Source organism: Mesoplodon densirostris, chromosome 18 (assembly GCF_025265405.1).
Source record: "Mesoplodon densirostris isolate mMesDen1 chromosome 18, mMesDen1 primary haplotype, whole genome shotgun sequence".
Lineage (NCBI taxonomy): Eukaryota > Metazoa > Chordata > Mammalia > Artiodactyla > Ziphiidae > Mesoplodon > Mesoplodon densirostris.
Window position 1 is genome coordinate 17,409,926 of NC_082678.1, and position 286,831 is coordinate 17,696,756.

The window sequence follows — 286,831 nt, forward strand, 5'->3', positions numbered from 1 at the left end:
AGAGAGAGAGAGAGAGAGCGCGCTTCCGTGGTGGCACAGTGGTTGAGAGTCCGCCTGCCGATGCAGGGGACATGGGTTCGAGCCCTGGTCCAGGAGGATCCCACATGCCGCGGAGCGGCTGGACCCGTGAGCCATGGCCGCTGAGCCTGCACGTCCAGAGCCTGTGCTCTGCAACGGGAAAGACCACAACAGTGAGAGGCACACGTACCGCAAAAAAAAAAAAAAAAAAAAAAAAAAAAGAGAGAGAGAGAGAGGAACAAAAGTGGGGCACTCGTGCGTCAGGGAGCAGTAAAGGGACTGGCTGAATAATAGTACCTGGGGAGATGGGCAGATTACACCTTTCAGTGGGTTTCCATCCACACCGATGATCAAACTAGCTGAATTCAGAGCTTCGGAGGGAGGAACGGTTGCAAAGAGCAAGTTCCGTTTCCTTTGGGAGCTGCTGAACATTCAATTAACCTTTCTAATCCCCGAAAAGCAGCACAGACCCCGATCTGCACTTTTGTGTGCTCTGCAGCTGACTGGGGGTGGGGATGGCAAATGCTGGCCTTGGTTCGGAGCGTTAAAGAGAAAACTATTAAAGCAGCATATTTTTTAGAAGAGCGAGTACAAAGAAGAATTACAAGAACCCCCTAAATTACAAGTGTGGGTTACAGTAATTGATAAATTACAGAGTTCCAACTTTATTAGACACACACCCCCCCTCAGCTTCCACAGTTTTCAAGGGCTGTCTCGAGCTGACAAAAGCCAAAAAGCTTGGTGGGAAGTTTGGCAGGGAGCTGAGTGGAGCTTTGGGAGCCCCCATTACGGGCAACGCTGGAATGCAGAGATGGGCCAGGACCAGTGAAGTTTCTGTTCTGTAATAGCAAATTCCTGTGGGGGACAGTGCAGCCTGCGCTAGGGTTTGCAGGCAGAACTGGGATGTTGGCCTTTTTTGACTACAGTAAGTCCCCTGCATACGAACAAGTTCCATTCTGAGAGCGCGTTTATAAGTTCAATTTGTTCATAAGTCCAACAAAGTTAGCCTAGGTACACAACTAACACGATCGGCTATATAGTACCGTACTGTAATAGGTTTACAATACTTTTCACACAAATCGTACAAAAAAAAACAAACAAAAAAATAAAGAAAACATTTTAAATCTCACTGTACAGTACTGTACCTTGAAAAGTACAGTAGTCCCAGCTACATCACCACTGCTTTTACGCTTGCTTCCAACATCTTGGGCTTGAAATAAAGATACTGTACTACTGTACTCTATACAGCACTGTATAGTAAAGTACACAAAAGCACAACCACTTGTAGAGAATGCCCACAAGTGACAATGCACGCCAGACATGTAAACTAACTTATGTGATTGGACATGCGAAGGCACGTTAGCATCTTTGAAAGCTCGCAACTTGAAGGTTCGTACATAGGGGACTTCCTGTACGTGGAAGCAGCAGTGGCCTGTAGCCAATTGATTTGGAAATACTGAGAATTTTTCCAGGGTCTTTGAAGGCACTGGATTCAGGCCGGTCTCCATCATTATTTTCACCATTCCCACCTGTAACATCTAAAGTTTCAAGGATAAGTTCTCTCCTCCCCTGAGAATTACCACCCATCTCTGCACACCAGCGGTCTCCTGTTGAATATCCCATCCCCCCTCTACATACCATGTTCATATCCTCGGCGGCTCCGGACACACCAACTACATACAGGTGTGTCCTGCCTACATTGTTCATATAGACACACATTATGCTTTTCATGCTGTCTCCAAGCACTTAAGGGAAAGACCTGATCCCACCTTCAAAACATTTAAAGTGAGTGGGGAGGTGAATCTAAAACTTTGTCAAAGCCCAGACGCAGCTCAGCTGTATATTAGATTGACAGCCCCTCACGGTCGTGGCCTGATGGAGGAAGGGGCAGGTTCTTTTTCCAGGGAAAATATACCTATTTTACATACTACTTTTTTTTACACACGATATATGGAGTAAATAAAAAATGACATGCAGGGAAGTCCCTGGCAGTCCTGTGGTTAGGATTCCGCGTTTCCACTGCAGGGGGCATGGGTTCGATCCCCGGTCAGGGAACTAAGATCTCGCATGCCACCTGGTGTGGCCAAAAAAAATAAATGACATGCAAGGAAGCAGGTCACATGTGGGAGGGTGGGGGAGAGGTTCAGGTCACAGCTTCTCCTGAAGGGCTGCCAAGTGGAGCCCAGCCCCACACTGGGTCCTTGCCTGCTTCTCAAGACTAGCACCTACACGTCGGCCCCCTCTAAACCATCCTAGCCCCTAAGGAAGTGGCCTTCTAGGCACCTTTAAATGAAATCCTATGACATTTCCACGGGTCCAACAGGCTTCTGCCCTCATGAGGCTTCTGCTCTAGTGCAGGAGTCTTGAGGCCTATGATGAGTATAGTTGGCCAGTGTCCCCCAAAATTCACGTCCACCGGAATCTCAGAACGTGACCTTATTTGGAAATAGGGTCACTGCCGATGTACTTAGTTAAGCCAAGAGGAGGTCGTACTGGGTTCGGGGGCCCTAAATCCAATGACAGGTGTTCTTATGAGAAGAGGTAAGACACACAGCGTAGACAGATGCAGAGACTGAAGCGGTGCTGCCACAAGCCACATGATGCCAGGAGCCACCGGAAGCTGGAAGAAGCAAGGAAGGACCCTCCCCTAGAGCCTTTGGGGCGGGTGGGCTGGGGGGCGGGCAGGCAGGTGGGGGACTGGGCCCTTGTCCCCTCCTTCCACCAGGCAGCTCAGTTCTCTTGGTTTGTTTGTTTTTTTAATTGAAGTATAGTTGATTTATAATATTGTATTAGTTTCAGGTGTATAACAAAGTGATTCGGTTATACACACATATATGTGTATATCCATATTCTTTTTTTTCAGTTCTTTTCCATTACAGGTTATTACAAGATAGTGAATATAGTTCCCTGTGCTATACAGTAGGACATTGTTGTTTATCTGTTTTATATATAGTAGTGTGCATCTGTTAATCCCATACTCCCAATGTATCCCTCCCCTCTCTTCCCCTTTGGTAACCAGTTTTTCTTTGTCTGTGAGTCTGTTTCTGTTTTGTAAATAAGTTCATTTGTACTATTTTTTAGATTCCACATATAAGTGATATCATAAGATATTTGTCTTTCTTTATCTGACTTACTTCACTTCGTATGATAATCTCTAGGCCTATCCATGTCGCTGCAAATGGCATTATTTCATTCATTTTTATGGCTGAGAAATATTCCATTGTGTATATATACCACATCCTCTTTATCAATTCATCTGTTGATGGACACTTAGGTTGCTTCCAGGTCTTGGCTTTTGTAAATAGTGCTGCTATGAACATTGGTGTGCATGTATCTTTTCGAATTAGAGCGTTCATCTCTTCCAGATACGTATTATATATGCCCAGGAGTGGGATTGCTGGATCATATGGTAGCTCTATTTTTAGTTTTTTAAGGAACCTCTGTACTGTTTTCCAGTTCTCTTGTGTGTTATAACCAGGTTTGTGGGTTACATTTTATTTTATTTTTAACTTTTAAAAATATTTATTTTATTTTTGTTTATTTTATTTTTGGCTGCATTGGGTCTTTGTTGCTATGCGTGGGCTTTTCTCTAGTTGCTGCAAGCGGGGGCTACTCTTCGTTGTGGTGTGCAGGCTTCTCATTGTGGTGGCTTCTCTTGTTGCAGAGCACGGGCTCTAGGCACGTGGGCATCAGTAGTTGTGGCTCGCGGGCTCTAGAGCACGGGCTCAGTAGTTGTGGCACACGGACTTAGTTGCTCCACTCCATGTGGGATCTTCCCGGACCAGGGATTGACCCTGTGTCCCCTGCATTGGCAGGCGGATTCTTAACCACTGTGCAACCAGGGAAGCCCCACATTTTATTTTAAAACCCAGCATTAGTTACAGCTCAGGACAAGAGAGACTGCCCACACACACCTTAACCCGCACCCAATACACACCATCTTTCCTGCACATATGTGACTTTATAGTCACAAGAGGCCAAATCAGCCAGCTCAGCGTCCCCCAGGAGCCCTCTGTCATGTCAGAACCCAGACCTCCTCACCCCTCTTATCAGAGCTCTTTTCCAGAAGTCACACCCAAAACTTGGGTTGCCACACAAGACACAGGACACTCAGTTAAAGTTGAACTTTGTATACATAATGAATAATAGTGTAGTGTAAATCCCCTGCAATATTTGGGACATACGTATAATAAAAAAAAATCATTTGTGACTTATTTGAGATTCAGATTTAACTGGGCGTCCTGCATTTCTATTCACTGAATCTGGCAGCCCTAGGAACTCGGCTGGGAGGTGCCCATTCACCCCTCCCCCCACCCCCCCACCCCACCCAGTCACCCCTCCCACTCCCTCAATCTCTCTGTGCCTTCCAGGGACCCCATGGCTTTGCCAGCCCTGCTCTCAGCAGCCTCTCCCAAGGCCCTCATGGATTTGGGCTGCTTCTTACTCCGGGACAGGCCCCCCTCCGCTCTCACACCACATCCTGCCGAGGTGCAGGGGCCCTCTCCCTGCACCCGCATCACCCAAGGAGTACACCTGGAGCCACATCCGCCGCTGCTCCAGGCCCAGTGGGGCTGAGACACAGACATTTTGTTTTAACACTCATTTTGCAAACTGTGGTAAAATACACATAACATAAAACCTACCATTTCAGCCATTTCAAACTGTACAGCTCGCTGGCATTAAGCACATGTGTGCTGTTGTGCAACCATCACCACCATCCTCCTCCTGAACTTTTTCTCTTCCCAAACTGAAGTTCTGTCCCCATTAAACACTCCCCCTTGCCCGCTGCCCCAGCCCCTGGCACCCACCATTCTAGCCGAGGATGTTCTGAGGGTAAGAAATTCTGAAGATGCCCAGCCAGGACGAGGCTGAGAAGGATGCCATCTGGTGTGCGTCCCCAAACCCCACCCCCCACGGGGTTCCTGATGGGAGGCAGAGGCTGATTCTAAGTGGTACCCACACTGGCTGGGCCGGCGAAGTCGCCCCTGGGGTTTCCTGAGTGTCCTGGCCCTAGACTCAGCCCCTCCTGGATGGCGTCCTTGGCATCCCTCCCACATGGTCACTCCACATGGCTGTTTCCTTCAGGGGACTTAATATTCTTCCATGGAACGGGCTCTGATGACGTTACTTATCAGGGAGATGGAGAGGCCATGGCTGTTCTCCATGTGCTGGGACTGCTTGATGCCTGTGCCCCTGCTACCCAAGAGTGGGGAGGGGGAGGGGGAAGGGGGGAAAGGGGGAGTAAATGGGAGGGGGTGGATGGAGAGGAGGAGGCGGCGTTGTGGGCGACGGGCAGCAGCTCCCTGGCAGTGCAGACTCTCCCAGTAATTAGTTTTTAAGTCATGCAGACGGTTCAAGACCCACTCACTCTGGGCAGCTTTAATTATTTACACTCCCTTTTTATTCTCATTACTTTTTGTTCTCAATATTTACAGGCGTCCTCTCTGAACTGGAAGGGAGATGTTTTCTCCGCCGGCGTCTTGGCATTCCTGCAGCTGTGATTTCTCCAAGGCCCGGTGGAACCCCCTGCTTGCCGGGGAAGCAGTGGCTGTGCAGCTGGACAGGGTTGCCCACAGGACCCTCAAGGGCTGGCCAGGCCCCCGAGCGTGGAGGATCGCCTGTAGCAGGCGTGGCCCCGGAGCCAGTCCTGGGAGCGCGGGGCAGAGGCTCGGAGGCGAGCGCACGGGGGCTCACACAGACCCCACTCTGGCTCTGGCTGGCCGGACCTGTGAGAGGATGAGTCCCACCTCCAGGGGTGCGGGGAGGAGAGCCTGGTGCAGGCGGGCGCTCGCCCTGCAGCGCTTGGCCTGGGAGAGAATCGGCCCCCATCGCGGCCTGGCCCCCGACCTCTCGTCCCATCTTGCAGCCTCTCTGGCATCCTGGTTCCTCCAACTCTGAGCTCCCTTGTGTCTCAGACCTTTGCACAAAGGAGGACCTTCCTGAGGCCGCCCCAGAATGGGTTGGGTCCCCCCATTATATGACCCTGCAGCCCCGAAGTTCTCCATCCAGCACTTAGCACCACGGAAAATACATAACCATCAGGCCCTTGGGGCCTTCTTGTCTGGCATTTTCCAGATTGCCTATGTTGTATGTGCTAATTCTGTAGTCAGAAAGTAGTGTTTACAAATGGGGGGGGCACACCCATAAATACAGATCCAAAAGGAGAGCCCCGAGTTGGCTGATTTCCATCTGGCTTCCTCCCCAGGTGGAGCCTACCTGCTTTGGGTCCTCGCCGGATGCATACGAGGCAAAGCAGTTCTGGGCAAACCCAAAGGCTACCTGTTGATTTTCTGGCTTGTCCAAACCCTGCAGTCCAGAGCAGGGGAGGAGGTGACACAGGATATCTGGGCCTTGCAGCCCCATTGGGACATCCCAACCACCCCCCAAAGAAGGTGCTCAGGCCAGCAGGAGGCTGTGGCCCATCCTTGGGGCCTCCTGCTCATCCCCCTGGGACTTCTTGGCGACAGCCCAGCCTGGATTTTGAGGTCCTTTAGGAGTCCCTTGGGCCGGGGAGCCTGAGGCCGGGGCTCCAAGGGGCAGAAGGTGGTATGGGGTCTACGCAGGGACAAACTCGTTTAGTCTTCCCAGGATCTCCCTGGTTTTAGCACGGGAAGTACTGTGTCTTTGGAAACCCCTCATTCCCAGTCAAACTGGGACATTCAGTCACCTGGATCTACAGCAGGGGATTTGATTGGTTGGGTAGAAGGCGGGAGAATTCATCACTGGGCCTTCCTGGGCTGCCCTTGGACGGGAGGAGATGAGCTGGGCGGAGATGACGGCCTGGGCCCTTCTTGGTCCCGGAGTCAGGCGGGCTATCGAGGTGACAGCAGTGTGGGGGTCAGGGAGCCGCTGGACATGGTAAGTGGACCCCTGGGAGGAGGAGTAGCATTTCTGAGCTGAGATCAGGGCTTGGAGACGGTGTCAGCCCCGGAGGGTCAGGGCCAGAGAGAGAAGCTGCTGGACAGGCATGGCCCGCAGGGGCGGCAACGGGGAAGGTTTTAGTCTGGAGGAGGAATGGGGGCTTCAAGTGCAGGAACTGCCAAGAGCTACAGATGAGGAATCGAGGGATTGGGCAAAGCCGGCAGAGCCAGGAGCGCCTTCAGGTGCTGGCCAGCAGGGTCGCAGCTCCCCGCGTGGGCCAACCCTCTCCTCCCCTCTCCTCCTGAGCCCACAGCAGACGTGGGCGTCGATGACATGCCTCGGATGCTGGAAGTAGAGGCTCCGTGTGGCCACTGCCCATCGGCTCATTTGGAGATAAAATCCACTTGCCTTCTCCAGAATGAGCCAACCTGCCTGGCAAAAGGGCCCGGGGGACCCCGAGGGGCTGAGACAATCCTGAGGCCACCCGACTTGCTGGTGGCAGAGTCTCGAGCCCAAGTCACCAGAGTCTCAATTCAGGGCTTTCCTGCTCCCCACCTCGGCTGCCTGCCTTGTCCTGAAGCCTGAGACAGGGTGGGGGCAGGCATGAGGGGTATTGTGGGTTGAACAGTGACCCCTGACTCCCCAGGTTCATGTCCACTTGGAACCTCAGAATGCAGCCTTATTTGGAGACAGGGTCTTTGCAGATGTTAAGGACGGAGATGAGGCCACCCTGGATTAGGGTGGGCCCGAGATCCAATGAGAAACAGAAAGAGTCACAGAGGTCCCGTGAAGACGGAGGCAGAGGTTGGAGTGATTGCAGTCACTGAAGCTGGAAGAGGCAGGAAGCCTCCTCCCTGGACCTTCAGAGGGAGCCCGGCTCTGCCCACACCATGACCTTGGACCTCTGGCCTCCAGACTATGAGAGAACCCACTTCTGTTGCTTTAAGCCCCCCAGTTTGTGGTGATTTGTGACAGCAGCCCCAGGCCACCCCGCCACGAGGGAGAAAAGGGCTGGTGAGGCCTGCGCACAGCTAAGAATCTGGACCCGGACCCCCGGCCTCACTCCCCGGCTCTCGGGATGCAGAGAAAACCTCGCATGGCAGCCTCTTATATTCTAGCCTTTTGGGGGCCAAGTTCTCTTGGAATAAATTGGTATGAAATTATTGTTAAATATCGACCAGCTCATAGAGCTCACTGCAACAGATTTCAATTTTAACATGAAAAACATTTCCAGGGATACAGTAATAGAAGCAGCTCACAGCTCTGCCCTGTGGAAACCCTGCAAAGCCTCCTTGCAATGAATAAATTAAGATTCTCTGTTCTCTTTTCAATCATCCCCTTAAATCAGTGCTTCTAAGTCCCTGATACCTTTCTTCCCCCGCGAAAGGAGATTAAACAGTTCCCCAGAGATCCCTTTCACGCTATCTTCACATTCATCTGCACTTCCGGGGTCAGAAAAAAGAAAAAAATCCCCACTCCAGAGCCTTCCGGGTTTGCATTTGGAACATTTATTTCAGGAAATACATTTTCAACACTTTTTTATACAAAAAGAGACGAATTTCTCAAGAGGCACATAGCGAAAGGCCACTGTGGAACAGATCCCAGGGAAACTAACAATGTTTCAAAATCTGGCTACAGAGAAGGAAAGCGAAGGCATCCCGGGACGGAGGCGGGACCCCGACGCTGGAGACAGACGCGTCCTTCAACATCTTGCTTTTGGCAAAAATGGCAAGTCGGCAAGTAAACTGTTTCGCTAAGGGGTCCTTCCTCTCTTGGGTGGGGAGGGAGCGAACACACAAAGCGATGACACTTGCGCGCACGCGCACGCGTGCACACGCACGCACGCGCGCACATGCCAGGTCAGTCTGCACCCACCCCTCCCACCACATTTCTCACCAAGCCAAGGGTATGCAGATGGCCGTGCAGACGTGAAGCCCGCTCTGCAGCCCAGCAGTGGGCCGTGCACACCTGACCCCTGGCCAATCCCTCTCTGGGGGTCGTTATGATGGGCTCCGGGGTGGGGGTGGGGGTGGTGAACAGAGGCCCAGGCAAACTTAGGGCAACATAAAGTCAGGCTTCCCTGGCCTCCCACCTCCCTGGTGGCGGCATCAGCACGGCCTGGGCTGGGAGGGCTGAGTGTGCATCTGGGGTGCCCAACTGGGCATTCACTTAACCAGAGCATCTTGGGCCCAATGGATGTCTAAACAGACAGACAGACACAGGCTTCCCCAGTCACACGGGGTGAGGCAGGGCAACCACCAAGGCCACAAAGGCCACTCTGAGCGTCCCCAGCCATGGTCCCCGTGGCCCCCCACTGCCTTCGGGCACCTGCCAGCACTTCCTCCCTTAGCTTCTGCTCCAGATTCACTCACTCGGACCTTCCCAAAAACCAGGCGGGTGGGGTGCATCTTTTCCCTTCCTTTGAATCCTCAATCAAATCCCAGTGGGGGTGGGGACATGAGGGGAGATGAAGACACACCTCCCTCTCTCCGACTTGTCCCAATTTCTCGCCCAAGGGGACAGCGGGGAGAGCTGCTGGCTGCGAGGACGGCTGAGATAAAGGCACTTCCTGCTTCAGGACAGGCGCGCAGGCAGGTGGGCGGGCAGCAGCCAATGGCCTTGCCGCATCTAAGCAATTGGCAACTTGGGTCTCGTGGAATGAACTGCTCTCCCCTAGGGGCGGGGTGGGGTGCTCTGAGTTACGGCCAGGGCCACGTGGGGAGGCAGGGGCAGGCAGGGGCTCCAGGTCCACGAGGATGGCTCCATCCTCCCACGGGCACCACCCTGCCACGCCGCAGAGGCTGTGTCCGAGGGGCACCAAGAGCTGGAGGCCACTCCTCTGGCCCCGGGGCAGGGTCAGGACTGAGTCAGTGGTCCTCCCGCCCCTCCTGGACCTCAGGGATGGCCAGAGAGCCGGCCTCCACTCCGAGGACGCCCCCAGCCCGGGTCCCCGTAGTCAGCGGTCTAATGACAAACATACTCAGAGGGCACTCGTCATCTTGTTACTTGGCAGGTGTAAAGGGGCGGAGATGGAGGACACATGGAGAAAATTATATAAAATAAAACGGGGCAGGTGGGTGGGGGGAGGGTGGGGGGAGACGGAAAAGACTCGGGGTGGGGTCCCGGGACAGGCGGTGTCTACATCTCCTGGGCTTCTGGCGCCTTCTCCTCGACACCATTGGCCACAGCGCTGCTGCCCTCATGCAGACGCTTCACGCGATAGGCTTCGAAGTGGATGGTGCTGGTGATGTCCTTGATGTTCTGCATGTGTGTCCTGGGAGGGGCCGGGGGGTGGGTCTCAAGGAGGGTCACGGGCGAGGGCAGGAGGCTGGCCCTGCTCACTCGGCCTGCCCTCCACACCCCCAATCCCCACTGCTTGGCTCCCCGGGGGTCCCCCAGTGGGGCGCTTTAGCCCCACCAAGATAAACCAAGCCTGGGCAGGGGTGTGCGTGTGGGGTCTCCAGGGCAACCCCAGCTCTCTCGGTACCATGTGTTCTAACACGTCCCCCTTTCTCTGTCAACCCAGTGGCCAGTCCAGGGACCGGGGCTGAGTGCAGAGGCCCCCGGGCAGTGCGCAGGGCTGGAGTGTCCTCGCTCCAGTTTAGAAGAGCCAGGCCGGCAGCCAGGTGTGCTGGCAGGTAAGGGGCAGCGGCTTGCGGCAGGTGGCCGGGGTTGGGGGTGCTGGCACCCCGCTAGTCCTGTGTTCAACCTTCCCTCCTCTGCAGCTCAGCAGGAGAGATTTGGAAAGGACGAGTCCAAAGGGCCCAAGGTAGGCATCCTTCCTCAGCCAGGCGTTCCAGCATGGCAGGGCTGCTCCCGGAAGCCAGAGCCCCCCAACCTGGAGGCCACGAGAGATGGTCCCGTCCCTCCTATTGACATTTCCCTAGCATCCATCCTGCTGGCTGAGAAGCTGGGGGCCCCTGGTACCCTGGTGGGAGCCCCTACCTTCTCTGTTCACCTGCCCAGGCCCAGACCCACCCACCTGGCACCCTAGCGAATGGGCGGAGGATGGGCTACTCCTTGCCTGGGCTCAAGGAAACTGAAGAGGGGCCTCCACCAGGTCAGAGGACGCTGGTGGGATGGGAGCTGGGGACTCCCAACATACGCCCAGCATATGAGACCTCCGGGGGCCCTGAATCTAATGGGCTCAGGCTGCGGTGATGCAGACTCAACCCTTTTCAAGTAGAAGTAGAAAGGAATTTCACTTCTTGCTTCATTTCCAAGAAGGTGTTTTAGAAAATGGGCCTCCGAGGTCCCTCCCAGGAAGGCAGGCAGATGGGTGGGGCATGCCAGCTGCTGCTCAAGACCTCCGCCCGCTCCCACCCCTCCCTCGGCCCTGATGGAGGCCCCTCCGGCGCTGTCAGCACCAGCCCGGCTCTCACCTGATGAGGAGGTCCCGCAGGTAAGCAAACTCACAGTGCGTGGTGTTCTCGACTGCGGAGAGACAGGAGGGGCTTTAACGTCAGGCAAAGCCCCTTCCCCCCAACGCTGGGCAGGCAAGCGGAGGAGGGGTCCACCGCGCACAGGCGAGCAGTGTGCACCTTGGCTCCTGCCCTCCGGAGGGTTCTGCTCTAGCAGGGAGATGGCACCGTAACCCGGCCAAGACGGCCGCGGGGGAGAGAGCTAGGCTAAGAAGGTGGTGGTGGTGGGGCGGCTGCTATGCCAGGGGGACCGGGGGATGTCCCAGAGGAGAACTGAAGACGAGAGGGGGGCTGGGAATGGAATGAGGCAGGAATTAGGGCTGGGACTTCTCCCCCACGTGCTCAGGACACACACAAGGACACCCGTGTACAGACCAGGCACCGGGGGTGACTGTTTACGCTGAGCTCAAGAACCAGCAAAACTGAGCCGTACGCTGCCTGGGGAAGGTGCACACGAGGACACACGAGAGCCTCCCAGACTGACAAGCTGCAGAGCAGCGGATAGCTCTGGGGACACGGGAAGAGGGCAGGGAGGGGTCCCCAGGTCCCCACGGGTACCCTGGAGCATGCAGGTAATGCCTTGGGGCTGAAGCTGGTGGCAGTTACTGCCACAGTCCAGAACTACGTGGGAACACTCTGCCTGCTGTGTGGTCAGCAGGTGCTAGCACACCTTTTAAAGGGTGTTGAGTGGCATCACTTGGACTGAGGAAGGTGGGCAGAGCAGGCAGGAGAGGCTATTCTCTGCTGTTCTGTGGAGGCATCCAGCCCGGGGGACTTAATCCGACCTTCACACACCCTACGGGATAGCGACTAAGGTTCCTCTTCTGTGCTTGTAGGGAGATGGGGCTCAGAGAGCAAAAGAGATCTGCCCGGGTTCCACAGCCCGTGAGGCCTGGCTCCCTGGTCCAGGCTTCCCCATCCCAGAGCAGCAGGGCCTTTCTGAAGCTTAAAGGGGTGATGAGCCGGTAGGCAGGGCCTCCAGTGCTCCTGATTGGATTTCACTCGCCTCTTGCCCGGGCTCTGCCCTCCACACCCCTGCCCTCCTTTCTCCCCCACCCCCCACCCCTGCAGGGCTGTGCCCACACTAGAACCTTCTGCCGGCTGACTCTCACGCAGCCTTTTAATCTAACTTGGAGAAGCAGTGAGAGCTAGTGGGAAGAACAGAGCTCTGAACCTGGAATGAGTGCGTTTCTGTCGCTTCCTGGCTTAGGTAAATTATTCTGGCCTCTCTGACCCTCAGTTTCCTCATCTGTAAAATGGGGATAATAATGCCATCCACCTCTCAGGGACATGAGAGAATTAAATGAGTTAACTGTGTGCTTTATGACACCTGCCTACCTCTTAAAACATTTCAGGAGGCTTCCAAGGATGAGTAAAGTACCTCAGGACGCTGGTGTACACCAAGTCAGAGGAAGAACAAAGAACTAGGACTGGTGGGGGTGGGGATGAGGAGAAGCACTTAATAACTCTGGCTGAGGGCCAGCACAGAGTGGCCAGCTCTCTGGCCAGCTCCCAATTCACAAGGTCTCAGAGATCAAAAAAAAAAAAAAGTCCACCAGGTCCTGAGGAAGTTCAACTATTCTAAGATAGGGCAGAAATTCCCTCCAGGGCCTCATGAAGGCTGCTGGGATGTGAGAACCACCACCCCACCACTGTCTTTACAGGTTCCATGGGGCTGTTTCTCATCACCACCCTCAACGTGAGTTGGTGGCACCACAACAACGCACAGGTCATTCAATGCGTGGTATCCGGGCCAGAGCAGGAGAGGGGGACACAAAAAACCAGCCTCGCTCATTTCCTGACAATTTCCTTTACCGGCTGCATGCAGGGCCCTAGTTGGCCACCAGGGGGCAGCAGAGGCCTGTCAGCTGCCAGGCTGCCCTTCCCTGCCCCTCCTAGGTCCCCACTGGCCCTTTCTTTTTTCTTTTTTTAATTTTTTGGGGCTGCGTGCGGGATCTTGGTTCCCCGACCAGGGATCGAACCCGAGCACTCTGCAGTGGAAGCGCAGAGAACTACTGGACCACCAGGGAAGTCCCCCCCACCAACCCCGCATTGGCCCTTTCTTATCCCGAACTTCTCCACCCTCCACAACATACCTTCTCAAAAAGGTTCCTAAACAGCAAGCTTTCAGGAAGAGAGGAAACGGAAGAGGTGGAGCCAAGGCGGGATGAGCCCAGGGTGAAGCCTAATTGAGACCGCCCAGGTGGGTCAGGGAGGTAGAGGAATTTAACAATTACTCTAGGTGAAATGAGCCAGCCTGGGAGTGCTCCATTATATCAGTTTTCCTTATATCCGTTACTTAAAAGTATCTGCTTCCGGGCTTCCCTGGTGGCGCAGTGGTCGAGAGTCCGCCTGCCAGTGTAGGGGGTGCGGGTTCGTGCCTCGGTCCGGGAAGATCCCACATGCCGCGGAGCGGCTGGGCCCGTGAGCCATGGCTGCTGAGCCTGCGCGTTCAGAGCCTGTGCTCCGCAACGGGAGAGGCCACAGCAGTGAGAGGCCCGCGTACCGCAAAAAAAAAAAAAAAAAAAAAAAAAAAGTATCTGCTTCCCCAAAAGCTCCAATGGTCCCTGAGACATTCTCTCATTTTATTAAACTCTTGGCACATGGTACCCACTTTATGGATGGTGAAAGCAGGGGCCCTGGGGGATGAAGGGACATGCCCAAGGTCGTGAGCTGGGCATGGGTTGGGGTGGCAGCAGCTGGAGCTGAAAGCAACTGCTGGATTTTCTGCTTCCTTCTCTACGCTGGGCCTTTCAGCCAAGTGAACAAGGAGCAAAGTGGCCTATTTTACTCTGTTCTAAAGAGGGAGAACAGAACAGAGGCGGGGTAAAGAAATGCCCAGGTCCACCCCACCCAGGGTCATGGCCACTGTAGTGGGTTGGATTGTGTCCCCCAAACAACATCCAACTCCCAACCCTGGGCACTTGTGAATGGGACCCTATTTGGAAAAAGTCTTTGAAGGTATAATATAAGGATCTCAAGAGGGGGTCATCCTGGATTTAGAGTGGGCCCTAAGGCCAGTGACAAGTGTTCTTATAAGAAGAGGGAAAGAGGGCTTCCCTGGTGGCGCAGTGGTTGGGAGTCCGCCTGCCGATGCAGGGGACGCGGGTTCGTGCCCCAGTCCGGAAAGATCCCACATGCGGCGGAGTGGCTGGGCCCGTGAGCCATGGCCGCTGAGCCTGCGCGTCCGGAGCCTGTGCTCCGCAACGAGAGGCCACAACAGTGAGAGGCCCGCGTACCGCAAAAAAAAAAAAAGAGGGAAAGAAAGACACAGGCACACAGAGGAAGGCTGTGTGAAGACAGAGATTGCAGTGATGCGTCTACAAGCCAAGGGATGCCAAGGACAGCGGGCAGCCACCAGGAGGGCAGCAGGGAACGGATTCTCCCTCAGGGCCTCCAAAACTCAGAGGATAAACTTCTGTTTTAAGCCACCCAGACTGTGCTGGTTTGCCAGAGCAGCCCCAGAACACTAAGACGGGGCTCCCAGGAACTTCTGGGGGTAGGAAGTGGGGGGGGCATCTGGCTCTCAGCTGGACAGAGCTATAGCCCAGCCCTTTCCTAGGCCCAGAGAGGCGGGGTGATTTGTCCAGGGTCACACAGCATGCCTGTGAAACCCCAGCACCAGGAGCTAGAACTTGACAGTGCCCGTCATACCTCCTTCCTCCCTGGATATTTCCCCGCCCATGGGAGATGGGAGTGGAGGCGCAGCTCCGTCAGCTAACGGCTGTGGGCCCCAGACGAGCCACTTGCCCCCTCATTTCCCCCCAGCCGAGCGGGAACCATGGGACCCCTCGCCATGGCTAGGTGGGCAATGCAATAGATGAACGCAGCTCCCAGTCAGCAGAAGCAGCTTTTATTCTGACCTGTCTGGAGGCCCCAGACACCAGCTCAGCGATTACCTTCAATGGTGCCCCATTTGGTTTTCCTTCCAAGGATCCTCTTCCCGTTCACTTGGTATTCATGGTCACTGCCCACCACGGCAAACGGGATCATTTCCTGGGGGAAGGGCAGGCAGCATGGGTCACGTGAGCGTGCAAAGGCCAGTCCACTCCCTGGGCCCCTGGGTGGAGCTGCCCGGAGTCCAGGCCCCCAGCACTAAGACCCCTGGCCTGAGAAGGTTGCATGTGGACACTGGCACCGACTCCCCCTAGCCCAGAAAATAACATTCTCATGGCTCAAGGCCTTCCCACCCGTTTCCCCAGACACCCTGGATGGGGTGGGAAGACCCCCACCCATGTCCTCTAGCAGGAAGTGAGAGGCCTCTGGGAACAGCATCCTGGTCGGTCCACTCACTCGGAATTTCTCGTTCACCAGCCGGTCCTCTGAGTCCTCATCAAACTCCTTCTGGGGGTACACGTCGATGCCGTTGGACAGCAGGTCTGCAGTGATCTGGGGGTCCAGAGGGGAGAGATGCGGGCACCGTCCACGCAGCAAGCTGGACAAACCCAGCTTTGGGGGATCTGCTCATGCCGCACCTCCATGAAGTGAGTGGCCCCAGGCTCGGGATCAGGGGTGGGCTCGTGACACTGCTACTCTCCAGTTCTTGTGCCTCCCGCGTGGAGGAGGGGCAGCTGCAGACCTGCCTGCCAGGAGAGACGGCAGCCGCCCGAGGGACCCGGGTCTCTGTCCCTCTCTGAAGAAACTCACTCAGGCTTGCCGAATCCTCCCCTCCCTGAGCTCTACCTGGAAAGCCACTCACTGCAGCTCACCATCCTGCGCAGGTGCACCTGCTTGTGTTAAACCGTTACCACCCTTTGCAGCGACAGCTACCCATATGGATGGTGTTCAGTGATAACATCCCGGTGAACAGCTGTCATTTCTGCCCTGAGCGCAAATGCCTGGGTGCAGCTTTGGGAGCTTTCTCATTCCTTTTTCCTCCAGACACACCCATTACCAGGGCACCGTCCTCCCCTGAGCATGCTGGGAAAATCCCTGGCACCTGGGCTGTGAGCGGAGGCCCGCGGGGCGGTTTGGTGGGGGGATGGGGGTGGGGTGGGGAGGGCGGAGCTTTGGGGATTAGACTGAGGGGCCTCCTTGCTCACGCCTTCTGAGGCGGAGGCTCTGCGGGGGCCCAGGCACCTGGGTTTTTCAAGTCCCCCAGGACATGAGGCCCTGTTAGGAAGAAGCGGCCCAGGGCTCATCCTCCTGCTTGGACAGCAGCCCAAAGGGGGACAGTGGCAGAGAAGAAAGCGGCCAGCTGTCCCCCGGTGGAGACCGTCCCTTTCAGACCATCTCTTCCACCTAATAAAAACCTGGCATGTTTTGTCTGACTGCCCCTCACCCACCTCGCTCCCACAGAGGGGCAGGGGGCCAGGGGGCTGGGCAGAGATGGAGCCCTACCCGCTGTTTGAAGTAGACCCTCTCCTCCAGGGTCAGCGTGTCAGCCTTGGCGATGACTGGGACAATGTTGACCACTTTGCTCAGGCGCTTCATGAACTCGATGTCCAGGGGCCTGAGGCTGGAGCACAAGGACATGGATGAGGGTGTGGCTGGAGGGACGCGGGAAACGGGGGGCAGGAACGAGGGAGGGGGGCCTACTCCAGCCTGGATGGAGCTGAGGGAGGCCCTTGGGGTGCCTGCAGGGGCTCCCAGGTGGGTGCACGCCGACAAGGTCAAGGCTGTGGGGTGAGGGTTCCAGCCAAGCCAGGAGCGAGGGGCAGGAAAAGGAAACGGGCTCCTGGGACACACGGAGCCCGGGCAGCAGGGGACGGAGGGGCAGGCCTGCTCCGAGCACCCCCGTGCACGAGTTCCCAAAGCCCCAAGTGTGTCCACTCGGAGAAGCGCTGCCGCGGCCACCGGCTCAGGTGGCCATCGTGCCGTGGGTCCTCGATACGGGGGAGAGGAAGGAGGGATGGGAGCTCGCTCGGCACCCCCTCCCGGGACGGGCTGGGAGGCTGCTCTCTGGGGCGGTCCCAGCCCCCCGCCCACAGGCTCCAGTGCGCCTGAGATCTGACGTGGAGAGAGGCTTACCCTCCAGCCCCTCCCTGCCCCCCACCGACTCGAAACCTCTTCTCAGCGGGTGTGTGGGCAGGGCCGTAGGACCCCCGAATGGCGGGCACCGCATTCCCACCAGGAGCAGAGGTGCGTCTGCTCTCCTCCCCCGACAAGGGTCGGTCAGTCGCAGACATGGGGTGGGGCTGAGGCGGGTTCCGGGAGGAAGTCCGAACGAGGAGGGCGAGGGGCCGCCCCAGCCCCACGGGCCCGGGACCCGAGAGAGGGGACGGCACAGCGCCCAGCTGGGTCCCTGTGGAAGCAGCAGTGCCCACCCTCAGCTCGCCGGCCGGCTCTGCTTCCCAGCGTCGGCCTCAGTGGAGCAAAGCCTGGACCAGCTGGACCAGCTGCCGTGGGGCCCATGGCTGAGCCCGCTGTCCCCCAGAGGGAGAAGCTCGGCCACGGTCCCTGCTCTGGTGCCGGGCCTGCTCGCCCCTGAGCGGACCCTCGCTGCGGGCAGCTCGGGCACTCGGCCTGCCGCCTCCTGCCGGGCTCCTTCCTGGACGTGCCTGCGGGGCTGAGGCCCCCGACCCCTGGGCGCCCTGCTCCGAGTAGAACCGAGGGTAGAACAGCCAGAAAGAGCCAGAGCCTCAGGCTGTGGTGACCAGCAGGGCGCCGGGCCCCAGCTCTCCCTCTCCGTCCACCCACGCTGGAGGGTGTCCACCAGCGGGTAGAAAGGCACCAAGGTATCTGGTGCAGACAGAGCCACAGGGAACCAAGGACAAAGGGTCTACGAGGCCATCAAGAGCCCAGCTGCCCTCACAGGGGACACCACCCCTGCTCAAAGGAGGCAAGGAGACCCCCCCCCCAACCCCTGCTCCGGGGCACCCACCGCAGGCCAGTCTCGCTGACCTGTGCGTGCACCTCTAGCTGCAGACAGAACCCGCAGGAGAAAACAGCTCTCACCAAGGTGGCCTTGACTGACAGCCCTCATCCAGCCCTGCCAGGGGCCAAGCCCGTTCTCTGTGCTTTAAACCCTCCTGGTGGTCCCCGCCGGGGACTGTTATCACATCATCATCACCCCCCTTAGGGACCGGCAGCCACCCTGGAAGAGCAGGTAAGTGCTAAGGACACACAGCTGGAGTCTTAACCCGCCTGCCAGGGCTACCCGAACGGCCAGCCTGAGAAGGCAAGTCCAGGCCCCGAACCATCCTGGGCCCGCCTGGTCCTCCACCCTCCCAGGCAAGCTGGGTGGTGGACAAGTGGGTGGGACGTGGTATGGGGGCAGAGGGAGACTGGGGCACACAGGCTGCCGACCACGGCCCACCCAGCCCTTCTGCACTCAGGGCAGCCCTGCCCCGGGCCTCGGCTGTGTGCACCTACGAGTGGCCGGTGGCGGGGATGAAGTACAGGCAGCAGTGGACGCGCGTGTCTGGGATGCGCTTCTTCCGGTTGATGTTGACCTCCTCCTGCAGGTACTTCTCGTACTGGTCATTGATGAACTTCATGATGGGCTGCCAGCTGCATGGAGAGGCCCCAGTCAGCTTGCACACGGGACCCCCACCACCCAAGCTGGGGGGCAGGCCCCCGTCCCCACCCGCAGGTCCGTAATTCCCCAAGTCCCAGCCCAACGCCCGTACACGTGTGGAGGTGTCCGACATTCTGAGCAGGGCATAGACCCGCGCTAGCCTCCCATGCTGACCTTTGACCTCAGGGGTCGGGGGGAAGGGCGAGATTCCCAGCAGCCCCATTAGGGCTCTTCCACCCCGGGAAGCGGCCCCCGGAGCCCCTCACCAGTTCTCATTGTTGATGTGGTCCCCAAACCCCGGCGTGTCGATGACCGTCAGCTTCATGCGGACACCCTTCTCCTCGATATCTGCACAGAATCCCAGCCCCACACCGAGCTCAGGGGGAGACCCAGGCTCCCTGACCACCCTGCCCCAAAGAAGCCCACTTGGAGCGCGCCCAGGGTGATGCCAGCCTGCAGCAGTAAAGTCCAGCAGAGCTGATGACACTTATTCTGGGCACCCCCTGCCCATGATTTTTGGTGGAAAACTCGGCTATCTCCAGGGGGCTCTGACCAGGGCCCGCAGGGGTCCTGGAGAGCAGCCCCGACCCCTCACCCTTCACCCTGAGTCTCAACGTGCCCAGAGGTGTTGCCGAGGGTCACCAACTCAGGGGACCTGAGGTACCCGACTGGGCATCCCTCTCCCCAGCCCCCACCCGGCACTCACCGTGTGTGATGGACTTGATCTCGATGGTCTTAGGGATGCGTTCCTCCGAGGTGGGCTGCACTGACTTCCGGCTGATCTTGGATTTGAAGAGGGTGTTGATCAAGGTGGACTTTCCCAAGCCGCTCTGCCCTGGGGAGAGAACGGGGCTGCTTGGCGTGGCGCTCCAGAGAGGGCAGGTCACGGGCCTGCGATGCAGTGATGCCTGGGCGTCGCCCCCCAGCACACCTTGGTTGGGGGTGGGTCAGGGGGAGGTCAGGAGGCAGGAGGGTGCCCGGGTGGTGGCCGAGCTCTCACAGTGCGTTGTGGCAGAGCAGGACACGGACCCCTCGCCTTCTGACCACAGGGATGGTCAAACTGCCCCATGCGAGGTCCCGGGGTGCCCGGGAGGAGCTGAGATGCAAAGCTGAGATGCAGAGGCAAAGTGGGGGGCTGGCCCCTCCAGTGCAGCTCCACTCTTAGCCGTTGGGCATACTGGGATCGACGTGGGGTTTGAAGGAAAAGCCCTACAGAGCCCCCCACCCTAGGACCTCAGGATGGAGGGTCTGCATCCCCCGGGGCCGGGCTGCCCACACTGTGGGGCTCCAGTCCAAAGCCCTGGGGGCCGGGCTCCCCGCATCCCAGGATCATCTCGGTTGAAGAGTTGGCACACTCAGCACACACAGCCTGCAGCCAAGTGACCGCTAGGCTCCATAAAGGTCACTGCTGCAGTTCTTCCTGGCACAGGAGGCCTGACCGGGCCTCTGGATGGTGGGCCAAGGGCAGGGACAGCGCTGACCAGTGCCCACATCAACAGACCTGGCAGCTGAGGGGCCAGTGAGCCCCCGGGGCATCAGCCGCCCCCCGGTGTGGCCCCAGAAGCGATTCTGGCCTGGTTGTGAGCCCAAACCTCACGTCACCCACAGTCCCCTCCTACAGCAAGAGGGACGAGGGGAGAGAACACAACAGGGAGGGGACCTGGACTCAGTCGTGACTGGAAGGCCCCTCCTGCTCTACATCACCCTGAACCTAGGGTCTGCCTGGCTGCTGCTGCCCCACGTCCCGCCCACGCAGCCCTCGCTGTGCCCCAGGCACTGTCCTAAGAGCGGCAGTTTAACCCTCACAACCAGGTGCCGTCATTAGCCCATCAGACAGATGAGAAAAACTGAGGCCAAGTCCAGACTGAGGATTAGAAGCAGCAGTCCAGCTCCAGGGCCCCAGCCAGGGCCTTCCAACATCGGGGGTTAATAGCAGCAATGGCCACTGACGCTTATAAGATGCCTACTATGCACCAGGCACACCTCAGCACCATGCACATGTGCACACACATGCACGCACACACATGCATGCACCCGCACATGCATGCACACAGGCTCACACACTCCAGACTTGGAGCCCCAATCACTTTGCCTCTGCGCTGAGCTGGCTTTAGGCCATGGTAACCAACGTTATTTTTAAAAATTGAATCACACTGATTTTCCAACTTTGATAACCTTTCAAGGAAAAGTGTGGATCCCCCAGAGGGTGGCGTCAGGAATCCCTGGCCTGAGCTGTTTACCAGCCCGAGGACTGGCCCTTCTCCTCATCCATCTCCCCTTCTGCCCAATGGTTTTGTGTCCCCACCGAGCTCAGGCCCGGGGGCAAGCTGAGCAGTGGTGGGGACCGGGGACTCACCGACCACCATGATGTTGAACTCAAAGCCCTGCTTCATGGCCTTCCTGCGCATCTGCTCCAGGATGGAGTCGATCCCCACATAGCCGAAGTCCACGGGGGCCTTCTCATTCCTCTGCGCGGGCGGCTGCTTGAGCCCGGCGTCTCTGGGGGTGTCGGCCATGTCGCCAACGCTGCCGGGACCTGCCTCGGTGGCTGCGGGATGAGGAGCGGGCGCGTTAGGGGGTCACAGGGGGCACATGCAGGCGTCTGCTAAGCCCCCACATCCTCAGGTGGGGAAACTGAGGCTCAGCTGCCCGGGAGACCCCTGAGAAACGCCCCGGAGCTGGAGCCGGAGGCCCAAGTTGTCCTGCAGCCACTCAACTTGGCCCACAGAGCCTCACTCCAGTTCTCAAGCCACCAGCCCTGCCTAGGCTGGGGCCCTCCGCTAGGCTCCAGGGCAGGGCTGACCCCTGAACCCTCCTCTGTCTCACCTGAGCTGCACCCAGGAGAACTAGCCTGAGCACGGCAGGGAGCGCTCTTTGCCCCCCACCCTCCTGCCCTGTGCCCGGGGCACCCAGGTGGGCCCCCCCATCTCCTTCACTTTTGGCCCCAACACCTGCTGCAGCCTGACGGCCAAAGGGGCCCTGGGGGTCAAACAGCCAGTGTTTGGGTGAACCCATGAGCCAGGACAAAGGAGAGGACAGCCCTCTGAAGGAAGGATAGAGGGGGCCGGCACTGGCTCCGTCCCAGCTACCAGCCAACAGCCCTGGGGCGGCGGGAGCGCTGGGACGAGGGGCGTTCTTTCGAGGCAGGAGGGCCTGGATGCAGTGCGAGCTCCTCCGGGCCCAGCGTTCCTGGGAGATGGCGGGAAGGAGAGGGCCCCAGGCAGCACCTGGGGGCACTGCCCCCGCCTCCCCTCCTTGGACTGGATCCAGGTGGCCGTCTTCTCTCTGGCCGCCCAGCACCTGTGGGCCTCACACCCACAGGCCAGGAGGAGGTTTTGCTTTCATATCTGCGGACAGGCAGACGTGGCTGAGCTGCTCGAAATACCTCAAGCTTCTGCGGTCTATAGGTTAGAGCCTGCCTCCTTTCTTCCCGGGCTGCCCTCAAGAATCCACATGCCCAGGTTGGAGGTCTGGGGGTGGGGGCATGCCACCCAGAAGGCCCCCAGTGGGGACCTGAGGTGCACCCGGCCAGCAGGGCTGGTCAGGGCACTCAGGATGGTGCAGGTTCCCCACCAGGGTCCGGCTGGAGCACTTTGCCACGTCCCACTGAGCCCCCGACGTGGCACATGCCCAGGCCACACCCTCCCCGGCTGGCACCCCAGCTCCCCTTCCCTGCCCCCTTGGGTCCAAGCTCTTCCCACTAAGGAGGATTTTCGGCTTCATCCTACCTCCCAGGAAGGATCACCGTCTCTCCTCCTGGGGCACCCTGAGCTCATGGGAAGCGACCACACAGCGAGTCCAGATGCCTCCCCCGGCCCTGCGAGCCCCTCCCGCCAGCCCTTGGGGAGAGGCTGTTGGTTCCCTGGGCATCGGCTCTGGGTGCCCCATGCTCCTGGGGGCATGCCCCACCGCCAGGGTGGGCAAGCAGCCTTCCCAAACATGCCCTCCTGCCCACCCCCTCCGACCCTGCCCCAGGAAGCAGCAGGACACAGGTCGCCAGGTCAGGAAGGTCACTGGCTGAGCTTTCAGATAAACTGCCTTTCCACTTCCTGGGGAAAAAACCGGACTCTACCCGGTCCCCAAGCTCGCACCTCTGCAGCCATATCTGTCTTCAGGAGCGTCAGAGGGAGCCGAGATGGGGGCCAGCACCCTCACCTCCCACGCCCAGGCCCAGGCCAGTAAGACAGGAAAGATGACAGGCACCGTTTGCTTACAAATCCGAGAAATTGGGGTGTTGCTGGTTCATCCTCAAGTCAGCCAGTAACTTCCCCATCTCCTCCGCCCTTGGCCAAGCACAGCCATTCCTGCTTCACGGAATGGGGGTGCTGAGCAAGTAACATAATGCATATAAAAGTGCCAGGGGTTGCCAGGGGGCCCACACATCTCTCCTAACAACAGGCTGATGCTTGAGGCTTCGGTTCCAGGTCCACCCCCACTACCGCCCTAGGCCAGGGAAAGGCAAAGGGCCCAGGAGGCAAGGACCCCCTCCTCCCTGCATGGCCCGGAAGGCCTGTGCCTCCCTTGCCTCTTCAGAAACACTCTGCCCCGGGCTCCGGCATCTTTAAATAAACAAAGACCAGAGCTGCATCTGGCCTGAACGTGTGGCTTTGGGGCTGTTTCCTGGAGACAGACATGGGGCCTTGTCTTTCAGGACGGCAGTTCAGCCCTGCCCCACGTGACCGAAAATTGCTTCCATCTGTCTGTGGGTCTGGGAGCCATTCTGCCCGGGACTGGGCCAGCCCCCCACCCCACCCCTACATCTCCCTCCATCCCTCACCCCCTCCCGAGCAGCACGGCGGGGGTGGGTGGGGGGCGTCCCCTGAACCCCCTCACTTCCCTCCACGGGCCCTGGGAGCAGCAGAGTGAGAGAGACTCCAGCCGGCCCCTCCACAGGCACCAACATCCACTGCAGAAACTCAAACCAAAGCAAACATCCTGCCCACCAGGGCCCTGCTTGAGAAATAATCATAAAAACATGACAAGCACCATCCCTCCCGCTGAGGGAAAGGCATGGCCTTTTGCACAGGTGAGGGTACATTCCTACAAGGTCCTTCCTCCTCTGGGAGGCCCCCTGGTGGCCAACCCCAATTGTGCCCACCCAGATGGCCCACAGACATGGGACCCTCCCTCTATGCCCACCCAGCCAGGAGGCTTTGGGGTCTGCCTTCAGGACCCCGCGGGCGAGAGTAGAGGCTCGCCCAGAGATGCTGTCTGTGACCCTTGCAGGCCCCTGGGGCTCCAGCCGGCTGGATGGGACGGCAGAGACTGGCGACTCCAGTACCATCCAGTGTGGCAGCCACGTGTGACTTTTCAAAAATTGTGATAAAATATGCATAACACAAAATGTACCATCTTAACCAATTTTAAGTGTGCAGATCAGGAGTGTTAAGTCCATTCATGTTGTGCACCCAAGCTCTCATCTTTTTTTTTTTTTTTGCGGTACGCGGGCCTCTCTCACTGTTGTGGCCTCTCCCGTTGCGGAGCACAGGCTCCGGAAGCGCAGGCTCAGCGCCCATGGCTCACGGGCCTATCCGCTCTGCGGCATGTGGGATCTTCCCGGACTGGGGCATGAACCCATGTCCCCTACATCGGCAGGCGGACTCTCAACCACTGTGCCACCAGGGAAGCCCTCAACTCATCTTGCAAAACTGAAACTGTCCTCATTAAGCACGAACTCCCCAGTCCCCATTCTACTTTCTGTCTCTGTGAATGTAACTACTCTGGGTAGCCCATATTAAGTGGACTCATACAGTATTTGTCTCTTTGTGACTGGCTTGTTTCACTGAGCTAAATGCCCTCAAGGTTCATCCATGTTGTAGCACGTGTCAGGATTTCCTTCCTTTTGAGGGCTGAGTAATATTCCACCGTATGGATGGACCACCGTTTGCCTTCCCATTCATTCCTTGATGGATACTTGGGTTGCTTCTATGTTTCAGCTTCTGTGAATAGTGCTGCTGGGAACATGGGTGTACAAATATCTCCTCGAGACCCTGCTTTCAAACCTTTCGGGTGTAAACCCAGAAGTGGGATTGCTGGGTCAAATGGTAATCGTATGTTTAATTTTTTGCAGAATCACCAACTGTTTTCACATGAGACTGGCATGCTTGAAATACACCTGGTCCAACGGAGGATCAGAATTTTTTATTTTATTTTATTTTAATTAATTTCAAATAAAGAATGACACATGGCATACGGCAACTATACTGGACAGCACAGAATTCTTGTCCAACCTACTCATTTTGCAAATGAGGAAACTGAGGTCCCCAGAGTGATTTTTTTCTGAAATGCATTGGAAGCGGTCTGGCCAACCTGAGACCTTCACTGAATTTAATCAGCCCTGTAACTTCACATTCACTCCTGTGATATTTGATTAATATCCATGTCCCCCCACAGACCGTGAGCTCCAGTGACTATGGCAGTGACATGTATGGATCCCCACTGAGCCTCCAGAGACCTACAAGGAGGGGACACTCAACCAATACTCCTGAATGAATGGGGTCTTAGGAGTCTCCCTTCAGCGTGGGGTTGGGGGCACAGGGAGGAGGGCTGTGCTGCCCCAGGCTGCCTGCAGACCCTCCACGAAGGCCAGACGCCACCTCCTGACCCGCCCCCCAAGACCTGTGTCCAATCCACCTCCTCCAGTGACCTGCCTGCAGCTGAGGCCTCAGGCCTCACCTTCTTCCCCATGGCCCTGTTACCTGTTTTTGTTTCACACCCAAACTTCATCAAATGCTATTAATAGGAAAGGGAAGTTCTTAACAGAAAAATAAGAGGTTTCACATTTATGTCCAAGGTGACTCTCACTTCAGGAAAGTAGAGCAAGAGGGAGCCCTGGTCTTTAAATGTGGAAAACTCACGCTCAGAGAAGTTAAGTAACTTATCCAAGGTCACACAGCACGAGCTGCTGCTACTTTTCACTGCTCCTACTTGGGAACCCCTTGGGAAAGGGGATGGCAGGGGTGGGGGGTGTGGTGTGTGGCCCACCGTATCCCCTCCTTCCCAGAGCCACACTCTGAGGACGTAATGTAGGTTTGCGGTGGGGGTGGTGAACCCTGGGGCAGCCTCACCCCTGCTCCACGGGGTCGGCCACTCTGGGTCAATTGCTCTCTCCCCAGGCTCCCAGGCCCAGGGCAACATCCCTGCCCACCACAGCACCACCCTCCTCTGGGGAAGAAAAGCCCAAGTGACCACCTGGGGTTGGGGGTGGGGTGGGGGTGACCTTAACACGCCAGTTTACGCCTTCCCTCCACTTCCTAATCACTTTCTTTACTGCAGTAACAGACACAACATACAACCTTGACCATTTCAACCATGTTAAGTGTTTGAGTCCGCGTCATTAAATACATTCAGGATGGCACGTAACCACCACCACTACCCACCTCCAAACGCCTTCGTCATCCTGGACAGAAGCTCTGAGCCCATCCAACACTAACTCCCCCCTCCCCCTATAGCCTCTGTTCTACGTTCTGTCTCTGTGAATCAGGCTCCACTGGGAACCTCATAAAAGTTGAGTCATGCTGTATTTGTCCTTTCGTGTCAGGCTTCTTTCACTGAGCATAATGTCCCCGAGGTTCCTCCCTGTTGCAGCCTGTGTCACAGTTTCATTCCTTTTTACGTCTAAATAGTACTTCATTGTTTATCCATTCATCTGTCCATGTACGCTTAAGTGGTTTTCACCTTTTGACTATGATGCATGATATTGCTATGAACATGGGTGGACATGTGTCTGTTTTGAGTCCCTGCTTTCAATTTTTCCGGTATCCGGCCTAATTATTAACAGAACCCAGGTGGTGCTCAGAAAGGCTGAAGTTTGGACAATAGGTGACACGGTCATCCTGCAGTCAAAGTGAGGTGCAGCGCCCCCTGAAGGCTTCGAGGCCAGGAACCAGGGGCCTCAGGTTCTCGTCCTGGCTCCACGTGGTCCTCTGCAGGTCCCTCCAGCCTGCCCTGCACTGCCCCCCCACAGCTCCTAGCCCACAATCTCCTCAAACCCGAGGCCATGGCTCGCTCAGCGGTACCCCCAATCCTAGCCCAGGGAGTGGCACAAAGTAGCTATTCGAGAAATACCTAAAAGGTCCACCCACAGATGAAAGGATAAACACAATGTGGTAAATCCACACAATGGAATATGAGCCATGAAAAGCACTGACGTAATTAGAGAAATGCAAACCAAAACTGCAATGAGGTATCACCTTACACCGGTCAGAATGGCCATCACCAAAAAATCTACAAATAAATGCTGGAGAGGGTGTGGAGAAAAGGGAACCCTCCTACACTGTTGGAGGGTTTATCAATGTGAATTGATACAGCCACTATGGAGAACAGTATGGAGGTTCCTTAAAAAACTAAAAACAGGTGGGAGGGAGGGAGACGCAAGAGGGAAGGGATGTGGGAACAGATGTATATGTATGACTGATTCACTTTGTTATAAAGCAGAAACTAATAAAAAAAAAAAGACGGGAATAATAATAAAAAAAAAAAAAACTAAAAACAGAACTACCATATGACCCAGCAATCCCACTACTGGGCATATACCCTGAGAAAACCATAACTCAAAAAGAGTCATGTACCACAATGTTCATTGCAGCACTGTTTACAATAGCCAGGTCATGGCAGCAACCTAAATGTCCATCGACAGATGAATGGATAAGGAAGATGTGGCACATATATATACAATGGAATATTACTCAGCCATAAAAAGAAATGAAACTGAGTGAAACTCATTTGCAGTGAGGTGGATGGACCTAGAATCTGTCATACAGAGTGAAGTAAGTCAGAAAGAGAAAAACAAATACCGTATGCTAACACATATATATGGAATCTAAAAAAAAAACAAACGGTTCTGAAGAACCCAAGGGTAGGACAGGAATAAAGACGCAAATGGACTTAAGTACACGGGGAGGGGGAAGGGTAAACTGTGACAAAGTGAGAGAGTGGCATGGACATATATACACTATCAAATGTAAAATAGATAGCTAGTGGGAAGCAGCCGCATAGCACAGGGAGATCAGCTCGGTGCTTTTGACCACCTAGAGGGGTGGGATAGGGAGGATGGGAGGGAGACGCAAGAGGGAGGGGATATGGGGATATATATATACGTATAGCTGATTCACTTTGTTAAACAGCAGAACCTAACACAACAATGTAAAGCAATTATACTCCAATAAAGATGTTAAAAAAAAGCACTGATGTCTTAGATGAATGAATAAAGGATACGTGGCATAGGTATACAATGGAATACTACTCAGCCATAAGAAAAGAATAAAATAATGCCATTTGCAGCAACGTGGATGGACCTAGAGATTATCACACTAAGGGAAGTAAGTCAGACAAAGACAAATATCATGATATCACTTTTACATGGAATCTAAAAAAAATGATACAATGAACTAACTTATTTACAACAAAGAAACAGACCCATAGACATAGAAAACAAATTTATGGTTACCAAAGGGGAAAGGGTCGGGGAGGGAAGCAGGGATAAATTAAGAGTTTGGGATTAGCAGATACAAACTGCTAATAAATAAAATAGATAAACAACAAGGTCATACCGTAGAGCACAGGGAACTATATTCGATACCCTGTAATAAAGTAAAATGGAAAAGAATCTGAAAAAGAATATATATATATGCTAAAGAATATATTTATGTAAAAACTGAATCCCTTTGCTGTACACCAGAAATGAACACAACATTGTAAATTAACCATACTCCAAAAAAAAAAAAAATTAAAAAAAAAAAGCACTGATGTCCTGACAGGCTACAACAGATGAACCTTGAAAACATTATGCACAATGAAAGAAGCCAGACGTGAAAGGCCACATACGGTATGAGTCCATTTAAATGAAATGTCCAGAAGAGGCAAATCCATAGAGACAGAGAGTAGGTGCGTGGCTGCCAGGGGCTGCGCCATCATGACCATGGGATTTCCTTTTGGGTGATAAACCTGCTCTGGAACTAGGTAACGATGACGGCTTTTCAACATTGTGAAGAGCCGCTGACGCACGCGCTCAATGGGTGAATTGTATGGGACGGGGATTATATCTCAATGAGCTGTTATGTTACGACAAAAATGAAGACGCTGCTGGCAGAGATGGATTGAAAAGAACCCACTGTGCCCATGAGTGCCCACCAGCCAGCTGTACAACTGGAGGACAGCTGAGGCCCAGACGCCCCCACTCAGGCCTGAGGTTGTTCCACACCCCCCGTGCTGTCTGGCCGTGGAAGCAGCCCGTCATCTCCCAGCAAGGATGTCCGGACCAGCCAGAGGAAACCCTGGCACTTTCTCTCCACAGGCCGCCATCTTGAGCCCAGGCCCACGTCCCTGGTGGGGAGCCCTTGTCCCCACAGGCTGGTGGCAGCTGGTCCCGCCGGTGATGGGGCTGCCCTCTCCTCGCCCTCTCCTTCCCCACAGGGCCCTGCTGGGCCGCCTGTTCTAGGAGTTGACGGTGGGGGTCGGTGCTTCTAAATCGGGGAGGCAGGAGTCCCATCCTCTTCCACACGCCTTCACAGGGGCTGTATGTCACCAGCACCAGCTTCGGACTTCTGCTCCAAATGAGAAATTCTCCCCCCGCCCCCAGGGCTGGGATCGCTGTCTGCGGCTCGCCGGGGACCGGGGCGGTGGGACACACATCTGGCTGGGGGGTACCGCCCAGAGAGGAGCCTGCTCCCAGGTAGGACGCCTCACAGGGGGATTCACACTTCATCGCAGCCCCAAGGCGGCCGTGGGAGGGGGCTCGGCATGGCAGGCTTGCAACGCCCAGGGGTCACCCTTCTCCGCCCGCCCCCTCCCTGTTTGTCCTGCTGCCTGTCCTGCAGCCCAGAAACGTCCCCACAGGTTCCATCCTCTCCAAGCATCAGCCCCATCTGCCAAACGCAGAGGTGGCTCTATGGGAGGACCTGGGCCGCTGCCTGATGCTGCTCCCAGCCAGAGGGGGTGGCCACATGGTACCCGTGTCACAGGCAGGGACACAGCCCAGGACAAAGCTCTCAGGGTAAAGCCAACTCAGGGCTCCTGATCTCACCCCGATCCTCCCCAGGTACACCGGTGCCAACCCCCGCACAGGCCTTGCTCAATCGCCACCCACAGTGGCCGAGCAGAAGGACAAGCCAACCTGTCTACAGACACCCATGAGGCCACCCAACAGGAGCCAGTGTCACCAGGCAGGTCCAGGCGGACCCACTCAGAGGTCTGATGGTGGGGGTCCTAGGGAGCCGACCACCATGTGCTCTTCCTGCAGGAAACTGTGTCTCCAGCCAGTATCCCGCCCTCAGTGAAGCCTTCCTTCCCCAACCCACCCCCTCGCCCAGGTGCTCCTCGCAGCCAGGCAGTCTCCCGGCTTCACCTGGCAACTATGCACACAGCAGAGGGGCCCCCATCCCCAGCGGCCCTGGAGCCCACCCTCTGGGACCACAGGGAAGGCAGCACTGCAGGCTGAGGGGACAGCCACAGCCCCCACCAGAGCACCTGAGCCCAAGGCCAGGACCAGACAGCAGATGCTCCTTGCCCCCTGCAAAGAGGCTTCTTAAAGACGGGCATGTCCCCGATGGAGGAAGTGCCAGGGGGACAGAGTGACCAGAGCTGCCCCTTCCTTCCCTCCCACCTCCCTGGGTGCTGCACAGGCCTGCAGGGCCCGGCCTGGCGCCCAGATTAGCCGGCCTCACTGCTCTCTTGCTGGGCCTGTGCTCCACTTTATACAGTCTCCACAATGATAACCGAACAGGGCTTCCCTGGTGGCGCAGTGGTTAAGAATCCGCCTGCCAATGAAGGGGACACAGGTACAAGCCCTGGTCCGGGAAGATCCCACATGCCACGGAGCAACTAAGCCCATGCGCCACAACTACTGAGCCTGCGCTCTAGAGCCTGCGAGCCACAACTACTGAGCCTGCGTGCCACAACTACTGAAGCCCACGTGCCTAGAGCCCGTGCTCCGCAACAAGAGAAGCCACTGCAATGAGAAGCCCGTGCACCGCAACGAAGAGTAGACCCCGCTCGCCACAGCTAGAGAAAGCCCGCACGCAGCAACAAAGACCCAATGCAGCCATTAATTAATTAATTAATTAATTAAAATAAAAAAAAAAATATGATAACCGAACAGTGATGTGTGTGGTTTACTTTTACCACGTGTCCCCCCCACGTAAGATTCACGAAGCCACAAACCTCAGCCATTATGCTCACTCCTGTGCTGCCACATTCAGAGCAGGGCCTGGCACGTGGCAAGTCCAAGACTAAATGTTTGCCGAGCGAACGAACGAACAAAGGAATGACGCGAATCACAACAGTCAGCGTTTGCTGGGCTTGCTCTGCACCAGGCGCTATTCTAAACGCCTTCCGTGCACCATCAACAACCCTATACGTCAGGTATTGTTAGTTTCCCCATTTCACAGATGAGGAAACTGAGGCCTACAGTGCTTTTGTCACTTATTATGGTCACAGAGCTAGTGAATGTCAGGCAGGGTGACTCCACAGGCCAAGAAAAGGCTAAAAGAAGTATAGGTTTCCTACAGCAAAGACCCAGAAAGTGCCAGGTGCTGGGGTAGTGCTCTGAGGCCTCAGGGCTCCAACCCTTCCCTCCTTTGGGTGCTCTCCCCAGGAGCTGCTGGGAGGGGATCCCACCCAGCCATCTGGAAAGGCCTGTTGAGTGCATTAGCATCTTAGTCTCCATAAACTCCTGAGAAAAGGAGCCTGCAGGCCAAGCCTGGCAGGCCAAGCTCTTCAACTCCAGTCGCCAGGCTCAGCATGGGGTCCAGGATTCCGGGGCCCTCTCAGGATTACCTACAGCTCCCCCAAGACACTGGTGCTGATGAAGGCAAACCCTGGCACATCAGAGGCCCACACACCTGGTGCCCCAGCCAGAGGTTCCAGGTGGACTGATGCCAAGCACATATCAAAATGTCCATCCTCATCCTAAACCTCCACCTCCACGAGGCCCCAGCTAGAACCGACAAAACCCACAGGGGCCTCAAAGACGACTCCCTACTTCTCATACAAGTGACTAAGTTGACGGAGACACTGTTATTAACCAGCTCAGGAAATGCGGGTGAACGAAAGAGAACAGGACACCGATGGGACTGGACACCAGATACATGTACAGAGGCGCGCAGACCTTGGAGAAGAAACTGCCCTGGAGAAGATGTCAAAGATATGGCTGTAAGAACAATCTTGAGAAAGAAGAACAGAGCTGGAGGAATCACACTCCCTGACTTCAGACTATACTACAAAGCTACAGTCATCAAAGCAGTACCATACTGGCATAAAAACAGACACATAGATCAATGGAACAGAACAGAGAGCCCAGAAATAAACCCACACACTTATGGTCAATTAATCTACAACAAAGGAGTCAAGAATATACAATGGAGTATAGAGTCTCTTCAATAAGTGGTGCTGGGAAAACTGGACAGCTACACGTAAAAGAATGAAATTAGAAAATTCTCTCACACCATATACAAAAATGACTCAAAATGAATTAAGGGCCTAAAAGACCAGAAACCATAAAACTCCTAGAGGAAAACATAGGCCAAACATTCTTTGACATAAATGGTAGCAATGTTTTTTTGGATTTGTCTCCTAAAGTAAAGGAAATAAAGCAAAAGTAAACAAATGAGACCTAATTAAACTTAAAAGCTTTTGCACAGCAAAGGAAACCATCAAAAAAAAAGAAAAGATAATCTACTGAATGGGAGAAAATATTTGCAAATTATAATGACATATAAGGGATTAATATCCAACATACACAAACAGCTCATACAATTCAACATTAAAAAAAAACCTGATTAAAAAATGGGCAGAAGAAATGAATAGACATTTTTCCAAAGAGGAAATGCAGATGGCCAACAGGCAGAGGAAAAGATGCTGAACATCACTAATCATCAGGGAAATGCAAATCAAAACCACAGTGAGATACCACCTCACACCTGTCAGAATGGCTATCATCAAAAGGAACACAAATAACGAATGTTGGCGAGGATGTGGACAAAGGGAACCCTTATACACTGTTCATGGGAATGTAAACTGGTGCAGCCACTGTGGAAAACAGTGTGGAGGTTTCTTGAAAAACTAAAAATAGAACCATCATATGACCCAGCAATTCCACTCCTGGGTATATATCTGAAAAAATCAAAAACACTAATTCAAAAAGATACATGCACCCCAGTGTTCATAGCAGCATTATTTACAACTGCCAAGATATGGAAGCAACCTAAGTGTCCATTACAAATGAATGGATAAAGAAGATGTGGTGCATACGTATGTGTGTATACACACACACACACACACACACACACACACACACACAATGGAATACTACTCAGTCACAAAAAAGAATGAAATTTTGCCATTTGCAACAACATGGATGGACTTGGAGGGCATTATGCTAAGTGAAATAAGTCAGACAGAGAAAGACAAATAATGTATGATATCACTTAAATGTGGAATCTAAATATACAACAAACTAGTGAATATAACAAAAAAGAAGCAGAAACAGATATAGAGAAGAAACCAGTGGTTACCAGTGGGGAGAAGGAAGGGGGAGGGACAAGATAGGGGTAGGGGATTAAGAGGTACAAACTCTTATGTATAAAATAAGCTACAAGGATATATTGTACAACACAGGGAATATAGCCAATATTTTATAATTATAAATGGAGTATAACCTTTAAAAACTGAATCACTATATTGTACACCTGTAATTTATATAATATTGTACATCAACAATACTTCAATATTTTTAAATGGCTATAAATGATAATGGTTGAAAAAGATCCTGGGGTCCTGGTGGACCAGGACCACAACAATGATTCATTCAACAAAAATTTATTGAGTATCTATTACTTAGTAACAAACAAAAAGAAAACACTATAGGCTTAAAATCAGTCTGAATGAAAACAGTGGTGGCACATCGGAACGTGAAGTTCATTTATTCAAATGTTTATTAGCCTAAAACTTCCAGGCAGATTCACAGTAGTCCCTTACATGCAAGGAACCCAGTCTGGCACAGCAATTCAGGACTTTGGTGTATGTATCACAAACCTCTTTTAGAAGCTGTTGAAAGGTAAGGACACTCTCCCTAAAAAAAAATACACATGAAGACAGACACATGCAGATAAATTTGGACAATCTGGGGGGGTTCATCAAAGAACCCCTAGCTTTCTTTTTTTTAAATTAATTTATTTTATTTTTATTTATTTTTGGCTGCGTTGGGTCTTTGTTGCTGCAGGCGGGCTTTCTCTAGTTGCGGCGAGCGGGGGCTACTCTTCATTGCGGTGAAGAATCTGTCTGCCAGTGCAGGGGACACAGGTTTGTGCCCTGGTCCAGGAAGATCCCACATGCCACGGTGCAACTAAGCCTGTGTGCCACAACTACTGAGCCTGTGCTCCAGAGCCCGCGAGCCACAATCACTGAAGCCCACGTGCCTAGAGCCCCGGCTCCGCGACAAGAGAAGCCACCACAATGAGAAGCCCACACACTGCAACGAAAAGTAGCCCCCGCTCGCCGCAACTAGAGAAAGCCTGCACGCAGCAATGAAGACCCAATGCAGCCAAAAATAAATAAGTAAGTAAATAAATAAATAAATTTTTTAAAAAATCAGGGAATCCCGTGGCGGTCCAGTGGTTAAGACTCTGAGCTTCCACTGCAGGGGGCATGAGTTTGATCCCTGGTCAAGGAACTAAGATCCCACAAGCCATGTGGCACAGCCCAAAAAAATTTTAAATAAAAAATTTTAAAAATGATCAAAGGCGGGAAAAGAGGCTATGAACAGCTGGTCTCCATCCCTGAGCCGGAGGAGAAAGCTGCGAGGGGGGCGCGGGCAGGGATGTAAGGGGTGCCATTCTCTGCAGGGCTTTGAAACAGAATCTTTTCCCATTTACCGGATTCCGCTTTTCCTTGTGTCCCCGTTAAGCTAGCCAAGCCACTACAAACTCCCCATAAATGTCACAGGGGAACTTCCTGTTCCCTTCTAAAGATGGAAACACTGAATATAAACGACCGAATTTTGCAAATTTGTGCAGGCAGGGATCAAGGCACGAATTTTTAAAGTGCACACGGCTCATCTAATTTGATAATGAATTCCAAAGCGAATTACACTTCACACTTTGTACAGGGCAGGAAGCGTCTCCCCGAAGTCTGATCAGTAAGCGTGAGGCCAGAAATCTGAGACTTTGCCCTCTGGCCTGAAACCCAGCTTAGAAATCCAGCACAAAGGTGAAGGCCTCTCCAGAGAAAGACAGGGTTTTGCAAATGCAAGGCCTGCATCTCTCCCCGTTGCAGCCCCGCTCTTTCCCAAGAGGAGATCCAAAATGAAACTGTAGTTTTACAATTTCTGTGTGAGGAGAGATTGGGTGGAAAGGGTTCCCACGACCCTGCGCCCTTTGCGGGACCTGGGAGAGGTCACGGCAGGAACAGCGCTGTCCTCACCCAATTCTATTCATTCAGGGGCCCAGGGCGCCCCAAAGTCCTGGAGGGGGGCGTTCTCCACTCTTACTGCCTGCCCTTTTCTCTTGCCAAACCCTTTGAAGCAAACTTCTTCTCTTTTGTCCAGGAAAGAATCTCAAGAAGCTCTTCATTTCTGCCAACATGGTTTCAATTGGCGTCGGTCGTTAGAGCCAGATTTGGACAGCGTCCAACTCTGAGCCCGCCCCGCTTCTGGAAGAGGCCCCTTCTGTTCTCTCATTTCCAGCCCGCCTCCCGCCTCCTCTTCCAGCCAAGTTCCTCACCCGGGCTCAGCGGCCTATTGAGACATCAATCTTTTGGTCAGAGCAGGCTCCAACCTGCACTCCGTCCCATTCACTTCCTAAAAAACGGCCTGCAGAATTGATGCTGCGGTGAAGGCCAGGGAAGAGGCCTCCGACTTCCTGTGTCAAGGGATTTATCTTTCATTTCCTGTTCCACCGCCCACTCACCTCGCAGGATCAGGGAATGTGCCCCTGAGCCGCCTCCCACCCCAGGGAATCTTCCAGCATGATGGGCCCCTGCCCCAAGGCAAACCCAGAATCCGCCCTGGCCAGCCCGCCCACCGTGTCCAAAGCAGCCGGCCACAGAGATTCCTCCGTTAATTCTTGGCAAATGCTCGCCAAGTTAAAGAGAGAAAGAAAAGATCTCCCCCCTCTGATGGGTGGAAAGCAGCCATTTGTCACAGGGTGGAATTTCCTCTTATCAGGGGTGTCCCCCTAAGGGGGGGAGGGGCAGAGCATCCCTCCCCCAGCCCCCTCTGCTATCAGCGCGACTGTCAGCAGATGCACACCAGAGCTCCATGGCTGGGGAGGCTGGGGGCGCTGGGGGCTCCACCTCCCGCAACTGATGAGATCATTTAAAATAACACGAACTAGACAGGGGTCTCTGGGGTACAACAGGGAGTCCCGCTGCCAGGAGCTCAGTAGGAAAAGAGCTTTTCCCCTCAAAGGTATCAAGCAATGCCTTTCTCTTGTGCAGATCCATCCACTCAGGCTCCGGGATGCTGCCTAAGGTCTCCCCCTGCCCTGGTCCCTTCAGAGAGGCAGAGAGGCAGGGGCTGAAGGCAGGGCCAGGGAGGGGGACAAGCGGGGAGGGGGGAATTCCTGGGGCAGGAGTGGAAGCCTGACCAGTGACCCTTTAAGGAGGCAGGACACTTCGTACCACTGGCTGGAGGGTCTGGGAAGGTTGCGGGGGAAGAAACGAAGGGTCAGCAGCTCTGGACCATTTAGAACGATGTCAGCCATCCAATGGCAGCCCCAGCTCCAGGCTGATGTGACCTGGGGGGAGCTGGAGTCACGTCCCACCCCCGCCCTGGCCAACTCCGGGCAGCAGGTCAGGAAGCAGTGTGCTCATGGCCTGGGAACCTGCAAGGCCCCTTACATGGCTCCCCACCGCGTGCACTCTGCAGCCAGCCCACCTAGACTGTGCTCACCTGCCTGCAGGGCTGCTCAGAGCCCTGCCTACCGGAAAGACCCCACTGCTCCCCGCCCCACACAACCTTGAGCCCCTGTTCTCCCAAGGGAGCCACTCAGGGGAGCGGATGCGCCAGAGCAGGCCTGTGAAATCTTAGGACACACGCTAAGCCACGACTTCAAACGCTCTCTGAGGTGAGGATGAGGATGGATGGCCCGCCTATCCAAGCAGCCTCAGAGACACACACATCCGCCTACCCCAGGCTCACTCCAGAAAAAAGCAGTGTGTGTGGACAGCTGCCTGGCCACCTCTTGGGAGACACGTTCATCACCCTTGAAACACTGCCCCGGGGAGAAGCTGGCTGCGGGCAGGGTGCACAGACACCCCTGAGCCCCATGCGGGTCGGACACCAGAGCGAAGCAGGAAGGGCCCAGCTTCCTGCGGCCCCTGCATGCCCCCACTGTGCATGAAGCTTGGGTGTACCTCTGGACTTGGGGCTCTGGCCAGATGGAGCCGCCCACACTCTGAAGAGCAAACGCACAGGGGTCACCCCTCACCCCAACTTGCAGGGAGGAAGCCCTGACGGCCCAGCTTTTCCTCTGCTGCTTCTCCTCTGTCTCTGGCTATTGGTTCCCAGCTGCCTCGCTGGCTCCTCCTCCACCTATAGAACCAGGTCTGGTCCCAGCTGGACACTCTCCCCAGTGATTTCGCCCATCCTCTGGACATCGAATGCCAAACTCTGTCCAGATTCATACACCAGCGCCAACCTGACTGGTCCCCTGAGTCCATCATGACTCAGCAGAGATGTCCCGCTATGGAAGGCCCCCTGCCCAGAACTGGGTATCTGTGGCCCCTGCCCTAGTGAAGTCTAGATGTCTCCCACTGAACATGCCCCAGACTGAACTCTGGACCTCGAGCCTACCCTCCCCACCCCACCCCCTGCCCCTGTGAGTAATGGCATCTCCATGCATCCATTTATGACAGCTGGAAATCCAGGGGCCAGCCTTGGTCCCCCCCCCAATCTCCCCAGATCCAATCATCCACCCCAAAGTCCTATCAATCCGAATCCAACACATCTGCAGGCAGTCGCCCTGCCTCCCTCCCTCCACGGCTCCCACAGTCCAAACCATCGCCATCAACTGCCCTCCCCCGCAGTCCATCCTTCTCAAAGCACCAGGAAGGCCTGTTTAAAACAAATTAATCGCATCATCCCCCTGGCTTGAAACCCTAACTAGTTCTCCCTGCACCTGGGAAAACACAAGATCCCGAGGCCCCAGAATCCTGGGGCTGGGATCCTGTTCCATCCCAGACTCCCTGTGTGACCCTGAGCAAGTAACTTAACCTCTCTGTGCCTCAATTTTCTTATGCGTGAGATGGGATAACAATACTTGCCTCGTAAGAGTACTATGAGAAGCAAACGAGACATTTACGAAGCACAGAGAATAGTGCCTGGCACTGTAAATGCTCTAAGCATTTGTTAATAAAATACAAGCACATGCCCACCTCTCCAGTTTTGACAGGTGCACCGTCTCCCTGGCTCCTTTCTGCGGCTCAAAGAAGGTTCCTCAGAGAGGTTCTCCCTCGGCACTGCTCAGGGGGACGCCCGCTGGGTCCCGTGGTTCTCTTCCGGAGTGGCCCTGCGCACAACTTGTAATTGCAGATTTTGTCTTCCTCTGCTCAAAGCCTGGGTCTGTCTCCTTTGCTGCTCACAAGACCTTACACATCCGAGCGCCCAGTAAGACGTTGAATGAATGAACGAATGAATGAAAGGTGAGCTCACTGCCCTTTCCTCCTGCCCTCCTCTCTTCCCAGAGCATCGCGGGGCCGGCCACTGCTCCCGGGTCAATCCAGGTGGTGCCTCTCCAGCCCTGGCCCCTCTGCGAGGTTCCCGCAGTGCTGGCCTGCATCCTTTCCCATGGGCTTCCCCCTCGTTCGGCTTTCAGTGTGTGGCAGCGTGTGAATGAGATGTGAACAATTTCCGGTTTCCGTCCTCCTTCTGCAGCCACAAAGCACCTCGGCGGAAGGATGGATGGACATCCTGGGACAGCTCCTGTCCATTCAGGACATTTTGCTCAGGAAACAGTCAGTGGGGGGATGGCGGCGCCCACTGGGGCGGGGACACTGGGCGGTCCTTAATCCCTACCACCTTCCTCACCCACCCCTAACTGGGGCTTCAAGGCACGTGGGGTCTCTCCCAGAAGCTTGAGGCAGGCAGGGCTAGTGTGCAGGGGGCTCAGGTCCGAACACCTGGACCCACCCTGCGCTCTGTGCTAACTCTGAAACCTCAGCCACGCTGCACCCATGCTGCAGCTGGCCTGGCCTGCCTGGCCGGTGCTCTGGCGAGCAGTGGGTCCCCTACGTGGAGTGGACAGGCTACCAGTCACTAGGTATCCATTAATTTGCTGTCCAGCAGTTAAATGTGACATATCACCAGCCCAAACTTAAGAGTGATTTGGTCAACTGCCAAAGGGTATTAATCGAGACACAAGTAGGGGCCGGGCTGGGCCATCAGAGGAGGGCTGACGCTTGGGCTGGCCCGTGCACAGGACTTTACAGTTTACAGAGCGCTCAGATTTGCTTTATCCTTCCCGATCCTCGTCCTCACATCCTTCCTTAGAGTCTACATTTCCTGCTGTAATTAGCTGAGACTTGACATCAGACCAAAATAACAAGAGCTACAGTAACAACACGTTCTCCTACAAGTTGAGACGAAAGCTAAAGGAGGGAGCACGCCTGTCCCCGGGGCCTCCCACACTTGCTGGGACCCAGCAGGCTCTGCCCTTCCCGCAGGCAGACCCCAACCCACGCCCTGCACCCTCCGCATCCAGAGGGGACCTACTGTGGATCGAAAATGCCCGGCGTCTTCCACCAGATCGATCGGTGCCACGGTCAGAACAGAACCGGGAGGCCCCCGAGGGTGGGAGCCTGTCCCCTCCCAGGTCTCCCCAGCCAGCGGCTCCGGGAAGGAGCCACATTCATATGGTAATTTCTGCCTGAGAACTAGTGAGAAGCAGACGTCCCTCCAGCTGCCGGCGGGGAGGGCCCAGAGGAGGAGGGAGGGAGCCTGGCCGCTCCGCCGCCTTCGCCTTCCCGAGACCCGAGACCGCGCCAGTGGGCCCTCCCCAGCGCGCTCCCGGGCTGCGATGCTGAGAGTGGACACAGCGGGCGCCCAGACGTGTGCAGGGGTGGGACTTTCCTGGCTGCACTTGTGCGGTAGTTTAAAAAGACAACCGACATGCATTCTCTCTACAGCTTAACTTTTCTGCGTGTGATGCACAGAACAGTCCAGAAACGCTGTAGCATGTAGCTCCTGCAGATCTGGGAGAACTGCGGCCACCCTCACCCCCTCCTTGGATCCCCGAGGCAGCCCCCCACCCTACATTTCCACCCTCCCAGGAAGGAAACGCCTCCCCCCACCCCCCCCCACCCCCGGGGCCAAGGACGGTGGAGAGAGGGGCATGTCCCCCTGGGGGAGGCTACGCCCAACCCACCCACTCCTTCCATCCACCCACTTCCTCTCGCACTGCGACTACCTCACTGCTGCATGCTTCCCTGTCTCCCTGGACGAGGACACACAAGCCTTCCATTTCCCCTTTCTGCCTTGTTCTGGGCCCCATGCAGGCAAGGGAAACTAGAAGCCGGCGACAGGCCCCAGCTGCAGACCTAACGGGCTTCTCTGCTCCCGCCCCCCGCTCCCAACTCATCCATGCATTGATTCCACGTCGATTCATCCTGTTCCACGGAGCTTGGCCCTGGACTCACAGAGAAAACAAAAGAACCCCCAGCAAATTGCACAGACACACAGATTCGAGACATGATATGCAAGATGCTCACAGCCACTGGGGGTGGGGCCCAAGGGACCATCAGGGCACCCCCGACTCAGTGCTGGTGAGCCAAGCTTTCCCAAGTGACCCTGCAATTCCCCAAGAGGAATGAAAACACATGTCCGCACCCAAAACTGGACACCAATGCTCACTGCAGCGTGATTCAAAAGAGCTACAGGGCTTCCCTGGTGGCGCAGTGGTTGAGAGTCCGCCTGCCGATGCAGAGGACACGGATTCGTGCCCCGGTCCGGGAGGATCCCACATGCCGCGGAGCGGCTGGGCCCGTGAGCCATGGCCGCTGAGCCTGCGCTCCGCAACGGGAGAGGCCACTGCAGTGAGAGGCCCGCGTACCGCAAAAAAAAAAAAAAAAAAGAGCAACAAAGTGGACACAGCCCAAATGCCCATCAATTGATGAACGGATAAACAGAATGTGATGCAGCCATAAAATGGAATACTATTCAGTCATAAATAGAAATGGAACATGGACATGTTACATATGGATGAAGCTTGAAAACATTACACTAAGTGAAAGAAGCCAGACAGAAAAGGCCACCTACTATATGATTCCACTTATATAAAATACCTAGAATAGGCAAATTCATGGAGACAGAAAGCAGATTCGTGGTTGCCAGGGGCTGGGAGCAGGGAGTTGGGAATGGAAAGCTACTGCTAATGGATCTCTGTGAGGGGTGATAAAAATATTCTGGAATTAGTGGTGATGGTTGCCTAACTTTGTGAATATACAAAAAACACTGAATTGTACACTTTAAAAGAGTGAATTTTCGGGGAAGTGAATTATTTCTCAATTAAGCTATTATCAACAACAAGAAACCTGATGGCTGAGCTCCCCAGGGAATCAGAGCAGGGACTGTGTCCTCTGGTCCACGGCCAGCCCACAGCGCCGACCCAGCATCTGGCCTGCAAGGCGCCCCCTTACAATTCCGCAGCCCAGGTGACTTTGATGACTTCTATACCTGCCCAGCCTGTTCCTCAAACCACCAGTGCTCATAAGGACGAGAATTTTTAAAAACGGCCCTCAGTGTCATGGGCTGGAACCTGTCAAGTCACAGAATGACCCGGAAGCAGGCCCCTTTTACAGACGGACGCCGTAAACCTCACCCTGAAAGGAGGGGGAAGAGGAAATAAAAACACAGCCCATCAGCAATCAGAAAGGTTGAACTTGGCTCATCCTGAATCCCTGGGCAGGAGGGACAAGAGGGGAAAACCTTTGCTTCCCAAGACACCCACTCAGACCCCTTCCACATACCTGAACCAGCAGGGCCCCGGCAGCAGGGCTCAGGCCCGGCACCCACCTGCGGCCCCGCCCGACCGGTCAGGGGGTGAGTCTGGTCAGCGTCTTCAGAGCAGGCCCGCCCGGAGGAAATGATGGGGGGAGCCGGAGCTGCTGGGGGCCCACTGCCGGATTTCCTGGGCCCTCTTGGTAGGACCCACCCCAAATCTGCTAGAAGCCCAAGTCCTCTCCCTCCCCTTCCCAAACCCTAAGGATGCCAAACAAGCCACAGCTAGAGAGAATTCAGTTCAGTCCCACTTTTACAGGGTTAGCACAGGCCGCAGAGGGAGACGGGCCTCTGGGCTGCCCAAGAACAACTTTAATTATAACTTTCGCACTCGGGTCTCCGGGTGCCCTGTGGTGTGAATCAGCTCTTTACTCCCCAGCCATCCTCGGAGAGCCCCACGAGGAGCCAGCTCAGGGGGCACCCACGGAGGGGAGTTTACCTCACCTCCACCCATCCCACAAAACCGGAGGAACAACCCCCCCCATCCCCAGCTCACACGTCTCCCCACAACCCGACGAACTGGCAGCAGGCTGAACGCAGAAACTGAGGTGCACACAGAGGTCTCCCGTCCTTCCCTCCGTGGCCCACGGGGGGCCTGGCGCCCAAGCATGGTGGCACCTCTTCCGCTCAGGATTCGTTGAGCAGGTGCCCCCAAAATCACTGGTGGATGAACGCACGAGGGAGTGAAGGAGTGAATGGGGACAGAGGTGGCTGCTGGCGCACGGTGTGCGGGGGGGTCCCCAGGAGCCTCGGGGAGACGGGACCAGGCCATCCAGTTCCACAGCGAGCCCTGGAGGAGGCTGGGGAGACAGGCAAGACTTTGGAAAGATGGAAAAGGACAGCTGCGGAACTTTGTGCCAGGCAAGCAGGAGGCGGGCATCTGCTGAGCGGGTGCCGTGCCGGGATGGCCCTGCTGGAGGTGAGCGATTTGAGCAGAAGCCGCCACATCGGCCCTCCCCCCGCTGCCACCTGGACACGCAGCCCCACACCCCCCGGGTCCCCTCCTCTGCCCTGACCGCGCTCCTCACCAGCACTCCAGCCCCGGAGGGTGGCTGTGGAGGCGGGGTGGACAGCAAGCGGCCAGAGCCCAGAGATGACGGAAAGGCCCCTTCCCACCTGTCCTCAGCACCTGCCAGGCAGCAGGTGACACAGTGGAGATCCTTCCGTTTTCCCACTTTTTTAAACAACTACACTTAAACCAAGGGCAAACAAAAGTCTCGTAAAACGTGTTCTTTTTCCCACGAGGAAAAGTCTGGGAGGATGACATTTTGTCGTGGACACATCCCGACCTACCGTTCGCCTCGGCCTTGGTCCCCACCTCCGTCACGTGGTGGGGGAGGGAGGGACGCAGCTCCAGCAGTTGGTGACAAAGGTCGCTTCAATGAAACTCCTCGACATTAAGACTGGGGGCCCCGGGCACCCGGCCCAGAGTAAACCGTGGTCGGAGGACAGCGCTGGTGGTGGGGTTCGGGGCCTGGCAGGCTGACTGCAAAGCCACCGGGGTGACCAGAGTGACATCAGCAGAGCATGCGGTTTGCAAAGTGGCCGCAGTGCCTCTGCTCCGTGCCCTCCGTCACCGCAGGGCCGGAGGCAGATGAGTGAGGCCAAGAGGTGGTGCATCGCCCACCTGCTCCCCCATGGGGGCTGCGACACCCCCTCCGCCCTCTGCACCCCCTGCCCACCCTCGGCCCCCACCGACCCCCAAGCTACAGTCAACAACGATTCTCCCTGACTCAACGGGGCCGCTGTCCAGCGGCCATTTGTCTCCGGGGCCCACAACTGACCCCCAGCAACGGGCAGCTCTTCCTCTGTTCCTGGCAGACGAGGAACAAAAGACTGGGATCCTGTCCTCACTCCCCTACGGCTCCCCCAGCACCAGAGCATGGGGGCAAGCCTGGGGTCATCTGGTCCAGTTCCCTGCCCCAGGAGAATGTATTCAAATCATGGAAGAAACGCTGCTCTTTGGTGCTTTTTCTCTTAAAAAAAAAAAAAAAAAAGCCTCCAAGGAGAGCTTGTATGAAGAGAGCAAAACAAATGTCTGTTCTTATAAGGCTCTCTCGAGCTTGTCTCACAGAAACCACAAGAGTATTTTGGACAAAAGATGAAACGCTGCAACCACGCGGTGCGTGCATCCATTCCGACAGCAACTGAGCAAAAGCACTGGGGCGTCCAGGCCGCCACAAAGACCGAGAAAACACAACCCAAGGGCACAGTCCAGGGAAAGACACACAGACAGGACGCGGACGTCCCCACCTGGTGTGGGATGTCCTCCACGCAGGAGGGAAACTCACTTTCCTGCTCCCAGGAAAGGAAAACCTTATCTGCTGTCAGAACCTGGTGACAGGCCTGGTGACAGGCCTGGTAGATAAGATAAGCGATAAGGATCTGGGAGGCTGGCGGAGGTACGGGCACATTCCACCAGGGACACCAGCAAGGGCGCTCTTCCAATGCCATGGGAGTGACTGCCTCACTGGGCACTTGGTGCCTGGCACTCACAGAGCAGGACAGGGGCTGGCATCCCCTCTGGGGGACATGGCCCCAGAAGGGGGTGCTGCACACCAGGCGCAAAGGAACAGAGGGAGGGGCACCCCAGCGGCTGGTGGATCTCCTTCCCTGTGGGGGTCAGGGTCGATGACTGAACCCCACCCGGAGCTTCCGAGGGCGGCCTGGGTGCTCAGGAGCTGACCTTTCACCCCACCCCCAGCTACAGGAGAGCGACAAGAAATTTGGTGCTTCTGCTATGATACGGCTACCAAACCCAGATTAAAGGGTTTAAAAATCGCACTTAAGCTGGAACGACCAGGAAGAGGGGAGTGAGCAAACGGGTTCATCTTCATCCTTCAGGACCTTTGCGCTGAGCCGCCTGTCCCTCCAAACCAAGGCCCAGCCCCGCACCCCAGAAGGGTGGGTGGGGTGAAGCTACTCCCACGAGCTGATTATTAACTCTACTCTGAAGGTGGACCGGTGAGTCCAGATGAGGACAAGTGGCCACACAGGCCCCTGCAGAGGTGGAATCAAAGCTCCATGGGCCTCTCGGGATTCAGCCCTTCTCCACAGGACACAGATAAAAAGAGGAGAGAGTGGCAGGTTTGAACCCCGCCCATCCACCCACACCCAGGGTGAGATGTTCCATCCGCCACCTCTGCCAGCCCCAAACAGGGCTCCTGGTGAGCCCGCTGGGAGGTGGGCAGGTGGAGGGCTCGCCAGGTGGGGCAAGGCGCCCTCCCGGCTGTGATTAGACCTGCACCGTCGCTGGGCCTCCAGCCTGCTCACCCAGCAAGCTCGCCCTTGGAGCTGGCTGTGCCCGGCTGCCACCTCAGGAGCGCTCCTGGGAAGACGTCAGAAGGCTCCACTGAGCTTCTGAGAACAGGTCCCTACCTGTCCCAGGAGCCAGGCTGGCACGCAGTGAACAAATCAAAGCCCGGTGCTGGAAGGCAGAAGTCTGGGAAGAGAGTCCCAGCCAAGGGCTATGACTTCTGCTGGAGTCAACTTCCCCGAGACTCCCCTCCTGTGGGGAGCTGGGCCACCGGGATCTCAGCACCAGGCCACATCCAACCCCGCATCTTTCTGAAGCCCAGTGGTATCAGGGGTCTAAACCAAGGTTGGGGAGAGGAGGGCTGAAGAGAGGGATGGGCGGGAACAGCAGGTGTAGAAGGCCACTGCAGAGGACCCTGGCCAGGGACCTGGGGTGGCCAGCAAGCGTCTGTCCTCACCCTCACACACTAAAATAAAGTCCTCCTTCCTACACACCTGGCCAATGGGAAAGTGAGGGAGCCCAGAGCCGTTGGTGGTATGGGAAAGCCAGCCCAAGAGTGAACCGTGCAGGGGGGACAGGCTTCCTAAAACAGCCTAGAGACCTTTGACACCGTAGGAAGCTGGCGCTGCTCCAGGCTGGTGGGGGTCTCTCCTTCCGCCCAATGCATCTCAGCCCCTAGGAAACCTCTTTCCTGCAAAGCTGCCCTATCTGACGAGAGCAGCTCAGGCTGGTGGTGACACAACAGGAAGTGGGGTGGGCATGATGGCCCGGGGGATCAGGGAGGGGGTGGGGAGGCAAGGTGCCCTAGGGACCCTGGTTACCCTAACGGGTTCAGGGCTTCTGGGGTGAAAGCCCTTGTGAACCCCGTCCTGGAGGCCTGGGGCAGTGGGCCGGGCACTCAAGGGGTAACCCCACGGGCCCCACAAGGCTTGGGGTTGGTGGGGCCCAATGACAGCGCTGGCTGTGTTCTGCCTTTTGGCTTCCCCCTTCCCATGAGAACAGGGCTCTGTCTCCTCCATCTCAGAATGCCCGGGGCTCCGCTCCTCCCCACGCGCCAGCTGAACTGGACAGCTTCCCGATCACAGTGCCGGCCACGAGGTGCGGAGTCTGGCGGAAACGCAGACACAAACCAGCAGACCCAACAGTACTGCAGGTGCCATAACCCGGAAATGATGGGGGCGGCAGGGACGCCCAGGAGGAGTGGGCGAGGGTCAGCGACCACGCGGGTGCCCCAAGACGGGCGTAACGAGAGGTCAGCCACAGAAGTGGCCTCCTTCCCCAGCCATGTCTTCACCCAGAAGGGACCCAAGGGGAGAGAGGTGGGAATCCCCCCTTTCCAAAGAGGCCTCATGTGGATGCTGGCTCCCCACCCCCACATGGTTAAACAAACTTGTTCTTCTTTCTATTTCCTGAAAAGGAGCCCCCGGGTTGCCAAAGAGAAATGACATTTGTGTAAACACCCGTGGAGGCCCTAGCTTCAAGGCAAAACAACAATGAATGAAGCGGGGGAAAGCACACACAATCATGAAGACACAGGGCCTTTTTCTCCCTCTTTCCCAACAGGTTTTTCCATGCGGGATCCAAACTGAATCCCAACGAGGGTGCTGTCCCCACGGGCCAGAAACCCGCTGTATGGACCAGAAACCCGCTGTATGGACCTCTGCCGGGCAGCACGCTTTTCTCCAGGAAAGGAATTTCAAACGTCTCTTTGGTGAGCAGAGATGCTTCCCCAAACCTTGGACAAAAATGCCAGCAGATTTCGCGGCAGAAGAAAAGGAGGGAGACAAGGATGAAGGGCAGGAGCCTGGAAGCCGAGTCAACACCCAGGGGACATTTGGGATGAAGTTTCAGAGCAGATGGCACTGCCTGTGAAGCACCTCGGCCCTCCAGCTTTGGTGCCTAGGGTGACGTGCCGGGCTGGCTGTGGGGTTTGAGTCTGGGGGTTCTCCCAACTTCTTGGCCGGGCCGGAAAGCCCCTTAAGGGAAGGCACGTCCCCGAGAAGCCGCTTCCTCACCCCTGCTCCTCAGCACGGCGTGACGGCGTGGTGGACGCCCTCGCTCCATCCTCCAGCAAAGCACTCGCATTCCAGCCCCCCGCACCGCCACCCCTCCACCGCCCCCCGGCCCGCTCCCAGGAACATCGCCCACATCCCAAACACCTCCCAGGAATCCAGACATGCTGCAGCAGAAACTCCCCAGATCGCAATGCCGGCCGCAAGATCTCTGATTCCGGCATTTCTAGCATCTGTTGAAACTAATCTCCAGCAGGTCCTCGGAGCCGCCTACCCCTAACGGCTGACCATCTGGACGGGACGATTTTAAGAGGCAGCGGTGGCCAATCCGCAGATCTTCCCAGCCCTCCTGGAACTCAGGGAAGCCCCTTGCGAAAGGGAAAGGGCTCCAAGAAACTCCTGGCCGAGAAGGACTTAACCACTCGGGTAGCTGGCCAAATATTTACAGAGACACGGCTGTGGCACACAAAGCCCTTCTCTTCTGCTCCGCGCCCGAAAATCTGGCCCCGAGTGAAGACCGAGATCCCACCGTCCCGCTCCTGGGGCCCGGGGGCTGTCCCGCCGGCCGGGGGGCTGGACCCGGGGGCCCCCGGGGAGGCGCCGCTCCCGCCCGGCCCTCGAGGGGGCTGCCGGGCAGCCGGACCACCTGAGGGGCCCCTGCAAGCGGTGCGAGGCTGGAGGGAACAAAGGGAGCGAGGACTCACCCAGCAGCTGAGTCGGGCTGCGCTGGCCGCCTGAGAGCGCGGCCCGCCCACCGGGTCACATGGCTCGGAGCCGAGCAGAGGATCAAAGAGGCTTTGTGGCCGAGGAACAAGGAACCTCCCAGAGCGCGGGCCCGAGGTAGGGAGGGACCGCGACGGCCTCCCTGCGGAGGGGGCAGGGCGAGGGGCTGCCGAGGGAGGGGGGGGCAGGCGGAGAGAAGAGGCGCCCCCGGCAATCATCCCCACCCCGGGTGCCTAGGAAATGCCAAGGAGCCCAGTTCCCAAGCCAGCCTGAGTCACCCCCAAAAGGAGTGACATGGTCCCCGGGGAAGAAGTCCGGGAAAGAGAGAGAAGGAAAGAGGCTCACCTGGACGGCCGGCCAGGCTGCCCTCCTTTCCCAGCCCGTCCGTTCGGGGCGATGCCCAGAATCTGACGCTGCCCACAGGCCCCCTCTCTCCCCGCCGCCCCGCCCTCGCTCCCTCTTTGCCAGGTGCACCCCCCCACCTGGTCCTGACCCCTAGCAGCTCGGATGACAGGCCGCCCTCCCCAGGAGGTCCAGGCTTCCTGGCAGCTGCCGGTGGGAGCACAGCCAGCCCTGCTGTGTGTGCGGAGGTGGCAATGACCCCGGGAGGGAGAAGGGAGGAACGGGCAGGGGCTGGGGAGGCAGAGGTGGTGGCCAGCTCACCCAGAGCTCTTTCTTCTTCCTGGAGCCTCCGAACTCCGATTCCGATCCGGCTCCTGCCTCTCCAGCCCCTAAGGGCCTGGGAATGAGTAACGGAGTCTCCTCCTCTCTCCCCTCCCTGCAAGCCCCTGGGAAGTGCCGAGACCCCCTCAGGGGATGGGCTAGGTGGTCCCCAGAGGAGGGAGCTTGGGAGTGACCCTGTTGGGCCTGGACGCTGGGATCGGCCAGATCCATCCTGTGTCACGACCTCTGACCTCGAGGGAGTGAGTCCCTCCAAGGCACAGGCGGGGCTGACTACGCTCAGGCTGACTCCCACAGGAGGAGAGAGCTGCTGGGGGCCGGTGTGGGGGGTCTTCCTGGGGCAGGGAGTGGTTATTTCAAGTGCACGAGAGCCTGAGTGACACCTCGGAAGGCTGTCTTAGGGCCAGTGACACCAGCCAGTCCATCCTCCTGCCTCCGGGATAAAGACTTCCAGCCCGGCCCTCGTGGGCCAGGCCACACCCAGGGTTTCCCTTCCCAGATGCCCCCGCATGGTGGGTGGGCAAGGCCCCGGGGGCACCCGCCCCACCAGTCACATGGGCAGGCTGACCCCGTTCACCACCATGTCCCTCAGCAGCCAGCTCTCGCCAGCAGCGGCCACTCCCACCCCTGACAGCCAACTTGCTCCCCGACGGCCTCCGAGGTCTTGGGGTTTGCCACAAAGGCTTCAGGGGGCTGTGTCCCACACCCTTCCACACCCCCATGTGGAGTGGCCATGGAGAGCTGCTGCCATGGGTCTCCAGGCACTTGGCCAGAGCCGGGGGAGTGTCCAGGGAAGGGACTGCCATGTCCAGAGCCCTCTTTCGCATCTCAGTGGGCACCTCAGTGGGCGGGAGGCCGTGGTGGATCCGAGACATGGGCCTCAGAGTCAAAATAAGATGGAGGCCCCTTCACTCGAACTAGTTTTGGCCCACTACTCAGGCCTGGACCTTCCCCATCTGTAAAATGGGTATAATCAACTCCAGCTGCAAGAATTAAAGTGAGATGTGTGTCCAGAAACGGGAAGGGCGGCCACTCAAAATATACAATTCCCTTTCCTCCAAGGAGGTGATTTCCTAGGCAGCGAGTGGGGAAGGCCCAGCCCCTCCTGACACCCCTGCCCACTTGGCTGGGCCCTCATCACTGGGCCCTAAAAAGCAGCTCCAGGAACCAGCACAAAGGAGGCCAGGCCAGGTGTCAGGGTTAATTAACACAGAGCCTCTGCTCCACGCCTGCCCTGGCAGACTCCTTGCCCCTCAGCGCTCCCCTTGGAGCCTCCTTCTCATCTCTGGCCTCACTCTGTCCCCCAGAGTCCACTCCCAGGGCCCATCAACCCTTCCTGGGCGCCTACCAGCTGCTCTCCAAGCCCACCCCTCACCCTGCCCGCCGTCTCCCCCAACCCCCAGATCTCTGGCCCAGGAGGCGGCCTGGGTGCTTTGTATACGTGACAAGCTCCTCTTGTACCTTTCCCTCATCACTGACGGCGGCCCCCAGAGTACAGGAGAGGGAATCCCTGTGCCTGACAAGCCCCCCAGTCCAGGGGCTTTTCCAACACAGAACATCTGCCCCCCGAAACCGCTCAGAGTCCACTGCTGCTCAGCACACACTCGGCATCTAGAGAGAGCAGCCTGAGGCCTGCGCAGCTGCCCATCCAATCCTCTGGCGGAAATGGAAAGCCGTCCACAGACGGGCCAGCCACATACATAATTTTAAAGTTTCTGGTAGCCACAGTAAAAAATGTAAGAAGAAACAGGTGACGTTAATTTTAAAGCATTTTACTTAACCTAAAGAGCTAAAATATTATCAACCCAACATGTAATCAACATAAAAACTCTTGAGATATTTACATTCTTTTTTCTTTCCGTACCAAAATCTAGCATGCATTTTATACTTACAGCACCTCTCGATTTGGACTGGTCACATTTCAAGTGGTCAGTAGCCACACGTGGCCAGTGGCTACTGTCCTGGACAGTATAGCTCTCAATACCCTCAATTTCATCCTGAGATGACACCAGATCCTTGGAGAGCGGTTTATCTGGATCATTTTTAGCACCGTGTATGCAGCCACGCAGGGGGTGGTATAGGACACAGAGCAGCATCTACTGTGAGATACTGTTGAGGCCACTGATCCCTACATCACAGTGTCCCCTTTCTGGGAACGTATGGGGACACTACTCTCAGATTCGACCATCAGAAAGAACAGAGCTTCTCCTAAGAAATTACTTTGCCAGACGTGTGCTAAGCATCGGTCAGACGGTTCCAAAGATGTCGGTTCCTGCGACTGCCAACCCACCCCTTTCCAGGGTTCCCTCACTTACCTGGATCACAGGCGCTCAGGCCAGGATGCACCCCTGACTCAAAAGCAGCGGCTGAAGAGTGAGCTGGGCTGTTGGAACTTCCCCGGGAGCGTGGAGCCAGGAACCCTTCCAGACACCCAAGCTACTGCAACTTGTGCTCCTCCGTCCACAGGCATCTAGGCACCGGCCTCCCCTAAGTACCTCAACATGCTTCTTTTTATTGACTTCAAAGTCACACAGAATTAGTGATTAAAAAACAATCTATAGGGCTTCCCTGGTGGCGCAGTGGTTGAGAGTCCGCCTGCCGATGCAGGGGACACAGGTTCGTGCCCCGGTCTGGGAAGATCCCACATGCCGCGGAGCGGCTGGGCCCGTGAGCCATGGCCGCTGAGCCTGCGCGTCCGGAGCCTGTGCTCTGCAACGGGAGAGGCCACAACAGTGAGAGGCCCGCGTACCACAAAAAAAAAAAAAAAACAATCTATAGAGACAGAAAGCAGTGGTTGCCAAGGTGGGGGCAGGCGTTGGCTGGGGAGTGACTGCTTCATGGATACGGGGTTTCCTTTTGAGGTGATGAAAATGCCCTGGAACTCGGTAGTGGTGATGGTTGCACAACAATGCAAATAAGTTCATGGTAGATTAAAGAGAAAAGAATTTACCGTGTCCTTTTTTCACTTGAGCCAGTTTCTTCTCCTGTTTTAGACCTTAAAACCAGAAGGGCCCTGAGACAAATCAGGAGCCCTGGGGGATGCTGAATCATGCCCCCTCTTCCTGGAACCTGTGAAGGTTCCTACATGGCAGGACGGACGCTGCAGAGGTGATGAAGGATTGTGAGATGCAGAGAGGACCCCGATTATCTGGGTGGGCCCCAAACATAATCACAAGGGTCCTTATGACAGGGACGCAGAGGGAAAATTGAAGAATATAGAGAAGATAACCGTGTGATGGTGCAGGCAGAGAGTGGAGGGATGTGGCCACAAGCCAAGCAGTGCCAGCGGCCACCAGCAGCTGGAGGAGGTAAGGACAGACGCTCCCCTGGAGTCTCCAGGTGGAACCAGCCCTGCTGACACCCCGACTTAGCCCAGTGACCCTGATTTCAGACTTCTGACCTCCAGAACTGCCAGAGAATAAATTCTATTGTTTTAAGCCACTGAGCGTGTGGTAATTTGTTATAGCAGCCACAGGAAACTCATACAGCCCTGCAGTCTGGAACTCGACCCGTATATGTTAGGATGAAGAAACAAACACTCAGAGCTGGAGGGAACTTGCTCCAGGCCGTGCATCCATGAGCGGGACCCTTCCCAGACCCAATGGGGTGTAAGTCAGGTTTTGGGGGAGGGAGTTGGACTCACCCCCACAAAACTAAGGAAGCTCCCCTCGCTGGGCACCAGCTGCCGTGCAGTGGAGAGGGGGGTCCCATGGTGTCCTGGAAAAGGATGCTGTGGGCCGTTTCCACCTGCCCGTGAGCAGAGCCCACCATCCCCCCCTGGGGAACCCCCAACAGAAAGGTCGCCAGGGGCGGCAGCACTGATCAGCTGTCCTGCAGCAGGGTCCTACTCTGGAAACCACAGAGGGACAGTCGGGGCTCCCACCTGCAGCTGGGCCAACTGGGTGAAGAGCATAGCAGCCTCTGCGGGAGTCACCCGCCCTGCAGGACAGGGGCACTCATGTGATGCCCGAGACGGTTGCTCTAGCATGCAGCAGCAGTGGAAGGGGAGGAAGTGGTTACACAGCATCCGCCCTCCCTCCCTCCCTCCCTGTCTCATGCACACTCACACGCACACACACATGCACACACGTACCGTCCCCCCAACCCCAGTTCCCAGGTCCCAAACGTTCCTCCTGCCAAGCCCAAAGCCCGGTGGTGAGCACAAAGCTCAGCCCACCTGCCAACTCTCTTCCCACCCACCCCGGGCAGACCCCCATGGGATGCAGCAGATGCTTCCTGTCAACTGCCAAGAAAAATATCCCTCCCTCTCCTCTGTGGGCAGCTCGCTGGGCTCCCCCCACAGGGGAACAGGGGAAGGGCTGGGCGGGTTGGAAGTGTGGGCGGCCTGGGGGCTGAAGTGGGCAGGGAGCATACGCAGCCACAGGCCCCCAGGGGTTGGGGGGTGGGGAGCCCCCTGCCTAGAGGCAGGCAGACCTCAGAGAGGTGCTCGCACACACACACACAAGCCCCGACCGTTCCTGGGGGTAACCCCCAAAGCCCCAGAGCGAAGGCCCAGGCGTGCACGGGGGAGAGAGGGGCCCTGCCGCACAGCTTCTCTCTGCAGCAGAGCAATGCTTGCAGGGGCTAGTTGTCACATTGGGTTGACATCTTTTTTTTCCAGTTCCTTCTCAACTTGACCTAGGAGAACGTTCAGGCTGCCCCTCATCTCAAAAATAAGGCCAGCCCCCTTCCTTTGGCCCAGCCCCCTCCTCCACTGTAGGCTTGCTTTCTTCCTCTCTGAACAATCCAGCCTCTTAACAGTTGGTCTACACTGCAGCTTCCACCTTCCCACCACCCACTCACTTCTTAATCTTTGCTATCTGGCTTCTGCCCATTTCACCATTAAAACCGACCTCTTGAAAAAATTCTCATGGCCAGCCTCCAGTTCCTCCGTCCCACCTGACCTCAGAGGCAGCACGTGGCATGCATTAAGCACCCCTCCTAGAAGGGCACTTCTCTGGGAGACCTTCCTCTCTCATCCCCCAAGGCAGGGGTTTAGACAGCACACGGTGGTCTCCTCTGAGATGCGAGGAGAGGAGAGGCCGGCCTTACTTCCATCACCAGCTTCAGCCACGATCCCCAGACTGCCGCCGCCTCTGGCCCTGACCACCTTCCCGCCAGCCACATCTCCAAACATACTGTGTTCTAAGGACCCTATGCTCTTCATCCAGGCCCTGTAGTCTCCCAAACCCCATCTAAAATCCCGTTAGAAGTCACCACTTCCAGGAAGCCCTCAGGATGTTTCTCCATCAGATGTGACCACCCCCGCCCCCTTTTGTGTTTCCCACCTCACATCTTGACCCGGAGCACTTGCCTGGCTGACTTACCTCCTCCTGGGTTCCTAGGTAGTGGTCCCATAAATGTTTGTGGAACTCAGCAGCAGGAAGGCCCCATTTCCTCCTTTGTAAGAAGTGCTTCTCCCACCCCCACTGTCAGGCTGCATCTTCCCCTCGCAGGCACCTTTCATACACATTTCTTTTTCCTCTTGAAAAGCTATCATTAAATCAACAATGTGTCAGAAATTATTTGATGATATCTTAACTCTAGTTGGCAGCCAACTCTGTTACTCTGGTGTGAAGGATACTTTGTAGCTGAGCTGTAGCTCCCGGCACATTTCCAACCCCACCACCCCATCCTCCTTCCAGAATGCTGAACACCCAGCAACAAAACAATCAGATCCTGAAGTGATTTCAAACAGAAACCAAGGGGTGTCTGACCCAAAGGCTTTCTCCAGGGTGTCAGGAGGGAGGACCGCCAGGTGGGGGCGCTCCAGGCCGGCATTAACGTGTGACACTCTGAACCTCCTTACCCTTCACAGAATAAGGACGGAAACAAAAGCCTTAGCAGCTAAGATGGTAAATTTTTGAGTCACACAATACATGGTTTAGTATTTAGAAGGGCGGACTGAGGTTCTACCGGGGGGTAGGGGCTAAGCAAGCAGAAAGGGCAGGGTATTTGCTTGGCCTCTGAAAAGAGGTTCTCAAGCCTGGTGGCACACTACCATTCCAAGGGGAGCTTCTAGGAAATACAGATGCCCAGGCCCCACCCCAGTGATTCTGATTTAACTCATCTAGGGGTTGGTAATTTAAAAAAGATTTCTCAGGGGACTCCAACGGGTAGCCTAGGTTGAGAACTACCCTTAGGACTGACAGACACATACACACCCCTGAGATTTGCTGAGATCTTGACAACATTTTAGAGCTGGGTGTGCCCAAGAGACACGCGGGGTGGGGGTGAGTGGGGTGGGAGTGGGAGGGTCAACAGTTCCCGCAGTGGTGGGGGGGGGTGCCCGGGCCAGAGGCACCCCGGCCAATTCAATGCGCAAGGCTTGGCCTTTTTATTAAGGGTCTCCACACTGCCCACTGCCTGGCTGGCACTTGGAAGAGAACAAGAGAAGGACACCCAGAAAGGGGTCCAGGATACACTACTGCGGCCTAAGATGTGGGAGAGAAGGCATTCACGTTCCTTAAATCTTATCTGCCTAAAAGCAGAGCCTTCCAGAAGAATGCAATTGTCATCAATCCCCTCCCCTGAGCAACCCAGGGAAGACTGACTCGATCACAGCAGAGCAGTCTGCATACCACACCTACCAGATACTCTCACAAAACTACCCTATATCCCCTCTCTCCTCCTAAGGGCCCATTTATCTTTCCGGAGTCTTTTGTTTTCCAGTAAGTGCTCTTCTTGCCCTCCCCTTCCCCTACGAAGAAGGTATGTATATAAGCCCCAAATTCTAACGCCCCTTTGAGTCACAGTTTTCTGTGAACTCCCTTATGTACGTGCTTAAGTCTGTCGTTTCTCTTGCTAACATGGCTCTTGTCAGTTTAATTTGCAGACCCCCAAAGACTGAATCTAAGAGGGTAGAGGAAAAGTTTTCCTTCCCCAATATTTACCCAAAAAAACCCTCTTCACTGCAGACCGGCATCTTCCCCACCCACAGCCAGCACTTTAGACCCGTTTCTCAAAGTCTGTTAAAGCAGGACAACCTGCTCTGCAGGATGCTCCCATCCCAAAAGGTTTCCGCAGTCAAATAGACTTGGCAATTGCTACCCTCTGCAGTCATTCCTTTGGATATTTACAAATACATTTCAATATATTTTTGAACTAAATTCTACCATGTGAGTTTTTTAAAAGTTCAAAGTCTTTAACTATTTCCCAAACTTATTGGACTGTGGAACCCCCTTTGCCTCTCTAATGCGTATGAATGAGCCCGAAGCGAACACAGTTTGGGAAACCCTGGTTTAGACTTAAAAGCCCATCAGCTCTCTGCTCTTGTTCTAGGCCAGACATCGGACCAATCCAGCCTCTCTGGACACAGATTAGGGAGGGGTGGGAGTGGAGAACATGAGTCCCAAAGAGGGGGAGGGTAGCTTACCTGGGGCAGCCACAGGTCTTGGAATAAGATTTTTAAGTCCAAATTCCTAAATTACCAGGGGACACAAGAATGGTCGGAGCAGCATGGTTTATAAAGGCAAAAAAATATGAAAACAACCCAAATGTCCATCAAGGGGAGCATAGAAAGCTATAGTGTATCTGCCCACTGACTACCATTTGGCAGAGAAAATGCACAGGCCAGAACTACAGGCACTGGTGCAGATGACCTCAACTCACACATAGAGTAAGCTTCAGAAGGCTACTTACAGAACATGCTCCTGGTTATGTCGTTTTGCAACGTGTAAAACAACAGCATACATTACTGAGAGAAACAGAGGCGTGTAGTCAAAGTTCTAAAGTAAACATGGGAACGATAAATAGATAAATACGGATGCAGGTCGTGTCTGGTGAGAGGAAGGAAACAGGACTGTCAAATGTTTGCTTCTCAGGCTCAACAGAGGCACCCAGGTGTTCACTGAGACAGTGCCTGTGTTTTTTAAATGCAAGCAATCTTCGCAGGCACTGGGGAATCAAAGCCCTGAGCTTACCCATGGCTAACTGGCCAGGTGGCCCCGGAGATGAGGCGCCACCTCCCTGAGCCTCCATTTACCCAACTGAGACCGAGGACAATGAACCCACCTGTTACTTGGCTGCTCGTGAGGAGGGTGGCTCAAACTTCCTGCCCTCCCTTGTGGGGTTTTGGGCAGGGTGGTTTGAACTAACCATGTCAAAGTGCTTTGAAAACCACATGAGCTTCTAACCAAGGGGAGCTGGCGACTCCAGGCCCATTGTCATGACCTGGCAGAAAATGCCCCGGCCGAAGAAGCCTTGTTTTTCCTTCGGGGCGGAGGCCTGGGTATCAGGCGTGAGGGCTGAGGGCTTTTGCGGCTGCTTAGGGCGTCTGATAGGAGGCTTTGTGAGTCCCAGACCCACTTTTAACTGGGGTGCCTGAAACCCCTCTTCCCTTCAGCAAAGACCCTGGGGCAGGTAAAAACCGCCCCTCATGGGAAACTAAGCAGCTTGTTTAATTGGGAATTGGGCCCAAACCAGCCCAGCCCAGCTCCTTCCTCTCCTTTCTCTCCTCCCAGAACTGGCAGCTCAGGAAATTCAAGGCTGTGAAACAGCGGGCACATGACCTCCGGCTGTTTACTCAGGGGACACTGACCCTTCCCAGCTGGCTCCACAAACCTGGGCATCCCCTTGTGCCAGACCCTCCCTGCCCAGGGGCCAGCAGTCTCATTTACGAGCGCTCCAGGGCCTGCAGTCCAAGCCACCCAAGTTCCCATTTTATCCAGGAAATCCAGGCTTAGAGGTCAGAAATATGGGTGTTCCAATCTGACTCCACCACCTATCAGCTGAGTGACTTTGGGTAAATTTCTTTATCTCTTGCGAGTGATTTTCACATCTGTCGAAAGGGGGAAGGGGTTCTTCCCTCACCAGAATTCAAGGAAGATGAAAAGGAAAGAGATGGCACTGAGCCACCTAAGCCCAGTACAGATGGTACAGACTGGCGCTGAGCCTGGCACCCAAGCAGACGCTCCAACAAAGATGCCTCCCTGCCTCTTCTTGGTACCTCCACAGGCGTGGGAGCAGGGAAGACAGCCTGCAGGAACGCAGTGTCTGCCAGCTCCCCGGCAGAAGCGCAGAGAAGAATCAGCAGAGACTACTGATGGACATGAGTTTGGATTACCGATGAGTTTCATGTAACTGTGCTTTCAAAACCTTAATGGTGGATCCAAAAGATCTTCTGGGAAATTTCTCTTTTAAAAGTACATTAAAAAAAAAAAAAAAAAGGAACAAATGCTGCAAACATAAGATTCAGTGAAAGAAGCCAAAAATAAAAGTATACTGTATGGTAACATTTAGATAAAGTTCAAAACCAGGCAAAACCTTCACTGGTGATGGAACATTTCTGTCTCCTGATTGCATGAACCTATGTACGTGATAGAATTTCAAAGAACCATACACCCCAAAAGGGGGGGGGCGCCTGTAAAACCGGTGAAAACTGAGTAAAGTGTGTAGCTGAGTTAACATTCTTGTACCATCGTCAGCTTCCTGGTTTTGATGTGTACTGTGATATGTCATTAGGGGAGAAGCTGAAAAGGGTACACAGGAACTCTCTCCTATCACTTCTGCAGTTTCTGGTGAGTCTAAGATTATTTCAAAATAAAAAAATATTTTTTTAAGTACATTCAAGGGAGCTCCCGTCTAGTTGCTAAAGGGGATGCTGCCTGATTCATGAATCACGCAATAAAACCACTTCGATCTTTCACACACCACAAAAGTATATTCAAACTGTGAAATGCCACACATATTTTATCATGATGTACCAGTTAGAAATGGGAATTGGATGATTTCACAACCTAACTGTTCATTCCTTCATACCATGCACACGTGTAGTGCGTGCAGGCATCTTGTCAGGTATGGGGCTGGGGCTGAGCCTCACAGAGGCCCCGCCCACTCGGATCCTGGCCTCAGGGAGAAGACACAAAGCGAAGGAATCTGGCAACAATTAGCAAGGGCCGGCAGCGCCTGAGAACACTGCACTAAGGCTGTTCTTAGAATCCGAAAGAAGGCCCCACCCCTGTGGGAAAGCAGACCTTCCAGGCTGAGGGACCTGCAGGCAAAGGCCTGGCAGCAAAGCCTCAGGGGAGCCTCAGGGAAGCCTTTCAGGAAGCCAGGGGAGGTGTGAGCTGCAGAGGGGCAAGTGATGAGGCTGTAAAACTATCACTAAGTGTCATCTGGGCTGTTTTTCCAGACCCCAGGATAGGATGATCACAGCGGTCAGGGGGCAGAGATTTGCTCACCTGGGCCCTACGCAGCTCAAAAAATGACTATTTCATGGCCAGAGACAGGAGCCTAACTCTTGTAAGCTGCTGGCCATGGGTGCTGATGGGGAAAGGCGGGGCTTGCAATCCGGTGGCACCTGCAGAGGAAGCCTCCACCCCAGGCAGGACACGTGGCACTTTCCCATCTCTTATCTCAGGCCACTGCCTCCAAGCCTGGACATCCTCTGGTCCCCGGGGCTCCCAGGGCTGCCAAGGCAGGGGCACCTGGAAGATGTTGCAGCAGCTGCTCCTCCAGCTGCCCGCACCACCCCCCAAGGCCAATCCGCTTTTCTCCCTGGAAGTCCACACCCGCTAACGTTCCACCACCACCAGGCACACCCTGGCCATGCAGGCTCACTTCTCTGGGCCTCAGTTTCCTCACTTGCAAATCAAGCAGATGAACCCTGGGGTCTCCTGCAGCTAAAGAATTCTAAGTCTGGGGGGTGGGAAAAAGCCACAACAAGGAGGCAGGTGCACAAGCCCACACCCTTGCCTTCATCTGTATAAAAGGGAAACAGTTTCACAACTGGTTTCTTTCCTGCCCTGCCTGGGGGAGCATCCTGTGGACTCCAGGGCTGGGAGCGTCTAGGGGAACCCAGAATCTGCCAGGGCTCAGGATACAGAGGGAAATTCCTCCTGAATTCTTCCAGAAGAGGATCACCACTTCCTAACTGTATTTGCTTCATGCTGCTGCTGCAACAAATCACCCCAGCGTGGTAACTCAGAACAACACAGGTTCCTCATCTTACAGATCTGGGAGTCAGAAGTCCAGCACAGGTTCACTGAGTTAACAACCAAAGGCTGGTTCCCTCTGGAGGCTCCAGGGAAGAATCCGTTTCCCTGCCTGTTCCAGCTCCTAGAGGCCGCTGCATTCCTTAGCTCCTGGCCCTCCCAGCATCTTCACAGCCGGCGTGACCAGTGGAATCTCTCCCACACTCCATCACTGATGCTGACTCGCTTCCCTCCTCCCTCCACTTCTAAGGACCCTTGTGATTACACTGGGTCTGTGTGGATTAGCCAGGATAATCTTTTGAGATTATCCTGGATAATCTCCCTATTTTAAGGCCAGCTGATCAGCAGCCTTGATTCCCCTTTGCCTTGTGACCAGACATTGTCACACGTTCTGGGGATTAGGACACGGGCATCTTTAGGAATCATCATTCTGCCGACCCCACTAACCCAGGTCCTGAAAGGAGATGAAGCGGAGGATGGCAGGCCCAGCAGGCTGCCTGCTTGTGTTCAAATCCTGGCCCCACCACTTAGTAGCTGAGGGACCCAGTTATGCACATCTGTAAACTGGGATAATGTACCTAAGAGGGGCCGGGGCTGCAGAAGGTCCTCCCCAGAAATTCCATCCTCAGCTCGGGACCAATGATTCTTCCAGGGGCTCACCTGGGCTCTCCCAGCGTGGTGCTTGGCCACCCCAGAAGGGTGACAGGCCACGGCCACAGCGATGGTGGCAGCCGCCTTGTCCGCGGTCTCCTCCCTCACCAGAACCACTGGAAGCTAGTGCAGTCCGCCTCCCTCACTGGCTCCCTGGTTGCCAAGCTCCTCCCACCTCACTGTGGGACCCTCTCGAGCACAGAGAGCCCCCTTCCACCACGGGAGAGAACTGGTCACAGTAAGGCAGCCTCGTGTCCAGCGAGATGAATTTGGGATCCCCGAGCCCAGGTCACTCCGGCTTTGTGGCAGAGAGGTCCCGGGGGTGTGGGGTGTGGGACGTGGGCGAGGGGTCAGTACTCTGCTCCCGGGAACCAGGCCACTGGTTCCTGACAGCCCAAACCACAGGCCTCACTTCTCTCCCAGGGGTCTTAGTTTCCAAACACTGCTGCATCAGGCGTCCACGCTGGACAGGCCGAGGGGCCCCAAATCATAGCATCACAGTAGCTGCCACATGGGGAGGCATAGAGAGGGGGGGGGTGTGGCCTTGGGGAAGTCACTCTGCCTCTCTGGGCCTCTCATTTCCTCCTCCATAAACTGCGGGATTGGGGCCAGGGGATCCCATGAATTGCCTCCTGCACCCACAGAGGACAGAGAACAGCTCACCAGCCCCTTCCAGCTTTGGTCTGCAAGACAAAGCTTCCAGAACCCAGTGGCACCCCCCGACGTAGTGGCCCCCTGGCCTTTTCCCGGGTGTCCTCCCAACACCAGGACAGTCAGCCCTCCCTGCAGGGGCATCGGCTGCCTTCAATTGCTCCCAGGACCTGGCCTGGCTGCCGGGAAGTGGCTTTTGCCCACGCCCGCCCCAGACTCCATGGAGAAAGGCCAGTTCTACCAAACAGGAGGCCGTAGGTGGCCGGGGCCAAAGGGGCCAAGCCATTCTCTTCCGCAGGGGCAGGAGGGAAGTGGAGGAAAGCAGGCACGTGATTCCAGCCCGCGGTTCTCAGGGGAAGGGCGAGCCGCAGCAAAGGGAAGCAGGGGCCCCGGAGCTCAGTCGTGGGGGAAGGGAAGGGACTCTGGCCCCACCCCACCCCACCCCCGGCTCCCACCCAGGGCCTCCGACTCCTGCAGGACCCTGCCCCCATCCTATCTCAGGGGAGAAAGTGAGGCTCTCTGCGTTGCCAAATTCCAGTAATGAATCCCACATTCATTCTGTCCGCTTTGCTTATTGGAAACCCTCCCTCCGCCTTCTGGGTTCGCTCTGAACAGCTGGTCTGCAGAAGTCGGTGGAACTGAATATGCAGGGTGGCTGGAGGTGCCTGAGCAGAAGAGCTAGCTCTCCTCGCACCCCCCGCCCACCCCTTCCTCTGAAGAGGAGGCCTCGCAGTTCCTGCCCTTTCCCTGGGAAAGCTGGAGAGGGATCCATTGTTAACTCTTTCACTTCCTGCGGGCATCATCCCCATAGAGGCCGGCAGGGCAGGAAGGCAGGCAGGGCCGGTGGACTCCACGGCCACCAAGCTGAGTAGCGTGGACAGCAGAGGCCGCCGCCCTTCCCCGACGCCCCAGGCATGAAAGCGCACACGGTCAAGGCTAAGAGGACACACGCTCTGTTGCGAAAGGGCCTTTCTGCTCTTGCCCTGCACGAGGTAGACAGGGCACGGATTTTGCGGGTGGAAGAAAGGAAGCCCCAAGAGGTTGGCGCCTCACGGATTACACAAAGGCAGGGCTCAGACACCCACGGAGCTGCTTGCAAACGTGTGCTGCTCAGGCACACACAAAACAAATGCAAGAGGTGAAGCGCCGCGAGACGCAAAGGCACCCGCAGAACTGTAACAGTTCATTAGCGCGAAGGTGTCCGTCTCCCCCCAGCTGCCCCATCGATCCGGTATTAATGACTTTCCGGAACGACGTGTGGGAGACTGGGCTGTGCAGACCAGCCACTGCTGGCACCTCTGGCCCCACCCCAAGGATGGGTGGGCCATTCCGCCTCCAAAGAAGCACCGGCTCAAGAAAGGCTGCAGCATCAGGGCCTGGGAGACATGACTCCACCTCTGCCACTAACCCGCTGTGTGACCCTGGCCATGTCACCAGCCCCTCTCTGAGCCTCAGAGACAAGAGGGAGTGAAACCAGAGGTCTGAGGAGGTTTAGGGGCTCTGGAGTCAGGCTTGCTGAATTCCAACCCTCCTCGGCCACACCCACCAGCTGTGTGGCCTGGGGCATGTTGTTTAACCTGTCTGTGCCCTGGATTCCTCATCTGTGAAATGGGAATAATGACAGAATGGACTTCGCAGGGCCGATAAGAGGATTAAATGAGGTACTGTACTTACTCCAGGTAAAGAGCCCTGCGACCGTGCAGGTTCCACAGGCAGCCCTGGTTACTGGCCACTGCTGTCCCAGTTATCAGGGATCCTGTCTGGCCTTGGCAACCTGAAGCCCTGGAGAATGGAGGCGGAGCATCCTCTGCTGCCCTCCTGTCCTCTAGGCCCTCTGCTGACGGCGGCCACAGCTGGAGCCCAGCCGTGGTTCCCAGTGACCCACCACCCTCCTGAAGGAGCCATCACAGAGGCCCCAAGCCCGCCACATCTAGATCCAACCATCCCTCCTCTCCTCATCAAACCCACGCCTTACACTCCCTCCTCCCAACGAGTCTTTACTTCATGTGTGTGTGTGATGGGAGGTTGTGGGGGGGAGACACAGGGATGCCTCGGACTTGAGGCTACCAGAGTAAGCCAGGGTGGCACGGAGCTGCCCGCGGCCGTGGAGGGTCTCCCCGCAGGCCGATGGGGCCCTGCCACCCCTGCCCGCCACCCCGCTCCCTCTATGTTGCACGTTCCCTGTTCCCTTCTGCCCCTCCCTCCAGCGATGCTCCCAGCAGCCCTGCCGGGAGGACACGGTGAGTATGGCCCAGGCAGGGGAAGTGCGGGGGAGCCCCGGGCACACGGCTAACGGGCTGGAGCCCAGAGCCCGAGCTGGTCCTGCCACCACGCTGCGTGGCCCTGTTCTAGGGAAGCTCCTATAGGAAGCAGGCCAAAGCGGAACAGCCCGGATCAAGGGGGAAGGGGCCTGCCTCTCCCAGCGAGCACGGGCAGCTCGGCCTGCAAACACCAAGCCAAAGGCCCTTAAACAAGTGGGAAAAGTGAGAAACACACACGCAGATGGGCTGCAGCTTAGTATTTCTCCTGCCCCCACACGCACACACACACGCGCGCGCGGGCACACACGCATAGTCTGGTTTTTAAACCCAGAAGATGAGGGCTGTGCCCTGGGGAAGCCCCACCCCGCTGGTCGGGGAGGCACCGCACAAGCTTGGCTCTGGCCGTCCACGGAGCAGGGGGCGGAAGGCCCTAATCGGTACCATACGCTTGTGCCGGGAGCAGGAAGGGGGCAGGGAAGGAAGCCGACAGGCACACGAAGGGCCCAGGGAGGGCAGGCTGGGGGCCGGGAAAGAGCGGGGTGCCCTCCCACCCACCCTGCAGGGAAGGGGCGCAGAGGGGCAGCCCGCCCCCCTCGCCTGCCGATCTGTCCCAGCGTTTCATTAGCTACAGCCTATCACTGGGACAGCTGGATTCCGCTCAGAGGTCAGGCTCCAGCCCGAGCCAACCCTCTCGACCCAGAACGCCAGCCGGCTGGTACCGTGAGCCGCAGCTGCTGCTTCCGGCGTGGCTGGCCGGCCCCCGTTTCAGCCTGGGGTGGCAGATGGGGCCTGGCTCATCCGCTTGTGGTGGCTGTACAGGCCTGGTCAGGAAGGACCAGTCGTGATGGCACCGTCTCTACTCGGACCCCAGCTAGTCAAAGGGCCTTGTCCCTCCTTGCTCCCTCTGCCAAGGGACAGTGGCCACAGAGGACACGTGGTCCCTCCCTCCTCCGGCCCCACCGGGCCGACCCTAATTTGGTTCAGGGGTTCACTCTCCTCCCTGAGCTGCCTGGAAGCACTGCGTGCTTCGGGGCAGGAGCCATCAGGTTGGGGCTCAGCCTATGGCCGGGGGCTAAGGGAGGGCGCCCGGTGGCTTGGGGGAAAGGTTTCCCGGCTTGCGGACGAGGCCCACAGGAAGGGGGGCTCGACTTCCTCTGAATGAGGCCGTGTTGGCAAATGTTGCAGCGTCTGTGACCGTGGGGACCAGCCGGGAACAAAGCCACACCCAAGGATGGCCGAACGCAGGGTCCTCCATAGCATTCTTGGGCTGCCCAGGCTCCGGATTTCTCATTTTGTGCAGCAGAAAATTCTCCTTGGAGCTCAGGCCATTCTGAGTTGGGGTTTCTGTTACTCGAAGCCAAAGCCTCCTGTCATAGCAGCTGAGAGCACAGCAGGCCAGAGCAGCGAGAGAGGAAAGGCCCTGGCCATCAGAGCAGGAGATGACCAGACTCCTGCAAAGGGCCGTCCAGACACACCGCCACCAGCCCCCACTGCCCCCTGCTCAAGCGGAGGAGGACAGAAGTTTCTGGGAGGAGGGACTCCAGGGGAGCCAGCCTTCCTCTCGAGAACAGTGACTGTGCTCTGGGCCGTGGCTCCCAAGTCAGTAACTGTTCCTGCAGCCGCTGAGTGCCCGCCTTGATGGCTTCCAGAAACAGCATTCCATCCACAGTTGTCAGGGTCCGGAGATCCAAGAATATTCTCAGAGCAGCAACTACGTCCACAGCTAACACTGAGTGAGTGCTCACTAAGTGCAGGCCCTGTTCCCACAGCCGCACACGCAGCCCCCTTAGGTCCTCAGGGAAGCCCCATTCGAGCCTCCCTGTGACTCTCCTCCTTTAACAGATTTGGAAACAGGCACAGAGGAGCTAAGCAACTTGCCCCAGGTCACACAGCGCGAAGGGATAGAGCTGGCTCCCTCCAGAGCTGGCCCCCTTCCCTGCTAGCTTTCCAGTGTCCCCCTTGAGGAGGGGGCAGTGGGGCAGCCTGGTGGGCCAGTCTCCAAGATCATCACATTCCCATTCAGAAACCCCGGGGTCAGGGAGTAGGGCATCATCCTCAGCTCCGGGCCCGGCACAGAGGAGGGCTCAGCAGGTGAATGAATGAATGAACAAATGAATGAGAGCCTGACCTTGGAGGAGAGAAACAGGGATGCAGATAGAACACAGTGAAAGTACCATTTACCACAATGGCGGTGGTGATGCCAGCCCCGCCCTAAGTCCTTTGTGTGTATGAGCAAGGCTGTTTCTCACACCGTCTCTTGAGCGGGTGTCTCTACTAGCCCATTTTACGGAGGGAAACAAAGTGTGTTGGCTAAGGTCATGCTGCCAGGAAAGGTCATGGCCCAGACACTGGCCACACTCTCACTCACACCGCCTCACAGATAACCCTCTGGAGTAAAAAGTGAAAGCATCCAAGCATCCCCTCCCTGCCCACCACCCTGGGCTGGGATCCACCCTCTGCCAAAACTCCTCAGCCTGTTTCCAAGTCCCACCAGCCATGAGATGGTTCTTCAACTGCCCATACCCTCCTAGGGCAATTTATCCCCATCCCTTTATGAGGCAAGGCTTGGGCCAAGAGTGAGGAAAATCTCCCAGTGAGGGGCAGTCTTGTCAGTGGCAGGGAGAAGTGTCAGATCCCACTTTTGTTCTTTAAAAAAAAAAAAAGGGCCTCCCTGGTGGCGCAAGTGGTTGAGAGTCCGCCTGCCGATGCAGGGGATACGGGTTTGTGCCCCGGTCTGGGAGGATCCCATATGCCGCGGAGCGGCTGGGCCCGTGAGCCATGGCCGCTGGGCCTGCGCATCCGGAGCCTGTGCTCCGCAACGGGAGAGGCCACAACAGTGAGAGGCCCGCGTACCGCAAAAAAAAAAAAAAAAAATCATTTGTATTAAGTATATGTGTAGGGAAAAGACTGGAAGAAAACCCCAAAACGTGAACAGTGCTTATTTCTGTAGAATGCAGTTATCACTGATTGCCTTATTTATGGCTTTCTAAGTAAATTATTTTTGTCGTAAGGAGGCATAATTTTTAAAATCGCAATAAAATTGTTTTTCAACCAGGAAGATTGATGCTTCTTAGCTTCTCAGAAGTGCTAACACCTGCCCACTGTATCACCTAGACAAGTGGATGGGACATTCCAAGGATCTGTCAGCCAGGCACTGGGCTGGGTCTTCCCCGGGGGGCTCCGAGGGGCCTGGACCCTCCTCCATGTGCAGAGCTGAGCCCTGGCCCTGCCGGCCCTGCCATGAGGTTACTTCCGCTGGGTTGCAGGGAGGATATGGGTTCAACTGGAGTTTGTGTCAACACAGCTCTGCTTTGTCCACAGCCTGGTGCCGCCCCCCCACCCCCACTCCACCCGGCATGACGACCCCGGGAAAAATGTTAGCAGGGAGGGAAGACACTGTGGTTGTGATGCGAGAGACTTTCCGGGGACAGATCTGTAAAGACTCCTCCACTATGCCCAGTCCTCTAGGAGGACTTGAGGCCTCCACTGCCCCCTACTGACCAGCCGAGACTCAGAGAGGAAGCTGGAGGTGGAGTGCCCTGTGAGACCACAGCTGGGGGGACAGGGGCACCACCGGGGCAGGGAGTGGAGCTGGGGGCACTGGGAGGGCGGCTTCTTACCTGGACCAGCTCCTGTCTCCAAAAAAGTCACTGTCCCTCTTTCTCTTGCCACGAAATGAGGCTGCCTGGGATTGTACACCGACTTCCCGGGTGAGAAAGCCCAGCTCTGCCTGGGCAGTGCACCCCACGGCCAAGCCCTCCAGAGCAGGCTCCCAGGGTCTGCTGTTGCCGCGGAAGAGGATGTGGGGCATTGACAGAGCCCAGAAGCGCCCACGCTCAAGCCCGTCCCCGGGATGTGCCGGGAAAGGATTTAACAACTGTTGAGTGGTGGGGGAATGGGACAGGGGTGGTCACAGTTCTGCAGCAGGAGAGAAAGCAGGCAAGGAGAGCTCTTGTCCACTGTCCTAGAGACCCTCATGGCTCCAGGCTGGCCTGGACCACCCTGACGGGCCAGGCTCCTGCAAGGCACGTACAAGCTACGAGCCTCAGTGGGAAGGAAGGCAGGCCGCAGCCAGCACATTCAGACCCTCCATTCGCCCTGTGCGGGGACAGTCAGGCACAGAGACAGCCCTGGCTGGGCCCCGTGACATCGCAGCCTCACTCCTCCTGAACAACGGGGGAACGAACGGCGCTCATGTCACGGGACGAAGCCCAGCTCACAGGTGAGTGGTCCTGGCTCCACTAGCGGCACACCAAGACCGCCCACAACTCTGGAGGCGAACCCCGAAACGGCAGCACAGAGTGGGTCCCGGAAGCCTGCCCCCAATCTGACCCCGCCCGCCGTGTGGCCACTGCACGCCCCTCCCCTCTCTGGACCTGAGTCCCATCAGCTCTCAGGATCTCTGCAAGGCTTCTGCCCTCACTGCTTAGAACGCCAACCAAACCCTGCCGAGCCTCCCTCGCCAGCTCCATCCCTCACCAGCCCCTGTCTCCAGCCTTTTATTCCCCAAACCCTTCCTCCTCCAGGAAGGAGACTGTCCCCAAACGCATCCCCTAAGAAGCCACCCTTTTCTGATCACAGAAAACTGAAACGCAGCTTCCAGCCTTCCTGGCCCCTCCAAGAGGACAGACATCACCTGGGTGCCCGAAGCCCAGAGCAGCCCATCCACATCAAGGTGCCATGGCCTTTCCTGAGGTCCCCTTGGATTCTCTGCCACTACCCCAACGATGCAATCATCCCGCAGATCCTCCACCAACGGAGCCACGGCAGCCCAGGCGTCCGGCAACTTCCACACACAGCCCATGCCGGTGCCAGCCCAGCGCTCCGCCAGGCAGTTGCAGGAACCAGTGGGCAGCCCAGGCATGGTCCGTGAGTGCTGGCGGCAGCGGCAGAGACAGCGAGCCTTCCACATGTGCCCACTGGCCCGGTCAGGCCTCGGGTGGACACAGCTAACAGCCACCAACCCACACGCTCAGCCTCGGGAAAGCAGGCTCATGGAGCGGGAGGCCTGCCGGGATGCACCCATGAAACGTGGCCGATGCTGTCAACAGTAGCGGCACTTAGCATTTATCATACACTGACTGTGTACCCAGGGCTGCGCCATGGACACCTCTTACATTATCCCATTAAATCCCCACACGTGTCCCCCCGCATCTACAAACGATGAGATGAATTCAGAGTAGTTAAACAACCAGCCTGGAAGAGTCAGTTGCAGAACCAGAATCTGAACTCAGGCCCGGCTCCAGCCTCCCTCCGTCTGCCTTCCTTGAGCCCACCAGGCGCCAGCCAAAGTAGGCGCTTATTAAATATTTGTGAAGTGCTGAACCCCGCCAGCTGGGAGGCACTCCCTCCCTCCACTGACATCCCATCCCCGCCCCCATGCTTCCAGCATTCTCCCTTCCATCACTGCTGTCTGCAGCCCAGGCTCTTGCTGTGTGACCGGGGTCAGTGCACTAACCTCTCAGGACTGCATCTTGAAAATGAGGACACAGCAACACCAGACTGCTTCAAAAGGTCATCAAGGGCGCACAGCTTTCCTTGAACCCCGCGTATGCTGCCCCCACCCGCCTTGTGGGGTAGAGACGGTTAGTTCTCCTTTTCCTAGATAAGGAAGCTAAAAGGTTCTGGAAGGCACCCAAGGTCACCCGGGTGGCAAGTGGGTGCACGGAGCTCAGAGCCCACACTCCTGTTTGTCAGTGGACCAGCCTACTGCAGTCACTGTATCAGCTGGGCCATCCTGCTGGTGCTCAGACGTGGGGCCAGTTCTCATACCTCACACTTCCTCACCAGTATCCCCCTGGGGCCCTGCAAAGGCCCTGAGGTCAGAGGTCCCACTTGAATCCTGGTGCCTGCTGTGTGACTATGGGCCAGCAACTCAGCCTCTCTGTGCCTCCTGAGATGCTATGAGGGCTACAGGAGATGCATGGAGGGCAATGAGCCGAGTGGCTGGCACCCTGGAAAGGCTGGACACACGGCAGGTGTGGGGTAGGGATGACAGCGACTAGGATAAATGGATCAAACCAAAAAGGCAGACAAGCCTGGGGTGGGATGCTGACTAAACCAAGCCGAGCTGATCGGAACTCTGAAATGTCAAGCAGAGCTCCAAACAGCAACCGAGGTAGGGCCTGGGATGACAAGGCCCTGGGTGCTGTCCAGGACCCCCTCTCCCCACCCCTCGCCTGCCTGGTCTCCTCAAATTCTGCAAATGGGATCACTCAGGGCTGCCCGTGGTCTCTCCCTGACCCAAGGCAGACGTTGCCAAACCAGAGCAGAAGGTTTTCCTCCTGGCCTCAGAATCCTTCTCAACACAGTGCTTCAGGCAGCCACGACCCAGGGACTGGAGCCAGCCCTGCACTTCAAACGCATTCACCCAGCGTCACCAAGAGCTAGAGCCGGGCCGGCCGGGGGAGGTGAGGCGGTATATCCCCCGTAAGGAGCAGGACGCCCGGCCCCAGCCATTTCTTCCTCTGGGGGCTTCCAGAACTCACCCTGCCCTCTCGGTTCCCACGGTTCTACCCTCACTCAGCCTCCCAGAGCCTCAGGCTCGGCAGGCTTCAGGGCCCGCTCCCGTCCCTTCTCTTCTGTTCCACTGTCCACCCGCGCTAGGTTAGTCCCCCAGAAACACCCCCCTCATCCTTCCTGAGGCACCTTAGTTGGTTGGTGGTTTTAGGGCCGCCCCTCATCTGACAGGGCTCCAGTGGCCTGAGCAGACAGGCTCACTCCACACTGAGCTGCACCCACGGGTGTCGTTCCCACCTCCAGCCTTTGCTCAGCCGGGAGCTCAGCCTCCCTGGGGACCCCGACTCACAGGTACTTCTCTCTCTGCCTCTTACTTGTGCCAGCCGTCGCTGCTCAAGGCTGTCTGCTGAGTTATGACAATGCCCCTTTGCCCTCTGTCCTTATTTGGCACCAAACCTCCCACTTTCCAAGGCCCCCCCCCAGACACCACTTCTTCCAGGAAGTCTTCCCTGATTGTTCCAGCTGGACAGAGCCCGCCCTTCGGTGCTCCTCTAGCACTCAGTAGGTGCCCAACAGGCATGAACTGGGCACCGCCGACATGCCAGGCCCTGGGGACACAGCCAGCTTCCCCCGACCTCCTGGAGCTCAAACTCCGCGTGAACAAATCAGTGGTAAGAGTCTTGGGATCCCATATAAGCAGGCAGACAAGTGTATAAGCAGGGACCCAAATGAGGCAGCTAGGAAAAGATGTGGGGAAGGATGTCCCAGGAAGGAACAGGCTTGCTGGGGACAAACGTCTGTGTCCCCAGGAGCAGCCAGGCCAGGGGGCTGCAAACCCATGAGCAGGGAGTAGGTGTCCCAAGTACAGGAGGCACCCACAGGGAGCTTTAAGCTAGGGAGTGATCTGAACCAATCCTCCATCTAGGAAATCACCGGGACTGTCAGGCTCACCATGCCCAGCCAACGCACACCTCCAGGGGGCGTCCTTCACACACATTACAGGTGTGGATGCTCCTGGGGAAGGCGTAGGGGCCTTGTGGGCCACTGCGGGGAGCAGACAGCAGGGGGCAGTTCAGGGTGGACCGTCTGCCAAGGCAAGGCCTGGGGCTGGAGCAGGCGGACGAGGCGCACGCAGATTTGGGTCTGTTTTGGAGACGGCTGTGCCTGGTGGATGATTCCCAAATTTCTGAGGCCCAGGCAACTTGGTGGGCGGAGAGGGTGCTGTTTCCCAAGCAGGCGGCCTGGGGTGGGGACTTAGGAGGAAATGGCTGGGCTGGGCTGTGCTAGGCTGAGAAGGCTGGGAGGCGCCCAGTGCAGCTCAGGGAGGGGTGGGCCTGAGGAGGCGACTCTGGAACCCCCCATCCCCAGAACCCTTGCTCATCCCCATTCACTGTTCTGTGCCACGCCCACCTGGGCGAACACAGACCTTAACTTCTCAGAGGGAACACCTCCCCTCACGTCACACCTCCTCCTGGATTAGGACACACAGGCAGGAGGCCTGGGTCTGTCCAGATCACAGGACCAGGGGCCAGCAGAGCTACACAGAGGGCTGTGCTCCATGCATACACCCTGAGCATGGTGCAAATGTCTGCTGGATGGGCTGGGGGATGGGGGAAGGACGGGGGTTGGACCTGTGCGTAACTGGAGGATCGTGAGCAGGGCTGGGGAGGTTGCTTGACCACACATGGAAGTGCAGTGTGCAAAGTGGACGCTGCCCCGAGTGAGCTCTCCCTCCATTCCCGGGAAGTGTGACCCCGCCACCCCCCAATCCTGCCCCCGGCTGTTCCTGGCGCCCTGCCCTCCCCCAGAGCAGGCTGACCTGCACCACGTGACCTGGGCCTGGGAAGATGGACCCAGCTGTGGGAGGTCGTGTTGCCTGGGGACTGAGCGTGCAGGAGGACCCAGCTGCACAGGAAGCCGGGCCAGAGGCCTCCAGAAGCCTCAGGGTTTCGCAGGCTGGACTCCCAGGGTCTGCTGCCGTGGGGCCCTCTTCTGCCTGCAGCCGGCAGCCCTTGACCCACACCTGCAGGCTCCAGAGATCCAGGAGGGGGGATGTGGCTGTGTCCCCAGGGTGGCTGCCCACCCGGGGTGCGACTCTGGCTGCAGCCCCCGCCTCTCCTGGCCCCATTTTAGCCATGGGGGGGGGCTGCCCCAGGGGCTGCCTGTACACAGAAGGAGCCTCAGCAGAGCTGGCTGCCCCAGGGGCACAGAAACCATGCACCTAGTTACAAACCAGCCGCGGCTCTGGAGTCAAACGGCCCTGTGTTCAGATTCAAAGCTGGATCAGCCACTTCCAGCTGTGTGGCCAGGGGCAAGTTACTCAGCCTCTCTGTGCCTTGGTACCTTCTTTACAAACCGTAACAGTAACTGTTTCTAAGGTTGTTGTGCAGAAACGTCCCGGGAAGCACATAAAGCTGCTTCCAGCCCAGCACTGGAGCGTGTAAGTACGCAGTAAGTGGTCACTGTGATTAATGAAAAATTAATAAAGGCTAGGAAGGGAATGACAGCCTCCCCGCGGTGTCCCTAAAATGGAAACAAATCTGTGCAGCTCTCAAAGCAGCAGAACTCAAGCCAAGGGCAGGCTCCCAGGTCTCGCTTCCAGCTCGTCAGGCAATTCCCCTGCAGAACATTCCCTCCTGGTTGCAGGCAGGGCCCAGGGCAGGACGCCACCTCCAGATAATCTCGGAGCTGGCACCGGCTTCGCAAGCACATGGTTGGACTTTCCAGATCTTTCCTCCCCTCTCTCTGACCTTCCCCTACTCACTTACCCCCAACACACTTTCTTACTCACTCTCTCCTTTCATTCCTGTTCAAAAACAAAGAATCGAGGCCAAATGTGACAGCTGGCTCCCTGGAAAAGTTTCTCTGCAGCGTGACCGGGTGGCAGTTACACTGCAGGGGGTGTGGTGCTGGGAGGGCTCCCTCCTCACTGCAGAGCCAAGGACTGGGGGCCGGCGGGGGTGGGGTGGGGAACAGTGGGGGTCACGAGGCCCCCGCCCCCCCCTTAGGACCTGGCCTGGGGCCACATCTCTAAAGCCTCCTGGGCAGACTGCACACACACGGTCACAAACGCTGCATCAAGTCGGCCATTTTCGGGGGTGGGGTAGTGCTTAGGGTTAGGGTTAGGTTCCTGAGCAATCAGTACACAGAACTTTCAGGGCGACTGAAGCTTCTCATCTTCTACCCACGGCGTAGCCAGGCAGCAGATGTGACCCCAGAGCCCACAGGTCTTCCCGGTGCCCACCCTGGAGCCGAGTCCTGACCAGGGTCCCAGAGGGAGGATAGAAAAGCCTTAGAAGGCACGGGGGAGGGGTTAGAGGCACGTTAGTAACTTTCTCTGCAGAGTTGTCCTCATGCCTCCCGCACAGACCCTGGTCCCCAAAAGGCTGGGTTTGGGCCCAGGAAGCTGCCTTCAGATTCGGAGGTGCCCACCGTGCTTTGGAAATACAGGCCTGGAGGGTAGAGCTTGGACCCAACAGGTAATAAGAGTGCCCTCTGCTGTGGGGTCTCACCCCATGGGTATCAGCTTCCCCATGTCCACGTGGCCAGCAGCCTCGCTCCCTGGGACCAACCCCAAGCAATCCTGGGGAAGGAAGTCCTGCAGGGGTAGGCGAGGGTGGGGGGAGGTAGTTTGCCGGGGTGCCCTGGCCCCTCCAGGCCCTTACTCTCACTCAGCTGCTCCCACCTCAGGCCCCCAGGCGGAACTCTGGGGGCCTGCTCCCGAGGCCCAGGCCAGAAATGAGGGGAACTGGGGACAGAAGCTCCCCTCCTCATCCCCTGGGCCGTGCTGATGGGCTGACCTCCCAGAAAGCCGGGCGGTGGCCGCTACTGTCCTGGCCGCCCGGCCGGGCCCCGACGCAGCGTTGACAAGAGTGAAGATGTTGTGTTTCCAGCTGCTTCTCCACCTGCCTCTCCCTCTCTCTGATGCCCTGAGGGCACACCCCCGCCCCCCGCGCCCCCCACCCCTGCCATGGTGTCCAACAAGCATGGACAGGGCCTGGGCTGTCCAAAGCAATGGCAATCAAGAGCTGAGCCAATCCCTGGGAGTAAGACCTGTGCCGTCGTGAGGTTAGTCAGAGGAAGCCCCCAGGGAGAGACGCCCCCACTCACGGGATCCCTCCTCCGCCCATCTCAGCGCCTTGCTCAGCCCAATCAGGGGAGCCACTCCAAGCCCCAGGAAGATCAACAGCCCAGGCGAGCCTGCAGAAGCCGTGCTGTCCATAAGGACAGCCTCTCTGGGACCCACAGGGACCTGCTCCAGGGCAAGGGAGCAAAGCTGGCAGGTAGGGACGACGGTCTCCCCCTCTTCCAGTGCTGACCAGGAGACTACAACCGGGGGTCTTAATTCAGCCCCTCCCAACCAAGAAGGCACACCGCCCCTCTGCTCTGCCCCCAGCCCAGCCAGCACATCTCTGGCTGGTACTTCAGCAACAACTCAAGCTGGTCTTGTGAGGAGGAACGGGATGGGGAGGAAAAAGAGGAGAGAGGATGAGACAGGCTGGGCTGGGCTGGTGGCAGCAGCCAGTGCAGGCTCCCTGCAGCTGTGATGGGGGAGAAACGGGACTTCCAATCTGTTCCCACTCACCCCGGACAAACAGCATCTTGCTCCAAAGTCCAGGGCAGCTGAGAGGCTGGAGGAAGAGGGGGAGTACCAGAGTCCCTCCTTTCTAACTGGAGTTTTCTTTTCTTTCATTTCATCATCTCATGGCACCTTCTGAAAGAAAGAGGCCAGAGGAGGGTGCCAGCCTAGGCGGCTCCACACCCCAGCCCAAGCTTCGGGGCAGGGATCCAGCTTCATGCCTCAGCCCTGGTCCCCAGCCCTGAGTGGCCAGCGCCGGCAGAGCTCCATCCCCCAGGGTTCAAATTCAGACTATTAACAACTGGAGGCCTTAGGCAAGTGGCTGGAGCTCCCTGTGCCTTGATTTCCTAATCTGGAAAATGGGGTAATGAGAGCGCCTGGAAGCTAGCCTTATCCTGCTGGAGTTGTCAGGCTGGTGGTTGTTACCAACCACTCGGCCTCCTTCTCCGGCTGAGATAAGGATTTCCCTCATTGTTGCCACAGGGATCTGGATCTGGATGGACCTGGAAAGTCTTCCAGTTTCAAAGTTCCATCCGGAAAGTGCTTGTGCCAGCTGGCCCGCGCAGGGGCCAGGGAAGGGGAAAGCCAAGGGTGGAGCGAAGCATGCAGGAGGAAGGAACAGCCAACAGGGAGGGCCCCCACCAAGGCCACACCAACCACGCAACGGGAAGCCGGCTCAGAACACTCCCCTAGCCCCCCCAAGCCTCATCTGGATACTGAGGCTGAACGGTCCCGGACCTTCTGGGTCCAAAGAGAGCCACCCACCACTGGAGCCAGAAGTCTCACTGGCTTGAAGGCCCAGGTGGGGCTGCCCAGGCATCACGGGGGCAGGCACCAAGGCCGGGGGACCTACGCCACCCACGGAGAGCAGAGCGCAAATACCTGCCCCAAACAAGCACATATAATAAGCAAGGGCTTGTGGTGGTGGGGGGGAGGGGGGAGGCAAACTTGCTGCTAAATTAAATACCAAGAAATTCAGCTTCCAACTCACTGACCTAGGCTCTCTCGCCTGAACAGAAAGTCCATTGACAGAGCCACTAAATAAACCACCCCCCTCCCGGAAAGCTGGGATTGGGCTTCAAGGTCCGCCCCCGTTCCTGCACCAGCTGGTCCATACAGCTGCCCTACAGCCTCTGCCCAGCCGCCTGTCACCCTCCTGAGACACAGGAGTGGCCAGGCCCCCCGGCTGCCACAGGAAGAAGTGGGGCTGCGCCTCCCCACTCGGCCTCGTCCATCGCAGCCTCCCCAGCCCTGCCCCCCAGCGGAAAACCACAGCCCCCCGCCACGTCCTGGGACTCCCAGGCCGAACTCACCTGGTGGGGGCTGGGGACAGAGGTGCCTGAAACCCAGGCGGGCGGTGGAGGCCAACACTGCAGGGCCTTGTTTCAGGAGGTGCCCCAACCCACTGTAACCTGAGCCCTGGATGCCTCACCAAGCCAGCTCTTCCCATCAGGCACCAGATAGGCATTAGTCAGCAGGTAAACAGGCAGGGAGCCACAGACCTCAGGAAGGCCTGCCTTAGATAGACCAGCACTAAGGAGAGGGGGCATCATCCCAGGGGTGAAAATAGAGCCCCCTCCCCTCCTGGGCTGGGCTACTGGACTGTGCAAGGAAGTGGACCTGACTGCCAGGGGAACGGGCAGCGGTCACATCATGACTCAGGCATGCCCTGGGGTCACCACTGACAACGGTGACCATGGGTGTTACCTACCCCCGAGCTGGGCTCCCCATCCCCGTGCAGAGGAGGGAGTGGACACGGCAAGTTCTGCCAGAGCAGGAGGCTGCGTCTGCAAGGGTGACCCGCCCCGGGGAGGGACAGAGCCCCTCTGTTCACACAGCAGTCTCCTCACACCCCTCAGGGGTCGCCCAAGATCTCCTGTTTCTGCCCTGTCAGAGGTAAGGCAAGGCATGAAGTCTGGGTGACGACAGATGAGAGGAAGTAGGCCTGGAGACAGTGACTTAGGAGAACGGGCTGTCAGGCTGGCCTTCGCAGTCCAGGGACCAGGCAACTGGGGGACTCAGAGGAAGGGAGGGGCGGGCCACTCCCTGGGACGTGACAGCCAGCCCTCCCCACCTCCAAGCTGTGGCCGCCACAGTTATAAAGTTCCAGCTCCTCCCGGGCCACGAGGGCCTCATCTCAGACCAGACACGCCCCCCGCAGCCGGTCCCACGGCCCTGCACGGGAAACAGGACGCACAGGTCTCAGATGATGGCCAGGGCTGTGCTCCAGCCAGGGCCTGGCCGAGCTGAGGCTGCCTGGAACCGAATATGCTGTTTGGCTGCTTCCTTGGCCAGCTCAGGGAGCCCCCAGAAGGAGGGCGCTTTGGGTAGAGCATCTGGAGACCTCACTGGGATAGACAGGAAAGGAGGCCCTGCTGCATCCTCGGGGCCTTGGAGGCCAGCTGGGCAGCAGGTCCGAGTGGGCAAGGCTGCCTCCCCACCGTCAGCAGAAGGCCCAGCCCAGGCCCGAGCTCTGGACCCCCTTTATTACGCCTCTTCCTCCCACTGGATCTCTGGGTGTGCCAGGGACCCTCCTCTCCCCATCACACTCCATTTAGGGGGACAATGCCCAGGCACAGATGCCAGACATCCAACAGCAAAATGACAGGCTGGAAGGGTGGTTGTACTGCTCCCCCCATCCCCACCCCACCGAGCTTTCTAGAGGAGGACTCTGTTCCACCCTCGCCTTCCTGCCCCCAGGCACTCCCCACCCTGCCCCACCCTCCCCACTGCCATCCCTGGCAGGTGCTGCACTCAGCAAGTTCAAAGTCCTCAGCCCCTCAAACCTCAACCCTCTTGGGGCCAAGACCAGGGAGTGCAAATTTTAAAGGGACCGCCAAAAAACTCAGGAATCAAGATACATAATATTTCAATGCAATATTTTTTGAAAATCAAACTTTTGCAAAAAATCCTTAATGAGCGCAATCCAACCAGGCAGGATTCGGGCGAGGAGAGTGCAGCAGGGCTGTGCACATGCCTGGCCCGTCTTTCTTGAAAATGTGGATATTTGTTCATCAAGGATTTTGGGGGGCACAATTTTGATTTCTAAAAGCATTGCATAAAAATACTATTTCTCTTGATTCCTGAGTATTCTGGCGCTCCCCCACCCCTCCGCTAAATTTTGTGCCCCCCCGCCCCGCCCCCGAGTGCCTCACTTGCCCTAATCTCGGGCGTGTTCTTTTTGCTTTCACCCACCAACCTCCAGGGGGCCACACCCAAGCTCGACCTTGAACCCAGGACCACCTGGTTCGGGTCACAACCTCCCGGTGCCAGCGATAATTCCAGAGCCGCCTCGCCTGCTTCACTTTCCTCTTTGGCCCTCACCGCGGCTAATGGGCTTTAGGTTTTACTGTTCGCTTTGTTTACGCTCTGCCGCTTACCATCAGCACATAAGCCCCAGGAGGACAGGATTTTTCTCTGTATGTTCAGCACCGATGAATTCCTCAGCGCAGAGAACAGTGCCTGGTACATGTCAACGCTCAACCCTTCCTGCATAAACAAACACTCCCGGCATGATAATCTCTAGGAAATCTGATCAGGCCCTGGTGAAACACCTCTGGTGGATCGGGCCCATAACACAGCATCCAGCCCACCTCTGGCCTGGCCCGCCTTCAGCCCACTGCCTAGGCCAGCATGTCCCAAACTGTGGGTTCTGATGCTTTAATGGGTCCTGAAGACTAGTTAGTGGGTCATAACCAGCATTATTTTTTTTACGTTTAAAAAGAATACATTCATACTAGAAGAACTAGAAGAAGAAGGTAGAAACAACCCAAATGGCCCTCAGCTGATGAATGGATAAACATGATGTGCTCAGTCCATACATGGAATATTACTCAGCTAGAAAAAGGGACGCAGCCCTGATCCAGGCTACAACATGCAGGAACCTTGCAACACGATGCAAAGGGAAGGAAGCCGGTCACAAAAGACCACACACTGGGGCTTCCCTGGTGGCGCAGTGGTTGGGGGTCCACGGGTTCGTGCCCCGGTCCAGGAGGATCCCGCACGCGGCTGGGCCCATGGGCCATGGCCGCTGAGCCTGCGCGTCCGGAGCCTGTGCTCCGCGGCGGGGGAGGCCACAGCGGTGGGAGGCCTGCGTGCCGCAAAAAAAAAAAAAAAAAAAAAAAAAAGTTAAAAAAAGACCACACACTGTATGATCCCATTTCTGAGGCAGGTTCACAACAGGCAAATCTACGGTCATTGTTTAGGGCTGGGAGAAACGGAGGTGGGGGACAGGAGGTGACAGTTAATGGGGACAGAGATTCTTTTTGAGGTGATGAAAACGGTCTAAAATTGGATGTGGCGACAGTTTCACAACCCTGTAAATAACTAAAAACCACTGGACTGTACACTTGAAATGGAAGAACGGAATGGTATTATGTGAACTGTATCTCAATAGAGCTGTGTTTAGAAAATAAGAAAAGCTCCCCCATCCAAAGAAGCACACACAGCAAGTATGAAGGTGTAGCAGGCACACAAGGTAAGACGTGCTCCGCGGAAATATTGTTTCATTTGTATACACACCACACACACACATCTACACATACGCGTGTCCTGGTTTGCGGTGTAAAACGTACTTCTTACTGGGGGCTCCAGTCCAAAATAAGTTTGAAAGCCACTCTCTGGGCAACATCAAACTCAGGATTCCAGAAAGCCAATGGCCCTTCACCTGCCTGGACCACTCTGCCCCCTTCAAGACCAAGGGCCCTACCCCCTGCCCCCCACCTCCAAGAGCTCTCTGCTGGCAGGGTTGGGGGGCTCCCTCCTCGGGGTGCCAAGGCCCTCTGGACTCGTCCCTCTCAGAACACTTGTCACACTGCACTGCACGCATGTTTCAGACGGAGCGTCCCCAGGACACAGGCTGTGTCCTGGCCACCGACACATACTCTCCTCTGAGGACAGTGCCAGGCCCAGGGCAGCAGCTCAGGTGCACAGATTGATGGTGGCAATCATGGGGAGCTGGCCCCTCACCACCCCCTCTACACACCACTACCTCTGAATGATCTGAGGGATTTTAAATAGCTTACAGGATGATTTTCTAGCGAAAAAAAAGGTATAAAATAGGAGGAAACAAACCCTAAACTCAAACAAACCTATGGAAAAAACTTTTTAAAGGATGAGGCTCCCACAAAAGTATCTAGCTCAGATGGTTTCACTAGTGAATTCTTCAAACGTTTTAACACAGAGATGATCGTGTAGCCGCTTAAAATGTTCCAGAACACAGAGGGGGGTAAAGAAACGCATCCAAATTATTTTTGCTAAGCCAGCACGACACTGACACCAAAATTGATAAAAATAGCAGGCGCACACATGCCCAACACGCTGTAGATCAAGCTCACGCGTGTATATCCATGCAAGAATTGTGCATCTCTACCTCGCTGTTTAAACCCAAATAAATTCCAATGGATTAATGATTTCAGTACATAAAAATGAAACCATAAAAGTACCAGAAGAAAACCTGAGTGAATTTTTTTCCTATGATTTTGGAATGCAGGAGGCCTCTAAGCAGGACATAAACCTCCACAAGAGAAAAGAAAAAGAATAAACTTGACAACCTAAGGGTTAAAAATCTCTGTTTAGAAGAACACACTAGACACAAAATTAAAAGTTAACAACTGGAAAAAAGCACTTGTAACAGCTACAACAAAGGTGTACCAAGAACTCTTAAACAAACAAACAAAAAAATCAAGAAAATGATTAACGACCCAACTGGGAAAAAAAGGAACGTAGGACAGGAATGAGCAGTTCACAGGGAACCCAGGGCCCTTGGCCTGTAAACAGAGGAAAAGATACCCACCCACCCACCCCCGCCCCGCAACTTAGTAAGAGATGCACAAAATAAAACACACATCAGATAGCTTTCTACCTCTCCGACCAGGGCAAGGGACATAGCGCCTCTCCGTCATGACCAGAAACTGATGTAGCTGCTTTAGAAGCCAATTTAGCAACATGGATCAAAATCTTAAACGCACACATCCTTTGGTGAAGAAATTCCACTCCTAAAGGTTTATCCAACATGTGCACATATATAAGCGAAAGGATGTTCATGGAAGCCTCGTTTATCACAGAGGAAGCTGGACAAGAATGGCAGGACCATGTCAGGGCCGAGGACGCAGCTGTTACGAGGAATGTGCCCAATCTACATCCACAGTGTCATTAAATGGGGAAAACACACACACGCAAAATCCAGAAGGACACACAGTGCGCCCCACCATCCACATGGGCTATCCTGGGGAAAGGGTGGGAGATCAGGAGAGACAGATTTCCTTTTCACATTTCATGTGACCTTGACTTTTTCTCTTCTACCAATGGTCACGCACTGCTTTGGAGAATTAGAAGAGAAAAAGGCAACAGGGCAGACGGGGCCGAGGGAGCCAGGGATACAGACCAGAGCGTGGACTACAAGCTCGGGGAGGGAGAGGCACCGTGCAATGGCCCAGCTGAGCCCGTTCGTTAAAGAAGGCTGCATTTGGTTTTCATTTATGAGCTTGTTTAACAAAACCTCCCGGGTGCTGGGCCTGCACTGGCGGTCCTCACACGTTAGCACTTTTGTTCTAACAATGCCGTGCAGGAGGAATGAGGTCCATTGCGATGATGAGAAAAAGGACTCAGAGAGCATAGGTCATCAGGCCAGGGCGGTCTGAGGTCCATCTCCCCCACGAACAAGTGGGCAAGGCCTGCCGAGTGGCTTCCTGCTGGAACATTCTGTGCTTCTAAGTTGTACCCTGTGTGTGTTATATTTTAGAAGGAGGGAGATGGAAGAGGTGACCTCCAAGGCCACTTCCACTTCCCAATTCCTTGCTGGGACCAGCGCTGGTCTCTCTGAACTGCATTGGACAGACCAGGGATTTCCAAACCAGGTTCCCTAGAGCCCTGGGGTTCCACAGCGGTGTGCCCAGTGACAGCATGGGAAAGGGGACGGGAGGCCTCCCTGCTCAGAGAACTGGACGCTCAGTCCTGGGCACGAGCTGCCTTTGCTCATTTGCTACAACCGGTAACTCCGGGAGCCCCTGGGATTCCAGGGGGTTGTCTGTGACACCCACAGAAAGGCCCAGGTCAGGGAAAGCCCAAGTGGATAAAACGTGGAAAGGAAGTCATGCCTGGACCCGAGAAGGGTCCCCTCCTCACCGCCCACAGCTCTCAGACATGCGGCCCCAAGTCCACATTGAGCCACGTCAGGCCAGTGGGAACCACGTGGCATCATCCTTCAGGCTGCCTGCTGGAACCCAGGGTCTGGGCAGGGCCGCCCACACTTCGGGGCGCCAGGCGGGGGTCCGAGCCGCTCCTCCGGTGCTGAATGTGCCCTCTGTCCACAGAGCGTGGCTGTCCGCACAGGCGTGTCCCCCGGACAGCAGCCCCATTGTGCCGACCCTGGCTCCCAGCAGCTGTCCTGGGTGGAGAGGCTGCGGCTGCAGACACAGCCCCTCTCCTGGCAGCTGCTCGGCTTCCCAGGTCAGGCACCCAGGAGGCCTCACCCAGCACCACGTGTCTGGGGCCCGGGCTCCGTCCCTGGTCAGGGCTGCAGCCCCCAAGCTGCAGGGAGGCAGCGCGGGGACCCGCCTGCAGCGCCGGCCTCCCTGCCTGGCCCGCTCCCGCAGCTGTGCCCAGCTCTATGTAAGGCATTCCGCAGCTGCTCGGCTGCATTCCCTGGACGGGCCCGCATTCCTCCCTCCTCACCACTGGGCTGGGCCTGGCAGGCAGCTGGAGGGCCAGCTGGGGAGGCGGGTGCTTTCTCCCAGGCCCGGAGCCACGCTCTGTCCTCCCTGCCCCCTACTCTGCCCCACCGTGAAGGAGACGCACCTGGGCCTGGCCACACCTCCGCCACATCCTCCTGTCCCCCCATGCATGGGGACTTCCTGCTTCAGACCGAGGTGTGCGTGGGCCTCAGGGTCAACTCAGAGGAGAGCGTCTGTTCTTAAAAAGCGGAAGGAGAAAGGGACCCAATCCCGAAAGGTGAGAGGGTGCCCGGATGCCCTCTGGGGCCACGACGGAACGGGGAGGAGCCCAGAGCAGAGGGGTCTGTCGGGCAAGGCAGCCAGGTGGGAACATTCCTGCAGGAGGTACAGCCTTTTTCCCACCAGAATAGAAACACGCAGCCCCCCACACAGAAGAAAACTCTCCGGGCTAAGGGCCCAAGGCACAGAGAGATTCAAGTTCACTGCTCTGCTTTGCCAGACACAAACGAGACCCTCAACAGTTATGAAGCTCCTGCCATATGCCAGGTGCTGGGATGAAAGGCTAGACGAGGTGCAGACCCCAGCAGTGGGGAGTTCACAGTCCAGGGACAGGCCCAGAGTGGACCCTGGTTAGTGAGTTGTCCTGCGAACACGGGGGGTGTCTAGGGAGCCTTTGCAGAGCTGGCCCTTCCTCCCTAAGCAGATGGCGGCCCCCTTCTCCCCCCCTTTCACGCTCTCTGATCCCCACACACACTTCTGGGGCACGTCACGGTCCCCCCACTTCACTGGCTGACCCCTTCCCACCCTTCAGACTCAGCTCAGATCTCACGTTCCCCAAAGCCTTCTCCGCCCAGCCTCCTCGGTCCCCATGTCCCTGTGCTTGTCGCCTCCCATGATTCCCTGTAGAAGTGACATCTTCCCTGTTCTGCCCCAGCCCCTAACACACGCCTGGTGCAGCAGGCACCCAGGTACACCCGGAAGACGGCAGGCTCACCTCGTCTGCCAAAAAGCCACGCTCACCACCAGAGGCGTAGGGGGCCTGACGTCCACCTTCCTCAAGGCTCTACCCACGACCAAAGATATTTCTAGATGTTTTTAGCCGTAGGGAAACCGGAGGAAGACACTTGCTGTGTCTGCCCCACCCCAATGTCACGCCCACATCACCAGGGACTCCTGGCACCACCGTGGACTGGATACCTGTCTTCGTTATTGGGGGCTGGGTAGGTGCAGCTGTACCTAGACAGCTCAGACCCCCTACCACCACTGTTGCCTCGGGCCAGCAAGCCCAATGCCTCCCTCATTTGACAGATCAAGAAACTGAGGCTGGGGAGTGGGCGGCAGGTTGTGGGGGACGCGAAGTGATGGCTCAGAACCAGTCGGCCGGTGGGGTGGAGCCAGGACACACCCAAGAACTCAGCTGGGCGCCAGTCCAGGGACACCCCACTCGCCACACGGCCCGGTCACCCCAGCCTCCCCCACGGCCTCCAATGAGCATCCAGAGACGGCAAAGAACCAGACCCACGAGCGAGCGGCCAGTGCCCGCCTTATAAGGCAGCCTCGGGGAAACTTGGCTGGTGGAACCAGGAGGGGTGGCTCCCGGGGGGAGGGAGAGCGATGAGCCTGCCACACAGACACGGTTCTGGGTCCTGCAGCCTAGCCCCACCCAGAGCCACCCAGGTGGGGGCAGGGGGACCTGGGAGGGGAGGCAAGGCCGTTGCCACCCAGAGCCTGAGAGAGGATCAGGGATGGAGGGTGCCAGGTCCAGGGGCAGGGGCCAGCAGCCTCGGAAACCAAGAACCCAGCACGCCAGAGTGAGCGGATCAGACCTGTGGGTTCCTGGTTGACCAAAAAAGTATCTGCTTGATCCCTGGAGAGTCCCATGGGGTCCCTGCAGCCCCTGCATCTGCCTACAAGAGCCACCACAAAGCCATCCCCATGTCACTCCTCCAACATTGTTTTATTGAGCACCTGTTATGTCCAAGTCACTCGGTATCTCATGAGAGTCTTTACAAAAAAAAAAAAAAAGACAACAGCCCCAGCCTCAAGTAACCTAGAATCCAGTTCAGGGCATGGAGGGAATTCTGAAGAAGACATAGCAAACGTTAAGAGTGGGTATCGCTGGCTTACAGGTGAATTATAGTTTCTTTCTTTCTAATTATAGTTTCTTTCTAATTATAGTTTCTTTCTATATTTTCCAAATTTTAAAGAAATAGTACTGTGAAAAGCTGTTTTTGCATTAAAAAATGTCTAGCAGAGGAAAGAAGGTTCATACACAAATAATTTACATTCCAAGACAAACACACGATATTATATGTGAGAAAGATGCAAAAAGGCACGGGAATCAGAGGAAGTGAGGCTAGTTCCAGTTAGTGGGAGAGGTGCCATTTGAGCAGGACTTTGAAGGATGCATAGGAGTTTGAAAAGCAGTGATGTGAAGAGAAGCGGGGCTGGGGATGAGGAGATCAGTGCAGAACCGCTGTGAGGAAAGGTGGCCAGTGGGAGACCACGAAAGGACCAGAGCAGGAGGGGCTGGGGAGCAGGGAGGTATGAGCCGGACAAGAGGGTGAATCCACTGTGGAGGGCGGGAGCCCGGGCAGGTGAGCAGTGAAAGCTCATAGTGGGCATGGATTTCATCAGTGCTGTGCTTTAGGGAGGTCAACCTAGGAACAACTTAGCTGAGGTCCCAGGACACCCTGTCCTGTGCCCACAGTCACAGTCTGGAGGGCTTCCTGGAGGTAGAGGCAAAGGGCTGAGTTTGATCAGAGGGCACAGAGCTCCCTACCTCCCTGATCCTTTGACACCGCAGCGCCAGCTGGCCCTCAGGGGTAAGGGATAGTGAGCCCATGGAAGGCAGTCAGAGCAGGCCCTGCAGGCTGGGGGGCTCTGGGAACTCCCAACCCAGCCCCGCCATGGAAGGGCGGAAGGGGATGGGAGTGCCAGGTCTGCAGGAAAGATGGACAGGAAATGAGGCCGAGGGACAACCGGATCTGTGCCTGGAGGGGCTGGATAGGCCGAGACCAGAGGAGGGGGAGGGAGAGAGAAGCAGATGGAGCCTCAGAACAGGGGCTGGCGGGGAGCTAAGACCCGGGGCTCTGCAGAAGCCACTGCAATAGATGCAGGGAACACCCCTCCATCGGGAAGACCCTGCCCTCCACCTGGACTTGCCCAGGACCTCAGGACTGGATGTCCAAACGAGCAGGTGAAGGCCAAATTTCCAAGCCCACAGAGGGCCTTGCTTCCTCCTCCACCAGCCCACTTCTCACCCCGCGTTACTTCCAGGCTCACCCCACAGTGACTTCTGTTTTAAATGAAGAGAATCCTCCCAGAGTCATCCAAGCCCCCACCTCCTCCAAACCCGAGCATCCTTCCTCTTTGCAGTATCTGTCCAACGCCCCTGCCTGGTTCAAATGCACCTAAAGGTTCTCAACCTGTGAGCCCTGGTCTCAGAGAGCCCCCTCCCCATCCAGCCAACAGGACATACAGGAGGCGGGCTCAGCACACTTGTGAGTTCACACATGTGCACACCCATGACTGGCACATACGCCAACCCCCAGTTCGTGCTCCAGGGCCAGGAAGGCAGCCCCCCAACCCGGCCCGTGGACCTCTCCACGAAGAGCCGGACTTCCATCTGCACAGAGAGGGGCTGCGGGTCCAGGGTGCTGGCGCCCAGCTCAGACACTGAAATGCTTTTCCCTGGAAAAGCTGCACAGGCCCAACACCAGGCTCCCCAACACCTCTGGACTGTGGCCTCAGCCGGGAATGCTCTTCCCTCCCTGTCTTTCCCTGGTTAAATCCCACCCTCTCCAAAACTCAGCTGCTGAGGCCCGGGCTCCCGGGGTCTCTCCCACGGCCCCGCCCACTTGGTTCCACAGCCGCTGTTCACGTCCCGCTCCCGAGGCAGAGCTGGCCTGACCAGTCCCCACGGTCCGGCCTGACCAGCAGCTGCCGCTGGAGGAAGACGTTCTTAGATGTGCCCGAGGCTGCGCCCCGCCCCGCCCGCCCTGACGACCCAGGCTGGGGCCACCCTGAGCAGACACCCCCTGCCTGTCCCCCAGAGCAGGACCACGTCCTCGGGCATGCAGTGCCGACGGTCACCAAGATCTGGACGGTGACGACCGTCTCCCCAGCCACATGCTGTTTGACTCAGCTGAGCGTGAACACCTCACCCCTGTGACGGGGCTGTATCCGGCAGCAAAGGCCCTGGACCAGCAGAAGATCGCGAGGAAACAGCCTCCTGGCCGCTCCCCAAACACCAGCTATGCGTCCTGACATTGGCACCAGCGCACCTGGGGGGTGGTGTGGCTCTGCAGGGTCACGTCTGGGGAGATGCAGATTCACACACCAGGGCTGGAAGGGACCTCTTGGCCCTTGCTGCCCACAGCGTGGCCCAGCGTCAGAGGAAATTCAGTCAGCCCCTCGGCCCACCAGACCTGCTCGGTCAAATGTGCACTTGGGCAGAATGCAGCTGCTCCACCAACACCCCTACCCCACCCCATCACAAGCCCCCAAGTCCACTGACCACAGGAAAATTCTCATTCAAAAAGGAAAACCTGAAAGAACTCAAAGCAAGGACTCGAGATAGTTGCACACCCATGTTCACAGCAGCTTTATTCATAAGAGCCAAGCAGTAGGAGGACCTCAGGTACCCATCAACAATGGATGGATAAGCAAAGTGTGGTCTACACATAATGGAATATTATTGAGCCTTAAAAAGGAAGGAAATTCTGACACCTGCTACAACATGGATGAACCTTGAAGATGTGCAAAGAGAAACAAACCAGACACAAAAGGACAAATATTTAGGATTCCACCTACATGAGGTACCCGGAGTAGTTAAATTTGTAGAGACAAAAAGTAGGATGGGGCCTCCCTGGTGGCGCAGTGGTTAAGAGTCCGCCTGCCGATGCAGGGGATACGGGTTCGTGCCCCGGTCTGGGAGGATCCCATATGCCGCGGAGCGGCTGGGCCCGTGAGCCATGGCCGCTGGGCCTGCGCATCCGGAGCCTGTGCTCCGCAACGGGAGAGGCCACAACAGTGAGAGGCCCGCATACCGCAAAAAGAAAAAGAAAAAAAAAAAAAAAAAAAAAAAAAGTAGGATGGTGGGTGCCAGGGGATGGGGGGGGAGGGGGAGTTAGTACGTTATGGGGACAGAGTTCCAGGTGGTGAAGATGAACACGTTGTGGAGATGGATCACGGTGACAGTGCACAACAACATAATGTTTTTAATGCCCATGCATTGTACACTTAAAAACGGCTATACCAGTCAGTGATGTTATGTGTATTTTACCACCATTAAAAATAATTTTTAAAAGGTATATCAAAATCCCAGAATGTTCTGCCTGTTCAACCCAAAGGACACTTACTGAACATTTACTGAGCTCCGAGTCCCGGGATCAGAACTGGACCCAGCTTTCACTGGGCTTACAACCCAGCCGGCACCTTAACACAGCCCATGGGGCCAAGACCCTCCCTGCGGGGGCAGTAACGGTGTCCCACGGGATCAGCACCACCTCCCCCGTGAGCTCCCCGTGAGCACAAGTCCGGGTTTGGACCCTCCGAGGATGGTATCCAAGCAGAACACCCCCGAACGGAGCTGTGAACAGGAATCACGGGGTTCCCTGGCCTGGGACCCCCTCCAGGCAGCCCTGAAAATATTAGCATGCAGAGATGAGGCGTTCTCATGCTCCCTTTGCATCTGGCCACAACCCTCCCTACCTGGGAAGGAAGAAGAGGAAGACCCTCCTGTGCAGAAAACCCCCCTCACCCCCTGCCCCGGGGGTACCAGCAGGGCAGCCACAATCCCCTCCTGAGCAGGAGCCTGCCTCTCCACGGCCCAGCGACCACCAGCCACCAAGAATGTGACAGCCTGTCCTAGGGTCTCAAATCCATCCAGCCCCGACACGAGCCTGCCCCGGTTCCTGCCCCCAAGTCCTGGGCTCACAGCAGAGGTTACACCACGGCCCTGTGGACCAATTAACGGGGGCCCTCCACAACCCAGAGATTCTTTGCCAAGTCTAACTCAAATCCAACTTGCTGCATCTCGGTCCATCCCCCGTGGACAGAAAGAGCTGCCAGTCCCCTCCCGTGAGCCTTTGGAAGTATACGCGCCCCCCTCCTCAATATTCAGCTTCTTCCTCCAAGACTCCAGGGCAAAGCCAGCTCCCCACCCCACAAATCACTGCAGCACGGATGACCAGCACCTGCTACTCACCCTCCTGGCTCTTGGGTGGGGCCTCGGCCACGGGTGGCTGGGGCTTGGGCTCCAGCCTGCTCTGCAGCTGAGACATCGGGGTGGGTTCCGAATTCTCCAGGGTCTGGGGTGGGATGGGGGAGGCGGGCCCCTCGGCTGGCTTGGGCACCTGGATCTCGACCCTCTTGGGGGCTGCGTCGGCGGTGGGGATGGCGGGCACCTCAGGGACCTTGGAGGTGGGGGTCTCCATCCTCCGGTGGGCTGACTCCTGGGGCTTGACTATGGTGATCTCCGTCCTCCGAGGGGTGGGCTCTGGCGTCTTGTGGCCCAGTGCCTCAGCTCGCTTGAGCCCGAACCGGGACGGCCCGGCGGTGCCGGCGTTCTCTACCTGCTTGGACGAGATGTCGATGGAGATCTCGGTGCGCCGAGACACGGGCTCGGCCTTGGGCCCCGAGAGTTCGACCCTCCGCAGGGCAGCCTTGGGGGATCGCTGGCTGAGGGAGTCTACATGGCGGGCCGCGGCCTCTGAGTTCTTCACACCCAGGTCCTGGAACTTCTGTGTGGAGCTGGCCACAGAGGCCCGGAGCAGGGGAGTCTGGACCCTCCGGGTTGGGGTGGAGTTGGGCGTCTCGACCTCCTCGACCTCAAAAGATCTTTTCAAGGCTGAGAGAGAAAGCGAGGAGAAGGTGGTAAGTAGACGGCTCGGGAACCCCTGGGAACATCCCGCTAACGGTGAACATCAGAAGGCAGCTGGCGGGGATGCTACAGCAAGGGGCCCCCGGGAAGACTCTTGCGCCCTTCACCTCTCAGGAAGAAGAGAGGACAGCCCCACTCTACTAGGGGACTGTGGCACCGGCAGCCACGTGTTCTGGGAGAGAGAGAAAAGGTGGAAGCTTGGAGGACGCCCTCTGTCCTCTCTGTCCTGCCGTGGCCATGGTCCCACCAGCTACATTTTCTATAAGGATGCTCTGGCTCAAGGGAGGGGCCTTTGAATTCTTTCCCTCCTCACCTCCGCCCAGCAAAGACACCAGCAGCAAACACCACCAGCAGCAGCAGCGGTGGAGAGATGTCCTCCAAAACAACAGCCACAACCATAACCAATCAGAATCTCGATGGGGGGACTTCCCTGGCGGTCCAGTGGTTAAGACTCTGCACTCCCAATGCAGGGGGCCCGGGTTCGATCCCTGGTCAGGGAACCAGATTTCGCATGCATGCCGCAACTAAAAAGATCCCGTGTGCCACAACTAAGACCCGGCGCAGCCAAATAAATATAAATAAATAAATAAATACCAAAATTCACTAGGAAAAAAAAAAAATCTCGATGGGAATGTCACCACCATATCAATAACAGCATGGAGAGCCAACGCTGGAACTTTTTAACACAGGCAAGGCATTGGGCTTACTGTGTGTGCATAACCACATTTACTCCCCACCCTAACCCCATGGTGTAAACGATGCTATAATCCCCTGATACAGATGGGAAAACTGAGGCCCAGGTGCTTAAGCAAAGTGCCCAGTGGCGTGGGGTGAGTAGCAGAGCCGGAAGATGCGTCTAACTCCAAGGCCCAGGGTTCTTACTCCTTTCTGGTGGAATAATGGAGATCCTGGGCGAAGTTCACACCACTGTCTTTCTTAGTCCTCACACCGGCTGCTTCTGCCTCCATCCTATACCACTTGCCCCAGCCAGACCTGGGCCCATGCAGGACACTGACCACCCAACTCCCACCCCGCAGCCCAGCATTTCCACCCGGCCACCCACCATCTCCGCCAGGATCTGCTCCCTCCAAGGCGGTGGGGACACTGCCTGAGGAGCCACTATCCCCATAGTCCCTGCAGCCATGCTGCAAATGAGAACCAGCTGCTCCGGGTTATAAAGACCAGAGTGGGAAGGGGCCCGCGAGGCAGGAACATGCACCAGCTCCTCCCCAGCCGGGCCCACAGCGCGCCCTCAGTGACCCACAGTGTCTCCCCACCCCCCTCCCCACCTCACCTCACAGCCCCATGAGCCCAGGATTACAGGGATCCCCCCCCCAATTTCCTCCCCCAGCCCGCAGCTGGTCCCCAGCCCCCAACATCAGCTCTCAGGGTCATTCTGAGCAGTCCCTCCCTCCAGTCTTCCTTCCTCCAAATTCCAACACAGCCCTTGTCTCTTCCCCGTGGACATTACCTCCCTCAGAAGACCAGGGTGTAGTGGGTGGCTGAGTGGGTGGGTGGCCAGGAGCGTGTGTGCTCTGAAGCACTGGATGTAGGGGGAAGCAAACGAGACCCCAGACCCTGATTCCTGGCTGCCGGAACTACCAGTTCCCCAAACGTGACACCCCTGGGGGACCCTGTCTAAGCCCTGGGCACACCTCCTTCTCGGTGGACAGAGGGCACAAAATCCTGGGTCACAAAGCTCAACTGTCCCAGAGGCCCTGCAGGGATGGGAAATGTCCTCCAAGGGAGGGAGCTGTGCAGATTTTGGGAGCGGGCGCCTCACCACACACTGACTTAGGGACACACCTGCTGTTCAGCTTCATTGCGGCCAAGCAGGCATGTGTGTGCAACGTGGCCAGAGCACCTGATTCAAGAGAATCTGAAAATCTGAATTTTTTTATATGTTATCTCCTGATTTTTAAATGCTGGCACAAACAAAGCAAAACAACTCCTTTAAAAAACACTGTGTGGTCAAAGGAAATCACATCCAAGGGCTGCACTCGGCCAGTGGGCCCTGCCGTGACCTCGGGTTGATAAGGCACATGACCAAGTGCGGCAGGGGTTGTGCCTGTGCAAGGACCCCAGCCTGGCGCAGCTCTGCCTCTCACCGGGGGCTGTCCAGCAAGATATGCAGGGTACAAACTGCCCATCCAAAGACGCCTCAAGTGCCCAGGGAGAGGTCAAGTGCCTGCTAAACTGGCCAGAAAGTCCAGGGCTGAGTGCCCGGAACTCTGTCCTCTCATGGTTCCCAGGGCCTCCCGAGACATCTGGTCTACCCCCGCCCCGAGAGCACTGTCCCAACTGTCCCCAACGGTGGCTCCTGTCTGTCTGTGAGCTCCCTCGAGGAGGGGTCCACACCCCACCCACCTAGGCATGTGCATGTCCAAGAGTACTTGGTGTTAGCTCCTTGGGGCCAAGTTGGGAGAACAGGAACTAGGTGGGTGAGGGCCCTTTCCCAGGTTTGCCCCACGGGAATAAGACGACCTTTTCCTGGGAGTCCCGACAATGTCTGTGCCCCTCTTTGGAGAGCCCCCTTCTTGGGGAGCCCATTTGAATGCACCTCCAACTGCAACTCATGAATTAAGACCCTGCACCAAAGTAAAGGCCTCCCTGAGTCGGGAGGCCCAATTCGGCGATGACTTGGAACCAGACTGGCCGGCACACAGATCACTACTCCCCGGAACACAAAATCTACACAGAACGCACAAACCCGGCCCCATCCGCCACCCTCTCCTCTCTTTGGCTGCTCTGTGTTTCTTCCTGGCACATGCCACTCCCTGGGCCCATACTATCCGCATGCTTATCACTCGGCTATATTATCTATCCAGGCATTCACTGGCCAGCACCAACACCCCCATTAGTCTAGTTCTCTCTGAGAGGACAAGGGCTGTTCCCACCATCAGGACGGTCACTGCTCAGCAAACATCCAGGGCTGATGGGGGTTCTTTTTTTTTTTTTTGCGGTACGCGGGCCTCTCACTGTCGCGGCCTCTCCCGTTGCGGAGCACCGGCTCCGGACGCACAGGCTCAGTGGCCATGGCTCACAGGCCCAGCCACTCCGTGGCATGTGGGATCTTCCCGGACTGGGGCACGAACCCGTGTCCCCCGCATCGGAAGGCGGACTCTCAACCACTGCGCCACCAGGGAAGCCCTGATGGGGGTTCTTGATGGCTTACGCCATCCCCACAAACAAGCACTGCCCCCACCCAAGGATTTCAAGCCCCCTCCAAAAGCCAGGCTCGCTCTTGCCTCCTCCCAAAGCCTGCTGTGGTGGCCCCGTGCAGTTCACGCCACTCCCTCCCGTGTCATCCTGATCATCCCAGTCTGCTGGGACTGGCTTGGGGCGGGGGGGCTCCCTGGGAAGAGAGCCGGAGTCCTCTCCTCTGTTACACCACGAGCCAGCCCTCCAGCCCTTCCTGGGCCTCGGGTGCCTCTTCTACACAACGTAAAGGCCAGACTGGATCACAGGTTTGTAACTGTGGGCCCAGAGCAGGGAGGCACCAGGCCTTCAAACCCATCTCAGCCTGAGAAGTTTCACTTTCCTCTAAGGTTCTGTAGGGAGTTGAACAGTGTCCCCCGCAACCCCAAAAGCTACGTCCAAATCCTAACCCCCAAAACCTGTGATGGTAAGTGTCCTTAGAAAGAAGAGGGAGATCTGAGAGACACGGAGAAGGTCATGTGACAACAGAGGCAGAGACTGGAGTGAAGCAGCCGCAAGCCAAAGATGCCTGGAGCCGTCAGAAGCTGGAAGAGGCCAGGAAGGATTCTTTCCTAGAAGCTTTGGAGAAAGCTGGCGCTGCCAACACCTTGCTTTTGGACTTCTGGCCTCCAGAACCATGGGAGTAAATTTCTGTTGTTTAAGCCACATTGTCTGTGGTCATTTGTTATACCAGCCACAGGAAGTTAACACAGGGACTGTTAGAGGGATGAAACCTCTGGGCTACAGGGTTGTCTGGGGCCCTTCCCGCTGGTGCTGTCACGCCCACTCTGCACCCAACCCCACTCAAGAAACGTCCAAGGACTTCCCGTGGTGGCCCAGTGGTTAGGACTCGGCGCTTTCACTGCCGTGGGCCCGGGTTCAATCCCCGGTCAGGGAACTAAGATTCTGCAAGTCGCGAGGTGTGGCCAAAATGTAAAAAAAAAGAAGAAGAAAAAGAAGTAGAAACGTCCAATGGATGGACCAATGGAAGCGTGGCCGAGCTCCAGAACTGCTGTATCAGGCGCCCAGAGGAGGAAAAGCTGACTCCTTTTTCAGGAATCACACAAAACCCCGGACGGTGGGAGAAGTCGTCACGAGAATAACATTGCTCTAGATTTACACCAGAATATTCAGTGATGAAACCAAAGATCTTTTTTTTTTTTTGCGGTACACGGGCCTCTCACTGCTGTGGCCTCTCCCATTGTGGAGCACAGGCTCCGGACGCGCAGGCTCAGTGGCCATGGCTCACGGGCCCAGCCACTCCGCGCTCATGTGGGATCTTCCCGGACCGGGGCACGAACCCGTGTCCCCTGCATCGGCAGGCGGACTCTCAACCACTGCGCCACCAGGGAAGCCCCAAAGATCATTTTTTTAAGGCAGGCTGTGCGAGGGATGCCCTAGGAGCAGCCGCCTCTATACAGAGGGTGTCATGACACAATTAGCACCCAGCTGGGAAGAATTAGGAGACGGCTTGTCACGAAGCTGGCAGGACAGGGTCCTCCAGCATCCCGTCCCCCAACAGAAGTCCTAAACACACGCTCCAGGTCCTGCCCCAACACGCACAGCCACCCCTCCCTTTCCAGGGTCAAACTCACCCTGGAAACTCCTTCCACTTCCTCCATGGAGAATGGCTATAATCCACCACGGCAGTGGGTGCTTTTTCCACTTTACTCTTCTCCTCCCTCCCCGTGGAGAGGCAGCCCAAGAGGTCCAAGTGCGGCCGAGGAAGCCAGCAAGAGTGCGGACTGGAGGCCCCTACGTAACCGCATCTGATGGGGGACCGACGGGCAGAAAAGTGGCCTTTCACTGAACCAGAGAAGTGGGGAGTGGCACTGTGCTGTTTCCTCTTTTGTCTGCAGGATGCTAAATGCCCTCAGAGGGCAGGCAAGAGACCCCCTCCCCCTGCCCTGAAGCTGGACAGGACAAACTGCATGGCTGTGGGGCACCAAACAAACATGGTACCAGGCTGTACTGGGAGGGTCCCCGAACTGCCACTGGGAGGGAAAAGGACTGACATCTCCCACAGGGCACGGGGGGCCCACCCATCCTCACACCATTTCCCAAATAAGAACGCCCCCGTTCTCCCTCTCATGAAGTCAAGAACCTCCAAAGCCGGGCTTGAACGCTGCTTGCTCCCCAAAGGCCTCCTCGGCCCCAGTCAGCCCTTCCCCACGAGCACATGAGCCTGAAGACTGTTGTGCCCTTTGGCCCACTGCTGGGAATTTACCCCCAGGAAATCATCAGACGTACAGAAAGATTTATGTACGGGATGTTTGCATCAGCATTAAAACAGCAAATGCTGGAAACAATTCGAGTTTACGTAGATTTTTCTGAACCCATATGCCAGAGTCCTGCAAAGTCATCAAAATCACGGTTCTGAAGATGAGAAATGCTGAGAATACTAAGTAAAAATAGCAGGATCCAAGATGTATGCACGGGCCTGACTTCATCTCACACACACATGTGCAGGGTGCACGCACATTCGAGGAAAACAGCCGTCTCTGGATGGAATTAAGGTGGCCGTTCAATTCATTACACTTTCCTGCCTTTTCCCAAGGTGCCTATGCTAATGTGGGTCACTTCATATTTTCAGGGGATAAAACCATCAACACTGCTCTTAAAAAACAAACCTTGCTAAGAAGAGGGGGAGAGTGTGGATAACTGCGCCTCCGGCCCAGCCTCTCCAGGTCCATCAAACACCTACAGTCTCGGCTGCTGCAGAGGCCAGGCCGCCTGGCCAGATGCAAACCTCCCGTTGTCGTGCGCATGGGGGTCGAGGCAGGAGCAGCCTGGATCTGGGCCTGTTTAAGGAGGAATGTGCCGCACACAAGAGGCCATTGTGAGGGCCCCCGCTCTGACCGCAGGCACGCTGCCTGCCCGCAAACCTCTCCCCGCTCCAGGAATACTTCCTGGAGCGCACCGCGGGCCTCGGTCTGGGGAGGGGACACGGGGTGAGCCACAAAGCCCTGCTCCAGCCTGCGACAAACGTCACGCAGAGAAATGTTAGAGAACAAGGTCAAAACAAAGCCAGGGTCGGCTCCAGTGGGAGGAGTGACGTGGCCATTGCCCAGCTCAGGGGTCTGATTCTGGGCTCAGGCTCCAGAAGCGTGGCCCTGGTGAAAGTGAGTCTCTTCCAGGCAGCAGCAAAGCAGGTTCTGTCCTGAGAAACAATGGCCACCTGGGAGCCAGGGTGAGACACCCAGGGAACACAGGGTGCCAGGCGAAGGGCACCTCCTTGCTCCCTGGCCTGAGGCTGCAGGGAAAGGGCACAGGAAAAGTCAACCCTGAAGCTAAGTGCACGGGCCATCAGACTCACAGAGTGAGTCCGGAGCGTGTGCGACCCCTGGGGTGGGCTGGATGCAACCCCCCAGTTCCTGCTCTCCCGGGAGGACAGGGAGCTGGGGCTGCAGCTGGGCGGACAAGCTCCCTCCAGGGCAGCAGGGAAGATGGAACAGGAATCGGTGGGTCAACGGGCCGGTCCCTGCAATAACAATCCTCCGAAGGAAAGGAACCCAAGGCCACAAAAGCAAGATTTGGTCCCGGCGAAAGAACAAATTCACTGGGGAAAACCGGGCAGGGCAGGGCCAGGGGGAGGATCCCAGGCAGAGGGCAGGGCAGGACAAAGGCCCCCGCATGCCTCGGATGGCTGGGGGCCTTGCAGCCTGGATGCACACTGGGTTCCTGCTTTCAGGGCCTAATGCAGGGGCTCAAACAGGGGGCAGCACAACCACAGTCACCTCCGGGCATCTGCTTCCCTATGTGTCGTGCTGAGGCGCTGACACGTGGTGCCCGGGCAGCAATCACAACTGTTGTTGGTATAACTGGATCTGTGTGTGCACGCCGGGGGGTGGGCGTGCACACGTGCATGTATGGTCACCCCACTGATGGCCGAGGCTGCACGTGCCTTACCCGTGTCCATCACACCCACGGCCAGTATCTTCCCTTGTGGCCGAGGGCCTCACCCAGTGCCCCCCTGGTGCCCAGGCCCGGAAGGCAGGAAGGGGTTAACAGTGCGTCCCTGGCACACAGCCTTTAGGCAGTAACTGGAGGGTAAGCACTCTGGGGGGCTTGATGCAGGGTCCGCCGGCATCCCCACTGGTGTCTCACTCCCATGCCTGGGGAACACCTGGGATCACCTCCCACCTGAATCCTTGTCTCAGGAACTGCCTGGGGGGGGGCAGTGGAGGAGGGGCAGGGCTAAGAGGGCAGGTGAGAGCAGGTGGGGGGCGGCAGACTCAGGGCAGGGAAGAGGATGCAGATGGGGACGGGGGGCGGGGGGGGGGTGTCCTCAGGAAGTGAAATAGTCCAAAAGGAAGGGCTCAAAATAGACACAGTGGCTGAGCAGAGCCTGGACAGGGACATCAGTAAACAGCACTGTCAGCGGGTGGCCCTGGGTTTCCCACTGAGAAACACAAGAAACCAGCCAAAGTCCAAACAAAGGAAGAGACAAGGCCCAGCACTGGCACTCACGGCTCAAAATCCTCCCCTCGGGCCTCTCTCCTGCCCTCCCTGGACAGGCCTGGCTGGGCTGCAGGGCCAGCGGCAGCCTAAGAACCCTGTCCAGTGCCAGCCCCGTCCTGCTTCCTGCTCCGGCTCCGGCTCCGGGTCCCAGCGTGCTGGCCGAGGGCACTGGCCGTCCTGGGCTTAGCTGCACACGTGGCTGAAGGCGGCACATAGCCCCTGCTCCGGGCCCTGACCAGATGCAGGCCTGCATCTCAGCACCCTGCACAGTCCCACAGGGATGGCCTGTGCGCTCTGGATAACAGCACCAAGCTGAGCTACTTTTACTCAGCCCTGAGGGGCCATATGGGGCGAGCCCAGTGTCCCTGAGAACTGGAGGTTCCCCAGGGGGTCTTAACGCCCAGGTGAAAGATGTGAGGTCAACCCCTCCACCCCGCAATTTATTTTAAGGATTGCCTTTTACTTTGGCTGTTAGGACACAGACACCCCAGGGGGCCTTCCTGCTTCTCACAGCCTCCCCCCAGGAGGCCTGGCCCACAGCCCACCCTGGAACAGTGATGTGGGAAGGAGGTCTGCTGTGCCTGCCAGTTGGGTTCCCAAGTTGGGCCAAGAGAAAGCAACAGGCCCCCTCCTCCCTTCCCAGGCTGCCACTCACCCCAGGGGGACCCTCCACGCAGCCCTTCCGGCCCATGACATTTCCAGGCACAAAAAGAGCGCAAAGGTGATCCCTGGCCCCCTCAACTCGGGACACGAACAAGACCCCTCACAACGGTCAGGGAGCCCAGGGGCAGCTGTGGTCAACAGCCAGCCCTCGGATTCCAGACCTTCTCTTAATCTCCAAATTCATTACGTTAATTTCTCCCAGGAAAAAGCTCCCTAGCGCCCTGGCTAGCAAGGACACAGGCAGGAACCAGCCCTCCCCAGCCCAGCTACATAGTGTAAAATCTACCCAGAATGGGTCCTGTCCCATTCCTTCACAGGGCTTCCAAATCTCATGCCGTCTGCAGAGGACACCGGTCCAACAGGGGCCCCCAAATGGTCTGAGTCCTAACTCCCGGCACCTGTGAAAGCGATGTGGTCTTTGCAGATGTAATTAAGGCAAGGATCTCGAAGTGAGATCATCCTCGATTAGGGTGGGCCCTAACTCCATGACAGGTGTCCTCGTAAGAGACAGAAAGGAAGACACACAGAGGAGAAGGCCGTGTGAAGATGCAGGGACGCATACACAAGCCAAGGGTCGCCGAGGATTCTCGGCCATCACTGGAGACTGGGAGAGGGGCCTGGAAGAGGCTCTCACTCGGAGTCTCCAGAAGGAACCAACGCTGCCCACACCTGACATCCGACTTCTGGCCTCTAGACCTGGGAGAGACCAGCCACACTGCTGTGTTTGAAGCTCCCCAGTCTGTGGCACTTTGCAGCTGCAGGAAATTCACGCATCAAGAGAACAGATTTTTCGGCTGCCGTGGCCTTTCTGTTCAGCCTCCTCCGCCTCTGTTGATGCCGAAGCCACTTTCCGCAGTGACTCACCAGCTTGGGGAGGGGCACATGGGTGCCCTGGAATCGGGCTGGCTGGCAGGAAGGACCTCTCTCCTCTCAGCCTGCGTCAGCCATCAGGTCACCCCAGACCTTCACAGCTGCCAGCGCCTGGGCCAGCAGCCCCTTCCTGCCGCTGGCTGCCCCCTGGCCTCCGAGCCTCCCCCCCACCATCTTCCTGGGGCAGGGCCCTTGTGTCCAGCCCACCTGGGACGTCCCAGCTCACACCCGTTGTTCCACTGTCATCCATCAGGGCACCCTGTTCATTCCCAACAGGGTCCCCATCAGGGCAATGAATTATCTGGTCGGCCTACCTAAGGCGGGTTCATTACCGGTGTTCCCCTCCCCGCCGTCAGAGAAGGGTCTTGGGGTGATGGCTCTCAGGGTTGGGGAGCAACCTGACAGTGGAGACCCTGGCAGGCATCATGGGACAGCCACATAGCAACTTCTGCTTCAAGAAATCTCTCAACACAGAGAAAAACCACAGCAAACGCTCCGAGGAAGCCACTTCTCAACCTGGGGCCTCTTCTCGCTCCAGCCATCTCCCGGTCCCCCTGGTTCTGGCGACACCGGGCTCATTCTGGGCAAACTTTAACAGTCACCTTAAGACACTGGACTTCCCTCTTTCCTTGATGAAATTAAAGTTATGGGAACATGAGCACATTTAGACCCATCTGTCCTCCCCCTCTTAGGCCAGCTGTGGGCTCTCTCCACTAAAAGGACAGACGGATCGGGGCTGAAGCCGCGTGTGAGGAGATGCGGGCCAGATAGGGGAAGAATTTCCTGACCCAGGGTGGGGACGCTGGGGGTGGTGGTGACCAGGCTTCCTGAAAGGCCGAGGAGGAGGGCCTAGGTGCGGCCCAGCCTCGGGGGAGAGGAGGGGACAGAGGACCTTTCTGGCCTCCGAGGGTCAAAGGTCCCCTGATAAATGGCAGCCAAGGAGGGCAGGAGGGAGTCCCTGGGAGGGGACTGACTTCGAAACCAAAGCCACAGGCTGCAGCTCCGAGGGCTCAAAGGTTACAGGGCCCTTTAATCCACAACGCCCCTCTCGGGCTGCCCCGACGCCCTGGCTCCAGGTTGGAGCACAGCCCCTCCCCCAACAAGAGGGTTCCGCTGAGGGCTGCTCCTTGGATGCTCTCCCAGCCCCACCCCCCCACCCCACCCCCACCCCCGACCACAGAGCAAGGATCATCCCATCCAGGAAAAGACTGCGAACAGGCCGGCCTGCTCACAGCCGTCCGCGCCCCTGCTGGCTCTTTCCCACACGACTGGGCTGGGCGCAGAGCAGGACCCCAGAGCCACCAGGTGCACCGGGCGGTCTCAGCTCCACGGCACCGGGCTGGGCTGCCAGGCTGCTGGTCAGCGTGACAGTCCACCCTGGTGGAGCTGCTGTTCCCTTCTCTGTCCTCAGCGTAGAGGGTGGTGGCTGTTCCCTATCCACCAGGAAGAGGAACCATCCTGCTGACTACTGCAGGAAATGGTAGAAACGCTTAAAAATGCAAAAAAAAAAAAAAACACCCCCAAACAAAACCCTAATACCAAGGGCTGCTGGGCCCAGCTGGGGCCCTCCATTAATCACGCCAGAGGGACAGTTGCAGCTCTCTGTGCTGTGGCCTGAGGGCGGGCGCAGGCGGGTGCTGCCCAGGCCCATATGAGCTCTGGCCTAATTACTGGGGACGGTGACCCTAGAGAGCAGAGTCCAGGCCCCGGTCAGAGCAGCAGCCAGGAGTCCAGCTGCTCCCCAGGCCTCCCGAGGAATGGAGTGGGTCACAGCGCATGACCCCAAACTAGCCAAGCTCCGCTGGGCGAGAGGACGGAGTCTCCGTGACCACAAAGCCCTGCAGGCACCAAGGCTGACTCGAGGGCTCAGGAGGACTTGGTCTCCACCCTCAAGGACACAGGGGTAAAGGGGGCTGGCAGAGAAGGAAGAGTCCAGAAAACTGACAGCAGGAAGTGGGTTTATTGTGTGAGATGGGCCACAGCTGGACCTTGAGGAGATTCTGGAAGGGGCTCCCCGGGGCTGCCCAGCTGTTCCAAAGAGCCCTGGTGGGGCCTGAGTGAGGCCACCTCCAGGGCTCCTCTCGAGGCCTTACCAGGCTCTCACCAGGAACAGCCAGATCCTGGCCAACTCAACACAGCCACCTGGAACTTGGGGAGAACCCTGGAAACCTAAAGCAAGCCGGGCAAGGCCTCTAGGCCCGGCTGCACCACCAGGCAGAGGATCGGAGATGGGGCACCCTCACGCTCTGGGGATACAGACGGGGAGGCTGAGGACCGCGGAGACCACCGGTCAAAGTCACGCCATTTTGCCCAGCCAAGCCTGGTCTCCCGACCCACACCCAGACACTCTGCTGCCCCCAAGGAGGGCTGATGCAGAGGGCAAATGGGCCCCCCGCAAAGACTGTTCCGTGTCCTAACCCCCAGAAGCTGTGCACGTGACCTTATTTGGAAAAAGGGTCTTTAAAGATGTAATTAACAGCCTTGAGATTAGATTACCCTGGATTTAGGATGGATCCAAAATCTGAGAGTGAATGTCCTCATAAGAGCAGAGACAGGGCTTCCCTGGTGGCGCAGTGGTTAAGAATTGGCCTGCCAATGCAGGGGACACGGGTTCGAGCCCTGGTCCGGGAAGATCCCACATGATGCGGAGCAACTAAGCCCGTGCACCACAACTACTGAGCCCACACACCACAACTACTGAAGCCTGCGTGCCTAGAGCCCGTGCTCCACGACAAGAGAAGCCACCGCAATGGGAAGCCCGCACTCAAGAGTAGCCCGCGCTCGCCGCAACTAGAGAAAGCCCACGCGCAGCAACGAAGACCCAACGCAGCCAAAAATAAGTAAATAAATAAATTTATTTTTTTTAAAAAGGGCAGAGAGAGAGACACGGAGGCACAGGGAGCAGAGACTGGGGGGGGGGGTGTCTACCAGTCAAGGGCACCACGGTTGGCCAGCCCCCCAAGGAGCTGGGGGGAGAGGTTGGGCAGGAGGAACCAGCGCCACTCACACCTTGAATTTGGACTTTCTGGACTCAGAACTGTGCTTTAAGCCCCCAGCCTGTGGTCTTTGCTGCGGCCACAGGACACTCACATGCTCCTTCAGACTCCCAGCCCCTCACCATCTCTGCCCCCTGCCTCCCTGAACTGGCCACGCAGCTGTTCTGTTCTTCTGTTGCACCTTCCAGGGGCCACCCAGCCGCGGCTTCCAGGCAGCGACCCACTTATTCTTTTCTCTTTACGTTTGTTCTTTGAGCCTCTGAGTGTTCACCTGCCCCCCACAGGTTTAGGCAAAAACCTCCCGAAGGACAGAACAGACCTGTCTTCTGGGCAGGGCAGGCACTGTGCCCCGAGCATTCTCGGAGGGTGACCAGCCTTAAATATGACCCTGTAAGGCGGCCTCCGGTCCCCCCACACTTTCTTCCCAAGAGAGGAAGGGCCTCTGGGGCAGGCAGTGTGGGAGCCTTCCGCCACCGGCCAGCACAGCTGCAGGTGGACAGGTAAACTACCCACCCCCCGCAGAAACACAGCCCCAAAACTGACAACCTCTCAGTTCTGCTTCTGGCCTGAGGGAGAGGGAAAAAATGAGCGCTGTATACAGTAAACTCCAAACCCGCTGTGCCAGAGAGTGCTCCGAGAGACCCACCCCCGCCCCTACCACCCAGCACCACCAACTCAGCCCCATAACCTCTGACCTGGCTGCCAGCCACGGGGGGCCCAAGCTGCCAATCACCACCTCCCCGATTCCCACCCTGCAAAGCCCCCGGACAGCCAGGCCCTTCCAGCCACCAGCTGCAGGGGCCATGGGGCAGAAAGGGCCAAGCCCCCCCTCATACACACACCAGGAAACTGTCCGGGTTCCCTACATCACCAGGGACACAACCAACCCCCCCAGCCTGAAAGCTCCTGGGTTGGGGAGGTCCGGAGCAGCAGAGAGAAAGTGCCTGCAGGAAACAGGGCTGCAGGTGGGAGTAATTCTTTTCTTAACTAAAAATGGAGAATTTCGGCCAAGTTGTCCTCAGCAGAACTGCTAGGTGTAGGAGGGTCTGGGGGGGCGGTGCACGGGGGGCTCTGCAGACAGCCCAGAGCTGGGGGCTGCCGGACGATGCACAGAGTTGTCACGAGTACCATCTACGCCCCACCCGAGCCAGGCAGCTGACCCCTCTGGCCTCAGCATCCTGGTCTCTTCCAGCTGGGACACCGAATGACCCCATGAGGGCCATTTTGGGGTCTGCCACCGGCTCCAAGTTTCTCTCATCGCTCCTGCGACACAGGCCCAGCAATTCCAAACACTCAGCAGAGCTGGAGGGGCCCGGCCAGCCCACCTCCCATCGGGGCCGAGGTCGAGGACCAAGGCTCTGGCCACATTCCTCTGCAGCTGAACATGCAGCTGCCGGCGGTGCCTGCAGAGGTGGTCCCACAGCCTGCGCGCTTGGGCAAAAGCTTCACTCCACCCAGCACCCCAACCCAGAGCTGGGAAGAGCCAGCGGGACCCAGGGGTCCTGGCTCGGCCACCATCAGCCAGGGGACTAGTCACTTTGAGTCTCTCAAACTGGGGTGGGAGATCGGGCTGGGTAAGTTGTTTTTCTTTTTGACAATGAACTTTAAATACTGATATCTATTGCTCTTATCCTGACTCTAAAAGCAATACAGAAAATGTATGTGCAATGCAGGAACTCTGCAAAACACGGAGAAACGAAGGGAAAAACGTATATAAACCCATTACCCAGATAACCACTATCAATAGTTTGGCAGACGTCCTTCCAATCTTTTCACTGAGTGTATACATGAATATTTTTAAAGCAGGCTCATGGAGACACGGCTCCAGGCTTTTCTCCTGCAGCATCCCGCAGCCCACATCTCTATATATTCTTGCACTCGTTACCCAAATTCTTTTGTGGTTCTAAAGTTCTGGTTCCAGATCATTCTCAGCTGCAACTGATGATCAGAATCATTTGTGGAGCTTGTTAAAAAATAGACTTGGGGCTTCCCTGGTGGCGCAGTGGTTGAGTCTGCCTGCCGATGCAGGGGACACGGGTTCGTGCCCCGGTCCGGGAAGATCCCACATGCCGCGGAGCGGCTGCGCCCGTGAGCCATGGCCGCTGAGCCTATGCTCTGGAGCCTGTGCTCCGCAACGGGAGAGGCCACAACAGTGAGAGGCCCACGTACCGCAAAAAAAATAAATAAATAAAAAATAAAAAATAGACTGTCCCTGCCTCCTGGAGGTTCTGTCAGGAAGGATGGGTGGGCCTGGCACCCCAGGGTATGTCTGGGGGGCAGGTGGGTCAGGACCTCTGCCGTCCCGTGGGCTCACAAGCCTTCTCTCCATCCCCCTCCTGAGAATCCTACAAGAAGGAAACCCTAAGGATCCCTGGCCAGCAGCTCTGCCCGCCCCACCTACCCCTAAGGCACCCAAGGTCTTTGTCCAGCCTCAGCTGCCACCATTCAGCCCCTGGGTCGGTCACAAACCAAAGGATGTATACTGGGCTCTGCTGGGGCAAAGGCCCATGTGACGAGGGGGCATGTCAGTCACAAGGCCCCCAGATCTGCCCAAGGCCTGCAGTGTGTGCACCTTAGAGAAGGTCAAAGCCACCCAGGGCCTCCACACTAACTCACCTGCTCCAGGAAACAGGCAGGAGAGAGGCCCAGCGCTAGCGTCCGGTGCCCCAGCCAGACTCCAGCCAGCTTCCCCCTCCTCCCTAGAATGGCCATCACATTCCTCCCAATAGGCTGTCACCCTCCTGAGGGCAGGAGCCAAGCTCGTCCATGTTGGCCCCTGCTACACGCTGAATGTGCTCCCCGCAAATTCACAAGTTGAATGCTATCCCTCAAGGTGATGAAATTAGGAGGTGGGGGCCTTTGGGGTGACTAGGTCATGAGGGTGGAGCCCTCGTCATGGGATTAGCGCTCTTATAAAAGAGACCCCTGAGAGTTCTCCCTCCCCTTCCAACCTGTGCAGACACGGTGAGAAGATGCCATCTATGAAATGAATCTGCCAGAGTCTTGATCTCGGATGTCCAGCCTCCAGAACTGAGAGAAGTAAACGCGTGCTGTGTCAGCCCCCCAGTCCGTGGTCTTTTTGTTACAGACGAAGACAGTTCCACTTTCCACTAAGGCCTTGGGCCCTGCCTGCAATGTCCTATGAGTCTCTAAAAAGTGTTTGTTGCCTTGAATCTTTTTTTTGTTGTTGTTGCCTTTCCCGTTGCGGAGCACAGGCTCTGGCCATGGCTCACGGGCCTAGCCGCTCCGCGGCATATGGGATCTTCCCGGACCGAGGCACAAACCTGCGTCCCCTGCATCGGCAGGCAGACTCTCAACCACTGCGCCACCAGGGAAGCCGGCCTTGAATCTTTAACAGTCAATGTTTACTGAGTGCTCACCACATACTGGACACCACCCTAAGGGCTTTTGTTACATTAGCTCATTCACTTCCCATGATCTCCAGGAGATGGAGAGATTTCACTCTCATCCCCATTTTATAGATGGGAAACCGAGGCACAGAGAGCCTCATGACCAGCCCAACATCACAGCGTGGGCAAGGGTGAAGCCGAACTGAGCCAGCATGCTGAACCATCACACCGCACTGCCTCCAAACCCCACCCCGCCCCCTAAACGCCAGACTCTACAATTGCATAGCGCCTGCTACACACCAGCACTGCACCTGTACTGTGCTGAGCCCCAGACACACACCTGCAAGATGGGCCCGGTGATTCCCATGTCACAAACATGGCCATGGAGCTGGAAAGCAACGAGGCAGGGATGGGAGCAGAGGGAACCGCTGCCAGACCCCAGGCTCTGGACAAACAGCTGTCGCCACCCACCACTGCCAGGTAGACTGAGATTTCCATCCCAGCCAGGCAGGGTCAGCCCTGTGAGGTGGCACAGGCAAGGGCGGGGGGCAGGTGCACTGGGGTCTGCCTTCCAGCGTGGCCTCGGGCCAGCCATGACCTGCATGACCTGTCCACCTTGCTGAGCTCCAGGAGGACCAAGAGCCCTTGATACAAAGTGCCCAGCCCGGGGCCTGGCATGTAGTAGGTGCTCAGTAAGGAGACGGTTACAAAGAGCAAGAACCAGCACAGTCAAAGGAAGTACCTGTCAGAGAAGGGGGAACAGCTGGAAGGGCTGGGACTTGGGTCAGAGATAAAAAATTCAGGAGGGAGGCCGGAGCCCACCAGCTGGCTCCAGGGCAGCTGTTCGCAGGAGCCTGGCTCCATCTTGTAAATATTAGGAGAGATGTAAATATTTGAGTGCCACTCTCCGTGCCATCCCCCCCAAGCCCACCTCACTGGAGCTGCAGCCAGGGCAGGGGCAAGATTTCTGCACTCACCAGTGTCCCCACCCCTCCCCCAGCTGCCCTCAAACTCCTCCTCCAGGGCCAGGAGCGGGGGTGGGGACAGCAACCAGGGAGGGAGGGGACACAACCCCACCTCTCCCCTCTCCTCTGCACTGCACCTGCAAAGGTATGAATGGGCCCTTCCCATTCTCACCCCCAAGGGGCCCCAGGGTTTCTTTTGTAGTTTAGCAGAAAAGCAAAGTAGCCCTTTCTCAGGTCTTCTGATGGAGGCCTGGGGAGTAAAGTTCGCCACTCCAGACCCACTCCACCCTCGCTACAGGAATACATCATGTGCCCCTCTCCCACCTGGATTATGCACCACCCAAGTCCCTCCCAGCTCTCTGACCAGGAAGAAAGATGGAGGCTGGAGCCTCTTCATGCCCCTACCTATGCTTGAAAGCACAGGCCCCTCCCACCACCTTCCACCTCCGTGCCAAGGGCACCTGTGCCAGGTGTGGGCGTAACAGTGTCTTCCAAACAAACTACAAGTTGACAGAAATTGCAACGGGAGCCAGCCAGCACCATCTGCCTGGAGACCCTACCTAGTGAACTCCTACCCAGGACTCTGCTTGGGTGTCCCTTCCTCCAGGAAGTCTTCCTGAACCTACCCCTCTCCTGGGCTCATGCCTGGACCCCCAGAACGTAGAATAGAGCTAGCAATTAGCTGGAGCCCACAAATAGCTGTTGAATAAACAAACGAATGAGCTGACTGTCTCTCCCACCCTGGCCATCCTCCTCCTGGCCCACCAGAGACAGAGGGATTCCAGCACTTACTTCATTTTGAACTGAAAGAAAAAACCCAAACCCAGCTACTCCACAGAGCACTCCTCCCCTGACTTGTGATGGGGGACAGGAGGCAGGGGACAGCGGAGGAGGCCACCCCTCCGGGCCTGGGATGGAGCCAGGAAAACTGGTATGCTTTTACTGTAGATAATATCAGTCTCCAGGGGCTCAGGGCAGAGGCCTGGCCTACCCCTCACAGGGAAACTGCCCACCCACGTGGAAAGGAGGGCCAGAGAGATAGCCCTGCCCAGGGTCGGCTTTCTGCACCCAGGGAGGGGCCAGCAGGGTCCAGGCTGAGGCTCTGCCTAGGAGAGTCTGCAGAGCCAGAGACTGCTGGCCACTGATGGGCAGAACCAGAAACATCTCCATCTCGCAGGAGACGGGGGAGGGGGCACGGCGAGGCAGCCCGAACCGAGGCCCGCACTGCCCGGCTCTGCCTAGGACACCACGCCCCCTTCCTGCCCCAAAGTTCCATCAGTTGACCTCCTGCAGAGAGGGGGCCGTCTGTGTTCCTGTGGCTTCCTTCCCCATTCCCAGGGGGACCCTCAGCCACAGCACCTCCCACAAGGAGGTGCCCTGGACCCCCAGGCCTTGCCCCAGGGGACAGTCAAAAACCCAGCAGCCAGAAGAGCCATAAGCCAGCACTCCTCGAAAGGCAGGGGAAGGCTGTGGGTTTGAGGGGTAGAAAGCCAGACAGAACTATCAAAAAAGACTGGTCACGGGCTTCCCTGGTGGCGCAGTGGTTGAGAGTCCGCCTGCCGATGCTGGGGACACGGGTTCGTGCCCCGGTCCGGGAAGAACCCACATGCCGCAGAGCGGCTGGGCCCGTGAGCCATGGCCACTGAGCCTGTGCGTCCGGAGCCTGTGCTCCGCAATGGGAGAGGCCACAACAGTGAGAGGCCTGCGTACAGCAAAAAAAAAAAAAAAAAAAAAAAGACTGGTCACTGGCTGCAAAAAGCTCAGAGTTCCAATCTCTCCTTGTTTGAGAGAGGGAAAAACCAGACCCAGGAACTCCCAACTCAGTCTTATAAAGGCCCAGGAGGCAAGGCAAACCCGACTCCTTACCCCGGCCCATCCCCCGCAAGACCCTCCTGAGGCCCTGGAGGTACACTTGCCCCCCATCTGTACCCAGGGAACACCCATCGAACCCCCAACCAGATGGTCCCTTGGAGGCTGTAGCCAGAGGACAAGTGGAATGGACAGGAGGTGGGGGGGGAGTCACCTCTCCTGCCCCCCCCCACACCATGCCACCCGGCCCTCCCAGTGTTTGAAGGCAGAGGCTCCCGCTCTTGGGGACAGGGACACAGGAAGCTCTAAGCTGTGTGTGGGGAGGGCACACTAACGTGTTCAAGGTCAGGTCCCTTGATTCTCTGGATTGTGCAACTTGGGGCAGACGTGGGCTTCCCCAGCTGGCCCAGAGACCCTGGCGGGCAGAGAAGGCTAGAGACTACGGGGGCTCAGCATCCCGGGAGGGGCTGTCAGAGACTCAGGAATATGAGACAGAACGTCAACAGAGAAGAACACCAAACACAAAAATGACAGAGGCAGGTTGGAGCCTTATTCCCAGGGGCTCCCCCGCACCCCCTGCAGCCCCTGCTCTGTCCTATGGGGCAGGGGGCTCGCTGGGTATATTCTAAGGCCACCATCCTCTTGTCCCTTCGCCTAAATTTCTGGGCATTGGCAGCACTTTAAAAAATGACAACAAACTTGAAGTTTCTAGACCATCTCCTGGTCCAGGCTGAACGGAGCCTCCGGGCTCTGTCCAGACCAAATTAAACAGCCGGAGGCCAGAAATGCCCCAGGCGCCGGGGGTGTCTAAGGGCCAAGCGCTGGGTCTGTTTGGCCAGAGAGATGACAAATCCTCAGCCTTCTGGGACCATGTGCCAGGGAGTTCCAGCCTGTTTGGTCTCATAACAACTCAGCCTCCAAATTTGGGAAAAACCGAGAGAACTTTGGAAAGATAGCCACTGTTGGACCATTTTTCCTCAGTGGCTTTGTCAAGAAAAAGCAAAGGAACTGGTTTCCTGGCTGGGTTTCTGGGATGAGCCAAAAAACTGACATCCCCTGAGGCCTTCATCTCTGATAAATCTGGTAGCCTGGCACCCCTTATCCCCTACCCCAGCCCACCCTTCTACACATACCACCAGGTCTTTGAGGGTCTACAGCATGCACCCACTGTTCCTGCCCTTCGGGAGCGCCTGGCCTGGCCTGGCAGGAAGGTGGGACTCCTGGGTTTGGGGTCCACCTTGGATCCCTTGAGCCTGGCCCCCAGATCCTTGCTGCTGGCCCCGTGGTCCTGTCTGTACCCCAAGGAGACTCTTCCGATAGCAGCCAGCCCACCCCCAGCACAACGAGTGAGGGGCATTCAGCTGGGAAATGGGGGGCGGGGGGTGTGCAATAATAGTGATGGCTGAGCTGAACCGTGGTAGGGGGCTTGATCTCGGAATGTGACAACACCCCCAAACTCTGAACATTCAAGGAAAAAGAGAAGGGGAGGCCCCGTTCTGCTCAGCAGTGCCAGCATGAGGGCCGCAGTACCCCTGAGGGGCATGCCAAGGCCACAGCCACCAAGCTGCGAAGTCCCCGCCCCCTGCAGGGCAAGCATGCCACCTGCACGTTAGTACTTCCTTGGCAACGTCCCATCACGAACGGGCTGCCAGGCCACTGCTTCCACCAGCAGGACAGCCTCGCCCAGAAATGTGGCCTGAGCAAGTATCCACCACATGCTGGGCACGGTGCTGGCCGTGGCTGCCACTGAGCCTGGGGGCTCACACCCTGGTGGGCTCATTCCTCCAGGCACAGAGGTCCCAGCCCGTGCCCAGGCACCCTCCCCCCAGCCCTCAGCCTCAGCGGGCGCAGGGGTGCAGACCTAACCAGCCCCCGGGGGCGAGCTCGAGGCACAAAGCTCTGGCCTCTGAGCGCTGGCTCTCCCCACTGGCCCCACATGGGATCATCCTCCTAGCTCCTGGTCTGCAACACAACCAGCTCCCAGTTACGACTCCCTTTCAGGAAGGCTGGCAGCCAGCAGAGCCACGGGCAGGCAGCCAGACCCCACTGTCTTCAAAGTCAGGTCGTCCAGCGTACGCTTGTGTCGCTGTCTGTAGGACGGGCCCTTGGTCCACCCATCTGGGGCGCTCTGGGATGGGGGGATGCAGAGGAGACTGGAATGACCTCCCCGATGAAGGAACCCTGCAGCCCACCTGACCCAAGCCTCCGAGCTCTGACAGTGAAAGAGCGTGATGGGATGTCCACCGGGCTGGGGCCAGGGCTCCCACGCTGGCCGGCAGCCCAAGTATTTGCTGGACTCAGGGGGACCCCTAGGCAGGCTCCGAATCTGCTGTGCTGACCGTGCTACACAGTCTCACTCACCGCCCCGTCACCACTCAGGGAGACCCTTGCTGGTGGCCTCTGAACCCCTCCCTTTGGTCACCCAGATTCCTGCATTTAGGCATCCACGCCCACCCATTTCTTGCAAATACCTGACCCCCCACCTCAAGCTCTGCTCCTGGAGCAGGCACCAGGCTCAGGCTGCCGGCTATCTCCCCAAGACGACCCCCGGACAGCGGTATTTATGACCCCATTCAACGGAAGGGGAAACTGAGGCTCAGGGGCCAAGACAACCTCCACCACCCAGCTGTCCAATGGCAGAGTGAGCCTGCCCTCCTAAGCATTACACCGCGCGGGGCTCCCAGCTGCCCTACCCATCACTTCCCCCAAAGGCCCTCTCCCTTTGGATGCAAACTCTGCCCACTTGTCTCTTTCAAACCTTCCTACATGGACTTCCCTGGCGGTCCAGCAGTTGAGACTCCACGCTTCCACTGCCGAGGGCCCAGGTTCGAACCCTGGTTGGGAACTAAGATTCCACAAGCCATGCAGCACAACCAAAAACAAACAAACAGACAAAAAAAAACCCTTCCTAGATATCCATGTCCTCCAGAAAGCCTTTCCAGACCGACGCCCCACAGCACAGGGTGTCCCTCCCTGCTCAATCCACCTCCCTGGCCCACGTCTGACCCTCAGCCCAGCCAATGACGGGGACGCTTCTGCCACCTGGCACGTGTGTGTCCGCCCTCTGCCTCACAATCAGGACGGTGGGTGAGCCAGGGCCCGGGACCGGGACACAAGAGCAGCAGGCCAACGAAGTCGGTGGTGGTCAGACCCGTCAGAGAGCCGTCCCCTTGTAGCTGAAAAGCAGGACTCATCCCTCAAGAGTCCAGCAGAATGCCGGCAAGGCCGGCTTCTCTGGTCCACCAAGTAAACTCACGCCACCATAGTTCCTGTCTCCTGCCACCAGATGAGAACTGCGGGAGGCTGAATTCACAAGAGGCCTTGAGTCTTGCTGAAAAGCAGGACTCATCCCTCAAGAGGCCAACTGGCATTAATTAGGGGCAGATCTGCACCTGTCACAAAGCTAGGCCTTGTCCTCCTGGGAGGAAACGGGCACCTGAATCCAGCCATCGAGGGAGCCCTTGTCCAGGAGGTGTCTGGACTCCCAGACAAGCAGGTGCATCTGCATGGTCTCGTCTCCCCAGGAGACCCTCTCCCTGCCCTCTGCCCGTTCTCATGCTCTGGGGCCTAGGGCCTGCTTGGGCTCCAGGACCTGGCTGGCAGGGTCCTCGAGGGGACGGCAGAGGGTTCAGAAGGGCAGACGTGTCCTCTAGGCGGGAGAACAAGGCTCTGGGTCTGGAGCTCCTGGGTCCTGGGCCAGACTGTGTTTCAACCAACATCAAGGACTTTTAGGATTCTTTCTCCGTGTGCAAATCTGGTTACAGCAAACACTGCTAGGGAAAGTAGGCCAACAGCTGGCACTTGGAAGGGCTTTTGTTACACAAAGACCAGAGTTGTAATAGCGTTTGCGATAGCAGATTTGGCCTGCGTTCACTAGAGAACACGCCGTTCGACTGCTCTGTGCCTGGCAGCCAGATAGGGGACTACGTCACCGCTCGGGCCACCCCATCACCCAGGGAGTGACGGGCGCGGAAGCCACCTGAGGCCCATCTTCAAACAGGGGAAAGTGGAAAATGAGACTCTCTGGAAAAAAATCGCATTAGCAAAACACAAAATACTTTTCTTGTCCCTACATGAGGGTCTTCACGGAGCCCTGAGATCCTTCTTAGAGGGAGAGCAAAGACCAGTGTGGGAAGTTTGCATCCATGGAGGACACTGCCACCCTCTCAGTCCCCCGGGAGACCTGAATCCACAGACGTGTCCAAAACAGAAGACAGGCTGAATCCCCATGCCACCTCGGTGATGTGATGAAGCTTAAGGATCTCGCCCTCAATTCTCCAGGGTGAGGAACGGGACGGGCAGGAATAACAGGATGAAAAGAGAAGAGCGTTCCTCAGGGAAAGGGCGGGTGCCCGGGATGCGGGGCATCAGCAGAATTTAACTGTGGGTGCCCGCTGCATACCCCCCCACACGCATATCCACCTGGGGCAGCTATCTGTCTGCCCTGCAGGGCATGCTGCTCTGGCCTGGACACTGCCATCGCCCCAAACCTCCAGGAAACACCCCATCAGAGCCCGTCGACCCCCGCTGCAGGACTCCAGTCTGCTCAGACTTACAGTCACCCCCAGCAACGCCGTGGCTCAGAACTCGCCCGGCTTTGATGGTGGCCCGTGGGGCCTCCATCCTTCGGCCATCGACACGTGCTTAGAGATGGGGCTAGGTCCGCCAGCCTCAGGAACTACCAGGACTTTGACCCTACCTTGCGGAAACTGAGATGCTGAGTGGGCGGCCCGGGCCGAGGCCCCCCACTGGCCCCACAGAAACAGACCAGCACTTCTCCGACTCCGAGCTCGGCCACTGCGGCTGCCTCCCCAGGACGGTCCGGGCTCCCGGCGGGTGGGCACACCTGGGCCTCCGTGGCCTTGCTGTCCGACCGTGGCAGGCTGGCCCCTCTCTATGCCCCAGTCCTAACGGACCGGCTCATTCCGGCCTCCCCCGCTTCTGTCGCTGCCTGAACGCGCTCCTCCTGCCACTGCAGTCAGACTGTGTCTCCTCCACACGACCTTCCTCTGCCCTGGCTCTGCCAGCCTGTATCACCCACTGCTGCTCTGGGTCAGACACTCTCCTCCTTCCCTGATCGCTCCTTCCCACGTCTCTCTGTTCGAGGCTATCAGCCCCAAAACCCAACTCCACTCCAAGTTTCTGGGGCTCTTAGGGAGGCCGCCTTTCTGGTCCCCAAGCTGGCCGTGCAGAGCCCCCCCCACCACACACACACCCAGGTGCACTGGGGGGTTCTAACTCTCCTGTCTTCAGAGCACAACGGCTCTCCAGGGCACACAATGGAGAGGCTGACACACAGGGAACGGGGTGGGGGGGGGTCCGAGGCCGCGCTCCCCAAGAGTGAGAAATCTCCCCCTGAAGGCACAGGGTTGCCAACTGCTGCATCAGGACAGTCTCAATGAGGCCATTGTCTCCAACTAAATGACAGCCTCGAGAAGCCGCCTGGGAAGCAGCCTCAGAGGCCACCAACGTATCCAGATGGGGCACTTCGGGGTGAGGATGGAGTCACACGCGGGGCCGGGAGGGAGGGGCACTAACTACCTACGTGGCACGAACTGTGACAGACCACACAACCCCCAAACCTCCTCCTCCCCATCCTGCCTCAGGGCTCCCATCGCATCCCCAGAAACCCCAGAAAGCTCTGCTTCCAGGTCAGGGACTGCAAGCCAAGCTAACTCCCACAGGCCACAGGAGAAAAGTACACACAGCGCGGAACCTGAAGGCGGCAGCAGTCTCCAGATGGGCCAGTTCTCCCGCTCGGACACTCAGGAGATGAAAGGCCCCTGAGGAGCTGCGGGAGGGCTGCTGGGGGCAAGCAGAAGGCCAAACAGAAGGAAGGAGACTCGGGGAGCATGCTGGGTATGAGCATGCGCCCCAAGAGGTCCCGATGTTGGGGTACAAGCCACCACAGCTCTGCAGACCCACACTCCCCTTGTTCAGTGCTCAGTGTCAGAGTCGGAAAAGTGCTCCAACCACAGAGCCAGCCCCCAGCAGACCCAACCCTCGCACAGGGCAAGCCGGCCACTGGACCCCACCCCCTCCTGTCTCTCCACCCCCTGCTAAGCCAGTCCAGGCCCAGCCCAGAATCACCGCCTCTGGGGCTCTGCTTGGGGCCCAGCCAGGCTCAGGTCCCGGAGAAGTGCCCCCCGCAGATGGGGCTGACCTCCGGTGGGCCACGTGCACGGCTGGGCTCTGGACCCCCAGATCCCAGTCCTGATTCTGCCCTTGGGGGAGGGGGACCTCCCCGCAAGGCCTGGCACCTGGACGTCTGTTAACTCCTTTCAACCCAGCCTTCCCAAGGCCAGGTCCACCAGAGGGCTCTGCCCAAGGCTGCCTGGGAGCCCCTCCGAGGGGCGGGGGCTCCAGATCCCAGCAGAGGCAGACCCGCCCCTCAGAAATCCGGCCCCTAAGTGCTGGAGACTATTGTGTGAGCTTCCCTTCCGACCGCTTTATTTACTCCCCAAGACGCAGGACGCAGAGCCACAGGCAGTCACGAGGACGCACGAAAGCCACACACACGAGCCCAGGACCGGGATGCCCTACCGCATCCGGCGGGAGAAGCCCCCCAAGTCTCTCAACACTTTGTAAACCCCGGAGGGGGGAGGGGACCAAAACGCGCTCCCAACCGGCAAGCAGGCCCCTCCTCCCCCCACAGCCGGACTCCGGGAGGACGAGGAGGATGTCCCCAGGCCCGGATGGGGGCCGATGGGACGCCCCCCTCTACACTCGCGGCGGCCTGGGCCGTGTCCACTGGGGTCCTGCCCAGCCCGGATTCGGCTCAGCCCCGGCTCCGAAACTGGTGTGGGGGAGGGGGCTGTCCTGCGGGCGGGACGCGGGGGCGGGTAGCGAACTCCCCCAACCCGCCGCAGGGCCAGGGCCGCGAGGCCGACGGGGAGCGCGGGAGGGAGCGGACTGAGCGACAGCTGAGAGGGAAACTGCGCGCCAGGGCCTTTTGAGGAAGCCCCGCGAGCCCTCGAGGAGACTGTCGTCGCTCGGCAAACACAAACAACAATAAAAGGAAGGAAACCCGGCGGCAGCGCGCAGAGCGAGCGCAGGGGCCAGCGAGGGCGCGCGGTCCCCGCGTCCCCCTAACGGGGTGCTCCACGGAGGCGACGCGGGCGCGGGGCGGGGGGCGCGGCGGGAGGGCGCCCCATCGGGGTCCTCCCTCCCCGTCCGCGCCCCCGTCTCGCCTGAGGTCCGCCCCGAGGGGCCTCCGAGCACGCCCGCGGCGCGGTGGACAGCCGGCACCCACCTTCGAAGTCCGAAATGATCCCGTCCAGCTGCGCGTTGACCGCGGGGTCGGACATGGTGGCTCGCGGGCGGCGCAACGCGCGGAGGGCGGCGGCGAGGAAGCGCCCTGGCCGGCACGGGCCCTGCGCGCTGGCTGGGGGGCCGCGCCCGCGCTCCCGCCGTGCAGAGCTGGCCGCCGGAGCCCCTCGGCCCCCGGGCTCGGCTGAATGAATGGGGGAGGCGGGCGGGCGCCGGCGCTCCCTGCTCCCCGCGCCGCCGCCCCGCCCCGCCCCCGCCTCCCGGGCGGATCAGGTTCCCGCACCCGCGGCCCGGCCTCCACTTCTCGCACTGGCTGCTCCGCCCGCCTGTCAAGGTTGGGCCTGGGGGGCTGGGACCCGAGCGGCCGCCGCGGGGACAGGCCGAGTCCCGGGCGCCCGACCCGAAAGCCCCCCTTCTCCCCGCCTGGCCCGCGCCCAGGGGACGGCGACGGACGCGGCCCCGGCGCCCTCCCCCCCCCGACGCCCCGCTGCGGCCAGATGTGGGCGGATGTGGAGGTCGGGCGGCGGCGCGGGGGCGGCGCCGAGGGGGGAAGAGATTCCTCCCCTTCCCTGGGGCGCAGGGTTCCTTCTGCGGGAGGTTTTATTTACGCAGCCAAACAAAGTTCGCCGCCGCCTTCCCGCGCGCAGCGCCTCCAAGGGTTAAGCGCTCGGACTGGCGGCCGGCAGGAGCCCAGCCTGTTGGCCAAGAGCCGAGGGGCGAGCGCCAGTCACGTGACCCGGGCGGGGAGGGGGCGCCAAATCCCACCCTCTCGGGGCACCTCTCCAGCTGCTCCCTACCCCCAGCCCACCGCCCCCGAGGTCGCTGCTGCACCCTCGGGGATGGTGTCAGAAAAGGCGATGGCCCACCGGGAACGCGGGGCAGGGACGGAACACCCTTGTCAGAACGGCCAGGGACACGTGCCACTCCAACGCTGCACAACAAGGGGCTTCCTGAAGGCAGAGCGTAGACCCCGTGTTCTCCCTGGTAAGGCGCAGATATTTCAAAGTATCTGAAGGGAGAAGTTGGGGGAGGGGACGGGGAGCAAGGGGCCTGCCGGTGAGGCTCGGCCCCATCTGGCCCACACCCCAGGCCTGGCCTTGCCCTCCTGGGCAGTTAATTTCTACCCTTCTCTGTACATTCGACAAACGTTGATTAAGCCCTATTACCTACAAGGCAGGCAGGTCCCAAGGGCTGGGGACAAAAGGATGGGCTGGAACTTGAAGAGCAGCCAGGAAGGGCCCTCCAGATCTGGCACCAACAATGGGGGTGGGGTGTCTCTTCCAATCCCCCCAGCCAGTTAGGCGCTCCTGCCTATCCTCCCATTTCCTTAGACCCAGGGCCTCTGCCCCAAGTCGGGGGGCCTGTGTGAGAACAGCAGGGAAAGACGCTCTCTGAGCTGGTGGGCAATTCGGCAATACGGTGCCCTCCGGGTGGCATGCGAGTGCCCGAGAGCTCGTCCTGGGTCTCAGACTGGTCAGTGCCACTCCCCTCCCAGCCCCCACGCCCCCAGTTCTGAAAGATCCCAAATGCACAGGGGATGCTGAGCCCTGACCGCCATCCCGGTTATTCAGGGCCTCTTGCGGAGAGTGCAATGCGCTGGGCACGAGATTTTTTAAGTTGATGAAATCGAGTCCTTCCTTTTTAAGAAAAGCAGTCTCTCCCTCCCCCATGCTTTGGATATTTTGAACTATTTTCAACCAAGTGAGTTTGTGGACAAGGAACTGCAAAACCACAGACATTTCAGATGTGCACACACCCTCTGCCTGGGAGCTGGGGTTTCAGAAATGGAGTCGCCACTGTCATTAATAGCACCCCTGGTGGCTTCCATACCAGCCCGGGGCATTTCTTGTCTGAAAACCAGCACCTGGGCCCACCCGATAGTCTAATCTTCTGGCCACCTGCCCACCCAGTATTTGGGGGTTTGGTGGTCCACTGCCTCTAAGAAAGAGCCTAATGCCATAACCCCCTGGGAAGATGCTGGGTCTCAGAGACAGGGCAGCATCCAGCCTGGGCCACAGCATTATTCTCCAGTGTTTTTATAAAAAGCACCTGGTGAGTGTAGACACACCCATGCGATTGTTCTCCCAGGGAGCTGGCTTGGAGTTCTACCAGATTCGAATAGGTTCAGCTTATTGTGCATTATTCACTTCCATTCACAGTGGAGCTAAACATACTTCAGCTTATCTCCTTAGGGAGCCCAGCCAGGGTGCATGCCTCACCAAAATGCTCCCCTATGGGAACCCAGAGGACAATGGCAGGAGGGAGCGGACCTCCGAGGCCAGAATGTTGGCACGACTGTGCTCCAGACCCCATCCAGTCCATCCCCCTGCCTGCCTCTGGCCCCCCTTCACTTAACCACTGAGGCTGCCTTGCCAGGCCTAGACACCTCCAGGTAAGGAGATTCCCCCATGTTCCCTCAGGAAACCGACCCCGGCACTTGGCCACACTCCCAGCCAGGAAGTTCACCCTTGTATCTAACCAACCGCTCTAATTGTACATCATTTATTTCCTCTTTTTTTCTGTCCTCAGAGGAGATGGGAAACAGCTGGGCACCACCCTTCAAGTAATAATTACCTCCTCCAAACTCGAAGACAATCCAGTTGCTCCTTGGCCTTCTCTTTCTCAGCTTAAATCATCTGTCCCCCACCCTTTAATCATCCCCCATCCTTTGATCACTTCTGATGACTGTGTCCAAATTGGGGCTCCAGGACTTTAATAAGGCCTGATCCCTGTAGGATGGGGAGGGTGCCCTGACCCCCCTGTCCCAGGGCATGAGCAGTCAGGGCCGGGGTCTGGACAGACAGTCCTGGTAGGGGCGCTGGGCAGATAAAATCAGCAGCAGCAGCAGCAGAGGGAAGAAAATGAGCTTAAATTTGGCGAGAGAAAAAGCCCTGCAATGCGTCCAAATTCTGTGATGGTGTGCTCTCCCAAGGCCACGGGGGAAGGCAAGACCATTTGTAGGCCTGGCCCAAGGGGAAGGTGTGATCAGGGGGACATCAGAGGGCCCACCTACCTCACAGGTCCACCATGAGACATGTAGTGGGGTGAATAGTGGGCCCCCCAAAAGATATGTCCATTCCGAACCTCAGAATGAGACCTGACTTGGTATAAGGATCTTTGCAGAAGAATGAGCTAAGGACCTTGAGACAAGATCACCCTGGATTAGAGTGAGCCCCGAATCCAATGACCAGTGTCCTTATAGAGACCAAAAAGAAGACACAGAGGCGCAGAGAAAAGGGCCTCGTGAAGTCAGAGGCAGGGAAGGGAGTGATGCAGCCACAAATCAAGTAACACTTGGGACCCCAGAAGCTGGAAGCAGCAAGGAAAGACTCTTCCCCAGAGCCTTCGAAGACAGCTCGCCCTGCTGACACCTTGATTTCAGGCTTCTGGTCTCCAATTGTGAGAGAATAATTTTTTGTCATGTTAAGCCCCTCCCAGTTTGTGGTTCTTTGTTACAGCAGCCCCAGGACACTCCTACAGACCATAAATTCCCATCTGAATCATCCCTTTAGGCCAAAGCTGCCTCTCCCAAAGATGTCTCATAAACCACAAAACCTGCAGTCAGCAGTGAACGCTGGCCAGCAGGTGGCAGTCCTGAGGGGGCTTGGGGGCACTCAGACAGCAAGTTTTCATAAGAAAAGCTGGAGGCCAGGACTGGGTGAGAAAGGTATAAATATGAAGCCTTTCTGGAGATGGAAGGAGCAGGCCTGAAGGGAAAACCCACAGGTCCAGCCCAGGTGGAGTGACCCTTGCAAAGCATGGGAAGAACGGGAGGAGGAAATAGATGGGCGGAAACAGCCATTTGGCTCACCCGTCAGTATCCCTGACCCCACGCTCCAGGGGGGTGGCATGGGGAGCAGAGGGAGGATGGTGGCTCTTTGCCCAGCAAAACCGAGCCTTTGGACCGGACACCCCATGCAGTGGACCATCTGGCTCCTCTGGGGCAGGGGCCATACGGTCTCAGCTCTACGTGCACCTGGCGCCCAGCAGGGCCTCCCTGAGCCCCAGAGCCTCGGGTCCATCAGCTGCTGAGCCTTCCACAGCCCCCAAGCCTCTTCAGCCCACCATCTCAGTAAATGGCACCACCATCTACCTAGCCACTCAAGCCAAATATCAAGGCGTCACCCTCGAGTTCTCCCTTTCCCTCCCCACCACATCCAAGCCATCAGGAAGTGTCTGCCTCAAAAATATCCGTGGATCAGTCTACTTCTGCCCTCAAGTTCCCCCTCTCCAGCCCACCCCCTCTGCCAGAGGTACACTGCCTAAGGTTTAACAACCAGCAAAAACAACTCTACCTGATATGTAGCATTTGCCTATTTCTGTGGTGTAAGTGTTCCCATCTTGGCCAATTTGGGGCTACCAATGAGACACCATTGAAACTGGGGCCGGATATCATTTATATGTGGAATCTAAAAAATGGTACAAATGAACTTATTTACAAAACAGAAATAGAATTACAGATGTAGAAAACAAACTTATGGTTACTGGGGGGAAAGGGTGGGGAGGGATAAATTGGGAGATTGGGATTGACATATACACACTACTATACATAAAGTAGATAACTATTAAGGACCTACTGTAGAGCACAGGGAACTCTACTCAATACTCTGTAATGACCTGTATGGGAAAAGAATCTAAAAAAGAGTGGATATATGTATATGTATAACCAAACCAATTTGCTGTACACCTGAGACTAACACAATGTAAATCAACTATACTCCAATAAAAATTAGTGAAAAAGAAAAAAAAGAAATGGGGGCTGGGAAGAGATTGCAGTAGCTGCTGTTATACAGTGTTTCTACCATAGAGATACAGCAGAGGTGAAGAACTCAAGAGCAAAGATGATCCATTCATCTATCGTTGGACATTTAGGTTGTTTCCATCTCCTGGCTATTGTAAATAGTGCTGCAATGAACACTGGGGTACATGTGTCCTTTTGAATTACGGTTTTCTCAGGGTATATGCCCAGTGGTGGGATTGCTGGGTTATATGGTAGTTCTATTTTTAGTTTTTTAAGAAACCTCCATACTGTTCTCCATGGTGGCTGTATCAGCATTCCCACCAATGGTGCAAAAGGGTTCCCTTGCCTCCACAGCCTCTCCAGCATTTATTGTTTGTAGATTTTTTGATGATGGCCATTCTGACCAGTGTGAGGCGATACGTCATTGTAGTTTTGATTTGCATTTCTCTAATAATTAGTGATGTTGAACATCTTTTCAAGTGCCTCTTGGCCCTCTGTATGTCTTCTTTGGTGAAATGTCTATTTAGGTCTTCTGCCCATTTTTTAATTGGGTTGTTTGTTTTTTTGATATTGAGCTCCATGAGCTGTTTGTATGTTTTGGAGATTAATCCTTTGTCCGTTGCTTCATTTGCAAATATTTTCTCCCATTATGAGGGTTGTCTTTTCGTCTTGTTTATGGTTTCCTTTGCTGTGCAAAAGCTTTTAAGTTTAATTAGGTCCCATTTGTTTATTTTTGTTTTTATTTTCATTACTCTAGGAGGTGGGTGAAAAAAGATCTTGCTGTGGTTTATGTCAAAGAGTGTTTTTCCTATGTTTTCCTCTAAGGGTTTTATAGTGTCCGGTCTTACATTTAGGTCTTTAATCCATCTGGAGTTAAGATGTGATACGTATATACAATGGAATATTACTCAGCCATAAAAAAGGAACAAAATTGGGTCATTTTTAGAGATGTGGATGGACCTAGAGTCTGTCATACAGAGTGAAGTAAGCCAGCAAGAGAAAAATAAATATCATATATTAACGCATATATGTGGAATCTAGAAAAATGGTACAGATGAACCTATTTGTAGGGCAGGAATAGAGACACAGATGTGGAGAACAGACATGTGGACACAGAGGGGGAAGGAGAGGGTGGGACAAATTGGGAGATTAGGTTTGACATAAAGACACTACCATGTATAAAACAGATAGCTAGTGGGAACCTGCTGTATAGCACAGGGAGCTCAGCTCGGTGCTCTGTGACGACCTAGATGGGTGGCATATGTGGGGGGGACGAAGGAGGTCCAAGAGGGAAGGGATATAGGTATACATAGAGTTGATTCACTTCATCGTACAGCAGAACCTAACAACATTGTAAAGCAATTTTATTCCAATAAATAAATAAATAATAAATGAACTCAAAAAGAAAAAAAGAACAAAGATGATGGTTAAATGTAGTAAGATACTTCGTAAGGGGTGAGCTTTGTGTATTTATTATCTTTGTTCTTAATACAATTACTTGTAAGTACTTTAACTCATACCATATACAACTACGATTTAATTTTATATTTTTTTCTAATAGAGCGATGCATTTTTATTGTGGTAAAATATATATAATATAAAATCTACCATTTCAAACACCTTTAAGTGTACAGCTCAGTGGCACTAAGTGAATTCACGCTGTTGTGCGACCATCACACCCATCCGTTTCCAAAACTGTCTTCATCATCCCAAACGGAAACTCTACTCTCATTAAACAGTAACTCCCCATCTCCCCCTCCTCCTCACCCCAGGCCCTGGCAACCACCATGGTACTTGCTGTCTCTACAAATTTGACTACACGAGGTACCTCACGTAAGGAGGAATCGTAATATTTGTCCTTGCGTCTGGCGTATTTCATTGAGTATAATGTCTTCAAGGTTTGTTATTCCAGGTACACATGTTTTGGCGTGTGTCATGAATTCCTTCTTTTTATAGGCTGAATAATATTCCACTGTACGTATATACCATATTTTGTTTATCCATTCATCCATCGATGGACACTTGGGATGCTTCCACCTTTTGGCTATTGTGAATAATGCTGCTACGAACACAGGCGTACAAACATGTCTTTGAGTCTCTGCACTTAATTCTTTTGGGGGTATACTCAGAGGTGGAATTGCTGGATTGTATGATAATTCCATAGAATTTAATTTTAAATAATAATTTATATATAATTTATTTTTGATCGTATATTTTTCATAAAACATACATTGTATGAAATGGAAATCACATATTTTATATTATATGCACTTAATATATAATTAAAATTTTAATAATGACTGCGCTTAACCACTGGCTCACAAAATGCCTCAAAATTCAACAACTGGCTCTTGCCCTGCCGTGGTCCCCTCTCCCCTGCATTTCTGCAGAACCTCCCAACTGACCTGCTGTTCTGCTCTCACCTCCCTTCGCCCTAGAACTCACGGCGAGGCTTTAAAAGTGAGATCAGACTACGTCACCTCCCACAGCTGAAGAGTCCAGTGCAGACTCCTTACCGAGGTCGCCGAGGTCCCAGGTGCCTGGCCTCTACCCACCGCTGCAGCCTCACCTATTCACTCGACGTCCCCGGCCTCCTCCCTCTCCTCTGGTCTGCCTCCTGCATAGCTGTCCTCTCTTCCTGGATGGCCTCCCCCAGGTCTTGCCCCTGATGGCTCCCTGCCTGTCATTTCCGTTTAAATATCAAAGCGACCACCCCAGGGCCCCCCAGGAGACCCCTTGAGCCAGTTGCTTCCTTGCCTCCAGGCCTGCAATGGAGACTCCCTGAGACTCCCCTGAGACCCTGTTAGATCCTGTGGAATAAGAGTTCATTCAGTTCCCTTTGCGGGATGGCAGGGTCACGGGGACTCCTGACAGGGAACCGGCCCAAAGGGGCAGAGGGCCCTTTGGGACTCCCCTGGACTCCCTGCACTCCTGCCAGCCTCACACAGACCAGCCCCAGCCCCAGCATTCAGGGTGACAGGCAGGGCGTCGCCTGCACTGGACCAGGCCTCCAGGACCCGTGTCCCTTTATCACCCTATGAAATCAGCAGCAACCATGCTTCAGACCACTGAGTCTCTCAGACAGCCTGATTTTGAATCTTCCCTTGAAGCCCGTCTGTGGGTACAGCTGACATTTAACCGGTGCGTAGGCTACAAAACACCCTTACACCATCTGCCTGGCTGCTTAAATGCAACCAGAAGGTTTCACTTCAAAGGGGAATGCCGTTCTCTTAGCACGTGATCAATCTGTTCCCCAAACTTCCCAGTTCTCACTCCAGCCTGCTTTGCTCGGAACATTTACAGCAAACTCTGACCACAGCGGCCTGGCCCTTATCTCGGAGGCAGGGGACTTTTTAAACAAAATCTTTCTCTTCTAAATCATGCTTTCGAGCCACCAAAGGAAGCTCCTGGCCTTCGGGCCCCAAGCAAACAGGCTTCCCCACCCCCAGTGAGCCAGAGCCCTCGACTCCAGTTGACAGACGCTCAGGCCTGAATCAGCTGCAGCTCCCCTGCATCCTGACTATGACAGCATGACTAGGAGGGCAGCACTGCCCACCCCTCCCATCTTTCAGATTCGCTGCAAATTTTACTGCCATGATATTAAACCCTAGGGGACCCTGGGAGCCAGGGCAGGGGGAAGCGGCTCCTAACACAGAAGGCAGAAGGACAGGGCGGAAGTTACCCTGCAAGATGACCACTCACCAGCTGAACTCTGGCTGTGGCTTTGGAGACTCAATTGTTTATTCGTGGGGCCAATGGGCTTTTGATTGGCAAATTCGGCTGTCTGAGACTCTGGCTTGGTGAGTTATCACCCAGATACGATGGGGGAGGAGGAAGTCTCTTCTTTTGATGACTCATGTTTTATTCCTGATTATTCCCTCTTTACACAGTCCCACAACCCTCCCTTCCCACTCCAAGCCCCCTAGACAGGGCTTTGGAATGGATTAAAGTCCCCAACTTCCTAGCAACCAGTAGAGGCTGGAGGTACAGAGATGGGATGGGGGACGCTCAGCCTCCCACACCCCCCAGCTGATGGGAAATTCCCTCGGGCCCTTCCGATGGCTCTGCAAAGTCACACAAGGGGCCTCAGGGGAGTGGCCGGCCTGGTACCCACCCAGCCTCAAAGCAGTGAGTGACTGTGCCAGCCTGTGGACTCGTCACCCCCAAGGCTGCCAGGAGACTTGGCCTGGCCACCTTCCTGGGGGGACAGGACATTCCCAGGTCCCCAGAGGCCATCACTGTCCTGATCTCCTCGCCACTTTTCTCAAGCAGGCACCCTGCTCCGAGGGCTCGAAAGCTGAAGGCGGCTTGCCGCTGCTGCAGTGTGGGGATGAGGCTGAGTCACCAGCCTGCCCTAGTTCCACGTCAGCGGGAACAACGGGATCTGAGCGGCATCTAAGCAGAGAAGAGGGGACAACAGGGCCTCTGTGGCCACGCTTAAAGCACCGCAGTGACCAAGGCGATGTTGTCCCCAGGGAGCTGCCAGCCGGCCTGGCCGCTTGGACTGCGGCCACATGCTCTGACAATGCCCCAGCCCATTGCCAGAAGCGGTGGCCCATCAGCATGGAAAGGGCAGGGAAGCAGGCTCCCTCCCCCCCTCTTCTGCACACTCTCAGAAGTGTCTTCCAGGCTTATCTTGCAACCACAAACCCTGCTGGAATCTCCTTCAATGCCTGCCCCCTAAATGCTCATCCATCTACCCTTGCAAACCTCCAGTGATGGGGAGCTCAGTACCTATCAATGCTGCTCACTCTATCTTTGGCCAGTTTGGGCTATTTAAAAGAGATGGGGTGGGGGGAGGGAAGGAATGAATTAAAGTCTGCCTGACCACAGCTTTTGCCCATGGTAGAGATATCCACTTTACTTTCTTCCAAAATACAAAAGTGAAAAGAAGATGTAGGGGCATGGACTATAGTTTTACTGCGAGATCTTTCTGGGGGCCTGGAATTAGGGGTGTCCGCCCTCTTGATAGCCAAAATGTGTGTGCGGGTTCCCTGGGGGCTGGATTTTTTTCCACCCCGTTCCCAGTCCACCGCGAATTCGAGAGGATGTTTTGTGCCCCTGGACGTGCCCGTTGGCCCGCCGTGACCCCCACGGGAGAGGGTACCTGAGATGCAGGCTCCAGGTCCTGGCCGGCAGCCTTGGGAACAGACAGCTCCGCGTGGGAGGGAGGGAGGAAGAGCGGGGCGTGCTGGCGGGGGCCCCCTCCCGACAATCTGGTATTGCTTTCCTGGATAATGAACTCTCCTACCCCAAGTGCTGCTAGAGCCAGCCAGCAAGCAGCCAAACCAACCTCAATGGACCGTTTGTCCCTCATGTGAAGTGACCTCAGGGACGTAATGGGTTTGCTATTAACTCACCCGCCTCCGCTCTTTCCCTCTCCCCGCCCCCCAGCATGAGTCACTCGCCTAGATGACTCGGCCCGGCAGGGCCCTTGCCAGGAGTTTGCCAGTTCTGGCCGGACCGTGTGAGGGGAGACACAGAGGACAAAGGCTGTCCAGCTGGAGGCCAGTGGCCCGGGGTTCACACAGCTTCCCGGGGACTGTCTATACCCCGGGCCCCCGAAGCTAGAGGTACGTCCCTCTGTGCCTCCCTGGTGCCTGGGGACCCTGGCATCCATGCCCCTACCCATCTGTGGACAGACCATCTTCCGGCAGACTCCTGCAGGCAGGGAGCTGAGAGGTTAACTCACATGGAAACTGGCCACAGACATCAGGAACAAGAGTGCCGAGGCTACTGAGGGCCAGTTACCACCCTTCCCACCTCTGAGAAGCAGGTCTGGGGGTTTGTTTGCTGGCTTTTTAAAATCTAAATACGCAGGTTCTCTCACCCACTCAGCCCTAGGCTCTGGGAAGGGAGCCTCCAAGCTGGCCTCCCTGCCCGGGGTCTTGGTTCCCCCCAGGCTGAAGCCTTTCTAAAATGTAAATGTGACCGGCGACCCTCCGGATACAGTGGGAGCCCAGCAGGGCTGACAACCAGGCCTTCACCTCCTGCCGGCCACCCCTGCCCTCTGTTCATGCCCAGTTGCTGCTGGTTCCTGGACAAGCCAGGCGTCATAGCTCTGCGACTGTCCTACTCCGTTCCCTCTGCCTGGCAGGCCCTTCCCGCCCTCCTTGACCTGACTCATTCTCAATCCTTTTGCAGGTGCCTCCCTGGCACTTCTAGGGAGCTTCCCTGGAAACCCTGGGTGGGGGGACTCCCTTCTGGGCCCTACCATGGGTCTTCCCAGTGGCCGGGTCAGCCTCTAACCCAGACCATTCGCTGGAGGGGGAAGCCAGGCAGCGGGGATCAGGAGATGGGCTTCCCGGAGCAGAGAATCAGCACCAGGGAGTGACACTGCAGGGCAGGAAGCGAGACGGGGAGCTCCCAGCCCAAGGAGGAAGGAAGCCACAAGCATCACCCCTCCCACGCCCCAGTGGTCCTGCCAGCCAGATGGGCCACCTTCTCAGCACAGCTGTTCTTCAGCAGAGAGAAACTTCTCACCTTTGGGAACAAGGTGGGGACATTCCAGATGGGGCCTCATCTGGTCACAGGGACCATGGAGTCTGGGTCTCCGTGGCTCCTTCCATCCACGTGGCCACAGACCTGGCTCTGCCCAAGTGAGCACACATCAGGAGCTGCATGGCCCAAAGGGCAGGGCAGGGCAGGGAATCTGCCTGGTTAGCTGAAGCCGCCACACAAATGGAGAACAGACCTGCTCACAGATTCAAGTGGAGACTTTGGTACCCGTGGCATCACTTCCAAGGAGGTGAATGAGGACATTCTAGGCCAGTGAATCACCAAATGTCTGCACATCTGGACAGGCCGTGGGCCCATCCCCCTACCACTGGAGAAAAGGAAACTGACGCAGCTTACATATGGTGCATGTGGTCTTCTGGGCCAGCAGGGTGTGCAACCCAGCAGCTGAGAGGTTTGACCACTTGATTATGAATAATCTAGAACACTTATCCAGGAAAAAGTCCAGCATTGTCCAATTGGTGACCTAAAATCTCAGAACATATGTCCCCTTTCTGCAGAAACATGTCACTTTCCTAGCGCCGCCCTCTCATCCCATCTGCCACAAAAGCATCAGTCGTCCAGAACACAACACAGCAACAACCACTGTTAATCCTACAGGTCTTCCAAATCTCCCCCATTTGTCACTACACCTTTAGTTCTCAGCAGGAACTGACGTTCAGAATGGTGACCCCAAGACAAAGCAAGATCTTCCAAGGAGGGTTCAGTAGGAACCCTCATAAAAACAGAAATCAGTACTCAACTTTCAGCAAGATTTTTAAGAAAGGTTGAAAGACCAGGCTGAAACAGTGGCGTGCTCATAAATGTCTAACAACCTGCTCTGGTGGACGAGGGAAAGAGTGATTTATAACGTTTGCCAATTGCCGTGATGTCAATACTCCCACCATGGCTGAGTTCAGGCTACCAACATGACCTCCCTGAACACAGAGTTGGTAAGAGATGTGCACACCACTAGCTGAAACCCTCAGATCACTACAGCTTAGTCTTTCTTCTTGGGAGGGTGAGAAGTCTAGGAAGCCCTTCGCTAGGCAGAACAGCAACAGCAAATAGGATTCAACCAGCAGGCCAACCCAATCAATGGCCCACCATCATGATGTGAGGGAGGTTTCGATGATAATTGATTGATGATGCCTGCCCCAGCCTCAGGATGGGAGATTGGTGCACGTATTTGCCATTTGCCATTCCTGACCTAAGACATTTCTCTTGCCTCTAAAGTTCAGTGCAAGGGTCACCTCCTTGGCGAACTCTTTCCCAGTCTCACCTTTTTCCTGGGTAATCCCTACCGCAGAATTTACTACCACTCTGTACATACAAAGGGAGTTATTGGTGTGTGTGGCACAGACCCTAATTGCTCCCCCAGTATCTGACCTCCCTTTCTTCTACGGTAACAAAAGTTTCAGTTGGCACATGGCTGCCCAGCTAAAGAATACATTTCCCAGCCACCCCTGCTGCTAGGAGTGGTCATGTAACGAGGTTCTGGCCATCGGGAGGGGAGCTGAAAGGTTTAGCTGGCTAGAGTGCAGATGTGATTGCAGGAGCTGAAGCAACCATCTTATTTCATGAGGTGGAGGCTGCATGTTAAGGATGGCAGAGCAGCAAAGGAGGAACAAACTGTGTCCCTGCTGCTCTGGGCCACCATGACTGCTTACACTTGGATTAGGAAGTGGAAGAGAAATGAACTTCTCTCCTGCTTAAGCCTCTGTTGTTGTTAGTCTTTGTTATGCAGCCAGACGGCATCCTGACTGAAAAGGTATGTGCCCATCATCCCAACAATCTGGGCAGGAGAGGGCAGGGCAAGGCTCTTAGCATTATGCACTGAGCCCCTAGCAGAGTCTCATACGATAAGTGTAGTTAAAGCAAAATGAACAGTCTCGGGTTTCCCTGGTGGCGCAGTGGTTGACGGTCCGCCTGCCGATGCAGGGGACGCAGGTTCGTGCCCCAGTCCGGGAAGATCCCACATGCCACGGAGCGGCTGGGCCCGTGAGCCATGGCCGCTGAGCCTGCGCATCCAGAGCCTGTGCTCCGCAACGGGAGAGGCCACAGCAGTGAGAGGCCCGCACACTGCAAAAAAACAACAACAACAACAACAAAAACAGTCTAGTTCACCCAAGGTTTGTTTTGTTTGCTTGTTTTGGTACTTGAAACTGGAACATAAAGATCTGAGGACATACACTAACTAACATAAAGCAGAGAGCACACCCAATAAATACATGCCCAGAGTAGGCTGGGACTGCTCCAGGGAGTTAGATGTTGGGCTAGACCTTAAAAGTCACCTACACAGTCAGATGCGTGCTGGACAGAACAGAGCAGCAAAGGAATCAAGGAACCAGCCACATCAGGAACAAAGCACGTGCCCAGAACATCAGGAGGTGCTGAGCCTGGGCTCCTGCCAGACGGTGGGTGCAGACTCAGAGCGGCCATTCCCCAGGCCATGAGATAGAGGGCAAGTTACTTCACCTCTCTGAGCTCCCAGTGACTGTGTTAAGAACAACAATACCTAGACTGAAAGGATTAGTGATCATAAGTGGAAAGTGTCTGACATAAAACAAGAGCTTGGTAAGTGTAGCTCTTATTATCTATAACATACAGTTTAACCCCCTTTGTTTTTTGTTTTGTTTTGTTTTGTTTTTGCGGTACGCGGGCTTCTCACTGTTGTGGCCTCTCCCGCTGCGGAGCACAGGCTCCGGATGCGCAGGCTCAGTGGCCATGGCTCACGGGCCCAGCCGCTCCGCGGCACGTGGGATCTTCCCAGACCGGGGCACGAACCCGTGTCCCCTGCATCGGCAGGCGGACCCTCAACCACTGCGCCACCAGGGAAGCCCCCCCTCTTTGTTTTTTATGGGTGTGAAAACTGGACCTAGAGAGGCAGAATAGTTTGCTAAGGGTTGCGTAGCTGTTACTGACAGGCAGGATTAGAACCCAGGGTCCCTACTCCTCCTGCAGTGCCCTTGCTGTGTAAGAAGTTGTCCTGGATGAGTATAAGGACTAGGTAATCGGTGAGAAATTTTGAAAGTGAGACTGGAGGGGGAGAAAAAGATGGAGGGGGAATAAGAACAAGAGGAAAAACAGGAGGACCTTTACTGAAAGCCGGGCCTCTCCTACATTCATCATCTCCTTTAATTACGTTATTAACTCCTTTAATCCTCACGAACCCCCAGGAGGTAGGCTCCCCAGTACCCCGTTTCTGCACAGGAGCAGAGGTGTGGGGAGGATGGGGGCCTGCTGAGGCTGCCAGGTACCAGTAGAGCCTCTGGGACATGGGCTCCACCTGTCCGACTCTCACATCCATCCGTGTGGACCTAAAAAGGCTCCAGGGCAGCAGGGGCCATGGCTTTGAGCCCCTGCAGGAGGTCCTAAAGGCCAGGGAGAGCGGACTGGAGGCCAGGCCAGGTGCACGGCCCCGGTAATGCTCGGGAGAAGCTGAGGGGGGGCGGTGAGGGGGTGTGGTGGGTGCTCACAGTGTCTGTGCAGCACAGGGATAACTGGGCCGAGAGGCTGCACGGCTTCCCCCAAACAATCCACGGTGGGCAGCTGGCACTCCAGTCCCCCAGGATGGGGGTCCTTGTTCATGGCAGTACCTCGAGGTCTGGGAACGACCTCCACCCTACAGCGAAGACCCCACCCTGCATCGTTGGAAGATTCAGATGCTGGTTTTCTTCTGAGGATGAAAACTCAGAACCTCGACATGGGAGGAAGCAGCCTGGAGTGCTTCTAAAGGCTCCAGGGATTTTGCATGGATCCCATCACATTCCTCATTGTGAAGGCCTTTCAGACGCGGCAGCCATTGTGTGTGGGACGCGGGTCTCCACCTACCAGGTAGAAGGAACATGGGGTGGGCACGTGACCCACGAGCCACCTTCAGGATCTCTGCACACAGCTGTGTGACACAAATGAACAGGCACAGCAGCCAGGACACAAGGCAAGACCCCCCATTGGCTAGTGTTCCAGAACAGAATCCTGGCAGCCACCCCACCCCCCTGCCACGGGGCTGGGGGAGGTCGGGGGATGGGGAGCGTTTGCACAAGCTCTTCGTACACATGCGGCTGACGATCACCCCCACGTCCGTGCCCGGGAATCTGGCCCAGAGCCTGCCGGCATCAGGGCGCTGGTAATCCCCAGCTGCTCTCCTGACGCCACTCGGAGACGCTGTCCAAGGTGGAAAGGAGAGGGTCACTGTTTTCAAGGTCACACACCCCAAAGGGAGATGCCGAACCCGAGGATGGAGACAGGCATTTGGGCCAAAGCCATCAGCTGTCCGTCACGCAGGTCGACGGGGGAGCACAAACCCATTCATTTAGCACTTTTATTGAGCAACTACGAAGCGCCCAGCAGCCCAGAGCATCCGGGGAACCCAGCTCATGAGAAACATCTCGACTCTTTCCGGGCCTAATTGTAACAGGAAGAACTGGGCTTTTGGTGTCACACAGACCTAAAGAGGACTCCTGGATCGGCTAAACTATTAGCTGGTGGAGTCCGGGCAAGTTACTCAACGTCTCTGAGCCTCTGTTTCCCCGTGCCTGCCGCAGCTGGTGTCAGAAATGTGATGTCTGCAGACACCCAGCACTGGCCTGGGTCACAGGACTAGATCCATTCCTTGTGGACAAGAGTGTGACAAGCAGGCACCAGGCCTTGTGCTGTACTCTGCTCCCTGTGGGAGATACTCCAGGGATGATCTACCCATGGCCATCCTAAGGCACAGGGAAATCGCAGCAGGAGGCAGGCCAGGCCCCTCAGCTGCTTCTCCCAAAGCTTCCCCCAGAGGAGAAATTATCGCCTCAAGCGCCATTTCCTTCCCTGACAGCTGCCTGGATCCATAAGCAAGGCCACTGGCCAGGCAGCCAGCTCCATGGTGCAGGAGGGGCTTGCGGGAGTGGGTTTGAACCTGACCAGTGACCTCCAGGGAGGAGGGGGTCGTTCAGCCCTTCCTCCAGCTGGAAGGGAGGCTCCGGGCTGGGCAGGGGCATTTGGAGAAATCCAGTTCCTGGGAGCTGGGCCAGACCAGAGGGACCAGGCTGCCAGAATATCCCTCAGTGCCCGAAGCAGGACAGGGCCAAAGGGAGACCCACACACTGACCAGGGCCCTGGCTGGCAGGAGACCTGCTTCACATCTGAGGAGAAACAGCAACCACTGAGTGAGTGTGTGAGTGTGTATGAGTGGGGGATGGGTGTGGGTAAGGGAGCTACAGAACCTGGGTAAGGCCCTGTACCCCTCTATGCCTCTGTTTCCTCATCTATAAGATGGGGCTAACACTACCTACTTCCAAGAGTTGTCATGAAATGAAAACGTATTAATATTTATAATATGCTTAGAACAGGGCCTGGCACAAAACCACTGCTCTAGGTTTGCTGAATAAGTAAAAATAAGACACGTGTGGGATTTCCCTGGCAGTCCAGTGGTTAGGACTTGCACTTCCACTGCAGGGGTCCAGTGGTTAGGACTCGCACTTCCACTGTAGGGGCCGCGGGTTCGATCCCTGTTCGGGGAACTAAGATCCCACATGCTGCGAGGCGCAGCCAAAAGAAAATAACAAAAGACACGTTATTATGTGCTTAGAACAGAGCTTGGCATATCGTAAACATGGATAGCTGGTGTTCTTGAATTCTCTCATTTGAACGAGGAGAAGCCATGGATGCTGAGCCCTGTTCTAGGGACCCTTGAACAGAAGGGTCTCTACCTAGAGGGATTTGCCTCTATGATTAGAGTTGCCTCAAGCCTCCAAGTGCATGGGTGCGTGTGTGTTCATACATACGCGTGACTCTCTTCACGTGCTTACCCAGAACCCATCTGACATAGCTCTGAATTATGATGTCAGGGCCAGGCGAGTGGGCCACAGGGCTGAGGCTCCACTTCCACTGGAACCAGGTGAATCGAGCTTTTGGTCGGCACAGGAAGCCAAAGAGAAAGAGCAGGGGAGAAAGGGTGGTAGGCTCAAGCCCAGCCTGGTCCCCTGCCCTAAAGACAAAGCAGAGTGCATGGAGCCTGATGGTGGAGGGCCCTTGTCACAGACATAGTCTCAGTAATATTACACTTTGAAACTCAAGTTCTCATAAAATAATAGACGCCTGGCATTGGCCAGAACCTGAGGTCCCTTCTACTGCAATCCTGAACAATCTCCATACAGTCCCTGTTTGAATACTTCTAGGCATGGGGAACTCACTACTTTGCAGAAGAGCTCGCTCATCTGTCAGAAAGTGAAACTTGCAAGAAAAACTCCTCTTTAGGTAATGAGTCAAACTCCACTTTCTGTTACCTTCCAAGTATCTGGTTATGGTTTTGTATTTTGGAGGAACTCAAAACAAGCCCTCTCTTTCTTCTACGTGACAACTCTCCAACTATTTGGAGACAGTGACTGTAGCTCTCCTCTTTTCTGCGTCTCCTGTGCAGGCAACCACCAGCCCCCTTCCAGTCCCCTTCTCTGACCCGTCTCAAGCCCTCTCGCCGTGCAGGCCCCTCTTCTGGGGCCCTCACTTGTCCATCCACATCCTCCTTCAGGACTGAGCCCTGGAGGGGCCCCTCTGTAGGCAGGCCCTGCTGTAGGTTGAACTGTGCTCCCCAAAAGATATGTTGGAACCCTACTGCCTGGAACCTGCGAACATGACCTTATTTGGAAATCAGGTCTTTGCAGATGTGATCAAGATAACGGCACCCCGAGTTAGGGTGGGGCCCTAAATCCACTACCTGGTCTCTTTATAAGAGAAAGGAGCGGGTGATTTGGACCCAGAGACACACAGGGGAGAAGGCCACGTGGTGACAGAGGCAGAGACTATAGTGATGTGGCTCCGGGTCAAGGAGCACCTGCAGCCACCAGGAGCTAGGAAGAGGCATGGAAAAGATCCTCCCTCTGGGCCTCCAGAAGGAATCAACGCTGATTTCGGTGTTTTTTTGTTTTTTTTTGTTTTTTTTGCGGAACGCAGGCCTCTCACTGCTGTGGCCTCTCCCATTGCGGAGCACAGGCTCCGGACGTGCAGGCTCAGCGGCCATGGCTCACGGGCCCAGCCGCTCCGCGGCATGTGGGATCTTCCCGGACCAGGGCACGAATCCGTGTCCCCTGCATCGGCAGGCAGACTCTCAACCACTGCGCCACCAGGGAAGCCCTGATTTCGGTTTTTTGAGTCCCTGGATTGTGGTCATTTGTTATGGCAGCCACAGTACCGATCCAGGGCCTGAGCAAGGGTGGCCCAGTTGGCACCGTGTCCCGCGCCCCTCAACCCCTGCAGCCAAAGTCTTCATCCGTCATCTTGTCTCACTGGCAAGATCAAGAGGCCATTCACCCCGAGTTCCGGTCAGCAAGTATCTGTGGATTTTCCCACACCCCCAGTAAAGGCAGCCCAGACGCTCACCGAGCACCTGCTGTCAGGGGTCTCCCGCCATCCCGGTGCCCCTCATCCAGCTCACTCTGGGCAGCCCAGTGCCCTTCCCACACCCCATCATCCTGGGGCCCCGGGGCAGGCCCAGAACCTGCATTTTAGCAGGTTTTCCAGGTGACTTCATCAGCCAGCTTGGGGGGGCTCTGGGCCAGGTGATCTTGGCCCAGGACCCCAGGACAAGGGCCGACCTGGAGTGTGAACCCTCCCGACCTTGAGAGACTCCCTGGGGCACAGGTGGGTCTCCTGAGCCCCCCAGAGCTGGGGCACGCAACGCCAGGACAAGCCCTCAACTGCACCGGACACTTCTGGCAAAATCTCTTCTTCTGAACATAAACTGTCCCCACCCACCCCACTTTCTGTTCCTTTGAATGAACAGCAACAAAAAACATGATTTTGTGCCAAAGGTGGGGCTGAAATTTCCCAGAGTCCAGTTTCCTGTCAGGCCTAGGTACAACCCGCAGGAGCGCTCCCTATATGTGTGTGTGTGTGTGTGTGTGTGTGTGTGAGTGCACGTGTGTGCATGCACGCGTGCACGTGTGTGTGTGTGTATGTGTGTGTCCCCCTCCACATGCAGCCTGGGGAAGGGTGGAGAAGCTCACGGAAATTCTTTCTGGTGTCAGGAAGATGGAAAAACGGAAAATGGGCACATACACGTGTGCGCACACACACACACACACACACACACACACAGAGGGAAGGCCTTCCTTTCCTTTTGTCTCGAAGGATCTCTGGGCTTGGGAAACAAGACCGGATGTCAGGAATTTGAAGATCTGTCTTGAGCATCCCGGCAACTTCCCTCGGGTCCTTCTAGGTGTGGAAGGCGTTTCTCCAGTTTCTGCTGCGTCTCCTGTTCCCACCCCACCCTGTTTCCTCCTCCGGGCTCCTCCCATCCCTGGGCCGCCTGCTCTGACCGCCACCCTTGCACTTGGCTGTGAACCATTTCCTCTGCACCACGCGCATGCGCACAGCGCTGGGGGGAGCAGAGAGGGAGGCTTTCTCTGCCGAGCGGAGCTGAAGGGGCTTCTCTTCCTGGTCCCGGGCCTTGTTCGGCCTCTGGCACAACTGCCACGGAGTTAGCAGCCAGCAGGCCCCTTCCCGTGGACCAGCTCTATCCCCCACAGTGCCCCCGCACCTGGCCAACACTGGGACACCTGGTCCCAGCGCACTTCCTGTGCGCCAGCTCCAACCTGCGCACCCCCTCCAAAAGTTTCTCAGCCACCCAGTAAGCTGTTGCTAGAGACCAACTCCATCCACACCCTCCGGCAAGAACTTTTTTGCCACCAGCAGGCCGCAGGTGTCTGTGGCAGCCACAGACTCTCCAACAAGGCCTGAGCCCAAGGTGAAGCAAGGCAGGAATGACACCCCGAGTTCCTCATTTCTTCTCATGTATCTTCCCTCAGCCCCGGAGGGAGTAGCTGCTTCTTTTGTGTGTGCGGTAAAATATCCATAACATAAAAGGTACCATTTTAACAAGTTTTAGGTGTACATTCCAGTGGCATTAATACATTCAACATTGTTGTGTAACCGTCACCACCATCATCTCCAGAACTTGGTCATCTTACCAACTGAAGCTCTGTCCCTATTAAACACTAACCGCCCCCCCTCCCGTTCCCCCAGCCCCTGGCGACCACTGTCACATGCATCTGCTCCGGATCCTGCTCTCCGTTCTTTTGGGTATATAACTAGAAGGGGAATCGCTGGATCATGTGGTAATTCTACGTTTAATTTTCTGAGGAACCACCAAACTGTTTTCCATAGAGTCTGCACCATTCGACATTCCCACAGGCAGCGCCCAAGGTTTCCAATTTCGCCACATTCTCCCCGACACGTGTTACTTTCTGGGTTTTTGTTTTTGTTTTTGTTTTTGTTTTTATATAACAGCCATTCTAATGAGTGTGAGGTGGTATCTCATTGCAGTTTTGATTTGCGTTTCCCTGATGATTAGTGATGTTGAGCATCTTCCCATGTGCCTGTTGCATCTGTATGTCTTCTTTGGAGAAATGCCTGTTGAGGCTCTTAGCCACTTTTTTAATTGGGTTGTTTGGTTGTTTGTAATTGAGTTGTAGAAGTTTTTAATATATTCTGGATATGAATTCCTTATCAGATATATGATTTGCAAATATTTTCTCCCATTCTGTGGGTTGGCTTTGCATTCTGTTGATAGCCATCTTTGAGTCACAGAAGTTTTTAATTTTGATGAAGCTCAATTTATTTATTTTTTATTTTGTTACCTGTGCTTTTCAGTGTCTTATACAAGAAATCACTGCCAGGGACTTCCCTCATGGCGCAGTGGTTAAGAATCCACCTGCCAATGCAGGGGACACGGGTTCGAGCCCTGATCCGGGAAGATCCCACATGCCGCAGAGCAGCTAAACCCATGCACCACAACTACTGAGCCTGCACTATAGAGCCCGCGAGCCACAACTACTGAGCCCACGTGCCACAACTACTGAAGCCCACGCGCCTACAGCCCGTGCTCCGCAACAAGAGAAGCCACCGCAGTGAGAAGCCCGCGCACTGCAACGAAGAGTAGCCCCCGCTCGCTGCAACTAGAGAAAGCCTGTGTGCAGCAACCAAGACCCAACGCAGCCAAAAATAAATAAGAAAGAAAGAAAGAAAGAAGGAAAGAAAAAGAAAAAAGAAGTCACTGCCAAATGCAACGTTCCAAAGCTTTCCCCTACGATTTCTTCTAAAGTAGTTATTTCTCGTCTTTGCTCTTTCCATGTTCCTCAGAGTCCTCTTTCACCCTTGCAGTAAACACCTTTTACCAGTTAATAATTCGTTATACTTCACTTTGCTGTTCAAATTACTGGTGTGGTTTCTGTTTCCTGCCTGGGCCTCGACTGATACACCAAGTAAGTAGAAGGAAGGAAGTAATGAAGATAAGAGCAGAAATCAAGGAAATGGAAAATAGAAGCAAAATAAAGCCAAAAGTTGGTTCTTTTAAAAGATCTACAGATCAACAAACTCATAGCATGACTGATAAGAGAGAGAGGAAAAGAAATGAAGAATATAAATTACCAATATTAGGAATGAAGGGTTATCCCTAAGATCCTATAGATATTAAAATGATAATAAATATTATGAACAACTTTATATGAATAAATTCAACAACTTACATGAAACAGACAAATTCCTTCAAAATACAACTTACCAAAATTGATACAAGAGGAAGTAAAAAACCTGAATGGCTCTCTCTATATATTAAATAAATGTATATTAAATTATATTTAATATATTTATTTAATACATTTTTGGGGGGGCTGTGCTGTGCAGCTTGTGGGATCTTAGCTCACCTACCAGGGATTGAACCTGGGCCCTCGGCAGTGAAAACACTGAGTCCTAAACTCTGGACTGCCAGGGAATTCCCTAATACACATTTTAAAATTAATTTTGTAACTTAAAAAAAAAAAACTTTCCAAGAAGAAAACTCTAGGGAAAGATGGCTTCCTTGGTGACTTCTATCAAACATTTAAGGAAGGAAATAACACCAATCTTGTGCAAACTTTTACAGAAAACAGATAGGAAGGAACACTTTGATCACCTTGAGGCCAAAATAACCCTGACCAAGACAATATCAAAACAAACTAACAGGGCTTCCCTGGTGGCGCAGTGGTTGAGTCCGCCTGCCGATGCAGGGGACACGGGTTCGTGCCCCGGTCCAGGAGGATCCCACATGCCGCGGAGCGGCTGGGCCCGTGAGCCATGGCTGCTGAGCCTGCACGTCCGGAGCCTGTGCTCCGCAATGGGAGAGGCCACAACAGTGAGAGGCCTGCGTACCGCAAAAAAAAAAAAAACCTAACATAAAATACCACACCAATATCCCTCTTGAATCTACACACACACAAAACAAATCCTTAACAAAAAACTAGGCAAATCAAATCCAGCAATATATAAAAAGGAAGCTCAACACATAAATTGAGTTTCCTGGACTTATTTCCTGGTGTAATATTCAAAAGTCAATCATTGTGGGACTTCCCTGGCGGTCCAGGGGTTAAGACCCTGTGCTTCCACTGCAGGGGGCGCAGGTTCGATCACTGGTTGGGGAACTAGGATCCCTCATGCTGTGCGGCACAGCCAAAAAAAAAAAAAAAGTCAATCATTGTAATTCACCTTATTAATAGAATAAAGAAGAAAAGTGACCGTTTCAATAGATACAGAAAAAGTATTTACAAAAGTCAACACCATTCATATTAAAAACTCTGGAAAATTAGGGATAGAAGGGAATCTCCTCAGTCTGACAAAAGGCATATATGGAAAACCTATATTTAACATGATACTTTCTTTCTTGCACAAGGCAAGGATGTCCATGTACCACTTCTATTCAATACTGTACTGGCAGTTCTAGCTTGTGAAATAAGGCATGAAAAATAAAGGCATCAAGATCAGAAAGAAAGAAGTAAAGCTGCCTATTTTCAGACAACATGGTTGTTTACTTAGTAAATCATAAAACATCTACAAAACAAGTGCTAGACTAATAAATGAATTTGACAAGGTCATGGGATATAAGATTTATACACAAAAATCCACTGTATTTTTACATAATTTTTATATACTAGCAGCAAACAATTGAAAACGAAATTTAAAATATATATTCAATTTACAATAGCACCAAAAACAGTTAGAAATAAATTTAACTATTGACATGAAGATCTTTTCATTGAAAACTCCAGAACAACATAATTCTGTAGAGATTAGAGAAATACAAAAAAAAAGCTTAAAAAATGGAGACACCATGTTTATAAGACTAGAAGACTCAATGTTATTAAAATGCCAATTATTCCTAAATTGACCTATAGATTCAATGCAATCTCAATCAAAGTTCACATAGCATTTTTGTAGAAGTTGATACTCTACTTCTAAAATTTATAAGGAAATTCAAAGGACCAAGAAAAGCCAAAGCAATGTTTTGGATATATTAGGAGATCTTATTTCAAAGCTTATTATAAAGCCACATTAATCAAGTTAGTGTGGTACTGGCAAAAGAATAGACAAAATACTAATAAAACACAAGAGTCCTGAAATAGAACCACATATACAAAATTAATTGATTTTCAACAACGGTGCCAAGGCAATTTAATGGGGTAAGAATGTCTTTTCAATAAATGGTTCTAGAACAACTGGATGTCCATACAGATAAAACAACAACAAAATGGACCTTAACCCCCTACATCATACCATACAGAAAAATTAATTCAAGGTGGTTTCTAAACCCAACATAAAAGCTCTAACTGTAAAACTTCTAGAAGAAATCATTGAAAATACCTTCGCCACTTGGGCGTAAGCGAAGCTTTCTTACAAAGAACACAAAAAGTGGTAACCACAAAGAAAGAACTTTGTTAAATTAAACTTAGTCAAAATTAAAAACTTTTGCTCACCAAAAGCTATATCATTAAGAAAAGAGTAGGCAAGCCACAGACTGGGAAAAAATATTTGCAATTCATGTATCTAACAAAAGACCAGTATCCAGAAAGAATAAGAACAAGTCAAACAACCCAATTTTAAAATGGGCAACAGGGCTTCCCTGATGGTGCAGTGGTTAAGAATCCACCTGCCAATGCAGGGGACACAGGTTCAAGCCCTGGTCCGGGAGGATCCCACATGCCACAGAGCAGCTAAGCCTGTGCACCACAACTAATGAGCCTGTGCTTTAGAGCCCGCGAGCCACAACTACTGAAGCCTGCACGCCTAGAGCCCATGCTCCGCAACAAGAGAAGCCACCGCAGTGAGAAGCCCGCACACCACAACGAAGAGTAGCCCCCGCTCGCCACAACTACAGCAAGCCCATGTGCAGCAACGAAGGCCCAAATCAGCCATAAATTAATTAATTTTTTAAAAAGGAATAAGCTTGTCAGAGCTGCATGGGATTTTAAAAAAATAAAATAAAATAAAATGGGCAACAGATTTGAAAAGACGTTTCACAAAGGAAAATATACAAAAAGCCAATAAGAACATGAAAATGTGCTCAACAGCATGAGTCATCAGACAAATGCAAATTGAAGCCAGAATGAGACTGCCACACACCCACCAGAGTGACTACATCATGAAAGAGACAGTACCGGACGTTGGTGGGGATGCGGAGCATCCAGAACGCTCAGACGTTGCTGGTGGGAGCATCTGACACAGTCACTTGGAGAAAAGAGCTAGCATTTTCTTACAAATCTAAACAGATACCTATCCTCTGCCTCAGCGATTCTACTCCTTGGTATCTACACAAGAGAAATGGAAGCATATGTCCACAAAATCTTGTACAAGCATCTTTATTCATGAGACCCCCAAAATGGAAACAACCAGGGGCCCATGAACAGAAGGACTTAAAAAAAAAAAAAACAGAGAAAGTTCATGCAGTGAACACTATACAACAATCATGGAACAACTACTGTTACCTGTGGCAACATGGGTACATCTGAAAAATATATACATAGTCAAACCGGCAAAATTCATTTACAGTAGAAAAAAATCAGAAATTTGGTTGCTCCCGGGGCAGTGGAGGCAGACACCGACCAGGAAAGGGCATGCAGGGGTGATGGTGATGTTCTACACCCTGATAGGAGCCAGGATACAGACAGCGGTACCCTAAGATCTGTGCGTTTCAGGGTACATACATCTTACCTCAAAGAAAGAAAAAGAACCATAAACAAATACTGGCCTCTGGTTAGTGAGAGGCAAGCTGAAGTGTTTACGGGGTAATGTGGACTGATGCCAGCAACTGATTTTGAAACGCATCCAAAAAAACCACACGGAGTGTTGTTGGCTAGAGGGAGGGGAGTGTGAGGAAGCAGAGAGCAGAACGTGCCCCGCAGAATCAAGGTGGTGGGCGTGGGATTGTTCACACCGTCATCTTTCCTGTGCGTTTGAAAGTTTTTCATAGTAAAAAGTTGGGAAATTTTAAAAGAGACTGAGATATATCAACCAGAAATAGGGAAGAAAGAAGAGGTGGCAGGAGACCCCTCCCCGAAGCCCAGAGCTCTCAAACCTCGCTTGCTTGGCCAGGTTTAGGACCACCCCGGGCGAGGTCTGCAGCGCTCCAGCCCCGGTGCCAGGGGAGGTGCCGTCCTCACCTATTTCCCGTGCTCCCCACCTGCCACCTGCAGCAGACGCAGTGGGTGTAAATAACACCTGAGCAGCCTCTTCCCACGAATTCAGCGAAAATGAAAACCCAGCAGGCGCTGGGCTCTTGAGGGCCTGCACCGCCACCTCCTGGAAGAAAGGCTTCCTGCACCTGAATTCCTGCCCCTTTCTGGGGTTCGGCTTCACCGCGGTCCCCTCGCTCCCTTCCAAGGCTCAGCCAGGCCCCAACTGCAGTCAATCTACGGGTGAGATGCATGGAGGATGCACGTCTCCAGAACCCGGGCTCCTCTGTCCACACCTCCTCAGAGGGATGCACGCTCCCCTTCCGCCCCCAGCTGCTCTCTACAAGCTGGGGGGTGGCGAGGACTACGGGGCATTCCTGGAGATACGCACCCCCCCCAAACACACGTCACAGAGGCACAGCCCAAGACCACCCTCTCCAGGTGGTGAACAAGCCCCCAGCCCGCAATCACCCCCAGCCCCTTCCCTCTCTCTCGGACACGGCGACATCAGGATTAGGACACTCAAAAGACCCTTGAACTTGGAAAAACATTGAAAACAGTCATTCTAAAGCTATAGTTCTTTAGTTATTTTCAGATCACAATATACCGACATCTCCCAGGGCAGGCATGGCTGAGGGCCCTGCATCCTTGGATGGAATACGCCACCTGGAGAAGGAACCTGGGCCCCGGGGGAGGGACAAGCCGGCCAGAGCTGAGCTGGGCGGATGGTGGGGGGCAAAGTCCAGACTGAGGGCTGCCCAGTGTGGACATCAGGGGCAACAGGGCCAGAGGAGGACACGGGCCTGAGCAGAGCCATGGAAAGGGAGGGCTTGGGCCGTGCACTGAGCCCCTGTGCTGACAGTCACACCTGTACTGCCCCCACCAGATGCCCCGCAGGTGGTTGAGGATCTTGCTCTCTGAGTAGCACGCAGGGCTCTTGGGGCTTTGACCAAAACGTCCCCTCTGTGGGGTGGGGTGTCCTGTCAGGGAAGCTCTTGAATTTCCTTTGTCCCTAAGTCCCACCAGCCTTCTCCAGGTGAGCAGAAACAGTGCCAGGAAAGGCCAGAGGGAGAATCCAGGACAGGCTGCCCAAGGGCCAACTTCAAGATGCCCTGGAAACAGGAGCAGAGAAGCAGCATCTCAGGCCACTCCAGCGGGAGGGGAGGGTCGGTCCCCTGACCCGTGAGCCACATCACGGTCACACGTCCCCAGAAGCACCTCTTCTCTGACACCCGAGCCCTGGAGGCTGCAGCCAGCAGAGCAGGCTAGGTGCCCGGGCTCCCTGGGCAGCTCCTTCCTGCTGCACCAGCTCTGGATGCGGGACAGGGCCAGGCTCTGTGCGGAGGGGCCACAGGCTCGAGGGAGCGCCAGAGCAGGAGAGGAAGGCGCTCGGCACACCCAGGCACTCTAACAGCGCGTGCGTCCCGAACTTCCCTGCACCGCCTCCCTGGGTGGCAAGGGACACGGAGGGGACACAGTGGACCTCGGGGGAGCAGCAGAGGGTCTGAAGGAGAAGGGGCAGGAGGTAGGGAGGGCAGCTGGGGGGGCCAGTCTGGGCCAGAGGACAGGGTTGGCCCCAGAGGGGAGAGAAGGGATGCAGAGGCCAGCGAGTGGAGGAGGCACAAAGGGAGCCCCAGTGGGACCTGGAGCTGGGACAGAGCGGGAGGGGAGGAGCCCAAGGTCACAACAGGCTCAGCCCCCAGCCCTGCCTGCCTGGCCACCTCGCTTCTCCTGCCCCAGGAACCGGGCACCAGGCCAGAATCCCCGGGCCTCTGCTACTGCTCCATTATGGGAAGAGGCTCTGACTCACCCCAGCTCTGAGGGCCAGTGGGATGCCCTGGAAAACATTCTGTACTTCCATGCCTCCCCCAGAGTCAGGGGCCCAGAGCTGGGGAGAAACCTGAGGCTCAGAGGGACCGGTGGGATGGGACGGTGTCCTCAGACACACTGGCCACTACCCCACATGGGGGCATGAGCAGGCATGTGTGATATCCCTGCCAGAGAGTCAGGACCCAGGAGATACAAAGCGAGGAGGCCCAGAGTCATGCTTCCCCTGAGGCCGTCCGCTCCTCGGGTCACCTTCCCAGGACTCAGGCCACCCCACCCTCGGCCAAGCATGCACCAAACCACAGCCTCTGCGCCCAGAGGCCGCAAGTGCTTCCTCCTAAAGATAGCAGCCCGCGGGGCAGGACTGGGCAGGGTTGGGCAAGGCTGGCCAACACGTCAGGGCGTCCAGCGGCCTCTTCAACCACCAGGGTCCACCCAGCAATCAGAGGTCCTCCCTCTCCAACTGCATAGAGTGACGGTGATGGCCACCCCTCCAGGCCCCCCTGCTTCTCCTCCCTGCCTGCTACAGGCGAGTCTCAGCAGCCACGGAGCACTCAGGTCCTGCCACTTTCTCCACCCAGCACACCGAGGAAAGAAACGAACCCTCACCAGGGCCTCCGAGGCCTGGCATGACCTGGCCCCGCCTATCTTGCTGGTCTCAGACTTGCCCCTCTCCTCCAACAATGCAGTCCAGCCACTTGCACCTCCGTGATGTTCTAACCTCAGGGCCTTTGTACTTGCTCTTCCCTTTGCCTGAATGTGCTTCCTCTGGATCTTGACCTGTCAGGTCCTTCTGGCCACGTAAGTTTCAGCTCAATGTCACCCCCTCAAGGAAGGTGTCCATTAATACACACCCCCCCCACACACACACACCTACTAACAATCACATCACATCACCTGTTCTTTGCTTCTTCATCTAAAGTCATCAATTGATGTGTTTATTGGTTAGCTGTCTGACATCTAGTTCAGACTGCCAGCCCCAAAGGAGCAGGGACTGGCTCCTCACTGTAGGTCAAGAACCTAGGAGATGGCTGCACGTAGTCCGACCTCAATAAATATTTGCCAGATAATTGGGACAACAGGTGTCTAGTGGTCCTGCGAACAGCCACCCGGAGACATCATGACCTGAGGTGAACTTAAAGCGCAGGACAGAGATAGAGGTCACTGATTGTTCACACTTGCTGGAGGAAGGCAGAATCGGGACCACGCAGAGGAACAGGCTCTGGGCGTATGGGCTCCTGCCACGCAGAGCTGGGCGGCTCTTCACATCCACCTGCTCCAGCAGACAGGCCCAGCCCAAAAGCATTTTCAACTTTTCATAGAAAAGTTTCAGAGCTGGTGCCTCTTTGCTAATTTCCAAGGGGTGTGTTGCTTTGTTTATCCAGCTTTGCTCAAGTCAGTTTCCTCATTTGCTAAAAAAAAAACAACAAAACTTAACTACTGCACCACTTCCCTGGTGGCACGGTAGTTAAGAATCCGCCTGCCAATGCAGGGCACATGAGTTCCATCCCTGGTCCGGGAAGATCCCACATGCCGTGGAGTAACTAAGCCTGCACACCACAACTACTGAGCCCACGCTCAGCAACTACTGAAGCCCGTGCGCCTAGAGCCCATGCTCCGCAACAAGAGAAGCCACCGCAATGAGAAGCCCACGCACCGCAACGAAGAGTAGCCCCCGCTCGCAGCAACTAGAGAAAGCTGCGTGCAGCAACAAAGACCCAACACAGCCAAAAATAAATACATACATACGTACATACCTTAAAAAGAAAAAAGAAAGAAAGAGGGAGGGAAGATCAGAAGATCTAAGGCAGGTCCCAAGCCCGCAGGCAGAGAGGGGTCTCCAGGAGCTGAAATCTGCGTTGCTATCTGTCCTGAGTTCATTCGAGGCCTGGGGCCCAAAACAGTCTCCAAACATGGGCCTCTGGTTAAGAGGAAATCTCCCCAGTTTCTCTGTTGGGTCCCACCCCCACCCTGCGCCCAGCCCAAGGGGAGCAGACTTGACATGAGGGCGGTGAAGGCGGGACCCAGTGGTCCAGGGGACTTTGGGCAAGGCGGTTTAGGTGGTAGCTTCCGGACAGAGGTTTGTGCCCGGATAGGAAGGGAGACAATGGGGATGACCAGCTCCAAGCAGGAGGCAGACGGAGTCTGGGATTGCAGAAGCAAAGAGGGAGAATGGGGCTGGAGGAGGCTTCCTGAGATGGAGCATGGGGACAGACCAACAGACACTGACACACAGACAGCCAGTCTCACACGGAGGCTGGGCACTGAAACCACTGAGAATAGGAGGCCCACCTGAGAGTGGACCCCAGGAGACCCCAGGCTGGCTTCCTCGTCAGTCCAGAAGGACACAGGCCTGGGCTGCCCCGGGCAGAGCACATGTCCAGCCATGCCCAGGGCCAGAGCTGAGGCTCCCTGGCCAGCCTGAGGGTATGGTCAAGGCCAGCCCAACCCAGGATTTCCCCACTTCCTGCCACCCCACCCAGTGAAGCCAGCCTGGGTGTGAAAGAAAAAAAAAAAAAAAATCAAGAGCCCAGGACGAGAACTTGGAGCCTAGTCTCACACCATGTACAAAAGTTAACTCAAAATGGATCAAAGGCCTAAATGCAAGAGCTAAAACTGTAAAACTCTTAGAAAGAAACATAAGGGGAAAGCTTTGTGACGTTGGGTGTGACACTAAAAGCACAGGCACTAAAAGAAAAACTAGATAAATTGAGCTTCATCAAAGTGCAAAACTATTGTGCATCAAAGGAGACTCTCAACAGAATGAAAAGGAAACACACGGAATGGGAGAAAATATTTACAAATCATAGTCTGATGAGGAATTAATATCCAGAATATGTTTTAAAAAAACTTCTACAACTCAATCACACATACACACAAAAACCCAATTTAAAAACTGACAAAGGACTTGAATAGACATTTCTCCAAAGAAGACATATAGATGCCAACAGGCACATGAGAAGATGCTCAACATCACTAATCATTAGGGAAACGCAAATCAAAACTGCAGTGAGGGCTTCCCTGGTGGCGCAGTGGTTGAGAGTCCGCCTGCCGATGCAGGGGACGCGGGTTCGTGCCCCGGTCCGGGAGGATCCCACATGCCGCGGAGCAGCTGGGCCCATGAGCCATGGCCCCTGAGCCTGCGCGTCCGGAGCCTGTGCTCCGCAATGGGAGAGGCCACAACAGTGAGAGGGAGGCCCGCGTACCGCAAAAAAAAAAAAAAAAAAAAAAAAAACTGCAATGAGATACCACTTCACACTCATTAGAATGGCTGTTATATATGTATTTTAAAAAATAACATGTGTTGAGGAGGATGTGGAGAAATTAGAACCCATGGGCACTGCTGGTGGGAATGTAAAATGGTATAGTTGCAGTGACAAGCAGTATGGTGGTTCCCCCCAAAATTAAACATAGAACTACCATATGGTCCAGCAATTCTGCTTCTGGGTATATACCCAAAATATTTGAAAGCAAGGACTCAAGCAAATACCTATACATACATGTTTATGGCAGCAATTTTCATAATAGCCAAAAGGTGGAAACAACCCAAATGTCTACGCATAGATCAATAGATACACAAAATGAGGTCTCTCATATAATGGAATATTATTCTGCCTTAAACAGGAGAAGACTCTGACACCTGCTACAACATGGAGGAACCATGAAGTCATTAAGTGAAATAAGCCAGTCACAAAAAAGACAAATTTGCATGATTCCACATATATGAGGAAACTGGAATAGTCAAATTCATAGAGACAGAAAGCAGAAGGGTGTTTGCTGGGGTCAGGTCGGAGGGGGGAAAGAGGAGGTAGTGTTTCATGGAGTTTCACTTTGGGAAGATGAAAAAGTTCTGGAGATGGATGGATGGTGGCAGAACTATGTGAACGCACTTAAGGCCACTGAACTGTACACCTAAAAATTACAGAAAAGGTACATTTTATATCATATGATATCGCTTATATGTGGAATCTAAAAAAATAGGACAAATGAACTTATTTACAAAACAGAAATAGAGTCACAGATGTAGAAGACAAACTTATGGTTACCAGGGGGGAAATGGGGGAAAGGATAATTAGGAGATTGGGATTGACATATACACACTACTATACATAAAATAGATAACTAATAAGGACCTACTGTAGAGCACAGGGAACTCTACTCAGTACTCTGTAATGGCCTATATGGGAAAAGAATCTAAAAAAGAGTGGATATGTGTATATATATAACTGATTCACTTTGCTGTTCACCTGAAACTAATACAACATTGTAAATCAACTATACTCCAATAAAATTTTTTTTTTAAAAAAGGTACATTTTGGGCTTCCTGGTGGCACAGTGGTTGAGAGTCCGCCTGCCGATACAGGGCACACGGGTTTGTGCCCCGGTCCGGGAAGATCCCACATGCCACGGAGCGGCTGGGCCCGTGAGCCATGGCCACTGAGCCTGCGCGTCCGGAGCCTGTGCTCCACAACGGGAGAGGCCACAACAGTGAGAGGCCCGCGTACCAAAAAAAAAAAAAAAAAAAAAGGTACATTTTATGTTGTGTACATTTTACCACAATTTTTTTAAAAATTGGCACTCTGGGCCTCCCTGGTGGCGCAGTGGTTAAGAGTCCGCCTGCCGATGCAGGGGATACGGGTTCGTGCCCCGGTCTGGGAGGATCCCATATGCCGCGGAGCGGCTGGGCCCGTGAGCCATGGCCGCTGGGCCTGCGCATCCGGAGCCTGTGCTCCGCAACGGGAGAGGCCACAACAGTGAGAGGCCCGCATACCGCAAAAAGAAAAGAAAAAAAAAAAAAAAATTGGCACTCCATGTCCTTATAGTACAGAATGGCTGCAGTGACCACTCACAAGTGGCTCAGGACAGTCCCAATCTCACACTACGATGTTACTGAAAGCGGTTCTTTAATGCATAACAGTGCAATTGTCATGCCATTCTTTAGTAGGACTTTACATAGAAATAAATCCTCTAATCAGGGAAAGTTTTGGACAGACCAATTTGGAGCTCAAAGAAAAAAACATTACAAGGCACCAGGCGAAGATGCCCTTATTGGGCAGGCTGACCCAGGTACCAAAGCTCTCCATCCTAGGTCCACTCTGTCCCCAGGGCCTGCCCCAGGCCTCACCCCCACCAAGAGGGAACACAAGGCAACTCCAGCAAGAAGGTGCCTGGAAGGGGGGTGGGCAGGCTTCTGCAGTTCTCATGGGGCTGAGCTTCCCACACCTCACCAGGGGTAGGGGACCCAATGGCCAGAGTGCAGGATGGCAAGTGATCTTGGGACATGGAATCATCCTGTGCATCCAGAATGCATGGGGACTGAAGTGGGTTGAATGGTGCCCCCCCCAATTCATGTTCACCTGGAATCTGTGGATGTGGACTTATTTGGAAAAAAGTGTCTTGCAAATGTCATTAGGATAAGGTTCTAGAATTTTGGTCGTCCTGGATTGTCCGAGTGGGCCCTAAATCCAGGAACAAGTGTCCTTATAAGAGAGAAGCAGAGGGAGATTTGAGACATAGAAGAAGGCAGAGGCAGAGACTGGAGAGAGGCATCCACCAGCCAAGGGTGCCAAGGAGCGCCGGCTGCTGCCAGAAGCCAGGAGGGAGGCCTGGAAAGGATGCTCCCTCCGGGCCTTCTGAAAGAACCAAGCCTCGGACACCTTGAATTTGGACTTCTGGCCTCCAGAGCTGGGAGAGGATCAACTGCCGTCGTTGTAAGCTCCCCAAGCGGTGGTACTTGGTTACAGCAGCCCCAGGAAACCAAGGCCCTCGTCAGTCAGAGGTGGAAGAGGAAGAGGGCCAGGAGGGCCTCGGGCCAAGCTTCTCGTCTTGGAGACGAGGAGAGTGAAGCTCTGGCAAAGAGAGTCCAGGAAGCTGATGACCGCAGCGTCTGTCCAGGCCAAGAGTATGAAATGCCCGGGGACCCAGAGGCAAGAGGGTACAGCAGAGTGAGGACCGAGGCACGCCTCCCACGGTAGGGGCTGTCCAGCTCCCTGCCCTCCCCATAACCGTGACACAGGACACCCCCGAGCAGAGCAGAGTGCCAGCTCTCTCCTCCCGGGTGCAGCACAGCCCGGCCCTTCCAGGTCCCCGCGCCAACCTTCCTGATCGAGCGGAGAAACGTCCACATTCTCTGCAGACAGCTCACCGCGTGGCCCTTCCCACCCTCCCCGAGGCCCAGCTGAGCTAAGTCACAGCCCCTCAGTGGAAAGTTCCCTTCCTGGAGAGTCTCCCTGCTGAAACACAAGCACTTGGAACAAGATAAAACTGCTTGATTTGTAAAAGCCACAAAGCCAGTCCAGAACAAGGAAAAAAGGCCGACCCTTGGCTGGAAGGAGCACCCTGTGTCTCAGCGGCCAGTCACTGCTCCGTGACTCATTCCCTCTCGGCTGACGAGCCCTCCGGCATCTTCCCAGGGCAAGGCCGCAGCCTCGAGAGGGCTGGAGGCTGCCTGACTGCAGAAGAGGACCCAGGGCCCACGTCCCAAACCAGATGGGAGCTAGGTGCTCGCAAGAGACGGAGGAGGGAGATCTGAGGTCTCCTGAGGCTGCCCGCACCTGCCCCAAGCCCCCTCCTCACCAGCCTCTCCTGGACAGCTGCTGGGCAGCGGCCAAGAGTCAGCCAGACACGCCTTAAATGCCAGCCCAGTGGGCCATGAGTAGTGACAGCTACTTCTGGAAACTGGTGGGTGGGGCATCTGGCCAGACAGGCCCCCCGTCCACACACACGCTCGGCATCCTGGCCCCCAGCCCCACCTCCGCCCGGTGCGGACTGAGGCAGCCGCAACTGTCTTACGTTGTCACTAAGGGGCAGTGCCCTTGAGAAGCAGGCCCGCAGCCGGCGGGGTCCCCAGAACAGGCTCAGAAGCCCGCTGGCTGTGGGCATGCGGCCTCAAGGCTGTGCTGATCCAACTCCCTCCCTTTACAGGTTGGGAAACTGAGCCCAGGGCTGCAGAGCGAGACTTGCTCGAGGTCCCAGCAGGGACGGGGTGGAATTTGCTTCCCCAGGGACTGCTTAAGCTCTGAGTTACAAGTAAAGACCAAGGTCAAGGTCTAACCAGGTTTGAGAAACATGGGGAGACAGCTTGGGGACTTCACTCTTCTGGAACCAGTTTCTAACCGAGCTTTGAAAGAAGTATTTTTTAATGCAAATGCATCCAAATGAGGATTTCATAGAAAGTACCAGTTTTTCCTCAGGCACATCCTGGGAGAAGGTCCCTACTTCACCCCTCGTTGTGCTGTCCTCGGCCTAGGGTGTGGTGCTCAACACTGTTATAAAGGCACAGAGCGGACTGTTTGTTCAGTTCATGAAAAGTTCCTCAAGTTCGCTTAGCCCAGGAGGTTCCAAGACGTTGCCACCGCTTCTGATTCCCCAAGGACCCCCTCCCAGCCTCTGTGCCCTGGCTCTCTGGTCCCCTGGCGGTCACCCAGCTGGGCCTTGGCTTGGTCATTTGTTAAATGAAGGCTGGGCCGGAGGCCCCTGGCAGCCAGGCCAATGGAGTAACCATCCTCCCTGGTCCCACAGCCTGCAGCCCTTGCCAGCCGGAGAGCAAGGCACCCTGGCTAGCGCCCCGTCCACCCCAGCTGGCCCGCGTCACTGAGCTCAAACACACATGAGATGCGGTTCCACCAGCCGTGCCTTCCGCCAGTCTCCGTAGCTGCCCCACCTCCCGTGGTCAGTCGCGGTGCCCATTTGTGTGCCCTGCAGCACAGACGTGTGTGCACACACACGCACCCCGCCAGCAGCTCCCCTGCCTGTGGCTGCCCCATCAGCCCTGACTCACACTGGGATCTGATCAGCCCCTAGAGCAGCAGGCAAGGGGCTGTCTTCAGAGGAGCCACTGACATGCGCCTTCCTTCCCTCTGGCCTCTTGGGGAGTCCCCCCTGCAACACACACAGTGGCACACAACAGACCAAGCCAGTGGCACTTGGGGAGTGACATTCTTATCCTCACTTTGACCCAGGGGTCATCTTGGAGCACCTGAAGCCCAGAGGCTGATGCCCCAGGACGTCTCAGGCCTGCACAGTGTACCCCAGCACCTGGCTTGAGGGGTGTGCCGTAAGCAGCAGGCCCCATAATGAATGGGAATTATTCGTGATGATGTCAGATGCTGACACAGGACACGAAGCCCGAGAAAGAGGGGCTCCTAACCGGGGTGACTTAGGAGGGGTGGCCTCTTTTCTCTCCACTGCTTGGTTCCTGCCCCGATGGGTCTGAGCCCACTCCAAAGTGACCCACTTGGCCTGGATCCCACACAGGGTGCGGGGACCGATCCAGGGACCTGGAAGGTCCCTTCAGCCCAAGGACCAGCCAGCCATCTGCCCTCACTCCTTGCCCCAACATGACATTCTGATATTCTGATCAGTGATTCTGCCCCAGAATCTGAGCAGAGCCCACAGCTCCGATCTTTCTGTCCTAAATCAATCCCATCCAACCATGGATGATCATCGCTACCCCCTCTCTGTCCACGGTGCCCAGGTGAGTACAGGACCTGAATGACACCAGCACCTCCAAGTGGGAGTCACCTTGGTCAACTCCCCCAAGCTTCCGGCAGAATAGAATAAGCTCTCTCCACTGTACGTGTGCATACGCGCACGCGCACACACACACACACGCATTTGCACATCTTGTCTGGGCACCGGGAGCTCCCGGCCCTGTAATCAACTCCCGGGAAGGCACCGAAATGCTATTTCAGGGAGGAGACCAAGGCGGCCTTGAAGACGGACTTTGGCTGGTAGCGAACAAACAAACCACACAGTGGACAAACAAACCACGATCGGCATCCCGGTGCCGCCACCCCGGACCCCAGCGCCAGAAGCAGGTCCCCCCACCCTTTCCCAGACTTCGGCGCCCACAGTCTCAGCATTCACGGCCGTCTTAAGATGCAAAAGTGGCACATTGGGAAATGAAAGAGAAATACTGAGGGGATGGAGAGCCGAGTTTAAATAAAAGCCCAACTTAGCGAAGCTTCACTTTTGGAACATTACGTCCCAGGACCTCAGAACAGTCAAGAGGAAAAGAAATATGTCCACAAAAATGAGTCAAAGTGACCCTTGGGTGCTTATTTCCCGAAGCATAAAGAAAGTTGTGAGTTAAGGGGAAGGGGCAGCTGGGGGAGGAGGGCTGCTTGCCTACCTGTGATCCGGTCTCTCTCCATCACTACGGATATATTTAGCAGCAGGCGGGAGTCCCGGCGTCCCCCTTTCCAGAGGCGTCCTCCCCTTTCTCACCCCGTCGCCCTCCCTCTTTCTGCCTCCTCTCCTCCTCCTCCAAAAACACTCTTTGTCTGGTCTAATTTCTTCAATCTGTTGCAATCACGAATGCATCCAAATTACCACATTTCCATGTGCTGATCATATGTTTGTGCTCCAAACTGAAGTAGCATTGTCTCTTGGAATCGGGAGGGGAAAGGCAGCGAAGGAGAGAAATAAAAGAAGAGGCGGGAGCAAGGGCCGGACGTGGGCCTTGAAAGGCTCCTGCGGTCCCCAGGGTCCTCCGGGCCGAGGACCGGCCGGCGGGGCTTTGTGCGGTGGTTCCAGAGGTGCGGCGTGCGGCGGCTTCCGGTGCCTTCTCTCCACCCCCTCCAGCCCCTCCGCCCGGGCTCGTCTCGCTGCTCCTTTTTAATATCCACTTGGAGAAGCTTAACTTAGCCTCTTGGAAACCAGCTCACAGAATCAAATTCCTGGAGACTTCCAGAGTCTTTCATTTCCCCCCGGCCAGCGATGCTGCGATTCCCTTTGGTTGGAGCGTTTGAAAATCCTGGTTCCTGCCTGCCCGCCTTCCCTTCCCTCCACTTCTGCCGGCCCTTCACCCCCACCCTGACCCGGCCGGAAGGAGGGGCACTCGCGCCCCAGGCAGGGGCCGAGGGAAGGTTCAGGAACACCTGCCGGGGATGAGCCCGGAGAAGTCACCCCTGCAGACGCCCGGGTGTGCCGTCCGCCTGCGGAGACAGAGGCAGCTGGCCGTCCCACCCCAGCCGAGAGGGGAGCGCGGGATGGAGACTTCCTGGAAGAGTCCTACCACTCACTCATGAGTCAGTGAGGCTCCAGCTGTCCCCTGGGAGGGAGCGCAGCTCCTCATCACTGATTTCCCCAGACTCAGCGCCTCTCTGGGAGAGGACACGGGGCCTGGCCGGGCTGGGGGCTCAGCACTGCTCCCTGCTATTCACCTGGGGTCCCGGGACTGCTCAGCTGGCAACTCGGGGGTGGAGGGGGACAGCAAGTGGTCAGAGCGAGGGCTGGGGGGTACCCCCTCTGCCCTTGAAGCTTCATTCACCGCAAGGGTGCAGACTGGCAGCCCTCTGCCCAAGACACAGAAGCAGGTTTTGTATGCCTAACTGACCCTGTCTAAAGAAAATGTGTATTCGTGCCCATGTTGAAAACGGGCAATTTCACCGAGAACTCCAGATTTTCCTCTTCTCTCGGAAAAGGGAGGGCATATAGCCACATGGAATGAGCCTTCCTGCCTGGCCCAAGGGGCTGCCTTGAAGAGTGCTACCCTCTTTAGATGAAACCGCGTTTTCTGGATTGCTGTGGTCCCCACGGCCCCGTCACTCATTTTCGTTATCTGCCAGCCCCTCCTCCAGGTGACCTCTGAGTTTACAATCCTGCCCTACAGGGCCACATGAGCCACATGTCAACACAATGCACACTTCTCTGCTGGATGTCACAAAGTCCCCGTCCCCTCCTGCCCAGCAGGACCCCAAATGCAGTCTCCTAGGTAGCAAGGGCATCTTCTTGGGGGTTGGGGGGTGACACCTTCTGGGAGACACCAAATAGCAACACCCCATCCCCAGCAGAGTCTGGAGGACAGCTCCAAAGGTGGCCGCCTGCACAGTGACGGAAGGTGGGCACTGTGGTAGGCTGAACAGTGGCCCCAAAGATCTCACAACCTAATCCGTGGATCCTGTAAACGGGACCTTATTTGGAGAAAAAGTCATTGCAGGTGGGATTAAGTGAAGGATCTTGAGATGGGAGATTATCCTGAATCAGGGGGTTGGGAGGGTCCTAAATGCCATCACGTGTACTCACATAGAGGGGGGCAGAGGGAGATCTGACACAGAGAGAGAGACAGAGAGAGAAGGGGATGTACAGACGGATCAGAGAGAGATGTGAAGAGGCTGGCCTTGAAGAGTGGAGTGACGCGGCCACAAGCCCAGGAAGCCTGGCAGCCCGCAGAAGCTGGAGCAGGCAGGGAACAGCTTCTCCCCTAGAGCTCCCCAGGAGCCCGGCCCTGCCAAGACTTGGATTTCAGACATCCGGCCTCCAGAACTGTGAGAGAATAAATTTCTGTTGATTTAAGCCCCCATGTTTGTGGTAATTTGTTACATCAGCCACAGGACACTCAAACAGACACCACAGACAGACTTAAGAGCCAGGGCTCCCTGTACGATGTTTTCTGGTGATTATATTTCATTCTAACACATTACATTAAGCCAACCACCAACAATTAAGTTAGAACAATGGGAATCTTGGAGGTTTTTTGATTTGTTTGTTTAGTCTCCTTTCTGATTTTGAAAAAAATATTCCTTATTGTTTTTGTCTGATTATAAACATACTATATGTTCATTGTATTAGATTTAGAAACTACAGAAAACGTATGAAAAAAGAAACCCCTTTAATGCCACAGGGCACTCTTCGACACCAATTCCCACTGCGCTGAGCAGGCTCAGGAAGGCCCCACGGGGCGGCAGACCAGGCCAGCTGGGGGGACGGCTGGACCAGGACGAGGAGCCCAGCCGTGGCCTCAGCCATCCTGACCACCTGCTTCAGGTGCCGGCTGCACACGCTGTGCATTTTGTTGCTGCGGTTGGTGCAGCTGCTGAGCACAGCTTGACCCTCGGTTTTTCCCCGGCATAGTCTGGCTCAGTGTCCATTCCCCAACCATGCCTAAAACTCCAAGCATTCTGGCCCAAGCGGGGGATAATTTGAAACCGAAAACCTGGCAGCGCCGATTGGCTCCGATGGGGCCGTGTTAGTCACGAGCCGTGAAGAGGCCAGGCACAGAGGTGGGGTGAGGCCAGGCAGTGGGAGAAGGGGGCGGCCGACCCCCACCGCTCACTGAGTCCTGGCCTCAGCACCAGCCACTCAGGGGGCAACTGGTCAGCAGGCCAGGGCTCCCCACGTGGCTTCTCCTTCTAGCAGAACAAGACAGGGCTCTGTGGTTATGAAAAACTTGGTCCTGGTCTTTGATTTCACCAAGCATATTAGCATAGTAAACCAGTGAGCAGCCCCAGTGAGGGGGCTGGCTTTTGAACTCAGCACATCCCCAAACTGACCAACGCCTTATGCCCTGGGGAGGCAGGACCCGCCCCGCGGGGCCACAGTTCTGGGAACTCTGCTTGTGCCAGCCAGCAAGCCCCAGCTCCCAGCCACCGGAGCCTGCCCACATCCTGGGATGGGTACTGTTGCCCAGCAGCCCCTTCCAGACAGTTCTAAAGGCAGTATCTCTACCCTTGACCCCCACAGACCTGTACCTGTGATCTGCATACTCCCAGCCACCTTCTTTTTGATGTCACCATCACCAGCGAGGGGCCCAGTGCAGGGTAAGGAGGAAGAGAGAGGCCTGCTTTATCTTTAAAGACACTGCTATGCCCCTTTCCACGAAGTGCGCGTGCGCGCCCCGGCGCCTGGCTGGGACGGGACACAAAAGAGGCAATCCCAGTGACCCCTGAACTCCCATCACAAGCCAGGAGGCCTGGGCTGGCCCAGCCATGTGGAAAGGGGGCAAGCGCTCCAGGTGAATCTGACACGGGCAGCAGGGGCCTCAGGAAGGGGTTGACAAGAGGGGCACAGCCTTGCTCCTGGGGTACATTCTGGGGAGGGGCCTGTGAGGAGGCGGGGGAAGAAGGATTCGCTGAAAGGACACTTTCTGAGGCTCTGGGCTCAGATTCTCTGCCACCTCTCCCCTCCCCCTCCCCTCATTCAGGTACTTGCGAATCCTCCATAATTAGCTCCAAGCTACAGAGGATGCCAACCTCTCACTTCAAATAAAAGACTTTTCCGTTCATTTCCTGCTCATCCCCAGACTCAACCACACAGTTTGCTTCCCTGAGTTAAAAATAAAGAAGCTCCAACCCCCAGACCCCCTCCCGCTGACCCTCCTGCAGTCACTGCTACTGTACCTGCCAGCAAAGCGGGCAGCCGGCCGAGACCCTCCAGGGCCGGCCCCAGTCTGGCCGCCAGCAGCCTTCCAGAGCAAGACGAATTCCGGGCCCGGGGCCTGCTGCATTCCTCTCCGGAATCTTCTCTCCACTTTTTATTGCGCCTCAAGTTTCGGCTGTTCCTAAATAAATACGATCCAGCTACTCTCTGCCCTGGGGACTGCTGCAGGGTTTACTGGTGCAAACAGCCTGGGCCGGCCTGTTGCTCTGGGAGTTCTTCCAGGTCAGTGTGGAAGGAAATCTAGACAATGGAGAGAGGCGGCCCAGACAGGGCCAAATTCCACCGCTAACGGCCCTCATGCTCAGCCATCAAACCTTGGCTGCAGCCCTGCCGGAGCTGGGAGCTGGCACTTTATTCCTAAAGGCCCCCAGCTGCCTGTACAGAGCAAGGAGGATCCAGGGGCGTGGAGCCCAGGGTCCTTGATAGAGTCTGCCCCAAGGCCCCTGTGTTTAAACTCTCCGGAATACACGAAAACTCCCCAAAGAGCTGGTGTCTTTCACTTCCCACTGAGATCCCAACATTCTGTCTGCTCAGTGGCACCCAGTAAAGGCTCTCTGGATGAACAATGCATCTGAAGATCCAGTGTGTAGACTAATCCAGACCAGTCCTGCCCAGCAGAACTTTCTGCGTTGATGTAAATGCCGAGTATCTGCTGCGTTCAATATGGCAGCCATGTGTGGCTGCTGAGAGCCTTCCGTGGGGCCAGTGCTATGGAGGAACCGAGTTTTTAATTTGTGTTAAATAAATAATTTAAATGTAAATAGCCACTGTGCCTATTGGTTGCCTCTCCTCCTCGTCCTCCCTGGAGACATGGAGTTCTCCATAAATTTCTTCCCCAGAAGGCAAACAAAGAGAAAATCTACTTGTCAACCAAGGCAAAAGAGGACCGATATTTTTATTTTAAACTCGTTTTTTGGCCAATCCCCCCCAGCTTCTCCTATCAAGTTCAATTCAACAATATTTACTGGCTGCCTGCCATGTGCCATAAGAGCACCCAGCCCTACGGGGTGGGGAGGATAGAGGAATCCCCGCCACCCACCTGCTAACGGGATTGGCAGGCTGGGTCAAATTACCCTGGAAAGAGAATGGCTTCCAGAGCTGTGACCCCTCCAGCAGGGAGGGGAGAGCAGGGGTGAGAGGCTAGACAGGGGAGGGAAGCCTCACGCTGGGTTTACCGTTTATCCTATGAGGAGAAGGGAAGCAAGGGTTCTTTTAGTCAGAGGACCACAACCAGGTCTGTTTTAAAGAATCCCGTGGGTGGAGCCTATCACCCAGGCCCAGGCACACAGAGGGGACTGAGTAAAGACCCCCAGACACCAACTGGACAGGGAGGAGGAGCCTCTGGTGGGGAGAAAGGGTGGGGGGTGAGGGGAGACACAGAGGCCTGACCGAGACATGGCCAAGATCACGGGTGGCCTGTCCAAGGGCCATCTGGGGGGATGGTGAGTCGACAAGACCGTGGCCACCTATTGACCTGGGGGGGCTGGGGTGGGGCAGAGGTCAAGGACGACACTGAGCCTTGTCACTTGAGTGCCTGGGTGGATGGCGAGGCTGAAACGTGAGAGAAGTGGAAGAGTGGGGATGTCAGTGTGTCGGGGGGAGTAACAGCTGGGGATGCCTGCGGGGGCCCAGGTGTCAGGTGCACAGCGGCCAAAACTCTGGCGGTCTCTTCCTGGACCAGCTCCTCCACAAAGAACACTCCCTTCCCTCCCTCAGTGACAGAGTGAGCGGCTCTTCTGTGCTGCCCTGGAGAAAGGGTGGGCAACGAGCTGGAGGGGCCCTACCCCTCCTCCGGTGCCTGCTGTCCACGGGGGACGACAATGAGTACAGCTGAGTGACAGGACACTGGCGTGGGGCCCTAGCCGGGCCTGGAGCAGGGCCCCTCCCTAAGGAAGGGGAGTGTGAGCCGGGACCGAAGGCGGGGGTGGGGAAGGGGGACACGGGGACACCCGCCAGGGCCTCATGTTGGGCACCCCCCGTAAGGACCCCTGCCTGCAGCCCAGACAGCAGCTACTAGGGAGCTCCTTGCGTGGGTGGGGTGTTGATCACAGAGGGAAGGGGCCCTAGCTTCCTGCGGCTACTGTAACAAATCACCACAAACAGGGGGGCTTAAAATAACAAGAAATCGATTTTCTCACGGTTCTAGAGGCAGAAGTCCAAAATCAAGGTGTCAGCAGGGCTGTGGTCCCTCCAGAGGCTCTGGGGAAAATCCCTCCTTGCCTCTCTGGCTTCTGGTGGCCCCAGGCATCCCGTGGCATGTGGCTGCAAAACTCCAATCTCCGCCTCTGTCCTCACGTGGCCTCCTCTGTGTCTCTCTTCGTATAAGGACCCCAGCCATTGGATTTAGGGCCACCCTAACCCAGTATGACCTCATCTCCAGGCCTTTCACTAACCTGTTAAAGCCCTATGTCCAAATAAAGTCACTTCCTGAGGTTCTGAGCAAATATGAATTCGCGGCGGGGGTGCGGTTCAGCACTGTTGAACCCACCACTCAAGGGATGAGGGTGGGATTGGAGCTCCGGCCGCCACCCCCAGAGGTACTTGAAGGACGTAAAGCAGGACCCGGCCACACAGCAGATGTCAGGGCAGAAGGAGAAGGCCCCAGGGATCCCAGCCAGGGGACAGACGGGCTGGGCTGGGCAGGGCAGCAAGGAGGTGAGGAAGCAGATGCAGGGGAAATGCTATGGGTGCCGTGGGAACCAGGGCAAAGGTCGGCCAGCAGTGCCCGGGGTGGCTGCTCATAGCACGGAAAGGGGGTGAGGGTGGGAGAGCAAAGAGGAAGGCCACTTGGGAGGGCCCGGGGCAAGCGTCCCAGAGCCCAGGCAGTCTGCCCAGGGGAACACACACACGCCCCAGACCCATGACAGTGGGTCCAGCAGTGTCTGTAAGAGAGGAAAGCTTGCATGGGCCTCCAGCAACAGGCTGAGGGGGCGAAGACTCTGCCCCCCTACACAGAGGAACCCCCGCCTGCCCGCGGTCAGAGCAACTGAACTAAGCTACACGGAGCTGCGTGGATACATCTCAGTCGTCCCATCTCGCGAAAAAGCGAAGGGCCCCTCGGACACATGATGCGATGCTGCCGGGGTCAGGAGCAGACAGCGTGTCGTCTGCAGACACACAGCACGCGGTACAGAAACACCCGGCAGCGAGCAGTTCTAAATTCAGACGGCTGTTCACCTCGGCTGGAACAGGGTCACCCAAGCTCTTGGGCTGCACCTGTAACACCTTATTTCTTAAGCGGGATGGTAGGTGTACAGGTATCTTATTATATTCTTCACATTTTTTAATATGTCTAACAATTCTATTTTGGGGGGGAAAAAAAGGCCAGAAAGTGAGTGAGCTGGTCAAAGGGTGACCGTGGGTGTAGTCTGAGCTGACGGACTGTGGCTCATGGAAGAAACGGCCATCTCTGGCCCGTCCCAAACCCAGCCTCGTGAAAACCTGAAATAAAGGAGGAAATACCACAACGAGGGCCCTTGGCCTTCTGGGGAGGAGACGGGGTGCAGGGTCCAGACACGGGACAGAGGTGTCTGGGACAGAGGACGGTACAGAAGTCAGGCTGGGAGGAGGGGAGGGGGACGGCAGCTCCGAATGGGGGCATTCTGTGAGGTCAGAGGGACTGGGGATCCAGGAAAGAAGCCTGCCTGGACCAAAGTCTTGGCCGCAGGGAGGCAGGGGTTGGAAAAGGGAGGCAGGAAGATGAGGAGGGGTGTCTGGGCCGGAGCCCGCAGAGGCCCCCAGAGAGTGGGTTTCGTGTGTCAGCAGGCAGTCCCATGCGAAACCCAGATCACAGCTTTGCGCTTGGGCAAATTATGCCTTAGGCTTCCAAGCAGAGCCGTGGTCATGGCTGCCAAGTGCTGATGGCACAGAACTGGCCTCTCTGAGCACAGGGAAGTAATGACCAGAGGGAGGCTGTGTTCTTACAGCCCCGGGCGCCAGCCTCCTGAGACCTCATTCCTGGAGCGCAGGCATCTCCCCCAGGCCATCACACCGAGGGGCCCAGAGACGCAGCCCAGCGGCTGAAAGGGAGGGACATGGAGAGGCAGACAGCGGCAGAGGCCAGGGGCTCCGAGAAAGGCTTCCAGGAACAGAGCAGCAGCCGGGCAGTCCAGTGGTTAGCAGCCCAACGTGTCTGCAGGGGGCGGAGCTCCGCTTAACCACGGACATGAATCACTCACCACCCCAAGGCCTCCAGCCGGCGTCACCCTTCCCTTCCCACACCCGGCCTGTCCTGTACCGCAAGGGCCTCCTACACACTCATGTGGACGTCCAGCCTGCACATCACGTGCCCCCCACCCGGCCACTCCCAGCAAAGAACCGCCATCGGCCACCACACGGGCCTGAGGGTGCCCAGCCCACTGGCGGGGGTTGCCTCTGGAGGACAGCCTTGGAGAGAGGTCGGCTGGGCCCCAGATTCGGGTTCAGAATTCTGGGGTCCCAGAGAGCCAGCATGGGCTTGGATTGTCTAATTTCATAGCCACAAGTAGATATTAAGTGGGAATTCATAAAAAATAAATTAGTTAAATAATTCTATGCAAATGAATGAATAAATAAATAAATAAATTCATAAAAATAAATTAGTTAAATAATTCTATGCAAATGAATGAATAAATAACATAGACAATGTATACTTCAGGTGCTCAATAGTCACGTGTGGACAGTGGCTAACGTACTGGACGATGCAGACAGGGAACACTTCCACTGACACAGCAAGTTCTACTGGACAGGGTTGGCCTAGAAGGTAGGGTGTGGGCTCCAGGTGGGCACATCCCCTCCTGTAGAACAGCTGCTACGTCGCCATTATGTCCCTCTGCCCGTCCAGCCTGGGGTCTGACACCCAGCAGGTCCTCAACACGCTTCTCCCACCTCCTAGGGGAGGCGAGTCCCTTCACCCCTAGGCCCCAATGTCCTCTGACAAGAGACCACGGATCAGGCACAGCCCCTGGGCCTGGCCGCTGGACGCGACAACAAAGACACAAGGCAGGCTCCCACGCTGGCCACGCCGGGGTCTGGGAGGCCGGAGCCGCCGCCCCCCGCACAGACCCCGCCCCTGAAGCACCAAGGTTGAGAGGCGGAGCTCCACACCCCCTCCACCCCCTGCCCACCCAGGCCGGGCCCTGGTTGGGAGAGTCTCTTCGGAGCATGTGAGCAGTAACTCCTGCCCCAGACAAACCAAGGAGGCCAAGGCTGACCTAGCCACTTACCTGGGCCAGTCGGGTCGCCAAGCTTCCGGAGACGGCCGCTGGAGGTCCGCGTGACTCCTAAAGACAGGGGCAGAGGGCAAAGGTCACCCAAGGCCACTGGGGGAAGGTTAACACTGGGCGTATTCTCACCTCTGCTCCTGCCAGGGGCTCCAGAACCAGAAACCCGTCCCTTGTGGGCCCAGAGGCCCCAGTCCTCCCAGGTAACACCTGGCCCCGGCAGCCACCTGCAGTTAACAGCCACTGCCGTCCGGATGCGTGCCAGGCACTGGGTCAGAGCCTTTACACACGTTCTCCCATCTAACCCTCAGTACTCCATCTTGCAGATAAGACAGCCAAGTCTCAGTGGGGTTGAGTCACTTGTCTGAAGCCACACAGCCATGAGGAGTTAAGCCCAGGATAAAGACAAGTCCCTCAAACTCCAAAACCTGGGCTCGGCTCCAGCGTGCTGGGCTGCTGGGACCGTCTGCGGGTTGGAGAGGTGCTGGCACAGGTCAGGCACAGGCCAGCCCCCGTATAACCTGCATCCACCTTGTTGGGAACTGGGGTTTCCCTGTCCTGGGGTCTGTAACATGGAGGAAGCCAGGCTGGACTGGGGAGCATGGAGGACAAGCCGTTCTCTCCCCCGCCCCCAGGAGGGAGCAAGAACAGAGCCCCAGATTAACACGGCCTCGTACCTCTCCACACACACCCCTCGGCCCAGCATTCAATCCTTGGGGAGGCTCAGGGCAGGCAAGTCCCAACTCGAGCAGATTTGCTGAGGTGCTAAGCCGGCCAGACTCGAGAGGTTTCTAAGAGGGAGTGGGAGGCGGCCGTCCTACCACTGCCAGGTCACGGTGCTCTAGGGTCTGCTGCCTGGATGACCAGGCCATCCTACAGAGGATGGCAGGGACATCCATGTTGGCCCAGCGGAGGCCTTCCCCATGGACAGCAAGACACAGTGGAGAAGAGCCTGCAGAGCCAGAGGGGCCCAGGTTGGACCCGCCTGCAGCCTCTGTCATCCAACATGCACCCAGACTGCTGGGGTCAGTTGTGCTGGCCCCTCCCCTGCAGTCCTCCAGAGAGATTATTCATTCATTCATTCATTCCACAAACCCACTCTTAAACTATGACCAACCAGGAGTGAATGCAGTCAGCTTTGTTTCAAAAGGTTCCAGAGCCTTGAGCAGGGCAGCGTGCAGACCTGGTCTTCCTGTCCAGCTCCCCCGGGACACACACACTCTCCACATCTGCAGGATGACTCAACAGCTGACAAGACGGGAGAGGTCTATCCTTCAGGGCCTGGTATTGACAGATACCTGCCACTAAGCCCTGGCCTCTTTCCAGGCTGGGGAGGACGCCAAAACAGCCCCAGTTTTAGCTGAACTCACCCACCATGTAAACAGCACTGCAAGAGATGCATGTGACATGCGGTTCTGATGGGGGGGTGAACGCCGGGGCCCGGGGTGACTGTCGAGGCGTCGAGGAGACGGGGGGCCAGGAAGGGGGGTAGCAAGCTGACCCTTGAAGGAGGGCCAGGTGGACACGGGGCTCTCACAGCCACTTCCAATGCCAAGGCTCCATGACAACCACGGGCTTTACATCCATTCTCCCACTCACTCAACATGACCATCCCCTGAGGCAGGTGCCACCACCCCCATTTCACAGATGAGGGAAGAGAGGTTCAGAAGCCCTGAAGCCGTCAAGTCTCCTACAAAGCCCCCAGCCCCACCCCAGCCACGACGGGGACCATGATGGTGGACTGTACGTGTCAATTTAACTGGATCATGGGGTGCCTAGATATTTGGCTAAACACTACATCTGGCCCTGTCGGTGAGGGTGTTTCTGGATCAGATGAACGGTTTGATTGGTGGGCTGGGTAAAGCAGGTCACCTCCCCAATGTGGGTGGGCATCTTCTAGTCCCTGGAAGGCCTGACCAGTACAAAAGGCAGAGGAAGGGAGAATTCTCTGCCTGACCACGTGAGCTGGGGCACCCATCTTCTGCCCCAGGACTGAGCACCAGCTCCCCTGGTTCTCAGTCCTCAAACTTGGACTGAATCCACCAGCGACTTCCCTGGGTATTCAGCTTGCAGACAGTAGATGGTGGATTCCTCAGCCTGCATCATTTCATGAGCCAATTCCTCATGATAACTCTCTCCCTCTCTCTCCCCTATTGGCTCTGTTGCTCTGACAAACCCTAATTATCAGGGGCCTCACACGGCAGAGATGGGAGCATCCTTCCCCAGCGCCCACTTGACACTGATGAGAAGTCTGCCCCCTGCTGAGTGATGAAAGCTCCATCCTTCCTCAAAAGTCCAACCAGAATGGCGATTCCAGGCTGGTCCTGCCAGACAGACAGGCTGGATGGACCACAGCCTCAGACCTGCGGGGGGCAGGAGGGCCCAGCATCCAGCTCCCAGAACTGACCGCACCTTAAGACCAGGAGAGGGCAGGTCCAGAGTGGCTCTGGTGGGGCTGCCCAGGGCTGGGGAGGAGAGGGAGGTGGGGACAGGCACAGGTCCCAGGGCTGTTGAGAGGGTAGAGGAGTGAGTGTGGGTATCCCCGGCCCCAGCTCCAGCCACACTTCCACCATGGCTGTGACCTCCCTCCACACGCCTAACTGGGATCCGCACTGCATACAATGATACATGAGAACTCTCAACATCTGTCCCCCGACGCCACACATGCCCACCATGAGCTACTTAGAGGTCAGCTGTCTGGGCTAAAAGTGGCACCAGTGAGCGACAGCTGAGCCCATAAATCCAGTGAATCCCCAGTATGGAAACAGCATGGCAAGGAATGGAGAAGGATCAACCACACATTCCCGGGGATCCAGTCACTTCCGGCCGCGCATCCCCCCAGGCCAGCTGGGCGCCCACCCTCGCCCCCGCCTTTGGCTTCTAGACAAAGATAAAAATGAAGAGGGTCTGTTCAGGTTAAACCCCAACCCCAGGCATCTGATCCCCAAGAACCAAAACCCACGGTCGGGGTGGAGACATGGTAATGAGGGAAACAGCCTCTGTCTCAGATTTCTCCGGTCGAGTTATGTTTTATTTACACTTTATTTTTCAGATTTCCCAAAACGTGCAGCTGGTGCCAGGCAGCCCCTGGCACAGAGAAGACGCCAAGCCTGCTCCCTTAATAAAGAATGGGAAGCAGTCGCCCGGGGTTCCCGCGCTCCAACCAGCGTCCCACCCAGGGCTGCCTCCACCGCAGCCCTGGGAGAAACCCCAGAACAAGAGCAGCTGCAATTCAGTTCCTTGGACCTAACTATTGAGGCCTGTGTCTGAGACCAGCGAAGAGGTAGCCAGAAAAGCCTCCAAGACATCTATCTAAAGGCTCAGTCTTTCCAGTGGAGAACTGAGTTATTTTTATGTGATTTTTAAATAAAACATACTCGGAAAGAGAGGAGATGATTTGAAGTTCAGCTCTCTGGCGACATCCCAGACCAAATTATTTGAGTTCTCAGAGGCCAAGGAGGCAGGAAAGCCTGCAGTCAGATGAACAGGGTTCGAATCGAGACCTTGCCAGGCGCTCACTGCAGGCCCCAGGAAACGACCTCCCCTTTGCAAGCTTCCCCATCTGCAGAATGGGGACAGAGATGGGGATTACTCACAGGTGACTAAGACTAAACAATGTCATACATGGTAGGCACTTAGCACAGTGCTTGGCACAAAATGAACGCTCAGCAGATATTACCATTATTAGCATATTATATATTACATACTAATATAAATTATTATTATCATTATACACCAGCCACATACACCAGCCTGGACCCAGAGATCTGCAATCAGAAATTAATAAAGCTTGGCTGTCCTGTACTAACGCATTAGACAAAATGTAAGTTATAACCAAGGCACCTTGCATGTTATAGCCAGGATACTGCTACCCCAAGAAAGGCTACCAGGAGTCCTATTTGACTCCCTCCCAACTAAGGGAAGCTGAAAACCCTCCCAGCCTCCAGGATGGACTGCACATTAGAGGAAGACGGGGTGGGGGGGGGGGCAGTTTCCGCGATCCAGAGAAAACCGTCAGGATCTGGGGGGACTCAGAATCCCGGTGCACTCCCACACCTGGCCACACCAGAAACTCCCCAACTGGTGTCTGGGCTCACCTAGGCCAGGGAAAAGGCCATTTCACAAATGTTCATGAACTACAGGCCAGTGACAAACACCAGTCAGGTTTCCCACATGGAGGCCACGAGATGAAAACACACTTCAGATGAGATGAAGCAAAAGACAGGCGAAGGGTATGGGGAGTCACTGCTGGCTGGTGTCCCACAGAGAATGAAAAGGCAGCATTTCAAATAGGAAAGAAGATGGCCAAAGAGATGGGGCTCCTTGGTCCTGGAGAGAAAGGGGATGGTGCTGGGTCGGGGGGGAGACCTAGGATGCCCTGGGGAGCATTTCCTGGTAGAACCAGGATTCGGGGTGGGGAGCCACCACTGCAGCCTGACGGCAGGGCCCACCTCCAGGTAAACAGCCCCGTGCCCTCCCCGCCCCTTCGCCACAGATGGGCCAGGTGAAACCCCACGAGGCACAGGAGCCTGGCAGACCTGTGCTGGCCCCGCATCTAGGAGCCTGGATGCCAGCTCATGGGTGTTCCCCTGTGCATATAATTTGGGGAGCCTGGATAAGAGAGAGAAGGATACAGTTACTGAGAAGACCTTTTGTTTTTTCCTTTCAGCCAAATTTTTATGATAGATCCTGGTATTGTAAAATACAAGGTTAAACGGGCACTGACAATTGAACTAGACTCTGGAGTTAGTGTATTATTATTATTACGTTAATGATGGGGAACCCACGCACCATCATCCTCTCCTACTGGAGTCGCAGAGCCACTGTCCCCATCCATAATCAGGGTGGCCATCCCCAACCCTCCTGGGGTCTCACACAGCCCAGACATCTTAACCCAAGGAGGGGGGCAGAACAGGAAGCAGGTGGTCTCCAGTGGAGGGTGACTCGGCCCCACGCGCACACACGTGCACACACACACACACACACACACACACACACACACACACACCCTTCTGCTCTTGTGCCAGCAATGAGTGGTGCTGGACAGCCCTTCCCAGCCAGAAAGTCACCATTCTTTCAAAAGGGAGCTTTGCAGGAAGGGGCGCTGTGCAAACTCGTACACAAATACCCATTTTCAATAATGACAGGAGCTCATCTAGAGAAAGGAATCAATTCTCAATTTTTTCTTAAAAGTCATGAGAGTCCCTTCAGAAAGGATAGGGTCACCAGGACCTCGGCCAGGAGCCTCCTGCCTCTCTGGCTGCCCCCAGGACCACAGTTTTCCCCTTTCTCCTGAGGCCAGCGGGGGAGTGAGCACTGGTATCCCACTCTCAGGCCGGGGAAGTGCCAGCAGCTCCTGCATGTGGAGGGCTCTGCCCAGCAGGCAGCAGCATCACCAGACGGCCAAGTCCATCACATGACATCAATGCTGACCAAGGACCCACAGAGCCTTTCCCTTGAAGGTTCACCAGCTGGGTGTCTGCACTCTGGGTCCCACTCCCATAAAAGACATTGCCATCTAAAATACGCAACACTCAGGTAAATCTGAATTTCAGATAAACAATGAATAATTTGAAGCCTAAGTGTACCCCGCATTCCTCGCCCTTCCCAGGCTCTCTTTAGTGGCAGAAGAGCTGACCTCTGCAGGCTGAGGTCTCCAGGTCCCCAGGTCTGTAGCCTTTCGGCTGGATTCAACCTATAGGAGGAGACTGGAAGGTGAGAGCCAGGGAGAACCAGGGTAGATCTCTCCCCCGCTTTCTGCCTTGGAAGGTTTCTCCAGCAGCAGTTTCTGTCTATTCTGCAGCTGCAGCTCCCGCCAGGCAGGCCCACCTTTGTCCAGCCCCCTGTCAGGTGACCCTGGTCCCTGGATTCTGATAACACGCCTTCCTCTCTCTGATCCTCTGACTGCAGGTGGTGGGGTGCAGTAGTGGCTCCCCCAGGCTCATCTCTGGTTGTCCCCGGGAAGCTAAGGAACCTCAAGCACCAGGGCCCTTGGTTCATGTGCATCCCTTTCAAGGCACTGAGAAGGGCCATAGCGTTTTTGTAAAACTTGCAAAACAGAAGATATTTTAACCCCCATCAGTTAAGATTGCTGTCTCTTTCTTCTCTGAGTTCCTAGCCATCACCCTTCCTCCTGTGTAAGGTACCAGGGGAGGGACTGTTGGCATTTGGGGGCTCCTGCTAAGGAAAAGTTGAATTGGAAAAATATTTAGCTTGGATTTAGTTGGGTTTTATTTACATAGTTCGCAGTGATTTCCACGCAGAGTTAAGTGACTGCTCGTCGCCCCAATGTGCAAGGCCAGGAGTACTCCTTCCATGTACTTCCCCAAATCTGTCTACTGTGCAGTATCTGAAGGGATAAGATACGAACGAGGCCTGCAGTACCTGGTGCCGGAAAAACGTGGGCAGTGGGGGAGAGCAAGATGTGAAACGTATGGAGCCAGAAGCTAGTCTATGGGAAATTATTCCAATCACCAGATATAAAGTTGTAAGCAGAGAATTCAATTCTCTTCAATGTCGACTCAAAACAGAAAGTATCTCTGGTCAGAAAGAAATGCAATAATGCATCATATACAGTTACAAATGTCCCATACTTGTCTATTTCTTTCTGGATGGGAATCACATAAAATGGAATTTATCAGAATTCTTGTGTTTGTAGGGTGAAAAACAGCAGCAGTACCACAAACTCTTGAGTTAAGCCACACTTTTTCATGCATCCCAACTACCAAAAGTAAAAATTAAATTCTGATTCACCAGGAAGATGAATTCACTTTCTAGTCATTCAACAGAAAATGATATTACATAGTCATCATATAAAGAAGTGATCAAACGGTATGCAGCCAAAAAAATGTAGGGAAAAAAAATTACTTTGGAGATAGGACAAGTAGTTGATGATAAAAAACATTGTTCTTTTTCTGGATTTGGGGATGCTTATGAAATTTGCCCGCTGTTTAAAATTTATAACTTGTTACTTCTTTTCTCACTCTTTTGGCTTCTCCCGTTGCGGAACACAGGCTCCGGATGCACAGGCTCAGCGGCCATGGCTCACGGGCCCAGCCGCTCCGCGGCATGTGGGATCTTCCCGGACCAGGGCACAAACCCGCGTCCCCTGCATCGGCAGGCGGACTCTCAACCACTGCGCCACCAGGGAAGCCCTCTTTTCTCACTCTTAACAAATAATCCCATTCATACCTTCAAAGAGCTGTAGCTGTATAAACCCCACCCAACCCTGGCTGCCTCCTTATGCTTGATTTGGCTTTTCTATCATCTGTACGTTTGAGTCCTTCTGTTCTAAATTCTAGAGTGGTTTCTGTTTCCTGGTTAGACCCCGGTTCACACGCCATGAACAAATTGCACAGGTGAGAAAGATGAGCAGGCTGACAAAGTAAGGCCAACGGACCAAGGGGGAAATCGTGGATAAGGTGCAGGATGGTTAGCGATCAGAAATAGCTGACAACAGCAAACGGAGCCGCAAGGGGACGCCCCAGAATACGGGAAAGGCTGCATCAGTCTTCAAGCCCTTCTGTTTAATGGGCACCAAGTCACCAAAGAGGTACACGTGTTTCACTCAACCTGTCAACGGTCGTGAGATTATAATGCAAGGATATATTAATACATAGAGAGAGGTGCAATTAGGGACTGAGGAGCAGAGGCCCTGGGAGGGAAGATGGGAGGTGAGAGAAACAAAATAGCGGCCTCGGAGGGTCGGCCCGACAGGCAGCACTGTTGACTGGCCTGGGGAGCCTGGAGATTCCAGAAGAAACCACTGCCCACGTAACCCGGCAGCAGAACGAATGATCTCCGGGAGAGGTGGCTGGTCACCTGGGGGCAGGTGGCCCATTGCCAAGACTAGGACATTCAGGCTGGCCCAAGGAAGCAAAGAGACACCTCCTAGGGTACATGAGCATCCAGTAGGGGCCAAAGAAGAGAGAAGGAGAGGCAGGGCGGCGGGGGAGCCCCTGGCATTACACACCAGTCAGAGAGAGAAATCACAGACCATGGGCAACGGGTGGATCTTTTAAAGGACAAGCAAACCCTAGGACTTCTCAGTGGCTCTAAGCAGGCTGATAATCAGGGCAAATGGCATTTTCTGTTCATTAAACCTCTTAATAAAACGCTGTGTTAAGAACACTTATTTGGTTTTTGGAGCAACCCCAGGAATGCTGGAAAAGGGAATCATCACGGGCAATATTTTATTAAATTAATTGCCAGCAAAAATTTCCAGTATCCAGCCAGCTCATGTCTCACAGCTATAAGCACGGCTACTCTAACATCTGCAGCTCAGCACAGCAGGCACCCTTCATTCAGGGTCATGGGTGCACATCACCAAGGAGGAGCACCAACGTTCGCAGAACGTTTAAGAGCTCTGGTGAGAGGATGGCTAAGTAAATTCGGGAACATCCTCTCTGAAGAGACGTTCAAACTGTGATCAGGGAATCCATGCATGAGATCTGATGTCAAGCGAAAAGAGCAGAGTTAAAAACAATTTGTACAGGGCTTCCCTGGTGGCGCAGTGGTTGAGAGTCCGCCTGCCGATGCAGGGGACATGGGTTCGTGCCCCGGTCCAGGAAGATCCCACATGCCGCGGAGAGGCTGGGCCCGTGAGCCATGGCCGCTGAGCCTGCGCGTCTGGAGCCTGTGCTCCACAACAGGAGAGGCCACAACAGTGAGAGGCCCGTGTACCGCAAAAACAAACAAACAAACAAACTAAAGCACAGGTTTGGCAGCTAGAGTGTCAATCCCCAGCTGCCACCAGGACGACCCACTCCCTGTTGCTGAGGGTCTGCTGACCACACCTCAGGGGCCTAACATTGACGAGAAATCCACCACCTCCTCCCCTCCAGTCCCATGCCGCCGCCACTGTGTGTACTCGGCTGTTAATCCACCACCTGGTGTCCCCACGGGGTCTATACCGGGTCACCTCTGCACAAAAACCCACCACCTGTCCTTCAACACACACGTTGGACCCTGTAGCTAGAGTCAAAGTCACGTGCTCATTAGTGAGTTTTGCAAACCACCCTCCACAGCCCTCCGGGTGGATTAGCCTAGTCCTTAGGCTGGAAGATGACAGGGGCTGGATTTAACCCACTTCCAAGTGGCTTGGGTTACAGAAGCATTATTCTCCCGCTGGGCCCTGATCCTGGTGGAAACAGAAGGCACAGTCCAGGGGAGGGCTGTGAAAGCCCCAGGATGCAGATCAGATCAGATTGATCTGCAGGACAAGCCCAAGGCGGCCTGCCAGCTCGCCCCTTCCCAGGTCTTCCTGGTAACCACGCTCGCTGGGAGTGATCCCCAGCCCGGGCAGACAGTCTCCACTGCTGCCCTGACACGCCTGGCCCGGCTGGGACAAGGGGCCCAGGCTCGGCTCTCAGGGAGATCTAGGGTGGATGTGGCCAGCCCCCGGTTCCCAGGTACAGCCTTGAGGCACCCAGGGGGCCCCAGCCACAGCCAAGGCTTCACTGCATGCCCTTTAAGAGTCTGGGGAGGATCAAGCCCTCCCCAGGAGCCAGAAAGAGGGCAAGGACCCCCCATCCCTCACCGGGAAAGGAAGACTCCTCCCTCAGCCCCATCTCTGAAACCCTGGGCCAGGGAGGGCGCTACTCCCCAGGGAGAGTCATCTGGCCCTTCTTGCCCCACCCAGCGCTTCGAGGGGCCCCTGGGAAGCTGGGGTCCACACATGCAGGCCGGAGCGCCCATTCAGGGTTCCTCTCCCCATCACAAAGCCAGCATCACTCAGAGGATGACCGTGACTCTCATTCCTGCCAGAGGCAGCCTGGGCCAAGGGCCGCCCTGCGACCCGGGATCATCTTACTCTCCCCGCCGATGCCCCTTTTCCCGTCCCAGAGGCCTGCAGGCTGCCAGCAGTCACGCTTCGCAGAACCAGGTCAGGTTAGGCCTGGAACAAAGCTCAGTTGTTGCAAGGCTTCCAAGAGGCCGCTGACAGCAGGACGCCTGGAGCCGCTTCGCCCGCTGTGGGCAGCGGCTCAATGCCCCCCTTCACGTGGGCTGCAAAGGGACCCGGGCCCAGGGCGGGCACAGGGAGATAACACAGAGAGAAACTGGGCTGGGAGCAGAGTGCCACACTCGGCCCAGGAGACCCGAGGCCAGGCCACCCTTCCAGAGCAGTGCTGAGAGCCCCCAGCATGCAGGAAGGATTCAGGGGCACCCGGCAGACACTTCTGGAATGAATGACTGAACCTATAGGGGGACTCAAAACAGGCCAGGGACCTTGGGGAGACGGGCACCCCCCAGCTCAACCTGGCTGCTGCAGCTTCTGGGCCCAGTTGCAGCTGCCCAGCAGGGAAGGGGCAGGGACAACCAGCCCACCGGCCTCGGGGACACTTCAGTTCTCCCATCGAAGCTCAGTGCACCATGGTCCCAGGCCTGACTGCAGTACCCCCGACCCCAGGGCCCTGTGCCCACCAGGACAGGCTTCCTTTGGTTAGTGCTTCTGGACCAGGCAACCTCTGGCAGCTGCCACTGGGACTCTCTGGCCAAGGTCTCTCCTGGAGCACAGTGGGGGCTGTGATCTTGTGTGCTCCACACCCACACAGGTCCGCAGGGGGCTTCACCCGGCCACGAGCACCCACTGGTCCCCCATAAATCCCCCAGCAATGCCTAGGGCCGGGGTGTCCCAAAGTAATAGCTTCAACAAGGGTGTAGGAGCTCAGCATGTCACCTCCCTCCCCACCCAACCGCTCACACCCCCCAGGCCTGGGGTCTCTCTCTCCAGCCCCCCTCCCCGCAAGGCCACCAGCTGGATCCGCCCAGGAACTGGCACTCACTTGTCGTCCCAGGGCCAGGCCCTGCAATGCTGTTTGCCAGGGCCAGGCCCTGCACTGCTGTTTGCTGAACGTTTCTTATCAAGTACATCTTAAGCAAACTTCAGAGCCCACGCAACGCTGCTCATGGACAAACAGCAGTGCGTGCGGAAGCGAGGTCCCACTCCCAGGTCCCATCCATGTGGGATGAGTCTCAGAGGAGGGCAGCCCAAAAAGCTGGGTGGAGGATGGGAAGTGCCTTTTTCCTGCTGTTGGGGTCCCTGGGGAGATGTCCTCTGCTGCTGACACCCACACGGGAGCTCCAGGCACATGGCCAGCCCGCCCATCCACCTGGACGTAAACTCCAGCCCGCTGCTCCTGAGCAGCGAGCCGGTGTCCCTTCTGCACCTGTCCTGCCTTGAACTGGTCACCCGGGGGGTTCCAGGAGGGAGGTGGGCTGTCTCAAACTCAGGCACGTTGCCAGGTGCATAGCACTGAGTTCTCGGAACCCCTCTGGGCAGGCTGGGGATAGGCTGACGGGCAGGCGACTGTGGTCTGGGGTGAGCCGGAGGGGCGGGCAGACAGGAGCTGGCCTCCCTCCTCTGCAACAGGCCGGGAAGGATTCAGGCTCTGCCAGGTCCCCCAGAACTGGGGGATACTAGGCATGAGTCCAAGGGGGCCATGGACTGACTGCTACAGGTGGCGCTTCCTCTCGGCCCAGGTCCCTGCAGGAGCCAGAGCAAGCAGGCTGGGGCATGAGGAGAGGGCGGCGGGCCAGCAGGAGGGGGCACAGGGCGAGAAGGGGAAGGAACCAGCCTTCGCACACTCCCTTCCTCGCCCTCACCCGGGGCTAGCGCTCTGGGGACATGCTCTCCTCTCCTTCCCAGAACTCAGCTCCCGGAGCGCCAGGCGTGGGGAAGGCCTCTCGCTGGCTAATCTCCCTAACCCGCCTCCTCTGGGTGCAGCCTCCCGCCTCGTCCAGGCCTCTGAGCCACTAGTGCAAGAGCTTTTTAACCTTTGGTAGGCCAGGTACCTCTTCGGGGATCTCCTGAAAGCCACCAAGCATCTCCAAATAATTCCCAGGTGCACACGGGTCTGATTTTACTCCCCATTTCTGTGGCTCGGGGGCCTCAGCTATAAGCGTCTGTGCCACTGAGAATTCCCAGGGGAGCCAGGGCCACTGAAAGGCAGGTTCCACGTGAGCTGGTATGCAACCAGAAGCCCCAAGTTCAGGACACCGGAGGGGTTCAGAGAGCAGTCGGCTCTGACACCAAGGGGCTGGGGGACAGGCCACCCTCCTGGCCTCCAAACCGGCAAAGGCCCAGGGAGGGTGCCGGCAGCCCCCAGGCACCCTGGCAAAGGCGGCAACACAGTCTCCTCGTCCTTCCAGCTGTTGATAAGGATAGTGAAGACAACGGCAGGAAATTATGGATGGAGCAGGCATTTTCAAGCCTTTTATGCAGCAATTCATTTCATCTTTACAACCAGTAGGCACTGTCCCTGTTTAACAAATGAGGCAAAGGAGACAGCCAAGATCAAGTACCTTGCCCCACATCGAGGAGGTGCCAGCCTATGATTGAATTCCAGGAGCCCATGCTATGAACCACTGGGCCACACCACTTGCAGCCCTGCCCCGTTGGAGCATCAGGTGAGGTAGATCCAGGAAGAGCGTGGAGAAGAACTGGAGCTACCAGACAGAGCTCCCACACACCCACCTGGCATCCTGCAGCCCCACTGGGCATTCGCTCTGTTCCCCACCTAGAAGGGCCCTTTTTATTCTCCACCTTCTCAGAGCTGCTCACTCCTCAAGGCCCAGTTCAATCTTGCCTCCCCCTGAAACCTCCCACCTGGGCATTTGGAGTCTGTACTGCTCGGGAGGGGGTTGGGGGGTGTTAACCAGCCGGGGTCCCCCCTGCATCCTGCCTCCCCAATGAGAATGCAGCTCCCCTGCAAGCAAGGACCACGTCTTTCCATCATCTCTGTACCGTTGAAGCCCTGGCTGCACAGGCCTAACACATAATGTGTATCCAGTGAATGTATATCTAAGGCACTCGGGATCCCCTCAAACATTTCGAAAATTCCCCACTTTTCAGAGACTCATGAATGTTCAAGCCAGCTCTACCGAGAACATATTTGATTTATTTTGGAGCCCATAAATAGGTCCAGAAGCAATCATCCCACTCAACCCAGGTGAAAAATAAAAGCCCTCCTGGTTGGCTGGCCTTGAATTTTTGACACTGGGAATTTTTCACAGTTTGCTGCTTTCCTTAATTTCATGGCATTGATGCTACATAGGGGTCAGTCTGACTTCTGCAAAATGCCTCTCCTCGGAACCGGGCGGGGGTGGGGGGGTGGGAACTAAGAGAACCGGAGCCCCTCAGAATGGGGCCAAGCGGCCACCCCGCCCCTGGGCCGGCCCCCTCCAGCCCGACCCCACACAACTGCAACAGAGTGACCCAGCTCTCCTTGGACCATCGCCAGGAGGAGAACAAGCTGGAAGAGGTCCAAGCCCTCCCAGGCCCATCCTCCAGGGCCCTGCCCCTTCAGGTAAACACTGGAGCCACGGAGGCTGCCTTTACAAGAGCTGATTCCTACCCACCCATGAACTCTACTTCTAACTACTGCAAAAACCTTCGTCTTCTTTTTTTGTCTTAATTTGCCAGGGCAGGAGGGGGCAGGCGTGGAAGCGAACAGACATCGAGCCTGCCTCAGAGGCCCTCTGGCATCTGTGTAGGAGGGTCTCAAAGTCCCCCCAGGAAAAGGCCAACTGAGGGGGGGGGCCCTGGTGGCCCCCACTGTCCAGACTGACCAGCAGCAGGCAAAGTTCAAGAGCCAAGGGCAAGAGCCAGCTGGGGTCCCTAGGCCACACTGGGCTGCAGAACCCAGGGAAAGGGCCGCGTGGGGCAGTGATGCCCACAACCATCTCAAGTATTTGGAGCATGCTGGGGAGGGAGGCTGAGTGCCGAACCCCAGCGTATGCCACCTGGAAGCCCCCTCCTCCCCCACCATTACATCAATACTCCCACGCTCCTGAGACGAGCTGTGAGCAGGGTGTCTGAGGGCCATGCTGTTTGCAACAGGGGGTGAAAGTTGAAATTCTATGCCACTGGCCCGGAAGGCCATTTTAGGGGAAGTTCTAAGTAACCCTCTTTGAGACGAGTTATTCTTTACTTGTTTTCCTTTCTGAATGTGGAAAGCAGGAGACTGGAAAAAATGACCCAAAGGAAGGGTCAAAAAATGACCCCAAAAATGGCCCAGATGACCTCTTCAGCTCCAACTAAGTACCATGACTCTGTCCTCTTATGAAGAAAAATTAATTCATGAGTCCTTGGCAGAAAACTTCATGTCCAAATAGATTAAGGGGAGGAACATGAGGAGAAACTTTGCAGGGTTAGCAGAAGAAGAGATGCTGTTTATAATTCGACAACTGAGGAAGACAAAAGATCCTGCCTGGATCCTTTGGGGGGAAAAATCACAAAGAAAAAAAAGGGAAATAAAAAAGAACAGAGGGCTTCCCTGGTGGTTAAGAATCTGCCTGCCAGTGCAGGGGACACAGGTTCGAGCCCTGGTCCGGAAAGATCCCACGTGCCGCGGAGCAGCTAAGCCCGTGCGCCACAACTACTGAACCTCCGCTCTGGAGCCCGCGAGCCACAACTACTGAGGCCTGCACGCCTAGAGCCCGTGCTCCGCAACGGGAGAGGCCATGGCAGTGAGAAGCCTGCACAGTGCAACAAAGAGTAGCCCCCGCTGGCCACAACTAGAGAAAGCCCCAGCACAGCAACGAAGACCCAAGGCAGCCAAAAATAAATAAATTAAATAAATTAAAAAAAAAAAAAAAGAACAGAGATCTGGATTACCCTTAACCTGCCCTTCAAGGCTCGTGGCCTCAGTTTACCCATCCATAGAATGGAACTTCAGAGTACCCAAGGGGAAAATGGTTACAAAGGATCCTGTGCACATGATAAGAACTGGTCAGGCCCCCTCCACCTATGTGAGGTCAGGCCTGCTAGTGGACCTAGGATGCCAGCACACCTGACAGCATCTTGATACCTAAAAGGTGAATCCGAGTTGCCAAGCTGGGGTGCAGCTAGATGGTCCCATTTGGCAAAGTTCCCGTGCTCCACTGGGTAGAGGAATAACAGGAGTTCACGGGAAGAAAGGATGCTGTGACCTGGACCACCAGTCCTGGAGGCTGACCCCAAGGAAATCCTCCACCCAGCCTCCACCCACGCACACATACGCCCAGAGGAAGTTGCGGGGGGGGGCACCACAAAACGCCTGCACCCTCGGCGCCTGTAAAGTCAGCGAGTCCAGAGAAGGTGCAAGGGGGGAGGAGGGCGAGCAGGAGGGCCGGCCAGCCCAGGGCAGCGGCTCCCACAGTGGCCCCTCCAGACACCTGAGCGAGTAGTGGCCGACATACAGGGGCAGGAGACCCTCGGCCAAGGTCAGAATCGGGGCCCAACCGTGCAGGGGTCGGAGGTCTCGAGCACCCGGTCTCCCCCAGGCACCTGTGGTCTCGGACCAGCGCGCGGGCCCCGCGGCCTTGGAGAGGCGGCTTGGAGCAAAGGAGAAAGCCAAGTCCGTCGAGGGGCTCAATGCCTCCAGGACCCCGCGATCCCGATGCGGGGTGGAGCTGCGTCAACTGGCCGGCGCGAACGCCCCACACATCAAAATCTGCCCCGGGAGCCCGGAGCCCCGCGGTGTCCCCGCCTCGAGGACCCACTCGGCCACCCGCGACCGCCTCCGCTCAGGTGACAGGGGCTCGCCCCGGGACACACCCCTCCCCAATCCGGGCGCGGCGCCCACCTGAGTACGACTTCCTCATGGTGCCGCCGTGGCTGCCGTTCCCAGGAAAGTGAGGCGGCGAGGCCGCGGGGCGCGGGCTCCCAGGTCGCTAATCCCGGGCCGGGAGTGGGAGGGATGGGGGCGGGGAGGACGGGCGGCCCTGCCCGGCCCCGGCCCCGCCCCGCCGCGCGGAGGTGAGCGCTGAGCCCCGCCCCGCGCAGCCCCATACCTGGCGGAGCCCCGCGGGCCGCGCCTCCCGACACCCGGCCTGGAGAGGCAGCATCCCTGAGCCCGGCCCTGCGCTCGACCCCGTTCGACCCGGGCCAGTCCCCGCAGCCCCTGCACTGCAGCCGCGACACAAGCGGTCCGAGGGTGGGGGTCGCCAAGGCGACGGCCGTCCTCAGCCGCCACACCCCCCTGGCGCGAATGGTTCCTTCCGGGGCGTCGCCGCCACTTTCTAGTCCGGAGTCCGGGCGGGGCGGGGCCGCGCCAGGTGGCAGCGGGAGGAGGGCGGAGGGAGCGGCCGCCGGGCCGGGCGGTAGCGCGCCGGCACAGCCCCGGGGGTCGGAGCCCGGACGCCGGCTTAGTGGACCAGGGCAGGGCAGGGCAGGGCAGGGGAGGTCCCATATCTGTCCCACTACTTTTCTGGTAATCAAGAGGGCCGACTGCATTGACTCCTTGAACTGGGGCCTCGGGTACCTCATCTGTAAAATGGGTGCGTTGGACCAGATGATAATTTCTGTTGTATCTGAGAAATAGTGAGCACCTCCCCTGCACCGGGTACTGTGCGCGCTCAGGGCCTCGACCTAGGAGAGCAGATACAAGGACACGCGTCTTTACAGCCCGGGTAATATAAGCAGTGAGGAGAGTGTGCGTTCCTCAGCAAAAACTGTACAGAATAATTCTCTCTGCCTTTGTACCCTAAATAAATTTTCCATAATAAAACGACTTTTTTAATGTACAGAGGAAAAAGTGATGAATTTTGTCTAGAGGGTGTTGTCAGAGTTTTACTGAGGTGATTCAAAACAAGGATTTAAAGAATGAGCAGGAATTTGCCAGGAAGCCAAGGTGATGGGGAGGCGGGCTGTTCCTGGCAGAGGGAAGGGTGTGGCCGAGCCAGAGGCGCGTAGTATCCCAGAACCTGCGGAGAGAGATACGCAGGGCCGAGGAGCGCCGCAAACTGTCAGCAAGGGCGCGACGCTGCCTTCTGCCCAACAATCCAGAGTGTACAGGAGACCGAAAGTAGACTTAACGTCACCAAAGCACCCTCTTCTCTTTTCTTTCTCCTTTACTTTCCTTGGGGGTCTAAGCAGCATTTTCATTTCCTGCCAGAGAGTGGAAAAACCTGTATAAATAAGAACCGAGGCACATGTGGTTCCGTCAGATTGTCTGTCTCTCCTGTACCACTTCCTAAGAAATCTGTCCAGGACTTCCCTGGTGGTCCAATGGGTAAGACTCCGCACTCCCAATGCAGGGGGCCCAGGTTGGATCCCTGGTCGGGGAACTAGATCCCATATGCATGCCACAACTAAGAAGTCCGCATGCCTCAACAAAGGGTCCAAATAATGCAACTAAGAGCCCGCGTGCTGCAGCAAAGATCCCGCGAGCGGCAACTGACCCGGAGTAGCGAAAATATAAATAAATAAATAAATAAATAAATAATTAAATAAATAAAAGTATCTCCTTAAAAAAAAAAATCTGTCCAGCCACGGACCTGCAGAGGGAGCAGCCCAACCACGTGACCTCCTCTAACCCCTGGCTAGAGCTGATTGGACCAGAGTGGACACTGGACTCCACCTGGGCCAACCTCCAACTCCTTATCTGGGGACCTGGGGAGGAGGTGAAGGGACGGGGAGCAGCCACAGGCCTGGGGAGCAGAGATGAACTGTGAACAGCTGTCCTTGGATTCTGGGATATCCACACTCACCACCACCCTCACCGCCCCGCCCCGCCCCCCCCCCCCCCCCCCCCCCCCGCCGCCAAGTGCTGCTTGTACCAGCTCCTGCAAATTTCACTCTGGCCAAGCCAGAAGGCTGAACTCTGTCCTCATTCTGGTCAGTAGGCATGGTGATAGCACCCCCATACTGATGCCTGAGCTTCCCAAGGCCCAACTACCTCTCAAGAATCTGTCTAACGGGATGAACCGGTTTGCAGGGCAGAAATAGAGACTCAGATGTAGAGAACAAACACGCATGGACACTAAAGGGGGAAAGTGGCCAGTGGGGCCGGTGGGGGGATGGGGGGGGAGGATGAATTGGGAGATTGGGATTGACATATATACACTAATATGTATGAAATAGATAACTAATAAGAACTTGCTGTATAAAAAAATAAATAAAATAAAATTCAAAAAATAATTTATAAAAGGAATCTGTCTAATGGGCACGTTAGGGGTTGGTTGTTTCACTTAGCTCAAGTCAAAGGTGCTCTGGTAAACTTCCATCCTCTGAGTAGATGGATCCTGGAGTCATGGAGGACCCTTGGGTGTCCTCTGTGTTTGGTTGGCCTCTCAATGCTAGCATTTCTACCTGTGAGTCATAATTCACAAGTACCTGGGCACCCAGGAATCAAGACACCTGTGTTGTAGTGATATTGCACATAAAAAACTGCCAAAAATCTGAAGGAAAGACAAGAGAGAGGGAGGGAAGGAGGGGGAATGAGTGCTTTTTCAGGATGCATGAAGGTAAATTGTTTAAGCACGAAATTTTAATTTTATGGACAACTCTGTAAACTGTATGATGTAATCACTTGCCTCAATGAGTAGAGTATACCAAATGTTAGTGACCCTTCTTCTCGTGGCTCAAGATCATTTTTTTTTTACACATTAAAAAAAATATATTTATTTTATTGGACTTCCCTAGTGGCGCAGTGGTTAAGAATCCACCTGCCAATGCAGGGGACACGGGTTTGAGCCCTGGTACGGGAAGATCCCATGTGCTACAGAGCAACTAAGCCCGTGCACCACAACTACTGAGCCCGCGTGCTACAAGTACTGAAGCCCATGCGCCTAGAGCCCATGCTCTGCAACAAAGACAAGCCACTGCAATGAGAAGCCTGCGCATAGCAATGAAGAGTAGAGAAAGCCACAACTAGAGAAAGCCTGTGCGCAGCAACGAAGACCCAATGCAGCCAAAAATAAATAAAATAAAAAATTTTTAAATTTTATTTATTTATTTATTTATTTAGGCTGCACTGGGTCTTAGTTGCGGCATATGGGATCTTTAGTTGCAGCATGCATGTAGGATCTAATTCCCCAACCAGGGATCGAACCCAGGCCCCTGGCATTGGGAGTGCAGTGTCTTAGCCACTGGACCACCAGGGAAGTCCCAAGATCATCTTAAATGACACGTTTAACCATTACAGACTCACATACTACGTTGCTCCTTCACTAAGCGTCCCGAGGCCACCATGCTATGCAATTTCTAAAATTGTTTTTCAACATTCAGCTCCCTCACCTACTGTGTGATTTGTGACAAGCCATATAGTTTCTCCGTCTCCATTTCCACTCCTATAAGCGGGGATTAAAATCCCTTACACAGTTTGCAAGGCGGAGGTAATGATTAGGAAAGTGATGTATATTAAGTGCCTTGCTGTGCTGCCGTCACTCAGACCTACAACATGTGGCATTGGCCGTGAGAGTGCGAGGTGGGCAGAAGCCTGATTGTCTTGGAGGAAGTTGGCGAGAGCCTGAAGAGAAGCAAAGAGAAAGCTATTGGACGTGGGAAGAAAGGAGACCTTCGTAATTTGGTGGTAGAAAGTTTAGCACAACTGTTGCCTGCAGTAGCACAGAAAACAGACACCAAGTGTATGCAGCAAACCTGACGATCTAGCTAAGAGGGTTTCCAGGCAGAATGTTGAAGGCACTGTAATAAAATTTAAAAGGAGAGGGATGAGCTAAAAGCAAAATATCCAATTCCAAGTGGAATTAGGAGGGAATGCAAAGGACCAGGACAGTCTTTTCAGCCAGCAAAAGAGTCTCAAAGTCAAGGGCTTCAGAACAAAGAAGTCCAAATGGGACTAGAAGATCCTTTGTTAAGACTTCAGAGAAAATTGTCGAGATGCCTCATAAACGCTTTCACAAAGGCTTTCTGAGGATCTTCAGAACATACCTTGCAGTAGATTCTAAACTCTCAAGGGGATCCACCCACTGCATCCTCATGTGAGGGTAGAGAGGGCTTAACGCAAAAAGTTTTGTGGTGCTGAGCGGAAGAAGCCAATCTGAAAAGGCTATAGACCGTATGATTCCAGCTATATGACATTCTGGAAGAGGCAAAACTATAGACAGTAATCAGTGGTTGCCAAGGGGTGGGGGGAGGTGGGGGAATGAAGAGGTGGAGCACAGGGATATTTAGGGCAGTGAAACTACTCTGTATGACACTGTAATGGTGGATACATGACATGAAACATTTGCCCAAACCCACAGGATGTACAACACCAAGAGTGAACCCTGATGTAAACTACGGACTTTAGTTAGTAATCAAATATCAATATTGGCTCATCAATTGTAACAAATATACCACACTAATGCAACATGTTCATAAGAGGGGAAATGACAAGGGGGCGGTGCATATGGGAACTCTGTGGCTCTCCATAAACTTAAAACTGCTTTTTTTTTTTTTTTTTAATTTGGCTGTGCCGCGAGGCATGTGGGATTTTAGTTCCCCAACCAGGGATCGAACTTGGGGCCCCACAGTGAAGGCACCAAGTCCTAAACACTGGACCGCCAGGGAAGTCCTAAAACTGCTCTTAAAAAAGTCTACTTAGGGCTTCGCTGGTGGTGCAGTGGTTGAGAGTCCGCCTGCCGATGCAGGGGACACGGGTTCGTGCCCCGGTCCGGGAGGATCCCACATGCCGCGGAGCGGCAGGGCCTGTGAGCCATGGCCGCTGAGCCTGCGCGTCCGGAGCCTGTGCTCCGCAACGGGAGGGGCCACAGCAGTGAGAGGCCGGCGTACTGCAAAAAAAAAAAAAAAGTCTATTTAAGAAAAAGGTTTGTGGGTAAGGTTTTTATCTCATAGAATGGATTTTAAGTGAACACATAAGCATCCCCCAGGTTTTGACAGGAATTAATTAGGTTCTTGGACTCAGTGGGATGAAGGCAGGACAAAATGAAAAAGAGGCTTTTGGACTCAAACTATTAGAGGAAGGAAGCAGGCTGGGAAAGCTGTTTAGTTGCAAACTCAGTTTTCTTATGAAAAAGGACGTACAGCAAAAAAAAAAAAAAAAAAAAAAAAGAAAAGAAAAAGGACGTATGACTCAGAGGCAGAGCCAAGGCAGGGAGAACAACCCCCGGGGTGAAGGCCTGGAAGAACGCCCCCCTCACCCAGCACCCATCTGCACTGATTTACAGAACTAGATCCTGCACCTCGAGTCTGAGCATGCACACCACGGTGGGTGAGCCTTTTGGGGTCTTGGAGTCGAGTGAGCGTATTCTGCACGTGGGAGAGATGTGAGCTGTTGTGGCCGAGGGCGGGCTGTATCAGACTGTTTTCCCTAAACAGTCCCAACAATATCTCCCACCCCTCCTCCTCCTCCACATGTGAGCTTGGCATGCTTCTCTGTGTTCCCTCCCTTTGAATCCGGGAGGGGTTTTGTTTGATTGTAACCCTTGAACTTGGAGCCCTGAGCCACTCAGTAAGGGTCTGGTCACCCAGAGACCTCTGTATTGCAAGGAAGCCAGAGAACTGCGGTGTATTAGTTATCTATTGCCACATAACAAGTTAGCACAGACCTAGTGGCTTAAAATGACACACATTTATCGTCGCACAGTTTCTGTGGTCAGGAATCCGGGTACAACTTAGCTGGGTTATCAGCTTCAGAGTGTCTCACAGGCTACAGCCGAGGTATTGGCGGAGGCTGGGTCTCATCTGGAGGCTCAGCTGGGGAAGGAGCCATGTCCAGGCTCACATGGTTGTTGGCAGACTCAGCTCCCCAAACACTCTTAGTTGGAAAGCCTCACTTTTTAGCCGACTAGAACTCAGTTCCTTGCCAGGCGGGACTCCCAACGTAGCAACTTGTCCATCAAAGCCAGTAAGAAAGATGGTCTGCTGGCAAAACGGACATTACAGTCTCATGATCTGACCATGGAAGTGGCAGCCCAGAGGTACCAGGAGGCAGAGTTCACTGGGACCATCTCAGAAGCAACCTGTCATGGGGAGGCCACAGCGGCCGCCCTAGTGGGCAGTCCTGGACTTTGAGTCGTCCCAGCCCAGACGCAAGAAATGAGAGCAGAGAGCCTTCACGGGTGCCCTTATTGCACGTTCTCCCGTCGTCAGCAGTTCTGAGGCTTCCTGCCCCAGCCGTGGCCTCTGCCATCGGCCTCCGTTTCTGAGCTCTGCTGCTTCTGCTCACTTCTTCTTCTTTCTCTTCTGTCCACTTCTTTCTAGTCCTTTCTCCAGCTGATCCCTCAGGTTTCCAGACCTGAATGGTCAGACTTAGCTTTCGCAGGCCAACTGGGGGCATTGCTTTTGTCTCCTGACCCAGGAGGGGCCGGCTCATGCTGGGGGTGTGGCCACCTTTGCTTCTTAAGCTCAGTTCAGCTGCTCTCTCCCCTGCTTGGCTTAGCATCTCTGCTGCTGACTGTTCTCTGACTTGTGGTAGTCCCCAAGCTTGAACTTGTCAGATGACTGAGGCCTTGCTGCATGTGTACGATTTACGGTAAAGGTGTGGCTGCACTGACGTTCTCCTATGCAACGTGGGAATGTACGCTGCTCCCACCTTTCCAGAAAGCACTCGGCAATAAAATTTAAATGGCTTTTAAAAAGCGCCCATGTGCTTTGTTCCAGTAATTATACTGTTTTCTCGTTGGTTGATTCAATATATATTTCTTGATTACTCATTATGGTCCCTGCCCTCTAAAGCTTATACTTTAGTAGGGGAAACAAACATTAACCAAATAACCACATAAGAAGGTACAATGAGGGTATACACTAAAAGGTTCGCAGCTGGTCTGGGGTCAGGGAGGGCTTCCCTGGAGAAGGGTAGATTGGGCTGAGGCCAGGAAGATGAACAGGGCTTAACCAGGAAAAACAAGGGGAAAGAGATTGCAGGCAGAGAACAGCAAAGGCCCTGTGGTGGGAGGAAATATAGTCCATACAAGGAACCGGAAGAGGACCCAGGAGGCTGGGGCCCAGAGAGGCTGGAGAGATGGTGGAGGAACCAGGCCCGGTAGGCACGTCAAGGTCTTGGATTTATCTTTAGGATAAAGATCCTGAAAGAAAAGGGAAGTCATGGAAAGGTTCTGAGAGGGGAACAGTGGGGCTGACATGACCAGATTGGCATTTTGAAAATGCGGCTCTAGATGAACAGGGGGGAGGACTTCCCTGGCGGTCCAGTGGTTACGACTCCATGCTTCCACTGCAAGGGGCGGGAGTTCAATCCCTGGTCAAGGAACTAAGATCCCACGTGCTGCACGGTGTGGCCCAAAAATTGAAAAAATAAATAAGTAAACAAACAAACAAATAAATAAAAATAGATGAACGGGGGAGCGACAGGAGGGGATGAGAGTCCAGCTGGGTGCCTTAAAGCAGTGTTCCCAGCACGAAGAGATGGTGGCTTGGACCATGATGGGGAGATGGACAGATGTGAAGAGAGAAATTCCAGAGTACCCAAGAGGAATTCTGAAGAGAAAATCACCGGGACCTGGGGATAGGCTGCATGGGAGGCCAAGAGGGAGGGAGGTGACAGGGTGGCTCCGGATTGTGACGGGAACAGCAGGATGGTAGGTGGTGCCCTCAGCAGAGAGAGGAAAGAATGAGAGAAGACTGGCTGGGTTCTGGGTACGTGGTGCTGAGGAGACTCCAAAGCATCCAAGGCTTCAGGCTGTGTGGTTTGGCGTCAGAGGTGGGGTCTCAGCTGGGGAGAGCTGGGAACTGAAGTGCGGGAGGCGACACGAATGCCCAGGCCCTGCCTAATGGAAACAGACTCGCCGACAAAAGGCAGACCCAAAGGTGCTGGCAGCAGTCTTACTGACAATACCTGGAAGTTTAAAACAAGCTAGTGCTCAAGAACAGGTTGAGATTTAAATAATAACCGTTCTCTTAGTTGGCAGAAGAACAGACACAACTCTGAAGGGTGCAAAACGAGGACTTCAGGAAATGTTTTGGAACTCAGGGGGGATGGTGGTCACATATCACTGTAAATGCTCTAAATGCCACTGAATTGCTCACTTTAAAATGGTTATTTTGTGTTATGTGAATTTCACCTCAAGAAATTTTTTTAAAATATTTATTTATTTATTTAGGCTGCACCGGGTCTTAGTTGTGGCACTCAGGATCTTCGTTGCGGCATGCGTGCGGGATCTAGTTCCCCGACCAGGGATCGAACCCAGGCCCCCCACGTTGGGAGAGTGGAGTCTTGCTGGCCTTGCCTACTCCTACGCTATCCCTCTACTATCCCACAGGAGAAGGAGTCAGGATGAGCTTTCTGATGGGAAAACTGCATCCAGGAATGAGGAAGGGGAGGGACTGACATTTCAGCAATGCCTTTGGCTCAAGGGGAAGCTGGGAATCTCCGAGAAGCATCTAGAGGAGAGTGCAGGCAACCCCCCATCTTGGGTCTTGTCTTCATCACGGCCCATCCTGTTCACTCACGGCAAGCACATTCCCCCGCCCACCCCACCCCCACCCCCGTGCCTTTGCTCCTGCTGTCCCTTCCCCAGGGAACACCCTTTCCAGGGACTCGAATCGGGATGGAGTTCCTCCTCCTCCTCCTCTTCTTTCTCCTCCTCCTCTGTGGGGCTTCCCCTCCCACGGGGAGGTTTCCTCTGAGCTTATCTCTGTAGCAGGGAGAAGCTAGAGTTATCTCCCTCCATTGGAATCTCCCAGGGAGCTTTTACAGCCACCCACTCAGGCCCCGCCCCAGGCCCATTCGATCAGAATCTCTGGATCAGAATCTCTGGGACAGGGAGCTTTTACAACGCTCCCTGGGCTGAGCCCACAGGCCTGGTGGCAGGAAGCCAGAGGTCTGGGCTGAGCTCCCAGCGCCGCTGGCTCTCAGCACTATGCCCTCCTGCACAACCCCAAACCTCTGTACCTCAGTTTCCTCGTCTGCTCAGTGGGGATAAAGATGCCTGTCCTGGACTGTCCTGGAGTTGGGTGATGCCCCTGCGTCCCCAAGTGGACGGTGAGCCAGGTGTGCAGAGGCGCTTGGTACACATTGGATGGTGGGGTGAAGAGCAGCCGGTGGGAACGGGCCCCACGCAGGACCCGAGAGGAAGGCCTGGTGTCTCCACTTATCACGAGAGCAATCGCGGCACAGTTCCCCAGAGTAAGTGAATCTTCATTTACTTTCATGAAAAACATAAATAAATACAGGGCCTGCCAGACAGGGCCAGTGGGAGCGTTGGGAAAGAGCTGGCAGCCCTCAGGGGCTGCAGCTGAGCATGGCCGAGGGTCATGGAGGGGAGTCGGGGGTGGGGAGGGACATGACCATCCCTGCAGTGCCTTCTGGCTCTCCTTGGCAAACCCACAGTCCTCTTGTGCTCTAAGTGTCCCTCATGAAGTTGCCAGATAAAATACAGGATGTCCAGTTAGCTCTGAGCTTCAGATAAGCAACAAATAATTTTTGTAGTATAAGTATGTCCCATGTAGTATTTGGGATATACTGATGCTAAAAAATGATTGTTTATCTGAGATTAGAATTTAACTGGTCATCCTGTAATTTTCCTTGCTGAACCTGGAAACCCTGTGGCCTCAGCTCCCAGACCTAGACTAGTAGCCTTGCAAGGGAGCTTTGGCCATCCCCACATTCAGGGTTCCCAAACACCAGGCTGGGGATTGGAGGCAGCCTGTGACAAGTCAGAGGCAAAATAAGACAAGCAAGCACAATGCAAAGAGGTGAGGTTCTGGGGTTTTGTTTTTGGCTTTTTTGGGGGTTTTTTTTGTTTTTTTTTTGTTTTTTTTTTCTTCTTTTTGCGGTATGCAGGCCTCTCACTGTTGTGGCCTCTCCCGTTACGGAGCACAGGCTCCGGATGCGCAGGCCCAGCGGCCATGGCTCACGGGCCCAGCCGCTCCGCGGCATATGGGATCCTCCCAGACCGGGGCACGAACCCGTATCCCCTGCATCGGCAGGCGGACTCTTAACCACTGCGCCACCAGGGAGGCCCTTTTTTGGTTTTTGCCTTTTTTTTTTTTTTTTCAAGTAAAGCTGAAGATGTTCAAAGGACTGGTCTTTATTCTGAAATTTTCCCTTCCTACATGTATAAATGTCCTACATGAGAAAAAGTCCTTAAAAAAATAAAACAATGATGGGACTTCCCTGGCGGTCCAGTGGTTAAGACTCTTCTTACATTGCAGGGGGCCCAGGTTCGATCCCTGGTCCAGGAGCTAACATCCCACACGCCCGCATGATGCGGCCAATAAATAAATAAATTTAAAAAAATAAAATAATGGTAATAGGAAGTAGTGTGTGTCTTTTAAAATTTATCTTTTTGGCAAAAGGAAGACATAGCCACTCCATCTTAAAATCTCCAATTAAAAAAACAAACAAAACTGGACTGTGAAATCCCAAAGCCAGGGGCAGTAAAATGATTGTCTCCACACCACAGTCCAGTGGGTTCGCCCCTCCCCAGGTCCTGTCAGAAGTTACATTTCTCTGCTCCCAGCTGCCACTTCCCACCTTTCCAGCCCTTCCCCCCTGCTCCCCCCTACCCCCCACCCCCCAGCCATGAGGCCTGGCTGTGCCCTCCTAGCTGGGAACCTTGGGAAAAGCCCTTGACCTCTCTGATCTTTTGCTTTCTTGCCCTTGGGATGGAGACCATGATCCAGGCCACAGGGTTGCTTAGGATCAGGTAGAGGCTGCACAGGTGTATCCACGTGCTGTGTTCTTCACGCTGTACACTTATAATCTGTGCACTTTTCTAATGTCAATGCTATAATTCAATAAAATTGTTTATTAAAAATTAACAACTAAGTTCAATTAGCAAAGAGGCTTCTAATAGAGAGAAACTGACATGATTTATCTTGCTAGGAAATGTTATTACCTCCAACTTTTAAGTGGGAATAGTAATTTATTATTTGTTGCCTGCATGCAGCTGGCAGAGCCCACCACTATGGAATAAAAATGTTCAGCTGAGCTCACATTTGGGTCAGTTTAATGAGGTTTTATTTTTTTTAATTAACCTTCAAACCTATTACATTCCAGGAAACTAAAAACTTACACTGGTTTTCCATTTTTAATGGGCTTACAATAAAAGGAAACATTTAAAGCTCAAAGAAAAAACATAGATGGCACTTTAAGTTCATTTTTCAAGTCATCCCATATAGACATAAGAGACAGAGAAAGACACTTAAACTATAAAAAGAGAAACTTAAAAGACATAACCATAATAAAAAATAAGACACCCATCTCCATGTAACAGACACTAAACGAAGCAGGGACTGGAGCCACGCTTGGCACAGGGGCTGAAGCAGGCTCTCAGCTGTGTACCTGGAGAAGTAGAAGGAAGCAACCAGAGCTTCCAAGCCATGACACCCAGGGACTTAGCAACTGGGTCCCCAATATGCCCAACATCCCCCCAGGAGATGGGTTCTCTGAGCCAACAGGAAATGACTTCACTGTTCTGGACTGGGACCACCAGGAGGCCAAGTGGAGGCCACTGGAAAATGGGGGAAGGTGGTGGAATGGGGAAGATTGAAGAGAAAGAAACATCTACTCAAGATGAACCTACAGGGCTTCCCTGGTGGCGCAGTGGTTGAGAGTCTGCCTGCCGATGCAGGGGACACGGGTTCGTGCCCTGGTCCGGGAAGATCCCACATGCCACGGAGCAGCTGGGCCTGGGAGCCATGGCCGCTGAGCCTGCGCGTCTGGAGCCTGTGCTCCGCAACGGGAGAGGCCACAACAGTGAGAGGCCCACATACCACAAAAAAAAAAAAAGATGAGCCTACAAACCTGACCCCCCCAAACTTGGGCATAGTTAATGCTAATAAAGATAATCAAGAAAAATCAACTGTGGAGATAAGAAATCATTCCATAAGAAATGGAAATAACAGAGGAATCTGAAAATGATTTTCAAATAAAAATATGTAGGATTATCAAATAAAATTTTTTAATTATGAAACCCAAACTGGCTTAAATTAAACAAAAATAGGTGGTCTTGAAAAAGAATCAACTTGAAATCCCAGAGGTAAAAGGTGTGATTATTGAAATTAAAAACTCAACAGAGGGCCTCCCTGGTGGCGCAAGTGGTTGAGAGTCCGCCTGCCGATGCAGGGGATACGGGTTCGTGCCCCAGTCTGGGAGGATCCCATATGCCGCGGAGCGGCTGGGCCCGTGAGCCATGGCCGCTGAGCCTGCGCGTCCGGAGCCTGCGCGTCCGGAGCCTGTGCTCCGCAACGGGGGAGGCCACAACAGTGAGAGGCCCGCATACCGCAAAAAAAAAAAAAAAAAAAAAAAAAAAAAAAACTCAACAGAATACACTTGGTTGGACACACTGAAGAGAGAATTAGTTGGCAGACATTACTGAGAATGTGGCCCAGAAATAAATGAATGAAACAGACAAAATAAGACGTTACAGGTAAGAAACACAAGGGTGGATCAAGAAGCTTCCAAATATGTCTAACAGGGACTTCAGAAGATGAGAATAGAAGGAATGATGCAAAAATAATATTCTAAAAGATAATAGCCAAAATCTTTTGAACACAAAATGCAGCACATGATAAATAAACATCAATTCACACTCAGATACTGAATAGTGAAACTGTACCATATCCAAGGATAAAGAGAAAATCCAAAAAGGTATCAGAGACAAAAAGACAGATTATCCACAAAGGAATGAATAGAATTCAGCAGATTTCTTGTAGTCTGGAGAAATATTTCCAAGGGCAAAAGGAACACAATCGTCATCCTAGAATTCTATAGCCAGCTAAACTATCATTCAAGAGTGAGAGTAGAGAACAGACATTTTCAGACATGCAAAGTCTAAGAAAGAGTTCCTCTACCGCAAACCACCCCTGAAGATTTACCAAAGGGTGAACTTTAGCAAGAAGAAAAGTCAACCCAGGAGGAAAGAGAAGACTGCAAGAAACAAGGGTGAACACAGAAACATACTGGTTGATTTAGTACATGTTGATTGTGAAAATAACAACTAATTTCATGAGTTATAAACAGTGGGACTGAAATTCTAAAACAGTAACAAAGACTATGAAGGATTATGTTCAATGGCAAGTTCAAGCTTGCAAAGAAGGATAGAAATACTGAATAACCTTCCACTTTGTTATAAAAATTTACAGTTAAATATCTATATTTAAATACCTAGCAGGAATTCCCTGGCAGTGCAGTGGTTAGGACTTCACGCTCTTACTGCCAAGGGTGTGGGTTCAGTCCCTGGTCGGGGAACTAAGATCCCACAAGCTGCGCAGCATGGCCCAAAATAACTAATTAAATAATTAAGTAATTCCTACCAAAAGGGTGCTTCCTGCAGCTTCCAAACAGAAAAGAAAAAGAGAATGTTGAAACCCTTATCAATCCAGCAGAAGATAGGAAGGGGAGACAAAGCGTCATGGTGAATAGGAAACATAAAATTAAACAACAAAGTCCAAATATATCAATAATGCAGAATGATACGAACAGCAAGATTGACACACAATTCTAGGTATTCCTTATGGATATTTATACATGTTAAAAAAACACATAAAATTATAAACGTAAAGACATTAGGAAAGTAGTTAGCCTTGCAAAAGTAGGAAAAATGGGGTCCCAGACAGGGTACCGAGTGGTCTTCAATTTTATGTGTAACATTTTATTGTTAACATTTACTGGAGGGGAAGGAGGGAGAGAGGGGCAGTCTGAATCAAACATGGCAAGATGTTCACCTTTGTTAGCTTTTCCTTCATCTTGAGCACCAAGAACCATATCATCGTTGCTAATCTAGACTCACTGTCGCATTTTCAAATAACCAGACTGATCCAACCCAAAATGTCAACGTCACAGCCGCAGGGCCCGAGGCTGGACTGCCCTTCACCTACGGGCTCCCCTCCACCCCCCCCACCTCCTCTCCCCTCACTCTGGTGGGGCAGGAGGGAGAAGGAAAGGGGGGCGAAGCCGAGGCTCACTCAGCTGGTGCCGGCCGGTGCAGTTCTCTTGCCCGTCAAATCCTGGGTCGGGGGGTGTCCCAGCAGAGGCTCTGATGTGGAGATGCCCGCAGGGACCACTCCAGGCCCCACCGCAGCCCCTGGCTGGTGGCTCAACGGACTCAGGCAGCCAGCCCTCCAAAGACTCCCCACCTGGCCCACCCCACGGAGCCACGAGGAGAATAGTAGAAATGTAGAGCGTGGCCACCCAGGCAGCCTTCAGAACGCTCCAGATGCACGCAGAGCCAGCTCTGCCTGTCTGCACCCAGGAGCCCCACTCATACGGGCCAAGCCTCCCAGGAACGCCCCACTTCTCATGTCCCGGGGCGCAATTCTGAAGCTCAGTAAACACCCGGCTGAGGATCTGACCTCTGCGAGTGGTTCCCTCAGGACTCCCTCTCTCGGCTTGGGTGGGGGGAGCACGCCTCCCCCTCCCCACTCCCCACCTCTGTTCCTAAAACCTTGCCTCCAGCTAAGCCCACTGTCAGATTCTAGCATCCTCTGTGCTCTTGTGGCCTTGGCTCGGGCATGCCCTGTCTTTGTGCTTTACAAGCACTAATTCATTGAAGCCTCATCACAGTCCCATTTCAGATGAGGAAACAGAAGCACAGAGAGGTTAAGTCACCCACTCAAGGTCACACATTTGCTCAGCAGCGCAGCCTTAATGCAAGCCCAGGCACACCTCCTGGCACTGTGCTCGTAACCACTATACTGTCCTGTCTGGCCCTCTGCTGACTGCTCTGCAATCTCTTGGCGAGTCCTGCACGGCGTGGCCAGCGCCCCATCTGAAATGTGCAGGCTTTGTCCATTCTTCTCTGCTTCTGGGCTTCATCCAGACCCCGGGGGCATTGGGGAAAGCCCAGTGGATGTGGGGGGCCCAGCGCTGCCTGACCGGGCGGGGTGAGGGAATCAAGGAGTGGCTATTCTCAGCCTGGACTCGTAGCATTTAGACTTATTCACAGGCAAGGCCTCCTGGGAACAGGCCTCTGGGCTCCCCACCGCAGGCCCAGAACCCGGCAGCTCACTGCAGCGCCCATGCTAGGCTGCACGCTTACCCAGCTCTGGGCAGGCGGCGGTGACTCAGCCCTCAGAAATTACAGGCTTCCAAGGATTGGTGGGCGTCTGTCGGAGGAGGTGGCCCAAGAGGGGCCTAAATACAGGCTGGGGGAAGGAGAGCGGGGCAGAGCCGGGTTGGGGCAGGGCCTCTGCTGAGGGCGACCCGGGTCACACCTTCCGGGAGCCACAGACGGGCCCCGGCAAAGGGAGGTGACGGGAACACAGTAAGGACCGGGGGCGGGGGGCCCCCCCGGAAGACAGGCCCCAGCAGGAGAGGGGGAGGGAGCACAGGACAGGCCTGGGAGCAGTGACTGGGGGCTGGGCCGGGCCTCAGCTCCCCCTCAGTGATGGAGGGGACCCCTCGCCCGGCCAGGTGCCAACCGAGAGAGAGACTGGCCCTGTCCGAACGCTGGCAACTGGAACCTTCCAGCGCTCTGAACTGAGACCACCTAGGGCAGGACTGGGAAGCATTCTCACTTTATTGCATTCCTGAGCCTGCGGTGCTCTTCCAGGGCTGGGCTGTGGATTAAGGGTTTGTGAACTGGCACGGAGAGCAGGGCTGGGTCTGCTTCATCTGTGCACCCACTCCCCACACCCTGCCTCTCTCCCAGCACAGAGTTGCGCACAGAAAGGGACTGTCTATGTATCTGGAAGGAAATGGAAAAGAACGAAAAAGGATTGGCCTCTGGGGTCTCCCTTTCTTCCTGTCCTAATCCCCCCAAAGTCACCTGCCTCCACGGCCTCCCCTCCCCCTCCGGCCCCCACCCCGGCAGGGCTGTTTACACACTGACTCAGTGGCCAAGATACCAGGCGATAAGGAGCTGGGAAGCTGGCGGGCTCTGAAAGGCAGCAGCCATTCCCTCCGGAACAAAGGCCCGTGACGGAGCTCTGAGTTTCATTAGGCCCACAGAACTTTCTAGAGGTTTGTGCAGCTCCCACCCCCGCCTCCTACTGCCCCAGGCTCAGGCACTGGGGCCGCAGGAAAGGAGCAGAGAAAGGAGATTTGGTCTCAAGAGGCCCCTGGGCTCAGAGGGATCCGTGGGGCTCGCCCCCCAGCTTTTCTCTTTCCCACTCCAAAAGGCTGCACACCCATCCTCACAAACCCTCCACTCGAAAGGGTGACCCTCATCGGGGGCAGAGGTGGTTTTGCAGGTGTACCCCTCCCTGCTTCTCTCCATCCCTCAGCTGGGGAGCAGTTGGCTGTTTCCCCCCGGCCAGTGCCTTTCGGTGGAGGGCAGATGAGCAGCGGGTCCCTCAGGACACGTCCCGTAGCCTGGGATCCTCACCCATCACTCCAGATGGGGCCCCTCCGGGGGTGGGACGGTGGGAGGAGCTGGCTAGCCTGCGAGTTCAGCCTGTGTCTCATGGGTCCAGCAGGAGGCAGTTCGTCCACCTTTCACAGAGGAAGGTCTTGCCTGGGACAAGGTCCTGTGTGCATCACTGTCCTTCAAACAGATGCTCCATCACTCAGACAAATAATTAGGGACGTCCAGCCTGGATAGGACGGTGCAGACTAGTTTCTTCCTGCGCCTCTCTGCTAAGCACAGCTATAAACCCCGGGATGATGCAGGAGGCAACCAAAGGAAGGAGAAGGCGAGCTGGTCAGGGACCCCAAGGCTGGGTCAGGACAGTGAACAGCAGGGCACCTATGATCCCCCCCCTGCAACCCAATAGAAGCAGGTGACCCAGGTGTGCATTTCCCAAGCTCTGACCGCGAAACAGGAGGCAGTCCAAGCAGGCTCACTGCTCTCCTGGATTGACCCAGAGTCTCACAAAACACAAGCTCCTCCAGGCAGAACCAGCAAGAGGACCGACTGGGAGCCCCTGACATTAAGTGGCCAGGTGTCAGATGGTGTTATAATTTTTGTTTCAATCACCACATTTGATTTAGAAGCCTTGTGGGGAGGAGAGTCTATTGTATGTTCCCACATTTCTGCTCTTTCCATTTTTCTTTATACCTTCCTGATGCTTTAAGATTCCTTCTTGGGGCTTCCCTGGTGACACAGTGGTGAAGAATCCGCCTGCTAGTGCAGGGGACACGGGTTCGAGACCTGGTCCGGGAAGATCCCACATGCCGCAGAGCAACTAAGCCCGTGCGCCACAACTACTGAGCCCACACGCCACAACTACTGAAGCCCACGTGCCTAGAGCCTGTGCTCCGCGACAAGAGAAGCCACTGCAATGAGAAGCCCACGCACCCCAATAAAGAGTAGCCCCCGCTCGCCGCAACTAGAGAAAGCCCGCGCGCAGTAACAAGGACCCAATGCAGCCAAAAATAAATAAATTTATTTAAAAAAAAAAAAAAGAAAGGGGGTGGGGAGGGCAGAGGAGGATGGGAATCTGGGTGGCAAGTCAGCACCCTGCAAAGAGCACCCATAAGATGCTCCTGCCGAATCTGAGATATGACCAGCTACGGGGCTGCCCCTGGACCTCACTGGGGGACAAGGGTCCTGGTGCCCATCTGTGAGCTTGGCAGACACAGGTCCTGCCTCTGCACTGCTCAGAGCCCAGCTCAGCATCTTCCCTGGAGGCAAACCCCAGAGGTACCCCCAGCCAAACCCAGCAGGAGATGGGCTTCTGGTGCATCCTCTGACCTTGCCCCTCCTTCACTGTTCTCCACCCTCTTGTAATTAACTTAAAATTATGCAATTAAAGGTTTGGTTCATTACAGTGGGCAGGTGAACAAAACAGACATGGTGACACCTTCAGGAGCTCACAGACTGGGATAAGGTGAACATGAGACAGAGGAACAATGATGGTCCAACCTGGCAAGAGCTAGGATGGGGAACAGGCTGCTAGGCGAGCACAGAGCAGGAGTACCCGCCCTAACGTGGAGGGATCAGGGAAGACTTCCTGGAGGAGGTGGCCTCCTGGAGGTAAAGTTCCTCAGGTTAGGCTGAGGGAGAGAACATTCCCGGCAGAGAGCCACAGGTGACTGTGGAGCCAACCAGCCTGGGTCGGAATCCCAGGCCCTCTGCCCACCCACAGTCTGTGACTTCTTTGGGCCTCAGTTTCCTTGTCTTTAAGATGGAGAAGCAACGGGGGAGGGGGGTTAGGGGGGAGGAGTGCAGTGTCATCCGCCTGGTGCAATGAGGCTCAGTGAGGACCAGCCCTGTGAGGGAGGAGGGAGACCCAGTCCCCGCTGACCTCTGGAGTGTCCACTGAAGGTCCCAAGGCCCAGCTCTGGGTGTCAGATGCTTCCCCGTGTCGCGCAGTCTCCTGGCCTTGGTCCTTCCGGGACGGATTGCCGGTGGCAAGGGCTAGGTGAGCCCCTGGCACCCTCGTCAGAGACTGGGAGACGGCCCAGTGCCCGCCGGGCTCACTCCAGCAGGTGGCGCTGTTGTCCGTCGGACCGAGGCCCGGGGCTCCCTCCCCGCGGACCAGACCAAGAGCCGAACAGAGGCGGGGTCGGCCTGTCTTCATCTGCAAAGTGGGGAGAGCATCCTTTGTCGTCCCTACCTACAGATAAGAGGGAGCTGAAAATTCAAGCCCATTTTCAAGTGCTTCGTTTCTAATTATCCTGGGACCATGGAATTTGGGTTGAGAAGAGCCTTCGCGGTCTCACAGATGGAACAAACGGTCTGGCATTCCTTGACCTTTGCACGTGCCCCCCCATCCGGGGCTGAGGTGCCTTCAGCTGGCTTTGGTTTCACCTTCAGAGGGATCCTCCCTCTACTCTTAGGTCTTCGTCAGGCAGGTGAGAAGGTCGGGTCTCAGAGAGGCTGAGAAACTCACACCAGGGCCCACAGCCAGTGACTAGCAGGCAGGGCTGGAAGTCTGACCCCACCAGCCCAAGCCCGATGCTCTCGACCACGCAGTCTGCAGCCCCGAGACCCTGGGAGGGCCTGGAGACCCCAGCTCCCTGCCCTGCAGCCCTCTCCTGTAGTAAGGACCTTGACGATCCATCTGCATCCTCCATTCAACCACCCCCACCTGTGAGACTCCGGGGCTACAGCACTGAACACAGCACACGGGGCCCCTGCTCTCATGGGGCCCGAGTCTGCCGGTCACTTCAGAGGAGACTGCTGGAGTACCTGAGCAGGCGGTGCCATTTAAATCAGGTGGTCAGAGATGGGGCGATCAGGCCAAGACCTGGGGGAGAGATGGCAGGTGCAAAGGCCCTGGGGCAGAGACCAGCCTGACTTGCTCTGGGAGGGAAGGGAGGCAGGGGAGAGGGTCTGCAAAGAGGCTGAGCTGATGAGCAGGGCTGGTGTGGTGAGCTGCACACAAACCGAGTTCGTACAAGAGACCAGGCATCGGCAAGTGTAATCCTCTACCTCAGTGCTGGCCAGTGGACTCTGTTCTCTTCATTTTTGTAGATAAGAGGCATGAGCTTCTGGGACTTCCCTGGTGGTCTGGTGGGTAAGACTCCACGCTCCCAATGCTAGGGGGCCTGGGTTTGATCCCTGGTTGGGGAACTAGATCCCGCATGCATGCTGCAACGAAGACCACGCACGCCGCAACTAAGACCCGGCACAGCCAAAATAAATAAATATTAAAAAAATTTTAACATAAATAAAAAGAGGCTTGAGCTTCTGAGAAATTCATTCTCCCAAGGCCTCGCAGCTAGAAAATCATGGCCTGAGATGGGCGGCCTTTCTCTCCCTGTGATGTGCTGTCTCAGAGCCGCTGCTCCCCTCGTTCCCCTGAACTTGGCAGAGTTTAGCTGCCCATCCCTTGCACAGACTCCCCTGAGGCCTCGAGTGCCCCCCTACAGTCCCTTCCTAAAGCTCTGAACTTTCCGCTCTCCTTTCCCCCAGACTCCTCCCCCCCCACACACACTGTGTTGATTACAGCTGCCCTGTAATCAACAGGTTGATTGATGCCCTGTAATCAACAGCTGGTGCTCAGCACCCTGCCCTGGGTCCTGTCACTGCCCCCTCCTGGCTGAGTTCCCTGCCCAGCCCACCATCCACTCTCACTGTTCTGATCGGCTCAGATTCCCCAGTGTTCACACCCAAAGTGGGTCACGAAAGTTTGAAGTGGATTCTTAGGAACCAAGCTTACAGGAGATCGTGAACAGGTTAGCCTGAGGTTTGGAACCAAGGCTGCAAATACCCTGGGGGAGAACCTTCCACTGAGAAAACTCAGGGGGAACAGTCATCATGCAGTGGGGGGTCTGCAGGTTCAGACCCCAGCTTGGTGAGTGTAGGGGAGGCGCTGTTGAAGCCGTGTTGCCTCGGATAGATTTGGGGTCAGAGACAGCATCTCTCAGGAGGGACAAACAATCAAGGAGGCAGGGTGGGGACGCAGAGAGGACACTTCAGGCTCCGGGTCTGACGGCCACAGAGCCTGGCGCTGGAGGCAAAGGTGAGTGAGCTGATTTCATCAGGAATCAGTGAGACTTGGGCACAAATGGTTCTACTCCCACCACAGGTGAGAAGTGCCCCCTGGTGCCGGGGGGTAGGAGGTCTCCCATTTCCATACGTCACACAGAGCGGCCCTGACACAGCTAGGGGTGAGCGCAGCAGTGCACTCCGGTCTGGTGAGTCACAGCCATGAAGGTGTGCACCCCCTTCCTTCACTTGCAGACGATAAGAAGTGGAGCTGGACAGAACGCACCTGCACACCTGCTGTAAACAGGTGAAGGAAACAGGTGAAGAGGGTCCGTGAGGCTGAGCGCAACAGCTGGAACAAAGGCGGGCACTGTCCGGAGGTGAGCGCGTTACTGTCTGGTCCAGATGTCCCGGCCCGGATCTGCAAGGCCGTGTTCTCTGTGCAGGATCAGGCAGGGGAGAGTCCATGTCGGGGCCTGGAATTCAAACTCCCTTGGCTCTTGGTCCAGCCAAGGAGACTAATATCTGCCCGCCCCAAGCGTCTGCAATCTCAGTGACTGCCGTGGGATAACTGGACCTTGGAGGAGTCCGAGTTGCACCCTTCATTAAAACCACACTCCTCGCACTGGCTGCTGCACTTGCAATGGGCAGAGCACCGATCTGGGGGCCCAGGACCAGAAGCCAAGCTCCAGCTCCGCTTCCGTGGACTCACTGTGTTACTTTGGGCAACCTTTCTGGACCTCAGTTTCTTCCTCCCACTCATGAGAGTGCTGGATTAGAACAGCAACTGGGGATGGTTTCACCCCCACAGGGGGGCAGTGCACAGTGTATGGAGACATCATTGGTTGTCACAACTGGGGGAGGCTACTGGCACCTGGAGGGCAGAGGGCAGGGATGCTGCCAAACACCCTACAGTGCACAGACAGCCCCCACTGCAAAGAATGATCCCGCCCAGGATGTCAGTGGGGCCGAAGTTGATGCCATTTGTCAGGATGACGGGGCAGGACCAAGGTCGTAGCCAGCCCCGGCCGGGCAGGACTCACCCGGGGAGGCGGGGAAGGCTCACTGCCCAGTTCCCGCCCCCCCCACCCCCCCCACCCCCCGTCCTTGAGGGTTTCCAGGGAATCTGGTGACATTCCAATGGGATTCCTTCCAGCTCTGGGAGCAGCAGAGAAGATGTGGGGAGCTGGCAGCCGAGGCTGGAGCTTGTGACAGTGAACCCTGGAACTCGGGGTCAAAATGTCACATTCGGGGCTCAGAGTACAGGGTGACCGAGGCCTGGGCCTGCCCTCTCTCCTCCATCCTGCCTTCGTTTGTTCATTTCCTAATAGCTTCAGAGACAGGTAGGCACCCCTTTAACCTGATAGATGTTCCCTGCCTATTTCCAGAGGCAGTGGAAGCAATATTCTTTATGTGGTTAATAAAAACCCATGTGCCTCTTTCAGATCTGTATTGGGAATCAGACCCTGCCCAGGAAACAGCCACCTGCTCCAGAAGCCCAAAACTGACCCCTAACAAGTGACCCACAGCAGAGTAGAGCCAATGTTTTGGGGCAAAGCCTTCCCCACTTGTCTATAGTTTGCATTTTCTCTTCAGCTTTCTCTTGTAATTTTTCCAAACCAAACAGCGTCCTGGGAAGCATACTGAAGTGTTTTAAAATGAGGCAAGGGACCTCCCTGGTGGTCCGGTGGGTAAGACTCCGTGCTCCCAATGCAGGGGGCCCGGGGTTCAATCCCTGGTCGGGGACCTAGATCCCACATGCCACAACTAAGACCCGGTGCAGCCAAAATAAATAAATAAATATATATTTATTTTTACAAAAGACCACTTGATTTAAATAAATAAATAAATAAAGTGAGGCAATAAAAGAAATCACTTGTCATCGGGCAACAGCCGCTTAGTTACCTGGCCACGTATTTCTGGGACTCAGCACTGACGCGGGGATGCTGCCAGCTTTGTGTCCACGTGAGGGTGATCACGACTGTGGCCGCTGGGTATGGAAAGTGTCCACAGTCAACACCTGAGCCAACTGGCATTAGCACTGCGATTTTTCAACCCTTAAAACTGTCTGGGGCCTCCCTGGTGGCGCAGTGGTTGAGAGTCCGCCTGCCGATGCAGGGGATACGGGTTCGTGCCCCGATCTGGGAGGATCCCATATGCCGCGGAGCGGCTGGGCCCGTGAGCCATGGCCGCTGGGCCTGCGCATCCGGAGCCTGTGCTCCGCAACGGGAGAGGCCACGACAGTGAGAGGCCCGCATACCGCAAAAAGAAAAAAAAAAAACAAAAAAAAACTGTCTGTCCACAAGCAGCTGCCCAGCTGGCCCTGGCCCTCCCTGGGGACCTGCTACTGTCCGCCTATTTCTCCCCGCCCTTCCTACCCCCCACTCGGCACCAGCCCCTAAAGGATTTCTCACGAGGGTCTCAAGGAGCTGGAAATGAGTTTGGCCCTGCAGTGGCTGAATCTAGAGAGTCACTGAAGATGAATCAAAAGTCACTACATAGAAACCAACATCTGATGCATCAGAGATTTAAATGTGGAAAAATAAAGCCATGAAAGCACCTTAAGAATGTAGGAGATTTTTTTTTTTTTTTTTTTTTTTTTTTTTTTGCTGTGCCACACAGCTTGTGGGATCTCAGTTACTCGACCAGGGATTGAACCCGGGCCACTGCAGTGAAAGCCTGGAATCCTAATCACTAGGCCACCAGGGAACTCCCCAAGAATGTAGGAGAATTTAGCATGGGGAACTTCTTTCTAAGCAAGATGTAAAACCCAGAAGCTACTAAGGAAGAGATAATAGAGTTGATCTCATAAAGATAAAAATTTTCTGTTCAAAAATAAACAAAACAAAAAAGTCAAGGCCAAAGGATAGAAAAGACACTGCTCCCACCTCATTCAGAGCTTAAGCCAAAAAGCTGGTGGCCTCGCAGGACCCATATAGCCTTTGGGGACCTAGCCTCCCCTCCCCCCGACTCTGACCTCATCCCTGTATTTGTCAGGACAAGCTCCTTTCTGCAGTGGTGACAGATAAACTCTGACGTCACAGAGGCGTAATGCAGTATGAATTTACCCCCACTCACGCCAAGTCCAGTGAGAGGCAGGCAGCAGCCACTCCACACGGTGACTCAGGGATCCAGTCCATCCTGGGCACAGGGTCATCACTGTTTGAGCTTGTCCGGAGGCAGCTCATCTCCTCGGTACCAGGTCCCCGTCCCTAACAGCCAAGTCCTGCGGTGCCAAAATCAAAGTGCAGGTGAGGGAGAAAATAGCAGCAGGTGCCTGTCCACAGACTCACACCTGTCCTCGCTCTCTTTCCCGTGCAGAACTCCAACTTGCCCTATTTCGCTTCCAAACACAAAGGGTCTCCTATTTGCTTGTCTGTGGGTCGGCAGAGAGCGGTTCTGAAATAGGTAATCAGGTCCCAGGAAGCTGAGCACCACCCTCCACATGCACCCACCCACCGACCACCAGGGACCCTTCTCCTCCTCCAGGCTTCTCCTACATGGTCTATAGGGCACGGATCCTCCAGAGACCTCCTCAGGGTCAACACAGACCCAGCGGGCGCACATACACACACACGCACACATGCATGCACACGCATGCACACACATGCCAATGCCTAGGGCCGTGAGGGAGCGACATCCCCTCTGGGAAGCGCTGCAGGGACAGGGCTGCCCGGCAGGGCTCAGGGTTTACCTGTCAGCGGGTGGCTCCGGACAGGACTTCTGGAAACCTGGCAGGCGCCTCCCCTCGCCCTCTGGGCTGCCCTGCCACTGGGCCAGCGCCGCCTTCCTCACCAGGCCCGGGAGGCCGGCACCCAGGGCCCAGGATTCTTCCGGGGGCCCCCAAACGTGTCTTAACTTCTCTTAAAATCAGAAGGAAACATGAGCACAGCCGTCCCTTGGTTTCTGGGGGGAGTGGCTCCAGGCGCCCCCCCCAGACCCCGCGGTTGCGTGAGTCCCTCACCCAGAATTCCTCCCGCGGCTGCGGATTTCGCATCCGCAGATTCGCTCCAAGCAGCCACGGTCAGTTGAATCTGAGGATGCGAAACCCGCGGCCACGGAGGGCCAACTGTGTCCCAGGGCTGAGTGTATAATGAGTCCAGACTGGATTACGTGCATCTTTATGCCTCCAGACAGAAACGTCCTCAGCCACCTTGTCGAATAGAGGAAAGCAAACGTGCCCAGCCCATGGGGTCAGAATAACGCCCTGACTGCGAGGCCGGAACGATGAGAACTCCACTTTCACTGCACAGATATTTCGGGATGTCTGCCCTGTGGCAGGCACTGTCCTAAGCCCCAGCAGGACCAGAGCCACGGGCCGGGCGAGCCCCCGCCCCTTGAGCGTGGGAGCCTCGTCACGCTTTGTGCTGGGCGCCCCACACGGAGCGTGATGAGTGAGGCCAGCAGGAGGCCAGCGTGAGGGCAGAGAGAAGGTGCCAGAAGGCCTGGGAGCAGCTCTCCCGGGCAGCCACCTACCCGCCCCCCCAGCCCCTGGCTCCAGCAGCAAGCCGTCTGTCCTCCGGTTCTCACGGGCGCCCGAGCAGAGGGACATTTACCCCTGTGGTCGTCTCATTTCCTCCCCTGAAGAGGGAAGAAAGGGCGCCACAATGCTTTCTTACTGTTTGCCCTTTCTGATCTCCCCTGTGGTGGCCTGCCTTCTGTTGATGCCGAGCTCGTTCTTCTCCCAGAGGACCCTCCCGCGCAGGCATGGCGGGGACGGGCAGGCCCTGGTGTCTCCTCGGACCTGGGCCTGGCTGTGCTCCCAAGTCCTTGGTGCGCCCCGGCTGTACTGTACTCCCCGCGTTCGCAGAGCGCTTCCAAGTGTGTGACATGCTCTAGTATCGCTTGCTCGTTGTATCTTGACGACGACCCGAGGAGATAACCTGCTTCTTCCCACTTTATGATCAGCGGCAACGACAGCGAGATGGAAGGGACGCGGGAGCTCTCCCGGCTCAGCCTTCACGGTGGGCGGATGAGAATCGGGGCTGAGGAGGTGGACTCACGGCCACCTGCTCGGGGAACACCCCCCCTCACCCCTCTGGGCTGCACCTTCTCAAGCTGCAAGAGCTGGAACCAGATCAGGCTAAGCTCTTTGCCCAGCTCTGATGGACTGGAATTTTTTTTTCTTTTTTTTTAGAAAATTTAATGGCTGCTTCCTTTTTTTAAAATTTATTTTGGCTACATCGGGTCTTAGTTGCAGCATGCGGAATCTTCACTGCGGCGTGCGGGCTCTTCGTTGTGGTGCGCGGGCTTCTCTCTAGTTGTGGCACACCAGCTTAGCTGCCCTGCAGCATGTGGGATCTTAGTTCCCCAACCAGGGATCAAACCCACATCCCCTGCATTGGAAGGGGGATTATTAACCACTGGACGACTAGGGAAGTCCCCAGCCTGGAATTTTATTCTACATAAAATAAAGAAGGATAAGTCTATTGATGGAAAAAACCCAAACCAAAACACACACACACACACACACACACACACACACACACACACACCCCAACGAGATATGATTCCAGATTAACCAGTTTTTGGTAAATGTCAAAGGCTTTGCAATGCCAGGACTTTGGAGCAAACTTCCTGTAATCGGTCAAGGTTCCACAGAGAAACAGACCCAATAGGATGCATATATACAGAAAGAGGCTTATTATGAGGAATTGGCTCATGTGACGATGGAGGATGACAAGTCCAAAGACCTGCAGTGGGCAAGCTGGAGACCCAGGAGAGCTGATGGCATAACTCCCATCTGGAGGCTGGCAGGCCTGAGACCCAGGAAGAGCCAGTGCTCCAGTCCAAAGGAGAGAAAAGCCAGTATCCCATATCATGGCCATTGGGCAGGAGGAAGCCTCTCTTACTTGGGGGAGGGTCAACCTTTTTGTTTTATTCAGGCCTTCAACTGACTGCATGAGGCCCACCCACATTAGGGAGGGCAATCTGCTTTACTCAGTCTACTGAGTAAATGTTACTCTCATCAAAAAACACCCACACAGGGACTTCTCTGGTGGCACAGTGGTTGAGAATCCACCCACCAATGCAGGGGACATGGGTTCAAGCCCTGGTTCGGGAAGATCCCACATGTCGCGGAGCAACTAAGCCCGTGCACCACCACTACTGAGCCTGTGCTCTAGAGCCAGCGAGCCACAACTACTGAGCCCATGGGCCACAACTACTGGGCCCACAAGCCACAACCACTGAAGTCTGCACACCTAGAGTCCATGCTCCGCAACAAGAGAAGCCACCACAATGAGAAGCCTGCGCACCACAACAAAGAGTAGACCCTGCTCGCCGCAAGAGAAAGCCCACGTGCAGCAACGAAGACCCAATGCAGCCAAAAATAAATAAATTTATTTAAAAAACACACACAAAAACCAAAACACCCTCACAGACACATTCAGAACCTTAGTTTGCCCAAATATCTGGCCCATGGCCCAACCAAATTACCACACAAAATTAACCATCACACCCCTCCCAAGGTAAGATTTCGGTAGACATGTGGGCTGGAGACTTTGCTCCCATGGCTCGGACTCCCAGGGGCAGAGCTGAAAGGAGCAAAGACACGCCCATCGCCCCAGCTCAGTGACCGGGATGCGCATCTCCCATGTGGCCACAAGGTGGCGCCCGCGGAGGCAATGCCCTGGATGGAGCCGTGACAACCTGCAGCCGGCTGGAAAGGGGCTACACCTGGGGGCTGAGGTTGGGTTTCACTCTCTGGCTGTACCCCAGGGACTCAGATCTAGAGTGTAGACCAGCCTTGCAAAAGGGAAGAAGAAAGACTTGGCAGCCAGACAATTCCATGGAAATCTGAAAGGCTCTACAGGTGGAGCTGAGAGGGTCCTCCTTTCTGCAGCCAGGCACTTGCCCCTCTTTGGTTCCCAGAAATAGCCCAGAAACCCTCTGTGCTTGTGTCTCACTTTGACACAGAGTGGTTTGGGGCTGGTGCACAGAGGCTCAGTAATTTGAATCTCCCAGGGCTCGTAGCTGGCTCTCTGTCACTGTCAAACTGGGTCCTGGTGACTGACCGAGCTCTTAAACCCAAAGGCAAGGTCAGAGTGGGAAACAGTCTAGTTGCTTCTATTTGAAGGAAGAGAAAGGACGGGTCATGGGCAGCACATGGCAAGGGGCAGAGCTTTAAAGGGACTGGCCTCAGATTTTCTCCTGGAGAACTGCAGGAGCCTTGCTGTCACTTGTCACCAGCTGGGTGACTCTGCTTTGCTGTCCTGGGCACAGACACAACAAACGCAGGACCAAACACTAGCTACTGCAGGGTACGTCCCCGGCCACAGTGCCTGGGCCATAGGTGCCAGCAGTCCCCACATGGTGATTTGGGTAAAAGGAAACTCCCAATTCAAGAACCTGCGTTACTTTCCTTGAAGGCAAACTAACCCACCTAAAGCCCTAACTAAAACAAAAAACCTTTCTATTGTAAGATAAAACACAGACATGGAAGAGCACACATGTCGAATCTGTGACTCAGTGAATAAGAACTGCCCCACGCCTCCCATTCCATCCCATGCAAAACCAACACTGAATGCTATTTTCACTCTCTGCCTTTCTTCATGAACGCAAGAATCCTCTTCGGAGTTGTTACCGAAAGTGGGTATTAATGTAGGTCTTTCATAAAAGCAAAATGGTGCAAGACGAACTCTAGGAAAGCAGGCTATACCTGTATACACACACACACATACATACACACAAACATGTTATATATGTATCCACACATATATACATCAACATGGCTATTCTTAGTATGTGACCTATGTGTGTCTATGTATGTGTATATATGTGTGTGTGTACCCACACACACCTATCACATACCAAGACGCTCAGAATAACCATGTTAATTTCTTGCATATGCCGTCCCCACTCTCCCCTCATTTTTTTGGGCTGCGCCTCATGGCTTGGGGGATCTTAGTTCCCCAACCAGGGATAGAGACCGTGCCCCCTGCAGTGGAAGCACGGAGTCCTAACCACTGGACTGCCAGGGAATTCCCAGACACTCCATTGTTTAACATGAGTCTTGTGACTATAGCTGGTTTGTGCCTCTATTTGGGGCTGATGAGGATACCTTATCCCCTAGCTTTGTTGTAAATTATGTCCATAGTTTTTTTTTTTTTAACTGTGGAGAATATATAAGCTTTGCCATTTAACTATTTTCTAGGGTACAAGCCAGTTGTACGTAGTTTTCAGGTTCCACATTGGTCTTTCTGTTTTCATGTGGGGATGACACTACAATCTTCCCAGAATCCCCTGCTTTCCAAAGCCCTAACTTTTCAAACAAAACTGATTCATTGGTTTGTTTCACACCAACACTTTACCGAGAACACCCCTGCCACGACTCAAGATTGCAATGCAGCCTGTGGTTAGGCTCTGTCGTCTGACGAGACCTGGTGTTAAAGGGAACGACACACTTACGGATCAATACATGTTACAGCTTGGTGGCCCGGTATAAAAACCTGACGCCCACTGTCAGGATGCCCCGTTTCACTGTGGCCCTGAGATAGTCAGAGACGGGCAGCGGGGGACAGGTGCTCACAGCCTCACCTGCTTTTCATGTTGCTCTGGCCACCGTTGTGAGAACCTGACGCTAAACCAAAGGCTTGGTAAAGTGGGCCCAGGAGATGGCAGAGCTCGAAGGAATTCGTGGAAAAAGCCTTTCCCTTCCCTTGGGGACAGGCTGACTGAGTCATCAGTTGCACGTCCTGCAGGTGCTGCTGAGGGAGGACTGAAGCCCGTCTCCTGTCTCGACTGCCGGGGGGGTGGGGGTGGGCTCACAATCCAGGCTGGGCTGCGGGCATGGGGGCTCATGCAGGCGTCACCCGCTCCCGCCCCGCGGCCGGGCCGATCCCACGGCCACTGCCACCAAGGACGGGCCCTCGAGGCTCCTGATGGGGTAGGCACTGCTCCTGCATCTGCGGCACCCCAGCCCGGCAGGCCCAACTGCAAGAGCTGGGGACAAGGCGGCCCAGGTTTCTGAAGGTCCACGCCGGCCACCTGATGGAAGGACCCATTTTGTTATTAAAGAAACACTGCATCGTGGCTGAGTCCTGTTCGACCTCATGGAGTTTAAGGAAAACTACAGCCTGTTCTCTTCCGGGAGCGAGGGAGCTGTAAGTACCGGGCTCCGCACTCCTGAGGAATCGGCAGCCCACAGCTGCGATGTGTGTGCAGGACAGTGTACAATGGCCCCTCACAAGCTAGCCAGTGTTCCCGAGCTTCTGGAACACCAGTCCTCTGGCTCCAGAATCTCCCCTTCCTGCAATCTCTAAAGTCTCCTAAGGACGTCACACTCTTCAAGGGAGACTGCCGATTCATAGTAAGAAAAAGACATTCTTTTTTTTAAACAGTTCACATTTATTATTGATAACAATAAAAAAATCTTTTAAAGACTATCAGTATTGTATTACCAAGAGTGAGGTAATATGTTTACAAAACATTTACAGAATTTGATACGTAAATAATGAAATTAGGAAAGAAAGTGAATTAAGACACTAGTAATAGAGGGGAAACCAAAAGGATCGTTAGTGCTGAAAACAGGTGAAATGACAGCAGCATTTTAAAAAGAGTGCAGGGCACTGAAGTAGAGTCGCGATAAACTGCGTGATCGAAGTCTACCTGCCTCACAGCCCCCTTCCAAGGAGGACGGGGCGATGGGTACTCAGCAGTACCCTGTAAGTATTTGTGCAGTGATGTGCTGTGAACGCTTAAGGATGCATTCAACTCTTTGGGGATAAGACAGTGCCACTTCTGAGTCAACTCAAAAAGAGCCGCTCTTCAGACTGGGGGAGGGGTGGCTGCAATTCAGATAGTTCTACAAGCGCCCCTGGGCTGATGTGGACTGTCGAGTGAAGTGTTTTCTTGGCAGCTGTCAGCAAAATCGCCATCTGAGACACAGAGAAAGAGACAGAGAAGGAGAGAGACGGGACCGTCTTCAGGTCCTGAGAATTTGGAAACAGGAAGCAGCACGGATGCACTAACTAACCCTACTGTGCTTTCTGGAAACAAGCCTTTAGGTGCCAGTGGTGAGCTTCTCTTGTGAAGGAAACGCACAGCTGTGCTCCGGACAGGCCAGCAGCCCTGGGAGATGCCCAGGAACGTCCTCAGCGTGCAGGCAGCCACCGAGCATCGCTGCCCGCAAGGGCTGCTCCGCCCCTCCGGAGACCTGCGGACACCTCCCCGCGGGCGCACACTCGTCCACACAGCTCTCCTGCCACGCGGCACCCACCTAACACCTCCAGGGCAGGTTTACAACAACGCAACTCAGGGTTTCCGTGCCCATCACACGCTGACGATGGCCGCCTGGCTTTTGGCCCAGATCCTTAAAAGCACAGCCTCCGCCACGCACCCACCACGGCACACGTCTTCATTCACCACGGAGACTGACCCAAGGCAACACCTGGACAGATTTCGCAAAGAACCTGCTTTTCCCATAACAAGCTGAGAAAACGAGGGCCAATAAAAGGTAGACCAGGCTTGGTAATTGGAATCAAAAAGAAAAAGTAAAAAGCAGACCAACCTCACAATCTGACCTGCTTCTATGCAATCGAACCCTTCATTACTTGAACTAAGTTTCTACTCGCCCCGTCCCCCACTGACACACACCCACCCCAAGACACACACGCCTGCAGGCACACACACACACGCCCACAATATCCTGTCACAAAGAAGCAGGGCTCCCCCAGGCCACAGGCTGTCCCGACATGGCCACACAGTGAACACAGGACAGTTTCAAAACGGCAGATGGGACTCACTGTCTCTCAAGTACCCTTCTAGTGACTAGAAGAACCATTTGGGCTCTGATGCTACCAAGCTGTGAGGGGCCCAGGGGAGGCCAATCTAGAATGAGTTCAGAACTAACGCGTGCAGAGGTAGGAAGAGCAACACACCGGGAGGAAAAGGGAGAGGACGCCCTCGGCCCAAGTTCATGGACAGAGGAAGCCTGCTCTCAAAGTACCAAAAGGTTTGAAAGGAGGAAAGAGGAAATAATGTTTAATGATGGCGGTGTTCTTCCTGGCATTGTGGGGAGCCCGCGAGAGCCCCTGACCCCCCAGACCCACTTTAAAACAGTGGGTCCGTCTGCCCCGGAGCCGGGCCGGGGTGCCCACAGGCTCCCTCTGAGTCCTTCTGATTAAGCGGTGTCTGCTCAGAGGAAAAGGAGCCTAGCGGGCAGTCACTGAATCCTCGGACCGCGTCGACCACCGGCAGGGATGAGGTGAGGGCCGGATGCAGGGCGGGGGACAGGTTGGCAGCTTCTGCTCTGCGGAGGAAGGTGGGTCACCTCTGACAGGTGGTGGGGAGTTCATCCACTAAGGGATGGTGTGGAGGTGCTTGGAAACATTTTTTGCATCAACATTTGAGACAAAGTCAACCTCTTAATTGGTATATAAACTACTTTTCTTTGAAGAGAGAGCCCTTGTGCTCTGGTTGGATTTTGTGCACACTGTATACAAAACCTATGGCTATTGAGCTAGAGTTAAAACTATCTGTCGAGATCGTTTCGGGGTCAGTGACTACGTTTGCCACCTGGAGAGCTACGTGCTACCTAGAGGGCCAGAGGAGTCCGCACAACGCGGCTGCTGGGCGGGCGGGCAGCGGCCCGAGGCGGTGGGCCGTCCCCTCTGCGCACTGTGTGCTACCTGGAGACCATGGAGCTGGAGTGAGACTGGCTGGACGAGGTGGTGGCAGCGCTGAGCTGGGAGAACCCGCTGTGGCTGGACTCCAGGCTGGTCATGGAGCCTCTGCAAGAAGCACGGGGAGGGGGGGGTGTGAGGACCCCACTGCGGCCGCCCACCACCTTCCTGGCTGATCCCAGCCCGCTCCCCGCAGCGTCCCCCAGAGCCGGGCCGGCCGTGCGGGGCCCAGGGGGACACAGCCCCCCACCACCCTCCCACACTGATAACGCCGTGAACTGCCAGCGACAGGTGGCCCGGAGGCTGCCCCGGCCTGGACCCCGGCCTCACGCACCGGAAGTCCTCGGACCCGATCACTTCAGTGTAGTACATCACTTTGCACTTGTGGGAAGAGACCTGCAGGGAGGCCAGCATGTCGTCCATGCGGGGCAGGCTGGTGGCAGCACAGGCCGGCATGCTGTGGAACTTCCACTGCAGGATGTAGAAGCCCGGCCACCGTGTCACGTGGGAGCCCTGGAACGAGTCAGGCGGCACCAGCTGAGGACCTGCTTCCCATGCCCTCCCACAACGGGTCTGACAAACGCCAGGAGACCGGGTCCACTCGGATCCAACACTGATTACTGACCATCTCGAAGCACTGGCTACCCTGATTCATAATCGGGGTCCATCCCACGCTGCCTCCCGGGTGTCGGCCCTGCAGCCAGGCCTCTGCCAGGCACTGGGGAGGCCACAGGAGGGACCCTCAGAGGCTGTCCACCCCCAGGACTCCACCTCGGGAGGAGGATGCAGGCGCCCACAGGGTGGGAGCGCCCGGGGGTCCTCTGCTCACCCTTGAGGGCCTGGGGTCAAAAAAGGCCACTTGGACCAGACGATGCTCTCTCTGATGTGCTTCCAATGACCTTACCGGTGTATTCTGGGTTAAAAGGACATCAATCTAAAGTAGAATGCCAATCTGTGAAAACTACTTTCTCCCTTTATTCTGGAACTAAAGACTGTGATACAGATTAAAATGTTCATTATTTAGAAAACTGAATAAAATACTCTCTTTTACTCTGCTTCTAAGACCACCAAAACACTGACAGGCTTATCCCTGAAAACCGTAAAGACAGCAAAATTATGCATCTATTATGAAGGCCAGAAGCACCTGAGAGCGACCATTCTGAGCTCAGGCGCTCTGAATAACTAGCCAAAATTTTAAACGAGCTGACAGAGCATTTAAAATAAATTAGGATGCTTAGTAATGAGACTTAATAGTTCCCTAATTACTTGTTTCTCTCCCTTCTATTCGGGGTGATTTCCCTTGAAGAGAAGAATGCCGCCAGGTCAAAGGCCGTCTTAGCGGAAGCCTTCTCAATCCCAGCTTTGTACATGCACCGAATGCCTTTTCCTTTCTTCCATGTCGCTTCTGTGAAAATACTTCCAGAAATAATTCATGACTTTAGATATAAGTAATGGATTCTGCTGAGCTCCAGGTCCTTCTGGGATTCGCTCGGCTTCCTGAGCGACTCTAACCGTAACCAAGAGGACACACGGAGCTGCCTGTCTACAGACGCAGGGCAGGGCCGAAGCAAGACTCCTTCTCGGACGGAAGAGCCGCGCTGCGGGGACTCCCAGGAGACCTTACCTGCACGCTTTCCCCTTCTTTGCAGATCAGAGGCGACTCCACCATGCTGTAGTCCCGGCCCAGCTGCCAGATTCTGTCTATCAGCTGCACGTTGTTCCCTCCTGGGGAGGTGATGCTGTGCGCCCCCAGGGAGTCCTTTTTGGGTGGCTGCGGCGACCTCTTGGAGTGATAGATGTTAAAGACGATGTCCCCTTTGCACACATCAAAATCCCAAGTGATCACCGAAGAGGCATCCACAATCTGAATGAGAATCTGGAAAAAGAGGTTGCATCGACCCACCAAAATAAGCGCGGGCCTCTGAGGCGACGCCGCGGCAGCAGGTCCCCCGGCAGCTTTCCCCCGGCCAGGGGGGCGCGCGTGGCCAGCCCTCCGCGCTCAGACTCCTCACCCCACCTTCCAGGCCTCTGCCCGCTCTTTTCGTTCTTTCACCCAACTGCCGCTGCTACACGTCAGGGCCAAGCTCAGTGCCCTGTCATCTACACCTATGGTCCGAGCTTCCCCTCAATTCCCTGAGTGCTTTAAAACACCCAGTGCTGGCTGTAAAAAGTGTCTTAATACAAAACAGAAATAACGCTAGACACCACAGAAGTGGTTCCGTGGGTTGCTCTGGGCTGAAGGGCACAGGGAAGGTCACAGAAGAGCCCAGGAGGGACGAGAAGGAAGCATCCAAGCGGGGAGCGGGGGTGGACATGAGAGCGCAGGCTGAGTGGCCTCTGGCCGTGGCAGCTGGGCTGGGTGGGAAGAGGGCGCCACGTGGCCCGGGGGTGGGGAAGGGCCCCGGGTGTCGAGTGCCAACCTAAAAGCTGAATTTCATGCGGCGCCCATACAGCTTCCCCACAGGGAATGATCAAAGTTATAGTTTCAAAAGATTACTGCGGGAGGGATGTGAGAATTAAAACCAGCTGTAAAAAGTTATGTATTCACTAAAAAATTCCAGCAGAAGCCAGGCCCCGCGCCCCACCCTGCCCTGGAAGCCTGCCCGCTGAGCCTTCCGGGAGGCGTGTTAGCGCTTTGCTTCTCGTCAAGCAGCCCTTTTGGTCCCACCACGGCCACTTCTCACCGCTGACAGACCCACACAGTATTTCCCTAAAGAGCGGATTCCATAAGCACAAGAGCTGCACCTAAGCACAGCGGTGGCACCAAAGACAACCAAGTGGCTCTGAGGGCAGAGCTCCCTTGGACGTCAGCCCCTCTGTGGACCGGCACTCTCGCTCCTGCATTCACAGCGGGGACGAGGAATTCAGTCCTCAGTTCATGAGACCGCCGTCCTCGATTTGTGCTTTACTGAACCCCCAAAGCAGAACTGCGGTTTTCAGTTTTGATGTAGAAACACTTGCACAGATACCCTGTGACTCACAAGAACACATCACACCACTGAGTTCTCTACCCTGGATGAGAGCAACCACAACCTAAGGAAAGAACTTGGCCTCCGCGCGCCTGCCGGCCTCCAAATAAAAAACTAATACAAATAATCCTCAAGACACAGTCGACTTCCCCCTACAGAGGCTGTGAATAAGGTACATCGAGCCTGTCTTTTTTGCTCGCCCAAACCACAGCCCCACGTCCACTTGCCCCACGAGGCACGGGTGGGCCGTGCGGGACACACTCCGGCCAGGAGGATGGAGGCAGCAGTGTGGCGTCAGCTCCCGGCCGCCACTGTCCACCCGGCCAGCAGCCCAGCCCGCTGAGCGGCCTCTCTGTGCCAGGTGCCACCCCTCCCTCGATCCTGAGCCACAAACCTCAGCCCGAAGTCCAGGAAGGGCCAGTGAGTGCTGAGTCCCTCATGACGCCACAGCACACACGCGTGTGAAAACACAGGCACACTCTTGCTTCTGCACCACCACGTGACAGCAAGGAGAGAAAACACATGTGCTAGATTCTCCTCACTCCATCAGATTTATAAAAACGGGCAAATTCCTTAAAGGTAATAAATAACCAAATCCAGTCAAGAAAAAACAGAAGATGCGACTGGTCCTGATCACTGAGTACATTAAACTGAAGAGTTACACATCTTCCCAAGGGGAGACCTGCTACGTGCCCCTGTGTGTCCAGGCTCTCGGGTGAACTGGACCGCGAGCTGCCTACCCTCCTTCCGGGCGCCCTGACCAAGGGCAGCCACCTTCCCCTCTGAGAGAGCCCTGCCCTCCTGTGTCGACATCTACCTAAACTGCAGATCAGTGTCAACACAAACCTAAAGACCAAGACCAGAGAAAAGCATCTGATTCTCCTAAACTACACCCCACTGGGGAGACCCACAGAAGAACCACGGTGGGAAGGGGGGGCCCAGCCCCTGTGGCTTCATGCCGGCACCTACCTCGTGCGGGGCCCCTTTGAAAACGCTCGCGGACTGGTAGATGGTTTCGGTCCAGAGCTTGAGGTCTTCGTTCTCCAGCTCCTCCGCGGTCCTGTACAGGGACTTGGGCACCAGGCCCCCCTCCGGCACTTCACACTGGAAATGTAAATGCAGTCGTGCGAGCTGAGCCAACACAGGCCACTCCTCTGAGAACCAAACGCCGGCAGCGCCATGTCCTGACACACGCGACTCCTCGGAGCCGCTTAGGAAATGGACAACACCTGCCACGTCGCAAAACACTCTACACTACTTAGCAAAATAATTGTGAAAAACCACTTAAATACGTGTGCCTCGCTTTAAATAAAAGAGAACAAGTTGAAGCTGATTTGCCACAGAATTCACACTAGTGCGTATGAGGGACTGGATCCAACTACTGAAGCTGGTTTATATAAGAATAGTTAAGTACGTATATTGCGCCACAGAAGAAAACATTATGTTAAGAGTTTTATTCTCCGCAGCTACAGACACTATTCTTATTATATACAATTACAGTCAAGATATATAATCTATAAGAAAGCTTTGTGTCTAAGTCAGATCAAATGATCAGTCCATGACACCAGCCAAAATATAATAAAGAGCAGCAACTTTCGAATTTGCTTGAAACAGGCTGAATTAGAATTTGCACATTTCATAAATTTCCTAACTGACCTAGATATAAAGACTTAACACTCGAGCTCGTAAAATCCAAGCACTGCCTACATTATCAGCCCTGGGAGGTGGGCACACAGGAAAGAAACACAGCCGTCTACAGCGGGCAGTGCAGCAGGACGCAAACACGCCACAGCACCGAGGGCACGTTAGATGGCAGCAGGCAGAATCGAGCACTGTCTCTTCAACACCAGCCCGACAGCGGCACGGAAGAGCAGAGAGGGAGCCTTAACGGCCGGCGTGGGGAGATCTCTGCTGACTACGGGACTCTTAGCATCCTCAACACCTCATGGGGGAGTCAGGTCTGCTTCTGCTGCAGCCCAGTTGCTTTCGTCGTAACTGGAAGGGGCAACCTCGCCGGGTCCTGCTCTGATATAATCGAAGTCTGTGGGTTTCTACAGATCTGACCTCGTGCTTTAATCTCACGGGCGGCTGGGTGAGTGAAGGTCCTCTACCTCACTTGCTCCTTTGTGCTGCACTGCGATTCCTTGGAGCAGGACTGAAGGCCTGAGAGCTGATTCAAGTGCCAGTTAAATTCCTTGAACAATCCAGAGAGATTCTCCCGAGCGCCCAATCATTAGCTAAATACATGAGTCAGCCAGGGGGGCCACGTCTCAACATCTCAACGGCTAACCTTATTTACTATGAAGGAGGATGGAAGTCCCTTCTCTGAGAAGAACCACTACTCCCTGCTGGCGCCCGTCACCTGTCACGTCAGCAAGATGCGTGGACCACATTTCTGTTTCCTTCACCACCCCCGTCAGGCCGTTGTGCCCCCGAGGCTGTACGGTCCTCAAGGAACTAAACTTCTCTGACTCCCTCGCCACAGTACAGGGTAAAGAAGTGAGCCACCTGATAACCTAGCAACTCAATGTATTTAAAGCCCCACATCACATACAAGAGAACTAGTTCCCTTAACTATTCCTTTTAAAATGTTATCCTGATTTATTGTCAAGGGGGAAATCTTTTTGAGAATCAATTTGATCTTTTTTTTTTTTTTTTTTTGCAGTACGCAGGCCTCTCACTGTTGTGGCCTCTCCCATTGCGGAGCACAGGCTCCGGACACGCAGGCCCAGTGGCCATGGCTCACGGGCCCAGCCACTCCGCGGCATGTGGGATCTTCCCGGACCGGGGCACGAACCTGTGTCCCCTGCATCGGCAGGCGGACTTCCAACCACTGTGCCACCAGGGAAGCCCCTGATTTTTTAATGTTTTAAAAAAATGCACAGCTCCTCTAAAACAATTAAAGAATCTGATTCACACAAAGCTGAGTGAATAAAGCAAGCTGCAATTACACTGATTGTAAAACAAATTCTCATTAGTATTTAACAATGAAGAATGTGTGTTATCAAAAATTACCTAAATGGTTCTGTTTAGTTTAACCCAGTATCAGAGAGATGTCAGCCAAAACAAAAACTGAAAGACAATCAAATAATCCAAACTAAAAGTTCTGAAAATCCTTTGTGCAAACCAACATCCACCTCTGCTACCCTCGTAAGCAGCCAAATGTGCAGATGCTTTCCTAGATACATACCATGCACTCTCCACTCAGGAAATCTGGAATAATCTCTTTATCGATGTAATCCAGCAGGCCTCCAGGACCCTGGTAGTCATTTCCTGCATAAATAAGGAATTTCCTTCTGGTGTTGTCATCAATGAATGGACTAACCTATAAATAATTAGAAAAAACCATGTAGTCATATTTGCTTTGCTGTCTGTATTTCAAAGATTAAAATTACACGGTGATATTACGGGGGGGCGGATTCAAGTTTGATACGCTTTTTCTGTAAAGCCCAAGTGCATGACATTAGGACCCTCGGGAATTCTTTCTTTCCTTAGATAATCTGAAAAACTTTGATGTCTCTGCTTATTTTGCTTTATGACTTCGAGTCACAGATGCATACACATACATGAACGCATGTGTGGGCACCTTCCAAGTGGCTACCAGTTATGCAGAACAACACAGAAACCCACCAGAGTCCAGAGGACAGGAAACACCCTGGGGGCACGCAGGATCAGAAGGCGGCCCAGCGTCTCGGGGTAGTTGGCCTCCACCACCTCGATGATGCGCAGCAGGGCCTTCACGCCCGGCCTCCAAAGGTGGCGCATGTTCAGCCCTTCCAGGTCCACCAGGCAGGTCCACGAACTGCAGGTGAGATGAACTCCGTTCAGTACACGGCACACTCGGCAAACCGCGGCCCAGAGCGACTTGCTTTTCTTTTCAACGTTATATACGGTCATTTGTATCCATTTCCAAAGATACACCAGGTTTTAAAAATCACAGTGTAATGAACTCTATTTATATCTGCTTGTATCAAGACACGGGATGGGTGTGGTAGGACTAATCCCTGAAACCTCAAAGCCGCCAAGAGCTAAGGGACCGTGACTCAAAGCTTCAGTCTGACGCACTCAGCAATCCAGCGAAGGAGGCCATGTGCTGCCCTTGACCTGCTGAGCCCCCTCTACTGACCCAGTGGGGTGTGTGTGTGGCATTTAAATACGTGGTGTGACTGAACGATAACCTAGTCTTTGACAAATGTTATTGAGTCAAGCGCTGTGGCAGGAGCTGAGGATACAGCAGTGAGCAAAGGCCCTCAAAGTCCCTGCCCTCCTGGAACTTATGTGCTAGTTAACCATCTATTCCCTTCTCTATGCCAACCTCTGAACCACTGCACATTTTCAAAAGAGTTTACCATAACTAGAAGTTTGGTTTAATAGCACAGACCAATTTTTTTCTGTCCCACCTCCCCACCACCAAAAAATAAAGGAGCAAAAACCAACCACCTGTGTGTGACTCTGGGCTCCCAAGGACCATGCAGACCTCAGATACGCCAATCCACTCAGACCGAGGGGATGGCAATGCCTGGGGGCAGAAACACCAAACTCTAGCAACGGTCCCTCACAACTGACTATATTACATGCTCTATATGTTTCTCTCTTATCTGCCTCCTAGAGCATTATGGTAAACAGTAAACTATTTCCACTTGGTCCTATAAAATCAAACCAGATTTTGGTTCTAAAAATCAACTAGAAATACTTAACTCATATTCTCAATAAGCTAGCAGGACAAACAGCACCACACAGCTACCTGATAGGCCGGCCGAAGACTTTTGTATTTTCTTCACACCGTCTTAGCCCTTCTTCATTTATGGAGAGAACCTACGTAAAAAAGGGCCATAAAGATTCCATGATCAGTCTAAGAAGCTACCACGATGGCATCAAAGCTATGCAACTGACAATAACACGGCGTGTTTTAGGTAGGTGTGTAAACCCAGTCATGTATTTAAATCTTGACACATTCATACACACAAAACACAGCACGGACGAAGAACATCTCTTTCAAAGAGAACGAGCGCTGTCCTGTGTGGCAAAGGGGACAGCTCCCCAGTGAGATGACAGGAGTCTCCAGATGGGCGGGGAGGGCACGAACTGCTGACCTATCTCCAGAGCAGACACATCTGGAAGTGTCGGACATTAAGTGTCCGTCAAGTGGGGACACTGTGATGCTACACATACCAGCCAAGAGAAAAGGCAGTGTGAGAACTGACTTGAAGTCCAGCTGAAGGGAACCCTTCAATCTGGAGTAACAAGCCCTTCCCCAACAGATGTAGTCCACCCGTATCTTTGTGCGCACACGTGTGTACGTGTGGATGCGTACGTACGCCCACGTCAGCACACGCACAGTGGCGGGCGCTAACAGAATATGCAACAAAATGCCAACAGTGGATATTTTGGGTAATGGATTATAGATATGCCTTTTAAAGTTTTTGCTTGTTCGTTTCTAATTTAAGGACAATATTCTTCTCTTTATAGCTGCCCACGTGGTGGAAGCTGCCCTGGAAGGGGTCAGGGAGACAGGGAAGGAGACAGGGAAGTAGCCCTGATGAAAGATGCTAAGAGCCTGGATCACGGACGTGCCAGTGGAGAGAGTGCTATTAAGAGGTCCGATCTGAGGGGCATCTTAAAAAGAGAGCGAGGGTGGGAGGGGGGTGCCCAAGTCAGTGGGAAAGGAAAAGGCGACTCAGGACCAGCTCCCCGTACCCTCTCAAGGGGCTATACTGATTTTTCTGTTCATGCTGCCCCACCGTGAAAAACACTTTTATAATTTTTGTGCTCTCTTTTGAAGTTTTTGAAATATATTAATAGATCTTCCTTTCTAATTATGAAAGTAAAACATGCTGTTGCAACAGGACAGCTGTCCTCGCCCACCCCTGCGGGCAGAGAAAGAAAGTGAAGCCACAGTGGAGCCTGGTGTCCTCTGCAGGGAGCACTCACGTATCTCAGCAGGGCCTCCTCGCCGAGGGCTCTCACCAAGCCTTTGGTGTCCATCTGCCCCAGCCTGAGCACGTAGAGGGGCCGCCCGTCTGCAGGGGGAAGGACAGGCGTTGTGAGCGCCATTCCTGACATGAAGCTGGGGACACAGCTCTGAGGCCCTGACAGGGAGACGGGCTCACCCAAGTTCCAAAGGAGCTTCAAGTGCTCTCCCACTGAGAAGCAGCGGCGGCCTTCTGTGGTGCCCACAGGGCCCCCGCAACTCTGCCCCACCAAAGCCAGCCGACGGAGCAGCTTATAAGCAGGGCCCCGGAGACGCTCTGCACGGAGCGAGGGGGCCCAGCGGAACTCTGTCCTCCGTCCGGCTCTACCACACACACCGCGGCCATCGCCGGGCTCAGCCGTGACCCCACTCCACCCGCCACCAAGTTGAGTCAGGAAGCACCGGGCTCGCCTTTCGACGGCGCAGGCTGTCCTGCAGGGCGCCGTGTGCAGGGTAATCCAACCAACCCACGCACACCCAATCATTCATTTTAGGGATCACTGTTCTTGGTTTAAGTTTTGTTCACTCTCCAGGTAGAGCTGAAATTCTGATGTGCAAAACCTGGCTACACGTTTTTACAGATATTGCAGGGGTTAAGTCACTGGGAAGTACCTCTCCTAGCACTGTGCTCCTGAGAAATCTCTGCCTTCAAAGTTTTTTAAATAAAGTCAAACTCCACACAACTAAGGAACGCAGTAGAGCAGGCTGCCCGAGGGCAGCGAGAGCGGTGAGGGAGCAGCAGCCTCAGGCCCTTCCTTCCGCTCTACGGGCACCCCCAGGGTGGCGGCGGCGGCGGCGAAACGGGCATCCACGTGCTCAAGCCGGGGGAGGGAGGGGCAGCACACCCACAGGCCCGCCTGTCCCTACGCGTGTCCCGATGCCAAGTTCCCAGCTACCTTTGTCGTGATGGTGCCAGCCTCCCGCGTAGTAGTCCTGAAGGACCTGGGGAGGCTGCCAGGTGTCGAGGATGTAGTCCACCTGGTGCTGCTTTCGCCAGGTCAGAGACTGACACAGGGTCTCTCTGGCTTTGTCTATGTTGAAGTCCCGGGCGCGCAAGAACCGGAGAATATGCTCATCTTTCGGGATCTGTTGAGAGAAAGAGATGTTTCTAAGCAATGTTAAAAGCTGCTAAGGGGAAAAACCAAGTTACCAACGGAATAAGACTCTGAAAGTCTCACTTCTTATCAGCAGCGAGCTGCACTATCGCACTATGTAAAATTAGCCATTACCAGAAACACGTTCCTTAATGCTTTAGAAAATCAGCATGATTAGTCTGAATAATCTTCATGCTATTCCCATTTTAGTTTCAGCAAAGTACAGTGAAGGCATAAGTAATTTCTTAAACACCAGATGCTTCAATTCACTGAGCTAACCTACGAGTTATTATGATCTGTGCACTTTTCTGTGTGTATATTACACGTAAATAAAAACCCAGAACACAAAACACTGTTGTTGGTTTTGGTAGTGGTGCTGGTGTCCTGACACACAGGAACCTTCTCCAGGTTCCGCTCCTGGCAATCGACAAGTTCGACAGGTCGGCTTCCCTAAGTAAAACACAAGGCCAAGGCTGTGTCTGGGTCTCCCATGGACTGGCTGCCCTTGACCCCGGCCACGCACTCACTGCCTCACGCTGCTGGTGCACAGATGGGGGGCGTGTGGTTGGCACCCCCTAACTACCCCACTCCTGGGAAAATAAAGCACTGAGATGGCATCACCTTCTCTCAGAAAGGACCACCGTTACCAGGAAGTGGCTAGGAATGTCGGTTCCAGGACCAAAAGGCCTGGCTTCAAACCCCAGCCCACCACTCACTAGATGTAAGACCCTGGGCAAGTTACTGAACTTCTCTGTGTGCACCACAGGGGTGATAAAAACAGTACCACCTCATAGGGCTGCTGGGAGGATTTAATTAAGATCTTAAAAGAGAGTCTGGTGCACGGTCAGCACGCAACAAATGGCAGCTCTCACCACAGGGGCTGTGTTCTCAGTAACTAATACAAACGGTCCTCCGATGTTGGGCGCTAGTGACCGAGACTGACCGACGTAGAGAGCAGGCCAGCGAGTGAGTGACTTCCCCGACACACAAATCTGCCTCTGCTCCACACTAGTCCCCATCAGCTGGAGGATTACAGAAGTCTAATTCCTTATGAGGCTGCTTACCAAAAACCTCAAAATCAAAGCCCAAACAGTTCTAACCTCTGAATAATCTGTGAACCACTTCCAAACCTTCTGAAAATTAAAATGTATGAATACTTGGAACACAATATTGCTTTGCAAATTGACGTATAATTGTTTTTCAGCAAGCCCATCCTCTGTAACATCTACAAAAGTACAGCTAATTATACACAGCAGGGCATCATAACTTGCCACGAAGGACTCAGGTGCCACACACAGGGATACGGATTCAATGCCTTTTAGACTAGAAGGGACATTCCCAGCTATGACAATCAGGCACATTTGCTCCGAGTCACTATGAACAGGACCAGGGATCCGAGGTTTCACAACAGCACCCCTGCACATGAGTGTGAATTCTCACTTTGCCCTTGTGGGTCTCCTGGAGCCACTGGCGAAGCCGGATCAGGCAGCTCTCCTGCAGTGGAGTCAGGTCACCCAGGTATCTCTTGATGTAGTCTGCGTCTAGTTTGTCTGGAATATAAATTACAGGACATCATTTACAACAAACAACACTGAAGCTCGAAGGCTTCCAAAGTCCTCCTGCTTGGTGACGTTCCTGTGTGGTCCCGGCGTCTGAAAGGTGACTGAACCACAAGGAAGGGGGACTCTAACCAGCCACCCCAGAGACCCCCAATGACAGTCTTTAAGCCCAATCACTGCCAGAGCCACATAGAAACGTGCCGATTCCTTTACACCCCCCCGACTACCACCAGATCTACTCTGTTTGCAAAATATCAACTCTATTCATGACAGAATGACGGCTGTTACAGATATTTAATGATACTTAATTCAAAGTTACATGAGGAGGACGCACATCATATAAAACTATGAAATAAAACAAGTGGATCTAGACCTATTTTGTCTGTTCAAGAACACAAGAAATCTTCCTCATGAGGTAACATAAACTGGAAGAATGAGATTTCAAATTAAGCATAGCAAAGAAAAATTCCCAAAGTGAAAAATAAAACATATTGCCAAACTAACTAAAATACCTGCCACCTGCCACCTGTTGAAAAGTAACCAAGGGCACAGTTGAGCCACAGAGAAGAACGGATGGAAAGATAAATGCCAATAATTCAACAAAACTTATGAGGGCAGAATTTCTTGTATTTTCTTATTTTACAATGGGCACAAGGTTGAGAAATAAAAAAGGGGTGTGTGTGCATGTGTGCGCGCGCACGCACGGGCATAACGCACAAGAAAGGTGGCACGGCATGGTGGAGCTTGCCACTGAGCCTTAGTTAACTCATGTATAAAATGAGGACAATAAGCATTTCCTACCTAAAAGGAACGATTATGAAATGAGTGAACATTCATAAAGTGCTTAGAACAGTGCCTTGAACCTAGTAAGCCTAAAATGTGTTTGGTGATGATATAATTGTGTTAAAAAGATCAGTTCCTACCTTACAATTCCCTGAAGATACCTTCAACTAAAATGAAAAACATTTCCTGGTCTCAATAAAAGAATAACTTGAGGGCTTCCCTGGTGGCGCAGTGGTTGAGAGTCCGCCTGCCAATGCAGGGGACACGGGTTCGTGCCCCGGTCTGGGAAGATCCCACATGCCGCGGAGCGGCTGGGCCCGTGAGCCATGGCCGTTGAGCCTGCGCGTCCAGAGCCTGTGCTCCGCAACGGGAGAGGCCACAGCAGTGAGAGGCCCGCGTAACGCAAAAAAAAAAAAAAAAAAAAAAAAAAAAAAAAGAATAACTTGATATGCCCCTTCCTGCCCATTTTTTATAAACTCATAAAAATAAGAAAAACATTTTTTTCTTAGAAGGAAGTTTCTTCATTCTAAGAGAAAAATAAAATCAACGTGTTATATAAGCCAGAGGAAAGGGGACAGTAACAAGATCAATTTTCTGTTCGTGTAACCTCTAAGCGTCCCGAGAGGCAATGGGTCGAGGTAAGCCTGGAGTCTTGCTCTAAGAGCGAAGCCTCTCTCAGACTCACCGTCAGGGGTCCCAGCCGCGGGCTCGGGCACCCCACTCGGGGTGCTGAGGGGCTCACTGCTCAGCCCTTCCTTTAGCGCAGGGTCTGGGACCACTACAGCCAACGGCGCTGCTGGTTTCTTGCAGGATGAGGACATCTCTGAAGAGGGTGCAAGGGAAGGTGGAGTCCAGCGGGGCACAAACGTGATGCCTTCTTCTTCTAGCTGACGAAGGTAGTACTCAATGATCTCTTTTCCCTTTGAAGCAAAAGCGGTTTTACAGTTAGTATATACTGAGCTTTCAAATTATTCATCCCTCACGGGTTTTTAAAACCGTGATAAAAACTGAGTTACATAAATAGGAAAAAGAAAAGCCAAATGCCTTTGTGGGTTTTTTTTTTTTCATAATCTTACTTCCTCTTCTCTAAAGGTCTAGGACATCATATCTAAGATGGAATTTTTTATATAACTAGTTAAAAGCACTGATTTACCACACTGGTACTCAACATGTGCTTTGTGTCTCAATCCGAATGCTTTCCAGTAGCATTTAAAACAAGCCTTCAGAAAGCACTCCTAATCCCATACTGATACAGACCCCTCCTCCTCCGTCCCCCAGCGACCAGCGTCACCTGCAGCCCCGCCCACCCCTTCCACCCCCGGGAGCCCTGACTAACCCATTCCCAGCCTCCGGAAGAGACTCCCGCCCACCCTCTTCCTTAAAATCCCAAGACAGACTCACTTTTTTAATGTTGCTGGTATACTGTTTCATTGCAATTTTTTCCACTGTACTTTCAAAACCAAAGAAAGATTTAATATCTAAACTTGCAGACTGTTCAAAACAGGTCCAATCTTCATTTTCAGGGTGAACCTGCAGGCAAAAGAGAAAGTATTCCCACTGATTATACTGACAACTGAGAATATCATTTGCTCCTCAGTCAACTGGTACCCAGGAAAAACGCTTATTTTACTAACGATGTTATTATCATGAAAACAGCGGATGGAAAAATTACACAGAGAGGTTCAAATTCATGAAAAGGCTCAAATAATGTTTCTAAAAGAGTCTAAAAGTGACTACTAGAAGGAGAGCTTCATTTTCGTTCTTGGTTCAGTCATTCATTTATTCATTCATTCACCATATTCATCGAGCCATGTTCTCCACCATGAACAAAACCAAGATCCCTGCCTTGTGAAGCTTCCAGTCTAGCAGGGGGAGACTGACAATTGGCCATAAACATACAGGTAAGAAATTATATCATTGTTGCAAGATAAGCACTATGGAAAAAAGGAAAGTTGATGCAGGGTTAAAAGGAATGGAGGCCAGGTTACAGAACTGAATAGGGTGCTCAGGGATGGCTTCCTCGAGAAGGGGAGATCTGAGCGAAGCTGGAAGGAGGTAAGGACAGGAGTCAAGCGGAGCTCTGGGGGCAGAAGGAGCAGAGGTCCTTCGGGAAGCTCGCCTACGCGGCCACAGTCAGCGAGACAGCGGGCAGGCTGTGCCCAAGGCAGGCAGGACAGCAGAGGAGAGATTAGGAGAAAACAGGGCCTCGTAAGCCACTGCAAGGCCTCTGGGCTTTTCCTCTGAGTGAAATGCAGAGACACTGCAGGGGTTTGAGCCCAAAGAAAGCATGACATGATCTGACATACTTTAAATGGATCACTTTGGATTCAGTGTGGAGGATACACTGTAGGATAGTAAGGGTGGAAGCAGAGAGACCTATTAGGTTTTCCCAGTAATCTGGTCAGAGAAGTTCTTGAAACAGGGTGGTGAGCAGTGAAGACGGGGGGGCAGATAAACACACTCGGCTCCAATCTTCGGGGGACACAGTAGCCTGGGTCCCTCAATACACATCTCTAAAGTGTTAGAGTGGCCAGAAAAGACGTGGCATATTAGCATTAAAGAACAAGTCAGGCCACCACTTGGCCACCTAAACTGCGACAATGTGATCCACCCTGCAGTACAGCACACCTGCCGCTCCCGCGCATCAGAAACCAGTGACTTTACGTGATGAAGAACTGCCCTCTCAGACAAAGGCAGCCCTCACGCACTGCTTAAAGCAGTGGCCAAACAACTCTCAGAAGCTCCGCGCCAGCACGCTCTGTGCCTCTGCCTGAGCGCCGGTTACTCACGCTGTAGCAGCAGTACTCGTTGATGATGACACGGTTAGAAAACGTTTCATTACGGGCCTCAATGTGCAAAGTACGTTCCTGAGAATTCAGTGAGTTTTTCTGGATAAAATAAACATAATCGACTCCTGCAATCTTTAAAACAGAAACAGAAAGAAAACGGGTTAATAACAAGAGCAACAGAAGCTATAAGCATAAATTCATTTTGGTTTTGGGGGGACTGCCTTTTAAGGTGTCCTTTTCAGTTACCTTTTTCAACAGTCTAGGGGCATCTATATCCAGTTTGCAGCGCCTTTCTATAACATGAACAGCCCCATCTTCACTCTTGAATTCATTCACAGTGTCACTGTCCACAAACATCGGAATCAAAGGACACGTAGGGAACCTCCTTTCATAGGCCTACGAATAAAATTTTTAAAAAGGAATTGAACAAAGATGCAACCTGACAGTCTGTCATTGATAGTCTCCCTGGAATAAAATCACCTCTTAATACATGGCAACACGTTACATCACAGCTATCTTCATCTTTACACCTTAAGCTTTCATTATTTTAAAAAGAAAAAGACATTCAACGTTAATGGACTGGAAGACTCAATATAGTAAAGACGTCAATTTTCCCCATATGGATACAGAGTTTTAACATAATTCCTATCAAAATCACAGCAAGATTTTCTTCTGTAGCTTATAGACAAGATTTTAAAATTTATATGGAAAGGAGAAAGAATGAAAATAGCCAAAACAATTTTGAAAAAGAAGACCACATTGGGAGGCATCCCTCTCCTCGGTATGAAAGCTTACTACACGGCTACAGGAATGCAGGCTTTGTGCACGGGTGGAGGGAAAGACACACAGGTCAACGGACAGAGCAGAGAGCCACAAGCTGACCCACACAAACATGCCCAACTGACTTTTTTTTTTTAACAAAGCTGCAAAAGCAATTCGATGGAAGAAGGATGGCCTTTTCACACATATTACTGGAGAAATACACACCCACAGGCAAAAAAAAAAGACCTCAACCCCTCGACCTAACCCCACACCTTACATAAAAACTATATCAAATTGAATCGTGAACTTAAACATTTCTTTAACATTCTTGAAATGACAAAATTATAGAAATGGAGAACAGATGAGTGGTTGCCAGGGTTAAAGAAGGGTGGGGGGTGGGAGGGGAGTGGGTGTGACTATAATAGGGCAACAAGACGGGGGGCACTTGGGAGATGTTCTGTCTTGACTGCATCATGTCAATATCCTGGTTGTGATGATGTACAACAGTTTCCCTGGATGTTACCATTTGGGGAAGATGGGTAGAGAGCACATGGAATCTCTCCATAATATTCCTTGGGAATAACATGTTATTAATATACTACGAGTCTACCATTATCTCAAAATGAAAAAAACTTAATTTAGAAAAAAGAAAGAAAAAGACTTGCTGCATAATTCATCCAAACTTTTAGAGAATGTACTTAGGCACCAGATTTAGTTTGCTCTGTAGCAATCTGTGAAGATTACTGAACTAAAGATACTGTTGAATTCACACGAAAACCTAAGCCATCCAAAGGATCACAGGCGCGCAAAAACAGGAAACCATAGGGCACGCGATGACAAGTGTCTGGCTGTAAGAAGAAACGTGAAAAGGGAAGCCCAGGGCTTGCCTCGCAGCTCTGGCCCCCCTATAATAAGGGACGGGACCGTGAGCTGTTGTCGTGTTAGGTTGACAGACGCCACACCCCTCTTATGCGGGAGTGGAAACGGGAGCAAGGGGAATTGAGACACCCCATCTTACACCCCATCTTAAATTAGTGACAACCAAGCACAGATTTAAGGAAGAAATTTACGGTGTGGAAAGATTAATGAAAGTGTGGAAATGGCACAGATTGCTCTGACTGCACTTCTAACAAGGTGCAAGTAGTTTCAGAGCACCATCATACTAAAAAAATTGGCCTTCTTGGAGAAGTTACCTGACGTTCCCCTTCAACAGGCTCGACCATTTGGATGTAAGTATACTCATCACATGAGCGCTCACAGAAGACCCCGTAAAACACCAGAGTGACCTAGCAATTCCTCCACCCAGGATGTTCACGACCATTTCATTCCAAGTAATTCTCAGTTTTCTGGTATCTCATCTTCTCTCTGTAACATTATAAAGTTACCCCAATCTGAAAAATGTATGCTGCCCTCCTGCTGTCTATATATTTATACTGTACCAAGCTAGGCAACATGGGAGGAAGGGGAAGAGGAAGCAGACAGTTCGGGAAACGGTGTCAGGGAAATACACAAGAGTGTCCTAAGAATAAGCAAGTGCTGTAAGGGCTTAAGGAGAAGAAAACACACAGCTTAGAGGAACAGAGGGACAGAGGCTTCGGAAGGCTTCCAGGGAGAGGAGGCATTTACACCGGGCCTCAAAGCATGGAAAGGGCTGTTCATAGTCAGTGATGAGGGGAGAGCATTTCCAGGAAAGTGAACCCAGGAGCGCGACTTCGAGGATACCTCGGGGTGTGAGCACAGAACCACAGCAGGCAGAGGAGGGAAATGGGGGCCTGCAGTGACGCCGTGACAAGGAACATCCCTGCTCAGCACCAGCCACGTAGCCAGGCCCCGAGAGCACAACGGGGGTGGGGGGTGGGGAGACCAGGACCAACAGAAGGCCCCGCCCTCTTCTTCAGGGAAGGAGGGAACGCCACCATGTGACCAGATGGTCAGGAAGGGAGGCAAAACCCACATGGTGACCAATTACATTTGCTTTTTAAATGTTTTTACTTTGGGAGTTGAAAATATATTCTTCATACTTATATACTCCCCACCATTCAAATATATTCTGAATTCCGTGACCGCTACCATGGGATGATAAATCACACGATAATTCTCTTAATGCATATTATAATAAACAACATTTAAGAAGTTTATTCAGCTGCTGAGATTGTAACATAGATAATTTAGGCCTCCATGAGGCCCTAAAATTTGTTAGTATTAAGTACTGCACACACAAACAATTCTAGAAAAAAAATTGCTGACTATCATTTGTTCTACACACTGACACTGTCTAAACTGACTTTTAAATGTTACTACATTAAAAAAAAAAAAAAAACTGGCTTTGTCCATTCCAGCACTATGACATATCAAGAAATTGAGAATACAAGGGCTTCAAACAAAACAATTTCTTTTTAAGTTACATAAAAGGTAGAGTAAGCACTTAGCAAGAAACAACCCAGGCTCGGATCTCTCCTATTTAAGGACCTATTATATATCATTTTCAAAATACCCACATCTTTAAATTCTTGAAATAGAGTGGTCAGCACAAGGCATTACCCACACAAGCGAGCCCTGAATTTAAAACATAGTAAAAAATTTCCATTCCCTGTAAAATTATCCCCCATGTTTGCAGAGACATTCATTTTTACCTCGGTAGGCCCCAACCAAATGGCATCTGAGGCATCCAGGCCAACGAGCCGCTAACCCAGGAATCGGTATGCTCCTCTCCAAAGCTCTGTCGTTGTGGAAAGTGGTTAGTTAGCATCTACCCTCCTCCCTCCACATCCGTCACCCTGCCACCAGATGCAGGGTGACACTCAGCCACAGGGCAGAGGCCAAGTCCTTCTCTTTGATTATCCAGGAGAACAAGGACCTTACTGAATGCCTAGTAAGAAGAGAGTCACTGTTCAATAAACATTTTTTGAAATACGGAATAAAAGCTTCCTAAATAAACCAATGAATCCAGCTTTTTGCTTCTGTGCTCACTTACCCTGGCCTATCTTTCAGAGATATGTGAGGTTAATGAGTCCTGCGTGCAGTTAGCATAGAAAACCCTAACTTTCTAGAGGGTTAAGGAAAAGGAAGACTGCAAGAAGTTGACAAAACTTTCGTCTCTGAAACTGCTTAGGATACCAGTACCCTAGTTCTTCAGCATGAACTACAACCTATAAAGTTTCTGAAGCCTCTGAAAAATAGCAGCATTCTGATTTTATTAAAAACATTAATATATGCTCTAGCTCTATCCATAGGAAGGGCCTAGAAGTGATGACACCTCAGTTGCAATGAGCAAACTTGGCATCCAGATCTTGTTTCCTAAATACCATTCTCTACTAAAAAGGAAGCTGTGCTCCTTGGAGAAATGGCTGATCACAAGTCTGGAGCAAGGAAAGGTCAAGGTTAGTCTGAAGTATTTCTTACCAGAGATCAAGGAAGTGCTCAACGACTGATGGGGAACCAGCCTGAAGGGGTTCCACTTGCCAATCCCGGGATAATTTGAGCACCAGAAAGAAAAAAGGTGGTAAAGCTTTATAAATCATAGAGTGATCCTCAAGAAAAATGGGCAGGGGAGGAAATTTTACAGAAAAAGATCACCTAGTAATTATAGAAGGAATGACAGAATTAGAAAAATCATCATTCTGCAACTATCAATTTATAATAACTGATTCAGGCAAGGATCATCAATGGTTGCTACAGAAAGGTAGTTGTTGGAAGATACCACAGTCTCAAATTATCGTCCTGCCGATCATTAGTGACAAAGGCACAACGGTACCTCTATAAGGGAAAGATCTAGTAGACATCACCTTAACCAAACGATTGAACTTGGGACAATCTGACAACCCAATGGTTGCAATGGAAGCACACACAAACCCACGAAGTCCCCACGACGCAAACAGCAAACTAAAGCTAATCATGGGGAGCAATCAGACAAATCCAAATTATGGAATATTCTACAAAATAACCAGCCTGGACTCTTAAAAAAGAGAAACTGTCCATGTCTTGAAAGGTGAACAAAGAAAGCAGGGAAGTGTCTAGAATAAAGACAACTGAAGAGACAGGACTATGGAATGCAATGCTGTGCTGGTTCCTGGATTGGAATAAAAATAGCTCTATGTACTCCATATTAAATAATATTATTCTATCAGTGTCAACTTTCTCAGGTGTGATAATGATGACAGTTATGTAGGAGGATGTCTGTTCTTCAGTATTTAGGGAAAGAGTGTTAATACTCAGCTTACTTTCAAATGGTTCTGCCAAAAAAAAAAAATGGTGTGTATGTGTGTGAAAAAGCGAGATAAAGCAAATGTGTTAATTTACCTGGGTGAAATGTATACAGGTACTCGCTATACTTTATCAACTTTTTTTTTAATGACATTTGTTGTTGGCTTTTTAAAAATATTTATTTATTTATTTGGCCGCGCTCGGTCTTAGTTGCGGCACACAGGATCTTTGTTGCAGCATGCAGGATCTTTAGTTGCTGCATGTGGGATCTAGTTCCCTGACCAGGGATCGAACCCTGGTTCGATCCCTAAGGCTCTGCGCTCCCACTGCAGGCCCCCTGCAATGGGAGCGCAGAGCCTTAGCCACTGGACCACCAGAGAAGTCCCTTTTTCAACTTTTTTTTAATAGAAATTTTTCAAAATAGAAAGTTGCGGAAAATATTAATAGGAAAAGGTAACCCTGGGGGGAAAAGTCCACGTGTAAACCAACGGTGCTTTTGCAAGTAACTGATTAAATACAACATTGTCCCATTTTATACGTGAAAATGTACACAAATTTTAGGTTTGCCCAAGGCGCACCTGCTCCTCCTTGTGGGGCCTCCTGCCCGCGGCCATTCACTGCAGCTCGGCGGAGACGCAGGCCCAGGGAGCTCCAGCTTATGGTTTTTCAAGAGAAGCCAGCAATCCGGATTTTATGAAGCTTCCCTATTTTTATAAAACCCTGTTTGGGCCAAAGAGCCCACGCTAGCAGGCCTTCAATTTTATCTCCGCAGGAAGAAATCTCTAGGACAGAAGTGAGGAAGAACCCCATGTTTCAACGCTCACCAGGTTCCAATCACTGCGTCAGAAGAGCAGAGGTAACTTTCAAATGTCTTCTTCTTTTTTTGCCAACTATCTGCAATATTATCAAGTCATTTCCTAATCACACTCAATATTTAACAAATACAAAAATCAAGAAAGGCCGAACAGGGCTTCCCTGGTGGCACAGTGGTTGAGAGTCCGCCTGCCGATGCAGGGGACACGGGGTCGTGCCCCGGTCTGGGAGGATCCCACATGCCGCGGAGCGGCTGGGCCCGTGAGCCATGGCTGCTGAGCCTGCGCGTCCGGAGCCTGTGCTCCGCAACGGGAGAGGCCACAACAGTGAGAGGCCCGCATACTGCACACACACACAAAAAAAAACAGAAAAAAAAAAGAAAGGCCGAACAAAAGTAACTCTTCCAGAAGTAATTTCTTCAGGGGGGAGAAATGTTCTTTGACGTCCCCGCCTCTTAAAAGGAAAAATTACTTTTGGAAGAGAAACAAGCATTGTAGTCATTTGCTCACTCTTTTTGTCTAACTTAGCAATCATTTCAATGGTAAAAGCAGCACTAAAGCCTTTTCCACTTGCCCCTGAGAGGAGAGTTGCTTCTGGGTAACAACTCCCGCCTACCTTCCTACACCCACTCTTCCTCTTTCAAAAGGGATTTCTGAGCCTGCAATTTGGGAGCTTGGCAACAGTACTTTCGGTTTTTAACCAACCTCTGAATGCAATTGTGACATATTAAAAGCTAGTACTGTGCTAAAGAAAACCATATTTTAGTGAAGACATTTCAACTTGTGAATTAATGAGCTTAACATTGCACAGTGCCAGGAAAACCCATTTAAAAGAAATTCCATTTAAAGAACCTACCTTTAAATTGAACTATGTTCATACCCAATTTAGCCAACAAACTAAGCCAGTTGCTTTCCCTCAACTTGGCTATCCTGTGGCACCAGACTTGACCCTCATGAACAGATAGGGTTCTACCCTGGAAAGAATCAGTAAGTGAAAAAGCTAAACATGGCTTAAGTCTCTCTTAGAAGTTGCCAGTGTTCAAAGAAATATACAACATATCAAGAAAACATGGCAAGTTGACCAAAGTCCCTCAGAGTTATATTTCTACAATTCACGGAGTCTCAAAACAACAGCTACGTAAAGAGGGCCTACCATAACGCAGCCCCTAGGCTAAGGTTCTGGAAAACACTCGAGTGGAAAACACAGAAACACACGACTGTACACAAGGGCAGCAGAGAGGCCCCAGGGAGAGGTGAGCCACCACCGAAGGGGCTGTATGACAACAACGCCCCGGCTGGGTGGTTCCAGAGGCTTCTCGGAGGAAGTACGTCTGCCGGGGGTCTTCAAGGGTGGGCAGCTTTACAGAAGTAACCTAAAGAGAAGGAAACATCCCTGGTGGGAGGGACAGGAGCAGAACGAAAAGGAAGCCGAGCTGGGCGAGCCCCAGGGAGGCTGCCAGGTTCCCGGGGAGCAGCTAGAGCGCGGGGGTCGCTGCCCCGACAGCAGCAAGCTCCACGCCTGCGGCTGAAACTCAAAAGCAGATAAACATCCAAGCTAATTCCAGACGTGAAAAGTGACAAGTACCCAGGAAACCCGGGGGCCCTGCACTGCACCTTCTCAGAATTCAGCCCTCGGTGGGCCCTCGCACTCCACCTCTAAACCGAGGTTCCAAATCACAGGCCATTTGTGAATAAATGTGTTCATACTTAACAAGATATTGATAAAACCAAAATTTGTAGAAATTTGAGCCCTTTTAAAGAAAAGTTATAATCCAGTTAGTCATGATATGCTTCATTCATCCAAATACTTATTGACAACCCTATCAGATTAGCTATTTTCAAACCAGTACAAGACCAACAAAGGAACAACGGTAAAATGGCACACACAATTATAGTAGTAAGTGCTATATTTAACCCAAAGTCATTTCCCTCAATCACCAGTCTTCAGATAGACCAATATATCAAGTCATAACAGCAGGCTGGATACCCACTGGTAAAATCAAACAAGAAAATATAATGATTATACTAAAACTAAAAAGATATATATAAAAATTTAATATACTCCAAGCCATTCCCTTTAAGATCAAACATATCTGAAGTTTAAATTATGAATTTCATCTTAGACAACCTCAAATTCCATGGTCCTGATAACACACTTTTTTTAAAATTAATTTTTATTGGAGTATACTTGCTTTACAATGTTCTATTGGTTTCTACTGCACAGCAAAATGAATCAGCCACACACATGCATACATCCCCTCCTTTTTGGATTTCCCTCCCATTTAGGTCACTGCAGAGCAGTAAGTAGAGTTCCCTGTGCTATATACACTATGTTCTCATTAGTTGTCTAGTTTATACATGGTATCAATAGTGTATATGTGTCAATCCCAATTTCCCAATCCATCCCACCCCTCCCTTTCCCCCTTGGTATCCATACATAACACACTTTTTCCAGCGGCAATATTTAGTCTGGAAAAGACCTGAGTTCAACCTATGGTGCCATAATGTCTAAGGAAAGGGCATCTAAGAGGATCACATAACCCAATAAGAGGTTGATTTCTTTTCTAGAAACTTCTCGTTGAAATGTGATTTTGATGAATATTGTGGAGGGCACAATTATAGCTGAAAGAACAGATGGTGAATGCACTGCTCACATACCATGCACCAAAACTCTTGCAACTCCAAACATTTTAGACAGTTTTACCAGGAACGTATCCCTTTCTCCCAACACGCACTCTCACAGTGCACAATGATATAAACCAGCTCTGTTTACTTTTGATAAATGAGCCATTTCAACATACATTACTCTGCACAACAGAGGGGGAATGCGCAAACACTGAGAAGAAACGTGGGGAATTTTGCACCAACACATCAGTTTCTTTCACTCATAAATCCACTCCTTTGCTTCAACAGTCCTAAACATGAAATATTTTTGTTAAAGGATAAGAAACTTCAGAACTGCTTCTAAAATCCACATCTTTTCTCTTGGGAAACAGCACACAGACTCGGGGCATTTGTGCCAATTGGCGTGTCGGGCCTGCAGGAAGGAAAGTCACCACTTCCAGTGACCGTCTGTGTCCTCCACCCTTCACTCACACTGGACTCCACCTTTACCACCCACCTGCCCCTTAACGGGCCTTCAGACGGCTATTAGCAGGCAACAGTGACACAATTCTAAAGGACCTGGTAAAAATTACCCACAAAATTAGAAGACTTCACACGTAAAAAGTTTTAATTCCACAGAGAGGTCAATAATCTGATTTATCCATACTATGATATTTTAAAATAGTATACAAAAAGAAAAAAACAGTAGTAGGGTTTCTTTGTATTTTGTTTTTTGTTTTATTTTGGCTGCGTTGGGTCTTCGTCACTGCGCGCAGGCTTTCTCTAGTTGGGGTGAGCGGGGGCTACTCTTTGCTGAGATGCACAGGCTTCTCACTGCAGTGGCTTCTCTTGTTGCGGAGCACGGGTTCTAGGCTCACGGGCTTCAGTAGCTGCAGCACGCGGGCTTCAGTAGTTGTGGCACGTGGGCTCAGTAGTTGCGGCTCACAGGCTTAGTTGCTCCGCAGCATGTGGGATCTTCCCGGATCAGGGATCAAACCCGTGTCCTCTGCACTGGCAGGTGGATTCTTAACCACTGCGCCACCAGGGAAGTCCCAGTAGTAGGGTTTTTGACCTCTTAAAATATCTGGTTCGTGATGCCCATGTACTTGACTCTACTCCAAAAGGCAGCATTCTTGCAGATCTGAATGACAAGTGGGATGGAAGCGCTCTGAACCCAAATTCAGGGCGATGGTCTCGTTCCGAACAGCCACACAAGTTGTTCCTAGAGAGTTCTACCCATTTTAAGATTTTTTTTTTTTTTTTTTTTTTTGCGGTACGTGGGCCTCTCACTGTTGTGGCCTCTCCCATTGTGGAGCACAGGCTCTGGATGTGCAGGCTTAGCAGCCATGGCTCACGGGCCCAGCCGCTCCACGGCACGTGGGATCTTCCCGGACCGGGGCACGAACCTGTGTCCCCTGCATCGGCAGGCGGACTCTCAACCACTGCACCACCAGGGAAGCCCCCATTTTAAGATTTTCTACCACAAATTTTCCTAATCCTTTGGGTCCTAGAAACAAGCACTAGTTCATGACCTCCCCCCCGCAAAAAAAAAGTATCAGTGAGCAAAGAAACAAAGGAGTGGGTACAACAGAGCAGCAGGCAAATATTAGCAAAGAACTGGGACGTCGCCCATAAAGTATAATTGCACAGTGCCCGCCACCCCCTGAACTCTCCCTGCAATATACAGTGAATTGTGGTTGTGATTTTACACTGCACATACGACAGTCACGTGTCCTGCTAACAAACTGTTCCTGGTTCATGGGAAATGTCTACATGTTATTATTTTATAATGTTCAGCAAAGAGTACCATGGCATCTAAGTATCTGAGCCATCGCTATGAGGTCAAAACAAGTAGGAAAACAAAGAATTCTGCTTAGAAGAAAAAGAATCATCTAAGCCTGCTTACAAACTGGCTTGTTTACATTGGCTAAAGCAAGACTAGCACGGGGCTCTTGCTTTAGATACAATGCACAACAGGAAGCCAGTCTCAGGTGGGCCCTGGTTGAAGACGGAGCACACATTCTTGTGCTTCTCTCCTTGCCAAACCTAACACGTATGTGGATGCTGTATCGTGAAAGCAGTGACTCAGCAAGGCCTTCCAGAATATTGTACCTCAAAGTTCTTGTAATGTGTTCCTCTTCAAGAATTTCCAGGCAAGACGACCTGCAAACTTTTGTTAACACAATTTAATAGACTGACAGAGTTACTGGGTTTTCAAATAAAACTCAAAGGATAATGAGTATGCCTGATTAACTGCATCTTCTGCATTTTAATTTAGGTTAGAAAACTATAGCCACCCTCACTTGTCCAACTGTGTCACTTTCTGAAAGATCTCAAGATTGACATCTAAGTCAATACCCTGGGGGCTCCATACTTCCAGTGGGTTTATTTTCTTGAAGATAATCATTGATGACATTTCTGACTGGCTTATCTGGGGTCATCTGTCCTTTAAAGCACTGTCACTTGGTGTTCTGTGTCAGAGGTTCCCAAATTTCGGTTCACAGCACCCTTGGAATCTCAGCAACTTTTTCACAGTGCCCCAAGGCCAAAAGAAATACCATTTATTAGATTATTAGGTCCAAACCATTTAAAAAGCATTTGTGTCTTAATAACTTAGTAACCATGTGAAATAAATAATGTACTTAAGTTGAAGGAAAAGATGTTTTTGTTTCATTCCTGAATAACTAGAATTACCTGAGGGTGTGTGCACCTCTTAAGAATCAAGCTGGAACCACACTGCTGCCCTAATTTCCTGTTGGACACCAACTCCTCTGTGGCACTTGCCTTTTAGCATAGCAACCACTGCAACCCTAGCTTCACCAAGATGTGACACCATCAAAGGAAATGAAGTGTGATCCTGAAACCGTGAACTACCTTGAACTAGGAATCTGCAGTGTTTAAGAAATGTGGAGTATCACTATGCTTCCTCAAAAATTAAAAATATCCCATAGCACTGGGGTGCTCTGGGGTGTCTCAGAACAGTTTGGGAACTGTGGCTCCAAGTGCTTTAAATTTTATTCATTTATTCACAAATTCCTCTGCCTATAAATACATTATTCAAAATGCAAACAAGGGCTTCCCTGGTGGCGCAGTGGTTGAGAACCTGCCTGCTAATGCAGGGGACACGGGTTCGATCCCTGGTCTGGGAGGATCCCATATGCCGCGGGGCAACTAGGCCCATGAGCCACAACTACTGAGCCTGCGCGTCTGGAGCCTGTGCTCTGCAACAAGAGAGGCCGCGATAGTGAGAGGCCCGCGCACCGCGATGAAGAGTGGCCCCTGCTTGCCACAACTAGAGAAAGCCCTCACACAGAAACGAAGACCCAACACAGCAAAAATAAATTAATTAATTAATAAACTCCTACCCCCAACATCTAAAAAAAAAAAAAAAAGCAAACAAATGAGCTTCAATCCATGTGATTATGCTCTACCATCAAACTTTCAAAGGGTCCGGTGTTTAAGTTAAGTTTCCAATTTCTGCATAAAAGCCTTCAAAAACCTAAGAGAGGGGTGAGCAAACCTTTGCCATAAGTGAAGGGCCAAATAGTAAATATTTTCAGCTTTCTGGGCCAGTCTCTGTGGCAAATATTCAACTCTGCCTTTTGAGGACAGAAACTGCCACAGACAATATGTGAACAAATTGAGTACAGTTGGGTTCCAATAAAACTGTATTTATAGAGACTGAAATTTGAATTTCATATACTTTTCGCATGTCATAAAATAGTCTTTTGAATTTTTCCCAACCGCTAAAAAATGTAAGAATGATTTTTAGCTTGTGTACAAAAACAGACAGCAGGCCATCGTGTGCCCACTCCTGATCTAAGAGTAAGAGATTAACTGTAACAGGTTCCATTTAATTATTTTCTCACAAAAATTCAAGAGTTATTTTAAATGCCAACCAGTCAAAATTGTGAAGGACAAAAACTTGAAATAAAATAGAAAGGACTATGAAACCAATGGACCATCACTTACTGTATTTGTACTTAACTAACTGTTCTCCATTATACAGAGTGGTCCCAACAAATGCACATCTAACTTACATACACAAATTGGACTATGTACATTTAACCCAAAAAAGGAAGTGGGGAGGAGGGGAGAGGAAAGAATGAATGTGAATAATGAGGGTAACTCCTACCATTCCACTCAATGAACAGATGCGCTCCAGAACCATCTCTTCTATAACCTGCAGCCACCAACCACATGCGGCTATTTAAATTTAATTAAAAGCAAATAACATTAAAATTCAGTCCCTCAGTCTCAGTGGCCACATTTCAAGTTCAAGAAGTTGCTCTGATCTTCTTGACTGACTCACCACGAATAACTGAAATCTGCAGCAAACACTCTGACCTGACAACTACATATCTCTGTCCTCGTTACTGTCCTTAGAATGTCTGTAAGGCTGTGGCGGCACATGCCCAAAATAATAAGTCTCATGATAAATTTCTTCTCTCCATGAAACCCAAGAGTCATTCGTACTTGTTGATAAATGAATCTAGTATGAGTTTCAAATCTGTCTGATCAACTAGGCTTTTTTAATTAAAGCCTTTTGTCTAGAAGCAGAATAGAAGGCTGTGCTACCTATTTAAAATTTTCTGGCATCAGAGGGAAATTTTTTAAAAAACAGGCAGCCTCTGAACGCACACCAATCATAAAGCCAACTTACAGGTAAACATCAGCTAATTCGTTCAAGGACAGCTGACTGAGGTGGCTCAAAGGCCTTTTCTGAAGAGATTCTGGGGGCAGAGGGACCACTGTCAGGCCACCGGCCCTGCCTGCCTCTGGAAGCCACACCTCCCGCCCCTGCAAGCTCCCTTCCTGTTCAACTCTTCCCCCAACTTTACCCACTGTATCCCTCCCTCTCTAGCTCCCCAAGAGTTAAAGATCTAGTTTTGTTTTCTGCCTAGAATATAACCTCAGTAACTGGTTTTTTCTCTTTTTTTTTTTTTTTTGGTTTACCAACTGAAAAGTATCCCTTTGTTTTCTAGTTTACAAATATTAATCCTAACTTGAAAATAAATGATAGGTTTTACTCTTGATTCTAACATCTAAAATATTAGAAAGGTACTACTGAATCAAAAAGTATTATCTTTTTTTAATGCCTATGTTTTCCACTGCAATGTATACAAATAATGGAACACTCTTCAGCAATACAATGTAATGAACTAACTTTCATCCACAATGAATGAATCCAAAATAATTATGCTGAATCAAAGAGGCTAGACAAAAAAAAAAAAAAGTTTATGATTCTATTTCCGTAAAATTCTAGGAAATACAAACTAATTTATAGTAACAAAAAGCAAATCAAAAAAAAAAAAAAAGCAAATCAGCGGTTGCCTTGAGGTGGAGGTGTGCTGGTACGGGAAGGAGGTAGAAATTACAATGGGACATAAAGCACTTTTGGGGTGATGGATATGTGTACTATCATAATTATGGTGATGGTTTCACACGTTTACACATGTCAAAACTTATCCAACTATGTATTTTTAAAACATATAGTTTATTATTTGTCATTTACACCTCAATAAAGCTGAAAAAAGCAATAAAAACATAAATACGTATAGTTTTAATTGGCAGGCCAACTCAGGGAAGCATTTCTAATAGTGACCAGTATTTCCTGATAAAGAAGCTTGATTCGCCATCATCAGCACAGCTGGAAAACTCAAGGTTAAGTGAAAAGGAACGCAGCATAGAGGCTTTATTCATAATTGCCCAAAACTGGAAGCAACCAAGATGTCCTATGAAAGGTGAATGGATAACAGACAGTGTGTGGTACATCCACACAATGGAGTTTTATTCAGCAACAAAGAGAAATGGGCTATCGAGACACAAAAAGATGTGCTAGAAACTTAAATGATTATTGTTTAATGAAAGAAGCCTGTGTGAAAAGGCTGCAGACTGTATGATCCCACCTATCTGACGCTCTGGAAAAGGCAACTCTACCGAGAGAAAAAGACCAGGGGCTGCCAGTGCTGGATGGGAGAAGGGAGGGATGAAGGGGTGGGGCACAGAGGAGTTACAGGGCAGTGAAACTACTCTGTAGGACACTGTCCTTGTGGACACGTTACATTATACATTTGTCAAAACCCACAGGCCTGTACTACACAGAGCGTGAATCCTAATGTAGACAGTGGACTTTAGTTAATAATAACGTATAAACACTGGCTCACCAATTAAAACAAACACACTACGCAAGATGTTAATAATAGGGGAAGCTGTAGAGGGGTATATAGCAACTCTGTACTATCTGCTCAATCTTCTGTAAACCTAAAACTGTTCTAAAATCTATTAAATATGAAAAAAAAGAAAGGGATCGAGTAACACCTTGGCCAAAGGTAAAAGCCTATTAACTACCTGTGGTATAAGAAAACAAAAAGAAAAGAAAAAAACTTCTAAGAAGAACCTAGAGAAATTCGTAACATCATTTATTCAACAAACATTCGCTCCAGTGCCCATGACAGGCACTGCAGAGCAGGCACCAGGGATGCAGGAATGGAAGGCCAGGGCCCACCCTGCCAAGAGCTCTCACCAAGGTGGGCAAGGGGGAAAGAGCCAGCACCGCCTCCCCACAGCCACACTATAAGCAGGTTCGTGAAGATTAATGCATGTACTGGGCAGACTCTTCCTGTGAAACAAGTTTCTCCCCACTTTAAAATGAGGAGGGCCTCCCTGGTGGCGCAAGTGGTTGAGAGTCCGCCTGCCGATGCAGGGGATACGGGTTCGTGCCCCGGTCTGGGAGGATCCCATATGCCGCGGAGCGGCTGGGCCCGTGAGCCATGGCCGCTGAGCCTGCGCGTCCGGAGCCTGCGCGTCCGGAGCCTGTGCTCCGCAACGGGGGAGGCCACAACAGTGAGAGGCCCGCATACCGCAAAAAAAAAAAAAAATGAGGAAACAGGGGCTTCCCTGGTGGCACAGTGGTTAAGAATCCGCCTGCCAAGGCAGGGGACATGGGTTTCAGCCCTGGTCTGGGAAGATCCCACATGCTGCGAAGCAACTAAGCCCGTGCGCCACAACTACTGAGCTTGTGCTCTAGAGCCCATGTGCCACAACTACTGAGCCCGCGTGCCACAACTACTGAAGCCCGCGCGCCTAGAGCCCATGCTCTGCAACAAGCGAAGCCACCGCAATGAGAAGCCCGCGTACTGCAATGAAGAGTAGCCCCTGCTCGCCGCAACTAGAGAAAGCCCGCACACAGCAATGAAGACCAAACCCAGCCAAAAATAAATAAATAAAATAAATAAATTTATTTAAAGTATATAATAATAAATAAAATAAAATGAGGAAACAGAGGTGGAGAGAAGTCACATCCCAGGATCTGAACCCAGGCATGTCCGAGAGCAACGTCATGTCTCAGAGCACAGGCCCTGGGAGAGAAGACCCGCCTTCAACCCCAGTCCTACCATCAGAAGAGGGCCTTGGGAAGGTTACTCAATTTCAATGAGCCTCAATTTCTTCATCTTCAATTCATCTTAGTTTCTTCACCTTCTTTAACGTACAGAATTGTGGAAGATTAAAAAAAGAAAATGTAGAGTGTTTAGCAGCCCTGACACAGAATAAGTACAAAACTCAAAAAATGTAGCTACTGTTCCAGGCTGCGCACAAACTTCTCAAAGAAGACAAAAGTGATCACTAAGCAAAGACACTGCCACCCACAGTCCAGGAACCAACTTGGCTCTGCATAAAAAGAGGAAGAGAACCTTTCTAATGTGAATGGCTTTAAAAACTAAACATTTTCCTTCCTCCTTGACATTTACCTTCTCTACTATACTTTGAAAATGCACCCCCAAAATCCATGTGTTCACCAAGCTAAAATGATAATTATATTCTCCATGGCCCTAAAAACACAGGATGTAAATATCACGAGGCTTGGCTGGAAATTAATTATTTTAAGTTTATAATTAGCCAACTGAAAAAAAAAAAGAACTAGGTGTAAGTGATATCATATAGGTCTCTTTCCTTCTTTAAGGAAAAGAAAAAGCCAAGAGGGGATATAGAAATGATACTATTTCAATTTAGGCACTGAGTAAAATATTCCCTCTGTAATATGAAATACAAGAAACACATGGATTTAGTTATATTACTCATTAATTAGCTAAATATACTATATTCAGTTGCTAGAAGCAGAAAATATGGCCCCAAAGATAAACGACCAAAGCTGGGAAGAGAACTTTCATAAAATAAACGCAGGGAAGGGGAGTTGCTGAGGAACAAGATGTTCTCTGAAAGGTTAGGGTTACAGGTAGCCCTGAATCAGGCTTAATGCTCATGGTATTAACATTTTCCACAGAATGAAGAAACACAGTATACTTGTAAGGGAAAGAACTCGCGTCAGGAAACGAATTGCTCAGCTCCCATCGTGGCCTGAATGAACGTAAACATCAGACTGCTGTTCCCACAATCCTGGAACGTCATCTACTGTTGCAAGGACAAAAGCCTTCTCTGGGTAACCTTGCACAACTGCCTACCCGAGGGCGCCAGCACTCACGGCCTCACACTATTTTAAACTCAGAGCTCCTAGCGACTTGCCGTCCATTCCCTCCCTGCCACCCCTGCCACCCAATTACCAGGTATCCACCTCAGCTACACAACAGCGCCCCTTCCCTCCTCTCCACCAGCACCTTCACTTCAGGACTCAGACACAAACCAAGGAGCTACAAGGCAGAGCCAATGGAGAGCCTGGGCTGGAGTATCACCAGGCCTTGATTTGAATCTCAGTGGTACCACCTACAAGCGCCAGCCTTCTGTTACAGAAAAGAGCAAGAAAGGCTGTGAGCCACCAAAGATGGAGCATTAGGGGGAAAGCTTACTGCCCAGCTGGGAACCAGGTCAGACACAGACAGATCACAGGGAGAACGAGGCTGGGGGAAGAGGACCAGGGAGGAACTCCAAAGCAAAGACTGAAAACTAGCCCTGTCCAGAATCAGGAAAGCCAAGGGTCTGAGCGCTGCCTGCGGAGGGGCAAGATCGGGTTTGCCTGGAGGTGAGCCAGCTGCAGGCGGTCTGGGGTTACATGCAACCGGATCAGAACCATGCTACCTGGGCCGTCTGCACCACAGTCAGTGGGCGAGGCAGCCAGGGCAGGGATGGTTACTTGGCAAGCACTTTAAATCTCAGTTTCCTCATTTGTAAAGTGGATTAAGATAAGAGCCTATCCCAAAGGTACAAACGGCCAGTTACAAGCTAAGTAAGTCCTGGGGATGTTAACTATACTGTATTGTACATTTGAAAGTTGGTAAGAGATCTTAAAAGTTATCATCACAAGAAAAAAAAATGTTTAACTGTGAGATGATGGATGTCAACTAAACTTAGGGTAACCATTTCACAATATGTACATAAACATTACATTGTTAAATGAATACAATGTTATATATCAATTATATCTCAAAAAAGGGGGGGGGAGGAGAGGGGAGAAGAGCCTACCCCACAAAGCAGGTGTGAGCAATGAGATACTGGCATACAGCACCAGATACACGCTCGTCATTATTCTTAGGTCTTCTAGATGTTCTTTAAGTGTTTCTTAAATGGTGGTTCAGCTGTGAGACCCCCGTCTGCCCACAGGGGCCCAGGCAACCAGGTCTCCTCAAGGGGCTGTATGCTGTCCGGCTGCCCACTGCATGCTCAAAGCCTAGCACAGAGGAATGCCCTACCAGTCCCCTCCAGGAGATTAGATAAGAAGACCTCTGAAGGTAGAACTCGTTTTGAAACTGTTTCCCATCCCCCTATGGCATCCAGGCCTACTTTGCCTTCCCATTACCTGACTAACATTCTCCAACGAAATTGCCTTAAAAGCTTTAAGCTTTAAGTTAAAAACATGATACAGTTGTATTTGAGGGCCATTCACAATCTAAAATTTCCTTCATGAAAAACAAACATGACCATGAGAATCACAAACATAAAAAGATATTTTTTCCCCACCATTCCCCTGTATGGTGACAAAGCAGAGTCAAAATGTTTATGTTGTGTTAATTTCCACAGATTTAAGTCACACCCGGAAGTTGAAGACACTGCTATCCCTATTTTCCATTTTCAGACTCACCAGTCAATACTCAATTTTAAGTCAAAGAACTGTGACTCCTGATCCATCGTGTGGAAGGGCTGCCCACTATCACTGAAAACAGTTGAGCCAACAAGCCACTCAAGTGAATGTTTATCTCCCTCCCTACCCTCTGGTTGGTTTCAACCTTGGCTGAGTGTCAAACAAAACCCAATTCAAGGACCTAACTGATTTGGATTCATGAAAGTATAGCAAAATCTATCTCAGAGAAACGGTTTGAGTAACGTACAAACTCCTTTTAAAAGATAAAAGTTTCCTTGGACCTTTAATGTTAACCAGTTATTTTTACTATGATGTTACTTAAATATGTACAAAGTGGGCAAAAACTCATACAATTATAAAATTCAAACTAGCCATATAGGGACTTCCCTGGCATTGCAGTGGTTAAGAATCTGCCTGCCAACACAGGGGACACGGGTTTGAGCCCTGGTCCAGGAAGATCCCACATGCCGCGGAGCAACTAAGCCCATGTGCCACAACTACTGAGCCTGTGCTCTAGAGCCTGCGAGCCACAACTACTGAGCCCGTGCACCTAGAGCCCGTGCTCCGCAACAAGACAAGCCACCGCAATAAGAAGCCTGCACTCCGCAACGAAGAGTAGCCCCCGCTCACCACAACTAGAGAAAGCCCGTGCGCAGCAATGAAGACCCAACACAGCCAAAATAAAATTAATTAATTAATTAATTAGTTTTTTAAAATAAAAAGATACATGCACCCCAATGTTCACCACAGCACTATTTATAATAGCCAAGATATGGAAGCAACCTACATGTCCATCGACAGATGAATGGATAAAGAAGATGTGGTGTGTGTTTAGGCACGCACGCACACACACACACACACAATGGACTACTACTCAGCCATAAAAAAGAATGAGATAATGCCATTTGCAGCAACATGCATGGACCTAGAGATTATCATACTCGGTGAAGTAAGTCAGAAACAGAAAGACAAATACCATACGATATCACTTATATGTGGAATCTAAAATATGACACAAACGGGCTTCCCTGGTGGCGCAGTGGTTGAGAGTCCGCCTGCCGATGCAGGGGACACGGGTTCGTGCCCCGGTCCTGGGGATCCCGCATGCCGTGGAGCGGCTGGGCTCGTGAGCCATGGCCGCTGGGCCTGCGTGTCCGGAGCCTGGGCTCCCCAGCGAGAGAGGCCACAGCAGTGAGAGGCCCGCATACCACAAAAAAAAAAAAAAAAAAAGAAGAAGACACAAATGAACTTATTTATGAAACAGAAACAGACTCACAGACATAGAAAACAAACTTATGGTTACCCAAGGGGAAAGGGGGTGGAGGAGGGATAAATTAGGAGTTTAGGATTAGCAGATACAAACTACTATATATAAAATAGATAAACAACAATGTCCTACTGTATAGCACAGAAAACTATATTTAATATCTTGTAATAAACCATAATGGAAAATATGAAAAAGAATATATATACGTATAACTGAATCACTTTGCTGTACACCAGAAACTAACATAACATTGTAAATCAACTATACATCAATAAAAAGAAAAAAGTACTGTTTGGTGCCCCCAAAATAAACTTAAAAGCAAAACGTATAGTGTCTAATAGCACTTAGCTATGAATATGATAGGTATCCAGATGATCTCAATGTGTTTATTTTTTTCAATTATCAAAATAAAAGCACAACATTAACCAATCCGTGTTAGAGAATTAAAGGATAATAGTCAGAAAAAATAGAGGTATACACATCTTTAAGTAGATCTTTATACTTAAGATATCTTGCCTCTGTCAATAAATCTTGAAGGTCAAATGTTTCACAGGCCACAGTTAACTTAAGTCCTAGGCAAACAAGAATGTCTGGAGTGCTATGAAGGGTTTCTCTTATCTTCATTTTTTTGTATTTGAAACAGTCACATGACTGATCCATGACCCAACGGAATCCAAAACATGCCATGGTTTTCCAAAAATATTCCTAATCCATGAAATTTTTTGTCTAATGGAGAGCAAACTGAGTATATGTTACAATAAAAATAGCAGTTTTGCATATTCTTCTTCAAATTAAGCTGTATTTGGCAGAGAACTGTTTTACTTTCCAGAGTGTAAAAAATAAATTCGTGGACTTCAGAAGAGCATTTGATATTCCAGGGACCTGCAGCTGTCAGCTTTTAAAGATGCCATGTGTTTGCCCACATAAAAGAATGTAATGAGCCATGGAAATATTATCCGGTCTCATGAACCAGAATAAAAAATCCATCATCAGTAGGCTGATAGTAGGAGTTGGTTTACTCTATCAGGAAAATATCTATCAAGCACTGCTTATTAAACACCTATGATACGAGTTGTACCTCACAGACCTTGACGTGTTCGGTTCTCTGTTTTCTCTACCACTTCCCTTCCTTTATGGCAGGAGCCCCCATTCTGCTTCAGTGCATGCCCCCCAGCTCATCATTCTACATCTACTTTCAGATGCTCTTCTTTCTTTGTTAAGAAAATAACAGCAATGGCAATCATGAGATGTAACTTTAAAGATCTATTTTGAATAGGTGGAATGAAATACAGTGGTTGAACTCCTCAAGGAACTTGTCTTTTGGATCTGGAACCTATCAAATATAAAAGACCAAAAAAATAAACCTAGAGAGATATGCACTTATTTTTGGTTGACATAATAGTCAAAAACCAGACTTTAAAAATGTACAGTAAACACAATAGCCAAAAGGTGGAAACAATCCAAGTGTCCACTGATGAATGAATCGATAAACAAATTGTAGTGTGTATATCTATATATACATGCATACGTGGGATTATTCAACTTTAAAAAAGGAAAAAACTTTTGACACGTTACAACATGAACGAACTGTGCAGACATTATGCTAAGTGAAATAGGCAAGTCACAAAAGGACAAACGTTGTGTAATTTCTCTTATGTGAGGTATCTAGAATAGTCAAATCTATAGAGACAGAAAGTAGAAAAGGGGTGGGGCGTGCCAGGGGAGGGGGGAGGGGGAGTTAGTGTCCAATGGGGACAGAACTTCCACTTGGGAAGATGCAAATGTTCTGCAGACAGATGGTGGTGATGGCTGTACAACATGTGAATGTACTTAATACCACCGAACTGTACACTTGGAACTGGTTAAAATGGTAAATTTTATGTTATGTATATTTTACCACATAAAAAAAGTACAAATCTACTCCACTTGAAAATTAGCAAATAAAGCCATACAAATAATTTAGTTAAGACCAGTTCAAGGAAGCACATGCTTGTTAATATAATTTTGGTATCACTAAATAAACTCAAGAATAGCAGTCTGGAGAAGCACATAAAGCAAACAGTCTCCTTTTAGTGTATGTTCAATCCTTCAAAAGAAAACAAAATGTAACAAGAGTCTCTGTTACACAACTGTTAAAGAATCTATCCTTTCAAAATTTTTAAATTAAAAAAAGTTATAACTGAAACCAACTTCCTTTCTTCCTATTCCATTTACTACAAACCAAATTAAGGACATCTAAACCAGTGGTCCTCAAACCTGAGCAGGCATCAGAACCATCTCCAGGGCTTGTGAAACCAGACTGCTGGGCCTGCCCCCAGAAATCCTGATTCAGTAGAGAGTCAGAATTTAGAACTGTTAGAATTTGCATTCTAAACCAACTTTGTGTTCAGTAAAATGAAGATAACATGCATTTGGGGAAGAGCTTTCTCAATATTAATAGCATATATCCTGCAATGCAACCATCTCTTAAATCAATTTACTTCTTAAAATATGTACCTGTAGCTTTTAGTTCTGGACTTGGTTTTTAAAACATATATAGGCATTAAACTAGCAAAAAGAAAAACACACAGTTTATGATTAGGAACACCTTATGTTACAGAGTAACTTATTAAGAAAAAAAGAGTCATGCATCACCAACCTCTCAGGTTTAAACCTGTAGAGATCTCAAAAAGAAAATTAGAATACCATTCTAGCAGAGTCAAGAATTTTTAAATGAATTTTATGTTCTGTAGGAGAACCACAGGAACAAAATTTTTTATATACTTGGCATTCATTGCTATGGGAAAAAAGCCACTCAAACACCAAGTGATACATAAACCAGGACACGTTTGTCAGTCAACTATAGTAATTATAGGCTTCAGTTCACTGAACATAAACTCTATTTTACTCACAAAAACCAATTCGTATCAGATTCCTTCAAAACATGATATAAGTATAAGCAGTAAATCCAACCAAAAGAATATGTTCCAATGTGACCTTTTGTTGAAATTTTCACTGCCAGAAGCAGAGCAATGCAGGAAGCGAGAGCACGCATCCCAGGACTCGTTTATTCTTTAGACACATCAATTTCTGGGGCCTTCCTCTATGCTCAGGGTAAAAAGCAGAACATTTGGTTCCCACCCTCAAGATGCTCGAGTGTAAGGGAAGGTGACAAGCCTAGCGATCCCAGGAAGGCAGGGACCGGCGAGGTGACACTGGGACACCAGAGCCCAGAGCAGGAACCCCTCTGAGAACAGGATCTGACCGGTGAGAAGGATGGAGAAAGGCCCTCCAGGCACGAAGGCCAGGAAGCAGAACGGCACACTTGGGAAGCGGCCAGTGACCCCACAGAACTCGTGCAGGGAGCACGTGAGGGTCTCGCCTGCGGAGACGAGGCTACGAGAAGACCTTAAGAGGCAGAAGGCGAAGGGCTCCGGGATGGAGCTAGAGGGTCTGAATTCGTCTCGGAGGTGAGGTGCAGCCACTTGAGAATTTTAAACTAGCAAGTGACACGGTCAGATGTACAACTGGAAGCCTCGACGGCAGCAACCCCAAGAAAGAGCAGGTGGGGGAGACGGGGCTGAGGTGCAGAGCCCGCAGCAGGGCCTGGACACGAGGGGACGAGCTGTGCTCTGAGGCTGAGCCAACAGGGCCAAAGGAGCAGATTCAGACCCAGGTCAGAAGACCTCCTCAACGGGCAAGGGTCCAGCCGTCACCAGGGCTGAGCGGGGAGGGGGGCTGTCAGGGCTGTCTGGGTTCCGGGTCTGAGGGCTGGGCACGTGGCAGTGGCACTCATCAGAAGCAGCAGCTCAGAGGAAAAGTAGAGCTTTTCAGAGGAATTTTAGTGTGTGTGTGTGTGTGTGTGTGTTTTCTGTTGGTGTGCTCTTTGTGGGGCAGGAGGAAGATGTGGACTCTGTTTCAGATGTACTAAATCTGCCTTGAAATGACCAGGTGGAGATGTCCTGGCAGGGAGCTGGCTGGAAATCTGGAAGCTCCTGCGTGTAGGCTTAAGATAAGCTTTGAGAGCTTTGGTTTATAAAGTGACAGTTGAAGCCACGGGTTTAAATGAGGTTGCCCAGGAAGAGATGTCAGGTGAGAGAGAGCTGGATATTCCTAAAATAGCATTAATTACCAATTAAAACACCTGTGATGTCCAGAAAACACAAAATATTCAACTAGGGCATCTCAAAATAGCACAAGTTATCATTAGAGGAAGAGCCCATCTGTACCCAAGAAGGCAAGGAGGTGGGTGGAGTAACAAAAGCAAGGGCGACCAGAGGGAGGGCCAGAGACCCGAGAGGAAGAGAGCTACCACCAGCCGTCTAATCAAACATGCGAGACATTTAGAACCGGACACTTGTCAATCACTCAGATCTGCACTATGCATGTGAACAATGCACTAGGGATACTCTAGTGCAAAAGCATGTAGGAGAGATCTATGAAATACTCGTGGCGGACTTCAGAATGGAAAAAGGATTCAGTACATATCACTATATATATAGCAATTATCTTACAGAGTGATAATTACATAAACCTACATACGTACATACAAAAAACAAAAACAAAGCCAGTACTCCTAATGTCAAATTGTACCTTTCAAGAGAACTGTAATGCGATACATGCTTTCTGTTGCAACACGGAAAATTATTCCACTAGAAGTATATAAAATTGTCAGTTTCACTCTCGCACAGGTTAAAAATCAAGATAGAAGGATCAATTATCACACCTGCCAACGCAAATCCTCTCTTCAGTGAATTTCTCTGTGGGCACTTCCCCAACTAGACCGACATCCCTATCCGGGGCTCTAATGAAAGAAGCACAAACAAAGGACTGGCCAGCACCACTGCCCCCCCCACCCCCACCCCGCACCTCAGCAGTCCCCAAGCGCTCACAGCAGACCCTACATAGAAACCCTCTTAATCAGACCTGCCAATAAATTAACTCCTTTCAACTGCTCACTATAAACAGTAGGATCAATGAAGTGGGTTACAAAGTAACTATAAATGGAAAGACCCAGTTTAATTTGGGAAACAAATGTTTTGCATCCTATTTGCAACTCAAAATTACAAAGGATAATCACCGGGACGAAAAAGGACTGGCGGTTTTAACCACTCACTTCAATCTCTATCAGCGAATGTTTAAACAGAGCTGCTAAAAAGTAGATGAACTGATTGATCTGAGGCCTGTGTGTCCTCCCCGTGCCTATGTGCCGTAATGAACAATTAAATCAGCAAAAGGCTAAGGTAATTGAAAAGGACAAGTGACCCAGTTTCTGTAACAAAGCCATGGCAGGAAAGGAAACAAAGGAAAAGGAGGATGTAAGGGAACAGAGGAGGCTGAAGAAACATAATAACCAAACGCAAAGGTTTATTTGAAGCACGATCCAAACAAGTTATAAAAAGACATTGCTTAAGGGGCTTCCCTTGTGGCACAGTGGTTAAGAATCCGCCTGCCAATGCAAGGGACAGGGGTTCGAGCCCTGGTCCGGGAAGATCCCACATGCTGCAGAACAACTAAGCCCATGTGCTACCACTACTGAGCCTGCGCTCTAGAGCCTGCAAGCCACAGCTACTGAGCCCACGTGCCACAACTACTGAAGCCCGCTCGCCTAGAGCCCGTGCTCCGTAACAAGAAAAGCCACAGCAATGAGAAGCCTGTGCAAAGCAACAAAGAGTAGCCCTGCTCGCCGCAGCTAGAGAAAGCCCACACACAACAACAAAGACCCAAAGCAGTCAAAAATAAATTAAATTTAAAAGAAAAAGACATTGTTTTAGACAGCTGAGACAGTCTGAACATGGACTATTGCTATTGGATGACATCGGGGAATTATCAGTACTCTTGTCGGGTGGATAATGACATGGAGGTTACCTTTTAAAAAGAAAAAGGTCCTTATAGTTTGAGGTGCGTCCTGAAGTGTTTTGGGATGAATTAACAAGATGCCTGAAATCGGCTTTACATACACCAGCGGGGGAATAAGTGGGGAGAGCAGATGAAACAAATTGGCAAAATGTTGATGCTTTTGGAGCTGGGCCATGGGTACCTTTCTCTCTACTTCTGTATGCTTGAAATTTTCCATAATACAGAGTTTACCTGTTTGTTTTTTTAGACAAAAACAGGTAAATCAAAGAGGCAAGGAGCTGAATCAGATCCTGCTTTATTTCTTCTTGAAATATCTCCTACTGAACCATAACTGTCTTCACCCTAGCACATTAAAAGTAATTCAGAGTGCATAATGTATTGGGAGAGTGGGTTTAAGAGAAAGGAAAATGCCTGGTTCTGTACAAAATAGTGTACAATGGAAGTACACTATAATTGCTCATTTTCAAAGCTAAGCAAGTCTGACTACAATCCCAGCTTTGATTAAATGCAATAGCATTTACACTATGGCGTTCAAAAACTTGATAAATGAAAAGAGTACAATCTCCCCCACTAAAAACTGCCCAGGATCCTTAATATAACATTAGAGAAACTGGACCATTTCCCTTCACTCCTAGACTGAATAAAACTGGTTTTAAAGTTAGCGACCCCAAAATGCAGACTGCTTATTCCTTCGAGTAAAAACAAATTCTATTGCATATTAGGGTCACTGAAGATCTAACAATACCTCAATTAATGAAAAAGATGTATTTCAACATCACACCTAACCATCAGAAACTTGGAAACTACAAAAAGGCCCAGGGATAAAATCTAGGATGAGAGGAAGAGGATGTGCTTCGAAAAGAAAAGCAAAAGATGGAATGAAAATATTTCATAACTGAAATAAAGGTAAAAACCCAATATGCATGGGACTCAGGTCAGAGGAAGAAAATGAAATCAGAGGAAAGGGGACTGGGGCTCCCAATATCTTCAGGCAAGGAGGAAGGGGTGGGTGAACACACAGGGGCTTCAGGAGGCAGCCACCAGCCTCGGAGCAAGAAGATAGAGCAAGACGGGCTCCAGCAGGACCCCAACCAACAGAGGAACAATCTGGAAACGGCTGCATGGGGGGGCCTCCTTGGGAAGCGCTCTACTGCTGGGATCTCTGTGCACCTCGCCCCCGCCCCAGAAAGAGCCAACTTGATTGCCCTTGGTGTGAGGCTCCCCTCAGACTGCGCTGCGATACACGAGCCTACCCCGGGGTCCCCCACGTATCTCCCCAGCTGTCCTGATGTATAAACTGTGAATGGATTAAATAAAGCTTAAATATAAATACAAATGTCTATTTAATCTAAAAGAGACACACGTTCAGAGTTTATATGCCAGCATATGACTCTGCTGATTCATTTCACCTTGTATGTGGGAGCGGGACAGGGGCTGGCTGTCAGAAAGGGATGGGGGAGGCTGTGGATGCTTCCAGGCCCTGCCTCACCCACCGTCACGTCTGTGGTCTGCTTAGTTCTATCACGTCCTCACAACAGTCTCCACTAGTGACCGGCCTAGTCACTAGGTTACAGAGCACGTCCGTGGCGGGGCCCAGCTCTGCACCTAGTATCACAGCAAATCTCTTTCTCCTCCCTTCCTCCTCTAGTCTTGGTGGGAAGACATGAGGTATCTGAGGAAAGAGAAAATGAACGGAAAAAAACAGAGAACAAAACAAACAAGAGAATGAAAAGAGCAGAAGCAAATGTTGTTCTGGGGGCCATTCAATCAGGAACCACACCCTTGCAAAGAGGGCTTTTTGGTTACTCAACCTGTAAAAGGGCATCACTTAAACTACTACGAAATTTGTCAAATGGGTTTTGCATAATTTATGAAGATGTTAAAAAAAAAAGCCAACTTCATCACAAAAGGGCTTTGCTTCTAAGGGAGGCATTGGTTAACTGAAGGGTCAGAGCATGTTACTTCTTTTCCACGGAGAAAACATAAATCCCTTGTCTGAAGACAGGCCACAGATCCGAGCTTCAGCCACCAAACCCACTTCCCATATCCTCACACGAAAAGCTCAAGTGAACAAAAAGCAACGCAGTTTAGAACGGATATGACTGATAACAGAGGTCACCTCAACAGAGGGCTCACAAGTGGAAACAGTGTCTGGCAGGAGAACACAGTACGGACCAAAGGGAGGCAAGTGTAAGTAAGAAAATAACAGCTCTGGTCACGCCCTCCAAAGGCTGGACCAAAGGCGGTGCTCAGGACAGAAAGGGACAGAGATGTGACCTGAGGGCACAATCTGAAAGATACATCTGTTAGGGATACAGATGGCCAAGGGGGTCTGGGAGCACGATGACAGGATGCAGAGAACAGGGAGGGTGTGCAGGTGCGGAGAGGAGAGAGCGACGTGACCAAGTCCGTCGGACGACAGGAAGCCCGCTAGAAACGGGGCTGGACAAGGCAGCGACTCGTGGCACGGCACAGAGAGCAGTGGGGCCTCTCCTGTCACGTGCTCCAACTAGTCCCAATGGCAGCTGTCCCCAGGCGAGAAAAGGATCAGAGACAGGTCCTCGCCTCCCCCGCCACCGTGACCACAGCGGCCTTGGCCCGTGCCCTGACCCCCTGCCTCTGCACTTTACTCTGTTCCATGGACTCTCTCTCCTTCGTCCTCCCTCTGTATCCTTTATGAAGGGGCCGTGAACACCAGGAGGGAGAAAGCTGAAAGTTTTAACATTTGTATTTTACCTCAGGAATTTCAAAATGAAACACTCAAACCCAAGCATCTCGGAACCACGCCTCCCACCTTAAGTCCCTTCTCTTCGGGCACCTCACTAGGCCCGGGTGAGACCACAGATCCCTGAAGGCACAATCCATTGGAATGTTGTTCACTGATTAAGTTCTCCTCCCACAAGTCAGGCAGAGCAGCCCCAGGAAATGTTTCTGGTTGAGCTTGGAAAGGTCACAGACATCTCCAAGGACAAGAACCCTCATAACACATTCCAGGATACACATTATGATAAAAAGAACACCAAACTCTCTACCTCAGCTAACTGTGCAAGCTTTAACTTCTCTGAGGCTCAGACACCTCACCCTCAAAGGGGGCTGAGCTGGGGGACTTCCCGACTCACTGAAGCGCCAACAATTGTTTCTGGGCTCACATCTAACAACAGCATGTCCCTCAGTTGCCACAAATGCCTCCTGAAACACCTTCACTTCAGTTCTGTTTCTTTACCATTAACATTTACACGATTTCTTAATTCACCAGTATATTGACCCCAAAACAAATCATCAGTTGTCATTAAATCAATCAAAATCAATTAACATACTTGATACCCACTGTATACCTACTGACACAGGCACTTCCTACCTCAGCATATCCTGGCAATCCTAAATTACAACAAAACTCTTGGTTAAAACAAAGGCCTTAAGTGAACGGAACAGCATCTCCTCCAGCGGGCATCACAGGACCCTGTAAATTAGGACCTGGATCCACCTGTCAATACCACAAGCTGATCACCTGACGAACACTTCCGTCACTGTCACATGCTGTGATTACTGAAGCACAATCACTTTTTGAGGTTCTCAAAAATGTTTCTGTTGAAGCTATAGCTCCGTTCTTGCATTAACTATATACCTCTTTGCTCATCCTGAATGAAATGAAAAGAACATTTTTAAAGTAACTCCTTTATACCACTGTTTTTCATCAACAAGAGAAAAAACAGAGCAAGGAAAATACTGAGGGTTTTATGTTGTGCAATTACAATCAGAAAAGTGACACCACAAAAATCACTACAGGCTTAACGAACATTCAAGTCTGTACCTAATTCTGGAAGGAAAAAAGTAACATATTTCATTTTCAGAATAAAAAATAATTTCTAACAACTCAAAAAAATTTACTACTGCTTAAAACAAAAGCAAGTGAAAAATCAGTTAATTTTAAAAGATTGAGGGGTGGCTGAGAATTTCAATTTCAATTTCTTCTGTAAAACCATGCATAAAAGTGGCAAGGCAAACTGTACCATTTTGAAAACTGTAAAGAAAGGAAAATAAGGAAGCTGAACATTAGACAATCAAAATACCTCTTTATTAAAGCTAGTGTCTGCATAAGAGATTAGTCCTTGCCTCAAATGATCTGGGTTGCATCAAGATTTTAAAATTGTCCTTAGCATTCTGGAAAACATAAGACACCAGTCTCATGCCTGCCCGCTCCACCCCCGGGCACCTCCCGGGCTCACTGCCCTCCACGGCCCCGCACCAATCCCCCAGCGCCACCAGCCCCTGCCAACCGAAAAGGGATAGGTGACCAAGCCCCACAAGGAATCCACAGGCCGGCCAGCAACCGACTTCCTGGGCCCAGGAGGAAGGACCAGATCTAATCTCTCTAGAATCTGAACTAGGAAATGTGACAAGAACCGGTCACTTAGAAACTGAAAGAAGGCAACAAGAAATGCCACAAAAGCAAACTGGAGCCAGAGGGGTTATGACCAGCTGAAAAAGCACAGGAGTTGAAGCCGCAGAGGAGGGAAAGGCAGGAGAGAGCAAAGCAGCCTGTTGGTGGTGGGGGGAGAGGCAGATGGAGGAGGCGGAGCCCGGGGCGGGGGCAGGAGGTGGCGGGGGCAGTTCCGGGGACAACTGCTGCCGGGAACCACCCGCTGATGCGGGGCTCTTGGAGCTCAGCCCTGCCGGCTCGCAGTCCTGGATTTCTGCGCGATTTCATCGCACACAGCATGTGTTCCACCGACAATACCCCCTCTCAGGCCAGAGTGGGCCTCTGCTGCTTGTGACCAAATGCCAAACCAGCGCCCAGAACATGCAAACAGGAAGCAAGCCTTTCTGATAAGCCCTAGACATAAAATACTGAACAGTCCTAGTATTGAAGGAACATACAGAACTAAGAAGTAACCCCCCAACAACAACAAAAAACCCAAACCTCACACCTGACAGAGAAGGGGCACAAGGGAACTTTCTGAGGTAATGGATGGAAAGGTTCTGCGTCTTGTCAGAGATGCGTGTCACTCTTTTTTTTTTTTTTTTGCGGTACGCGGGCCTCTCACTGTCGTGGCCTCTCCCGTTGTGGAGCACAGGCTCCAGACGCACAGGCTCAGCGGCCATGGCTCATGGGCCCAGCTGCTCCGCGGCATGTGTGATCTTCCCGGACCGGGGCACGAACCCGTGTCCCCTGCATCGGCAGGCGGACTCTCAACCACTGCGCCACCAGGGAAGCCCGCGTGTCACTCTTTAGTCAAAACTGATCAAACTATAAACCTGTGACCATTTCACTGTCTATAAATTATACATCAATTTAAAAAACAGACGCCCTAAATCTAAATTGTTCCCTTGAGAAGACTTGAGTTTTGTTTTGTTTTCCAAAACTAAATTGATCTGGATAAATCTCACAAACAATGCTGAGCAGGAAGAAGCCATATGCAAAAACACCTGAGTTTCTATTTATACACAGAACAGACACAGAGAAATTCATCCCCACGTCATAGTCAGAGTAGGGGCTAACTATGCGAGACCGGGAGGAGCCCAGAGGGGCTCTCATCGGGCTGGAAGGCTCTGGTTTCTCATCGCGGTTCAGACTGACACTTTCATCAGGGCATACTTCACGACAGAGGCATATTCCTGTACATCCACTTATATTACACCTTAACAATAACACAAAAGAGAAGGGAAAGGAAAGAATACCTTATACTAATCTAAAAGGGATTGGCAAAAAGTTTGTTTTGGGTTTTGGGGGGATTTTTTGGCCTCTAGTGAAATGCTTATTTTGAACCAAACTCTTTAGGCAGTAACAAAGAAAATTAAGACTTTAGTTACCCCATTTGTAGAATTCTAATATGACTCATGAATTTGATATTAGCGGAGGAAATTCATTCACCAGAGTCCTTAGAATCTGGTAAATTAAACTCCATCCTATAGTGTCAGTTCCATATGGTGAATTCATCCATAATCTAAATGAGCAGCAGAGGGGAAAAAAACCACTCTCCACATCCCTTTTCTACTTTAACAAACAAAAAAAGAGCAAAATCCAGAGGAAGAATTATTTAGTCACAATCCCACTTCTGTGTTTTCAAATGGAATTTCAACTGAAATTCATACATTATCCTGAGGTGAATTATTTTAAAATAAACATGCTGATTTTGATTTTCAGAGACTTATAGTTTAAAAACATTGCACAGGGCCTCCCTGGTGGCGCAAGTGGTTGAGAGTCCGCCTGCCGATGCAGGGGATACGGGTTCGTGCCCCGGTCTGGGAGGATCCCATATGCCGCGGAGCGGCTGGGCCCGTGAGCCATGGCCGCTGAGCCTGCGCGTCCGGAGCCTGCGCGTCCGGAGCCTGTGCTCCGCAACGGGAGAGGCCACAACAGTGAGAGGCCCGCATACCGCAAAAAAAAAAAAAAAAAAACATTGCACAAACTCGATAAAGTTCAAAAGCATAAAAACAGAACAAGTAAAAGTGGAGCAACAGGTCACCAAATTTGAATACCTAAAAAAATAAGAAGTTGAAGAGTAAACTGAAAAGTACTTACAGCCATAATTAATTCAAAGGGGTGTTTATACACCCTCACTGGTGACTGGTATTTTTGCACCATGATTGCAGTAAAACAGCAATCCTCTCACACCTGCAAAACACAAACATTTGTGATAAATAAACATGATGTGGAAAAAATTAAATCTGCCTTTACACAACATACTACAGTCTAAGGAATCTCAGTGGGTCGTAATTCTATGCACGCAAAAGTCAAAAGACGAGGCTTAATTATAGAAGGACAAGGGAAGGCGATAAAGACAGTAAGAAAAGGTGAAGAAAGCCCAAGTGGAGTGAGGGAAGCAGCTCTGGTCTGAGGGCTGCTCCACTGCCCTACCTGTCTCACCGCCTCTCCAGGGGCTGCCCTGGGTCCTTTCCAGCAGTGGAATGTCATGATTCCATTATTCTGATAACCCATACAATTAGTTCTTGAATCATTTTCTCTTCAACAACTTCCATTAGAAGCCAAATAAAAATGGTGGCACTTCAAGATATTAAGCCCAGGACACACAAAAATAAAAGTGGAAAAAAACACTAGTGTGTCTCAAATTATGGGATATTCCTCAAAAGCTGTTTTCAAAGGAAACTTGTCAATCCCCATTTTCTAAGTGCAAGACCACAACTTCAGGGACTTCCCTGGTGGTCCAGTGGTAAAGAATCTGCCTTCCAATGCACGGGAGGTGGGTTCCATCCCTGGTCGGGGAACTAGCATCCCATGGGCCGCGAGGCAACTAAGCCCACGCACCACAACTACTGAGCCCGCATGCCACAACTAGAGAGAGAAAACCCGCACGCCGCAGCTAGAGAGAAGCCCACGCACCGCAACAAAGATCCCGCATGCCACAACTAAGACCCCACGCAGCCAAGAATTCAATTAATTAATTAATTATTATTATTATTATTTTTTTTTTTAAAAGACAACTTCAGGGATCTATCTTCAGATGGCAGAGACACCACCAAGCACTCTGGCAAGAGGCTCCACTGACTTCTCCAGCCTCAAATAGCTGTAATATCAGGAAGCAATCAACTAAGTGCTGAAGCCTACTTCAAAGTCAAGAATCCTCCTGCCAGGGACACATTTACACACTGGCCCCAGCCTACCTGGATTTTTCTGAAAACACACTTTTATTTGGAGTCCTCTATGGGACTTCACTTCCCTATTTAAAAGGGAGGAAGAAAAATAAATCCAAAGAGCCTACCTGTCCTGCCGAGGATAATCATTAAGAATGTTATTTTATGCTAAATATGGTGAGAGGATATTCAGAAGTACAAAATGTAATATCCTCAAGGAGTCCAAAGTCTAGCTGTAAAAAAAGAAAACTTTACGAAGGTATGTTTTATATCATAAGATTGCTACCTATATTATTACATTTAAACAGGTCTGGAACCTCCTCTGGTATGTTTCGCATATCTCTCAGAGAGAACAGGTTCTGGCGGAAAACAGCCATATCTGGCACTCTGAAAACTGCTAAAGAATAACTCTGGGAGACCTCAAGCAAGTCATTTGACTTCCCCCGGACTCAGATCCACCTCTGCAAAGCGAGGTTTGGGGTGAGATAATCGTAAAAGACTTCCAGCTCTAAAATCATGAGACTCAGAGACAAACTCCTGAATCCACCACAATCAACGGGAATGCTGTCATTAATCTTGATTCTGGGACTGGCAGGTCCTGGTGCGCTGAGACCGCGTTCTATTTAGTTTTGCCAACCTGATAATGCTGGTGCACAGCAGGAATTCAACAACCTTTTAAATTTTTAATTAGTTAAATTAATTTTAGGGTATCTCCCACAGAAGGAGAGGGTGATTACGGGGTATCAAAAGGGGTGGGGGGAGAATGTAAAAAAAAAAAAAAAAAAAAAGGAATGCTCGGTTAAGACTCGGTAACACCCATTCGGGATTCCACTGCCCGGCAGAACCCAAAGCGACTACGCTCAAGAACCTGCTAATTCACGAGCTTCTGAACTCCTGCCAGTTCCCAGCTTCCGATGCTCTGGTCCAAAGAAACGTCCTACGTGGGAATCCGGAGTTACAACCGCCAAGTGGCACCGTGGACCAGGGCAACCTCTACTGCATGACAATCGGTGCTTAAAAATTGGCCAATGGCCAGACTCAGTGAGTCCACCCCGAGCAGGCTCAAGGGGCAGCCGGGCCCTCCGCTCGATCCGGGGGTCCGGCGCGGCGGCCCCTCGGGCCCCCAGCCCCGGCCGACCCGGGGAGGTGCGCCAGAGGCCGGCTGGGACCCCAAACTCCGCTCCCCCAGGAGGGGTCCCGGGTGGGAATATCGGCGGGTGGGGGCGGGGAGGGGGCGACCAATACAGTAGGAGCGACGCGGGGGGCGGCGGGCCGGAGGCGGGCGGGAAGACAGTCCGCTCCCGAGTCGGGGAGCCGGGGGGAGCCGGGGAGAGCCGGGGGGAGCCGAGGGGCCGGGGAAGGGCAGGCAAGGAGGGGAGGCGGACGCGAGAGCCTCGCGCCTCCCGGAGGGGCCGGGCCGGGGGCGCGCTCGGAGCCCGCCACGGAGACGCGCGCCTACCTCTTGTCAGAAGGGCCGGGCCGGGGACGCGAGGCGGCGGGGGGTGCTCATGCCGGCGGCTCCGCGGCGCCGTCGCCGTTCCACTGCAGGCGGCGGCAGCTCAGCCGCCGGTTCCGGGGAGTGGGCCGTGGGGCGGGAGCCGGAGGGGCCCGGCGAGGCTCCAGTGGTTGTTACGGGTGACGGGGTGGGCGGGGCCGAGAGAAGGGGCACGCGTGCGCGAAAGCGGCCGAGGGGCGGAGGCAGGAGCGACGACGGTTGCTAGGAAGGGGGGAGGGGTGACAACCTGGCCGAGCCGAGCTGCGCAGGCGCCAACTCCAGGCCGGCGTGCGTGGGAGGAGCTCGGAGTAGGCGTCGGCCCAGAAGCAAGGCAGGTCTGCCCAAAGGCGGTTGGCCGCCCCGAGATTTGCGTCACGGGGCGGTCCTAGTGTGAGGGGCGGGGCTCGCGAGTAGCGGGGCGGAGGCTGCCGAGACACAAAAGGGGCGTCCAGCAGTGGCCCCGGGGCCTTCCGCTGACTTGGAACTGGGAAGTCTGCGAGGCGTCAAAATAGCTGGGGCCTTCCGGCTTTGCGGGGGCCCAGGGCTGGGCTGTTCTGTCTGATCGGCGCAGGAGGCTCCCCGTACTTCCTCATCTTTTGTTGACTTCTGCGGTGCCCTGACCACATTCTCGCCGAGTAATGTAGATGAGGCAAACGCCAGGGCTGGAGAGGGGCTGGGTGGGACCCAGCCGCATCTTGTCACGTCCGGGCTGTTCGATGGACCTAAGACAAGTGGATCTGGCGTTTCGGCAAGAGCTCCAACTTTGAAGCACAAGTGTGATACACAGTGAGACATTTAGGGGTTCTTAAGAGAAGCTAATGACTAGAGGACAGCACGCATGTCCACCCACACAACAAGGATGGTTTTATAGCCAACATACAGTTTCTCCATCCATGTCACTGTTGTTCCGTTTGCGTTAGTCACCCTCGGTGGCTGTGCATTTGACGCTGCCAGTGCACAGCACATTTTTGGAACAGTTTCGGAATTTCCTTCACGGCCAGTTTGCCAGCCACACAAGAAAATCATTCATTACTTGATCACACCTTGTCTTTCACCTCAAACCATCATTTTCCAGCTTGATCACCCACCCTGCTTACTAGACTCAGCTAGGGCTGGCTTTTGCCTGTTTGTGAAAATCACATACACCTTCAAAAGATGCTCCGAGAAGGCTTCCCTGGTGGCGCAGTGGTTAAGAGTCCGCCTGCCGATGCAGGGGACACGGGTTCGTGCCCCGGTCTGGGAAGATCCCACATGCTGCGGAGTGGCTGGGGCCGTGAGCCATGGCCGCTGAGCCTGCGCGTCCGGAGCCTGTGCTCCGCAACCGGAGAGGCCACAACAGTGAGAGGCCTGCGTACCGCAAAAAAAAAAAAAAAGAGAGAGAAATTTATTGAGCCATACACTTATATTTGTTTGCTCTTTTATGTATATATTATACTTCAATTAAAATTTTTTTCACAGTTAAAAGTACAGTGTTGAAAAATCCAAACTGTAAAAATCACCTGCCATTATTACATTAACATTTAAATAAATAGGCATTTTTAGACACTCAAAAACTGAAAAAAAAAGAGAGCAGGATTTATAAATACATAAATACCCACGCATACTTTTAGAATGATAGCTACTGGAAGAATGAGACTTTTTTTTTTTTTAATTTATCTAGGCTGCACCAGGTCTTAGTTGCAGCACGGAATCTTCGTTGCAGCATGTGGGATCTTTAGTTGCGGCATGCATGTGGGATCTAGTTCCCTCACCAGAGATCGAACCCGGGCCCGCTGCATTGGAAGCATGGAGTCTTACCCACTGGACCACCAGGGATGTCCCAGAATGAGACTTTTTAAAACGCCAATCTAGACAAGGTTTTCTGCCATTCCAATGCCTCTTTCCTACACGTTGGTGATACCAAGAGCTTAAGAGAGCCATTGTTGTCAATGTCAGCATTCATGCCAGCCTCCTGTTCCAGTCTGCAGCTGATGATGAAAATGTGATGAATCTTCTGCCTTAGCTTTGATGCTATTTCATTAATTCACTTCTGGTAGTAAACTGTGACTGGTCTGCCACTTCAACACCATCAGCCATTTCCATCACGTTGTCTAAAACGTCTTTGTTGTAACTGCAACCCAGGAAGAAGTGGTTGACCCAGACCATGGAGAGGGACAGCAGCTGGCCAGGCAGCGGTAGCTGCTGGGTGGGTCGCGGTAGTCGGACAGGTGACACAGGATGAATTCCATGTGGACCTTCCATTGCTTCTCGCTCTCTAAGTGGGAGAATTGCTCCCTGAAGTTGGTTGCCTGCCACACCCCTGAAAGCAGCTCCTCCGCCGTGGTGCCCGCCCTTCAATTAAAATTTCTAAAAAAAAAAAAAAAAAAACCCAGATACTTGAGGTAGCAACCAATTGCAATATATGAACTTTATTTCCATCTTGATTTTAATAAAATAGTAAAAGAAACTTTTATGAAACAGGGAAGCTTAAACATTATTTACAATAAATTATTATTGACAAACAACAAGGTCTGACTATAGCACAGAGAACTATGCAATATCCTGGGATAAACCATAATGGAAAAGAATATTTTTTAAAAAGTATATATATGTATAACTGAATCACTTTGCTATACGGCAGTAATTAACACAACATTGTAAATCAACTATACGTCAATAAAAAATAACTAAAACATTATTATTAATTGTTTAAGTGGGATAATGGTATTATGGCTAATATTGATATCTCTTAAAGAAGCCTTCTCTTTTTAGGAATACACGCTGAAATATTTGGGGGTGAAATGATGTGATCTCTGGGATTAGTGTCAGAATAATCCAGATGGGGAAGGCCCTAGATGAAATAAGGTTGGTTGTAAATTGATCATTGTTTATTATATTACTCTGTACACTTTTGTATGTGCTTGAAGTTACCTATAGGAAAATATTTTTAACAGAAAAGATGGTTTGTCACCACTGAGGATGACAAATCATGGCATAATCACAAATGAGGTATTGAAAAATGTCTCAAGAAAATAAGATACACAAACAATAATCCCAGGGCCTGACCTGGATCACATGCCCATCCCTGAACCAATCTTTCGATCAGGGGATCCAGAGTTCTCACTTTGCAGTTCTGGGTCATGTGATCTTAACATCTTTATTGGAGTATAATTGCTTTATATTGTTGTGTTAGTTTCTGCTGTATAACAAAGTGAATCAGCTATATGTATACATATATCCCCACATCCCCCACTCTTGCGTCTCCCTCCCACTCTCCCTATCCCACCCCTCTAGGTGGTCACAAAGCACGGAGCTGATCTCCCCGTGCTATGCAGCTGCTTCCCACTAGCTCTCTGTTTTACATTCGGTCGTGTATATGTGTCCATGCTACTTCCTCACTTCGTCCCAGCTTACCCTTCCCCCTGCCCCGTGTCCTCAAGTCCATTCTTTACGTCTGCGTCTTTACTCCTGTCCTGCCCCTAGGTTCATGAGAACCTTTTTTTTTTTTAGATTCCATATATATGCGTTAGCATATGGTATTTGTTTTTGTCTTTCTGAATTACTTCACTCTGTATCACAGACTCTAGGTACATCCACCTCACTACAAAAAACTCAATTTCGTTTCTTTTTATGGCTGAGTAATATTCAATTGTATATATGTGCCACATCTTCTTTATCCATTCATCTTTCGATGGACACTTAGGTTGCTTCCATGTTCTGGCTATTGTAAATGGTGCTGCAGTGAACATTGTGGTACATGACTCTTTTTGAATTATGGTTTTCTCAGGGTATATGCCCAATAGTAGGATTGCTAGAACATATGGTAGTTCTGTTTTTAGTTTTTTAAGGAACCGCCATACTACAAATAGTATCTTTATTTTATTTTTTTTAGAACATTCAAACTTTTTTTTAATATATGGAAAAATTTTAAAGTCTGATAATTTTTGTTTTTTGGGGTTTTTTAAATTAATTTTTATTGGAGTATAGTTGATTTACAATGTTGTGTTAGTTTCAGTTGTACAGCAAAGTGAATTGGTTATACATATACATATATCCGCTCTTTTTAAAGTTCTTTTCCCATATAGGTCATTATAGAGTATTGAGTAGAGTTCCCTGTGCTATACAGTAGGTTCTTATTAGTTATCTATTTTATATATAGTAACGTATATATGTCAATCCCAGTCTCCTAATTTATCCCTCCCTCCCCTTTCCCCCTTGTTAACCATAAGTTTGTTTTCTACATCTGTGACTCTATTCCTGTTTTGTAAATAAATCCATTTGTACCATTTTTTTTAGATTCCACATATAAGTGATATCACATGATATTTGTCTTTCTCTGTCTGACTTACTTCACTGAGTATGACAATCTCTAGGTCCATCCATGTCACTGCAAATGGCATTATTTCATTCTTTTTTATGGCTGAATGATATTCCATTGTGTTTATATGTACCACATCTTCTTTATACATTCCTCAGTCGATGGACATTTAGGTTGCTTCCATGTCCTGGCTATTGTAAATAGAGCTGCAATGAACATTGGGGTGCATGTGTCTTTTGGAATTATAGTTTTCTCCAGATATATGCCCAGGACTGGGACTGCTGGATCATATGGTAGCTCTGTTTTTAGTTTTTTAAGGAAACCCCTCACTGTTCTCCATAGTGGCTGTACCAATTTATATTCCCACATGAACAGTATCTTTAAGTAGTATAATTAAGATACATGAACAAATTCCCAAGGCCAGTAATTTGAAGGAAACAACACTCATCTAGATGCATAAGTTATGGCATGTTTGATTGTTTAACAATCAGTTCTAGGGATTTCCCTGGTGGTCCAGTGGTTAAGACTCCATGCTCCCAATGCGGGAGGCCTGGGTTCCACCCCCGGTAAGGGAACTAGATGCCGCATGCCACAACTAAGATCCCGGATGCCGCGACTGAAAGGTCCCGCATGCCACAGCTAAGACCCAGCACAGCCAAATAAATAAATAAATATTTTAAAATAAAAATAAATAAATAAAATCAGTTCTATTGGATGTGTATCCAAAATCTATAAGAAACAGTACTGAGGGCTTCCCTGGTGGCGCAGTGGTTGAGAGTCTGCCTGCCGATGCAGGGGACACGGGTTCGTGCCCCGGTCCTGGAAGATCCCACATGCCGCGGAGCGGCTGGGCCCGTGAGCCATGGCCGCTGAGCCTGTGCGTCCGGAGCCTGTGCTCCACAGCGGGAGAGACCACAGCGGTGAGAGGCCCGTGTACCACACACACACACAAAAGAAACAGTACTCGGGCCTCCCTGGTGGCGCAGTGGTTAAGAGTCCGCCTGCCGATGCAGGGGATACGGGTTCGTGCCCCGGTCTGGGAGGATCCCATATGCCGCGGAGCGGCTGGGCCCGTGAGCCATGGCCGCTGAGCCTGCGCGTCCGGAGCCTGTGCTCCGCAACGGGAGAGGCCACAACAGTGAGAGGCCCACATACCGCAAAAAAAAAAAAAAAAAAAGAAACAGTACTGAGCACCATACTTCAGAGTTAAGCAGAAAGATCCAGTCCTTTTAACACACGTGCATGGAGTTCTTATTATGTGTCAGACGCTGCGTGAGGGATAAAGGTGAGCACGTATGGAGGGGGAAGTGGAGAAGTATCTCAGGATCAGGTTTGGCTGCCAGTGACCAAAAGCCCAAAGTACAAATGCCTTGACAAGATGGAAGTCGGTGTCCCTTGCATGTGAATGGAGTCCAGGGTGGGAATGACACCTCCACCATCACTGTCAATGGCCAACTCCCAAAAGACCACCAGAATGCGGATGCAGGTGGCCTCAGGTCTCATCCTCAGGGACATGGGTTCCTTCTGTCTTGCTGCTTTGCCATCATCATGATGTATCCTGTACCTCCGGCAAGTAGGAAGAAAGGCTGAAGAGGATCAAATGTCCTTCCTCGAATGATGCTTCCTTGGAAGCAGTGTGTGTGTGTGCAGTAGTGGGTGTGTGACAAGCAGAGCAAAGGACAGTGCTGCAGCACAGACCACGCTGCTGCTCCTGTCTTCAGCTGCGCACCTGCTCTCTTCCTCAGACAGACTCTCTCTAAGGTCATATGATGAGAATATCTGAAACACCTTGAGTGAGTCCCTAGCGTGAGGAGCATCTGTGTCCCCTCTTACTTGGTAGATGGAAGCCCTGCCAGGTACTGTGTAAAGGCCATTTATCAGGTGTCTTTGTGATGGAAACGGAGGATTCCCAAGCTCTGGCATCCACAGCAAGACATTCTGGTTCCTTTGGGCTGCTCAGCTGAGTCCCCACTGGGAGCCTGAGTGTGAAGCTGCCGTTCCTGGTGGTCACTCTGGCTGACGAAAGGATGCGGCATCTGCAGCCTGGACACAGACCCTGTGGCCTGTTACATCTTCCCCAGCAGGATTAACCTGAGCTGGGACACTGTTACTGGTCCCTCCGACGACATCTTCTCCATTGATCTTAGCACAATATGAAGAGTCATCTCAAGGAAAGCATGGGAAGTTGTTGACACCAAGAGGATAGGGTCATTGCAGGAAAGACACTGGGAGACAAGTGATGGTCTTAGCGAAAATTTCAGCCTGCAGGGCTTCCCTGGTGGTGCAGTGGTTGAGAGTCCGCCTGCCGATGCAGGGGACACGGGTTCGTGACCCGGTCCTGGAAGATCCCACATGCCGTGGAGCGGCTGGGCCCGTGAGCCATGGCCGCTGAGCCTCCGCGTCCGGAGGCTGTGCTCCACAACGGGAGAGGCCACAACAGTGAGAGGCCCGCTTACCGCAAGAAAAAAAAAATTTCAGCCTGCAGAACCCAACCTCTTTCCCACAACAGCGAGATACATAGGAAGCAAGTCTGAACGACCCCTCTGAACATTACTAAGTGGCAGCGTCAATGAAATATTTAGGCTGTGCTGAGAACACCTAGTTCTGATTCTCTGGTAGCCCTACCCACCTGGGCATTTGCACCTTGCACTTTGGCCAGCTACTGGGACGTGTCAGGTCTCTTCCACTTCTGGAAGGGATCACTTTCTCATATGGTAGTAAAAGGGTAAAAGACAGCCTTGCAAGGCATGACAGATTATCCTGACATGGACCAGCTGGCAAAGTTTCCAGCCTGGAAAAGTACGAAAAATATAGGCTACCCTACAGGCACAATTTCTTCATCCTGCTCTGGCAGCCATCCAGTGGTCTTGAGCTAATACCATTGCATCATTCCCGACCTGGGAAAACTTCAGGCCAAGAAACCAGATCTGCAAAAGTTATCATCCAGCCTTACATATTTCTAAAATATTTCATTTCAACCTGGAGAGGCAAAGCTCCCCATATCTTAATTGGTTTCCCCACCTCAGAGTCTTTCCTCTTCCAAGGCACTCTCCATGCTGCTGGCAAAATTCTCTTTCAAACACACACACACACACACACAAACTCACTCCTTTGCTCAAAATCTAACACTGACAGTAGAGATAAATTTAAGCTTCAAAGTCTGTCATCCGAGGTCTTCTATAAATCTTTCCTCTGTCCAGAATGATTTTAGTTTCATCTCCACTTTATCTGCTCATTTATTCATTCCTTCGTTAACTCAGCAAGCATGAATTCAGCCCCGTAATTTATTCAGACACCATATTTAGCACAGGAGTGTGGGAAGATCCACTATATAAAAACAGATTTTCCTTCAAGGAGCTCAGCCTACTGCATGGGAGAGACAGGTAAACAGTGACGACCACACAGCCTCTTAAGCTCTGTAACCCCTCCCTAAAGCCTTTCCTTTTCCTCTTCTTCTCCTCTGTGTCTAAGCACTTGACACTTCCACTGTAAGGCACACTACCTGAACTGTAAATGAATTGGGTCTGTCTCTCCCCTCCAGTTGTAAGTTGCTTGGGTCCTGGGATCACATCCACTCATGTTCTTCTGCCTATGCGCTTGGCATTTTCCAGAACCCTATTAAATACTGGTTGGGTTGAAGTGATGAGTCTTCAATTAGGCCTTGATTCTGTGTGCGTTAAACACGTCTCTCCACCCCCTGCACTGAGCTGATGCATCCTTGGGAGCCATGCTCTCAGCACCTCACCCCACCCCCCTGTGCCATCCCCTGTGTCACCAAGCGAGGACATCAAGCTTAGGGAAGCAGCCCAGCTTAAGAGAATTGCTGCCGTGTGCCCTGGAAAGCATAGCACTCATCCAATGAGATTTAGGACAAGAAAGGATGACCTGAGCCCTTTTAGCTTCTGGCTCAGAGGAATAAAAATAGGCAATCCAATCAGACTTTTTTTTGCTTTGTTTCTCTCACAAAATATTGTCCTTGCTTCTCCTACCCTGGTGCAGCTGTGTGGCGCTTTCATCGGCCAGATGGAGACTTAGATTAGCAAGTCAGCAACTCATCCCGGCTACTCCACCTTGGGTCATACCAGGTAGGGTGGGGGGTAGCGCTAACAAGGGACAGACCAAAGGCCACAGAACAAGGGGGGACCAGGTGAGGATAAGAAGCAGAGCGCCCCAAATTCGATTAGTAAAACAATTTTCCCAAAGCTAAATATGGACAAGAACATCCTCCACCTCAGTTCTGTGGGCAGAGACTGGACTGCACAAGGAAGAGACGGACAGGGCCCGTCCGAGCCCAGAGCTCCCCCACTTCCTCCTTGACGTGGGTGAAAGACAGGGCCACGTCAGACCCCCACATCGCCTATCCCCCCAACCGCTTTTTGTCTGTGGGGGGAGTGTTTATTTGGGGTGCACCCCACAGCCAGGCATCTTACAACTCTGCCTCCAGAATATTCTGTGACCTCCTGCTGAGAATCACACATCTGCTCATTTTACACCTGCTGAAAATTCCATCTCACCTCCCTTCCCACCATGGCAGGGCCTGTGTGCCTGACTGGGCCACCTTAGTAGCCCAAAGCAGCTTTTAGGATTTTTCTTTTCTAAAGGGGAAAAAAAAAAAACAAAAAACAAGTTTTTTAAAGTTGGAAGTTGACGGGATTTGGTGTCAGAAATATGTATCTCACAGGGTTGCTAAGCTGAGATAAGAAAATATTTGTGAAAACACTTTGGAAATGGTTAGGCTTATGTAAATGCTTCCCACAGCCAGGCATCCTACACAGCTCTGTCTCCGGAATGTTCTCTAAGCATAGATTATTCTCCTGCCTACCCCTGTGGTTGGTTACCAGCATCATCCTCTACTATTTAGATGAGTCCTTACCCCATCTTAAATTTCCCCCAAACGGAAAAATAATATGAAGGGTATTGTTCAAAAGATCAGTCCTCACTTGAATGGCTGTAAGCACAGACATGCTGAAACAATATGGGGTCTTTCTTGGTAAACCACTTTCCGTAATTACAAGCTACATAGGACTTGAAGGGATCAGGGGACGCATGCAGAGATGGTCATCTTGCTTAGCTGGATACAGCAGTCCCTGCCACCCTCCAAATTCACAAAGCTCACTGGAGCACATGCCCAAGAGTGAATGCATAACTGATCCTAACAGGGACGTGCCTGCCAGCCCTGCTCCTGACGTGGCCTCTGACAGGTACTGTGCTCCTGCCAGAGAGTGACCCTCAGCTGCCTCCAGGACACCAGCCAAGCTTCTGCTGCTCTCCAGAAACGTGCAACACTCTGATGCAAAACCAGGAGCCTGCTCACCCTCATTCCTTACCCACAGGGATACAAGCTACGCCTCTGCACTTTACTCAGCAGGTTTACCACCTAGGCTCAGGAAGCAGCTGGGGCTGGTGTGTTAGTTTCCTGGGACTGCTGTAACAAATTGCCACAAACCAGGTGGCTTAAAACAATAGAAATTTATTCTCTCACAGTTCTGGAGGAAAAATCAAGGTGCTGGCAGAGCCGTGCTCCCTCCTGAGGCTCTAGGGGAGGTCACTTCCTGCCTCTTCCAGCTTCTCGGGCCCCAGGCATCCCATGTCTTAGGGCTGCATTCATGTCCTCTAGTCTCTGCATCTGCCTTTTCCCTGTGTGTCTCTGAATGTCCTTTCTCTATAAGGACACCAGTCTTTGGATTTAGGGCCCCCCCCAAATCCACAACGATCTCCTCTCCCCTCCAGATCCTCAACTTAACTGTATCTGCAAAGACCCTATTTCCAAATAAGGCCATGTTCCCAGCTACCTGGGGTTAGGACTTGGACACATCTTTTGGGGGGAACCCCCATTCCACCCTCTACAGTTGGTTAGAACCAAAGTCCGGTTGGAGGGAAGGGGGCACTTCCTGCACGTTCCCCTTTCACTGCATCTACCGGTTCAACCTGAAGGCGAGAAGAAGGTGCTTGCAACACATGGGGGGTCTCCAGGACTCCGAGGGCACGTGCTTTTGCCTAACCCCCAACAAGCGTGGCTTTAAGGAAAGTGAGGCCAAAAGAAGGACAAGGCGGGCCTACAGTCCACTTTAGGGCCCGGGCTCTGAAAGAACCAGAGAACAAAGACCCTGCTCTCGGGACTTCCCTGGTGGCGTAGTGGTTAAAAATCCGCCTGCCACTGCAGGGGACAGGGGTTCGAACCCTGGTCAGGGAAGATCCCACATGCCTCGGAGCAGCTAAGCCCACAGGCCACAACTACTGAGCCTGCGCTCTAGAGCCGTGCTCAGCAACAAGAGAAGCCATGGCAATAAGAAGCCTGCGCACGGCAATGAAGAGCAGCCCCTGCTCGCGGCAACTAGAGAAAGCCCGTGCACAGCCACGAAGACTCAACGCAGCCAAATAAATAAGTAAATAAATAAATAACAATTAAAAACAAACAAAAAAGATCCTGCTGTCCTTGGCTCCCGGGGCGGCCTCCGTGGTGGGTGGGCCTTGCTCAGAGGGTCACCACATGCATCTGCAGAGGAGTTCGTCTCCCGGGACCCGCTCGGGCACGCAAAGGGCTTCTCTGAGGACCAGCCTCTTGGCAGCTCGGGGGAGCCTTCCAGGAACCCCTGTGATGCTGGCAACCTGGACTCATTCTACACCCAGGGAAACTGAGGCACAAGGAGGCCTGCTTAATCCCCACAGAGAATTCGGATCTTTGGAGGCAGTGGGTGGTGCCTCTCACCCCATATGGTAACTGAATATGGTACCCTAGTTAAGTTAGTTATGGTTTAATAACAGCCTCCTCTGCTGCACACTGACTGTATTGGCCGGCCGCTAGGCAGGGATCCTCATAAGAGCCCATTTTACAGGTGGGGCCACCAAGGCACACACACGGTGACTTCCAGGGCAGAGAATGTGACCCTAACACTGTTTGATTCCAACACTCACGGGAGTGTTTCTGTTGCATTAACCTCTCTCTGCAGAGGTTAAACTCATTGTTTCTCCTTTTTGTTCTTTCTTCCAACTCACCAGGTTCAAGACCTGAACTCCCAGGTGTCGTGGTGAAACGCCCATCACCCCTAAGCACACAGGCATGTGGATGCCCAGGTGACATCCGACTGGCAGTGTGGGAGCACCTGATGGACAGAGACACCTGTGAGTTCCCGGACATTCTGCTGAGCTCGCAAACCGGGAACGTATCTGGCCTTAAGATATTTCCATATGACCTCTGTGTTGCAGTCAAATAGGCTTGACTCATACATTCTTTAAATAGCAAGTGGCAATAACCTGTGTGACTTTTTTTTTTTTTTTTGAAGATGTTGGGGGTAGGAGTTTATTAATTAATTTATTTTTGTCGTGTTGGGTCTTCGTTTCTGTGCGAGGGCTTTCTCTAGCTGTGGCAAGCGGGGGCCACTCTTCATCGCAGTGCGCGGGCCTCTCACTATCGCGGCCTCTCCCGTTGCGGAGCACAGGCTCCAGACGCGCAGGCTCAGTAGTTGTGGCTCACGGGCCCAGTCGCTCCGCGGCATGTGGGATCCTCCCAGCCCAGGGCTCGAACCCGTGTCCCCTGCATTAGCAGGCAGATTCTCAACCACTGCGCCATCAGGGAAGCCCCCCTGTGTGACTTTTTAATGTTCCATTTATTCTTCCGTCTGCTAATTGTTCTGAGATTTATAATAATGGAGTTCCCAAGCGCCTGGCACATGACATAATGGAGGCCAAAAAACCCTGATTAAGTTCAAGTTTGAGAATGCTGAATGAAATTAAAGGTACCCTTAACTTGGTGAAAATAATAGAAAGTTTTTTTTCCCCTTTCTTTTTCTTTAAATCCGCTTATTTTTATGTCCCAGCAGCAAAGACTACGAGGCCAACTGGGGTCTTGATACAAAGCAAAGCTTGCTCCCTGATGGAGGACATTGAGCCCTCTGTCTTAGTTTCTGCATCCTTTGCATTACACAGTTTAGCAACTGTACAACAGGCTGAAAGAAACTGATGATTTCTCTGCAGCTGGTTTAAACTTGCTGAAAGTGATGCTGAGGAAATTTATGGATGCAGGAAAACCCGGCGTACCTCCAAGTGGCTCCTCTTAGCCCCACCCTCAGATTTGCAATGCTGGGATCCAAGTCATCTTCAAAACCATTTCATTCATCTTGGCCAAGCCCTTAAATGTTTAAGAAGTCTCAGATGAATGGATAAAGAAGATATGATACATATATGTGATAGAATATTACTCAGCCATAAAAAAGAATGAGATAATGCCATTTGCAGCAACATGCATGGACCTAGAGATTATCATACTAAGTGAAGTAAGTCAGAAAGAGAAAGACAAATGCCATATGATATCACTTATATATGGAATCTAAAATATGACACAGATGAACTTATCTATGAAACAGAAACAGCCTCACAGACATAGAGAACAGACTTATGGTTGTCAAGGGGGAGAGGGGGTGGGGGAGGGATAGTCTGGAAGTTTGGGGTTAACAGGTGCAAGCTATTATATGTAGAACCGATAAACAATAAGGTCCTACTGTATAGCACTGGGAACTGTATTCAACATCTTGTGATTAAACCATAATGGAAAAGAATATGAAGAAGAATATATATACTGTGTCACAGAATCACTTTGCTGTACAGCAGAAATTAACACAACATTGTAAATCACCCATACTTCAATAAAATAAATTTTAGAAAATTTTTAGGTGTTTGAGAAGTCTGCATCAAATAATGTCTGATAAAAACTTAGCGCTCTTCGTGGTTAAGGACACGCTAAAACTTAATTTTGAGCCATAACACCTTAAGAAAGGAATTTTATTAGCCAAGGCAGGGAGCCCTGGTCCGTGGTCTGGCTCATGTGACGCAACTGATAGACATACCTGAGGAAATTCAGGCCCCATGACTGCCAGCTGGGACTTGTTCTGTTCCTGATGTTCCCAGAGATAAAACAATACCCTGAAGCAGAAAAAGAAGGCTTTTGTTCCTGCTTAGACCGTGATTACTTTCCATGAAGGAGCAGAAAGCTTTCATAAACAGAGGGGACCCACGGACACAGCTTCTGCCAAAGCTCTCAACTGTGGTTCCAACCACAACAAGGGTGATTTAAACATTTTAAATATCAATGTAATTTTTTAAATTATAAAATAATATACGCCACAGCAGACTGTCTACGCAGCATCCACTGCCCATGTCTCCCTTCCCAAGGCCGGACTCTGTTCAGGCACCCACCCTCCTTCACATGCGGGGGCGGCGGAACTCCAGGGGAAGCTGACCCTGCCCCAGCTCTGGCAGGCAGACCAGGTAAATCTAAGGCATCCCTTCTCCCAGGGACTGATTTAGGAGTAGGCATGTAACCCAATTCTGACCGAGACCCACAGGGAAGTCTGCTAGGGGGTTCTGGAAGGGCTCCTGCCATCTGAAAAGGAGACACCAAAAAAGACAGCCCATTTCTGTGTCTGGGCACTGCTGTGTCCACTCTGATTCCTGGGACCGCGACAGCTGTGCTGTGCCCACGAGGGGAAGTGGCCCTTGATGGGGATGGGGGGTCCTGGGGCCACAGAATGTAGAGGTGGAGGGAACAGAGCAGGTCTTTGGTGACACGTCCCCGCCTTGCTTGGGGTTCCCCTTCCGGCTAGACTTCCCGTCATTTGCACTTGTCAATGTTCGCATTGTGCAGTCCAGCTTGAGGAAGGGTTTTCTGTTCCTTGTAGCTAAAAGCAACCTGAGCCCGCACTTGTTTTAGAAACGTGTTGAAATGCAGAAATGCCTAAAGAGGAAAATAAAAATCACCAATCTTCCCACCTGCCAGTAACAACCATAATTATGTTTTGTTGCTTTTCCATCACCTGTTGGTGGTGCTAATTGTGATATATAACTACAGAAGGCATACACTTGCTTTTTGTAAAAAATTCAGATAGAATGACAGTTGAATACAGAAATAGCCGCTGTAACCCCAGCCCCTCAGTGACGGACTCTTGGCAGTTTGTCATCTATTATGGAAATTTCCCCCACAATGTCAGTGTTTTCTCATGTAATTGCTGTTCCTGAGGGATGAATTGCTCACCTAACCTCGTGAGCCCATACGCAGGTAAACTGTAGTGTGACTCAGACTAGCAGAACGTCTGGGCTGTGAGAGCGGGAAGCCGGGAGGAGTAAAAGGAACGGGGGAAGGAGTTTCCCCTCCTTTCTGCAAGCAGGCTGGCTTGGGCAGAGGAACAAAGTGGAGAGATCCTGGGCCTCGAGCACAAAGGATCTGGGTTCTAAGTCCTAATTCACTGTGGAAGGCTTTGTGACCTTGGGCAGGTCCCTTAACCATTCCGAGCCTATTTTCTCAGCTGTAAAATGGGCATAGTAATGCCCAACAGAGTTGTAAGGGTTGGAGATAATGCACGTGGTAGAGACGCAATAAATGGTAGCCATTATTCAAAATATTTGCCAACTTCCCATTTCTCTTTCTGGACTCTTCTACTACATCCTGAACATCTCTTCCCCCAACCCCGCCATCCCACCCCACCCCCCACCCCCAACTGTCTTTGCTCCATCGGTATTAGCCAGGGGGTTCTTAGTTGCAGACAATAGGATCCACTCTAGCTAGCTCAAGCCAGAGGGGGTTTCTGAAGGCCCAGAGGCTCACGGAATTGCTGGGAGGACCGGAGCTGCAAGCACGAGGCAGGCTTCCAGGAACAACTGACTCCCCGAGTCACACTGGCTCACCAAGGGAGCTGCCACCTCACCAGGATCAGGACGCTGTCAAGTCCGCTTGGTCTCCAGAGACGGGCTCCCTCTGCCACGATCCATGCCAACAAAATGATGCCCTGTTTCCTGTCTCTGTCTCCATGTGTCAGTCCTGAGTCAGAGTCCCTTGCAGGAGCATGTGATTAGTTGAATCTAAATCGCACATCTGAACCCCAGTAGGTTTTATATTTCTGCATTAGAAAGGGGATACCTACAGTGTGGAAATCTGATTATCGTCGGTGTGTGGAGAGAAGGCTCAAAACCTTGGGGGCAGCCTCAGGTTCTGGGTGGGGAGCAGGCCAAGGATGCATGCTCAGAAGTGCTGTACCTCTGTCCTTGTCCATCGGAGATGGCATTGTGAGATGCTCCAGTTACATCCTTGGCTGAGCTCATATGTGAGAGGCAAAGCCAGGTGATTCAACAGCCATCCCTAGGGACAGTGTTTAATGGGTCCTTCACATTGCACTTTTAAGAAGATACTTGGGATGTGGGGTTCAGGACAGGCTGCCCCTCAATACTGTCCCTTGGTATATTAAATATTTTAGGCTGAAGGAGTTTGAGAAAATGGCAGAAGCAGGAAGTTCACACTCCTTCCCCTGCTTCTTCCTCTCCTTCTCCCCTGAAACAGGTCATAAAACCCTTATGGAAGAGGTGCCCACCCTATACCCAGAGGAAAGGAGCATCCTTATCTCCTAAGGCAAAGGGACACCAGGAAGAATCCAAATGGGCCATGCAAAGTTTCCACCAGTTTGCTACATTCACTTGATACTCTTTCACCTATCATATTCCTGCACGACTATCCACCCCATCAAACCGAGCAAGGAATACTCAGGTTTAACTGTTTCTTTGGGTCTTCATTTCTGTAGGAAGGCTCCCATGACACACAAAATTGACATTACATATATTTGTATGCTTTTCTCCTGTTCATCCGTCTTTGTCAGTTTAATTTTTAGACCCAGCCAGGGACCCTAAGAGAGTCAAGGAAAACTTTTTCCTTCCCTGCATTTGTCAACTCTAATCTCTGATTCATGAAATTTTGGGCAGTATAACAAGTGAGTTGAAGTTGTTTTCGGTGCAGTGAAGGAAAATATTATGAGTAAGGGCGAAGGAAGCCTGAGGGTCAGAGCAGCGTGTAGAAGTCCTCATGATCGAAGTCCTGAAATTTTTCCTGCTTTTTTTTTTTTTGGCCGCGCCCCACAGCATGTGGGATCTCAGTTCCCTGACCAGGGATCAGACCCATGGCCCCTGCATTTGAAGTGTGGAGTCTTAACCACTGGACTGCCAGGGAAGTCCTGTTCCAGCTTTTTTAAGCTGCTGCCTTTTCTCAGGAACACTGGATCAGAATGTATTTGTACAGGCTCTGATTTTTCTAATAATTACAGCCTTTGCTCCCAGGGAGATGAGAGCCGGTAAGTGTGAGCTCAGGCTGGCTAATGTAATCCAGGGATTACACACATGATAGGAGCATGAACTGCTGGAGTGTAACAGCCCTTCGAGACAAGCCAGACTGCGGCCCTCTTCTTATAGATGAAGACACTATTCATTGTCTGCGATTGTAGATGATATTTTGCATTCAGTTATCATAAACGATTTTATCGAATATTGACTCGTTTTTCTGATGGGTGGATAAAAGGAAATGCTACCTCTCGTCCTGCCAGAGAGTTGGCATCCTCGACAACAACGCAGACTGCTCTCCCACAGGGATACAAGCTCCTTTATGAGGTTTTCCTCCAGCTTATGCGGTGATTTTTTTTTTTTTTTTTTTTGCGCGGTACGCGGGCCTCTCACTGTTGGGCCTCTCCCATTGCGGAGCACAGGCTCCAGACGCGCAGGCTCAGCTTCCATGGCTCACGGGCCCAGCCGCTCCGCGGCATGTGGGATCTTCCCGGACTGGGGCACGAACCCATGTCCCCTGCATCGGCAGGCGGACTCTCAACCACTGCGCCACCAGGGAAACCCTGATGCAGTGATTTGAGAGTCATCCTTTCAACTCCTGAAAGAAGCGGATATTTGTTCCTGGGTAGAACAGAAGCCTAAAATTCCCTCATAACCCCTAAGGAAAGGTGGCCTAGTGATCTTCTAGACTATTTTTCTTCCCCCGTCACCGCATGCAGAGGTAGCTCTTGGGACCCTGCTTAGGAAGGCAGCAAAGCCAGGGCTTCCTTCATCTTGTTGAAGATGAGGGGATGGTTACTGGAAGATACTAGTTATTTCTTTCTTGTTCTAAACCTCCTGGTATTACATTGTCAGTCAAAGCCTGTGCTCCCTGCATAATAAGATAGGAATGCTGTGCAGAGAAGATGCTAATGGCAGCTAAATATAGATGGCAGCTTCTAGGTGCATGTGTGCCTGCACGAACACTAGAACAATTACGGGAAGAAGCTTTCCATGCTGCATGGATATAACCTTGACTTTAGGAAAGCATGAACTTTTCTGGCTGGGCCCAGGGCTCTCCTTCTGTTAACTGGCATTCCTGGAGGGGCAGCTGGAAATGCTCTGTCCTTTGTTACCCTTTGGACTTGGTGGTGCCCGGGATGTTATTACATAACGGAAAAGTGTCCTTTGTCACTCGGAAATATGTGGGGCTCAAAGGACAGTCCTACAGGGGTGGAGATTAATAAGCCTCATTAATTAGTCACATTCCAGCCCTTCTCCATCCTTTATAATTAGGGCGTCAGACATCCCTGTTGGCCTGAGATAATCTCAGTTGATGCCTACAGACTCAAGGGAATTATCAATAACGTCCCCTTTCACTCTCAGAAGTGACCTGGTTGGGCGATAAATTTTTATTTTAATTTAATTTTTTAACTGAAGTATAGTTAATGTACAGTGTTGTGTTCGTTTCAGTGTACAGCAAAGTGATTCAGTTATACATACATATATATATATATATATATATATATATATATATATATATATATATATTCTTTCTCAGGTTCTTTTCCATTATAGGTTATTTCAAGATAGTGAATATAGTTCCCTGTGCTATACAGTAGGTCCTTGTTCTTGATCCATGGGTGATAAATTTTTTTTTTTTTTTTTTTTGGCCACGCCACACAGCATGTGGGATCTTAGTTCCCTGACCAGGGATCGAACCCTTGCCCCCTGCGGTGGAAGCTTGGAGTCTTAACTACTGGACTGCCAGGGAAGTGGGAGATAAATTTTAAGATCACTGACTTGTAATCCTTAAGGAGAAGGAGGGAGACAACTCCGCTTTGTAGGTGTGGACCCCCTGAGAGCCAGCCTGGGTAAGAGGGCTTTAAGTTGAAAAAAGAATAGGGAGAAGCAGCTTCTCCAAACCCTTCTAAAGAGCTGTCTGTTGTACCCATCCTCAATGGCTCTAAGTGACCACATACCCCCAGCTTCTGGGGCATTGGGGTGATCAAACTAAGCCAGGGAGACTTGTTGGCCTAGGCAGTATGGCCAGACTGGAAAAATCAAATGGTTCCTGCCATCCAGTTCACCCTGGAGCTGACCAAGATGAAATGGTCACCTTGCTGCTGGCCTCCAAGCCTAAGGTCATAGTTCAAGAGAATGTCAGAACTAGGCTTGTGCAGGGGGTGCTGGCCATCTGTGGGGCTGGTCTTATTTGTAGGGTCTTCTCCCCATGCTGGGTTGTTTCAGGGCCCATTGTAAAAAGCCAAATCATTCCCTGCTCTACAAAGATTCTCACCTAGAGTGATGAGAATGAAGGGGGAAGGACTGGGTGATAGCCTTAAGAGAGTCTCAAAGATCTGATGCCCCCAAACTAAATCCTTTCCCTCCAATCCACTGGGATGAAGGGCTTTCTAATCCCTCAGCCCTTCCAAATGTGTCCTCCTGCAAGAGGTGGCTAGTGCCAATAGGGGGCTGAGTTTTCTTGGGCAATCTGTTGGTGACAGGCCAACTCCATGGGGAAAATTCTCATCTAGGGCTTAATCTTGAAGTTACTCTCTAATTCATCAGCTCTGTGTAAAAGCTATAGAGCACATCGACCACCATTAGGCTGTCAAAACATTCAATCAGCTGATGAGAATTAGGGCTTTTAAAATTACCAGTCTTTTGCGAAGATGTTGGTTGGGTTTCTGCATGCACCCAAAAAGTGCCTTTGCATAGAGATTATTTCAGTAGCATTTACTGCAAATAAAGACTGGAGACTGTTGGCTAGATGACATTCCACAGACCCAGAGATAACTAATTGTGGCAAAAGAAAAGGATGCTCAAGATTTAATTTTGTAAAGATGGGTTGTTGGCCTGGAACCATGTTCCAAAAATTCCTCCTACCCGCAGACCAGCTCCCATCATACCCACAGCATTCGAGATGAGCTGGGGTGAGAAATTCTATAGTCGGCTACTGAATATCCTGCCGGGCACCTCCTCAGAGGAATGGGAGGAGGTTTCGGAAAAGTCTGTGAAATTCTAAGATTGTTCGAACATGCCATTACTGATAAAAACGTCCTTTCAAATCCCAAGTCAAAACTCCTGACTTTTAAGCAAATTTATGCCTATGCTAGTTTTCAAACTTGTAAAGCACAATATGGAAACAATGATAAAAATATGAGATTTTAGTTTTGCTGTGTCCCAGGAACCAAGGGCTGAAAGCCTGGTCCATGGTGCCATCTGAGGACTTGCTGTCCCAGGAGCACATGCCTCTCTAGGACTTGGAGCTTCTTCCACCTGTAATGTCTCTTTTCCCCATCTCTGCCCTCTGAAATCCCACCCCATCCGTCAGATGTAAAGGTCAGAATTCATTCCTCTGGGTTCTGGATCTGGTTTTGCTCACACCATTATTAAAGCTCTCATAAGACTATGCCTTGGATAGAGACCCCTCACACAACCCATCCAGCACCCAGAGCCGGAAACAGCCATGCGAATTTTTGTAACATTTCAAAATATGTGAGTCAAAACTTTTCACTCCTTTCTTTTCATTTGCTTTACCACACAATGAACTGACTTCAAAACAGGCCATGTTAAAGAGGATTTTAAATATAAGTGCTGCTTGATTCTGACAAGTACTCTTAGATCCTTGGAAAACATCTCCCACGACCTCTCCCGTTGCTGATTTTGTTCCTTTTCATTTAGGAGACAGTGATTTGTTTTCTGGGTTGTAAAAGCAAGAGAACATGCTGCTTTGGTTGCAATAACTCACGGCGTAGTCAGAGCAAAATGTCCCTTTACTTGGAGGTGGGTGGCATCAGAGAAGGGCTTTAGCCACCCAGAGTGAAGGCCCCAAGACCCCCTTCTCCCCTCCCATACACACCCCCAGCCAAGAGCAAGGGTCTGTCTGATCCCAAAAGGGCCTGAAACAAGTGGAGTCGTTGGTGAAAACACCTTGAGCCCAAACTTAGCTGCCACCGGCAAACGCAAAGGACATACAGCACCTGCAGATGCTCTCAGCCTGACTGTTCCCGATGTAAAGACCCCACATTTGAGTTTACCAGTTCGTTTGAAACTGGTGGAGGGTCAGACCCAGAAAGGATCTGGCAGGGGGCAGTCTTCTGGAGTGAATGATTAAAATAAGTGGCTAAAACTCTGCTCAATATTATGTAATAACCTAAATGAGAAAAGATTTTGAAAAAGAACAGATACATGTATGTGTATAACTGAATCACTTTGCTGTACACCTGAAAGTAACACAACGTTGTTAATCCACTATACCCCAATATAAAGTAAAAATTAAAAAATAAATCAATAAAATAAAATAAGTAGATAAAGATAAAACAAGAGTACAGCTCTGTGCCTGCGAACTGAGAGGACCTGTGATCCTACGGTTGATGGCCTTGAGCCTCCAGAAGATGCTCTGGGGACCCCATGTTTTGTGTGAAGTTTGCACCTGCCTCTTGAATCATGAGGGATGGGGGTGGGGGAGTGGCTCCTAGGATCTCTAGGATAATGACTTTTATCACAGATACCCAGGTGGCCACACAAATAGTGTCCTGAAAAAGATGTCACTTAGGCAGAGGCGGCAGCCTGGGCTTTTGCATCTCTTTTCCACCCAGGGCGACATTTACTGATCTTATTTGCACCCACATTTAGCAGCTGGGATCTCTCTCCTGAGACCAGAAGGCGTGTGCCTGGGAGTATGTCAGGCCTGTGAGTTGGGTAAGAGGCTGTGTTTATTATATCAGAGTTTGGAGCAACTATGGCAGAAGACACATTAAGACACAGTAAGAACTCATGCCTCACGTGTAACTCCTTGGGAAGCATGAAGTCTTAAGGGTCTTCTTCACTTGTGAATTGCTGTTTGTCCCAAAGGCGGTGATAACCTCAGACTGGCAGTATTTCAGGGGCAGGTGATCAGAGAGACAAACTTATCTCGGTTGGCATTTCTTAACTTGTTCTTCATCAAGTCTGTAGCTGCAGATGCGTTTTGGGGTGCATTCAGCTTGTGACCCAGAAAGTACCCAAGAAAGAAGGGCTGGCAAGGAAGGCAAAGGGGTGACTTGGAAGAAACCCATGCCAACTTCACACTCTCAGTGGTTCTATGGGCAGAGGACGTGCTGCCCCTCACAGACCCTGGGAAGGTGCCCAGGCAACCCCCTGCGGAAAGGAATGTTAAGGTACCGCTGGCAAGTTTCCAATACTCCATCCCCAAAATGTAATTTGCTTGTTTCACATATTTTCAAAGTTCCATAGTAAAGCATCCTTTTACTTCAAATTTTCAACTTTAAAGTTCGATCAAAATTTTAAGCAGAAAAGCTGTTTTTATGGATAAGAAGATTACTCTGTGTGCCTGGAAGGAACAGAGAGTCTCTAAGGGCAGTGATCTGCTCAAGGCTTAGGTGTTTTTTTTTCTTCCTATTTATTATTATTTCTTCTTTTTTTTAAATGGAAGTATGGTTGATTTACAATGTTTTAGGTGTACAGCAAGGTTATGTATATATATATATATAATTATATATTTATATGTGTATATAATTATATATATTTATATATATATAAATATACATTTTTGAAATATATATAGTGCTTTTTGTTTCATCCTTTAGAACATTGCCATCTCAGGTACACTATTACCTGCCCAGCACTGTCCTGGCCAGGAGGCTGACCACACCTTGGAAAGACACCATCCATATAGACAACTGAGATTTAACTCTTCTCATCTCAGAAGCAGTATGTGTATTCCCAGGAAAACTTCTGAAGTTACAGATAAGGGAATTAGCATTCTTAACTTTGTATTGTACGCTTGTGGTTGGCCAAAGGATGGCCCCCAAAGATGTCCACATCTAAAACCAGAACCTGTGAAAATGTTAGATCACATGGCAAAGCGGAATGAAAGTTGCAGATGGAATTAAGGGTGCTAATCAGAGAAAAAAGGGAGATCAGCCTGGGTCACCCAAGCGGCCCAATGTAAGCACAAGGGTCCTGTCTTCAGCTTGATTTCAGCTCAGTGAGACCTCAGTCACACTTCTGACCTCCAGGACTGTAAGACAGTACATTTGTGTTGCTTTAGGCCACTAACTTTGTGGTAACTTGTCACAGCAGCTACGGGAAATGAATACAGTGCCCCTCCTCCCAGGTTTTTTTCTTTGCATGTGTATTTTGAACCCCCCAAAACAGGACCATACTGTACATAATATTTTCAGATAATCTTTTATTGAAGTACAGCAACGAAACATAGAATCACAAATCCCCAGCATACAGCTGGACGATCACAAAGAGAAAACACCTGTGTGGCTACAGCCCCAGTCAAGAACTCTAACACGATTGCCCCCCCAAGCCCCCTTATTCTGTTCCCAGTCACACCCTCCCCAAAGGCAATCCCCTCTTGACTTCTTCTACGCATAGCCTAGCTTTCCTGCTCCTGAACTTTATAAACGAAACCACATGGTACGCACACAATGTTTTCTTTTTTATTGAGGTATAGCTTACACATACTGAAAAGCACACATTTTAGATCTGTTTTCACACATGAGGACACTCAATTAACAGCCCTGTGAATCAAGATAAGGAGCACTTCCGGTCCCCAAAGCTCCCTTTCCTCTGCTCAGCACATATACCCCTCCCCCAAATAACCAGTTTGCTGATCTCTATCACCACAGAATTACTTTTGCCTGACCTGGGGCTTTGTGGATATAAGTGGAATCATGCAATATGCTGAAACCTGTTTTCTTCCTCGCTCATTAAATTATCATAAGCACCTTTCCGTCGTACAGCTGGACCATCATTAGTTTAATCAATTTCCCCCTTTTGTGTACGGTTGCTTCCAGTTTGGGGTTAATTTTAAGAATTAAATATCAGAGATGCATCAGGCTTCTTTTATTCATAGAGGCAGGTGGACCAGGGATGAAAATCCTCCCCCACACAGCCTTCTAGCTGGGTCCTCACACGTCATTATCACCCTTTTCCCAAAGTCACTTCCTTAACTGACCCCTGCAAGACCCAGGCTTTCTGGAGGACACTGAGGACTGTCCCCGCTGAAACAATTGTTTTCTTACAGTCCAACGATACCGGCCACTTCCTCTCCCTGCAACCCGGCACTCTTGGAGCTCAGTCAGCTGTCTAATTACTCCAGCCAAAGAGCCACTGTTCAAAGCCTCTTGTTCTAGACAGGAAAAAATGTTCCTCAGTGAATAAGTCCACACCTCTATTCTGGGTAACACAGCAAAAGTTAAAACGAAGCAGTTGTCCTGCAGTTGGTTCCAGCTATTATGTTGTTTGCACAGAAAGCACGGAATCGAGAAGCACATGGGAGCCCAGAGTATTCCAAGGAAAATGTTTGCAGGCTGACAAATTATGACGTCGCTTTCCAAAAATGTGCATATAGGATATTGGCATTTTCTGCATTTAGTTAATGTAGTAGATAACAGTCTGTTCAACTGGAGTGAAACTGGGGGCTCTGATGACTGAAAATGAGTAGATACTAAGCACTTGTGGATTATTTTGTTCCTTTTAGACTATATGGAACAGTACATGCTTCCAATGCCAGGCACAAAAAACAAATGGTACAGAAGGGAGATAGAAAGTAGACCTTAAGGGACTTCCGTGGCGTCCAGTGGTTAAGACTCCACGCTTCCACTGCAGGGGGCACAGGTTCAATCCCTGGTCAGGGAAGTAAAATCCAGCATGCCACATGGCTCGGCCCAGGAAAAAAAAAAAGAAAAAAAGTAGACCTTTAACAGTTAGTTTCGGTTCGTTCCTTTCAGAGGGAGGCAGTTAGAAAATCTGATTAAACATCCTTTACTCCTGTGTCATCAGGAGTTTTTTCTTGAGATGACCATGGTTTTAGCAGAACTGAGATTAAACATGATTCAGCACATGAAACGTCACATTTATACAATCATCTTATAAAACCGGGTCCCCTCCCTCTGGGCCCCTGTTTCCCTTACCTGTGGGAGTATGCGGGGTGGAGGGGGTGGAAGACAATGACAGAAATGTCAACCCCAAATTATCTTGTGCAGAGGCTGTGGAATGGAACCCAGCAGCAAAGGGCCTTTGTCAAAGGGACTTTTGGGTGTCGCTGGCAGAGCTAGTGAGCTCCAAGGTAAAGCTTAAACAACAACCTGAACGTTTGCATGTGTAAAACCTTTAGAAGCACTGTGGAATGAGCCCGGACGTCAGCAAGAGCTAAGACCAGCGCCTAGGGAATTCCCTGGCGGTCCAGTGGTTAGCACTCCACGCTTTCACTGGCGAGGATGCGGGTTCGATCCCTGCATCCCACAAGCCAAGCAGAGCAGCCAAAAAAAAAAAAAAAAAAATAGACCAGCCCCTTTAAGTCACTGGGGTCACCCCCCACCCCAGGTTTGAGCAAGCCCAGGGTCGTGATTCATTCTTCCTTCCCTGTCCCTGTCCCCATGTGTGCAGAGGGGAGAGTGTGCTGGTCTGGTTCTCACAGCGTCCACTCCTCTTTTCCTGTCTCTTGGACTCAGTCAATCTCTCTCTCTCTCTCCTTCTACGGCTTCAGCTTCATTACCTGGGCCTAACAGAAAATGGAAATATTGGTATGTAATAGATATTTTGTACTTAAAATACTGTTAACACTTTTACATTTTGTTGGCTTAAAACCAAATGAATGAGACTCTCTCTTTACTTTGCATGGCGGTGGGAGTTGGGCACGGCCCACCTTCAAGCTCTAAGTTCACCAGCTGCCTGCTGGGCTGTCCCTGTGTCCCTGGCCCTCTCTCTCTACGAGGTAGAGAAAAGAATCGTCTGGCTTCAGAAACCTGTTCCCAGGAGTAAGTGAGATACAGGTGCCACACTGAGCCTGTTGCCCGATGTGGGCTAGGTGGTCCTTAGGTGGAAGCTATTTTAGGTTCATAGGTCTTGGTTCCTTCCCCTGTGTGACTACAGAGTGGTTGGCTGAATTAATAAGATTCTTCATCCCTGCCCCAGAATCTGAAGTCATTAAAACCCCACACGGAACAGCTGTTTCCCCCCAGTTCATAAGCAATTCCCTGATGGTAAATTGCATGCCTAGGGGAACAAATGAACTTGTAGGTGACGCACAAGTCCCTGGCCTTGCGCAGAGTGGAACTCTGTTGTCACACAAGGACTCACGGGTGTGTCAGATGTCAGAGGTGTGGTCACAGCAGGGGGACACCCAGGACTGGGGCCCCGAGCCTGACACCTCCTGCCTCTAGAGCAGATCTGAGTCATTTCAATTTCCTCTTACTTGGGAAGAGGGAAGTAGAGGGTGATTTCCTTGATTTGTACCAAAATTAGAAAAGACAAAGGCAGGTGAAGGGATCCAGAATAAGAGTTTTGTTATTGTTTTATTCTCTGAACTCCCCCTTATAGGCCTAAAAGCAGAACTTCCCCAAATAATTCAACAGTCACAACTCCTCTCCCGAGGCTGGGATCACAACTTGGGAAGACTCCTCTCTCTGGAGAGGCATCCACACCCAGATGAAAATTCCCCAGACAGACATAAAACTACCATAGCTCCTATCTATTCTCCTAAAGCACCATTTATCTTTCCTAAAAGTCCTTTGCTTTCCCATAATTGTCCTTCTTCCGCTCCCATACCACTTCCCTTATTAAGATGGTTTATAAGCTCCCAATTCTACCCACCTCCTTGAATCACATTTTTCATGAACTCCTGCAGACCTGTGTGAATTTTACAAATCTGTCTTTTCTTTTGCTAAACTGTCTTTTGCAGGCCCCCAATTAACAGACCTAAGAAGGTAGAAGAAACATTTTTCCTCCCTGACACTGGAATTCACGTCTTTACTGTTAAATGTTAGAGAAAAATACTCAAAACCCTTGTTAGAGATGGTAAGGAGAACTGATTCCGACTATCACAGTGGGAATGGGACCACTGCAATGAGATTTTACAACTGGGCTCAACTCGGAATATAGCGTGGGCAAGTGGAAAGATATGGAAAATTACTAAGAGGAAACATCAGGAGTAAAAGGGGTTCTGGCTGAAGTGACCTAACAGGATTCTTGCTGAAGGCAAGCTAGGGGGCTTCAGACATCACCTGGGGGATGATGGAGGGTGAGGAACCTGATCAGTTATCGGGAGTGGGGGTTAGGGTTTAAACTGACTCAGCGGGGCTCTTGCTAAAACTAGATTTTACAGGGAGGTGCACAGATGGGCCTAAGAGAAGGTCCAGGAGTCTGAGTAAAGTTTGGTTAAGCAAAGAATCTTTGTCATAAACTTCCCCTCATTTAGTCTTTTTGAGGTTAATTTGAATGTTCTCTAAAAAGAAGATGCTATATAATATGATGAAAAGAGAAAAGTAGATACTATATAATGAAAAGAGGATGGTAAGCATAATTTATTACAGGCCTAGTAGGTCCTATGCACTTTGCAGATGTCACCTCCTTGAGCCTCTCATGTTACAAGGGGGACATGGGCTCAGTGAAGGCCAGCTCCTGCCCAGGGTCCCGGGTTAGTGTCCACTTGTCACTCACAAACATGGACTGCACCCTCAGGCACTGTGCCAGGCACTGGGGATAGAGGGGTGAGCAAGACAGTCACCACAGCCCTGGGACAGACCAGCTGGCTGAGGTAAGACCCCCTCAAAGAGTAAAGCACACAGAAGTAATGCCTTCGGGGGAGCGCTCACGGGGTCCCTGCCTGGGCTCAGAGCAGAGGGGAGGGAACCCTGGTGGGACCTGTGCTGAGAGCAGAATCACAAGGAACAGCGGGTAGAGGAAAGTGGAGGGAAGGGCCTCCCAGGGCCAGGAACAACAGGAGCAAAGGCCACACGCACACAGCACCGAACTAGTGGTGGTGCTGGGGCCTAAACCCGGTGCCACCCAGCTCCAAAGTCCATTTGACCTCACTGAGGCCTCTGTGTACCTGTAATCCCAACAGAACAGGGCCTTTTGGCTGCCTGGTGTCAAGTAAAAACCGAATCCAGACTTAGGAAAGAGAGAATTTATTGGGAAGGTTTATTGCAAGGGAGGTGGGGGCAGGACCACGGCCACAGGGAAATCACCGTGACCACCAGATCTGGAAGCACGTCAGGCGTGGGGCAAAGAGGGAGTTTCCTTCATCGGGAGTGGTGAAGACAGCTAGAAAGAAGCAGGCTGGGTGCAAGTGGAGGGAAGGGTGGCTGGGTGGGAGAGGAGGTCAGAGAAGGTTTTAGCTGGGCTCACCCCAAAGCTCAGGGGCCTGGGAGGGAGACTTAACCAAAGTCTCACTAACAAGCACTTTGTTCCCACTGATCAATGGGACAAGCTGTCAAGCTCATCACTTATGGGGCCAGAAGGGAAAACTGGAGGGTCCGTGACAGACCTTAACACAGGCAAACGAGAGTGGGGGGGGGGACACGGATAAGTCTGCTCTAACTCCGTGGCATTAAATCTGTCACCAGAAACACAAAATTGGTGGAGGGGGTGTTTCTGAACCATCGCTGTTTTTCAGGAGCTCAGTCCCCCCTTTTGTTCAAGATGGAGTCATAAATGTCCTGAGGGGGTGAACAGGATGGAAGACAGTCTCCAGCCCAGTTAGAGCCCGTTCAGCCTAGTGACGAAGCCAAAAGCATCCTCAAAGGGGGCGTTGAAAAATCATTTGGGTTTCACTAAATGATGGTTGACAGAAAAAATGAAGAACCGCCAGCCACAGTTTGAATTTCAGATAACACATTTCTATAGTATAGGCATGGCCTGTATAATATTTAGGACTTACTTATACTAAAAAAAAAAAACCATTGTTTGTCTGAAATTTCACTGTGTGTCCTGTATGTTTACTTGCTAACTCTGACAACCCTGCACTGAGTGGGTGCCTCAAAGTTACCCTAAAGAACACTTTTTAGCTTCTCTTTCCTGACATCGGTCTCAGCACCATAGCTGTTCCCTACACCCACTCCCACACACCGCAGCTCTCACCACACACTCCAGGCCCCCAGCTCCCTCTGTGTTCTCTGAACCCCTGGACCCTCCTTCTCAGCCCTTTCTCTGTAATCAATTCAGCCTCTGACCTTGTAGAGGAGCAGAATTCCCCCCCCCCACCCCGACCCCGCCAAAAGTTGTCTCTTTGGCATGAGGATTAATTTAGGCTGATTACTTTTAAGAAACAGAAGCCTCAAAGTTTTTATTTCCTTCCCCTTAACTGCCCGAAAGAATTTAGATAAAGGGCCTGAGGCATCACCAGAGGTATCTGCGAAGAATATGGGGAAATTTGGCAGGGCCTGAAGGTCAGAGTCCACGCTGTGTCACATTGTCTCTGCGGCCAAGCAAACGTTTGTCCACCAAACGTTTGCTTTCCCATCTCCAGGTGAATTGCCTTCCTCCCCTTTGAAGTCCCAAACCCTTACCCCCAACATCCTCTTTTGTCTCTAGCTGAAGATGGCATTTAAGGTGAGGGTTTTGGCGATTTTTGTGAGTTACTCAGTCTTCCTGGGTCTTTCCCACGTATACATGTCACTAATCTTTTGTGTGATTTTTCTCCTGTTAATCTGTCTCCTGTCACTTTCATTCTTGGACCAGCCAGAAGAACCTAGAATGGCAGAGGAAAATTTCTTCCTCCTCCACAGCCTCTACCCTGAGGATGAAAAGTTCCAGCTCCTCAGAAAGGTGGGAGATTTTGTTTTGAATTATATTTCCCCAACATGTGACTCCAGATTTTTTAAGCAAACAGCAAGGAAGACTTTGGGTGTTTACCACTGCCTCTTGCTGCACCCGCATAAGTAAGAGGCCTCATAGAACCCAGTTTACATACTCTAAGAGGCCCAGGGGCATAGACTATAAGAAATTGCTACCGGGCTTCCCTGGTGGCGCAGTGGTTGAGAGTCCGCCTGCCGATGCAGGGGACACGGGTTCGTGCCCCGGTCCGGGAAGATCCCACATGCCGCGGAGCGGCTGGGCCCGTGAGCCATGGCCGCTGAGCCTGCGCGTCCGGAGCCTGTGCTCCTCAACGGGAGAGGCCACAACAGTGAGAGGCCCGCGTACTGCAAAAAAAATAATAATAATGAAGTAAAATAAAATAAATACTGCCAGTAATCACAACTGTGCATGTATCATACACTACAGTTAAATCCACCATCCATCCGTGAAAAATGTACAAAGCGACTAACAATACCCTCCCTCACTCCTCAAAGTGTGGTCCCCAGACTGGCAGCACCTGGGAGCTAGTGAGAAAGGCAGAGT

At 52.9% G+C, this 286,831-nt stretch overlaps 2 protein-coding genes across 3 annotated transcripts; both read right to left on the bottom strand.

Annotated features, from left to right (window-relative positions):
- Nucleotides 1–8,371: 8,371 nt before the first annotated feature.
- SEPTIN9 (septin 9) lies at nt 8,372–151,604 on the bottom strand. Of its 2 annotated transcripts, none has more exons than XM_060082627.1 (11): nt 150,752–151,604; nt 87,838–88,479; nt 21,116–21,307; nt 19,466–19,594; nt 19,026–19,107; nt 18,615–18,752; nt 16,641–16,758; nt 15,594–15,689; nt 15,200–15,296; nt 11,262–11,313; nt 8,372–10,153 (listed from the first exon to the last, which is right to left on the bottom strand). In XM_060082627.1, exons 1-11 carry the CDS (start codon nt 150,771–150,773, stop codon nt 10,018–10,020), a joined length of 1,704 nt encoding a protein of 567 aa, XP_059938610.1. In that variant the 5' UTR covers nt 150,774–151,604; the 3' UTR covers nt 8,372–10,017. The 2 variants fall into 2 exon arrangements, with proteins under 2 accessions (XP_059938610.1, XP_059938611.1); XM_060082628.1 differs by lacking the exon at nt 150,752–151,604 and adding an exon at nt 114,077–114,341.
- A 55,287-nt stretch (nt 151,605–206,891) lies between these two features.
- Nucleotides 206,892–254,837, bottom strand: SEC14L1 (SEC14 like lipid binding 1). Its single transcript, XM_060080992.1, has 15 exons — nt 254,755–254,837; nt 222,959–223,108; nt 222,713–222,844; nt 221,325–221,453; nt 220,609–220,843; nt 219,022–219,131; nt 217,384–217,573; nt 216,448–216,536; nt 215,261–215,331; nt 214,147–214,318; nt 213,707–213,841; nt 211,486–211,620; nt 209,172–209,423; nt 207,882–208,060; nt 206,892–207,655 (listed from the first exon to the last, which is right to left on the bottom strand). Exons 1-15 carry the CDS (start codon nt 254,815–254,817, stop codon nt 207,550–207,552), a joined length of 2,148 nt encoding a protein of 715 aa, XP_059936975.1. The 5' UTR covers nt 254,818–254,837; the 3' UTR covers nt 206,892–207,549.
- Nucleotides 254,838–286,831: the final 31,994 nt, after the last annotated feature.

Excerpts from the sequence above, each read along its gene's own strand:
- SEPTIN9 (XM_060082628.1), bottom strand. The coding sequence starts at position 114,131 with ATGTCCGACCCCGCGGTCAACGCGCAGCTGGACGGGATCATTTCGGAC. Across the intron at positions 21,308-87,837 it reads CCCACCCAAGAGCCAGGAGG|CCACCGAGGCAGGTCCCGGC; the intron begins GTGAGTAGCAGG and ends CTCATCCCGCAG. Across the intron at positions 18,753-19,025 it reads CACATCAACAATGAGAACTG|CTGGCAGCCCATCATGAAGT; the intron begins GTGAGGGGCTCC and ends CTCTCCATGCAG.
- SEC14L1 (XM_060080992.1), bottom strand. The coding sequence starts at position 254,817 with ATGGTGCAAAAATACCAGTCACCAGTGAGGGTGTATAAACACCCCTTT. Across the intron at positions 222,845-222,958 it reads CCCCTAGACTGTTGAAAAAG|ATTGCAGGAGTCGATTATGT; the intron begins GTAACTGAAAAG and ends TCTGTTTTAAAG. Across the intron at positions 216,537-217,383 it reads CTGGCACCATCACGACAAAG|ACGGGCGGCCCCTCTACGTG; the intron begins GTAGCTGGGAAC and ends TTCCCCCTGCAG.